This window comes from Myotis myotis, unplaced genomic scaffold (genome assembly GCF_014108235.1).
Source record: "Myotis myotis isolate mMyoMyo1 unplaced genomic scaffold, mMyoMyo1.p scaffold_m19_p_7, whole genome shotgun sequence".
In the NCBI taxonomy this organism is placed as follows: Eukaryota; Metazoa; Chordata; class Mammalia; order Chiroptera; family Vespertilionidae; genus Myotis; species Myotis myotis.
This window is the reverse complement of record NW_023416379.1, coordinates 31,453,397-31,712,617: the sequence shown is the minus strand read 5'-3', so window position 1 is coordinate 31,712,617 and position 259,221 is coordinate 31,453,397. Positions and strand designations below refer to the sequence as shown.

At 38.5% G+C, this 259,221-nt stretch overlaps 2 protein-coding genes across 3 annotated transcripts; both read right to left on the bottom strand.

Annotated features, from left to right (window-relative positions):
* Positions 1 to 84,525: 84,525 nt before the first annotated feature.
* On the bottom strand, positions 84,526 to 237,021 carry ADGB (androglobin). The gene is made up of 37 exons (XM_036317321.1): positions 236,997 to 237,021; positions 234,322 to 234,355; positions 205,739 to 205,898; positions 200,486 to 200,578; positions 198,375 to 198,446; positions 196,264 to 196,473; positions 189,591 to 189,730; positions 185,955 to 186,041; positions 183,748 to 184,013; positions 178,972 to 179,106; positions 175,802 to 175,896; positions 171,666 to 171,840; positions 168,269 to 168,359; positions 161,815 to 161,944; positions 159,646 to 159,679; positions 158,665 to 158,845; positions 157,836 to 157,899; positions 153,824 to 153,926; positions 151,442 to 151,583; positions 149,561 to 149,675; positions 147,548 to 147,715; positions 139,564 to 139,699; positions 138,709 to 138,834; positions 137,026 to 137,119; positions 133,185 to 133,319; positions 132,496 to 132,649; positions 128,936 to 129,123; positions 126,687 to 126,871; positions 125,115 to 125,314; positions 122,704 to 122,815; positions 112,562 to 112,734; positions 103,414 to 103,590; positions 102,466 to 102,577; positions 97,299 to 97,481; positions 90,544 to 90,631; positions 89,674 to 89,857; positions 84,526 to 85,030 (listed from the first exon to the last, which is right to left on the bottom strand). Exons 1-37 carry the CDS (start codon positions 237,019 to 237,021, stop codon positions 84,842 to 84,844), a joined length of 4,956 nt encoding a protein of 1,651 aa, XP_036173214.1. The 3' UTR covers positions 84,526 to 84,841.
* A 4,884-nt stretch (positions 237,022 to 241,905) lies between these two features.
* RAB32 (RAB32, member RAS oncogene family) lies at positions 241,906 to 257,648 on the bottom strand. 2 transcript variants are annotated; one of them, XM_036316459.1, is made up of 3 exons: positions 257,309 to 257,648; positions 246,615 to 246,892; positions 241,906 to 242,783 (listed from the first exon to the last, which is right to left on the bottom strand). In XM_036316459.1, the coding sequence occupies exons 1-3, from the start codon at positions 257,556 to 257,558 to the stop codon at positions 242,634 to 242,636; spliced, it is 678 nt and encodes a 225-aa protein (XP_036172352.1). In that variant the 5' UTR covers positions 257,559 to 257,648; the 3' UTR covers positions 241,906 to 242,633. The 2 variants fall into 2 exon arrangements, with proteins under 2 accessions (XP_036172352.1, XP_036172353.1); XM_036316460.1 differs by lacking the exon at positions 257,309 to 257,648 and adding an exon at positions 256,762 to 257,256.
* Between the last annotated feature and the right edge of the window lie 1,573 nt (positions 257,649 to 259,221).

Here is a 259,221-nt window from a genome sequence, read left to right as displayed (position 1 = left end):
CCCTAAAAGTCTCTGAAGTGAGCCTGATGATGTCATCTGATTGTACTCACTGTCCCATGCACATACGCTTCTTTGCGTCATATCATTTCATGTTAGTTCTCCAAATTAGAATGATCCTCCCCCCTCCTACTGAACTTCTTTAAAGATAAGTTTAACTCTCAGGTTCTCTGTAGCTCTGTTCCTAACCATAGAATCCGGAAGAGATCCCTAAGAACCTTGTTTGTCCATAAGAAACTTCCATAAGTCTTTGTTAAAATTAATCTTATTATCCTGTAATATCATTGTTGAGAAGTGTTCCCTATTCCACTATTTTCTTAAAGAATGTGTGTGTGATTTGGATTATTTCTTCTTTAAACATTTCATAAAATTTTGTGAAGCCATCTGGACCTGCAGTTTTTGTTTTGTTATTGTTTTAAGATTTTAAATTAAGGATTCAGTTTCTGTAATAGATTAGGGTTGTTTGGATTTTCTATTTTCTTGTGCTAGCTTTGGCAATTTGTGTTTTTCAAGGAATTTGCCCATTTCATCTAAAGTATCAAACTTATTGGTATAAATCTGTTTTCTAAGTGTGTTTCTCTTTGTAGTCTATTGTTCTGCTTTTAAATTCACTGATCTTTTTTTCTGTACCATCTAATTGGCTTTTAAGCTCATCCAGTAAATTTTTTATTTCAGATATTGCATTTTCAGCTCCAGAAATTCCATTTGGTTCATTTTTTTATAGGTTCAATTTCTCTTCTCATTTTATGAATGATTTTCTTTAAATCCTTGAATATATTTATAATAGCTGTTAAAAATCTTGTCTGTTGATTCCACTACCTCCGTAAATTCTGGGCCTATTTCTATTGATTTCTTATGGCTATGGGTCATATTTTCCTGCTTATTTGCACATATATAAATTTTTATTAGATACTGTACAATTTGAATATTTATGATTGATACTGTATGTTATTATCTTTTAAAAAAACATTGAATAAGTTTTGGACAGAAAGCTACTTAGGGAATCAGCTTGATCTTTCGAGTGTTGGTTTTTAAGCTTAGGTGAGTCTGGTCTAGAGCATATTCTACTCTTCAGCTAAGTTAGCCTTCTCTGAAGCCATGGCCTTTCTCTGCTCTCTACTGAATATTCAGAGTGTTCATTGAAGTCTCTTAACTCTGGTTGGTTGGAACTTGAACCTAGCCCAGGTCTGTGCAAGTGCTAATAGTTGTTAAATTTATCGCTCCCTGGTAGTTAGTTTTGTGAAGTGTCCCTAGGCATCAGCAACTTTGTATTACACCAAATTTTTAAGGATAGTTCTGTGCAGGTTTCTAGAACTCTGATTCATTTCATTCCCTTCTCTCCCTTACTCTGTTTTGTTATTCCAAATACGTCAACCTCTCCAAACTCTGATTAGTGAGATCTCTGTGCTTTGCAAGGGTTCCTCCTCCTGCCTCTGCCTCTGCCAGAAAGACTGGATCATCACAGGGATCATTTTATATATGTTCCATATATACATTCACTTCTAGTTGTGTACAGCAAGAGGACTAGCCCAGTATCAGTTGCTCCATAATAGACAAAAGTGAAGCTTCATATTCCCCAAATACCATTATTTTAATCAGATTTTAAGCAGTTTTCTTCTAGAAATGTAATTTCTAAGTCAATATTTATATTAGCATATGCAAATACTTCTTTGTTTTTAAATGAACTTAGTCTTTTGAATAAGTTATTTCTGTATAATTTTTAGAATTGATGAGTTGATCCGTTGATAAGATTGGTGCATATTAAATTTTACTGGTCATAGCCTCTGCAATTCACCATACTAATTTGCTCTGGCGAAGTTTACCAGTGACATAATTATGGGCAAAGACAATGTTATCATTTAGTCCTCATCTTATTTAATTTTGAAATTATTTCTTGCCTTCCCTTCTGAATCATAACTCTCTTGGTAGTCCTCCTTCCTATTTAAAAATGCTTCTTTGCTAATTTTTCTTCTTCTAATGATGGCTTAACTGTTTGTGTTCTCCAGGGCTCTGATACTGGGATTTGTTTTTTTCTTCAAATAGGCTCTTTCAGAGCAAGCTCATTACTTCTTGGGATTCAACAGTCACCCATCTTGATGATTCCCAAATCTGATGAATTCTTTTATCCATCTCAGGCCTCTCTCTCCTGAGCTTGAGACTTATGTGTCACAGCTGTCTGTCACTGAGATGTGTCTCATATACTTCACAACATGTTCACAGCTGGCCTCTTCATCTTTCACAAGCCCACCTTTGCATCTGCCTTCCTCACTTTATCAAGCTGTTCAAGCCAAAATGCTCAGAGTCACCCTAAACTTGTGTCTTTCTTTTGACACTGATGTCTAATCGTCACTACATTCTAAATTTCCACTTTTCTAGTCTTAATTAAGGCCCTTCTCATCTCTCATCTTGACTACAATAATGGCATCCTAATAAGTATTATCTGTAGTTTCATACCCGCTCATGACACCCCTCAACTGTTGCCATTGGGAATATCAAAGGAAAATGAGAATATCTAAGGAATATATGATACTTACCTGCTCAAAATGAATCAGTTTTCCCTCTACCTATGGTAAAGGGACAAAACCCAACTTCCAGGGTTGGACACAAAGCCATCAACATTCTATCTCCCATTTATGCCAGTTATGACCCTCCTTTCTAAGCTGCAGAGAAATCAAGATAATCACCATAAATGGCAGGTGGTTTCACCTCTCCATTCATGGGGCAACTCTCTGCCTGAAATATTCTTAACATTTCTTTACTTTTTACCTTACTCCCATCCCCTATTCATATTCATAGTGCTGGTACACAGTGGGTATGTCAGGTGAACAAATGAGAGAATAAATGGTACAGTAGAATTGCCATGAACATTCAGAATAGGCATTGAAAGCTAAAACATTTGCTTTTATTTATTTATTTATTTTTATTTTTATTTTTTTAAATATATTTTATTGATTTTTTACAGAGAGGAAGGGAGAGAGATAGAGAGCTAGAAACATCGATGAGAGAGAAACATCGATCAGCTGCCTCCTGCACATTTCCCACTGGGGATGTGCCCGCAACCCAGGTACATGCCCTTGACCAGAATCGAACCTAGGACCTTTCAGTCCGCAGGCCGACGCTCTATCCACTGAGCCAAACCGGTCTCGGCGCTTTTGTTTATTTTTAAAAATATATTTTTTATTGAGTGCAGAGAGGAAGGGAGAGGGACAGAGAGAAAGAAACATCAATAATTGATTGCCTGCCTCCTGCATGCCCCTACTGGGGATCAAGCCCTTGACTGGAATCGAACTCGGGACCGTTTAGTCCACAGGCCAATGCTTTATCCACTGAGCCAAACCAGCTAGGGCTAAAGCATTTGCTTTTATGTTTACTAATATATGAACACAAATATTCTAACATTCTTAAATATTGTTAGAATTTTAATAGTGTTCCACTTGCTTAAGTCTCAATTTGACCCAATTACAAACTTAGAAAGAATATTTATTTAGAAAGAATATTTTTCACTTACTATACAATATCATTCTATTATATTTAGTTGGTTTTAGAGCAAAATAGGCAATGGGATGAGAATCCTGTATCATATATTGCATCACCACTTCTAACAAATACTTTGACATCTCTGGCTTATTTACAGTTCCTAGGATCATTCTGGAACATTTGCTTTCCATTATTTTGGAATTAAAGAAATGCAAAATCTGCACTGATGGTAGGAGTGCTTGACTACACAGTAACCAAATTGGTATTATATAACTTTATTTAAAAATTTGGCAGAGAATTTGATCAGAGGAAATGGAAGAACATATCAAACATAAAACCTTTCTTTCCCCCATCCTTCTCCTCATTTATTTATAGCCATACTGTTCACTTTCTCAGAAATGCTTTTAGAATAAATACCTGGCACTCCTCGACATGAAGCTTAAGACCTTAATTTCAGAAGCTGTAACATATGCTAGAAAGAAAATCTGGTTTAAATAACCAAATAATTTTTTAATTAAAGGTTTCCCTCCTACTGAGCCACATATTAAGCATAAAATAAAATCTAAAAGGGGAAAATATATAGAGATGCATTAGGCATGAAAAATATAAAGGCATATTAGCATTCACTATCAGGGAGCAGGTAAATGGAAACCACCTGCAAATGGACAGGTCAATTGCTTGGTCAGTTCTTGCTAGGGATATATCAGCTATTCGGAAATCAAACGTGAAGAGAAATGGATTCTCAGGGTCAGTTTGAGCCATCTGGACAATTGCTGATGTGCCCTCAGCACACTGGTTAATTATATTTAAAGCTGGTTCTATAAATACAGAGTAAGACAGAGAGTAAAGGTGAGAGAGAAAGAGAAACGGGAGAACACTCACCTCCTGTTAGTTATGTAAGAAAGATATTTGACTGAGCATTTGGTTCCAGTTGTGTGAAGGAACGGAAAAGAAATTAAGAGATTCTGGCATGGAGTTCATTCCATCACATTAGCTGAGCTATAAATTAAATATAAAATGATGATTGTTGCTAAGCTATGACACTCAATATGAGTTTCAGGAAGGAATTAGTAAAACTTTCAGATGGCCTTTTAGGGCAAATTCGGTGAACTTGAAAAGGAAGAGGGGAGAGAGAACAGAATGCCTGTCCCCTTGCTTTTAAACTGTGTTGATTTTTCAGAAACAATAATACAACAAGGTGCTTTCTAAAATGAACAAAAAGACAACTTCTTATGGTGGACTGCTTACTCCTTGATGAGCCATAAAAATTCTTAGAAATGAATAAAAGTCATGATACTAAATCAGATTCTCTGCAGCAGTGTTTTGTTTCTCAGACAGACCTTTAAAAAATTTTAACCAATTACCAGATTCCTCCAAGTGGGACAATATTTAAAAAACGCACAACTCTAATATTTAAAAAAAAACTCACTTCAAGCAAAAGAAAATAAAAATATAATAATACAAAAGCAAGACTATAAACTTGACAGTAGTCACCTTGCAAGAACATGTCTCACACCCTGCGTGACCCTCTCCTTGCTTTATCTTTCAACCTAGACTCACTGTTAAATCTCAATGTGATATAACCTCTAGTATAAAGAATAACTCTCACACGAACTTTTAATTGCACACCCAATACATTTTCATAATGATTATGTTGGTTGCAAATTCTTTTCTTTTAGAAGGGAATGAGAGGGGGGAAAAAAACATAAGGAGGAGGCTACAAAACTAGCAGAATATGATACAGTCCTTGAGCCATATGGACATTTGTAACTGGTTAATGGGGAGAGCAAAGACTATTATAACTCTGTAATAATAGAAGTAGTTCTCATTAGTCCATGTACTAAGCAACTGAACTGCATGCTTTGCATACATTATATCCTTTAACATAGGTAGGTATTGTTATGGATGCTTAACAGATAAAGTAACAGGTTCAAAGAAGCAACATGGCCAAGGGATCTTGTTCAATAAATTGTGTAACTAGGATTCAAGTTCAGCATATTCAAGCCTTGGGTTTTTGCCTTTATTCTACACTAGAGGCTCAGTGCACAAAATTCATGTGGGGGAGGAAGGTCCCTCAGCCCGGCCTGCTCTCTCTCGCAATCTAGGACCACTAGCTCCTAAACCACTCACCTGCCTGCCTGATCACCCCTAACCACTCTGCCTGCCTGCTTGATCGCCCCAAACTGCTCTCTTGCCTGCCTGATCTCCCCTAACTGCTCGCCTGCCTGTCTGATCACCCTTAACCACTCACATGCCTGTCTGATCGCCCCTAACCACTCGCCTGCCTGCCTGATTGTCCCTAACCACTCTGCCTGCCTGATCACCCCTAAGCACTAGCCTGCCTGCCTGCCTGATCACCCCTAACTGCTTGCCTGCCTGCCTGACTTCATCCGGAAGGTTGTCTGAAAACACATCTGGAATGATGTTCAGAAGGATGTCCGGAAGGTTGTTCGGCTGTCCAGGCTAATTAGCATATTATACTTTTATTATTATAGATTGCCTCATCTCTGAATCTTGTAGACTGTGTATAATGAACAAGTATCTTATTTTACATGAGCTTAAATATGGCTATAAAATAAAAGATAAAAATTTGAGGTCTAATAGGAAAACTAAAATTTTATATTAATATATCATTTTACAGTTTCTGAAGCACCTTTACAAAATTAATATTTTATGTTAATATATTCTTTTACAGTTTCTGAAACATTTTCACAATCCTTAGATCACTTGATCTTTATAACATTCCAGTAATATGGGCAAAGTCATTCTTTACAGTTGAAGTAAGTGGCACACAGAAAGATTAAATGATTTATCAGTGGTTCCAAAACTTGCAAATTGAAATTTGGATGCAGGCCTTGAGATTCTCAGTCCCAGGTATCTTATCAGAAGTCAGTACATTAGTGAAGCTGTGTATGTGTATGTGCAGAATATGCCAGTGAAGCAAATGAAAGATGCAAATCATTCATGTTATTGTGAGAATATTGGTTACTGTAAAATTGTGTGTACTATAAATAAACTACCAAAACATATGACAACCTAAATAATTTGAGAACAGATTATCTAGAAATTCTTTTACTTACAGTAAATAGGAGCATGGAAATTTACAAAGTGATGTCACAGCATTGTGTTTTTAAGGATTAATTCATATTCTGCCAAAAACCTTAGCCAACAGAAGTGAAGCAGACTGGGGAGGGGTAAGCATGGGGGAAGTGCTTGAACAGGCTGCACGGGTGATTTTGATGTGCACGTCTTTCCCGACTCCTCTCATTGAGAATTACCTTGCCTATATTTTACGGTATTCAAAATTATAGATGTACTAATGGAAAATTTTGCTTCATTACGTTCTGGCCTATGATACCTCTTACAATTGCATAACAAAGATATTAGTTAATGGTCATACATTTTGAAATATTTGCGTGCATGTACAAATTTCACCTGTATCTTTATTAGATGGAAACTAAAACCCACCTGGAACTGAATCTCAGCCCCTTCACTTACAACTGTAGGATCTTGAGGAAGTAGCAGAACATTTCTGTTTCTCAGTTTCTAGTAAAATTGGCAGAGTTTTACATCTCATATGGTTCTTAAAAACACTCAGTGCGAAACAGATAGAGTGCCTGGTATGATAACTGACATACAGTACTTGCTCAATAAAATGCTCAATGAAGTCCTTGCTCTGTCCTTCATCTCAGGCAGTCGCCGATATTTTTAGTAACCCATATTCAGTAGGCAGTTTTCTTGTTACATTTCTGTAGTTTCCTTACTTTTTAAGACCTGGACTGGGGCTGGGCGTTCCTGAATAGAGTCGAGCCACAGCTTCTGTACTCTAATGGGCAGAAGAGCCTTCCAGGGAATAGTACAGGCACTGGAGCTGGCACAGAGGGTCACTGGTGGCCACGGTGGAAGGTCAGATCAGAGGCCAGCTCTCTCAGGCCACTCTGCTCTGCACTCTCTCATTGCCATCTTTCCCATATTTTGCTAATCGTTGCCATTATTACCTTTTTTCTTCACACACGTTCTCTGTGAAAACAAGCAGGCTCTCAATCCAAGACCTTTTCCTTCCATTAGTTATTTTTTGCATTTGAGAGACATGCTATTTTGACCATTTCTGTTCATCCGACACTTGGGATATGGGCACATGCTTGTGAAGGACTAAATTAGCCTTTCCTTTAGCGGGCAAGAACAGAGAATTCCCTTGCTAACCTAGCCATCTATTAGAAGGAAATATATGCCAGGATCAGCTTTTCAAAATTCTGTTTAATATCCTTGCCCTGAGTCAAATACTTTTTTAAATGGAACTTGTTTCTTGGTTCTTCCCTGGAGCCTCTGTCTACTCCTCAATCTTCAAACAATGGGTCATTGGAAAATTGCTCTTCTTGTGTCAACTTGGATTTGTTTTTAACCTCAGAATTTGGCTTTTGTGCTTGTTGATCCAATTATCTATTTTTTCTTTTCCCTTCCCTGAAAGAAGTGGCAGGGTCTGATGGATGTCCAAGTTAAGTCACAAGGGAAGGAAATATTGATTCCAGTTCACTCCTTGGCTGTCAGGATGTGGGGAAGTTACTGACTTGTTGTAAGCCTCATTGTCCTTGTCTGTTTCATAAGGATAGTCATTTTAATATAAATTCCTCCTTTTGAACTTCTGGCTTGGACACTTCCACTGGAGTCTAAAAGCAAGGGCCATGCTGTCTGGGACTCTGGGAACTCCTCCTGGGAGTGGTATTTGAAACACTTCAGGTTCATGGTGATCAGCCTTCAGATACTGCCCACAGTACCATTTGATGACAGCCCTAGGGACTCGAAGGGATGCTGGTGGCTGCGTCTGTTGTCCTGACTCATCCTTTAGAGTAGGCCCCAGGGCTAACCTGACCACCAGGTTCATATGCACTGAAGGTGAATGGCTAGTTGTTGGCTCTGGATCACTTCAAAAGATAAAGTAGGAATCTAGTTGTTTGGATGATATTAAGACTTGGCATTCCAGGGTATAGAAGAGAAGATAAAATTCTGATTTCTAGTAGTTTTGTTGTAAAATGGTAATAGGCATCTCAAGATTGTAATAGGTGCCGGACTGATTAAGGAAACCACTAGTTATAAGCAATTTATAAATACTGTACTCTCACAGCCAATCTTTAATTCTCCGTATCTCAAAATGACCTCTTTCTCAGGACTTTGATATGAATCTTACTCCCCTGTGAGGCAAAAAGAAATCCTCATTGTTATTCTGCCTTGTAAGGAATTTCTTTTCCCTTTTCTGTGTTTATCACCATATCACATTTAAAATCAGCTTAGCAGAGTGACTGTGACCTTCCCAATGGAAACCAAACATCTTCCTTCTTACCAACGGGATGCTGTGGCTTTTGGCAGGAAAATACCCACGGTGATATATTTATTAATTTTACCATCTTAAAACAGCCTCGCCCAAACTCACTTAGCTGACAAGCTCCCAGATAAGAAAAGGCTTATTTCAGAATAGAAACAACTTCAAATCTAAGCTGAATTTGTTTAGGGAATTTTGATTGGTTCCTATAAGATCACTCACTTTATAGAAAATTCTAAGTCTGTGGTCAGAAAATATGTGAGACTCAGTCAGATAGAAGAGAACCTTAATAAAACAGGAGCTAGCAGCCTTGGCATTGCACTCAACAGTGCAGAGAACACAGCCACGAATAAATTGCTTTTGGAACTGTCTTTCTGGGAATATCTGTATGTTGCAGAAGGCTTGTTCTTTCTGCAGAATCTTCAGTGCTTTCCTGGGAGACAGCTACTGAAGCAGGACCTGCTGTGCTCTTGTGTTTTAATCACTTGTGCAGCGACACAGGGTAATATTATTGTATCACGCAGCCAGCTGACAAGAAGAGATTAAACATTATTTCAATACAATACATTAACACTCCCAATGAGTCCATGGAACTAGGGTGACCTCCAGTGAACCTTTGCTATATGACTCAGAAGTGAGATGTGGCCAGGTTGTGGCCAGGATGGATTTAGAGAAAAGGCAAATAGCAACTTTTCTGGCTCACCGGGTTCAGCATAGGCCACTGACCCAGAGCAATTCCACACAAAGAGAAAAACTACCTGAGTCTCTTAAAACAAGGTTACTAAAAGGGCTGAAAGGACATTTATTTTCAATGAAAAGCATTATTGCTCATAGTGATTTAAAATCCTAATGGTCCCCATGGGCCCCTCCTGTATACCCCCGCATCTCTTATTGATCACTTACTGTGTGCGTCCCAACAGAAGTGGAACGCCAAGACAAAAGGGCCACCTTGAAATCTTTTGTCCTTTGTTCCTTCCAAGTGGCAGACCGAATTTTTTGTCGTTCCAGTTCAAGTCTGCCAATTTGCATTAGCATATTATCCGCCTGGTTACCAAGAAAATGTGCCTGAAGAAAAAAAAAATCAGAGAGGTTCATGGTCATTAGGCTTGTATCAGGAGCATGAGTCGGCAGTTTTGAACTTCACAGCTGGGGAAGAAAGAAGGAGGCCTGCGGCCAGCAGAGCAGGCAGGAAAACATCACTGCCTGGGCGAGCTTTGCCACTTCCCTGGTGCATCGCATCCTCTCCTGACTATCTCCTGGAGCAGGTGGGACACCCATGGTGCAGAAGCTCCTCACTCCTGCAGATCTGCATTGTCCTGACTCCTTTACCAGAGAGTAATCGACTATAAGAATGAAAGATACTCTTGACAGTAGTTATGTGTGAATCTTTGCATTTGAAAGAAACAAATGAAGACAAAAACAGATGAAAATTCATTTACAGTACTCTGATTTGTTTTGGATATCTTATATCATTTGGTAGTTGAAAGCAACACAAGTAGCATGGCTGATTTATACCATGCACAATAAATGCACAAGGTATGTGAAATGATTTTAAACTCCTGTGATGCCTGCAGGAATATAGACTATTGACAATCTGTTTTAGTCCCTCACAAACCAGCCTTCAAATCTTCATTTATTAGATGGGAGAACCATCTAATAAGGCAGGTCAAGTGACTTATTCAAAATGAGAGGAGTTACCTGATGGAAAGCCAGGTCTTGAACCTTGCAACTCATGATTTTTCAGAGCTTTCTCATCCTACCACGGTTAACAAGGCCATTGGTCAAAAACTCTATCGACTACCTGTCAGCCCCTTGGGCTGAGGCTTTGAGCTGCTATAGCTTTGCATCTCTTGCAGAGTCTGTGATCGGGGACGCAATATCCTTTGGTCCCATCATCAGTCATGAATCTCTTAGACAGCTTTGTATTTCATCAGACTGTGTTCTCAGGAGTCAGAACGTTGAGAGCAATTAACCCTAGAGTGGCATCTAAAGGAGATGGGGAGGGCTGGGGCAGAAACAGTACGGTATTGAGGAGTCTGGCCATAGGAGGCATGTGGGTGCAGGATCCCTGAGTGTTCACAAGAGGGACAGGAGGGGAGGGAAATGGGCAATGCTTAAGACCTTTACTGCCCATCCTCACCCCCCACTTCTTCCCAGGCCATCCTTCTCTCTCTGTTCTGTGTGGGTGTCATCTTTTTGTGACTCTCTCTTCCAGAACATTCTCTAATGCTTACGACTTCATGCTAATGGGATTGTTTTGTTGGCTTTCTACAAAGTCAGAATGTTCCTATTAATGATTTTATGTTGGTTTTCTGAATGCATTGGGTCTAAACTTCTTTCTGTATTGGGGTCCCTTAGAGCAGTGGGAGCTTTTATTTATTTGTAAATCAGGGAGCATCTTTTCAGGATGAGCACAAACCACTAACATAAACCACTATCAATCTGCATATTGAAAACTGGTTTCCCTACATTTCTTTTTCATTTTAGAAAAAAAAATAATATTTTGCTATTTTTGTAGACTTCTATGGAATTATCAGAATATCCCCTCATAATAACACAGCCTCTTGGGAAACCCACCCTCTTAGGGGTGAAGAGAGAAATAAAATATTGTGAAGCTAAATCACACTGCCTTTATCTTGGCTCTAGCAGCAAAACAACTTTAGAAAATGAGATTGTAAATTATTAAAAATTCTGTTAAAGACAGAAAAATATAAATAGAAGTCATCCAGAGAAAAATAAGTATTGCCATGATTTGTGTGCATTTTTAAATGATTAATAAAGTAGCAATTAAAACAGAAATGTTTGTCTAGATGCTTATTTATCAAATGATAGTGTCAAAGTAATTTAATAGGAACTATAACTGCTTTTATTAAATTCCAATTTGTAATTTAAAAACTAGTGTACCACAATGTAGGATTTGTCATCCATGTTAGAGACTTGAGGATGAATCATATAGCACTATTTCATAAAAACTTACTTGTAAGCACACAAGTATATTTGGCCAGGTGCTAAGTGGGACAAAAAATGTGAAGTTAGATTATACAGTTGTTGCTTCTCATCCATTAAAGCTTTTCTCATTCAGGACACTCCAGCTAAGAAAGTGTGGGCACATCCATCAGTTTGGAATGGGCTCTAAATAGATCCCAGGCTGGAGGAAGATCTCCTTGAATGTGAAGTCATATGACTTGAGCAATAGAAAGGTTTCTACTTTGGAATGTTGGGTATCCTCATCTATAAAACACAACTATTAATAATATCAACCTCTAAGGGTCATCAGAGTGAGGGTAGAATGTCAGCATGTGTATGAAAGCTCTTTATAAATGTAGAATGGTATGAAAATGTATCTTTTCTAAATAGAGGATAAAGAGATCATCATGGTATTGGTGTTCTACTCTGCTCTGATGGAAGTACTATATTGGTCTAGATATAAAAAAATTCTCAGCATGAAGATTGATTTAAACATATTCAATGGGTGTGCATGATATTCATATATATATGTATATATGTATTATATATATATCTGTGGAAATATAGCAAAATTATTTCACTTATGTGGCAGTTAATGAAAAAATAAATCAGAAAATTTAAAGTACTGTCCACTTTACTCCACAAAGCAGCTGTGTAATCTTGAGTAAGTCATGTAGCTATTCCAGGCCTTGTTTTTCTTATTTATAAAACATAACATTGTATTGGAGCACATTACCAGTTGTAAAACCATGAAACTAAAAGAAATGTGCTGAGTTGACCTTCTAAAACTCAAAAGATAGCTTCTTTAATATAGTTTAAGGTCTGATAATAATCAGAAGAAAGTAATTCAATTCAAGGTTTAATTTATTATGGCTTTCAAATAAGAAATATGATCTTTCCAGAGGAAAGGAAAAAGCATAAAAGGGACAGCACCTTGCTATGCAATTCCTAGGGAGGACATACATTTTGCCTGAAGAGACAAACATTTTGGTCAAACTGCACTGCATTATCTTTGGGATATTTAGCTTGGTGAAGAGGATGAGAGCAAGGTGATGTAAAATTTATCTTTGAGAAGCAATTAGCACTTGAAAAGGAATGGAATCTCCAGTTAGGAAGCATGAGACAGAATCTAAATGTTAAAAAGGAAATTGTGATTACATAAGTTATTCATAAATTGTGTATTCATAATGATATGTGCCTTGTGTCTCACAGTTCTGTTGACTGAATTCAGTATCTGCCCTTGCAAGTTTAGCTTGTGTCCTGTCCCTCAGCTGTAGCTGAGCACATGGGAGCAGTCAAAGAGAAAGATGCATGTCAACCCGCCCTGACATGGAGTCATGGGGAGAGCAGTTATTAACAATCCAGTTGTAAGAAAGACTTGGAGACAAAGTCTTAGAGACAAAGGCTTAATGGTGAAACGAGTTCTGATAATGTTCATCTTGTGTCGACCGAGGTGGCTGTCTTTATTCTCTGGATCACTGGAAAAATACAATCAATATTCTATTCTGTCTTGTTTCAATTTTTGTTTTTCAGTGGAAGGAGGATAGGAAAGAAAAAAAAGTAAATAATTTAGGAAGAATGTAGAGGCTAGAAATAGTCTTTGTGGAAAGAATATCAGATGATATGTTTACAAGAAGGTAAATTTTGTTGCAAGGGAAATGAGGAACAAATCAATACGAGGTAAAGGAGGTGCCGAATCATAGGAAAGAAGAGAGACAGAATCATTTTTTTGGACTTGTCAAAAGAAACTCATTATTGTACTCTGTGCCAAGGTCTTAAGAGTCAGAACATTTATTTATGTTTGCTCTTCAGAGCACTGTAACTGTTTAGTTTTAGCATTCACTTTTCCCTACAGACAAGCATTGCTTTATTTCTAAATAATTATAGTACATACTGCACAATTATAATGGAACATACTTTCTTACAAGTAACTGACTCTTTATTTTCTCTAATCTTGTTTAAAACATTTATTTTACTAGCATTGACTTTGAGATTTTTCCAAATACTTGGAGACACCATGAGCAAAGCCACAGTGTACAGTGCACTTAATGTCAGTGCACTTGCTGCCAGAATGATTAAGAGTCAAAAGAAATCGCACACAAAGGCCGACATAGGAGCAAATCTCCAACTTGCTTTACTTTAGAAGTACACTGCAGATAAATGGATGGTGTTCTTCTATACAAGTGTAAATGGATAAGGTACTTCATCATCAGACTGCCTTGTACTTTAGCAGGTCTGCATCCAAAGATAGCTCCAAATGTACATAAATGACTCAGGCTCTGTAAACCAGAGAGAATGTACAGGACAGAGAGAGATCAGTCAATATCTCAGATAGTTGATAAAAAGAGGATGAAGGTAAAAATTGAGAGGAACTTTCTATAGCCAGGACTGGATTTAAAAAAGAACAATAGTAAGAAAATAGACACTGAAAATTCAGAGTATCACATGTTCAAGAAGAAGCCATCTTGGCAGAGATGATGCCATGAAGAACAAAGGAGCAAAGTCATTTCTCCACATTTGTTACTGGTGTCATTACTACATTTCTTATTGAAGATTGACCTGAAGGAGCTAAAATATGTATCTTAACATGAAACAATTAATAATAATCATGTCCTCTTATGCATAGAGAGACTAAAGCTACTTGTGCTTAATCAAAATACTCTGCAGGAAACAGTATCTTCCAAATAGCCTTAGCCTCATAAAAGAAATTGTAAAAAATAAAGAATTTACTGCCCAGGATCCAAAATTTGATGAGGTTTGCAGTTTTATCCTATTCCTTCAAGACATTTTACTTCCCCTGTATGTTGGAAGGATTTCTAGTACTTGGGACCTAAGGCCCTCCAAGAAAATACTACATTTTGGGAGGGGAGGGAGGGGGTCAACTATCTATTTTTTATAGACCTTAGACATATAGCTGGCTGGAATGATTTTCTAGTCAATGCTATGTTTGTATTTTAAGTGTGATTAGTTTGTAGCTACATTTTAAGGATGACCGTTGAGTAACATCTTCCTTAGGGACCCTCAGCAGCTTATGCTGTTGATGTTTTTCATCAGTCTGACCCAGATATCTGGTGACCCTCCCAAAGTTAGGCTGATTGTTCTCTGACTGACTGGTTACACCTAATACACTCAGGATACACCTCACTGGCTTCAGAAGCAAGGGAACCCAGTGTCCTAATTCCAAGACAGCCTTAGGCAGCAGGGCACACACTCAGTGCCTTCCTGCTTTCAGCACCACGAAGTTCCTGTCCATTCTCCAGCCAGATAAAAGTGAACTCTCATTTCTCAAGGACCCACGAGTGTCCAAAAAATTCCACTCTCCCTTCTCAAATGCAGACATCAGATTCTTCCTGGGAGAGGTGAGAAATTTGAACATTTTTCTCTTTGGCTAGGGAACCTTCTCTTTCAGGAGGCACCTGGGTGGCACTCATACTTACTTGTGTTTCATTCATTCCTTTTTCAGTCTGAGTCTCTCTGTGAAGGGCCAATTGTTTAGGGAAAATAAAACCTGTGCTAACTCTATTTATTGAACCAGATCAAAGTTTTAATTAAACCAATATACAAGGAAATATTACTGATTTCTACAGAGAAAATAGGTCTGCTGCTTGAACAGACACTTGAAGACTCCATCTACTTTGAATCACCAAAAAAATTCTATTTCACTTTTCACAATCCCCAAGCCCTCCTGCTTATAGTTCAAAGTATATGTTGACTGGATGAAAAATAAACTTTAAAATATCTTTGTTTTTCTATCACCTTTTTAGTCTGATTGAGGACAATTACCTCTTGTTTGATTCACTCCTTTATCTTTCGGTTGTTGTGAAATCTCCCAAGGTTATCAGCAGAGCCCAGCTTTAGAAGATGTTTCATTGGCTTAATAAAAAGGAGGAAAACAATCGGTGCTTAGGTATTTAATTCTCTTTCCACAGTGTGCTTCTTTCAAAGATTTTGAAAATGGAGATAGGAGACTTTACAAAATAATTATTAAATCTTTAAATATTTTTGGCCATGGGAGATAAAATTGCAGAAAAAGTACGTCATGGAACACTGAGGGGTAGAAGAGAGGATGTGTAATGTGAAGACACTAAAGGATGGCATCCTTGAGTCTCCATCAGTGCCTATATTCACCAAGCCACCTTAAGTAATCACATCACCTAAGGAAAATGAATAGTCTTACTATGCAAATGCTACTTCATGATAATGCCCAGCCCCTCTTCTAAGCATATGGCTGCCATAAAGCCCATACCAGGTAGAAATTCTTGTAACTTATAGCTTCCTCATCTCTTATTCTATGTTGTTATCAAGTTATGATAAATCTTGAATTCAAGCATTTACAAGTAGATAATATTAACAATGATCTAATTAAAAAATCACCCTAGTTAAGCACTTACTTACGCACTTACTATAGTAAGTACATTATTAAGCACTCACTATAGGCCAGACTTTGTTAAGGACTTCTTGTGCATTATCTCACTTGTTTCTCACAGCAGCACTTGGGTGAAGTAGATACAATTATTTTTCCCATCTTAATAGTTGAGAAAACTGAGGGGCAGAGCCAAGAGACTAGCACAGGCTGGCTGACAGGAAGGCCCCAGTTTGCACCCACCATGCAATATTACCAAAAAGGTAAGGAGCTATTTGAGTTTATGGAGTCTGTACACACATGCACTGGAATGACTGCTGGGAAACAAAATATGAAAATAGCTTGGCTTGTGCAGGGCAGAAAAATGTTTATTCCATTTCCTAGGATGCAGGCTGATGACAGAAAGGAGACCCTGGAGAACAGAAACACTTGGTTTCAGATAAAATATCTGCATGAAATATTCAGCTTTCCTGCAGCTTTATGTGAGCTGAGCACATTACCAGAGGAACGGGCAAGCTGGCAGTAGCTCAGGCTGGGCACGAACAAACCCCTACATCGGCCTATTGAAGACATAACACATTATCAACTGGCAGGATCCAGGAGGGGGGCCAGGAGCACAGTTTCTTGGGGGCTGTTGCTGGTTTGAGCAGGATGTCAGTCAGACCTGGGCTCTGGGGTGGTGTGAATTGATGTGGGTTCGTGTCATGTAGCTAATTCTCTAAAGCACCACTCAAATGCAAGGAAAATGTGAGCTTTCAAGATGAGCTAAATACTGGCCCTGGGAGCTCAGTACCTTTGCTGTTGTTTGGATAATAGGTGTGTTTATTTTTCCTGTGTAATCTGGGCAAGTGCCAAGGTCCAGGCCTCTGGCTAAAGAAACAGAGGGAGTCAAAGGGAATTACTGAAGGGCTGGCTGCAGCTAATGGGTTCTGCTAGCAGATCCTTGCTCATTCCAAACATAGAGGCGGGGGCAGAGCCAAATTCATTTTGCAACTGGAGTTCTTCGGGTGTTCAGTCTCTTTGTAATATACTGTTAATGCGATTAAAATGGAGGCATTTAGACTTAAATGGTTGTCGGAATAAATTAGAGATATCAAAATTGGCAGAGGTTAGGTTTTGAAGAACTCCATTCTGTCAGCTCTCCCTGAAATTTAATCACTCCAATATCAAGCTATTTTTTTTCCACCATATGAAGTTTGGCAGTGAGCGAAATCAACAGGGTCACAGCTCTGAAGACCAATCCGCTGCATTTTGGCAGAGGAATGATGGAGTTTCTAATGTGAGAGCATGCTTCTTTCAAAGGACTGAGAGAAATCACTGAAGAGGGGGTGAAAAAGATGTGTGTGTATGTGCGCGCATGTGCACATTAGTACATGAAAACAGAATCTAAAGCCAGTTTGGTGAAACAGATTTTTTATGCAGTCTGTTGAATTTTAGACCTTTTCCACTGGTCTTTCAAAATTAAGAAGCAGCAAAACTTAAAATGGAAAAATGACTTTAAACAAACATATGATGTGGACACACAGAGGGAGTGGGAGATGGAGAGAAAGCCCGTAAAGAATGAAAATGTGAGAGATGCAGCTATATTTCTTCTACGCACACATGCCCGTGTGCACAGTGACATTTGGTTGCCTGGGCAGCAAGCAGAAAGCAACTTGACAGAGTAGAGTTATCCATGCCTTTAGGGTCTGTCTCAGGCAGCTCTGCGTAGCTCAGAGCAAAATCTTTAAAGAAGGCAAATTTGAATGTTTTTTTAGATAATATTAATATCCCAGACTTTTGGGTTTTTCTTGGTTTGCCCGTGTAGTCTCAGACTCCTTCAATCCATTGGGAAAGGGCTGGAATATAGAGGATTGACTCATTGGCCTATGAATTAAGAAGAGTCTCTGGACTACTTATTTCTCAAAGAACACATCTCCTATTCCTACACACACACACACACACACACACACACACTCAGATTAGGCACTATTCTATTCATATGTGTCTACCAGATAGGAAATAGCATTCATTTTCATGGTGTCTTAAAGTTTTCCCTGCAGGTTACCCAAACATTGGCTTCTGGGTGAAAAACATAAATGGCTTCAATTCAAACTGTCTTGAATAATGCCTTGGCTAGCCATGAAAACAAGCTTTTCCCCACATGCCTGGGGCAGTACCAAAAAAGAATCAGGAAGTGGCCTCAATGAAAATGCAGTCTGGGGACGGGGAGAAATTTAATATGCTGTGTCTTTTCTCTGAGCTCATGACTCTATCCTCCAGCAGGTTATAGCAAATAATATTGAGGGGTGGAAAGCACCACACATAAAGTATCCACTGGGAAGGGAGTTTCACACACTGTTCTGCATCTGCCTGGGAAGAAAATGGAGCCTTAGTTCCTATGATGTGTCAATATTGGGCTTTTTACATGATCAGACAAAAGGCAGAGTGGGCTGGGGTCAGAGACCAGGTTCTCTCCATTTCAGGCCTCAATTCTGTCTAGTTTGTGACTTTCGACATGTCACTTCCCCTATTCAGGATTCTTTTCTGTAAAATTTGGATGGACATATCAACCTTCATACCACTGTGGTTGAAGAGAACAAAGAAGATTCTTAGATGTCAAAGTATTTTAGAATGAACAAAGTGCTTTATAAATATAAGACACGATGTTAGGGATTTACACAGAGGAAAACTGAAGCTTGCAAGTAGAACGTGCAGAGCTTTCTCCCAGAAAGGAAGAGGCCACACGAGGAAGAGGCTCCTGAAAAGGCAGGCAGGCTGGCTGCCGTTACTGAAGGCGTGTGGCAATGAGAGAGGGCTAAAGGGCCTTTCCCATCTCTGTCTCCCAAGTGCCCACTTGGTTTGAGTGCCTTCAAGGTCAATTTGAGTTGAATATCCAGTTTGCTGTCGTGTGTTGATGTCATCGTTGCTGAGAAACTTGTTTTTCCCCCATCGATTATTTGATACACTTTTCTAGAGAGTCTGAGCTCCTGATCTTTGCCCCTCTTTTAGTGCTAATGTAATGAAAACAAAATTATTTCCTCGTGATTTAAAGCCCGGGTTGATTCTCCAGCTGACTGTAATTATGAGTCTGACTTCAAAATCCAAACTAAGGTCAGTCATTGGTGGTGCATCCTAACTAGAACACAAGACTGCAGAGGACAAGTGGGAGAAGACCTTATTTCCCGTAGAGAAGACCTTATTTTAATTCCTATTAGACCTTGCTAACGAAGGCAAAGAAAGGTTCTTGCAGACCTCAGATACTACCAGAAACAAGATTCTTCCTGGGTGGAGTAAATCTGAATGTGTGTTTTTTCTAAAAAGTTGCCAGCTTTTCAAATTCCTACCTTGCTCAGTCACTTAACAATCTAGATAGGAGTCTTTCTATAAATAGCTTATCTCATGAGATTCCGGTTCATTGTCTTTCTCTATGGTTTTATACTTCCTCCTCACTTACTGTGATAGACTGCTAGGCTCCAAGCAACTTGATATTTTCATCCTTTGGCATAAGCAGAGCATAGGGTGAAAGTGAAGAGGATGACGGTAATGATTCTCTCTCCATCGCCGCCAACACAACACCCTACACACTCCCTGTCCCAAGGGGCCCAAATTAATGTTAATTTTGTCAAAATGTGATTAAATTATTAAAAAATATGGACAATCTAGGTAAATTATAAAACCTAAGATAAAGCCGAAACCGGTTTGGCTCAGTGGATAGAGCGTCGGCCTGCAGACTGAAAGGTCCCAGGTTCAATTCCGGTCAAGGGCATGTACTTTGGTTGCGGGCACATCCCCAGTAGGGAGTGTGCAGGAGGCAGCTGATCGATGTTTCTCTCTCATCGATGTTTCTAACTCTCTATCCCTCTCCCTTCCTCTCTGTAAAAAATCAATAAAATATATTTTAAAAAAACAACAAAAAAAACCCCTAAGATAAAGACACTAAATACAAACATGCCTATATGCACATGTATATATACATATGTGTATATATATTTGATGACTACATCATAAACTTTAAACAAAAGGTAAGAAAGACAATGAGTTCCATCTCATGGAGAGACCTACCACTACGTTTTCCAAATTGTCTCTACTTCAAATAGTTTTTAATGCCAAACCAATATTCCTTGGAGTGAAAATTTTCTTCCTACCTTTCCAAGTTGTTCATCCAAATTATAATGTGTTTACTGCGTAAACAATGTCATAGCTCAGTGTGCCAGCATACACCTTAGGGAATGAACTGTGTTCACAGAAATGGGTGTTGTGCTGAGTCAATAGAAAATGCATTCACTACTGGTCCCAGCTCAGGCAAAATTCTCAAAAGTTGGAATAATTAATGGTAATTACAATAAAGTCAAGGACCCTTAGTGTTTTATTGATGATGCTGCCAAGTGACTAGGTGATGTTGCTGTAGCCACCATTTCCCACAATGTAATCCTATCATGTTGAGACAGGCCAGTAGGCCAGGACAAGTGCAATAGGAAAACTGAGACCGATAGCTGAACAATTTGTAGCAGATACAGAAAGTCAACTCCCTAGAAATAAAATCTGGGTCTCAGTTGTATTTCAGTTCCAAATGCAGAAAAGCAGCAAAACCAGGTAGGCTACACCAGAACCAGTTGCAATGACTAATGACCCCCTGTCCTGATGCTGACCAATCAGTGAAGACCATGGTCTTGGAGAAGCATACCTAGAAAACTGGTTAATATTCTGCTGAAACCCTCCCCTGAAATCTCCCCTAAGATTCCTGCCTTTGAGAAAGAGAAAAAGCCTAAAGACAAAAGGCCCAATATGTGCTCTCCCACAAGGGAGCAGCCCTTGCCATTCCCTTCCCCCTCTTTTCCCCCCACTTTTCCCCACAAGCATGCATCTCCTAAACTCTAAGGGCCCCCATGAGATTTACAACTAGGGGAGCAATGTGCAGCAGCCCCTAAACCTGATCCCAAGGCCCCCTTTTCTCTGGCTTCCCAGAGAGCTAGGGCAGCCCGGCCTGGGCTCACCTCTTGTTTCTTCTATGCCAAGCCCTTCCTTGTTTTACATCCTCAGCTTTAATAAATGTTCCCTCATAGTCTTCTGGACTCATGTTGTTAAATTTTTCCTGCACAAAGTCAAGATCCCACACACTACTGGCTGGCCCTAGGCAGACCTACTAAGGGCCAGGTCCCCTTTCTGGTAACAACATTGTTTATACTCTATCCATGCACAAAAGCTCAGTCGATGATAAGACAAACATTTTTTACTTTCTCTCGATAAACTGGTACCACAATCTAGTAGCCTATCTCCATGGATAGTCCTAGAAGTAGTGCACTATTAGGTCAGTTGCCTGAGATACATGGTCATATGCCTATTCCTACTCTGTTGTATGTAGATATGCAAAAGAAAGTGAACTTCTTTCTAGTTCAAATATGACCAGGATTATAGGTTCTCCTTGAAGGATTGAAGGAGGTGAGAATTTATAGAGAAACGGGGTTTCAGTTATATGAACACAATGAACTAATAGGAACTCATCATTCAGCAAAGGGAAAGGAAGTATTTTGTAGGGAATGAAAAAAGGGTAACCACACCAGGGGGAAAGGGCACTAACAGTAAGAGTAGCTTTGTGAATCCCTTCATTCACTCATGCAGCAAATACTACGGAATGAGTACTGTGTCCATAGTACTGCAGGTAACATAAGAGATCAAAGAGACAAGAATTGATAAAACTCTCTGCTCTCAAGGGGCTTACATTCTCATAGAAAATACAGAAAATAAGTAAGTAAAATATACTGTTTGTTAGAGGATGGTAAGAAAGAAAGAGAAAAAAGAAGCAGGGAAGGTGAAGAGGGAACACTGAGGGGGACATCAGCATCGAATGATGTTCTCATTCCTCGATTGTGTCACCTGGCTGGTCATTAAGGGTACCTGTGAGCTTGCTTGCTGATAAAGTAGCAGGTGAGAATCAATTCTAGGCTGAAGTCTCTCAGAGAAGACTTAATAACTCCCTTGAGATCCCAGTTCAATATTTAAAGCAGCAATAGAAAGTCTTTTGGAACCTAGTTTATATCCCTTATTCTTTACATTTTTTTTTTCTATTTTCAAAAGTAAGAAATAATTATAATTTTTGAAGTTAATTTATTGGCTGCTTAGAAACCATTAAATTGTCCTAAAGAATTTGGTTTCACCTCAGTGTAAGGTTGAGAAATCACATCTTATGTTCTCTGTTTTAAAAAGTGATCTATGTTATATATATCCTGTTCCTTCCTGGCTTCTTTCTTTGCTCTCCTCCCCTCCTCCCCCTCTTTGGTTCTCATCTAATTGGCTCCTTTCTAACTCTTATAAAAGAATCCTTCATTATTTAAAGCAGTGGTTCTCAACCTTCTGGCCCTTTAAATACAGTTCCTCATGTTGTGCCCAACCATAAAATTATTTTCGTTACTACTTCATAACTGTAATGTTGCAACTGTTATGAATCATAATGTAAATATCTGATATGCAGGATGGTCTTAAGCAACCCCTGTGAAAGGGTCATTCGACCGCGAAAGGGGTCGCGACCCACAGGTTGAGAACCACTGAAAAGAATGCGTACCCATTAAACCCTGAAGGCAGTCCATCCTCCATGCTGTGTGGCCACTCAGTGCCTGGGTGATAGCCTGTCCTAGACCATTTGCATTTAATCATGGACATGTTCAGACAGTGAAAGAGAGATTCCACAGTCAAACTTCCAGACACTGGAGAAGACAGGTTGTGATAGGCCCCTGATGCAGTGTATTTGCTCTAATTCATGCCAATTCAGCTAGCATTGATGTTCATGTATGTTCAACCAGTACATACATTTGCCAAGTTCTGTGCGAGAAATCCTGTGAATGATAACAGGATTGTCATAAACCACATTTCCCTTTTCTCTTCCTTAATAATCTATCCCTCTTTTCTGGAAAGTTCAAGTTGTGGAACAACGTCCTTAGTATCTTATTCTCTATTTTATATTAAAAATAATTCTCATCCTGCCTTAGCAGAATCTATGATACTAGTTATGAGGGATATCTAAGGTTTTCATCCCACACCCAATATTGACTGCATTTTTAAAGTCTGCATTTGGTCTGGTTATCTTTTAGAAAACAGTAAGCATCTGATAGATAGTATTTAGTATGCCTGGTATTTAGCTTACACAGAAATAAAGGACATGAAAAAGTCTAAAATTTATCACCAAATTAACCAGTAGAAGCTTGCAAAGGGTCACAAAAAACACACAGTATCTTAAATTTGAAAAAAATAGTCCCTTTTCCACAGACCCTGGGGCAATTACTAAGGCAATTTTCTTGTCCTTTAACTTTTTAATTCTTTTCAACCCAAACGAGACATAGCCGATTTCTTCATCTGCTCCCTGTATGATTTTTAGCCTCTCCACCTTTTCTATGGTCCCCAGCATATAGTTTACTTTTATCTTATCCATCTTAAAATGTCATGTTTAGAGTTAAAGATGGTATCTCTCTAGGGACCCAAAGACAGAAGTTCATGATTCCGTTGATCTGAAAACCAATTTTTATGTTGGTTTAGAATGGTGTTTATCTGTTTAGCAGTTTTCTCACAAAATTGGTTTATATTTAGCTAACCCACTAAAGTCTTTTCCTCACAAAGTTCTTTAAAACCAGTCCTTCTCCTGTGGGGAGCCGATATAGGGTTAAGCCTCGGACTGACCTGTTGGCAAAGTCACAAACAGGTCTTCTGAGTCTTAAACTACCCAATCCGAGAGGTGGCCACTGGTTTACAGGCGCTATCATTCCCCAGGTGGGGATTTTTCCCTCGAGTTAGGGATTAATAGGACTAAGGAGAGAATAAAACCCCTTAACTAAGTGCCAGGCCAGTAATTAATCACTTTAACTACGAACAATCACTTAGGATAATCTCCTTCAGTTACTTCCTTGTAGCTTAACAGAACAATAGAGTGGAATGGAATAGTGGAAATAGATTTTGGAATGGAGATAACAAATGCCCTAACCTTTGGAATAGAATGGATAGGATTAAAATCAACTGGTATAAATACAGATGTCACAGGACAATAAAGACCGAACCTGGCTAGAGAACCTCGCTATGCTGATCAACTGAACACTGTCTCCATGTCAATCATTCTTCGCCGACTCTGTCCACACCTTTGGGAACCCCTGGGCCTGTTGGGGTTGGACCCCAACATTTTCCATCCTTAAAATTAATCAAATTCAATAAAAGGCATACATTTAAAAATCCTCAAAATTAGAAATTTCTACTTATGCAGATGAAACTTTATCTTGTTAGGATCAATATATCTACTGAGCCTTTTGAGATGTTTTTGAATCTTGGTGGTTGAGGGGAGGTAATGGTACTGATTAAATGAAATTAACCATAAAAAGAAGCAGAATTAGTCATGTGGTGAAAATGGTTAAAGTTAAATGACAGATACATAGAGGTTCATTCTACCATTCTATTTTTGAATGTACTTAAAATTTTCCAAAATAAAAGGTAAAAATAAAATTGCCCATGCATTATCTTCTTATTTATACTTATCCTTAGCAATCTTATCTGACAATACAGCAGGAAACTTACCCAGTGTTCTGCTAAAATCAAAATACATTTTGTCAAAAACATTCCTCTCAGTTAATTGTCTGGTAAATTTATTAGAATTCCCCAGACATTGGAATTAAGCATTAAAAATAAAACAAAACAAAACTTTAAAAATTACCAGAATCTCCATTAGTTTTTTTTTTTTCCAATCTTGACCATTACTTTGTTATAATATAAAGATACTGGCTTGCTATTCTGTTGCTACCATTGCACCAAAATCAGTGATTTGTATGTGTGTGTGTGTGTATATATATATATATATGTATGTTAGTTATCAACAGAGTTGAGTTAAAGGGTAGATGGCTCAGGGCATCCACCTATGAGAAGAGCTAAATGTCACTGGGTGCAAAGACATCCATGGGAATATAGGTAGAATAATATTTACCAGAATTCCTCTTGGGAAAAGAATGGGAGGAATTTGATGAGACAACAAGATGAGAGTAGTCTTCCAAGACTCATGCTCTCAGAACAGAATTTCCAACTTGATTCTGAGGATAGTGAGTTGGGTAAGGGAAAGACATATATTTTCAGATTGATTGTTACAAACATCTGGGATCTGAACTGAATCACTCAGAACAGTTCAGCTCAGCTAGGAGCAGCCTTCCTCCTTGGCGTTGTCCCATAGAACATATAACCTCTCTCCTAATACATGTTGAACACATATTTTTAAAGCATCATTTTGAAGGGACAATAAATTATTAGGTCATCCTGGGCCTCAGGACTTAATTTTCAAAAATTAAAATCATAAGCAGAATACTTTACTATCACTTTCCTAAAGATTTGCCCCTCAGAATGATTTTGCCTGATTTGCTTCTGAACGTAATGTTCAGTGTGATCAGGCTCAGACTGTCTTAACCATTCCAGGTTCAAACACTTAGGAGGGGAAAATGCACACCTAAGAGGTGAAATGCCAGGGGAAATGGGATGAGCACAGCTCAGGAACACTACTGACACCCCCAGGGCAAAGAGAGACTATGCCTAGGAGAACTCCCCAACCCCCTGAGGCCAAAGTAGCTTCAAGGACTGTTTTCACCATTTTCCATGACCACTGTAGACAAAATTGCTGCTCTACAGAGAACATCAAATTCAGCTAGCCAGCTGCAGGTTAAGAGAAGGGCAAGTATACTATTGACAGTGGTTCAAATTGTTTAATGAAAGTTTTTTTTTAAATCTTCCAGATGGCAGAAATGTGAAAGTCATGGTCTTGGTGGACCTTCACATCTTTCTCATCAGGCTGTGGAAAGTTCGAGTCGCCGCTTGTTAAACAGGGAATGTTAGATTTAATAGTTAGCAAAGGCAAGGGAATCTGAACAGATAAGGGCCCCAACTGTTCTGGCTGCATTTGGACACTCCCAGATCCTCTTATCTCTTCCCAGAAAGTCTGCTGTTTGTGAGTTATTGTTTTAAGCAGAGGAAGGACAAGCACTGCAGCATATACAAAGAACCACTATCTTTTCAAAAGAATACTGAGGCAGAATAAATGAAGAGCTGTTGCTTTGTAATTTTATCGGGTGCTACAACAATATACTGTATTTCCCCACCTGGATTCAATGCACTAATCCCCTGGTAACTAAACTTTAAAATACTTACACCAGTATGGACATATTGTAAGATTCCTACCTTTGCTGTTTGCACTGCAGCTCTGGGATCTATATTGTTTTATACCCACTGTTTCACAGTGCTCATATGAAGAACTGTTCTGACCTCAGTGAACCCCAGGAGGGAGTGGAAAGGGGTCAAGCTTTTTCTTATGGAGGAGACATTTATCCAGCATGCTTTTGGGTTCAAGGTTATTTCAGGCCAGACAGTAAAAAAAAAAAAAAATCTAGCCCCTATTTAACACATCCCCTCCCTTTTATGTCTCTTCTCTTGGGGCAACTCTAACTTAACCTCCCCAATTCCCTAGAAAGTACCATCAACACAGGTCATGATTATTTTCTACCATGGAAGTTTTATCCATGGATCCCTGACCATATCACCTCCTCATTTACTAGGGACAGATGTAACAAGTGATTTCTGTCCATTACTTTGGTGACTGTTCAACATATAAGCTCTTCTTCCACTGTCCAGTGCTTTTCTTCCCATTACCAGACTTTTCCTTTCTCCCCTGCCTCACAAACTTTCCTTTGGTGCATATTCTTATCTTATATCCACAACTTCCTATGCCCTCAGCCCTTTCATGAATATTACCACCACATTCTTGCTACAGCTGGTGCTTGACTCACCCTGAAGACAATGTTTCCCCCAAGTGGAGGCATCCCAATTCCCCACCTCCAGGAACTTGGGAGCATACTCCCCATCAGTAAAATTGCTTCCAAGTCATGAGTCCTCTTCTTTCTCATGTAAAAATCATTACCCTTTTGAGACTTGGGACATCTGACTAAATCACCTCTCCTCATCTCACTCTTTTGCTAAATTCCTAGGTTTGCCCCTCATTTTTACCTGGCTCATCTCCATTGTCCTTCACCTTTCCCCACTTCGGCTCCTAATTCTAATTATCCCATACTCACTGACCTTCTCAGATCATGCATCTCTATACTTTCAGCCTTTTCAACCATGAAGTCCACAGCTTCTGTTCTTCAGCCTCATCAAGAGCTTCAATCCCTCTCCTATTCTTCGTTCTGTCCATCAACCTCCTCCCACCTTTACTGCTTTCTCATCCAACTTACACCCCATTACACATCACTTCAGTTTGATATTCTTGCCTGCCTGTCTTCCTATTTCATGTGCCCAGCTGCATCCCAACCTTAGATTAACCTAGTTATAGATCTCAGTTCTTGTCTCTCACAACTGATGATTCTGGTGAATATTACACAGCCAAGTGTATTCAAGCCACTCAAATCTTATGGCCTCTAAACCCAATCTTGTCTTTTCAGTGTTTGTCCAAATTATTGACTCCCTTTTCTCTGATTTTATGATAAGCCACCCCTGCTTCTAATTTGCATTTTGGGGGGTCTGATATGAGTCCACCCAGCATGCTTGTCAGTTCCTTCCACCCTTCATGAGATGGGTCTCATTTAGAATTTCCCTCATGAAGGGTGGAAGGAACTGGCAATCATACCAGATGGACTGATAAACAGGGAAGGTTGGGTCATCCAATCAGAAAAGAGGAAGTTAGGATGACACATAAGCACAAGACCACTGACTTGAAAGCATAGTTTTGCTTAACAGGAAAGTCTGGGAAGAGAAACACCATTCTATTTAATAATTTTATTTCCTTGGTAACAGAGAAAACACATTTACATAAACATTTATTACTTTAATTAAATTATTTGGAGTTTGTAGCAATGCATGATACGCATCAGAATTCAATGAGACTGGCAACATTTCTCATTTAAACAAAACATGCAGTCCTTATTTTAATCCTGCAGTTTTTAAGCAACATTGGCTATCTTAAACTAGAACTGAGTCACTCATAAAAGAGCTATAAGACATCATTATCTGCCTCTAAATTCTTTTATGCCAAATCCCTCACTTTGCTTCCAGGGTTATTTTCCTAAAACACAAGTCAGTTTGAGGAACTTTCCTTCTCAAAACATAAGTGGCTTCCCACTGCCTTGAGAGTACATTTCTAGCACAGTGTTCCAAATCCCCAAGATGTAGCACCTTTCTGCTTCTCTTGGTTCATCACCCAGAGGGTCTCTGAATTAATCATTAATCTCCTTCCAAAGCTTTGCTCAGGCTGTTCCTGAAGCTTGCTTTGCCCTTCCCCATTGCTCTGCATTTTAAGATCCTTTAGTCCTCACTCTACTGTGCCCTCTCCCTGAATCCCCTATTAATATGCCAATCTGAAGTCCTCTGTGCCTCCACGGAACTCATCAAGCTCTGTCACACTCAACTGCTGCATATTGCCTAGTGTGGTAGCTATTTGAACTCTGATCTTCACTGCATTACAATCCACTTATTTAATACTTTCTTGAATTTCTTATGACAGTGATTCTCAAACTTTAGCAAGTATCAGAATTATGTGGTGGGCTAAGTAAACACAGATTTCTGGGACCCAGAGTTTTTGATTCAGTAGTTCTGTGGAGAGAACCAAGAATCTACATTTCTAATAAGTTTCCAGGTGATGCTGAGGCTGATGCTGCTGATCAGGGACCCCGCCCCTGCACTGTAGGGTCTAGCATAATACCTTAAACATAGTAAGCTCAACATATACTGGATAAGTAGGTAGGTGATAGAGCCATACTATAGATTGAAAATTCAGGTGCTTTATTAAGACTTTGAGCGGTGTTGACACCAAGCATGTGCTGTCTGTTTCTTGGTGGTCCCTAGACGATGCTCATTTCATGCTTCCTAAGCCGTGACATTGAATGTTGGCCTTTTCTCTTTGCCTGGTCAGATCTAAGGCTCAATGGTATAAACTTTTTTTTTTCGATGTACACATGACTTTTTTTCTCTCTCCCTCTGTCTTTGGGAAAATGGGAGAGATTTGAGTTGATGCCACCCAGAGGTCAGAATAAGTCAATGAAACTGATGAATTATCAGAGAATCAATCTATATCCAGATGTAGGAAGCAAGGTTTTGTAAGAGAATTATGTTTCTAAACATCATTTATCTGCTCTAAGAGATTTAAATAAAAAATAGATCTAAGCCTCTAGAAAGTCAACTGGGTTATTCCTGGGTCCAGACAACCTTCTAGTGTGGAGGTGGAGGCTGGCTGTGTAGGGTGGAGGGGACTGTTCACCCTGGACCAGCATCAGCATCATCTAGGACCATGTTAGATATACTAAAAATGTGCTGAATGAGAAATTCTGGGGCTGGTGCCCAGAAATCTTTATTTCGACCAGCCCTCTAGGTGATTATGATGTAGGCTAACATTTAGAATCACTGCTAGTGTTTAGTTATCAGCAAATTAGGCAAGCCTCCAAACGTTAATGCTCTTTTCAATGACTATCACCAAATCATAAGCAAGTAGTGCTTTGGGCCAAATTCTGTAGATTTTCCAAAGTTGTTTTTGATGATAAAAGGTCTTAATTTTTGGAGAGATTTTAGAAAATGCAAAAGCATGGAGTTTTTTGCTAGTGTATTTTTTTATTTGGGAATTTTGTTTTGAATGTACATTTGAGAGCAAACATTTAAATCATAATATAGAAAAGGCTTTGCTATAGAAGTTTAGAGTTGAAAGATCACTTGAAATATCAGATCTAATCCTTATTTTAGAGTTGATAAAAGAGGCTTGGATGGTTGAATCCCTGGGACCCCAGAGCACTGTTCATCATGCTGTCTCTGTCTTCCATGAGGCAACCCCCACTCCCACTGGGTTTGTGCATAAGAAAGGGAAGGTTAAGTGATAATTATAATAATAACAATAATAATAACAACAATAATAAATAGTGTTTTTCATTTACCTTGGTCATCATTTACCTTATCCTATAAAACAATACCCATGTATAAAGTCTCCATACAGTAATTCAGAATTTCTCTCTCTTTGGATCTCTGTAAGTTATAATTTTCATTTAATTATATATATGTTGAAGCCATGAGCTATCCTTTGACACTCTGATCATATTTTAGAATCATATTTATTCTGGAAATATTCTCCTCACCCAATACACACACCACATCCATACACATCACGTGATTCTGAATCCAATTGCAGAATTCCCTCCCTGCCCCCCTCCCCCCCCATGAATCCTCAGGGGTTCCAAAGAGCCCAAGTAAGAATTATTTCTGCCTTAAGAATTTTTCATTTAATACCGGGGATGAAGAAATATCCTTTCCAAATGATCCTTTTCAGCCAAAGACTTTCTTTAGGAACCTTTTTTGCTTCTCCATGAATCCCATAAAAATAACCACCACCTTGTTTCTCTCAGCTTCACCTCCGAAGCCCCAAACTCAGCCCTGCATCTGCGCATGGCCGGCAGCAGTGTTGAAGAGTCAGGGCCTCCAGTTTGTCCTCTGTAGACAGTCATACCCTGCTGCACAAGCGCTCCTGTCCTGCCACACTGCACTGTCAATATTACTGGAGCATGGAGCAAGTTCTGGGGGCGATTTTATTATGCCTCATTATACCAGAGATAAGTGGAACATACAACTCACTGCTGCCTGCTGGAGGGACATACAGATGCAGGAGAAATTTTATGCACATTTGGAAAGCATGCTTATTTTAGGATTTTGTTTAGAAATGAGTCACTTCTTCCTTGCTCGTTTTCTCCTTTGTGTCTCTGTCTCTCAGAATAATAAAATTTCCTACTAGCTTCCACAGAGAGCCGATTAGTTTAAAATGTGTTAAAAAGTAAAGAAGCTTGTCCAGTGAAAGTGCCAAAGGGACAAGTCACAACCAATTTACAGTTTGCACAATAAATAAAGAGCTGAAGAGGCCAAAGGGAGGGCTTGAGGTGAGTGCAGAGGATGCCCTGGAGCAGTGAAACTTGAGGGACCACAGAGTCCATAAACATCAAGAGGACATTTAGAGGGCAGACAACCTCTGTTGTGCAAACAGACATTGGAGTACAGACACCCTTATGAGGAGGTCCCAGGTAAAAATGTGAAAGTCTTACTTAGGTGCAGTTACTCTAGAATTCCTTGACACAGATTGATTGATTGAGCACATAACCCACAAATCAAAATTTAAAAGATTCATCATGGATTCAGGTATTTGAATTGGGATGGGTTAGGCAGCCAGATGGACAAGCGAGCTGACTGTGGCGCTAGGCTGAGAAAAGCACATACCATACTTGGGCTGCTCCACTGGATCGGGTCAGTAACATCAGTGGGAGGACTCAAGAGGCAGGACTCCATCAACCAGGTCTATTTTCATTTTTCTAATATGCCGGCAATTTTCTGAAACATTTTTACTAGCTAGGTTTAAAAAAAAAAAATCTGGCCCTAGTTGAATCGTTTTCTGGAATGCTCAGAATGACCTGGCAGATAATGAGTCATTATGTAAAATGGGACTCTAAATAAACAGCTAATAGTTTGAAACATGAAAATTATTTTAAAATCTAATTTAAAGCTACTAGGTCATTTTTTAAAGGGGCATCCTTTTAAATTGAACTATCATCAAGAAAAATGGCACGGGTTTCCTAGCAGATCAGCTTTAATACCTATGTTTGGAGTGACGAATCGCTCATGTGCTCATTATTCATGACCATTGTACATGCACTATTTTAATCTTCATTTTCCTCTGTAGACATTAGCTAATTTATCTGCAGTAGGACTCCAGAGCAATGCAGTGTTGTGCTGTTATTGGGCAGGCAGAGGAATAAATGCAAGGTGAAAGGCCTTGATTCTCCAAGGTCTCATTTCTGAACATCGATCTGGTTGAAATATCAGACAAATGGTTGACAGCGAGCAAACACAAGGGTAAAATGTTTGATTGGAAAGTGTTGCTGGTGTTTACTTACTCAGGAAGGCTTAAATGAAGTAGGGATCTCGAAACAGTAAGAGCCCCACCTGGATTTCCACTTTAATGCTTCAGTTATAGCGCCAGAATCTTTGCTATCTGAGGATAGCGTCAAGGAGTTCCCCATACCTTTCCCTCAAGGGAGACAGAGGCAGCTTAGTTTTCCTGAGAGCTTCCCATTCTCTTTCAACTTCAGTCCTAAAAGGACCTCCTTAAAGTGAGCATTCTTACCCTCAGGCAAGTTGGTGCTGCTTTCTGTTTCTCCTCTCTCCAACAACCTTTAGTCATTCTTTTCGCCCACCCTGCAGGCATGTGAATCTCTTTCCTCTGATGCATTCAGGATAATGGAACAGCTGACTAGCTTCCAAGGACCAGTAAAACTCCACTACCCTCTTTTGGTGATCTGTTTTTGTACAGTTTTACTTGGTTTACCTAAAAGTGGTACTGCTCACATTAACCAGAAGTTGATTTGGGGGGATCTGGTAGAGCCACAAGTAGGATGTTAAGACTGTATCACTCTTGATCCCCCATAGACCCACATCTTTCTTCAGGAGTTCTTCTGTATTGGCTAATTCAGCTTCAGAGTACAAGGTATTGAGTAGGTTATGGAGGTCTGCATAGTTTTATCACTTACTAATTATGTGATATTGGAAGTTTGGGAAATTGTTTTATTTCTTTAAGGTTTAGTTTCCTCATCTATAAAATGAGAGTAATCCTAGTGATATACAGGGTGTCCTCAAAAAATGTATACACACTAATAGCTGATAGCTCAATTTTGAAAATGAAATGTATTTTAATATACACTGCTTTTGTAATTATTCAAAGTATGTGAATACATTTTTGGGGGACACCCTATAATAGACAGACAGACATGAACAGAGCAGGAATGATTGGCCAGGTGCAAAGGTCACCAGAGTGGAAAGTTCCAGGTGCCTAGCAAGGGGCAACACTAGGAGGACAAGGGTTGTAGGATAAGACCTTGCCCTCAGGGTGACCTTTACTCCTGTGGCATGCCACTAGTCATGTGGTAGTCCCCCTTAGAGGTGGAACTAGGGGGCCAGAGAAAAGCCTAGGACTCCTATACAAGCCCTTGCATAACCACTCCCTTAAGCATTAAGACCTCAAGACAAGGAGGTTATGACCCATGTCAAATAATATTAGGAATAAATCCTCAGGTCTGTTGACCACAGAGACAAAGTTTTGGTCAAACTAGAGATAACATTTAGGCCTCAATTGTGTTTCAGTTTCAGGCCCAGAAAAGCAGGAAGGCCAGGCAGGGGGATGCCATGGCTGACCTCAGGACCAGCTGCCATGTCTAAGGACCCCTGTCATGGTGCCTACCCATCAGTGGAGAGAAAGAACACACCTGGAAAGCTGATGAATATTCTATTGAAACTTTCCTCTAAGACCTCCAGATAAAAACCCTTTAAGAGAAGGACTCAGTGCAGTCTCTCTCTCTTTTTCTCCCCTGCCCCCCTCACCCACACACACACACATGCCAGTGCCTTTGCATACCTTTGTTTTCTTTCTCCTAAGCTCCAAGGGTCCTTCTTTTGCCTCTGTAACTTGTTCCCTGAGCCCATGCAGCCAGCTGGCTCACTTCTTCTATCTCTATGACTTTCTAAATAAACTTTTGCTTGCATTTGAGTCTTGGCTTTGAATTCTTTCTTGGCTAAAACTCAAGGACTGAGATCTAACATCTGGTGCTATTTGCTATTAACACTTGCAAAAACACTTAAATAACATGTAGCCCTCCCAACTATTAAACAATTGTTAACTATTATTTATTATTTCATAGTAATCATAATTTGATAATTAAATATAGTAAAAGAAATGGAATCTTTTAATCAGGCTAATAGATTCCTTGACATTTATGGGAAAATGCCCACAGTTTGTTAAATTTTCTACTCTTAGGAAGCTATAACCTTCCTTAAGAACAAAAAATGACTTGCCTATTGGTACTGAAAGGAGTTTTTAGGGGTAAAATAGGTTTAGGGAGTTTTAGAAATAAAGAGGGTCCATGGGGGAGAACTGCAAAGTTGGGGGGCTGGGAGCTGCCAAAAGGCATATATTCACAGAGAGAAAAGAGATGCCACAGGATAAGGGGAGAGGAATACACCCACTCACAGAAGGTAAGGAGGTAAGGGGAAAGCCATCGAATAAGGGGAGAGAAATATATCCATTTACAGAGGATAGGGGAAAGCCACAGGGAGTACAGAAACAAAAGGGAGAATTCACACGAGATAGAGAATTCTACCACAGAAGGGGGAGAAAATAGCCGGGGCGGGGAGGGAGGTATGTGGGGTTTGAGCTTTGAAGCTCCTGTAGTGACCAATCAGAGGGGAATATCAGGACACAAAGAACTGCTCCCTATATAAACCTTAGAAAGAGGGGCTTAGTGGGCTACCCCTTTGGAACCTCCTCCCCATGTGGGAGTCTGTACTTGTTTCCAATAAATTTCCACTTTTTCATATTCCACCTTTTGTCCGTGGCTTCATTCTTTGAATTCACCTGGACAAGAACTCGGGAAAGAAATCACCTATGCATGCTGCCCAGAAAGGAACCATGTGTTTCAGTTTGGATTTCACGTTTCAGTACCTGAACTAGTTGAATTTTGTTACCACTAGCAAACAGCATCTCTCCAGATTTATGCCACCCCTCTGCCCATTCTTCCATTTCTTTCTGAAATTCTCCTTCAAACTACATTTTCCCCAAATCTTTCAAAGTCATCTCTCTGGCTTACCCTAGACTTTGTCACCACTGTCGTTCTGAAATTTTTTTTTATATTCCATATAACTTCTGGAAGCTAGAAGAAGACAAAAATGCAACAGGTCTGCCCAACAAGATATTATAACAATGGTTAGAAAAGGAAGAGTGCTGAAGGGAGTAATCATTCACCTTGATCCTGGCTAAAGAGAAAAGATCTTCAAAAGACTTAAAATTAGCTTAATTCTCCTTGGCTTTTCTTCTTTTCCTCTTAGGAGCAATTCTTGTCTGAGTTATTTCTCTTGAGATGGTGTCGGCAAAGAGGCACAGGAGTGGTGAGACTTTTATGAACTCTGTCACAGTCCTGGCCACAGGGCAGAAAACTCTTTCATAGCTACGTGGTTGGAAAAAATAGATATGCTGTTTGGGAGGAGAAGGGAGGCGGTCAGGGGTATCAACAGGCCTCAGGAAACAAAGTGGTGTCAACTCCAAGTGGCATCTTTCAGGGCAGTGTATACACAACCAGGGACTTTGTCCTTTACCACAAGTTGTGTTTGCTCTCCTGTGACAAGCTGTCAGAGTAGCCTACTGGGAAATCTTTTGTATTCTCTTCCATTCCTAAACAGAATATAGACATCAACATTGTTGTTCTCAACTTCAAAGCAGTCAAAGATCCTGTGTGAAATGAGCTGGATGCTCCACAGTCTGACGCCCTGAATTTGGACAGAATGAAAGAAAAGGCTGGTTGGGAAAGCTGGCTGTCTCAGGAATGAATCTTGTTTGGGGGAACATTTTGGCAATGTAATTTGAATAAAATTTATTTAATATTTACAATTGAATGTTCTTATGATTGAAAAATTATCAGAGATCTTGTAATTGAGACATAGGCAAGAGATAAGGCTTAATTTAATCATTAATGAGAGTGATAATGGTATGGAAATTTTGTGGGAAATCATCCCTGTTTTGGGAGATATATTCTAAACTATTTACAGCTCACATGTCATGATATCTATATGACACTTACTTTAAAATTACCACATATATGCTATATATATGTGTATATAAGCCATATATACATACACATATACACATATTTATATATGTGTCTGTCTCTCTCTCTATATATACACATAAATATGAGTATCTTTGCTGCTATATATATACACACATATACACATATATATGTCTCTATATATCTTTAACATATATGTATATCTAATCTATTGTATATATAGCATGCAAATTGGACAAATATTAAAAATCAGTGAATATAAGTGAAAAGTATTTGAGTATTTTTATGCCATTCTTCCAAATTTTTCAAAATGTTTACTGTGTAAATAACTTAAAGTAAAATACCTAGCATCACATCAAGTACCATGTCTATGTTCATCTTATGTTGATTACCTTTTCCCCTTTCTTCCTTTTTCCCCCTCCTAGTTTTGCTCACTTTCCTCCATCGCAACAAGCCCTCATTATGGTTATTTAAATATACATTGAGTCTAGTTACATTGCCCTAAAAAAGCAGTTTCTGAAAAAAGCATAAAGCACAAAAGGGCAGCGTGTTGTAGAAGTGCCAGGAGTGGCGATAATTGGCAGCTCTGCAAGGTTGATCTGTTCTCCAAAAGGGGCAGCGCATGGTGCTGCATGTTAAGTGCTTTTGCAGAATGAAGAGGACAGAATTAGCAGTCTGCACTACAGCAAACACCAATACCCAGCATATTAACATTTTTCAATAAATACAAAAATAGAGTGAACATGCTTATTTCAGAGTGCTGATTTAGTAATGCAAACGCCGAGATTATCTTTTCTTAGAGCTTCCCTCCCCAAGGTAGTAGGTTTTAATGCCTGTGGAAATGATGAACATTTATTTGGAAGTTGCCTCAGGGGCTGGAATTATGTGCACAGTTAATTATATACCATTTGAAAGATATTTCTGCCAAACTTGCTGGTCAACTTAATGAGTAGCCAGTGTGTTTCTTGATTTTTAGGATAAAGACCTCAGGGTTCTGGGATATTTTTTCTTTTGCTTTGCTTACTTATTAAACTTAAAGCTGGGATGGCTACAGGATGGAGACAGGAGGAATATGCTGGTCTGGGTGTCCCTTATAGCCATCATTCTCTTGAATTTCACTTCTTCCCTTGGTGACTGTAAAATGAGTCCTTTTCAGATTATATAATGAATCCTCAAAGCTCTCCTGTAGAAGCGAGGGTGTAGCAAACTATTTACCATCCCAACCTGTAAATTGAGAAAATAAGAGGTCTCAGAGGAAATTATTTTCTAAAATTATGCAATGAAAACTCAGTTTATCTATCTACCTTTTTTCACTCCATGTATATGAAACTCTAAATGAAATATAGGAAGATGTGAGGAAAGCAAGAGCTCAGGACATAGTTTCTGTTCATTAAAGGACAACAATACCGTGTGTGAGTGTGTGTGTGTGTGTGTGTGTGTGTGTGTGTGTGTGTGAAATTGCTATGCAAACTTTTGCCCACATGTAAACTGTCATTACTACTTTAGTCACCAAAGATGATATTATCTTCTACTTCCTCATCCTCTATGTATATAACGGTAGATTTCTCAGGAATTGAGAAGGAAGAAAAAGAATGATTTACTGTTTTGGAAAATGAATTTTAAGCAAGTTTTGAGTGAAAGCCATCATCCTGAAGGTTTTCAAGGCCTTGGCTGGGGCAAGTATTAGTATATTCAAATGGAAGATGTAGCATGAGCAATGAGGTATGAGAAAGAGGATGGCCTGTAAAAATCTCTGATAGCAGCAGAATGGTAAAATATTAGGAAATATGGTGGTCAGGGTCGAGATCAAATGTGGGAGGATGGCAGGTCCAATACCTGGAGGCAAGAAAGCCCATTGTCTCAGGTTTTAATGGGAGTCAGGAGGCAGTGAAGAACAATGTAGGATTCTGGAAGAGGAAATATTGTGACAAAGCAGTGCCTGGGCAGATGCAGTCTTTTCAAGTGTTCTGAATAGATTGTGATCCATTGAAACCAGAAGAGGAAGGAGGTTTTTTAAGATAAAGCAGATTCAGGGAATAAAGATCTTGCTTTGATTAGTAATGTCAAGACCAAGGTCGTGGAGGTTTAGAGAGCACAGCTGGAGTGGATTCTCACAAAGTAAGGCTTCACTAGATGTTAGGTTTGTGGGGACAAAAGAAGGCAAAATGGACCTGATGTGAGCAAAGACTCCCACTGGGGCCTGGGAAGTAAGACAGACCTCTCTGTGACTGAAGTGTGTTAGAGGAGAGGGGAAACCAGGGTAGCATAAGGACCAGATCTGTTAAAATCATGTCACCCCAGTCACCCCCGGAGAACTGATCACTGGCTTCTGCTCTCTAGTTCTCCATCTCTCCGGGGTTGCTGTGAAAGAAGCTTCTCTCCTTCTCAGATCTGCAGGTCTCCAACTGTCCTGCTTGTGACTGAGGGCACAGCCAGGGTCAGGGAAGTGACTGGCAGCTTGCTGGGGCATGCAGTTTAGGTATTGCTCTTGTTTGCTGTCATTTTGTTTTAGAGAATTTCTAACAGGGAATTTTAAAAGGCCTCCATGATGTAACCTGCGCATTACTGGCTCTTGCCCTCTCCTCTTGAAGAAAGAATTGAGCCCCCTGCATGTGTGGTGCAGTTGCCCATATCCATGGAAAGAGAAGGTGCAAGGACAGCTGGAACTACCTGGAATTGTTGTCCCTCCCTCTGTGGTACACACAACCTTGACATGAGGTCCCAATGTCTTCTCTCCCTGTTACTCCATGTTGTGGGAAGAAAGATATTTTAGAGTCCTTTAAATTTTGTTCTTTTTATTATATTCTGTTAGCAGGGTACCTAAGCAGGACTCCCTATACCATCATATCATACATTGATCATGAACATGACTGTTAGTGTTTTATATAAGTCCATAGGGGCCTGGGCTGAGGGACAAGTCTATGTGACATACAGTAACCCCTGCATTTTAAAAAATATATTTTATTTTATTGATTTTTTTACAGAGAGGAGGGGAGAAGGATAGAGAATTAGAAACATCGATCAGATGCCTCCTGCACACTCCCTACTGGGGATGTGCCCGCAACCAAGGTATATGCCGTTGACTGGAATCGAACCAGGGACCCTTCAGTCTGCAGGTGGACACTCTATCCACGGAGCCAAACTGGTTAGGGCTGTAACCCCTGCATTTATATGGGATCTTTGGAAGTAAAAAGATGCTATGCTTCTTTAACCACGCTTATATAATTCTTATTATGTGCCATGCTCTTTTCTAAGTGCTTTATTTAATTCTTGTAACAACCCTATGAGGTAGATATAGCTATTATCCTCTTCCTCGTTGTTTTTAGATGTGGAAACTGAGGCACAGAGCAAGTAGCTTGCTCTACATTAAATAGCGAACAGGTGGGGAAGCTGGGGCTCCTTTCCAAAGACTCAGTGCCAGATTTTCGGTGTTTGAACCCCTATACTATACTGTCTCTTGAAATGAAAATGGAGATATGTGTCTCTCAGGTGGCATTATCTATGTACAGATGGAAAGAAGCCTCACATACTGGAAGAAGTGTTAACATAAAAAAAAAAACCATTGAAACCTGTAAAGAATTTTTGGTGAGTTTATTTGAGCCAAACTGTCGACATATGCTGAGAAGCAGAACCACAACTAATTGAGATAATGCTCCGGAGAATGGCAGGTTTACATTTGTATTTATACATTTCAATAAAAGGAGGAACATAGGTGGGTTACATGAAATTCATTGGTGATAGATCAAGGAGGAGGGATAAGCAAAGCAGGGAAACCCCTGGGATTGGATAAAAAGTAAAATGATGGACACATACTTAGGTGGGTATAGGAACAGTTAACATGATGATGAAGGAATTTGTGGTATCTGTCCTGGGGCCCAGCATATTTGGTTGTGCCCCAGGGGCTCCAGATAAAGGGAAGTCACAAGTTACCCAGACATTTTAAGGATATGTTATCATAGATGCAAAAAGACAGATAGGTTCAGTTAAGGTAAAGGTTGACCTTGTCAGTGAAGATACCGGCCTAGGACGTAACTGCCCACCATAACTGCTTTTAGTTAAAGTTTAATTTCAGACCATCCTTTGTGGTTACTTTAGGTCTCTGAGTTTGCAAGACTACCATGCAGGCCCCCCCTGAGCTTGTCAGGTCAGCATGTGGCCCCTTTCGTCCACAACAGCAAGGCATCTGTGCTATCTCCCTCTCCCCCCATGTTATCCTACTCTCACATTTCTCTGGTCATGGGGCTGGAAGACCTGAGGCATTCTGGATATTTCTACAAATTCCCAAGCCATAACTAAGGGCTAATTCCAAAGGCCCCACCCCATGACCCCATTTTCCTATCTCATAGAGTAAGCCCTGGGATCCTTGGAATTTTGTGGACATGAGGAAGAGAGATAAGATATAAGGGTACTGTAAGAAGGGTCATCATCCTATACAGTCTCCCTATTGTATTGGCTTTGCTTTCCTTTGCTATCACATGACCAATCTTCAAATTCCAAAGGTAGCTGATATAAATAACTTAAGGTTAAAATATCTTGCCAGAGATTGTCATGCCAGGGACACCATGGTGGCAATTGATTGAGTGATTTTAGAGTCACTTGCCCCAATCCAGTTTAACAAGTAGCTATCCATCCATGTAATTAAAAAAAAAAAATGGTGGTGGGAAGTGGCACTGTGGCTTCTGCCCTGAGCAGAAGGCTGTGACCTGGGCAGTTTCCAAAAGGTGTCACCGGGTATGGCAAGCCCTCTGACCTACATTCCAAAACACCTCCAGTCAAGCCAGTAAGTGTGCTCACTGCAATCCAAACCTATTTTACACCTTGTTACTGATTTCATTCTTTGGTTTATGTGTGCTCTGCCATTGGATATGTCTATTTTTCCCCTTTAATGGCCTCAATCCTCCCTGTCCTTGCTATTGTCCAGGAAGTCTCCTATGCTAACTCCAGCTGGAGGTTATTGCTATCTGATTATGAGCTTCCAATTTATTTTAAGTATCATTTATTTGGTATTCATTTTTAATGCTTTCCATTGCCTACTCACGAATCCATGTCTCTTTTCCCAAACTATATTATATACTATCTGAGGCTACATAACATGTGATTTAATAAAGGCCTGTTAATTGAGAGTCTTTTCTATTATAATTTCTGAGAAGTCTCTGGGGTCTTGGTTATCTTTTGTAAATCAATATCCTGAAGAGCTGCCCCATTCCCCTGTGGTATACGTGTTATAGAAGTCTATGAAGGTTCAACCCAAAGAGTAGAACTCTATATATTAAGCAAGGGGGAGGGGATGGCATAAGCACTTAAAGGAAGAGATATCAGAGGAGGCTCTGGCATAGAGATACAATGACCTTGATTGCCTAGTTTTAGAGGGGCAGAGATATCAGACCCCCAGAATCCAATCCATTCCGAATAAAGTCACTAAAAGACAATGGACAAAGAGGGGTAGATTATCAGAACTCTTCTCCACTAAGATTATGCCATCCTGCAGACAAATATAAAAGAGAGTCATGAACTAGAACATCAATTTATAATCTAAGGGGAAGCCAACGGGCATCTTAGTTTGACCTTTAGCACATAGTCTATTTCAGACTAAATTTTATTATAGAAGCACATTCCACAGTATGTTTGAAGTGAGAAACAGAATCTAATCAGAGCTGACAGCAGCTCTTAGTTTCAGTAGAAGTAACAACAGTCTGAGCAAGAAGGTGGCTTGGTAGGAATGGGAAAGGGAAATCTGGTAGACCTATAAGAAGACAGAGTGCCCAGGGTAACTCAGGGAGTGGCGAGGCAGGCACAAGGTAGCTGCCTGGATTAGATTGGCAATGGTTAAAAGGTTGAATAACTCACTGTGCTGGCAACAGGAGGTAAATAAATGCTGTTTTTGAAGCCAATCAACAAAAACTCAGATGAGAACAGAAGTAGCTAAAATATATGAACTCAAGTCAGGGAAAACATTAGAGAGATAAATGGTTCAAGAAAAGTTTTCTTTGAATTAAAAGGATTAGCATTAAAATATTCTACTCTTTCCCTAAGGACCCTAAGAAACAATTTTTAGAACTATGGAGCCCATTTGCTAATATAAACATTTAATTTTGTGGTCTATTTTTCACTGGTACATTTGATATGAAAAGAGGATAGGAGTCTTATAATCATTATACAAAGAGTAAGATATAAAACTACAAAAAGATAAAACTACTTCCTCACAGTTAGGCAATGAGTCAGCATGGGTCCAAGTTTTGGAATATAGATCTCTTGGCACCAACTCTGGGAAAATGCTTTCAAACTCTAAAATCCTATAAAAGCTGAGAGAATAATTACCAATAAAGGCTGATTGCTTTCCACACAGTAAGCACTTTACTCATCATGTTGAATTGACTGTACATAAAAAATTATTTTTATGTTCTTTTCTCTCTTTAATTATCTTATTAGTTATCTTTTTTTCCTCTGGGTAACATCTGTGTGTGATATAAATTAAAAACTTTCTCCATTTTTATGTCCATACGTAACCACTTTTGTTGTTTTCTTATGCATCCTCCTATAGCTAATCTGTGTACTAGTAAGCTTATATGTGCAAATAGAGTTATATTTTGCACATTAGTTGCTTTTTGGTTTTGTAATTAAACTTACACCATATAAACTTCTATGTAGTTTTCTGTCTTATCCTTTTAAGATGCCATATAATATTTTATTGTACATATTTATAAGTTAAAAATACATATTTAATAGCCCTCAGCTGATGCCCATTTAAACCGTTTCCATTTAAAAAATATTTTTGATATTACCAGCAGTGTTTCAATTAATAGCTTTGTTCAAAGGCATTTTGCATGAGTGGAAGTATATCAGTAGAATCATTTCCTAAAATTGGAATTTATTGGATGAAACAGTGTAGTTCATCTATAATTTGGATGGATATGACCAAATTGCTTTCTACCAACTTATATTAACTACTACAAAGGATGAGAATGTTGGTTTTCCCATACTCTGGTCAATGAGCATGTTAGACATTTAAAAATTATTGCCAATTATCTCAATTATTTTATTTTTTATTTTTCTTACTTTGAGAATAAGCATCTCATCATATATTTAAAAGTTAATTTTTTCTTTTTCTTGAACAGCTAGCATCAGTTTTAAAATGTGTTTTTGTGTCTTTTGTTATTTAAATTAATGAAAATTTAAAAAAATTAACAACAGTTCAAATAGATTCATAATTCATATATTGGTGATATAAATTGTTAAATTTGCACTTGACCTCTCATAGCTTTCTCTGGGCCTCTCATTTTTCTCTTTTAAAAGTAGAGAGAAGTGTATTTACAAAGTAGATTATCATCAAGATTTTTTTTTAAATATATTTTTATTGACTTCAGAGAAGAAGGAAGAAGGAGAGATAGAAACATCCATGATGAGGGAGAATCATGGATCAGCTGCCTCCTGCAGGCCCCCCTACTGGGGATTGAGCCTCGGGCATGTGCCCTGACCGGGAATCGAACTGTGACCTCCTGGTTCATAGGTCGATGCTCAACCACTGAGCCATGCAGGCCGGGAATCAAGGTGGCTTTTATCAGCATATCCCTTATGTGACTCCTTTGGCAAGCATATACCTGTCCCTTTGTTATCTGTCTCTAAATGTTGACATATTCATGAGTACAGTCTATCTGGGTACCTTAAATAATAAATGATTGGATTGGCATCAATGAGGGAAAATGGCAGAATAAAGCTGAGAGTTATCCTTTTTATTTCTTTTGAAAAGGACTGTAAAGGGATTAATAGACTTTTTTTTCCCTGTGATGAACACATTTTACAAATCCTTTTTTTTTTTTTAAAAAAAAAATTTTTTTTTTTTAGAATTTTGAGGCAACTTTTTTTTTAAGAAATATATTTTATTGATTTTTTACAGAGAGGAAGGGAGAGGGATAGAAGAGTTAGAAACATTGATGAGAGAGAAACATAGATCAGCTGCCTCCTGCATACCCCCTACTGGGGATGTAACCGCAACCAAGGTACATACCCTTGACCGGAATCGAACCAGATCCCCTTCAGTCTGCAGGCCGATGATCTATCCACTGAGCCAAATTGGTCAGGGCCACATTTTACAAATTCTTTATGTGACTTCAATTCATGATTAAAACTAACTTCCTTATTTCATCTTAGGGATTCTTCTATAATTTCAGGAATGGGAGAGAGAGAAGCTGTTTGAATCTTTTAGGAGGTTCTTGAGGTCAGTATAGGAAATCCCATGTCAAAGGAGTTGACTTCTAGCAGAAAAGGGACTGACTTCACCCTTTAATAGAGGAAGTCTGCCCTATCAATGAAAATGTCCCATGTGAGACTTGGTGGTGAGTGATTGATGCCCTCCCTCCTGTCTGCTGAAAACCTCCCTGGGTTTGTGCAGGCTACATTACTTTAATCTTATTTCCACGAAAACGCCAGTCGGGAGTGATGGCCTATATCTGGCAACACTCGTCTGTGTCACATGACTTAACAAGGCAGATCAGAGGTGGGCAAAGGAACTGTGCTGGTCTGTGTTGTCAGTTTTATTGACAGAAAAATGAGTCATTAAAAAAGGGCATCTGAAATTATAGACCTAATTTAGTTCCTGTGCATTAACCAGCAATTCAATCAAGCCAGAGAGAGTCTTCATGCACCTGAAGCAGCTGAGTATAACTGGCTTAAAAATCTGCTTAGTTTAGTCCCAGAAAAGTCAGAGACCTGCTGATTTCTCTCTCTTGCTCTAAAATGTTGTCTGCAAACTTGGAAAGTATTCAGCCTTACACAACACGGTGGTAGCATTTCACTTCCTTGTCAACCTCTATCTTTAGACACAATTCTGGAAGGAGAAATAACTTGAGTCTTTTGTTTCCTGATTTGAAGATTTGGTTTCATCCTTTGAAATGTTTTATTAAAATCTTTGACTTTTTAACTTTTGATACCACTGAAGGAAAAGGGAATTTGCTTAAAAAGTCACCCATTTGGCTCTAATAATATTTCTCTATTGTTACCACAAGCACTGCTGGTGAAATTACTATTGAGTGTGGAAATCATTAGGGAAAATTTAACAAGCAGAGAGATTCATTTAAAAAATCTAAACGCCTGTAAATTTTAAAGTACCTATACTGAATATGTCAGCCTTCTTACACCTTTTGTGTGTGTGTGTGTTTTTTAACAATGTATCTTAGTAACATTTTTATATCTAAAGGCTAAAATCGAAATAAGAAAACAAGGAGAATAGTCTATGATTCTTTCACTGAAATTCCTTTTATACAAATATATTTTTAAAAATACGGAACCACAAAAAAAAAAGAGCCATGCAAATAATGTAGAATTATACTCTATATTCATGCTGCACATTCCCTAGACCAGCAGTTCTCAACCTGTGGGTCGCGACCCCTTTGGAGGTCGAACGACCCTTTCACAGGGGTCGCCTAAGACCATCGGAAAACACATATATAATTACATATTGTTTTGTGATTAACCACTATGCTTTAATTATGTTCAATTTGTAACAATGAAATTGGGGGTCACCACAACATGAGGAACTGTATTAAAGGGTTGTGGCATTAGGAAGGTTGAGAACCACTGCCCTAGACTGTTATCAGAAGGGATCTGTATAATGTGAACCAGCCCTCCCTTCCTAGGTCTGGAAGGCTTTTGTTGTACCAAAGTTACCAATACAATTTACCCCAGCCCTTTCTATGAGTTTCTCCTCAGGAAACTTGATGTCTCTTCTTATCAATAGATCTTTTGTTCATTTAGGATACAAGTTATTGAACTTCAAATATCAAAGTTCTTCATTTCCTTGCTTCCCAAAAGCCTCTGGGATTTGTATGCAAATGAATACACCTTCTTTAGGACTTAGGGAGAGCAGCCTTCAGTCCAGGTCTGTTTTAGTGTCTGGTTCTAGTGTTTCTTCCCCCAGGACTGCAATGGTCTCTGCAACCTACACAGACATAGCCAAAGGGGCTTCAGATCACCCTGGGAAGAGCCAGGAATATCCACCCCAAGATTCCTCAACACAGAAGAGGAAGGTATGTTTATAAAAGAATTCTATCCTACTCAACACCAATAACACCTGGCATTCCTTTGCTTCATGAAAATTCTAAAAGTCAATGGTAGAAATATCCCTGGGTCATGTTTTTGCTCTAGCTCCTGTCATTTGTGACCTTGGGCAAATTCCTGAGTTTCTCTGTAGGAATGGACACGAAATTTTCAAACTTTGCTGTGGAATACATCAGCATTTTGGAAAGTTTATTTTAAGCCTCACAATCTTTTTTTTTTTTCCCCCACCCAAATTTTTACAAATAAAATACAAACTGTACCATGATAGTCTCAGGTGATACTGAACTATAACTTTATTTTCTAAAACTAAATTTTAATGCATGACTCTGAACTCCCAGTTTGTCTTATGTAGAAGATTTAATTCAACCAATTCCATTTAAATCTAATAAGATTTAATGACTTCTCAGTCAATCAGGGTTGAAAATTCAGACATATTAAAGACCACTTACCTTTTCCTACTTCCTGGTCTGGAGAGGAACCTGGTAAAAATGAATGTGGTAAAACTGAAGGCAGTGTTTCAGAGGGGGAGCAGGACACTGTGTAGTTTCACATTTGCATCCCAGCTCTGGAAAATGTTCCAGGATTTGTTGATCCTGGGATAGGGCCACCTTCCCCTCTGGACACACAGCCAGGCTCGGTTTACTCTTTTCTGTTCCTGGACTCACCACTTTTTTCCACCTCACCTGTTGCCGTTTTTAATGGTTTTTCCAAAAGACTCAGATCTCAGGTCTTCATTCCCCATAAGAAGTGCTGTAATGGTTAATTTTAGGTATCAACTTGACTGGCCACTGGTGGGGTTGCTCAGCTCAAACAGCATTGAGTATGTTTTTTAGGTGTTTCTGGATGGGTTTAGCATTTGAATTGGTGGACTCAGTAGAGTAGATTGCCCTCCCCCATGTGAGTTGGCATCAACCAATCTGTTGCAAGTCTGAGTAGAACAAAAGGCAAAGGAAGGAAGTATTTGACACTTTTTTTCCTGCCTCATTGCTTGAGCTGAGACATCTCATCTCATCTTCTCTGGCCTTTGGATGGGCATTTGTACCACTGGCTTCCCTCGTTCTCAGGACTCTGGACTCAGACTCAGATTTCATCACACCACTGGCTTTCCTAGGTCTCCAGCTTACAGGTGGCAGATCATGGAACTCTCAGCCTCCATCATGTGTGAGCCAATTCCACCTAATAAATAAATCTCCATACACAACATAAATTTATTTTACCTATAAGTATATAAATCTTACATAAAATATGTAAATGTTTCTACATATTGATATATATGTATATTTATATCCTGTGGGTTCTGTTTCTCTGTAGAACCCTAATAAAGTGGATTAAGACTAAAGAGATCAAGCCCTTTCCCACCCCACTCTCCATATGACCTTAGCAATTTGCCTGATCTCTCTGAGCCTTAGTTTCTTCATTGGTAAAACAAAAAAGATAGATGATCTCAAAACTTCTCCCACTTCTGAAATTCTGTGACTTATGAATTTTGGATGCTCAGGTTCTTGGACTCTCCCAAGTCCTTCAGTGCCAACCCATAACTCCTCTCAAATAAATATTAGCACAATTGTAGCCATTAACATTTCTGCAATTTGCATGCAATTCAAGTAGCCCAAGCACACCGGGTTTGCTGCCACTTAACATAACCTATTATAGTGCTCTCAGGACATAATGGTTTTGCCTTCCATTATAAACTCAGTAATGTGAGGTGCTTCAGAGCCACAGGGTAACAAGTTGGCTTTGAGAATTGTAAGTAAGTCAAGTGAGATTCAGATTCTAATTCCAGTACTGCAGTCGACCCCTGCCGGGGTCCAGCCCCAGTGGTCCAGGGGTTCCCAAAGGTGTGGACGGAGTCAGCAAAGAATGATGGACACGGCGACAGCATTCAGATCATCAGCATAGTTGGGTTCTCTTTTTATTCTCCTGTTACATCTGTATTTATACCATTTGATCCTATAAGCATGCCTCTATAGTCACATCATGTTATGTTTTGGGTCCTCCCTTGACCTTCTACAGTTCGTTGTTTCATGTCCATAGTTTTTTATCTGACCTCTGCCAAAAATCTTATCTCTATCTAGCTCTGTGAGTTTTTATCCTATCCATTCTATTCCAAAGGTTAGGGCTAGTTTGTTATCTCCATTCCAAGTCACTACTCTACTGCTCTACTGTTAAGCTACAAGGAAGAAACTGAAGGAGATTATCCCAAATAAAGGTTATGTCCTTTTAGCCTTGCTGGTGGTCTTCCTTGGGACTGTCCTGCGTTGGCAGGTTTTCAGGGGCATAGACTTTGGTCCTTTCTCTGGTGGGTATACCCCTGGGGATGTGGGCCTAGCAAGTCCCAAATTTATTGCCAACAGTCTTAGTCTAAGTTCTTCATAAGTAGTACACAGTATTTCTGTATCACTAGGGGGTTTTACTGGTTTATATCCTTCCTTAGTCCCGTTAATCTCAAACTCCAGGGAAACATCCCCACCTGGGGAAACAACCTTTCTCGGGGAGGTGGCCCTGGTTAGAACACATAGCGCTAAGAAGGGGAGCAAACATATTAAGAACAGTATGCCATATACGCCAGGTCCCTTGGAACATATGCTGTGCAGATGTTTCTTCCCTGCAGCAACTGTGTCAAGCCACAAGGATGGACTGCCCTCCGGCAGACCCCACAAGTACTCTTGGTTTAGTCACTTAAGTCTCCTGTGCCTCATTCTTACCACTTGTAAACTGGATGTAACAATCTCTTCACTGCCTACATCATAGGATTGTTGTAAGGTGCTGAATCCGAAAAGCTGGTCAGACCAGACCTACATTCACTTAGTTACCTGCCACCGGACACTAGAACCATAAGCTCACCACAGGTCAGAAAACACCTTATTCCAGTTAGGGAAGTTTGACATCACTGAGTAGTTAGAAATTCCTTTTTTATCAGCTTATCTTTGCAACTTAATCCCTTGCCTGCCTTAAAACATGCTCTATAACATCCATTTGATCTGATACATCACCTAGCACATAGTATAAAATGTAAGTTAGTTATTTATTACTATTACAGGAATCATTTTTAGAATCGTTAACACCTTTGTTTATATCATTTGCTCCTTCTTGAAGGCCTTTTTCTTCAATGCATAATTATCCAGCAAAATTCTAACATTTTTGTGGAAACCAAGGGGACGTTTTGAGCTCTCATGACTCAGACAGTAGTTTTCACACCTACTTTTATTGTGTTATTTCTTCATGTAATATTTTTCTACTACTCATATGCTCCTGGGGGTCACAAGACTGTGTCTTATACATTTTTATGCAGTTCCAAAGCAGCTAGCCAAGAACACTTCACATCGAGAACTTAATAAATGCTCAATACATAATGGATAAAGAATTAATAAAACAGACCCAGGAACCCAGAAGTCATTTCTCGGCTGTGTAACTTGTGGGGTTTTGGCTTGTGTTGGGTTCAGGCAGGGCAGAGGGCATTTCAGACTGAAGTGGAGTTATGTACCTGATGTCATTACACCCATAGCCCCATTGCCCCAGAATCCATTCCATTTCTGAGCATGTCTATTGGGCTGAAAGGAAAAGTCTTTAGAATAGAACTAGACACTTTAATAGCCCCTTAGGAAATAAAAGCACTTCTGGAAGGTTATTTTTCTCCCCTGAATAAAAGCAGTCTATGCATAGAACAGCTAGAAAATGTGCAGTAATTAGAAAAAATATTATTCTGTTCCCCTGAAATTGTAACACTGATAAGTGACATTTATTGAATTTTTGTCATATGCCACATCACTGGGTGCATTCTCTTATTTAAGCCTCGAAACGACTGCATTGTAGGAATCATCACTATCTTAATTTTACAGATCAGGAATCTTTAAATAGCTCAGGATGGAACAGATATCTTGGCCATGACTAGAGTTCTCTATTTGGACTTAAACATTTGAGGAATTAAATAAAAAAAATGGTTTTCTTATTCTGAGACTCTTAACCTTTGGTCTCCAAGGTGTGTGAATATGAAAATGGATAGGAGTTTTCTCGGTCACTTTGCAACCTCTGTTCAATTAGCTTGAGAAGCTTATTTTTGTTTTCTCTCTTTGTGTGTTTCTCTCTCTCTCTCTCTCTCTCTCTCTCTCTCTCTCTCTCTCTCTCTCTCTCTCTCTCTCTCTCGTTTTCTTTGGGGTTAAAACGGACGATAAACCTGGTTTCCTACAGTTGTTCTCAGTGGTGACTAGAGGAGATTTCCCAATGCTCAAGAAACATAGGTCCCTATGACATTTTCCAGGGATTTTCTGAGCATGACTCAGCCATCAGCGCTGTCAAAGCACAAACAAGGATGCCAGCGATCAGGCTGCTCCTCCCGCAGAGGAGCAGGGGCTCCTGGCTTGCCTGTCCTGCTCTGCCAAATGGTTGAGGGCACAAGGTCCTTCATACCAGTTTTACTTGCCAGTCACATACCAAAAAGCCCATTGGTGAGGCCTCCTACCCAACTAGGGAAGCTGAGAGGCAGCGCTAGGCAAGCCAGGTGCTGGAGAGGAGAGAGGAAGAGAGGGGTGCAGTGGAGGGGGGGGGGTGCATGCGAGGCTGTACATTACAGCGAAAAAGACCCGTCTTCAATCATGGCAGCACACTCTCTATTAATAGGAACTACAGACTGTGAATTCCTATTGATGAAAATGACATACACGTGGCACAGAAAACATAAGTAGCTGTTGAATCTTCCACAAAAGGACCTCATTGTGGCTGAGTGACCTGTGATCCATCACACCACGAAAACCTGCTCCATCTTGTTCCATCACCTCACCCAGCCCTAACGAGCTGCAAGTGGAACGCAGCATGTCTATTCTCCAGACAGCTCTGGAGATTCACTTAAATTACAATTGATTTTTCTTTTTACCATTACCTGACAGCTCCATCTGTTATTTATCCATAAAAGATACAGATTTTTGTGCATTTCATGCGTTTCATAGACATTGGTGGCACCGGGCATTTTCCTGTTTGTGCCACTCTTCAGCATTTTTTCTCTCACTACAGTTCCTTGGCAGCTAGCTCCTTCTTCTGATAACACAGGTGAGGCACACAATATTGATCTGATTGCAGCATAGAATCCTCCTGAAATACCGAAAACTGATGACCTCATATTACACTGTACAGTAAAATTTAGGATAGCCATAGCAAAAAGAGTGAGTCAAGTATTTTATAAGAGAAGAAACTATAAAAGAGAGTGCTCTTCACATTTTTCTCTTGCTATTATCCAGTCAGGTCATATTTTATTGGTGTTCATTACCAAGGTGGAGAGTGATAAGTGTGGAAACCATGGAAACATATTATGGTCAAATTGATGTTGCTTCGAAACCCATGCTATGAAACACTGCCCATTATCCATTATGGTGTCTCCTGGATTTTTGTCAGGAGGGACTTTTACATGCTCATTCTAAGTTCAAGTTCATCCTCAAACTCACTGGGAGAGTGAGTGTGCTTTTTGGAGTAAACGGTAGTGCAAGTCTTTTTTTTTTCAGAACAAACGAAAAGATTCACAAATTGCACATCAACATCACCCCAGTTTTACTCTATTTAATGCCTTGAGTTACAAGAAATATTTAAATATCCCTAAATGTTTAAGACATTTACAGCATGCTCACACACTCTCTCTCTTAAGCCCAATTATGTGACTCCACTGTTTAAATCTTCAAATAAGAATCCACGTTGTCAATATCATTATAGTCATGAAAACGTTACATTTCAATATTCTACATCTAAAAATAAATGAAATTGTATAAGTTCCCCAAACCTATGAACACATAAAGCCACATCCTACCTCAGAGTGTCACCCAAACAGGCTAGATCAAATGTTTTGCCTTCTATGCATGGTCCTGAAAGTTAAATTTATTTCTTAACTTAATATACAAAGTTAAAATATAGCACTAAATAAACACAAAACTTTAGGTAATTTACATGTAAATGATAGTTTTGAAATTTTTGATTACCATTTTTTTCAGGATCAGAGATGCAAAATTTCTGCAATGTAAGTGAGTAACAGTAGGAACTTGCAAAGACATTATCAAATATTTATTGGCTGAGTACAAGGTACTTTTATCCAGGTGAAGCCTTCTCAGTGGGATGTATAGCAAAGCTAGAACTGAAGAATTGGTTAGTGCACAAGTCCCATTAAATATTTCCACTCCTATCTCATCATCCCATCTTGTGAGATGTTGCAATCTTCTGTGATTACAGCAAATCAATAATCAGGAGAATGATTCTTCTGGGGATAGGAACCCTACTATATAGCTGAAGCTTAAATTACTAATTTAAATCATGCTTGTATAAGCATAGTGGAAATGCAATAAACTTTTTTTTTTGTATTTTAATAATGTTTCTTTTAAAAATAGTTATAGAAGGATTACATGTTCATGCAGATAACTTAAAACATAGAAAAATCACAGAGAATAAATAATAGTTATCTATAATCTGGCACTAATATAAAATCAATTAAATTTGCTTATTGTGTACTATGTTTTTCATTTGCTTATATATTATTTTTTCGAAAATAACATCATACTCTTACATCCTGCATTTAATTACTTTGCTCTTTTTTGTAAATATTTTTCTTTTCAGTAAGTATTTTCCCTAACATTTTTAATGACTAACTAGAACTCTATAGTAAATATATAACAGAAATTAATAATTCCCTACTTAAACAACTTTTAGATTCCTGTAAATTACCCCTTTCATAAATTAGGCTGATTGGTTATATATAACTTTGACTTCATCTTTAATTATTTACTTAGTATAGATCCCCCAAACTACTAGGTCAAATGTATGAACATTTTAAGAACCTAGTAAATCTATTTTTATTTTTTTATTTTTTTAAAATTAAATCTTTATTGTTCAGATTATTACATTTGTTCCTCTTTTTCCCCCCATAACTCCCCTCCACCCAGTTCCCACCCCACCCTCCGCCCTCACTCCCCACCCACTGTCCTTATCCATAGGTATATGATTTTTGTCCAGTCTCTTCCCGAATCCCCCACACCCCTTTCCTCCCCAAGAATAGACAGTTCATTCCCTTTCTATGCCCCTGATTCTATGATAATTACCAGTTCATTCTGTTCATCAGATTATTCACTTGATTTTCAGATTCACTTGTTGATAGATGTGTATTTGGTGTTCATAATTTGTATCTTTACCTTTTTCTTCTTCTTCCTCTTCTTAAAGGATACCTTTCAGCATTTCATATAATACTGGTTTAGTGGTGATGAACTCCTTTAGCTTTTCCTTATCTGTGAAGCTCTTTATCTGACCTTCAATTCTGAATGATAGCTTTGCTGGGTAAAGTAATCTTGGTTGTAGGTTCTTGGTATTCATCACTTTGAATATTTCTTGCCACTCCCTTCTGACCTACAAAGTTTCTGTTGAGAAATCAGCTGACAGTCGTATGGGTACTCCCTTGTAGGTAACTGACTTTCTTTCTCTTGCTGCTTTTAAGATTCTCTCTTTGTCTTTTGCTCTTGGCATTTTAATTATGATGTGTCTTGGTGTGGTCCTCTTTGGATTCCTTTTGTTTGGGATTCTCTGTGCTTCCTGGACTTGTAAGTCTATTTCTTTCACCAGGTAGGGGAAGTTTTCTGTCATTATTTCTTCAAATAGGTTTTCAATATCTTGCTCTCTCTCTTCTTCTGGCACCCCTATAATTTGGATGTTGGTATGCTTGAAGCTGTCCCAAAGGCTCCTGACACTATCTTCGTATTTTTGGATTCTTTTTTCATTTTGCTTTTCCAGTTGGGTGTTTTTTGCTTCTTCGTATTTCAAATCTTTGACTTGATTCTTGCGATCCTCTAGTCTGCTGTTGGGAAACTGTATAATATCTTTTATTTCAGTCAGTGTATACTTAATTTCTAGTTGGTCCTTTTTCATAACCTCAAGGGTCTCACTAGATTTCCTGAGGGTCTCATCAAGTTTATCGGCGGTTTCTAGAAAATTCTTGGAAAACCTTAAAAGTGTGGTTTTGAATTCTATATCCAGTAGTTTGCTTTCCTCCATTTCTGTCATTTGTGACCTGTTTCTTTGTCTCGATAGAGTGGCTTTCTGTGCTAAGTGTCTTATAGGGCCCAGTGGCTCAGCCTCCCCAATTACCTGAAGTAGACACTCTTGGTGCACCGCCTTGTGGGCTTTGTGCACAGTCTTGTTGTAGTTAAGCCTTGCTTGTTGTGGGTAACACTGGGAGGATTTGACCTTCAGGCCAATTGGCTGTGAGAATCAGCTGTATCTACGGTAGGAGAACTTCTGTGCTGAAGACACCCTTATGGGGCAAGACTTGCTTCAGTGGGGTTTTGGTGCTCACTGAGTCTGCCCCTGAGTGTGTCCCTTATGGATCTGAGTTGTAATTGGATGGTCCCACTCTGACCACTGGGTACACTGGCTCTTGGATCTAAGGAGGTGCTAATCTAGCCTCTGCCTGAGGCTACCCTGCAGAAGCCAGCTGTAAAGCAATGCAAGTTGCCCTGGGGCCTTTGGGGCAGCTGCAGTTTGTTAAGTAATTTTCAGATTACAAAGGGCCGGACCTTTCATATGCAAAAGCCTCCATGCACTGCTTGCGCCAGGTGAGGCCCCAGGGGATTAACAGGGCGTGCAGAGCGAGCAGTATGGCTGCTCTCAGTCCTGCCCTCAGAGGCCCAGGCAATCGGCAATCGCTGCGAGTGCCTCTGAGAGAAAGCTGCCCTTGAGTTCCAACAGATGCCAGACAGTCCTGGTTCTCCCGTATGAGTCTGGGTCCCCAGAGACTCACCCAGAACTGGAGCTCAGAGCCTGAGACTCCCTCTCGATTGAAAAAGACAATCGTGTCCTCAGCCGCCAGCCCTCTCCGCATGCACCTCCGCACCTTTGTATTTTACTTCCGCACCACACCTCCTCTGAGTCTCAGTCTGCTTTTCTCTTTCCTTCTAGTTGTAGAATTTCCACTCAGCCAGCCTTCCTGTGGTTCTGGATGATGTCTGTTCCATCTTTTAGTTGTATTTTTGAAGTGGTTGTACGAGGCAGCAATCTCCGGTGTTTACCTATGCCGCCATCTTGTTTTCTCCCTGGAATTCTATATTTAAGTGCCCTTTAAATGTTAATTTCTATTCACTTACTCCTCAGCAACAAATTAAAGTGTTCAATGCCCAACAACCTAGCCACCCTAGGAGTCGTGAATCTTTTTGTTTCTGTTAATCTCACTATGTTTTCAGTTTGCATTTCTTTATTATTAATGATCTTTAACATGTTTGCATAAGTTTGATTTTTTTAAAAAATCACCTATATGAATGCCTGTTCATGCCTTTTACTTTTAAAAATATCTAGATATTTATCTTTCTTTTCCTTATAGATTTGCAGTAGGTTTCCATTTGTTCAACATTGTCTGACACATATGTCCAATTTAATGCTGTTAATATTCTACTCTTGAGGTATAGAAATCTTCATGTTAGCTCATCAAATCTCATTTGTTTTTCTTTGCAATTTATGTCTTCAGTTTTATTCTTCTAAGGGTCTCCTGAACCTAAGATATTTGTTCATATTTTCTGACAGTTCTTTTAGTTTTGTTTGCACTTAGTTTTAAATCCATTTTAAATTTATTTAGGTATATAATATAAGAGTGCTTTCTATCATATTTTTGCATAATAGTGCACATAGAAAATATTTATTTTCATGGCACTCTGGGGTAAACATGAAGTTGCTCTCCCAGAGTTTATCAACTGCCCTAGTCACTGAAGGGATCACATTCCAGCTTATCTGTAACCCACTGCCAACATGCCATTGGCACTTGTCTTCTCGCCTTTTAAAATAATTAAATCCTCCAAGTTAATGAATAATTCATCATTTCCCCCACTCATTTGAAATGTCATCTTAAATGCACACTAAAAAGTTTTATATATGGGCCTTTTTCTGGTGTTTGTATTGTTTTATATGTGCCTATCATGACACCGATACCATGCCATTTCACATTCTGAAGCTTTGGAATATGTTCAAATCTTTGGCAATGCAAATCATACTGATCACTTGGTCTGATTTTTTTTTTTTTACTCCATGCACACAGTGTTGGGTTTTCCCATTTTTGTGTGTGTAGACAGTGTAACTGAATCATGGTCAATGCTGAATTTTAAATTTTGATCATTTGAATATTGGTAGAAAGATTCTTTCTGACGAATGTAGGTTTCCTAAGCAATCCTTAATTTACTTTGTCACTAGGCTCACCTTTAAAAGGTGTGTGGGGAGAATACCATTGCAGACTTAAGTCTGAGAAACTGGGAAGAAATTCTAGGTGCAGTAAAATAGTAAAGAATGTTAAGAGAAAATAACCATGACATTTTTATGTTTATAATAAACTAGGAGGGAAATACAGAGAATAAATAACACAATCCACAGATTAAAGTTTTTACAAAGTAAAGTCAGCTCAAAAGGAACAGTCTAGTAATACAATCTTGGAAGATATCGATAATGAGGCAATTTAAGAAAATAGTGCAGGAGGAGAGGGCTCAGTGTCTACTTTTAGAAGGAATTTGATCTGAGAAAAGAAAGACTCAGTGCATAAAGAAAAAACAATGTTTATTAGACTCATAAGGGGCAGTGTTTCTAAAATGACAAAAGCGTGGCTCTATTTTATTAATCTTTGTAACTCCAGAACCTACTATAGTTCTGGAGTCACCATCTTTCTTTCATTGATCCTACAGTTTGGAGAAATTTTATTCCAGGTTCTTAAAATAACTTGGTGATGTAATCCAAGTATCACTGTTGATAATATGTGATGAGACATGAAGAATGAGTGAGGGGTCAAAAGATGCAAAAATATTATGGCAAAGATATTTAGTTGCCTATTCCAATGGCTAGTCTTTTTTCTTCTTTAGTAGCATGACTCCTATTTCATTTGGGGCCTACTGCATCCAATTCAAAACACACATTTCCAAGTCTCTCTTATGGTTCATTATGGCTATGTTATTATATTTTCTGATCATTGAAATAAAAGAGCGGGTGTTAATGTAACTTCTAGGTTGACTGAGATCAATGACCTGGAAAGAGTGACCCTTTGGTCTCTTTGCTGTTCTGACTACATATGAAACCATTTGAGACCATGCCATAGTCTGCAGGAGGAAAGTTATATGCTGATAAAAGCGAAAAATAAAGATTAAAACCTCGCTTCTTGATGGTTCATGGTGCCATCATGCCCAACTCTGAACTGTTTACCTCCAGACTTCTTTTATTTCAGAGAAAAAAAACCCCACACACCTTTTATTTGATTAAGATTATGTTATTTTGGAGTATGTTATAGAGCTGAACTTAATTCTAACTGATAAAATTTCCAGAGACCACAAATGGATTTTAGAGACTAGAAATAAGTGAGCATAAATCCTAGGAAAAACCCGTAAAAAAACATTTAAATCACCTAGAAAATAGTTAGGGAATGAAATGGTGATTTTTAGGAGACAAGATACATTCAATAAGAACAACTATTGCTAAATCACCTTAATATTTTAAGACCTTATTATCAGATAAGTAGTTTTCATTTAAGAACAACCATCTTTGGAAGACATACTATTTTCCAGGTGCTATTTTAAATACTTTATGTGTATTATCTCATAATCATCACAACAGGTACTATTAAAATCCCTACATAGTACAGAGGTTTAAATAACTGATCCAATAGAACAGTTATTATCTTAACTAGTTCTACCCACTGCCTTTTAGAGGAAAGGCATGGACAACGACTGTATATTAATTTTTACTGCCACTGGATACAAACTCATAATGGAGAAATTATAGATGGCTCTTAGATAAATTCAAGATATTCGCCCAGCCAGTGTAACTCAGTGGTTGAGCATTGACCTATGACCCAGGAGGTCATGATTCAATTCCAGGTCAGGGCACATGTCAGCGTCAGGCTCTATCCCCAGCAGGGGGCATGGAAGAGGCAGCCAATCAATAATTCTCTCTCATCATTGATGTTTCTATTTTTCTTTCTTCTCCCTTCCTCTCTGAAATCAATATACATATATTTTAAAAAGATACTCAACCAGTGGCAGCTTGGAAGGAAGTGTTCTGGTGCTAATCAAAGTATCTTAGTCCACTTGTCTTTAATAATTTTATTAATGGCTATAAACATAGAAGATATATTTATCAAATGTGCAAGAACCAAAATAAGTTGAGGCTGGAAAAGAGAAAAATCATGAAAACATGGGAGGTCTCATAAAATTCTTATTCTGTAATTTGAGAACTTTGGAGGCCTCCAGGGATGGTGGACGTGCAAAGGAGACCTATAGAGACAATCCTATATAATAAAGAGGCAATATGCAAATTGACCATCACTCTAACACACAAGATGGCCGCCACAAGATGGCCAGCAGGGGAGGGCAATTGGGAGGGACAAGGCCTGCAGGGCAGGGCAGTTGGGGGCAATTGGGCTGGCAGGGGAGGGGAAGTTAGGGGCAACCAGACTGGCAAGGGAGGACAGTTAGGGGTGACCGGGCCAGCAGGGGAGGGCAGTTGGCGGCAACTAGGTCTGCAGGGGAGGGCAGTTGGGGCTGACCAAGCCGGCAGGGGAGGGCAGTTAGCACTGACCAGGCAAGCAGGGGAGCAGTTAGGTGTTGATCAGGCTGGCAGGGGAGTGGTTAGGGAGGTGATCAGGCTGGCAGGAAGAAGCAGTTAGGGACAATCAGGCAGGCAGGCAGATGAGTGGTTGGGAGACAGCAGTCCTGGATTGTAAGAGGGAAGTCAGACGTTCCTCAAGGGGTCCCAGATTGGAGAGGGTGCAGTCTGGGATGAGGGACACCCCCCCCTCCCCGTGCACAAATTTCATGCACTGGGCCTCTAGTATTGTAATATTTTACAGTATTGTAAGAAATTACATATTCATTTACCCTTTGACCCAGAAATTCCACTTCTCTGACATTAATGTGAACATAAATAAAAACAAAACAAAATACAGAACACGAATTTACTGTGTTACCCATTGTGCAGTGGTTTCATGTAATTTAGTTTTTAACAAATAAAATTGTAAGGAAAAAGTAGATTAAAAGAGACTTAACTAATTGTAATTGTAGGTCCTTATTTGCATCCTGATGTTAAACAAGCAGGGAGAAAGAGAAGGATAAAGAAAGAGAGAGAGAGAGGTATGTTGGAAAAATGTGAGCACTGCCTGTATAGTTTAAGATATTTAGGAATTATTTTTAATGTGAAAGAGAATAAAATTGGTATTGTGGTAGTTAAAAAGTCAGAGTCCTTATATGTTATGAGTGATTTTGTAAGGCATCTGGGATTTGCTTCAAAACATATCCAGGGAGGAGGGACACTGGGTGAGGATAAAGATGAAATAAGATTGATCACAAGTTGATAATTGCAGCTGGCTATTGACTACAGGGGCATTCATTATTCTATTACATCGACTCTTGCCTTGAAATTTCTCATAAGGAAAAGTAAGAGTTGAACCCTACCTCCCAATTTAAACTAAAATGATTTGCTAAAAAAAAAAAAAAAAAAAAAAAAAAAAAAAAAAAAGTATTTCCCCTTGAAATGTACAGATGCAAATCTTTAAAAAAAGAAACTTGCCAAGAAAAAAACCCAAGAGAAATTCTTAGGAAAAGGCTAATTGAGTTTAAGCACAGGTCACGCATTTGATTTGCAGCAGAATGGAGCAAATTCGGGACTCTGGAAACTTACTCCAGCGCTCGTTCTATTCTATGCCTGACTTTTAGACAAAGGCTCTGATGTCAAAGGAGGCACCTTGTTTTCTGGGTTGCTAGAGGGGAACCAATTAACCAAAGTTAAACAAAGGAATATATTTTGACTAAAAATAACAAAAACTTTTCCTACAATCGAGGCTATCCTCAGCACCATGGGATTTGTCTAGGTTTTAGACAGTCCAGGTCCAGAGGGCCCCCCGAGAGGCATGTTGGGAAGGGAGTTCCTGTATGAGCATGGAGGCTGCCGGAAGTGACTGGAAGCTCCCCTCCTGCTGGATGATGACATACGTCTACACTGTGGTGGTCCTACTATGTGTTCACACCTAACTCAGAACACTTGCAGGAGGGCTGGCAGGCACCATGGGCACCATTTGATTTTCAGATATAAACTGATACTGTTCTTCACAAACTGGAAACATAAAGACTGAAGTTATTAGCGCTAAGTAATTGCAGTTTTAGTAGTTTGGGCTTTAATTCATAGATTGAATTCCTAGAAAGTGTAAGGTGCTTAGACATAGATTCTAGAAGGTAAAGGGTGCCCAGGTCCTGGTCCACGTGCCCAGTGCCCAGGTGTGCTTGGCACCTGCAAGCCATGCCTCCCCCTCTTCCTGAGCCCTTGGCACACCGTCTTTGAACTCCGTTCCTGCACAGAAACCTGCTCCTGACAAAGTTCTGATACCCACCTTGTACAGCCACGTATGAGCTTAAACACATCGCCATTCCCACCCTTTTTTCTTTAAACTTTATTTCTAATCAGGATAAAAAGATTTCTTCCTGCCCTGACTGGTTTGGCTCAGTGGATAGAGTGTCAGCCTGCAGACTGAAAGGTCCCAGGTTTGATTCCAGTCAAGGGCATGTACCTTAGTTGCGGGCACATCCCCAGTAGGAGGGTGTGCAGGTGGTAGCTGATCGATGTTTCTCTCATTGATGTTTCTAACTCTCTATTCCTCTCCCTTCCTCTCTGTAAAAAATCAATAAAATATATTTTTAAAAAAAGATTTCTTCCTCTTAAAAAAAGAATTCCTAGTGTCAATAAATAAATGAGGTAAGGGTTGAGGAGGGTGTTCTGAAATGACACAGTATAACCAATCCAGGGGCTCTGCTGCCTCAGGCTGATGCTGACCCACCATCCAGAACCTCAGAATATAGTCTGTCTGTCTCCCTGTCTCTTTCCTCTCTGTCTTCTCTCTCTCTCTCTCTCTCTCTCTCTCTCTCTCAATCTTAACTCCATTCTACATGGAATATTTCTATCTAATTCTAATAGCTCCCACATTTCAAGAGATGGATATAAACAGCAGTTGGATGTTACAAGAAAATTGAATTTCTCTGCAGTGAGAGATATAGGAAGGCCTTTTCCCAAACAAGCAGCAGACAAAATTTTAACAGTAAGTTGTGTTCGAAATAAAATGGTTCATAGATCAGAGGTGACGCCGCCTTTTTGAAAGCGTGAAATTGTTTCTTCTGTTGGGCAGAATGAGAATTTTTAAAAAGAACACAAATGATTTTTCTATTTATTATGTTATGATCTGCCTCAATTCACAATTCAGAAATATCTACCTCTATCTATATCTGTAACTATAGCAATGAGATTCTCTGAAAGTCTACGTATTTTATATGTTTTCATGCTTGGTCCAGAGCAAGTCTGGTTCACCCCTGCAGATAAATCATCCCTGGGTGTAGAATTCTATACGGTTGGCTGTAAAGAGGCACCTGCTAGATTTCCAACATGATGGATGAAAGTGCTCTGCATCCATTACTCAATTATTATGTCTCCTCTTTTATGCTTCAGGCCATATATCAACGTGCCCTTGACACTGTCTTCCCGCTCACTCTTCCATCTTTCTTAGTCATTTCAGCACTTGGCTCACAGTTTTGCTTCTGAGGTCACCTCTGCCAACATCCCTGATGCCCCAGTCAAGTTTGTGACCATTCTGGTGCCTTACCAGTTAGTACATAACGGCTTTTCTTGAAGTTTTTGTAACGATGTTTTATCTCTCTGTACACTGTGACTATAGGCAAGCTTATATTTCCCACACAGAGATGCTCATGGTGGCTGCAAGTAACGGAGCTTTGCCAATATTTGCTATGACCCAACGTGTGGCGGGGACAGCTTGTATGTCGGATTCATCTTTTCCACTGTCTCCATCACCTTAATCCTCCCTAGAGTCTGGTATCTATCAAGGCTACCATAGTAGAAGAAGACTTTTCAATTGTAAGCAGGCTGAGAAGGAGATGTACTTTTATTTTAGGGAAATTCTTGAGAAAACTGGCAGGCAGCTAATCTCAGTGCAAAACGTCTTCTTGCCCCTTGTTGTTGTCTCTGCTCCACAGGGAAGATCACTCCGAGAGACTGGCTGTCCTTGCTCATCTCCAAGCTTTCAAGGCCTCTGTCCAGGGTGGATCAAACATCTAGGAACGCACCCCGGGGGCAGAGGCAAGTGGAGGAGGCACAGGCTGCTGTGTATTGATTTATTTATTTTGATCTGCAGGTGGTGACCAGAAGGGCTGTAAATGGACTGCAGGAAAGGGTTTGCAGGGTGAGGAACAGGGGTGCTCTCTGTCCAACAATGGGGCTCACGACCATAGAAGGAGCTGGACATGAGGTTAGAAGAGGTAAGAGAAGCTGTTTCCAAATTGTCATCATATTATGGACTTTGAATGTATTATCAAACGTTATTAAAGGTTCTCTAAGATTCCACAGAAGCATTGTTTTGTTTTAGCCAGTTAACAGTTAAATCTTTATGTCCTAAAGCAAGTGGTGAGTATTAGGATTACACTGATGAATAGCACATCTCAAGGTCTCGGTGAAGTACAACTTTGGGTGGAGAAGGACTGGGAAAGGAAAGGGAGATATTTCCAGAAGAAGGTGCCAAAGCAGGGCCCTGGGCCAATCTATTAAAAGCCACTGGACTAAAATTAATGTCATGAGTGACCAATTTCTTAATTCATTGAGGAGTTTGTTTATAAGTTTTAGTCTCACCCTTCCTTCTGCTTCTCCTTGCCTCTGCCTCTGAACTTGCCCCTGCCTCTAATAACACAGCCTAGGCAAACTGTTGAGATGGGACAGTGGAAAGCACAGGGTGAGGATGAAACTGAAACTTTTAAAACAACCCTCCAATTTTGAAAATTGGGCAGTTGGCAAATTATTTGTCAGTAAATTCGTGTTTCAGTAAATTGACCTGTTTCCCTAAAGCAGAGCTATCTCCTAACTGTCTCTCTCTTTTTCAGCACAGGCTCCTGTCTCATTCACACTCGATGAAAATAGGAGGATGGCATCTGTGAAGACAGGCATAGCCAACGATGCGCATGTGCACCCCACACGATGACATGTGCACAGCTGTAAGCACACACGGTCATGGAGTTCCAGTCACAGGTGAAGAAGTCTTCTCAAAGGTCACCTCTTGCCCCATGCTACAACGTTGCCTTATATTAGGACACGTTGGGACAAAAATTCACCAGAACTCTCCTGTTTATTCTTTCTGACCATGGTGGGTCTTTTAGTTATTAAAGTGGAATAATCAAATTTAAGAATTATTTCCACCTGGATCCCCACGCACAGTTCCTCTCTAATTTTCTTGGCTGTGAATCTCTCCCAATAAATAGCTCCCAAGTCTCTATAAAAGCCTCAGTCTATTCAAAGGTCAAATGCCTTAAATGTCAGTGCATCTCACTGCATATACCTTGTTTATTTGGCTGCTAAACAATCTTATCTTTTGTTGCTTACATCAGAATATAAACCTGTTAGAAAGGTCCTTAAAGGAAATTTGAAAGAAAATGACAGTGGAATACAAGTTACAACAACAAATATTACTTGTTACCTGTAAAACTGGCAAAGCATACAAAAAGGAATTATGCTGGCCTTGGCTCATAATTGATGGTCAAAATACAAATTGACACAATGCTTCTGGAAGGGCATTTGTAAACACACATTGAGTATCTTAAAACAAGTGTTGATCTTGGCCCTGACTGGGTAGCTCATTTGGTTAGAGCGTCATCCCAATATGCCAAAGTTGCAGGTTCCATCCCCGGTCAGGGCACATACAAGAATCAACCAATGAATGCATAAGTAAGTGGAACAACAAATCGATGTTTCATTTTCTCTCTTTCCCTCTCTCTCACCTTTCTTCTCTCTCTCTCTAAAATCAATCAATAAATTTAACAAAAATCTGTTGATCTTCAATTTCTCTTCTAGGATTTCTCCAAAGGAAATGCAAATGTATAGAAAGATTATTATCCCAGTGATGTTTATCATTGCGAAAAATAGGAATAACTTTAATGTCTATCATGATGTGATTAACTGAATATGTTTGATACATTTACATGACGTATGATCAGAGATACTATGTAGGCTTTAAAAATTATCACAGTATATTAAGTGAGGAAAACGATAGATTTTTAAAACAGTATGTATAATATTATAACACGTTGTAGCCTAGCATATATAACATTAGAAAAAAATGGCCATCAGTTAATTCATTAAATTAAATAACAATTATATATAGATTAAAGGATTATGGGTGAATTTTATCCTCTTTTATTCCAGATCCATATTTTCCAAATTTTCTACAATTAACATGTCTTCACTGAAGTAAACTTGGTTTTGACCATTTTATTTATAAAGAAAAACTCATGATTTTCCTTATGACATAAGAAAGAAAAGGGATAAAAAAAAAAAAAAGCAGCACTTTAGCCTACCAGAAAAAACTCCAAACTGCCTTTTGTCTTCCTCTTAACCAGTATCCTTCTTTAAAATATGGTATCAGAAAAGATCCACACATTTGAGGGAAATTGATAAATAAAACAACACGCACACACACACATACACACACACACGCACACACACACATACACACACACATCATGAGATTCAACTGGTTTCAAAAGAAGGAAATCCGAGGATAGTTTCCAGTTCATTTTCTAAACTCAAGTCCTTTGTTTTATAAACCTAGTTCACTAGGGAGGGATTGATTTCCTCCCTGCCTCCCTTTTAAAAACAACCTGCGTTTAAGGCTGCGGCCAGGTGTGATGTGAGGCGCTGGTGGGACCCCTTGCTGCAGGATGGGGATAGGAAATGCAGAGCAGGAAAAGGTACACTATTAGGCACGTCAAGAGCCTCCTTCAGTGAAGGCATACAGAGGGCCGCTCGGGAAAGAGCGCTAAAATAACCATTACTATTTAGTCTAAAAAAAATCAGGACAAGCCCTTTCGGAAAACAATCAGGAGCATGGCTAGTGTCACCGGGTTCACAGGCAGCTGACAGCTGTGCGCAGCAGCAAGTCAACCAGAAGAATGACTGAACCGTTTCCAAGGTTTCGCGGGAGGATGCAGGTCTAATGGCCTGCCCTCCGCTGGGGAGACGGGCCGCTGGCGCCCCAGAGGTGGCTCTTCCCGACCCAGGGCTGCGTCAGTGCCCGGACTGGGCGGCCACCCGAGCATGCGCCCTGGGCGTTGCATAATCATCCCGGCCGCCTCTCCCCGCGCTGGTCATAGGCTCCCCCTGCTGGACAAACAGAAGAATGCCGCTGTCGCTAACATCTGCTCCTTGCCCAAGGCCTTCTGCACTTAGGATTGTCTCACCGTGCCACCACCAGAAGGGAATTTTCTGCAGAGTAAGCGAAGCAAGGAACTTTCACCCCTCAGCACAGAACATCCTCCGGAGCATCAATCAGTAGACTTTCCGTGGGAGGAGGGGCCCATTCCTAGCAGCTTCCCCACCCGGCTCCAGTTCTCCCTTTAAGCCTGCAGTGAAGGATACAGAACCCAGGCAGGGAGGAGGCCAACGTGAAGGGGCCTGCCTGATCGGCAGCCTTCTCTTACCTTTAAGTCCTCAGCATAGCATCCTAGCAGTAGAAAGACCCCCAGACCGCGGGGATGGCCCCAGCTTCTTTCGTTGCCAATACTCCAGTCTTGACAAATTGCCAGTCACTTGTATAGAACTGCAGTGATCTCCCTTGAAGGGCAAGCTGTTGCCCTCACCCAGTCATAAGAATATCACAAGTGTTCAGGCTTGTCTCCAAATCATGTCTTTCGAAGTCGTATGACCTCTGGCTTTAGGTGGGCTCTCGCATCACAACTCTCATACCACTATGTATTTCCACTAGGGAAGGTGGCCTCGTGATTGCTCAGCTGAGAAAAAGTCACTGTTACCTTCTCTTTGCTCAGCTCGTAACAGATGTGACACATCTCTCACCTGATCTGTGGCTCAAGTGTGGCCTGGCTGAGCGGAGACTCAGGGGTGGGCAGTGTTGGGCAGGCAAAGAAGGTGGGCCTCAGAGTAATTTCTCTGAGTCTTTTAGGGAACCCTTGCCATTTAGTTTTGGTCCAAGCTATTTTGTGTACTTGTCTTCCCATGTTTTCCATCCTATCTGCACTTCAGAATCACCCAGGGAGCTTTTAAAATGCAGTGATGCTCAGGCTCTGCCCCAGAACACTTAAATCAGAACTTCTGGGGAGTGCAGCCAGGACATCTGTATTTTTTTTTTTAAGGTTCTCAGATGACTATAAGGATAAACCAAGAATTAGAACCACTATCCTAGTCTTTATCTCCCCTGCGTGTAGCACATGACCTTATACAAAATAGGAATTAAGCAATGTTTGATGAATGAATGAATGAATGAATGAAGTCTGGAAAGGCAAAAAAAATGGATGTATACTCCTTTATGAAAAATATGCTAAAATATTGTAATGAATGAAGTAATGGATAAGTAATACAATAAAGGCAATCCCAAACCTAGGGGTGGAAAGCTGCAAGGATAGACTTAAGGAGATGGTCAGATGGCTGACGCTAATGAGAAAAGGACCCCAAGCAGCCTGTGTCTATTGTTGGTACTGGTCTGGTAATATTCTCCCATCCCTTGAGGGTAGAAGTGGATGATAAGAAGGAGAAGACATCAAGCAGAACAGGCAGGGTGGGAACAGGGAAGAATTTAAAGCCACCTGATGAGGAAGAAAGCATGGCGTGCTGCCTGTGTTTGAGGGAGGCAGTCTGGCAGGAGGCCTCGCCAGCGCACAGAGGGTGCTCTGGGGGGTTGAAGCAGAAGGCCGAGGTGCCAGGTGTTTAGAGGAGCAGGACACAAATCCATTAATGAGTCTCAGGAACAAAAATACACTTTCTGGGAGTCTAGGCAAGTCCAACCTCTTCGCCAATCGATAAGGTGAACTCCTTGAGTCCAGGAGTAGTAGCTTTCTCAGAGTCTTTCTAGAAAGTTCCTATTTCCCCACGTGTGTGGGGCTGGATTGGCTACTCAAGTGAATGCAAACAGTAGGAGAACAGAAAGAAAAATGAAGGATAGAACTAAAATTAAATGGGATTGTAAATGGTAAAAATTCCTGTAGTGAAGGGTGGTACCAGATGGAGTAAAGGAAGTAAAACACCCGTAACGTCTCAGCGGGTTAACACCAGGCGTTTATTTCTTGCTCATACAAAATCCACTGCAGGTCAGAAGACGCTCTATGGCTATTGTCTTCCACATGTGACTCAGAGACTCAGGCTGCTTGGGTCTTATGGCTCTGACCGTTTAATACATGGCCTCCACTTGCTGCAAACAGGGAAGCAAAGGAGGTGAAATCACAAAGGGGCTGTTTTCTGCTCCAGCATGGGAGTGGCACCTGCATTACATCGATTCAAGTCCTGAAGGCAGTTGTGACAAATGGCCTACCATCGGGATGGATGCCTAGGCAGAAGAGGAGACCTAGGTAATGGTGGGCACGAACGAAATCTATCACACATACCGTAATAAAAGTAATTTTTAGATATAGCTAATACCAATTATATGTTGTAAGAATGGTGGAAAGGTATTGGCCACTGTTTATAATAAACTCATAGTGGATAAAACCTATTTAAGCAAGATAAAGAATTCAGCTACCATTAAGAAAAAAAATGACAAATTTAATTGCAAAATATGTTAAAATGTATATTAATAAACACATTACAAAGTAAAATCTAAACAAATTGAAATGTTAAGCAACACAATATTAATATCTCTAATGTACAAATAAGCTCCCGTAAATGGGTAATGAGCAAACAAAAACAGAAAAATGGAGAAGAGATATTTGTAGAATATTTAGAGAAGAGATACTTGAAGACTATGAATGAAATGGTAATCAAATTGATAATGATGCTTATACTGACTAGTAATAAGTTAAAAGTTTTACTTATCACAACCACATAATTTGTTTAAATTGATAATTTTCAGTTCCAGCGAAGTGATAAAAAAATAGATATTTGTTTCGCATAGTATTAGAGGGAATATAAGTTACACTAATACTTTGTAGAATAATCTGATGTGATATATTAAAATTCTACATATATCTGTTCTGTAACTCAGCAATTTCGTATCAGGGGATCTACATAAAGTTAGTTTAAGAAGGCTCACTTAAACACTATGGTTAATAGCTCTTAATAGGGAACTGGTTAAACAATTCAGAGTTTATCCATTCTATGCGATTCTATATGCCACCAAAATTGTAGACTTACTTCACAAAATGACCATTTAATTACTAACTTTTGACCATAATGTCTTTTGAAAATTTATACCACTTTTTGGGTAACTATTTTTTTTTAGTAACAATGCTTTCACCTAAAAACATACAAAATAAGTATAATCAAAAAATAATATTTGACTTTATAATCTTAGGCAAGAACATGTTCTACATTTACTCAACACAATTTTTATGTGCAGAGATGAGATGTGGGACAAGTTTGAGTTGTTAGATTTTTCTGAACCCGAGACATCTTCCTTTATGTGGACGCACAGACCAAGAGGGATAAATAGCAACTTCTAAGGCTCTTGGTCTTTCATGCACATGCACTCTTATTTCCAAATGTTTCCACCCACTCTTGTGCTTAGTCTTCATTTGCAAGTATCCTTTGATTTAAGTTAACCATGAGCCCCCATATGGCTCACAAATCGACAAAGTAAATGTTGTAGAAACAAGAGTGAAATCAACTTTAATCAAGAAGCAAAAGATGGGTGGGAGAAAAAAGGATCGAAGCAGGAGAGAAAAAAATTGTGAAACCTTTTAAGTTCACTCTACTAATATATGGTATTGAATGCGTGGCTGAAAATCCATTGCCTAATCCAGTAGTTCTCAACTTTCCTAATGCCGCGACCCTTTAATACAGTTCTTCATGTTGTGGTGACCCCCAACCATAAAATTATTTTCGTTGCTACTTCATAACTGTAATTTTGCTACTGTTATGAATCATAATGTAAATATCTGATATGCAGGATGTATTTTCATTATTACAAATTGAACATAATTAATGTTCAATTAATTATGTGATTAATCACAAAAACAGTATGTGATTATATATGTGTTTTCCGATCGTCTTAGGTGACCCCTGTGAAAGGGTCATTAGACCCCCAAAGGGGTCGCGACCCACAGGTTGAGAACCGTTGGCCTAATCTTTCTCAGCATTCACTATCTCTCCCTCCTTAGTGAGTCCACGGACCTTGATGACATTATTACATTTACTGCTCTTATAGAACAACTCATTTTGCCTTTCCTCACATTATTTCTCATTGCTTATACACACTTGGTTTTGTTGTCATTTAATATATATATATATTTTTTTCTCTGTGAAAATTGTTTTGGGTATCTTAGGTTGGGGTGAAGGGAGTCAATCTTTCCCATTAAAATTGATATAAGTATTTCCTTTCAACTTAATGACTTTACACTTAGTCTCACAGTGTCAGTTATGAATTAAAGTTGTTAAGCAGGCCATGACCATATTGACAACATTTATGCATAGTGATGTGCAATGTTATCTGTGATTGGTGAGTGAAAAAAAGCAAGTTTCTGAATATGATTGATATGTTATAACGTCATTTTTGTAAAAATGATGTGGAATGACACTATTAATAGTGATGATGTCTGGGCTTATATAACATGCTAGTTATTAGTTTTAAAATCCTGAGACACAGAGCAAAGGATCACTTCCCAGTCCCTTAACTTGTTAACTATAAAACTTTGGGCAACATAATGCCTCTACTCCTTTGCCTCACCTTCTTTTTTTAACCTGAATATCAAAGATAATAATGATTTTACTTCATAGCATGGTTGTGATGATTAAGTGAAATAATTAGCTACCAGACACAGAATATAACCTATACATTGCAGCTATTGTTATAATTTTGTATACATCTTATTGTTAAATTAAAAAAAATAATCCTCATCTGAGAATATGTTTTTACTGACTTTTGAGAGAGGGTAAGGAAGGGGAGAAAGAGAAAGAGAGGAGAGAGAAACATGGATCGGCTGCCTCCTGTACACACCCAGATCAGGGATTGAACCTGTAAACTAGTTATATGACCTGACCAGGAATTGAACTAGCAATCTGTTGGTGCACAGGGCAACACTCCAATCAACTAAGCCACAGAGGCTAGAGTGCAATTTTATTTTTAAATGAGTACAAAGTGTACAAAATACATTTTGCAAATGTATTCACTTTGCAAAAAAAAAAATTAAAATAAATGTATAATGTGTGCTGAACTTTTGAAATAGGTTTTCCTATACCACACAGCTGCTCTTTTCCTTAAAAATTGGAATAAATGTGTAGATTTGAATAAATTTGAGTAAATGTTCATATGAACTGACCATGGATCCCTGGCCTGGTGCTGGCTTTATTTCACACTCCTGATGGCGACAATTCTCTAGTTTTGGACTCCTAGGGAAAGTGGGTCTTTTCATTTTGAGTACTGTACTTTTAAAAGATAATGGACTATATATATTTTTTTCACATAAGGTGTAAAATACCAACCATTTATTAATTCTTGCTTCTGTCTCTGCTTTTGTTTTTATTTTTTGAGTATAGAAAAAGTCTTGATAATGAGAACATTTATTATGGAAACCCTGAGTTCATGGTTTCAACTTATCTGCTGTTTGGGGAGACTGATAACTGGGGTTGGGTAAGGAAATTGGGGAGCTTCCAGAATGTGATGGTCCAACCTCATCCACTGCCACACCAGAGACAGAGAGACCTTATAAATAAATTAATGTGGATTCGGGGAAAACAATGTAACACTAAACTAGACTTAGATTATCGATCCAGTGATGACATTCTTTGGTAGAGTGTGGTCTATATATGAGATACTCAAAGAGCATGTTGCAAACAGGCTTTTTCCTTGAAACACAAACAAATGCACATCTCCTCATGATTATGAGGAGGAGGAAGGATGGGAGATGAAAGTTAAAAGGGAAGAATATGGGGGAAATGTAAGAACACTGAATCACTGAAGATGTATAAAGTCATAGCTTTTATTCCATGCTTTGTTCATGAAAACACTTACATAATGGACTTTAATTTTGTTGGGAATTGAAGTCTATCAATTTGCCACATCAAATTTCTTCCCCATGGCCTTCCTTGATTTTTGGTTCCCACAGATTAGAAGTTATTCTGGGTGCTCCATTACTCAGTCTTGTATCTGAGGCTTGGGAATCATTTCACACTTCAACAGATCTTTAAATGTAGCATCAAGTTATCTCATAATTGACTTGTCTCCACTCTGTTGTAACACACACAATTCCAGCCAAAATAAAGTAGGACAGATGGGAAAAGCCACTTGGAAAGTAACGCAAATGAAGTAGCTCTACTTTCTCTTTGAAAGCTAGGATTCATGTACTGATTTCAATAACAGGGTAAGTTTCAAGTCCTTGAGGCTTCAGGGATATAGGTATGTGGGTTGAAAGTCCAAAAAGAATTCATTCTTCTTTTGAGACTTTCAGGAAATCTCCCCATTTCAAATGGTTCTTTATCATGGTCATCATGTATCGTCACTATCATCCCAGGAACTGAGCTCTTGCCAGGACACAGAACTACTCACTGCTTGTGACAGCAGAAGACACTACCAGTGCCCACCTGGTCCTTGTCAGTCCCGTTCATACATAGGAAGAAAGCAAGAAAAACATTGCTTTCTAAAAACCCCAAACCCCAACCTCTTCAAGCACATAGTTGGCCTTCTGCTATACTATGTCATCTCCAAGACGTTGACATTACCATTCTCATTTTGTTCAAATATTAGTTGGGCATATTTGTGCAGACTTCTTTCTAGGTTCACTACTCTGTTCTCTTGATCTACTGTCTATCATGCTGCCAATACCACATTATTTTGAGTAGGATATAGAAAGTTAACCTTAGTATTGGATAAAGTCATTCTTCCTTTGTCAATAGCTATTCGAGGGCTTATGTTCTAAAGCAGCGGTTCTCAACCTGTGGGTCGTGACCCCTTTGGCGGTGGAACGGCCCTTTCACAGGGGTCGCCTAAGACCATCCTGCATATCAGATATTTACATTGCGATTCATAACAGTAGCAACATTACAGTTATGAAGTAGCAACGAAAATAATTTTATGGTTGGGTCACAACATGAGGAATTGTATTTAAAGGGCCAGAAGTTTGAGAACCACTGTTCTAGAGCATTTGGGCCCAAGGAGACAAAGATGATTCTTCGACCAAGTCCCTCCTTTTAGCTCCACTGACCTGTCTCTGAAACTCATTAAGGGAAGCAGACCCAGCAGGGAAGGATAATGCTTCCTCCAGCTGCTCATTTGTGGTGAGACCCCCAACTGACCATCCTTACAAGAACTACAGGTGTCAGCTCACCTGATGTTCTCAGGACTCCGTTCTGACTGGGAGAATAATAACCATCCTTGACTGCCTTCTTTTGCTAGTTTGGTGATCAGAAGACAATGGGTCTGGGTGGACCACCTCTGCTGTGTGTGGGGAAGAACATTGCCCCACTGCTGCTGTGCTTTTTCTCCAGTTCTGGGGCCCAAAACTAGTTCACCTTCTTACCGTTTTTAAGAGTTCTCTGATTATCTGAGGCATCCAGAGTTTATGGTTGCACTTAATGGGGAGGAACAAGGACAAGACTAGAAATAAGGCTCTATCAAAGAGATATTAAACAAAACAAAACAAATAGGTAAACAACTGCTTATTTATACAAAAAGATATTGATATAGCAAGAGCAGCCCATGACCCCTTATGCAGAATGGAACAGAAATTTCAGAGCCTAGAAAATATTTGCCACAACCCCAGTGAACCAACGCTCTTGTGCTTTATTAAAATGCTTAAACTTTTTTTTCTTTTACAAAAATAGAGTCTAAGCTAAATTCCAATTTGAATAAGTATAGTGACCTTCCAAATTCCCTTGTAAATCACATGCCGTTCTTTTCATGTTCTGTCTTTGACTAGTTAGTGGTGATGCACACTGAGATGGATGTTGAGTTCTACTGAGAACTGCCTGGAGATGAAACTCCTTTCCCTTAATTATCCCACCAGACTTACGTAACACCGACGTCCGCAACATTGTGTACTTGAGTCAGCCCTCAGTGTTTCTCCCTACTTGAACCCTCCTTGTTTTCTCTGCCATTGTGTTTGTATCTATCTAATACTTCTATGAAAACAGAGATCTGCTTGCTAAATAAAAAAATCATGCTGACATTTCCAAGTGCAACATTTGGGTGAGTGTACTAACTCCTGCCAACGTATCTGTACACACGTCAGTACTTGACCCTCCCGCGTGATAGTTCTACTGCAGAAGCAGGCTCCACTTTTACTTCTCAATTGAACACCTTTGAGCTGAATCTCTTTGCTCTTATTTCCTTAATAACTTCAGTCCCAGAGCTCTGACCCCACACAGTATTTTCTATTTAAATGCCATTCTACACCCCCTCCCCCCCCCAAAAGACAGCATCTTAAAAACATGGGATTGGAAAGGGTTCAAAATTCATAAGATGTCCAACTCAATCTTTTTAAGGAGGACAGATTTAAACCAAACAAGCTACAATACATTTTAAAACCTTCTTCGGAATACTTTTCATGTTATATTTGCAGATTTATCCTAATTTTAGCAGCTTTATTTGCAAATAAATTTCTCTAAGTTTATTAGCTATTAGCCTTTCTCCAAAGAAAAAATAATTGATACTAAGACAAAGTATTTTACCATTTTACTTTCCCTTGTGCAAATTGAAAACTGAAAATAAATTTCTAGAGTAGTATTTGTTAAAATTTTATGAGTTACAGACTCCTTTAATCATTTGATTAAAGTTATAGATTTCATATATATATATATATATATATATATATATATATATATATTTGCAGAAGTCTCAGGTGTCACCTAAAGGCGCCCCCCCCCCCCACCCCCCCGCCCCAAGCCCCCAGGTTAAGATCATTTGCCTGGAGTATAGGCAATTTTCTTAGAGAAGTTCTAAGGTGTCTCCTAAATTTCAAAGTTCCTCAAATAGGAACTAATTCAAGAAGTAGAATCCAAAATGAGGTTTGAGTGTATCAATTATGATTCTTTGGTTCCATTTAACAGAAACAAACTACCTAACTGAGGGAAGAGGGGAGTCACTGGTGATGTATTTGAGTAACTCATAGATTTGAAGAAAAGTCTTACTAGACAGAACAACAAGTGAGGACGATGCTAAGGGAATGAAGAGTCTCTTTTGAGATGCTCATATTGGCTCAGCTTCAGCTATTTTGGTGCCGCTACCAAGACAATAGAGGGTATTCAGGGCAGGCAGAACCAGCAATGTCCATTACAGTATCCACGGACTTCTGGGGAGGTAAGAATGGAAATTATTGCTATCCCCTATTTTAACTGCCTTTGATATTTACATTATGGTGACAATCATTCTCTTACTTATTAATTCTACACACAACATACCTATATGAATTTTGAGGAATCAGGATACAAGCACTGGTCAGCTTCCCAAAAAGATATACTTTCAAACAACCACTTCAGATGTGGCCAAAACATATAACAGACGAAAAGAAATCCTCAGAAAACAGAACCAGGGGTCATGGAGATCAACTGAACAGAGAGGTCCCATAGTACAAGAGCAGACCTGAGTAAGGATCTTCCCTACTCCTGGTGGGGCCTTCATAATGTCTCCCCTGAGGAATTTCAGAATTGCTATGAAGCAGTGTCTCCTTTCTGAATGAGAGTGTCTACTGATTATTCTCTGATCTACAACTGTTTATTGGATTTGTGTGGGGAAAAAACAAAGCGATCTTCTGGCCAAAGACGTCAGTAAAAGATATATACTGCCATAAGTTTGCAACATTCTCACTTTAATTGCATGAATATGAACTCCTTGTTTGCTTTAAGAGAGTGTATAAATTAAGATCCTATTTGAAAAATGAAGCTGTCTCGACTAGACTATGACACATGTCTTCTGTGAACATTGCAAAATACCTGCCATCTGGTATTATCACAGTCTCTTAAGGGTGTGAATCTTTTTATTTTTTTAAGCTCTGTAAACTTTATTTTTCAATATTTTCACTTGAGACCAATCTGATGTATTTTTCCAAATCAGCATAAGCTTCACCCTGGCCAGTTTGGCTCAGTGGATAGAGAATTGGTCTGCAGACCAAAGGGTCCTGGGTTTGATTCTGACCAGAGACATGTACTTTTGTTGCAGGCCTCCATGGCTGGGGCCCTGGTCAGGGCTCATGCAGGAGGCAACCAATCAATGTGTTTCTCTTACATCGATGTTTCTTTCTGTCTTTCCCTCTCTCTTCCACTCTTCCTAAAAATCAATGAACAATATCCTTTGGTGAGGATTAACAGAAAAAAAAAGAAAGAAAGAAAGAGAGAGAGAGAAAGAGAGAGAGAAAGAAAATTAGCATAAGCTTTTATGTAGACCCATTTTAGCATCAGCCTAATAGCCCAACTAATACAAATAGTATATTTTATTCAACTATAATCTACTGAGAGCCTGTTCTTTGAGGTTTCGTGTTATAATCAGTGGGAAATTAAAATGCACAATATATGACAATTATGATATAGTTCTTGCACTTAAGGAGACTATAACCAATTATATAGCAGGTAAATAAAATCTTTATACAAAGTATTATAAATGGTCTTAATGTGATAAACTAGTTACACAGTCATGGCACAACTGAAGAAATAAAGCTTAGCCAAATTTGAAGCATCCAGGGTATTGAGGCCAAGGGTTATTGAAATCTGTAAAAGGCATATGAGCAGCCTCATGATGAATTTTAACTTCCTTTCAATAACTTTTTTATCGTATCTGAAAACCACAAATAAAACTTTGGATTTCCCCTGCTTTCTTTCTGTCTTTATCAAGCCAAAGATGACTTAAATGTTGATAAATTGAAAACAACAACAACAACTATAAGGAGTCTGTGCGAATTATAATTGGAAAGCAGCTTTTGAATTCAGGTTAACTATTCTAAACACTGTTTTCATGGAATCTTATTTTAATAGTTTAATGACTTCAGATGGTTTGCTAAGGAAATGATGGTTCTTAGAAAAATGTTAGTATTATTTGCCAAAGGTTGTTTTCTAGATATCGTATTGTAAAATATGTAGACTTTGGGCATATGCTACTCCAGAAGCAACTGAGTTAAAACTGGGCTACGTTCCAGGTGAAATACATGAAAACATTAAAGTTCCTTGAGGAAAAATACATAGGAACAATTTTATATCACACCATTATTTAAAAAATTTTTTTAATTGATTTCAGAAAGAGGGAGGGAGAGGGAGAGAGCAAAAGAAACATCAATGAGAAACATTGATTGGACTCCTGCATGCCCCCTACTAGGGATTGATCCTGGGCACGTACCCTAACCAGGAATCAAACTGGCGACCTCCTGCATCAACTCTCAACCAACTGGGCTGTACCGGCAGGACTGAATCCTACTATTTTTAAACAATGGAATGGTTTACGGACAGATTATTATATCTAATATGATTTTGACCATTTGCACAAGTTTAAACTAATCTTCCAGTGAAAAAGTTATGTAAAAATGTTCTTTTCAAACCTGTAAAATATTATAGAGATGTTAACCAATTTTGCCCAATTTCACTAACAAGTTATAATCATGATTTATATTATTTAGTAATTTAAATATTAACTAATCAGTCTTTGTTATGTAACATATTAATTTTGGAATCTTTTCCACAAAGGCAAATATCACTTTTACTAGGTTTCTTTGTATCTATCTAAATATATCAACCACTAACAGTAGAATGAGAGAGACATCCATATGCTATCTGAACTATTAATTCTGAAATAAAAAAAATTTGATAAAGTTTGAAAATAAGGAGTGCCATTATATTATATACCAGATGGAAAAAGGTTTTACTGATTAGATAAGTGAAATTTTAAAATTAACAAAATGTATTAAAGGTGGCTTCCTGTGTGGTGATATTTCCATCTGTGCCCACACCAAAAACAAGGATGTTTAACCTAAAGTTCTAAGTACATGTATATGCAAAGCCTTCAATACATAATAAAACTATTCCATGAAGTCACACCTGTGGTTGGAAACTGCCTAAATTGAGATGAATAAAATCTGTTTTATAATTTACTAGGCAAAAGATGTTATAACAACAGCTAGAAACAAAGTTCCTTCATAATATTAATTTCAGAAATGTTCTGTAAAGGTCATTGGAAACTTTCATTAATCTGCTATCAATAATCCCACCTGGGATATGACCCAAACTGAAGGGTGAGAGAGGGGGGTGCTAGTGGGACACACAGTTTCTTTTCAGAGGCAAATTCCTGAACTACAGGGCTCTTTTTATCACTTCTCCCTCTATTCCCTAGAGACAATGGACGCAAAGGTTTCCTTTGAATGAAAGAGACACTAGAAAAATTTCAGTTAACATATAACACTATGCAACGTTTTAATGTGTTTAAATAGTCTATATATAACAAGTGGGCTTGAGACTAGAAGTCATTGTTTCTTTTTGTTTATTTGCTTATTATTATTATTTTTTTGAAAACTTGATTTCTAGAAGTCAGTTAAACGTTATTGAAGTTGTCAGAAAATTTCTGATTCATTTAACTGAAGACTTTTCTTTGTTACATTTCAAAAAGCATAGTGCACCCTCTGATTTTGCAAGAGGGACAGCCACAATCCTTTCTCCAGGGGAGGAGTTGGAGGCGCCTAGGAGTTTAATTTCCCTTATAAAGATGTTTCATTACCACCACATTTGCACTCGGGGGATTATTACTATTGACTCAGAAGCAGGCTTGAGACTGCAGAGGAGGAAAACCATTTCCTTTGCCCTTACAAGAGCCCTGAGAAAGAAGGGAGTGGAGAGTAGATGCAAAGTAGATGATAGGAGACTAAGGAGAAAGAAACCAAATGGTAGACCATTTACTATCCATCACAGATACACCCTGTCAATTCAGTCAACACAATGGAGGGTACTTTAGGCCTGTGTATTCTAAGCAGTTATTTATTAACTGAGATCAACAGACATTACAATGTTTAGCTTCTCAGCAATCTTTGCTGCTCTTTTACGTGGGGATGATCTCGGTGGGGACAGTGAAACCTCTGAAGTATATTTAGGAAATATGAGTGGGCATTCTGGGTTGTCTCAACAATGGGAGAACTACTGCTATTTAGAGGTTGAAGGTCAAGAAAGTTAGACATTCTCTAAATTTTTGAAAGAGTCACATGCTACAAAGAATTATCTTATTTGTTATATGATTTGAATGGACCATTATTCATGTGGTTTCAAAGTAATTTAATGATCCAAGAAATAAACTCTTTAAGATATATAAAACCAAGGTATTTTTGCAGTTTTAAAGTTCACTGAATATTTCAGAAATGCAACCGTTATATACAATAAAGGCAGACTAAACATTGTTATCTTTGAAAATTTACCAGGGGTTGTATACCATTTTGGAAAATGTATCACCCCATTCTAAATATGTGAGTCACAACTACAAACCACCTATAAATTAGTCTCTTTTTGACTGTTTTAGATTCTCCATGTAAGTAAGATCAGGTAGTATTTGTCTTACTGTGCCTGGCATAAAGTCTTCCAGATTCATGTTTTTACAAATAGCAAGATTTGCCCTAACTGGTTTTACTCAGTGGATAGAGCGTTGGCCTGCGGACTGAAAGGTCCCATGTTCGATTCTAGTCAAGGGCATGTACCTTGGTTGCAGTCACATCCCCAGTAGGGGGTGTGCAGGAGGCAGCTTATCAATGTTTCTCTCTCATTGATGTTTCTAACTCTCTATCCCTCTCCCTTCCTCTCTGTAAAAAATCAATAAAATATATTTACAAAAAACAAAAACAAAATAGCAAGATTTCCTTTATTTTCATGGCTGAACAATATTCAATTCTCTCTCTCTCTCTCTCTCTCTCTCTCTCTCTCTCTCTCTCTGTCATAAAGTGAAAATAACCTGAACTTTCAGAAACTAGGGGTACCTGTATATCATTTCATTATAAGAATAAGATATTTTTGCAGCTGAATTTTATCTAACTTGAGAGATATTCAATACCAGTGTCAATACTTTAATATGCTGATACACACACATACACAAAGACACACATTTTTAAGTAGATAGCTTGTATGGCAAATATCTACAAACAAAGCAAACATTCAACAATAGAGAATTAGCTGAATAAATTGCGAAGTATTTGTACCATCGAATATTACACAGCATTTAAAAAGAGTAAGTTATGTTTGACTCAGGTTTTATATTATTTGGTGAGAAAAAAAATCAAGAACCAGTACAGCATTCATAATAAAATGACATTTTATAAAACAAATGATAATATTTTGTAAAATATTGATATATGATTATATGAAATAAGAGAAAAATATAGAAACATTCATACTAGGTTATCATGTATTATATTAGAGGGCTGGAGGATCATAGGGTTGTGAAGGAAAGTACAGACAAAGTAATAGAGGAAAACATGCATGTGTGTGCATCTTTAGACTGTTATGCCCAGAATTCAAGATCCCCAAGAAACCATGCCAGGGAGTCAGTCCAATGCAAAAGCAGAAGGTCCTTTATTGAGTTAGCTAACCCGACCCGGGCCTCCAGTCGAAGCAGCGACCGGAAACCGAGTGCCACCCGTGAGAATAGTGAGGGGAGGGGAGCCGGCTGTGGGCCCTGCCGATTGGCCAGGCGCAAGTCGGGTCTTGTTAAATCCTGGGTGTGGCCAGCAGGGGCCTGGGCTCGGGAAAAAGGCACTTTTCTGAGCACATGGCCTCTGCCCCATCATTCCCCCCTTGTCTTGGAACTTCCGGCTCAATCATGAGACGGACTGCACTTTTATTTCACCGTCGCTAGGGGCCCGTAGTGAGCACACAGAACTATCAACTGAACTATTTTATACACGTAACAAATGGTCCGGTGGAAGGGAAAGAAACCATTTTAGCTTTAACAACTTCTATTGAAATAGGATTTTTCTTCTTAAAATTCCTCCATGGCTATTAAAAAGCCAAATCAAGATTAATTTATTTACTGTCCTGATGTTTGCATAAACACAACAAGAATGGTAACTGACTACCTTTGCTGGAATTTCATGGTTGAACCTTAATGTGCCCCGTAGGGCCAGGAAGCCAAGCCATCCAGCTGCCATCAGGCCTGCCTGCAGTATCTGCTGAGTTAGGTGAATCCCTCACCTGTAGCAACTCCACCTGAGCCCATGCTCCAGGCTTTAAGGCCCATCTCAGTAGCCCTCCTACTCGTCGCTGCCCAGAGTGTGTGGGGGTTCTGCAGGGATGCAGAGGCATCTTTACTGCTCCCCTTCTACTCTTACCAACCGCCAGTGATGGTAGGGCATGGGCCTGACGCTCCAGCGCCAGCCGTCTTCAGGGCTCCCAGGCAGGATACCAGACTTTCTTCATGGCATTCTTAGTGGCTTCAAGTCTTTAGAGCTCAGATAGGGCTCTTTAAAACATGATACTCCAGTCAAAGTTTTCCGTTAATAAAACCACTACTAGGCACCAGTCTTACTGAATCTATGCAAAGAAACGTACTTACTTAGCATTGCCAGATTTCGGAGGAATTACATAAGGAGAAAAACATACTGATTTATTCTAAGATTTTCTGACTTTCCTTGCTAATTTCTTTTTATGGATTTAAAACAAAACAGTAATTGTTGGTCCATGCCTCAGACTTTCTAGTCTAAACAGGCTTTTTCCAGCTTTACTACCCCTGACATGGGCATGGTGACTCAGGCCTGCAAGACAGTATTACAGGCTGTCAACTGTTAGCTGTCTCTCAACAGAGACCAAAACTTGATGGGCACCCTTCCCTGCCCAGTTGGGCACTTGTCCTCTTGACAGCTAGACACCCTTTACTTTTGGGGGTCACCCCACACAGCTCCCTTCCAGGATAGCCAACATACATTCAAACCTGCAAAAGAATCAAAGGTTAATATAACATATCAATACAATGAAACATAATATTGGCATCATGGCCGCTTCAGGTAGCCAAATCTACCACTAAACATGTGATCCTATAAATGGTCTTTGTCTCTTTGGAGCCATGTCCATGAAGATGCAGGCATTATCTAAGTGTATTACACAGTATCGTGGGGGCTCCTGGTGACAGGAGCGATCGCGAGTCATGTTACCAGCATCAGGCAGGTCAAGCACTCCGTAGCTTGAGCTTGAGCGGGTTGCGTTGATCTTGATCGATCGATGCTCCATTTGGTGATGAAGTCTTTCCGGATGGACCCAGGTCGTGACGCCGTCTACCTTGAGAGCGGTGGGGGTCTTAATTCAGCACAGGCAGGGGGAAGGGCCCATGGAATCTCTGCCCTGAGGAACTGTGAGCCCTACCCTTAAATGTCCCAATCAGACTAGAAAAGTCACAAATATCTTTTAAATCTACCCCAGAATTCCAAAATCCCAACCTAGCACAGAATATATTTCCACACTTATATAAACAAATACAGTCTTGGGATCTTGAGCAGGTAACAGGAACACCGCCCAAGTCCCCTGATGGGGGCCTGACAGGAACAGATGTGGGGGCCTTCCTTTCCCACGTCCCAGGACAGGATTCTTGACCTATGTTTCATCCAGATAGAAACGGTACTCATATTGAACAAGGAAATCAAGACTAAATAGACATGATAACTAGATACATTCCCCATTAAGAACTTTGAGGTGCATGCCACATTTATACTACAAAATACCAACAAATCAGTTTCAGTTGTGTCAAGATACAGAACAAGTCCCTGAACAGAGGCGGTAGAAAACTGTCTAGGAATGCTTCTTTTCTATCTTTCTAAAACCCCTAGAGATTCTTGATAATCTACATCAGTAATCCATTTATACAATCCCTTAAAAGTTAAAGAGGAAGGAAAGAACCATTCAATGTCCTTCAAGAGGATTAAACACATGGGATACTCTGACGTTTCAGGGGTACCAAGGAAGGAGAAATTAGGCCATGTTCAGCCCTTCTCACAATCCATCATTAGTGACCAGTCCCAGCTCACTGGTATATTATTCACTTAACATTTCTTTTTTTTTTTCTCCTATCACACCAAGGCCATGCTTTCCAGGTAGCTAGAACTCTTAGCCTTAATTCTTAGGTGATTAGCAATACATTTTAAGGGACACAGAAAAAAGAAAAATCTTTCTTGGGTAACCTAGGTAAAACTTAGGAAAACATTTTCAACACTTAAAAACAGTTCTCAACATAATAGGATTTAATCAATTACTCTTAATTTGTGTATGATATATGTATAACTGTGGTTCTACTGCTATCATACCACTGAAATTATATTAAGACCGTGATTGCTAATTTATTAAGTATTAAATAAATCCGTGAGGCTAGCACACTTTTTGCCCCATCCACATTTCCGCAGTAAAACTCCTCCTTAAAACTCCACCTCTGAAATTCTATCCTCCCTTAGTGAGCAGACACTCCTTTTGTGATTGGCTAAGTCAGAGGGAGGGGCTGTTCCAAGATAGCGGGCCCCCAGGGGCGCGGCAGGCCATGCGGCCAACATGGCGGCTGCCAACTCAGGCAGCTCAAAGTGGCGGCTGTCTACACTGTTCTCTGACAGAGCAAACCAAAACCCCTAGAAGGTAGATGGCCAACATTATATTGTAGACAAACAGAAATCTCATTAGCTGTTTATACCCTTTATAATTATTTTAAAGAATATCAATTAAGTTTAAACTGGTTTTTGTATTAAAAATCTTCAGTTGAGGTCACAAAATAAATCCTCTCTTCTCAATCAGATTAATAAGCAAAGGCATTTTCAATTAACAGATTAACTTCTATCATTTAGACCTCATATTAGGCATATTTAGATCAACATTTCAGTATTATAAATTTCAATGCTTTTAGATGATTTGCACTTAAAAGTTTTAAGTTTCCAGCCAATAAGCCTGGCATAGCTGCTAAAATGGTCACAATTTTCCTGTTGGGGAAGTCAAGAAACAAAACCATAGCTATTCACATGTAAACTTGACTATCAACTTCCTGGTGGTACTTGCCTCAGGGCGGGAAATTTCAAAAGCTACTTTAAATCGCCTTGGGAAACCTGCCTGTATTTTTTTTGTCAGGTTCATCTCTGCCTTTTTAAAGACCAAAACAGTCTTGGGTTTTTATTCTGTACACAGCAAAAAGTCAAGTCCAGCTCAAAACTATGCGCACTCGTTTTTAAACTGGCCTTTTCCCTTTACATGTGCACAGAAATCCCGGATGCATTTATAAATTTGTAAACGCTTTTCAATTACAAGAAGGATTTTAATTTTAGAATACTTGGGGAGGGGGTGACCTGTTTCCACAGACCCTCACTCAGGCGGCTGCCCGACCACCACACAAAGGAGGGGTGAGAGCAGTCCCCCTCCCTCCACATTCATACACTTTCACCAGACATCCATTCAGAGTTTAAACAATCCATTCAATTCCTAACAACTTCCCCATTCCTGAGGGAGCTCTAAAGCCTCCCCCAATCTCCTTGAAATTATTAATCCAGCAAGTCCACAAAATAAAACGGAAACACAAACAACTAAAGGGTCCAAAAAAGTACAGCCTTCCAACTCCATGGAAGCAAAAACCGAAAGCTAGACGATGGCTGCGCGCCAACCAGCAGGAGCGACCCGCCTTTTCTCAGATTGAGGGGTTCCTACAGACCTTCCGACTCTGAGGAAGCAAAATTTCCCCTCTTCAGTGGAGGATCGGGGCGCCCCTGACTCTCCTCCTGCCTGTCTCAGATTAAGGGGGTTCCTACAGACCTTCCGACTCCGCGGAAGCAAAGCTATACCCCTTCAGATGGAGGATTGGGACGTCCCCCGGCTCCTCCCGCCTGTTGATCCCGTGCATCCACTCAGATCATTATTACAGGCATTTACAAGCATTTCAGAAGTGAGCTCACACCGGATAGATACAAAACAAAACACGCGACACAAACAAAACAAGACCTACCGCGGTCAGTCAGGCCCTCCGGACTGGGAGTCCCCTCAATGGTGTTGGGGATCCCGGCAAGCCCCCAAAATGTTATGCCCAGAATTCAAGATCCCCAGGAACCATGCCAGGGAGTCAGTCCGATGCAAAAGCAGAAGGTCCTTTATTGAGTTAGCTAACCCGACCCGGGCCTCCAGTCGAAGCAGCGACCGGAAACCGAGTGCCACCCGTGAGAATAGTGAGGGGAGGGGAGCCGGCTGTGGGCCCTGCCGATTGGCCAGGCACAAGTCGGGTCTTGTTAAATCCTGGGTGTGGCCAGCAGGGGCCTGGGCTCGGGAAGAAGGCACTTTTCTGAGCACATGGCCTCTGCCCCATCATAGACAAAATTACATGTATGTATAAAAGATTAATTTTTAAAAATAAAAATGTAAATAAATGCAAAAAGTGAAAATCACCTATCACAGTGAAGTAGCTTTGACTGGTTAAAATTCTCGTCTGAGAAAGTCATGATTTGGAAGTGTGCTTTTGGGAAAGTCAGTTTCCTTCTATGTGCCTTAGTTACCCACTCATATTTTTCTAAAACAACCATACGAGAACATGTTCTCTGTCTTACATAAAATACGATGTGGGTACACATGACAAGAGACATGTTTGTGATCACATTCTCTATGCCTGGGTTACCGTGACTCACTGCTACGATTCGGATTCGTAGTTCTAACACTGGATGAGTTTAACTCACCATAGCTCTTGCCCAGTGAGGGAGGTTCACTGACATTCAGCTTAAAAAATAAAAGCACGAATCTGAAACTTATTTTTTTTAATATTGTAAAGTCTTTAAAGTTAGAGACGAAATTTTCTCTGAGAACAATAGCCATTTCTCTCATTGTTGAATTTTTCAAAGGCAATTCTGCTGACTCATTTATGATCTTGTTTTAGTATTAGCTAAAACTAGAGCAATTCAGAGTGAGACATACATTTTATCACATTCTATCTGAGGCATTTTTATTGAAATTAGAAAAATTAAACTCCCAATGACTTCAAATAAACCTTCCTGAGAAAAACAAATTAACATTAAAATACAGAAACTATTTCTAAGGTAGGAAAACTTTTAATTTTTAACTTCCTATATTTTTTGTCAACAGGAAAAGTTATAGATAATGAAAAGTAGGTTTTCCTTTTTCAGAAGAAAGGTGGTATTGGGTATCTCCTGGTTACTTTTTCTTTCCTTTCTTTTTCTTGTCTTTGTCATGCATTGAGGTGGTCTTCTTTGCTGTCTCTGCCCGCAGTGCTGCTTCCTCTGCAGCCAGAGCCTCCAACCTCAGGCGCTCAGCCTCCAGCATCTTGTTTCTATACTCTTCCCGAATATTGAAGATCTTTTGACGGGCATCATCTAAGGAGTCCTATTTCAAAAGAAAAACTCAGTCAAATAAGACCCACTGCTAAAAGGCTTATGGTCCCAGAAAACAAACAAACAAACAAGCACAACAATGCAAGACCTTGATCCTTTCTTTATGCCAGTAGATTCATGGGGGAAATGACTGAAGAAAGATGAAAATTAAGTAATGGTCTCAAATGCTTATCAATACATACAACATGAGATAGTAAAAAGGGTACATGAGATTTTAACAGAATAGTAAATAAAAACATCAATAGGAGGAAAATAAAAAGTTAAGAATTAAATAGGCAGAAATTTTGGCAAAGCAGCTATCTGCTTTAAATGAGTTCAAATATAATCTATATCAAATGTACCGTTCTTGTGTGTCTCTCATAGTAACTGTGCTCAATAAAGTACTCGTTCCTCACACATAATCTAGTCCTGACAAAGTATATCTGAGTTATGCTTACAAATAATATCACCTAATCCATTGGTTACCTTTGTTAGTGTCAGTTTGGCTTTCATTCTTACCACTTCGAAAAAACTGTACAGTATTCATCAAAGACACCAATGACCTGTACGTAGCTAAATGCAAGATAATTTCTTGATTCTATTCTTACTTAACCATACTCTCTCCTCCTGAATCAACGGGCCTCACTTAGTTTCTTTGACATCGCACCCTCTTAACATGCCTTTCACTTCACTAGCAGTTCCTTACCAGTCACCTCTGCTTATTTCTCTTTTTCTCCTTCATCTTTTAATGTGGAAGTGGTCACATCTCAGATCTTAGGCCTCATCCCCTGGCAATTTCATTCATCTAACCCTATGGCATTAAATTTCATGTATACACTGATGGGTCCTTTTTTTTTTTTTTTTTTTTTTTTGTAATCTCTAGCCCATATCTCCCTCCCAAATTCCAGAATCACACATCTAACTTCAAAACAATTTTCACATGACTGTCTAATAGACAAACTAAAATATCTGCTTTGATATAATAGATATATATAAAAATGCCCCAAATTGAAGTCCTTATCTTTTCTCCAAACCATCAGATCTTATAGCAATTCAATCCTTTCAGTTGTTTAGGCAAAATATCAAGAGCATTTCTTGACTCCTCTCTTTCTCTTGTAATGCACCAACATTCCAACAGAAAATCCTATTGATTCTATCTTGAAAATACATCTATAATTCAACTGCTTCTCACCACCATCTCTACCCTACCACCCTGGTGTGAACCATGGTTACCTCTCACGTGCTCAATGAAATTGTCTCCTTACAGATCTGTCTTTTTTTTGCATGTGCCCCCTTCTCTACTTGTTTTCCACACAATATTCAGAGCAATCCCTTTAAAACTGAAGTCAGATTATGTTACTCCTCTGCTCTTTAGAATCTTGTCATGGCTCCAAATTTCCCTCAGAATAAAAGCTAAAGTTTTATTTTTATTTTATTTTATTTTTTAAATAAATCTTTATTGTTCAGATTATTACAGTTGTTCCCCCTTTTACCCCCCATAGCTACCCTCCAGCCAGTTCCCACCCCACCCTCTGCCCTTACTCTCCACTGTCCTCATCCATAGGTATACGCTTTTTGTCGCCAGGTCAAAGGTCATACACATGGAAAATGTAGTTATTTCCATCTGCAACGTGTCCCTGTGTTCAGAAAGGTCTCTCATGACTTGTTCACGCTCTACTCAGAAAGGGTATGGAGACCTGTAACGGCTTTTTAAAATAATGTGTCCTCTTATGTTTAAAATGAGGATTTTGTTACCAAAAGTGAGGAGAAAGCAACACTACAGCTGCTCTCGCCCTTCTCGCCCTTCGGGTGATAGTTGTGCTTGGGGCTGCACGCTGGTTTGAGGGCTGTCGACAAAGCCATCTGGGCGGCTCCCGCGGTTCCGCCGGCTTCCCAGGGGCCATCGCAGCCTCACAGGGACCGTCGCAGCCTTGCAGGGACCGTCTCAGCTTCACAGGGGCTGTCTCAGCCCCACTGGGACCGTTTCAGCCTCACTGGGACCATTTCAGCCTCACAGGGGCTGTCTCAGCCCCACTGGGACCGTCTCAGCCTCACTGGGACCATTTCAGCCTCACTGGGGCCGTCTCAGCCTCACTGGGACCGACTCAGCCTCACAGGGGCCATCTCAGCCTCACTGGGACCGACTCAGCCTCACAGGGGCCGTCTCAGCCTCACTGGGACCGACTCAGCCTCACAGGGGCCATTTCAGCCTCACTGGGACCGACTCAGCCTCACTGGGGCCGTCTCAGCCTCACTGGGACCGACTCAGCCTCACAGGGGCCATTTCAGCCTCACAGGGACCGACTCAGCCTCACAGGGGCCGTCTCAGCCTCACTGGGACCGACTCAGCCTCACAGGGGCCATTTCAGCCTCACTGGGACCGTCTCAGCCTCACAGGGACCGTCTCAGCCCCACAGGGACTGTCATAGCCTTGCAGGGGGCACCACAGCCTCACAGGGGGCTCCATATCCCACGTTGGGGGTGAAAGTGCGAGTCAGAAGCTCCTCTTGCTGTCTCTCCTGGAAGCTGGAAGTTTCTGAGAGTCGTCTGCAAGTGCTGGACATCATACTTTAACTGGTCAACATGAAGTTTGGCATTCTGTCTTTTGTTGGGAGGCTCCTTGCTGGACAAAATCTCCAGGCTTTCTAGCTGGCTAAATATCTGGTATGCTTGCTTGGGTTTCGTTTTCTATGAAGTGCACAGACTGCTTGTCTGCCGTCTCCCGGTGTCCCATGTGAGACTGGATCTGGTGGACCTGCTTGTGCGTTTGCTGGTACAGCGGTTCCATGTCGCCAGCCCAGCCGGGTCTGGCTCCAGCTTCCTTTGAACCTGAGTCTGCTTCTTGAGTGTGTCCCTTATGGGTGCGAGGAGTTGAAATCTGCAGTTTGTTGGGTTACGCTGCAAAAGCACAGGTGTTTCCTTTTGTGCCACTGGCACAGCTTGGGTGGGGATGGAAATTGAGTAGGGCGGGGTCTCAAGGAATCACCAGGGTGGAGCAAGCAGCAGTGGCGTCTCCGAGGCTCCTCGCCTCTCCACGACTCCGTGACTCCGCGTCCCCGAGTGCCAGCGAGCATCTCCGTGAGAGAGCCACCCTCACTTTCTGACCCACTGCAAGGCCGTCCCGCCTCTCCCTGTAGGGGTCTAGGACCTCAAAATCCCACCCCAAACAAGCACAGTGGATTCGAGAGTTTGTAACCCTTTCCGTACCTCTGTTCTTGGCGGCTCTAAATATCCTACTCAGTCTCAATGCGCTTCTTTCTTTCCTTCCAGTTGTAGAACTTCCACTGAGCCAGCTTTCCCATGGTTCTGAATGATAGCTGTTTGTCCTATAGTTGGTAGTTTCAATGTTGTTGTGGGAAGCAGCACGCACAGGTCTATACCTTACGCCGCCATCTTGGTTCTCAAAGCTAAAGTTTTTATGGTGGCCTTTGCAGTCCTATACGATGACCTTTCCCAGCCCTGTGTTCCCATTTTGTCTCTGACCTCTTCTCCAGTCACTTCCCTCTGTTCACTGTTACTGTGGCACAGGCTCTCACTGTGCTTCTTCAGACACACCTAGTACAACCATTGTGCTCTGTTCCTAGTCTACTTTTTTTTTCTCAACACTTATTCCTTTCCATCAGAGCATACAATGTACTTAGGTATTGTGTTTATATTTAAGCATCTATTTCCTCACTAGAATTTGAACTCCACAGGGCAGGAAGGGGTTTATCTCTTCTGTTTATGCTTAGGAGAGTCCCTGGTACAAAACTGCCCAGAAATATTTGTTGAGTGAATAAACTGTGGAAATGGAAAGTATCAGGAAACTAGAAACATTAAAATAAATATTTTAGAAAAGAAGAATAATTTTCAAAACTGTAGACATGAACACTTAATGTCAGTTCCAGGTAACATTCTAGAAATGGATTATGAAATGGCTGTAAAATAAGGCAGTGATTCCTAACTTCATTTGCATTTCTGACAGTATGGCCACAGTTACGGTGCAATGTGTTGTTTACTCTTTCAAAATGATATAATGAAAGAATGATTAACGAACCAATACTGGCTATGAGAAAAGCTTCTAGAAAGGTTTTGTTTTCATTGCTAACTTCTTCAAGAAATGTTCCATAGTTTTACAAGGTGAGAGAAAAATACTGTATCTACCATAATAAAATTGGTTTGGCTAAACTATTTGCACAAGTACAGGATAACAGCAGTGACATTTAAAAAAAAAAAAAATATGGAAAGAGCCATCTTAAGGGTTTAGTGTAAATTACATTTAATATGTGTCAGTAACCCCTTGAGGATTGGTACGTTTTCCTCCTATCTGAAGAAAAATACATTACTGATCATGTTTCTTTTCTGCTGCCAGCTTAAGTTTTGGCTGCCTCAAGTCTGTTAAAGCAATCTTCACCAGCTGTTTGCCAACTTCACAAACATTTTGTTGTCTTCTCTCCCATTCTTCCCACTTCGTGGACTGATTCCCAATGTGGCATTGTAGAGGGAATTTAGGGAGTAATTGAAATTAGTGTGGATAATCAATTTGCCATCTTTTCTGAGAAGTTGGGAACGAAATGTTTTCAAGATTTCTTTGTTCCCAGGTACTGTATGACTCTGGCACCTTTTACACAACGCAAAAGAATGTGTCGACTGTGACCCATGCATTTTTAGACTCACCCACATTTCTGAGTACATCTCCACGCCTTTATCCTGCAGTTTAGCCCGTTCTTCTTGTTCAATTTCTCGAATGCTAAGTATCCTGGCCCTGTACTGTCGGAACTGGTGAACCTCCTCTGCCTTTTGCATTGCTTGCTGCTGATTCAGGTCATCTGTTTGCAGCAAAGGCTCAATATTTGTTTTCCTTGATATAAGAAACATTGAAAGAGAGGTAATAAATGGAGATGGGAAAAAAATTAAAATTAAAAAAAAGAGAGAATTAAATCATTTGGGAACTCTAAAATGAATTTTATCTTAGAGCTCAAATAATTTAATATCGTAACAGTATGGTAGTCTGAATAAAATCAAATATGGAATAGAAATAATAAACCATTATTTTTAGATGGACTATGTTCCATCCATTGAATCACTGATATTTTAGAAAATTATTTTAGGAAAATATCAGTATAATTAGATGCACCACTTGATAAGATGTTTGTGAAACTGGTGTTTGAAAATATGAGCCTATTTTTCAGATCTTCCTTTTTAATTTAAGCAGCTAAATAATTTTGAAAATGTTTCCAAACATACAAATATGCTTGAGTAACTAGCTCCGTATTAATCCTATTATGTAGTTCTTAAGGAAGCTGAATCTAACTAAATAATGGCATTAGGTATGGTGAGAATCTTCTGCAGCTCAACTCACCTTAATCAAGTTGCACATTAAATCTTTCAGAAAACACTGAAATTCATGTACTTCTAAAAATTTAAATACCCTGAAAATATATTAAGCATTTAATTTCAAATTTCACTTAACAACTGCCTATTAGCAGTATAACCAAAATTCTACAAACACAGATGTCTACATTAATCATGTTTACTAAAACTTACCGTATATATTGATTTATATCTAGGTCTAGCGCCTTTTGAATAAGTCGTGGAGACATTTCCAAAAATGATTGAGATCGTGTAGTCATCCCTGTTAAAAAAACAATTTTAAACTTCCAAAAAAATCAACAATGACTAACTAAATGAGTGTTAGATCTTATTTTAATGAAAGATAGCATTTTCTGTTAACAAAATAACCATTGATTGGACTTGCCTTATGTAATGATTTTAATGTGATTTAATATGCCTTAAAATATAATTATGTTTCATATTTATCTTTCACTGATGTTACTATGCTCACAGTTAAATAAAAAAGATGACAAAATGAATATAACCTATAAAAACATAACAAAATGTTATTCTAATTATGGGTAAATGAAGGTGGGAACAAAAAGAAGACATTTAAGTTATGAAACTACATTATAAACAAATTAAATGACCCAACATTTAAAGAACTTGGTTTATATATGAAAGGTATACTAAGCATGCATGGGTAGAACATAAAAATGTTTAAGGCACAGTATTCTATCTTCAAAAAATTTTTAGCCCAGTGTAGTAGGCAACATACAATAGATAAACAGTGAGTGTCAAATTAGTAGGATCTTTTTACTGTATAGACCAATATGAACCCATAAAAACAGAGTTAAGGAAAATTTCAGAATCTAGGATACTATCAGCCTTTCCAGACCATTTTATAAAAATATATTTATTTTTAAATTATAGTTGACATACAATATTATATTATTAGTTTCAGGTATACAACATAGTATACCTGAAACTAATAATATAATATATATATTATTTGGCCTGGTGCATGAAATTCATGCATGGGGGGGGGGGTGGTCCCTCAGCCTGGCCTGCACCCTCTTGCATTCCAGGACCTTTTGGGGGATGTCCAACTGCTGGTTTAGGCCCGATCCCGCTGGTCAGCAGTTGGACATCCCTCTCGCAATCTGGGACTGCTGGCTTCTAACTGCTCGCCTGACTGCCTGATTGCCCCTAACCACTCGCCTGCCTGTCTGAGCGCCCTGGTTTCTGGTCGTTTTGGTCTTACCACTGCTTTGGTTGCTGGGCTTTTATTATATAGGATATATCTAATGAAGTTACCACTACAATAAGTCCAGTACCCATCTGACACCATACATAGTTATTACAATATTATTGACTCTATGCTTTATAATATATTCCTGAGACTTATTTTATAACTGGAAGTTTGTACTTTCTAATCCTCATCACTTTTTTGCCCATTCCCCCACCCCACTCCCCTCTGCTAATCATCAGTTTATTCTCTGGTATCTATAAGTCTATTTCTGCTTTTTTTTGCTTATTCATTTGTTTTTTTTATATTCCACATATTAGTGAAATCATATGGTATTTATCTTTCTCTGTCTGGCTTATTTCACTTAGGATAATACCCTCTAGGTCCATTTTTGTTGTTACAAATGGCAAGATTTTATTTTTTTTTATGGCTGAATAATATTCCATCTTTCTAGTCCATTTGGTTTCTTTTTTAAAAAATTATAAAGTATAATTTATACACCACAAATTTTTCCCATTTAAAAAGTATAATTCGGTACTTTTTAGTAAATTTACAGAGGTGGGCAACCAGCACCAAAATCCACTTTTAAGCCATCTCTATTACCCAAATAAAATCTCATGCCCTTTTACAGTCATTCTACATTTTCTCCACAAGTCACAGCCAACCATTAATCTACTCGGTGTCTCTATAGATTTGCCTTTATTGGACATTTTATGTAAGTAGAAACGGTAAAATTATTTCTAACTTTTCAATAAACTGCCAGTCATATTGCTTTGATCATTGTTGGCTTCATTATAAACTGTGAAATCACAAAGTCATAATCCTCCTCCTTGGTTCTTTATCAGAATTAGTTTTGTCATTCTGAGCCTTTTATATTTCCACCAGAGACCTGATGCATGAAATTCATGCAAAGCCTTCAGCCTTTGCCACCGCGGCAGCTGCCTCTGCCTTGGCCCCCGCCCACTATGGCTTTGTCCAGAAGGATGTCGGAAGGACATCGAGTCTAATTAGCATATTATGCTGTTATTATTATAGATATAAATTTAGAGGTCAGCTTATCAAATTTTGTAAAACATGTACTAGGATTTTAATAGGGAAAGCACTAAATTTATAGATCAATTTGGAGAGAATTAAATATAAATATACCATATTACTATATTGAATCTTCTAATCCAAAGCATGGACTACCTCTCTCTTTATTTAGATCTTTGAAATTTTTTTTCAGTGATGTTTTATAACTTTCAGTATGTAAATGTTTGATTTTTATTAAATTTATTTCCATATATTCATTAGTGATGCTATTGTGATTAAAACTGTCTAAATTTAATTTTGATTGCTCATTGATAATATGCGGAAATAAAAGCATATTTTGTATATTAATCTATATCATGTGACCTCACTAAACTCACTTATTAGTTGTAAATGATATTCTTGGTTCTTTTTCTCTGATCCCTTAGAATTTTCAATATACAGGATCAATTTGTCTGAGAATACAGTTTTACTTCTTTCTTTCCAATATGGATGTGTTTTATTTATTTTTTTCTTATTGAAATGGCTAGAACTTCCTTCAAAGTATTGAGTATAGGTGGTTAGAATGGCCATATTGCCTTGTTCTTCACCGTAGGCTGAAATCTCTATGGTCGTTTTATTACCCTGATTTCCCTGTTCAGTTTTTGACTGATTAGTTGCTTGCCTTGACCAGCATCATAGTACCCAAAGGGACCCAGATCCTCTCCCCTGGAGTCTCCAGGAAAAAGGCAGCCCTGACAACACCTACATTTTAGAATTTCTTCCCCATAGAACTATAAGAAGTTAGTTTGTGTTGTTTTGAGCCAGCAAGTATGTGGTTGTTACAGCAGAGAAAGAAAACTAATTCAATTAAGAAAATTTATTTGTTGTTCTTATTTTTAATAAACATTTTTTACTTTGTTCTATGCCTTCAGAGTTTTGAAATGTTTTTTGGCCATTTCCTTATTGCTGCTTTATGGGACGAGGGCATGTCAAGTATTTACCATTTAAGAAGTCTTACCCCCGCCCCCCTCCCCCGCCCCCCCCCCCCCCCCCCGCCCCACACACACACATACACACACACTGACTATTTAACCTTGCTTTTTAACATGTGGTTATAATAGTCTCCAGAAATATTGTCAAGCATTTAATTTTTAAGAACTTGTTAAAAGTGATCTTTCATCCAAAATATAATCTAATGTAAACTTTTAAAAATATAAAAAATAACATCCAAATAAATTTTTTAGTTTTTTTCCAAAAAATATAGTTATATACACATGAGAAAATAAAACATAATAATACAAATCCCAACTCTGCTCCATTATTAAAACATAAATTCAATCATTGTTTTTATTAAATAACATTAAATAAAAAATTCCTAAAGTATCAAAATTTTATTATATGTCTCTTTTAAAAACCAGTAGCACTAACTTTTCTTTTTTCATCATAGTTACTTTGGGATCTTAGGTTTCTAAAGTACATTTGCTTTTCTTATTACATATCTACCATATTAATGTTGGGTGTATTTTTTTGGCATTTCTAGCTTGAATTATTTCCATAAGATACCAACTGCTGACTTTGGCTGGAAAGAAACTATTTTCTGATTAATTAGATGTTTGTGATTTTTTTACATCCAGCCAAATAATATATATTTAAACTCAGAGAGTAGAAAAGGGGCAGAGAAATCTTCATGTTAATCTACAAAACTCTGTTGTATCAGAACAACGTGTGAATGTAGTATGACAGTCTTGAACCTCTGAACAATGCAGCTCAAAGTTTGTGTGTGTGTGTGTGTGTGTGTGTGTGTGTGTGTGTGTTTGTGTACCATCCTCCATCTGAAAGTGACAGTATGCATAAGAATAATTTCACAGCAATTGGTTATCACTGGGTCATTTTATTGTATTTTATAAAGTTTCAGTTTGCAAAAGACTCAGAGACAACTTTCATGACAGGTAGTATGAGAATTACTATTTAAAAGTCATGGCAAAGAATGGTTTGACTGATTGTGCGGTCTGAAGAAAAGATTTTAGAATAAAGACAGTGATCATGTCCAACCTCTGGAAGAGGCACTTTTCAGAGGCCCCAAGAAATAAAAGGGACATTGAAAGCAATGTTTAGGCTCTTGGCCTTGATGATGGCTTGGTGTAGAAGAAGACTGCTTAGGAGTGAATTCCATAATGATATTGTTTTCATGACCTCTCTCATATGAAGCAAGTTGTTCTAAGCTACCTACTATATGAAAATAGAAAGTAGCAAGAATAAGGTCGCTTTAGGGAGTCACAAATATTGATGGGAAGGTGGAGGCCATACCACATGAAGCTCTCACAGGGCATAGCCCTCCCAGCACAATTATAGCCAAAAGGCTATGGTTGTAAGCTTGACCTTAAAGTCCAACCCTGCAGTCCTAGGTAGCTAAGGAATGTATGGGCTGTGGGGGGTGCAGCAAGTGTTGCCTAAACAAAGCTTGATAGAGCTGAGAGAATGGCAACAACGGGAAAGAAGCAGATTTGAAACTGGAAAGAACATTGTAAACATCTTGCCTTTGTTTTGCTTTGTGTGATCTGACTATAAAATAAAGCGTCGGCTTACAGGCGTGTCACTGTTTCCTCATCCAGGCACAGTGATCCTACCTGGCCCCAACTGTATTCTCTTGTCTGTCTTTAATCCTTCACCACCCCTCCTCAGGCTCACCCCTGGCCATCCTGGATGCAGTTTATATAATATCTTATGGGCAATGCTTTTCCAGGGATGAGGGCCAATTTGTGGTGCACCAACAGCAGAGGTGGAGTAACAGCAAGTTCCAGATAACCGCTGACAATCAGACCCATGAACTCCAGTAGGATTCCTTCTACAACCACAGTATGTGGGCACATGGCAGTGTTTCAGAGGGTTAGAATGTATTGCAACCACACAACAACATAGTTTTTCTTGATGGTGTGTAAATAAACTTACCATTTTATGTTAAATTAAAATTATAATACCAATTTTTTAAGAATGTTTTAAAGAAATTTTTGCTTTAGGACAGGCTACTTTGATCCTCCCTTCCTGCTTACTCTTCTTACCTTTCTTCCCTATTTGCTGACCCCTCCTCCTCATCCCAAAGTACACTCTTTTACAATTATGCAAACTTGAAGGCAAATGTCTGAAGACTAATGGCCAAAAGTGTGAAGAAATGAGCAGCAGGAGAACTGACACTGAAGCCTGGCCTGGGGCTGGGATTAAAAATAAAATCTACACTCTGACTGCAGAGGACACTGTTATCCAGGCTGCTCTGGTTACATTCCATTTTTTTTCAATTGGAAGGGTTTCTCATTAGCATATAAATAAACCATTTGAGATGGGAATTTAATTCTATTTTCATTTTATAGATATTTAAATTAACTAAGTGTGTGTGGGGGGGAAGTTTATGGAATCAAAAGAATTAGGGTTTGAGTGTTGATTCTATCCAAACTCTACCAGCTTCCTCTCTTTAGGTGAGTCATCATTTTATCTCCTTCGTTTCCAAGGCAGAGATACCATATATGCTTTATCTAGTTCACAGAGGCTCAACTGTGATAAATATGCCAAAGCACTCTATCAATTGAATATTAATGTGAAATGATAGATATGTCCTAGTGCCACTACCATGCGCATTACCTATTAAATGAGTGCTTGCTTTCAAAATACGAGTTCAAAACTATCAGTATCTCTTTTTAGTGTGATAAAGGAGTCTTTGAATTTTCTTCTTTACAGTGAAAAATCATTTAAGGGCATGTTTTAGCCATAAAGTGTTTAATTTTAAAATTCTCAGACTGGTTCAGCAATTTTGAAAAGAGAACCATTGCTGGCATTTCTGAGGATGCTTCCTTCCAGAACATTTTCCTCTCTTGCCTGGGTTCTTAACAAGTAGAGAACAAAAGAGTGAGATTTTACTACTGACAGAGGGGTAACTGGAGGGTGTAGCCTCAGTGAGGCAAATGGGCCAAGATCACAGAACCCTGGAGGTGGCCAGCAGGCAGCCCCCTCACTCATAAGTAGTGCTTCCAATTCAGGAAGGAGCAGGGAACTTGGGCCCCATGAGCAGCCCAAGACACAACCCTCTTAACAATAGAAAGTCTGAGAGCTGCTTAGGGAAAAATCCTCTCTGGTCCTCCAAGCCCACTACCCTGGAAGCGAGGAATGTGCAGACATCTCTCTGTAACACCATCCATGAAGGGCTTAGGTTCATTTTAGTAAATGAATGCAAATCAATGCCACACAAAAATGAACCAAGTCAGTGTGGGTGTGTGCCACTGAAAACTGCTCTCTTTTCTTCTTCTTCTTCTTTTTTTTTAACTGCTTTCTTCCAACCTTTTAGAAACCAAATATTTAAAATTTGTTATAAAAGGAAAAGAAGAAAATCTATCCTGTAGCTTACTGTAGAGGTGTTTGGTGACAATGTGTTTGTGATTAGTACAATTTTACTTTCAGGTATAACTACACACTTTAGAACTGCTACTTTTTAAAAATATTTGCTTTTATTTTTAGGATAAGTGTTTAAACAATCAGATTCTTAAGCAGATTATCAACTCTCATAAGCCAAATGAAGACCTGTGCATCTAAAATACAAATTTTTCTATGGCATACCCCTCGACATCACATTTTTTAAAGTTAGTATATGTTCCAGGATTTTTCTTTCAAAACATGTACTTATCTTACCCACGAGGGTGATACCCACAAGTGTGATACTCACTCCAGTTATCCTTCCGCAGCTCATGGTCCTCTTTCCCTCCGATCTCACCCATTACCGATTTGGTCAGCTCCTTTAAGCTCTTGGACATTTGCCACTTCTTCCACAGCACACTCCCTTGTTGTATTGACTCTTTGGCCTCCGTCATCTTTGTTTCTGGCTCTTTCGCAAAACTTATAGCTGTTTCTATTAACAACATGGCATGTGCGTTACTGACAAAAAACTTGCATGCTACGAAATCATATGCAAAAAGTAACAGGACTATGAGAGCACAGGTTTGGAGCAAAAGACTTGAAAGCTTTGCAACTTCTAAACCAGAGCACTAGCAAAAATAACCATTGGCACGCCAGAAGATGACATGGATGACCTGAGCAGCCATTGGGCCTGGAAGCTGCCTCAGGATATCAAAAGGTAACAGGAAAACAGAAGCTTTATGGAGGTGAGACGTTACAAATAGGAAGGGGATTTCTGAACCACTGGGGCTGCTGTTCTCTTGGGTGCTGGAGGAAGTGCCGCCTGTCCCATGTGAGAATTATGAGTAGATGGGACCCTTCTTTCTGGAGAGCAAGCCCTGTGTGCAGGCACTTGTCTAAAATTGTCTTACTAGGAAAACAGAGCTGGAAAGGGATCTTTCTTGTGAAGCTGCAAAATTTGAAAATTTTTTTCTTAAAGCTATAATTCTACTGCCCTTGTTCCATATCTCTGTGCCAGGAAAAACTGGAAGACCTACCACAACTTCCACATTATGCAGACATTTTTCCCTCTATTTATCAATTGCACATGTTTTAATTGGTGTTATATTCTGCTTTGAATGAAATAGGTTAGTGCTCAAGAGTGTGGAGAAATGTTGAAATAAAAGGGAGACAATCAGGAGTCAATGTTGGTTGCATCAATATTGTCAAAATTGATGCAACCCTAGAGCAAGTTTTTCCAGGAAGTTTAACTTAGATAGATAAAATGGATAAATTTCTTGTAAAACACAACTTACTAACCTTGACACAAGAAGATATGGAAGAGATAAAAATCAAGACATATAGGATGCATATACGGTATGAATTTACCTGGACTGTGGCAGTACTTTCCTGAATGGTTTCCCCATCTCTATTCTTTCCCCCTTTAAATGCATATCTTTAAAAGTCACCAGGGGTCTGCAATGTAAATCTGACCATGGAAATACACTTTTTAAATCCCTGACCTCCCAGTCCTGCTTAGCTTAAGCAATGATCACAAATGATGGGAAGAAATCTTCCTCATAGGTATTTTGTTTTAAGGTCAGTGTTTAAATAACATTGAATTTGAGTATCTTTAGGTCTATGCTCACACTCCTCAAATTGGCCACCCATATCTTCTTCTTTACCTCTATTATATACTGTGTGAGTTCAAATATATGAATTCAAGAACAGGGAAAATTAATTCCTAGTGATAGAGGTCAAACTAGTAGTTACTTTGAAGAGGGAAATGGCAGGGAAGAGGAATGAGGAGGACTTTGTGGATGTATTAAGTATTTTATACCTTGATCTGAATTTTTATACATATGTGAAAATTTGTTAAGCTGTAGAATTGAGATTTGTGCCTTTATTGCATGAATGTTAGATGACAAGATCAAGCTCCTCAGAGCCCTGTTCTCCACTAGATCTTGTCCTTGGCTTAGGATCCCAAGAAACCAGAAACACCAATCAGAAAGGATATATGCATCCCTATGTTCATAGCAGCACAATTTACCATAGCTAAGATTTGGAAACAGCCTAAGTGCCCATCAGTAGATGAATGGATTAGAAAACTGTGGTACATCTACACAATGGAATACTATGCTGCTGTAAAAAAGAAGGAATTCTTACCATTTGCAACAGCATGGATGGAACTGGAGAGCATTATGTTAAGTGAAATAAGCCAGTCAATGAAAGAAAAATGCCACATGATCTCACTCATTTGTGGATAATAAAGACCATGATAAACTGATGAATAAAAATAGATACAGAGGCCGAACAGCATCGAACAGACTGTCAAACTACAGTGGGAAGGCCGGGGAGGGTTAGGGAGGGAGTAAGAGATCAACCGAAGGACTTGTATGCATGCATATAAGCATAACCAACGGACACAAGATATTGGTGGGTAGGGGAGGCTGGGGGAAGGTCAAGGGGGGGGGGAAGGAGACATATGTAATACTCTTTGTAATACTTTAAGCAATAAGACAAAATTTAAAAAAAAAAGAGAGAGAGAAAAAGAATTCCAGTTTTAGCAAAGAATCCTGCTAAACCCATTTATTGAGATCTAGAGGCCCAATGCATGAAATTAGTGCAAGAGAAGGCCTTCCTTCCCCCGGCTGCCGGCATCGGCTTCCCTCTGGTACCCGGGACCTGGGCTTCCCTTGCAGCCCCAGCTTTGTCCACAAGGACTTCTGGTTTAATTAACATATTATGCTTTTATTATTATAGATTGCCCTTACCCTTGATATCCAATTAAGCTTCCCTTTCTCCCATCTTTGATACTTAATCAAGTTCCTCTTCCTTAACCCCTGAGACCTATCCAAGTTCCTCTGAGTATTTTCTCTCTACTTTCTGCCTATTGGCTATAAATCCCCACTTGTCCTTGTAATATTCAGAGTTGAATTCAATCTCTCTCCCAATTGCAACATCCCTGACTCCTATTGCAATAGTCTTGAATAAAGTCTTCCTTGACATTTTTAACAAACATCTAGCACAACAATTTTTCTTTTACATATAATGTAATGTAATATTATTAATACATTGTAATAATACAAATGTATTATTATTAATACATTTAAATAATAAACATAATCTAGAGCTTATTCACCTTTGTATTCCTAATATTATTTAATTTCATCAATTAGAGGAGTAAGTACTTTAGGAGTTAGAATATTTTAAATCCCAGTGTTGTCACTTTTTATATGTATGTGACTTAGGAAAAATAAGATGACTCTCTGAACTTTGGTCTCTTTATCTGTAAAATGGAAATAGTAATGTTTGTGTCATAGTTAAAGGTTTGTGCTATAGGTTAAAGTGAGATACTAAACATGAAGCATTTTGAACAGGCTCCATCCCAGGATAACAGAATTAGGGTGATATTTACTGTTTAGATTATTTATAGAAAAGTTACGAAACATTATTTATGTAACAATTATTAAATTACTAGAGGCCCAGTGCACAAAAATTTGTGCACTGGCTGGGGGAGGGGTCCCTCAGCCCGGCCTGCGCCCATTCACAGTCCAGGACTCCTTAGAGGGGTGTCCACCTGTTGACTTAGGCCCACTCCCTGGGGGATCAGGCCTAAGTTTGCAGTCAGACATCCTTCTGGCAGCCAGGGAGCCCTCGGGGGATGTCTGACTAAAGGCTTAGGCCCCCAAGGGATCACGTCTAAACTGTTAGTTGGACATTCTTAGTGCTGCCACGGAGGTGGGAGAGGCTTCTGCCACCACCACTGCTCTGGCCAGCCATGAGCCAGCTTCTGGCTGAGTGGCACTTCCCATATGGAAGTGCACTGACCACCAGGGGGCAACCCCTGCATTGAACATCTGTCCCCTGGTGGCCAGTGCGCATCATAGCAACTGGTCATTCTGCCATTCAGTCAATGTGCATATTAGCCTTTTATTATTATTATAGAGGATGTCCCTATTTTCCCCCTTTTGCCCCCTCTACCCAGCTCTTGCCCCCCACTTCTCTCTGGCCATCACCATACTATTGTCTGTGTCCATGGGTTGTGCATATATTTTCTTTGGCTAATCCCTTCTTTAAATTCACTTCTTTAAATTTTTATTTTCAGATAAGTGCTTATAACTGCACTATTATATATTTTCTATTATATCATTTAGAATTAAGGTATTTTTTAATTGAACCCTTGTTAATTTTAGCACAATTTAATAAATTATGCTAGAAGCAATTAGGAGATTTTTCATGTAATGCAGATACATTTCAATTAATATTTTATTACTTTTTAATTTTTTAATATTTTTAAGATTCGTGCAATAGGCCTTCTTTCCCCTGGCTGCCAGCACCAGTTTTCCTCTGGCACCTGGGACTCAGACCTTCACTCTGGCCACCGCCTTCCATCTTCGCTCTGGACATAGTCTTCGCTGCGTCTGGAGCCTTCAGTCTTTGCTCTTTGCTCTGGCGGGAGTCTTCAGTCTCCAGCCAGAGCTGCTCCTGTAGCTCCTTCCACCCCCCACCATCCCCCTCATAGCTTGATCACTGCTTCACCTGCAGACCTCCCTGACGGGCTCCTGGGTTCCAGGGGGCCACCTTGCCTGCGGCCCGGCTTTCCAATCATAATCACCAACACGGGCCGCAGGCAGGGCCGCTCCTGGGTCCCGAGGGGCCGCCTTGCCTGCGGCCCGGTTTTCCAGGGGCTCCTGGGGTCACACACGGGGGTCTGGATGGCAGCTCCCAGTGTCCTGCCCTGCCTGCAATATGCAAATTAGCCGCCATCTTTGTTGGCAGTTAATTTGCATATCGCACTGATTAGCCAATAGGAGGTGTGGTGAAGGTATGGTCAATTACCATGTTTGTCTATTATTAGATAGGATTCTCCTGAAGATGTGCGAGTAGGAAAGCATGTTTTGGGATGTAAATGAAGCAATCACATATTGGTAAGAAAATACCAGACACATGGGCTGATGGAGGGCTCTGTCTGCATGCTGGGTTTGTTCCTGGCTATCTTGTGAATTTAGTAAATTACTGAGGAAATAATTATAGGTCTTTGTCCTTATTGGTAAGTTGAGAATAATATTATATATCAATGGGTTGATATATTAAAATAATTAGCATTTCACAGTTCCATGTCCAAGGCAATCACTGACTTTATAGCTATGATTCTTAACTGCCATTATTCATGTTTATGGTGATTAGAAAAGGTGCCAGATTTATAGCAGGATGTCTATCTTCAAGTTTGCATACTGCTACTTCTAGCCAGGCCATACCCTTATATCTTGTTTCATCTCTCAGTCAGTGGAGAAAATCATATCCACTTGATGGGAAATGTAAACATATGCTTGGTGAAAAAGAAATAAATATCTACTTTTTATAGGATTGTATGTGACTTTTCATAATCCATAAGAAAACAGATCCTGACATGGTTTCTTTTTACCAAGCATGACTTGCTGCCTGTCATTTCGAAGGGGTTACGGCCCTGAGGCCTTGGGGGCAGGCTCACTGACCTTCTTCTCCTCGCAAAAGGTTTTCTGACAGAGACACAGTCCCAGGCACGCTCTCACCTTCGGGTGTTTTCTTAATGAACCGGCTGAGGTAATGCAGACGAGCCTGATAAGCCTAAGGAACAAACATGATCAACACACAGTACAGACATCTTAAAGGTACTCAAGAACCAAACAAAAACAGAAAACACAGGGAAATGTGAATGACTGAGGCAGCTGGGACCAGGCTGGCTCTTGTTAATTATCGAATAAACTCAATTTCTAAACCATCCATGTTTTTGACAGCCATTTCTGAGAACTAATGAAGTGGTCCTAAAATTAATGCACTGAAATCCCACGTCTCCTGATTCTGAATCGCTTTCATCTTTCCCAGTTACCCTGAGTTGGGACATGAAACACACACAAATAATACTGTTTCACTATGGCAATGATTCTTATATAAAACGTAGGGAGAGGGAGACATGAGGTCTAGGGGGCAAAAGTGGGCTTACAGTTGTGAATATGTGGAACAGTTTATTCTTGTATTGTTAGTTATTAATTATTGTATTATTTATTTGTACTACAACTGTAAACCTACTTTTGCACACCCCTGTATATACTATACCACAGGCAGCAGCACATGGTTTTTATCTGCCTAAGGCTGTTCAAAGTCGATGAAAGCAGTTTTAGGCTGTCTTAGTTGGGAGGAGAGATAGCATTAAGCCTAGGCTATGTAAAAGAATGAGGTCACCCACAGGTTAACACATGGCACCATTATATGCTTTGCTTTTGCAAGTCATCAGGGTATTAGGACAGTGTGTCCAAATGTGGTCTTAACATCGAATCAATGTCTGAGAAAGTTCCAGATGCCATTCCTGAAGGAAAGACTATGTGGTTTCACCAACATGGCTCTTTCTTCCAACCATGCCGAGTAACAGAAAGGAAAAGTACAACTCCACAAATTCAAGAGACCTTGATGGCTCTTCCTGGCTCTGCCATCTCCCAGGCTTGCTTCATAGCTCGGATCTCATCTGCTCGTTCTGTATCTTTTTTCACTTCAAGATATTCTGCTTCGTTATGTTCAGTGACAACCCTCAAAATCCAGTAGGGTTTATTTGGGTCTTCTTGCTGGGAGTGTGCAGTGGGTATCTGATAAAAGAAGAGAAAAACCTTTGGGTCAGATGCTTTCCTTCTTTCAAAAGGGTTCAGATTTAACCCCATGATCCATAATTTCTCTATTAGGTAGTTACCCAAGAGAAATGAATACATTTATTCACAAAAAGACCTGGACAAGAACATTCATTATGGCCTTTTTCATAATAATAAGAAAAAGGAAAAAAAAGAAAAGAAACACTATAAATAACTGTTGATTGATGAATAAACAAATTGATATACATCACAGTATAACTGAATCTTACAGATTGACATTATACTGAGATAAAATTGAACACAAAAGAAAACTTCTTGTATGACTCATTTGTATGATGTTATAGGACAGGTCAATCTGTTGCCTGGGATGAAGTATGAGGATGACAGAATCCACTGCAAAGAGGTTTGAGGGAATTTCTAAGAATATGGAAATTGTCTATATCTTGATTGAGATGTGGGTTACATGGTGAATGCAATTTTCAAAACTCACTGAATTATATATTTAAGGTTGTTGCATTTCACTGTATGTAAAATTTACCTAAACACTAAACAAAAATCTCTAAATTACTGTTAGGCTTACAGCATCTCTGCAGAAAAAATGAGAGCAGGAATAACTGATCATTTCCAAGTCTGGATATTTTACTGGATATATATTCATTTTGAAAGTTAACATTTTGATGTTTTGTAAGGTCACTTTCATGGGCCTTAGGCTGGGAGAACACTGACATAGGACTTAAAAGTGTCCAGATAAGTGAGGCTCATTGGTGTCTGCCTGATCCAGTGAGAGGCTTGAATCTGATGTGGTTCATAGGCACTTTAGATAAGACAGATGCAGTGTTACGTATCCATAATTATCCATAATGCAGGTGGGGAAGTGGGTATGGGGAGGCCACTAAATAAAATTTTCAGTTTGGTTTTAATGTTCCCCAAAAAGACCTCCTTGCTCCTTACAATATTCTCCTAACAATCTGATGAGAACATAAATCTCAAAATTAGATTTTTAAAAATTTCTTCCTTTTAAAACACAATACATGAACTGTACTATATTTTATATTTCTGGATATATGAGTTTATCGGAAGCTTTTCTGGGATCAAGTTTTGATCAGGGAAGAGAACACTATGAAGAAGTAAGGGAAGGCCACATGTCTTATACGAATTTATGGATTGAGTTAAGTTTGTCTATTTTAAATTGCAGTAGTTTTTTTTTTTTTTTTTTTTTTTTGTATAAACACAAACTTAAATTTAATTGAAAACATCCATTAACAATGAAATTAACAATGCTTACCATCCTTTAAACACCATACACATTATTAATATACACTGTGTATTTCCAATCAACTCCATTCTTAGGCTCAATTTAAGAAACACACTTTTAACAGGTTTTATACAAAAAATACTTCACTAAGAAAGTAGACAAAATGCACAAAAACAGTACATGTATAATGTGCATAGCAAGATTAGCTTAAAGCATCTATATGGCTTTCTTTAAAATAAAATTATTTGGGGAATGGGCCCATTTGGGACCTACTGTTACAGTTGAAATATGTAAACTGTTTCACATCTTTTAGGCACTTGCTAATAATAGTGTTCAATCCCTGAAAAAAATGAATTTACACGAAAAAAGAAAATTCTACTTCTGAAATAAAAACCAAGAAAATAACATGGGTAAAGTCTTATATATTCCTTTTAAATTAAACAACCAGTTTTATTAGTGCATGCACAGAACTAAATTGGAAAAAAAATAAACTTTTATATCTAAAACTTCCTGTGCAAAATTTACACAACTGAAAATTACAAAAATATGTACAAGGTTTAAATTCTTTGTTATGTACAGAAAAGAAGCCCTGAAGTTTTCATTCAACCAATGAAAATGTCATAATACTTGTAGTAACAATGTAACAAAAAATTATATAGTATATAATTTTGCAATAAAAGGACTCCATTATCCAATTAACCAACAAAACTTGATCCAAACATACAAAGTGATAAGTTTAAACTGATGATTCTGTCCTCGCCATGAATATATCCATTTTAAAACTTTTACCTCTGTTGGATATGTCCTTTAGGAATCCATCCTGAAGTTTTATGCACCGCCACTGAATACATTATTAATGCTTATTTTCAACCGCCAACAGAAAGTAAATAATCTGCTTTGGGTTATGTCATACTGCAAAGATGCTAACAAAAATGGTTTGTCTCAATGTAGAGATGTTCAGACACTAATTAAATACAAAAATATTTCTCACTTTACTAATTTTGCTTCAAAATATTATTTCTGTAGAATTTTTAGGTTTTGAGAAAAACCATTCCCTTGAAAGTGTTTCTATGTTCCACTCTTTTTAAAGGGATGGCAACAACAACAAAAAAATCGGCAATTTGGTTTATGGGGGATAAACAATTTAAGTCAAATAATCATAATTCTAGGTAAGGGGACCACTGGAGAATTTAATCAACAGAAGTGTTCAAGTTCTTTAACTGAACTTCATCCTAGACCTAGAGAGTTTAATTCTTTCAGGGCTACCTATCTACTGCAATGTATCAGATTGCCATTTAGAAAATCACCTTGTAAGGAAGAGTGTTACAATCTCTGACACAGGCCACAGCTTATGAGAAAAAAAAAATTTTACTTATCAAAAACTACCTTCAAATGTTATGAATTGTCCTGTACTGAATTAGATACTCTCTCAAAAAAACCTATACCCTTCAAAAGAACTATACGTTTAGTAGATGTAGAGTAAGTTCTTTACCCAAGCTCTCTTAATATATCCTCACAAATGATGTGAAACTACTTCAGTTCCAAGGTGAAAGAGCTCTACAGAGAAACCATACTTATCAGATTCCTAAGGCTGGTGGAAGAGAAGGAATGGATGGGGCTGTCAGCCATTACCAAGTCACTGAAGAACTAAATTGGGAAAACATTTTTATCAAAATTTCCTTTAGCCTTAACTTCCCAAGAACACTTTTTTTTTTTTTAAATCAAATCAAGATACATCAGTGCTGTGATGAATTTCTTTCAAAACTTATGTGCGCACTAATAGCATTTTCAAACATCACACATAAAACCTTTTCTCCTCTATGGAATAGTCACTTTTGAAATGTTTAGCTTCAGGAACAATATTGAAGTAGAAAATGTCCAAATTAAGGTAATTAAATCCATCGTTTTCTCCTAAGATAATTTTTTCTTTTCCTTGGTAATTTAAACTACTCTAACATATTCCAGTCACGAGTAGCTTCCATTAAATGTCTCTGCCCATGACCAGCCCAAGCAATCCTGATTGTCAAATACTCTTCCACAATACCAGCAGTTAAATTTAGCCTTCAGAACATTTTCAGAGGTAGTTTTCACAATCCGGTAATTGTTTTTGCTTGTCTTTTTGAGTGTTAGTTTTAGTACAAATCTTTCTTGCACAGAACTAATAGGTTTAAATGTTTTGTGCCTCTTGGAAAAATCACAAGTTGTTTTAGAAGGCTTACAACAAACTGGTTTCAGTAAAGCACTGATAGTTCTTTCTGACAATGAAACCTTAAGTACATGTCCATTAAATTTGGAAATCGTTTTCATTACATTTACTACTTCTGGTGCATCTGCATCCGGATGATTCAACACTACAACTGGTTGATTTCTCCTAGGACATTTCACAAGCTGTTTGGAACTAAAGGGGAAAAGTCGCAATGTTCTGACTGAATCTTTTGAAAGCCTAGGTCTGCTGAATCCAAATGATTCGTGGACATCTTCAGGTTTAATCTTTTCTTTACACTTTCTATGTAATGATGTTTTTCTTGGAGGTTCTTGGTAACTATCCTTACACTTTCGTTTACAGTTTCTGTTTCTAGATACACTGACAGTTTCAGAGTCTTTACTTCTTACATGAGTTTTTATTCTTGAAAAATTTTGGGGTGAAGTCTTTTGTTTATTAAAGCTTCTCCCAATTGTACAATTTGTTTTACACCTCAATACCCTGGCCTCTGAATGGTCACTGGCATGTACTGGTTCCTCAGAAGATTCAGATGTTGCAGTAGAAGTTACCACAATTTCATTTGCTGGCATCATATCATCTATTAAGAAGGGTAAGGCATCTCTAGAAGAGTCTGGCTCTTTTTGCTCTCCTCCTGCAGTCTGATTAGATGATACATTGTCTTTCTCAGTTTTTACTCTTGTTATAAATCCAGTGGTGTCCAAACTCTGCAGCTGCAAATTAGCAGTACTGTCCTTTGCAGTATCTGACTGTGAGCTGGTTTATGTTACTTTAGACAAGTGTCAATCTCTGTGTCTCAGTTTCTTCATCTTGGGAGAGAAAGCAAGGGCTTGAGAGGAAGATTATATGGAGTCCCCTGGGGTAACAGAAGTCTCTGCTGAGGTATGGGGAGGAAAGGATGAATCCAAAGCTTCGATCTGGGTCCAGAGGCCACGCAGAAATTAGGGATTGCTAGCACCAGCTCTTTCTTCAAGGAACAAAAGGCACACAATTTAATGCCTGGACAAAGCCATAATCAGGAACAGTGATCACAAGAGATGATATCTGTCGTGGTCCCCATTGCCTGCGAGTCCCTGATGGCGGCCATTACACTTCCATCCGGGTATTCTGCAGTAGTTTTTTTACTTTTGTTAATGAAAGGGATATTTTTTCAATGAATTAAAAGGATTGCTTTTATAACAGTGAACAAAAAACTGGAGCTTCATCAAGAAAAGTTAACATACAGCATTATCTTGAAGTTTCAAGGAAGGGAAGTAGTTGATTGGAACTCCACCAATGTTTTTGAGCCAAACTGTTGAAACAAGCAAGCTTTGAAGTGAACACTGATTCTAATTCTTTCATATTTCAAATGTAATCATCCTTTGATAGATAAAAAATTATTATCCCACATCTGTTTAGATGATATTAGAGGAAAAGACAGCATTTGGATTGTAAAATAATCTAAATGCTAGTAAAAACATAAGCAATGTAAATTTAAGAAGAAATTAGCTTTTCCATCTGAAACAAAATCAATGATGGCATAAATTTCACATGATTATGATGACTAAAGCAAAAATACAAAGTATAATATGATAGTTTTCAGTTTGCTGTCTGGCACATACATTAATACTTTTTAAAACAACAAACAACATAATACCAATATCAATTAAAACCAACTAGCAAAATATTAAGGTTCCTAAAGCTTAGTTAATTATTAATGTCATAAAAACCTAATTTCCATATGAATTTTGGAACCCAGCATATAAATTGTCCAAGCACTGGCTTTTTTAGGATTCCCCAGAATTCACGAGCATTTCAATGGTAACTTTTTTGCTGAATCCCATAATTCCTTATTAAGTTCGGTGGAGCCACTGAACAGCCTTTCATTTTTGAGACTGCACATATATATTCATCAGAATTTTGCAAAGAATGTAAGGGTTCATATATGCCAGTTTTTAGGTTTATCCAATCATTAATGTTTGCAGAATTGGTTTTTCTTGGCTCAATATTTTTGCAAGGTTTTTTTCTTTTTTTTTCTTTATTTCTTTCTACATACTTCAACCTTTCAACTGCAGCTGATCCAGCTTTTCATTTTGACTTTCATCTACAGGTATGTTTTCAGCATTACAGGACTGAAGCTAAAATAGTTGTCAGAAGACCTTTTTCTGTATCTGTAGCACTGTTGATATCATTAGATAGGCTGGTTTCCAGGCTTGTGTATGCCATGGTATTTCTTATATTACTCTTATGATGTCCAATACCCAGGCTTGCTATGCATTCTAATGGGACATCTGGCCAAGGACATCTAAGTCATTCATTCCTAATGCTGAGGGGTTGTACAGAATCAATCCTCCAACTTCAGGAAGATTATTTCCCAGATGAACACTCTGCAAAGCAGCAGATGAGACTCTAATGGCCTGCTACGTTTTATAACAGCAGCCTCCCACATGGTAAGAGTTGATTGCAAGAAAATGATCATAGTGCCTGAACACAAAAGCTGTTGGCATTATCCCTCTGTTTACCATGGTACTTAGTAGTAGCTACCGTAGGACGTGGGGGATTTCTTGCTGCTTTAATAATCAGTACGTATCCCATTCTGTTCTTAAGAGTATGTCCCCACATTTGACTATCATAAAGCACATGGCTCCAAGTCATTTTGACTGTTCCAACAATGACATTTTGTGAAACCTCACCTGACCCCAATTTCATGTGAAGTTCTTCACAATTATGCAAGGACATGTGAAACAATCCAAACAGGAAAGCTCAGATGGCCCCTGTGCTTACACCACAAATGCAATTAATGAGCTGGTGAATTGGCTCCTGAGTCAGTTCAGCTTCTTTTTGCTGTGGCTGAAGAGCAACCACACCCCTTGTTCCTACAGCATCGATTGCTCAAATTAGGATTCCTCTTCCTTTTAATGGATTCATGCAGCCAATTAAGGCCAACATTTCTCTAACTGCTGTCTGAAGAGTGTCATCCTTAATTTGTCTCAAGTAAAAAGTATGGCATAATTCTCTCCTTGGCAGCCACTCCTTTTCCCTCAGGAAACTCTAGAAGATGAAAAGTCAAATTTTTAACCCTGCTGATGTAGAGCTTTGGGTCAGAGGTCCCTAAGGCTTAAACTAACACCCAAATTCTGTCATCAGTACTCATGCTCACCATCTTTCCTGGTTGAAGAGATAAACACTTTTTCTCCTGTGTGTTTCTGTCTTTGCTTACAGCCTACTCAGCTTTCATTGCCACTTCCTGTTCTGACTGACTTCTCACTGAATCATGTGGAGAAAAGTCCACCAACATAACCACCTGCTCAAGGTTGGACCCCGTCGGTGTGATGAGAAAGTTAGCAGTACTTCGTTTAAGGGAAACTGGACGAGCCTCAGATGTCTCACTGGGACCTGCCCACTTGTGGTCAGTCTACCAAGAAGGTTCTGAGAGAGCCAAGCTCCTTATCAGTCCAGATACCCACATGGCCCATATCAGCAGAAGGGCATTTCCCTTCTTCAGTGCTTTTATCTTCAATTTCTCATTTGTCCTGAGAATGTCTATTTTCTTTGGGGCATTTTAGCCTCACATTTGAAGTATGAATTAATATGATTTGGTAAAAAGTAGAATGACTCTCCAAAATTTGTGGTTCAATTATTTGTGTAATGAAAGAGGCTTTGTTCCCTGTATCTTCATCTTCATCTACAGTGTGGCTTCCCTTTCCTGGAAAACTCTGCTCTTCTAATTGAGCACTGCCTTTTCCAGAGTTACAATGGTTTGTTTAATAATTCTCTGTTTGAACAAGTCACTATCAGATACCTTTTTTTTAAAAAAAGATATTCAAGAACTAGACTTACGTTGAGCTAAACGTAAAATCATTTCATTCTGATTGCCAAGAACAGCCTTTGAAACAAAGTTCACAGTACTTTCAAAATAGGGCAGGAATATTCACTTTTGTAAGTCCTGGCAAAGCAGAAGTGCTAAGTTTCAAAGCCCCTATATTTAAACCATAGTTGCTCAGAGAGTTACAGTGCTGCTTCAAATGCGTGCTGCATTTTTGGTCTATTTACACGTTATTTTGCTTGTTTGAGATCCTCTTTGTAGACTAATGTGTCTTACCATCCAATAATGTGGAGGTGAGCACATGAAAAGCAGTTGCTTGCTTCTCTGCTTTCCCACAAGACGTTTGCACTGTGGGAGGCAGGCTGCAACCACTTCAGCAGCGGTGACTCGCCTCTTCCTGCATTGACATGGACTGGGGATGGGCTGCATCGCTGGGTTTCTGACACAAACAGAAGAGCAGAAGCCTCAGGGCCACCCTCCTGCCCCCAGTGGAAATCAGATATGGCTTATTTACTTCTCAATGTTGCGGAGTGTAGACTCCAACAGCTAAGAAATGAAATCTTGGAGATACAAGTGCAGTCTGGGACAACTGAGTCATCGTCTCCTAATTTGTTCATTTTTCTTTAGTGTCCATTTTACTAGTGGTACTAACAGCCTATTTAGTTAATCCACCTGGAAACCTGGGAGACAGCCTCCATGTTTTCTGGCTCCTTATCTTCTACTTTGGATGAATAACTACATAGCCTGTGTGTTTCCTAGATATTTCTTGATTTGCCCTACTCTTCCTTTCTTTGGCCTGTACCTAATACATCTGACACTCTTTTACCTGGAGCACTGCGGTACCTTCCTGAATGGTTTCCCCATCTCTATTCTTTCACCCTTAAAATGCATACCTTTAAAAGTCATCAGGGATCTGCAATGTAAATCTGACCATGGCAATACACATTTTAAACCCCTGGCCCCCCAGCCCTGCTTAGCTTAAACAATGATCACAAATGATGAGAAGAGATCTTCCTCATAGGTATTTTGTTTTGAGGTTCGTGTTCAAATAACTTGAATTTGAATGTTTTTAAGCCTGTGCTTGCACTCCTCAATTTTTTCAACCACATCTTTCTTATCCCCATCATTATAATTATCTAACTGGCCTGGAAGGAATATGGGTTAAGGATGCCTGGGCTGTAAAAGATTCCCAGCTTCTAATGAGGCTTAAAGGCTCTCCTCCATCTGATACTTACTTACCCCTCCTGCTTCATATCTCATACTTTAATAATTTAAAAAAATTGTTAGATTTTGCCCCAGCATGCCCTTGCTCATTGACTCAGTTCAGGGCTCTGCTCCTCTAGGAAGAAGCTAGATAAGGGACCTATGCTTTCTACCACTGCACGTCTCCTCCATCAGACTGTAATTTTTTTCAGAGTGGGATGTGTGTAATGGTAATATTAGAAACCCAAGTGCCCCAAATAGTGTCTTACATATTAAAAGTTAAATTAATGCTTTTTGATACTAAATCAGGGAAGGCTGCTTGCAGGAGGTGTTCAAGGAATGTCTTTAAGCTATCTAGATGGCTGATGAAAACAGGGAGGTGGAATTTCTCACAGTTTTGTCTTCAGCAGAGACCCGATGGGCCAGGAGGGACCCGATGGACCTAAATGCATTAAGTAACTCCAATAAGAAAAAGTGCCACACCCACCTGAGACTCAAAGCGAGGTGCTTGTTTTTCTTTGGCTGTCTTTTCTCTCTCAGAAGACTTTTCTTTGCCTTTCCTTGTTGATTTGGATGTTCCTGAAGATTTTTGCCCCTCACTAATAAAATGGGAATCTGGGATTCCCAAGGAAATTAATTCCTCATGTCTCTCTCCATGACCTAGGAAGACATAAAATGGAAACCAGTGAGTCACGATAGAACAATAAAATCATGTCATGTAGAAACAAAAGGAGCAATTATTCAAGAAAAAGTGGTTAGTCTAAGGCATTTGGGTTCTCTTTTCTTTTAAACAAGCAAACAAATTGATCTTTTGTAAAAATCTGTGACTCTTTTATAAAACTGAGAAATAATTCACATACTAAAAACTCACCATTAAAAGATATAAATCAGTGGGTTCTGAAATATCCATAAGGCTATACACCATCACTGTTATGTAATTAGTTTCTAATGTGCATGTTTTCAGTTCATTTTCTTGCATAATTGCCTTGACTAGTATCTCCAGAACAACATTGAATTGATTCATGTCTGCTTTAATATTTATTATGACCTTTCTTTCGCTTAATTGGTCTTAGTGTTTCCTTTTTTTCCTAGTTTTCTAATCTTTTAAGATGGAAGTTTAAGTTGCTGATTTGAGATCATTTTACTTTTTATTTATTTTTATTTAAATATATCTCTTTTTAAAATTGATTTCAGAGAGGAAGAGAGAGGGAGAAAGAGAGATAGAGACATCAATGATGAGAGAAAATCACTGTTCGGCTGCCTCCTACACACCACCTATAGGGGATTAAGCCACAACCTGGGCATTGACCGGAATCGAGCCCGGGACCCTTCAGTCCGTAGACTGATGCTCTATCCACTGAGCCAAACCAGCTAGGGACATTTTTCTTTTTAAATATAGGCATTTATAGCAACAAATTTCCTCAGCATTGGTATCATTGCATTTCATTAGTTTTGGTATATTTTTTATTCATCTCTAAGTATTTTTAAATTTTTTCTTATGGTGTATTTTATTACCTCATGTGGATACAATTTACTGCCCAGTATTCTTCTATTTCAGCTTGAAGGACTTTCTTTAGTATTTCTCAAAAGGCAGAATTGTTGGTGACAATTTTTCTCAGTTTTGTTTTGTTTTACTTTTTGGAATGAGACTTTAAAAGAGATCCACTTCCATTCTACTCTTTCTGGTGGCTACTAACCTACCAGGCAGACAGGCTGTTAGTTTTCTTTTTTTTTTTTTTTTAAATTAAATCTTTATTGTTCAGATTATTACATTTGTTCCTCTTTTTCCCCCCCATAACTCCCCTCCTCCCAGTTCCCGCCCCACCCTCCGCCCTCACTCCCCACCCACTGTCCTCATCCATAGGTGCACGATTTTTGTCCAGTCTCTTCCCACATCTCCCATACCCCTTCCCCCCCAAGAATAGTCAGTCCATTCCCTTTCTATATCCCTGATTCTATTATAATCACCAGTTCATTCTGTTCATCAGATTATTTATTCACTTGATTCTTAGATTCACTTGTTGATAGATGCATATTTGTTGTTCATAATTTGTATCTTTACCTTTTTCTTCCTCTTCCTCTTCTTAACGGATACCTTTCAGCATTTCATATAATCCTGGTTTGGTGGTGATGAACTCCTTTAGCTTTTCCTTATCTGTGAAGCTCTTTATCTGACCTTCAATTCTGAATGATAGCTTTGCTGGATAAAGTAATCTTGGTTGTAGGTTCTTGGTATTCATCACTTTGAATATTTCTTGCCACTCCCTTCTGGCCTGCAAAGTTTCTGTTGAGAAATCAGCTGACAGTCATATGGGTATTCCCTTGTAGGTAACTGAGTTTCTTTCTCTTGCTGCTTTTAAGATTCTCTCTTTGTCTTTTGCTCTTGGCATTTTAATTATGATGTGTCTTGGTGTGGTCCTCTTTGGATTCCTTTTGTTTGGGGTTCTCCGCACTTCTTGGACCTGTAAGTCCATTTCTTTCACCAGGTAGGGGAAGTTTTCTGTCATTATTTCTTCAAATAGGTTTTCAATATCTTGCTCTCTCTCATCTTCTGGCACCCCTATAATTCTGATGTTGGTACGCTTGAAGCTGTCCCAGAGGCTCCTTACACTATCCTCGAATTTTTGGATTCTTTTTTCATTCCGCCCCTCCGGTTGGGTGTTTTTTGTTTCCTCGCATTTCAAATCTTTGCCTTGATTCTTGCGCTCATCTAGTCTGCTGTCGGGAGTCTGTATAATATTCGTTATTTCAGTCCGTGTATGCTTAATTTCTAGTTGGTTCCCCATCATAACATCGAGGGTCTCATTAGTTTTCTTGTAGATCTCATTAAGTTTATCGGAGGCTTCTAAACAGTTCTTGAGAGACCTTAAAAGTGTGGTTCTGAACTCTATATCTTCCATTGACAATTTTGTCCTGTTTCTTTGTCTCCGCATTTTGTTATGCTTTCTTGGTGCACCCCCTCGTGGTCTTTGTGCACAGTCTTGTAGTTAAGCCTTGATTGTTGTAGCTAATACCAGGGAGGGTTTGACCTCCAGGCCAAGTGGCTGTGAGAATCAGCTGTGTCTGCAGTGAGAGAACTTCTGTCCTCTAGGGAGGTGCTAATCTAGCCTTTGCCTGAGGCTATCCGGCAAATGCCTCTGTGCAGGGCTTGGGCAGGGCGGGTCGCACAGGATCAACAGGGTGGGCCGGAGAGAGCAGTTATGGCGGCTCTCAGTCCTGTCCCCAGGGGCTCTGCCTCTCTGAGTCCCAGCAACCGCTGCAAACCTCGGAGAGAAAGCTGCACTCGCTCTGACCGAAGCCAGACAGTCCCGCTTCTCCCGTTTGAGTCTGGGTCCCTAAATACTCACCCGTATCTGGAGCTCAGAGTCTGCAACTCCCTCCCGATTGAAAACGCCAACCGCGCCCTCCGCCGCCAGCCCGCTCCATGCACTCCACACCTCAGAATTTGACTTCAGCACTGCGCCTCCTCTGAGTGTCCATATGCGTTTCTCTTTCCTCCTAGTTGTAGGACTTCCACTCAGCCAGCGTTCCTGTGGTTCTGGGTGATGTCCGTTCTGTCTTTTAGTTTCACTTTTGAAGTAGTTGTTCAAGGCAGCAAACTCCGGCGTTAACCTATGCCGCCATCTTGGTTCTCCAGGCTGTTAGTTTTCAAGGCTACTCATGAACTGGAGACCAGGGGATGAGATGGGGGCAAATGAAAATACCATAAAGCTCACTGCTCTTAAAGAGATTTGGCTGTTTTTCTTGAATAAAGTATTTGTTGATTTCCAAAGTTCTGAAAATGTTGATTCTGATTATTTCTGCCACATTTTTTTATTGATTTTTTAAGGAAGAGCTAATTTTTGGAGTCCTTGCATTGTCATTTCCATTATTCTCCTGGATTTGAACCTCCTGGGTTAACTCTGCTTGTTGTTTGGGGCAGAATCCTGAGAGAATGACGAATCCACACAGGCTTGGTCTCTCAGAGTTCTCTATAGAGACCCTGTCACAAAAGCATGGAATTGCAAAAAACTCAGTGGAGGTAAGTGAGATTCTATTCTAAGTAGCTCAGCACTTAAGTGTGATAAGTAGAACCACAACTACAACAACAACAGAAAGGACTGATTTAACTTGTGAGCAGAAAAGCAAAAAAAATCAATAAAAATAAGAGACCACAGAAAGAAAAAAGATAAGGTTAGAGGAGGATGAAGCATACGGGTAGAGATGATAAGCCATTGAAAATGTATCGACTGAAGAAGGACAAAGATATTTAACGGAAGCCACGCAGCAAAATCATGTTTTATTAGAAACCCAGGATGAAAGGTAAGCGGCTGCAGAGGATACATTTTCCCCTTCGCTCTTTGGTGTCCTTTGTCAACCAAAAACTTTGCGATTGAAGAAACACTGCTTGTACAGAAATGGGAGCCCATGGATTCCGGTCTCCTCGTGCTGCCTCTGCTACAGAAAGGTGGCCTAGCACCAGCTCATCATCATCCCAAGCCCATATGAAACAACTGGGCTGCCTCCAGCTTCGGTGGCCACCGCCACCACCTCAGCTTCGTGCTCCTGCAAAATCCAGCTTCCAGAGATTTCAAGGCTGCATTTTAAATTCCCAGCTTCAACTGTGACAGCGATGCAGTGATTCACAATTTCAGTGAACAAAAGAATCACCCAGAAAGCTATAAAATGTAGATACTGGACCCCTAACCTAGAGATTCCAATGGCTTTGTCTGATATGGGCCCAGGAATGTACAACTTTAAAAACTACCTCAAGTGCTTCTGATTCAAATGGCCTGGAGAAACACACTTTAAGCAATGGACACAATACTCCCTTTTGCTAAAAACAAGTGTTGCGAAGGATGAGCTAAAAGGAAGACCAATGATTGAGAATTCAAGGAGGCTGGATTTTTCTTCGCAAGCCTGGTTCTGAAATGTTGGCCTGCATCAAAATCACAGAAAGGCTTGTTTAAAAACCGATTCTTGGTAGAACTCTTAACATTTCTGATTTGGTAGGTCTGAGGTAGAGGCCCCACATTAGCATTCCAAGTTCCCAGGGGTGCTGAGGCTGCTGGTCCAAGGACCACCTTTAGAAAAACCACTGGCTTACATTTAAGAGGCATCATTACCTTTTCTCAACACGAGGGGTTTGGTGGTTGTTGTTGTTTGCCTTTTATGTTCTACTGCTTCTAAGAACTAAATAGCCAAGTAGCAGGGGAGCAAATAATTTTAGTTGAATCCCTACTATGTTTCTTTCTCTTTCATTTCGGGAAGCATCCAGGAGGGTAAGTTCAGAGAGGTTATGTAACTCTCCCAAATGCTAAGAATTGAATCGGAATTCAAATACAAGTTTAAAGGACATGTTTGACCCTTTCAAAAAGTCTTGTAAGTCACCCCAGGTAGCAAAGTAAAATAGTAAGCGTAAAGCATCCAGATCTTATCAGATACTTGGTGCCAGTTACTAGGTACTTTCAAAATGGGGGCAGACCCTCCTGTGTGAGGGCAAAGGGACTGAATGTAAGCACCATGCATTTACAGGGGCGACTTGCTTTTCTCCAGCAATTCTAGCTGCTGAGAAGTGTTGTACTAGAGAAAATCTTTCAGCCAAATAGTCGAATGACTTGGAGGTGAATCCTTGATTAGCCAGCGGATAGGTTAACTATGGCAGGTTTATTACATTCTTTGAGTTTAAGTTTCCTCTATTTAAGGAGAAACTGACATCAAGCCTACAGGATTAAAATAATCTTTTAAAAATAGGATCATACTTAGTATGCCTTGGGATTTTAAGATGTTAACAAATGTCAGATGACATGGATTATCAAGCTGCCCATTAGGTATTTCTGGAACTCTTTTTTCTTATCCATAGGTCTCAGTGTCTGGATTCTATTCAAATTACCATATTCTAATATTCAAGTTCACATAAGTGAGCATCTACTAGAGTGTCCGCCACCTAGCAGATGTGTGCCATCTTCTTTCCTTACGTTGTTAATATATAGACTAAAACAATTTTCACATTTTAATGGCATATAGCATGGTAACCTTTTCTCCCATGATTTACAAGTTCTCCAAAGGCCAGAGTATCATTATATACTGCATTTTAAATTCCTAGTTTCTCCTACTATAATGCTGAACTTATAGTATGTACTCATTATGAGGTAGCTTAACTTTCATAGGTAAAGCTTTATAGGGACTCTGCCTGTGTTGGGAGTGTATATATCAGTAAGAGGTAGGAATAAGTATCCTATGGTTCAAAAACTATGAGAAATGTGACCCCACCCTCACATTGTGTATTCATGTAATTAGAAGAGGAAATGACCACTGAAATAAACTAATATACCCCTTGCAGAGAGGACCTGCCCAAGGAGGATCTGTTGATAAAATGAGCTTGAAAGGATCTTTAGCATTATGCCCTCAGATATCCCCTTACATTATCTTACCCATATCCAGGATACAACAGACAGAAGTCTTCAGTGAATTATAACACTTATTACAGGAATGTAATTTTGATTTTATTATTAAAATTCAATGCTTATATTTATACTAGAGGCCCAGTTGCACGAAACTCATGCACGGATAGGTTCCCTAGGCCTGGCCAGTGACCAGGGCCTATAACAGGGGTGGGCAAACTTTTTGACTCGAGGGCCACAATGGGTTCTTAAACTGGACCGGAGGGCCGGAACAAAAGCATGAATGGAGTGTTTGTGTGAACTAATATAAATTCAAAGTAAACATCATTACATAAAAGGGTACGGTCTTTTTTTTTTAGTTTTATTCATTTCAAACGGGCCGGATCCGGCCCGCAGGCCGTCGTTTGCCCACGGCTGGCCTATAAGGTTCCCCGCCTCCCCACCTCACTGCCTCCCCACCTGCGCAACCCCACCACATGGTTCCCCCCCCCCACCTCCCTGCCTCCTCCTTCCCTTGCCACCTGTGTGCAGTGCAGCCACCGTGTGGTTTCTCCCACCTCCCTGCCTCCCCGCCTCCTCTCTCCATCACTCCCTCAGTGCCCCACTGCCACTGCTGGTCACCTGCCATGTTCCACACCACCCCCTAGTGGTCAGCGCACGTCATAGTGAGCGATCGAACTCTCGATCTCCCGGTCAAACTCCTGAGGGGACACTTTGCATATTAGCCTTTTATATAGATATAGATATAGATATAGATATAGATATAGATATAGATATAGATATAGATATAGAGATAGATATAGATATAGATATAGATATATAGATATATAGATATATAGATAGATATAGATATATAGATATATAGATATAGATATAGATATAGATATATAGATATATAGATATCCAGGAGCTAAAACTACTTGGGACTTGAACATTAATGTAATTTCCAAACTAGCATACTTGTTTAAGACAAAGTATACATTTACCAATCACAATCATTTTGGTAAATAGAAACAAGAATATACATATAAAAATGGATTTGTTTCTTCATAGTCCTGAACTGAGAATAACAAAGTTTATATGTGTTTTTTGCAAAACCACTAATGACATATCACAGCAGATAATATTACTAAGTACAGTACTACCAGCTCAAGACTCTCCAATTCCGATTTTCTTAAGTGAGAGCTGTCTCAGTAAGCAATTTTTACCAAAACGTAGGTATAGAATTGTAACTAAAGGTGGCACTGTTGCCTCATGTTAACCAGAGGCCACGCTTTCTAAAATTCATATTTATGATACAAATATCCTAGGTTGCATGTATATCACTCTATTTCAAGCCTTACTTTTTATCATGCATAATGAAAGTGTAAATTTTTGAAAAGCATTCAATTATGTACCACACTTTTCATAGAAAGTAACTGTTGAGTTTAAATAAGTTAATGGGCCAAGATTTCCATTGACTTTAGGATGTACCTAAATTTTATTTATTTAAAACTTCTTTATTGATTGCCATATTACATATGTGTCCTTATAGGATGTACCTAAAATTTTAAATTGGGTCACCAATATATTAACAAACATAATGCCTGACCAATTTCTTCTTGATATGAATTATTCATAATTAAAAAGTAAGCTAAGTTATAGTCAGAAAAAATTAGCAACTTAATTTTTCTAAAATATATCAAACCTTAAAATTAAAGTTTGTAGGTTCTGAGTTGTAAATATAATTGTTCATAGAAATTGACATATTGATGACATGTTTTAAACAAATTACTGATCTAAAAGTTCACATTTATCAACATATCAGAGATATTATTCTAAATCCAAAAGCTGCATGCTTAACTTTCAAAAAGATTAACCCACATATTCTTTCAAATAGAAAATTTTCCTAGTTTCATTTTAAACACAATTCAATTCTGAATTTCTTTGCTTGCTGCTTTCAGCAACAAATGTATTATGCAATGCAAGGTGTAATTTAATTTTAGCAGCTGCTCATTTACTCATAAAACTGTCAAATGTGATGTCAGAAAAGAAGACAATTAATTCTGAAGACTTATTTTTTACTTGGAAAATATACTACTAATAATACCCTTTTTTAGTGCTACTAGGTTCTAGGAAATATATGCATATTATCTTGAAACTTCACAACAACCTTAAAAGATAGGAATTATCACTCTAATTGTACGGCTGACCAATAACCCAGGTTCAGGTAGCCAAAATAGGGCAGTTTAGTTGCTATGCTGCATTTCTTTATTTAATATTGCCTCCTTTTAAAAACTTAATTCATATTATAATTTTGTACCATTATCTAATTCTACGTTTTTGCACCATTCTATTTTATGAATTAAACCACTGTGTCCATTTCAGTTGTCAATATTTTTCTTTGGTTTTCCTCTAGAATTTTTAACATTTATTCATCAATATACCTAAATGTATTAAATATGGCAGTTTGTTAGAGTGGTTTGTTTACTGGAAATCCATCTTGCTGAATAACTTGTAGTTGAGAAGCTTAAAAGATCCTAAGGAAAAATATAATAAAATAATTTATACAACCTTTTATGTTCACTACAAAAATATAGGCAGTTCCCCCAATAAAGGCATTTGTTGAGGACACAATGAAGATCTGAAACTGGTACTACTGTACATTATTTTTTCCCTGTTCAAAAGCTTTCACTGAACAGTTAATTCTCATTCAAAATCATAGCTATGGCAGTAACTAGCTGTTACTAAACAGTTACTAAACAGTCTGTGCCTCAGTTTTCTCATCTGTAAAATATAACTTATAGCATCTACCTCATGCGTTTATTGTGAGGATTAATTGTGTCAGTGTACGTGAAGCCCCTATGAATAAGGACGTTATAAACATCGATGTAAAGGTTTGTGTATGGACATAAGTTTTCAATGCTTTTTTGTCAAGTTTTACTGAGATGTAATAGATATATAACATTGTATTAGTTCAAGATGCATAACATGATGATATGTATATACAGTGAAACAATTTCCACATTAAGTTTGGTTTACATCTATCACCTCACATAGTTTACAAATTGTTTCTTGTGATACGGACTTTTAAGATCTACTCTCATAGAAACTTTAAAATATATACTGCAGTGCTGTTAACTATAATCATCATGCTATACATTACATCCCCTGGACTAATATACCTTCTGACCACTTTCACCCATTTTCTCCACCCTTTTGCTCCTTCTCTGGCAACCACTAATCAGTTCTGTTTCTATCATCTCTGTTTTCTACAGATTCCACATATAAAATAGACCATACAGCTTTCGTCTTACTCCGTCTGACTTATTTCACTTAGCATAATGCCCTTAAGGTACACTCTTATTGCTGCAAACAGCAGGTTTTCCTTCTTTTTATGACTGAATAATGTTCCATTGTGTATATATGCCACAATTTCTTTATTCATTCATCCATTGATGGACACCTATCTTGTTTCCATATCTTGGCTATTGTAAATAATGCTGCAATGAACATGGGGGTGCAGTGATCTCTTTGAGATCATGATTTCATTTCCTTCTAATTTATACCTAGAAGTGGAATTGCTGGATTATATGGTCGGTCTCTTTTTAATTTTTTGAGGTGACTCCATATTGTTTCCCATAGTGGCTACATCAATATACATTCTCATTTTCTCCACATCCTTGCCAACGCTTGTAATTTTTTGTCTTTTTGATGACAGACACTCTAACAGGTGGGAGGTGTGTTTCATTGTGGTTTTGATATGAATTTCCCTGGTGACTAGTGATGTCGAGCACCTTTTCATGTACCTGTTGGCCATTTGTATGTCTTCTTTGGAAATATGTCTATTCAATTTATCTACCCATTTTCAATCAGATTTTTTCCCATTGAGTTTTATAAGTTCTTTATATATTCGGATCACTAACTCTTTCTCAGGTATATAATTCACAAATATTTTCTCCCATTCCATGAGTTGCTTTTTTAATTCTTTTTGGTGGTTTCCTTTGCTGTGGAAAAACTTTTTAGTTTGATGTGGTCTCACCTGTTTGCTTTTGCTTTTGGTATCAAGTCCAAAAAATGATTGCCAAGACCAGTGAAAAGGGGCTTACTCCCTATGTTTTCTTCCAGGGGTTTTATGGTTTCTGGTCTAATGATCAAGTGTTCAATTCATTTTGAGTTGCTAATGTTTTAATAATTACATGATAAAATTACTATTAAATATTTATATGAAATACTAAGTGCATAAATAATAATTAGGCTGACATACCTTTGATATCACTTTTCTCCAACTCTTTTAGTGCTTGAACAAACATCTGTTGATTTTCAGTGAGAGGCCAACTGTTATATAATACCAAACACTGTATAATATACTTGTAAGTCTGAAATAAAATGTAATGTTTAAGCAAAATCAATGAGAATAAACACATGTGCCTAAGAACGTATTATTTTAGGCATATAATAAGTGCCTATTTTTTCTGAGTCATACAATCATAATTTAATTAAATACTATCAGATGTTCCCCCAAATCTGTAAGACCACAGTCTATAAAAGTTTATCCTCACATCCCCACCAATACCTGCCATGATATATTCTAGTATTTATAATTTTTTATCCATGTTATAAATAAATTGTATTCATTTTACTTTTGTTATATTTATCAGTTTTTAATTAAGATTACATTAATCTCAGAAGAAAGATTGGAAAGTTTGTATTGTTTTCAGTTTTCCAGAACAATTTACTTAAAAATCTGTTAGCGCTAACCTATAAAGCCATCTGGGCCTAGGCTTTTTGGAAAGATAAGACTTTGATGATCAATTCAGTTTTATTAATTCTTCTTCTTCTATTATTTTCTATTTCCTAGTGAAGCAGCTTCCCCATCCTCCATTTCCCCCTGAAATTTATCATGTTTTTTTTACATATTAAATTTGTTAAAGTTGTATATAATACTTTTTGTTAAAAGTTGTTTGGAGTTGTACCTCCAGCTTATTTTTTTCCTATATTTGATTTATTTATATTTTCTTTCTTAATTGGTTTTATAAGTAGCATGAATACTATATTATTCTTTTAAAAATTAGGGTTTGTTAATCTTTTAAAACTTTGTTCTCAATGTTATTAAAGTTTTTTTCTTTGAGTTAATCTTTGGCTCTTTTTCTAACTTTTTGTTTCTATAGCTTAGCTCATTTTTCAACCTTTCATGCTTTCTAGTGAATTAGTTTAAAAGTCAACATTTCACTAAATGCAACTCTAGATGTGACCTACAAATTTTGATATGAAGCTTTTTATTGTTTTGAGTTCCTTGTATTTCATAACTTCTTTTTGCTGTTTTCACTAAAAATTATTTAGTATATTTTATTTTGTTTCTACATTTATGGAATTTTAGGCTGTTTATTAATTTCTATATTACTGCATTTTGTTCTGATCTATGTAATAGAGTTTGATTTTTTTATTGAGTCTTTCTGTGCTATGAAAAAAGTATTTTTCTTGATTATGAGGGGAGATGTTCATATAGATGTCGAAAGGGTTAAGCTTACACATATCTACATTTTTCAAATCCTAGTGATAATAAGTGTTTTGCTTTTCAGATTAATCTATCATTTGCTGAGAGATTTGTGTTAAAATCTTAACTAATAATTGTTAACATTAATTTTTCTCTGTAGTTCTAACCATTTTTGCTTTTTATCCTATATAATAAAAGCCTAAAATGCTAAGTATCCGGTCATCCAGTCGGCTGTTCAACCAATCAAAGCATAATATGCTAATGATATGCTAAGGCCGCTCCACTGTTCACTATGACATGCACTGACCACCAGGGGGCAGATGCTCCGACTGGTAGGTTAGCTTGCTGCTGGGGTCCAGCTGATCGGGAATGAACAAGACTGGCCGGACACACCCTGGAGCCTTCCTACAGTCCTTCCCTGGCTGGCCAATCTCCATGTCCCTCTCCAGCCCCAATCTTGCACAGGTAGGGTCCCTCGGCCTGGCCTGCACCCTCTTGCAATCTGGGACCCCTTGGGGGATGTTGGAGAGCTGATTTTGGCCTGATTCCACAGGCCAGGCTGAGGGACCCCACTGGTGCATGAATTCATGCACCAGGCCTCTAGTTTATTATAATATGTCATTAATTGTGTATTGAGATATTAAAATATCATCACAGCTCTCTCTTGTTTCAGCTTTAAACTTTCTGTGGATCCTGATTTTATCTAACTTTAAACATTTATCTTTTCAACTTATTAATAATCCATTTGTATTTATTGTATTACTGTCATATTAGAATCCATTTCTTTTTTTAGTTTTCAATGGATAGGCCATGTTTTTTTTTTTCCCATTGCTTTAAATTATATGCATTGTTTTCCATTTCTTTAACAAGATATACAACTCAGTTTTTATTAATATGTGACCCTTTTAAAAGTTATGAGGCCTTTTATAACTTAAGATAACCACATATGTAACATAAGATAATTATATTTACACTATAGGGTCAGTGTACAGATTGAATTTGCCACATATTTAAAATTTTTGGCATAGAGAAACCCTTCAATAATGTCCAGTTCAATTCTGATTATGCACCCATGACAGTGCATAAACAGGGCATTATATATTGACAATTTTTAGGAAGAGAATTTATGTGAGATTTTTAGGACCAGTGCAATTGAATACTTCATTTAAATGTAAATATACCTGCTGTGATATGACAACATTTTCATCTAGGGTGGGCGTATTGCCAGTTTCCTCTTCCAAAATAACCTGACCACTGTCCGCTAGTGCACTTCCAGGTCTACCTTTATAGGATCTCTGGCTTCCCTGGGAAATTTTCTTCTTAGCATACAGTTCTTGATCTTTCTTGGATGGAGTATGAAGTAAAAGAATTTGCTTGCTAGCTGGATAGAAAAAATATTATGCTTAAGTTAAAATATGTGAAATGCACAGTTATTACTGACTGTATTATTTAGTTATTTCCCTTTATAAGACATTCAAAAGGAAAGTCAATTTGTTTTGTTTTAATGAGATAAAAACCAACTGGCTTCTTGGAAATATTCTGGTCTTACAGAAACTTACTATAACAGTATCTGACTTGCATAGAGCAATGCATCTTCTGAGCAACCGCTGACTGCTGAAAGAATACACAGCAGTTCAACGACTACTTGTTCATTCTGTGCCACTCCAGTGACACCAATACCACACAATATGACAGCTTCAGTGTTTTATAGTAAGTGTGTATATCTTATCACACCTTTTAAAAGCTTTAATTTTAATTTCTACATTCATTATTTTGTAATTAACAATGAGTACACTGGGAGGGATAAAAATAAAAATGTGCGGAATATCATTTATTAATTCATTAAATGTGTATTGAGGGAACATAAGTGAAGAACATAGAGGTATTCCAATTTCAGCCAGGACATAATAATGGGCATTGGATTATCCTCATACCATAAAAATGATAAAATTGGACAAAATATATAAATCAACTGCTTGCAGTCACTGGGCAATAGACAGTCCAGGATTGGTCCTTCAGAGAAGGGAAACATACAAGATGATGGCTCCACTTCCCCAGATTTCCGCCTGTAAGAACCTTCTGAATTGCACAGGGAAGGAGGGTCCGGACAGGGAGCATCAGTGTTGTTATGTTCAGGAAGCAAAGATCGGAGTTTGTGAGACAGAGTACCAAAGGAGGTACCTGAGAAGCAAAGGAGCTCAGAATTATGCCTAGGGCTCCACCGGAGTTTTTAGCTGAATTCTAAACTTCATTTATACAAACACCTAACTGTGTTTGGCAAGCAAATTACTTTATGAGTCTCATGGAGATGCTTAACGTTGTACAGGTGGATTTGAATGAAAAATTACAGATGTGAATTGAGTACTGAAAATGACTCAAGAGGTATTCAGGGATGAAGGACCAATGATGGGAGAGAAGGAGACATATTAAAAAAATGCACAAGAATCTGCTTAACTTGCAATTTTACCCAAGCTCGGCCTCACTAATATGGTATAATGCTTGTTTTATAGTATGTAGAGCTTTAGACACTTCCCTGTATCTAAAGCACTACATTTGTGTGCTAATAGTGTCATCACAGTGTGGAGTCTTTTCAGTTCTCTGCTCCTCCAAATTTTTATTCCTATTGGGAAGGCATATCCATCGGCTACAATGACAAAAAGGGGTACAACTGCAATAATATCAACCTTACAATTTTTTTTAATAAAATAAAAATATACATAAATAAGTAAATACTTTTTAAAAACCAAGCTTACACTGGGAGCTCAGAACTTTTTCATTCCCCAAGAAGCTAAATACTGGGATTATAGCTTGGCCTTTCCCGGTGGCGCTAATGACAACCTCTTCACTCTCTAGAATCTGTAGCTTGATGAAGGCATCTGGCTTGGACACACGTACATGGATTGTAGCAAGGTGTGGTAATGCAGCTTTCACTGAATACCTATAAAGAAAGACACTCAATTTTTAAGCAACTGTATTGGTCTTTTCCTCAAATCAGTAAGGAAACTATAATTTGCTGATGTGATCATCTAAAAGAAAAACCACTTTGCAAAGTCAACTAAAATCCTGGAAATATTATAGCTATTGTACACTTGGGCAAAATTCCCAATAAGGTCTGGTACAATTAAATAAATATAGGACCTTTATTGTTATTATTAAATCTTAAACAGAAAATGTAACTTTTCGTTTAGATGTGGTAAGCATTCACTTATAAAACTTGACAGATCTGCAAACTAGTACCAAAATTGTCCAATACATCTTCCTTCTCTCCAGCTAGGCAAGGACCACAGCTGGCCAGAGCAGTAGGCCTCAGAGCTTTACTGTTAACAATGCTTTCTGTGATTCTCAAAATACAGAGAAATCAAAAGTGGTATCCACCGCCTGCACTCTCAACCTTTACTGTCCAGGTTGGGAACCTCATGCCGAAAACTGGACCATTCAGTCAAACTCCATCCCAACTCCTCCCTTAAAGCAATTTAAGAGGTTTTTTGTTTGTTTGTTTGTTTTGTTTTATTTTGTTTTGTTTTGTTTTGTTTTGGGTCCCCCCCCCCCCGCCCTCCCGCCTATTATTGAAGAATCCTTGCAAATGCTCAGAATCTTATCAACTTTCAATTTCTCTTAAAATTAGCTTTTCTGAATGTCCTCTCCTTTATCTTAACACCCCTCCTTAGTCCTCCTTGTTGTTGGTTTTTGTACACGTGCAGTCTCATCCATCTTAGAAACAGGTCAAAACAAAACAAAAAATCTTCAGCCAACCCTGCCATCCAAGGACTCTCACTCCTCCCCAGCTCACCATCTATGAGACTTGGCTACTCCACCGCCCTCGTCTCATCACCTCCCAGTCGCTCACAGCACTCCACTCCGCCCCCAACCCAGGTGTGAAACTTGCTCTTGACAGTTTCAAGCAGCTTGTCACCACCCTTTAGAAACTTCTGGTTCTCATGTTTGTTGACCTTTCAGGAGGATTTGGTAAGTTTGAATCAACCTTCTCTAAAACTCTTCCCCTATGAGCATGACAACTTTTGTTATCATATTTTCAGAAAGAAGAGGGGGCTGTAGGAAATGACCAGTACCAACAAATTGTATTTGGAAATTTCAGCACAGAGAAGTTGCTGTTGAAAATCATCATTAAAAGTGATTGATCTTTAAAAATAACAAAAATGAATCTAGGCTATTTCAAGACAACAGGAAAGGCACGGGCAAAGCAAACTCCTATGTCATAAATATCCGGAGATGGTGCTTACTTCTTTCAAGAGAGCGCACCATGTGCTTGGAGGCTGCGCAGGAGTGCTAAATATCATACCAGGCGGTTTGGATTGTATTCTTTAGTCAATGTCAAAGGTTTTAAAAAAGGAAATCACATTTCTAAATGTGTTAGAAAGGAAACCACTCTACTTTCTGATAGAGACGAGGAAGAGAAAGAGAGTAAAACGGGGAATACAATGGAGTTATAAATTCCAGAAAACAGCATTTCTAAGGCAAAATGTAATGAGACTCTGAAGTAGTGGAGGGACATTGAGAATAGAGAGAAGGGCTTGGAGATTAAAGGCAAGTCTGATTAGGAATCAAAAGGACTGATTAGAGAAAGAGAGTGGAGTCCATAATGAGGCTTTTCATGGAAAATATATAGATACACGTGAAAAGAAGGTTAGTTGGCAGATCAGGAGAAACCCACTAGTCAAAGAAGCAGTAGCACAAAAAGGAAGTACTAAGAGGAAAGGGTGTTATGAAGAATGCTTAATAAAAGTCAAATGATACTAAACTGGTATCATTACCAATATATGCAACCACATAGGTTTGATATCCTGTATACCATTTATATAATCAAATTACTCTCTAATTTAATTGTTTCTGAGAGAGTATATAAATTGAAGTTCCAAATGACTCAGAATTTTGCTACCAAATTTATTATTTTTAATAATACTAATATGTAAAAATGTAATAAAAGTAATATTTTAAGAAGACTGTATTTCCCCTTCTATCATGTACTGAATTATATTCATACCTGAATACAATTTTCTTATCATTGGGTATATAGTAGTCTCTGATTTCTTTTATGGCAAAGGTGCTGCATGGAAAATCTCGAGAGAGGCTTGGGAGTGGGTTGTAAGAACCAATGAGACGCAGTTTCCATCGTGAGGCTGATACATATGAGTCACCAGTGTATGCTTCAGCCACGAATGTGTATCCTTTCTATAAGAAAAAAGAATTACACAGAATGAAGTCACATTGTCGCTAGTTTCTTCAATGTATAATATGTGGCTTTTCAGTACTGAAATACTTTATCATCTTGATATTCATAAAGATCCCAAGATCTTTGACAAATATCAAATTAGTAGTGTTATTTCTTGAAATCCCTCCTAGAAAGAGCCATCTGACATGTTTTCAGAGAAAATGAATAACTTAACACTGATTTGTGTGATTCCCTACCTATAAGATAAAGTGATCAATGGTAGTAATAAATTGTTTTATTGGTTCTTAAGGCAGCTTTTCAACATTGCATCATCCTGGAGTACCCCAGCAGCTTCCTACTTGATATCCCTGTCTTCTCAGAATCATCTAAGTACAAGATGAGAAAAGCAGAAGAGATTATAGAAATGTAGTTCCTTTGGGAGGTAAAGCTAGCAAATTAACAGCAGATCTGGTTCCATGAAACCAAAATGTGAGTCTGGAGATGAGCTCTTTAGGCTGGAGAAAAGCAGCAGCTAAGGAGCCCGAGAAAGGGATGACATACTAGTGGATAATAGTTGGGTTCAACATAACTGGATATCTGGCCAAGGAGTCAATGAAGTAAGAGATGAAAATGAGGCACAAAGAAGCACAATAGCATAATGAGACACAAGAGCTCCAAGTAATTTTGAGTTTATAACTCCAGATACTTCTAATAAGAAAGAAAAAGATAGGTTTGTATTTCAGTTGCTATCAGATGAGAGGAAGCTCTCTGATGTGTTTAGATTTCCAGAAACAAAAATCAGGAATGCACAAGATAGAATAAATGCATAACATTGCAATAAATGTCCAGGAATATTAACTAGAATTCAAATACTCATAATGAGATGAGAATTGCAACACCAATAAAGACCTTTTGATATGTTTAGAGCAAGGAGAAAAGGAAAATAAATCCGCTATATGAAAGTATTTTTATCTGCAAATTGCAATGCAAAGATTTACTGCTATTTTCATTATTATTTGAACTTGTGTACTAATGTGTTAAAGAAGCAAAACAAAGTAAAATGACTCTTATTTTTTGTTGGTCCCAGCGGTTCTCAACCTGTGGGTCGCGACCCCTGAAAATACATCCTGCATATCAGATATTAACATTATGATTTATAACAGTAGCAAAATTACAGTTATGAAGTAGCAATGAAGATAATTTTATGGTTAGGGGTTACCACAACCTGAGGAACTGCATTAAAGGGTCGCGGCATTAGGAAAGTTGAGAACCACTGGTAGACTCAGAGAATAACTTTGATAGGTAAAAGAAGAGTTATGAAATAATAGGATAGATATTGGTTAGTGAAAATCTAAAGCTAAACCAGTGATAGGATTATAAAAGAAGACCTGGCTTATTCTAAATGATTTTAAGACTCTTGAGTAAAATGAGAAACATAATAGACTACTGCACAATGAAAAACTTCATAAATGAGTATTTTGAATCACAGTTTTTGAAATATTATGAAAAAATAAAACAAACAATCCCAAATGTTTATCCCTGTTTTATTTTTTTAAATCTAGAATACTGTTTTGTTTTGTTTTACATAAAACAAATGAATATCTTGAGGGACACTAGTTATGTGGACATACATTGAAAAATGTTGACCAAATGTTGAAATATCGTGCAAGTGCCAAATGCTAATGCAATCATGAGCTACAAAACAATGGAATAATGATCCTCCTTACATTTAGGTGGGTCAAGATTTTCCTTAGAGGCTACATTCAGGTCTGAAAACCACAATATGGAAGGAATAGAGATAATTTGGAGAAATATTCAAAGATCAGGAATCATTAAGAAAGGAAAACCATGCCACAAAAGGGACCAGTGAAGCTGCTATTAGACATCCTCCTCCTCGTTCTCTCATCCCCCTCCCCCCAAATTAGCTAAAATGAGAGGATAGAGAGGGGGTAGCTACCTTTGTTGCAATCCTGAATTTGCAATTAAAAATTATAGTTAAACTAGAGGCCTGGTGCATGAAATTTGTGCAAGGGGCTCAGCCCTCGCAGCCCCGGCTTCATCAGGAAAGTCTAATTAGCACATTATGCTTTTATTATTATAGATGGAAAATAAAATGGTCTTCTGCATATTGACTGAAAATGCATCATTTAGAGCTCCCCCATCAGGTCCCCAAATTCATGTTTAGTCACAGAAGAGAGATCTTCACTGGAGTTAATAAACACAAAACAAACCAAATCCAAAAAACAAAGTATGCTACCTGTAAATAAGTATCAGATTCATTTTTGGTTCAACTCAAATGGTCCCTACCAAAATTAGCAACTGTAAGTAAGTGTCAGTGACTAATATAAGTTTACTTTCCTAGTAAAACAAAGAGCTCATTTCTAGAGTTTGATGACATTATGACCTTGATAGAGTTGCCCCTTGAATGAAATCATCTTTTCCATATGAGTCTTTGTGATTATTTATTTCCAATAATCACAAATTAGATAAATGTTTCTATTCAAAAGGAAATCTAGGTCTTATTTTTAAAAATCCATAAAACAACTCAGAAGAGCTATTCGGTTTTTTTATGGAATCATTAAACTTCTTTATTTTTTCTATAAATCAGTACTCATTAGATAGGTATGTCTTAATTTCTACAAAATAATGCATAGAATCATAGACTGATGTAAATCTCAGAAGTCAGTTACAACCACAGCTCAGAGAGAAAAGTGAAGTTCATAGTCATACAGCTAAACAATGAAAGATCACAGCTAAAGTAGATTTCCTAGTTACCAGTGCATGTATACACTATTTTTTGTCATGATTTCCCCCCTGAGGAAATGAACAAAAACACAAATATGAGATTCAAATAAATAGAGAGGCCATGTGATTTCAGGGAGTGACAGGTCGTTCACACAGCAGGAGGAATGTGCCAAGTGCTCCTCTCCTGGGAAGGAACTGTAGCCCTAGAAAACACAGGGTGGCAGGCGCTGGGTGGCTGTGTAATCACAGTCATCTGAAATATTTAGAAATAGAATAAAGACCTAGTGGGGAACTGAGACAACCAGCTGATTTGATTTAGGGATAGGACTAAAGGAGCTCTTTAGCTCCATTTTCATTTTAAGGGTTTGTATGATTTTATGATTTCAATAATGAGAATGTCTATTGCTTTTCTTTCCTTATTTAATTTGGAGAGAAGAAAGAAGAGGGTTTAGAGGTGAATGTCCTAGCACTCACATTAAGGACATCCTGTTGTCAAATAATAGGACTTCTATCGAACAAGACCATCATCTTATTCCTCTGTTACGTAGATTGAAGGCATCTCCACTCTACCTCCTCGGGAAACCTCTACAAAGTGCAAGCTTCTCAATGCCATTCTATCGGACAGGGAGAATAAATTTTATACCTACCTTATTCTTGGTATAAAGATAAGGCACCACTTTTTGGAATAGCTTTGGCACTTGTTCCATTGTGTCATTATTAACAACATGGAGCATACAGACTGGAATTGTAGTATATACTTTGGGAACCAAAATCATATCTTGATGAAACAAAAATATTTCTCTGTAATTACAAAAGCATGAATTTTCCCTTGATACGAATTGTAAAGAAAGTTTGAAATTAGGTTTGATACTAAGAAATAAACACATAAGTTTAAAGTTCTGAATAACTATAAGGTGCACGTATTTCTTTCCTTTAAAATGATGATTAACATATTATTTTATCATGCCAATGCAAACCTTTTCAGAAATCCAATTTTGTAAGTAATTTATGACTTTTACCTAATATGCCATTGCTTAGAAATTAAATTATTTCTTTCTATACTAAAAGCACATCAATTTATTATATTATGGTTACCATACTCATAAAATGCTCTAATAAGTAACTTCACATTTTTTCATATTTTGTTTAAGGAAACATGAATAAACACTTCTGTACTATCTCATTTATCCATAGCAGATGTAGGAGACATTTTAACTAAGCTGTGAAAGCAACTTACAAGTTAATACATTTACTACGGTCATGAATAAAACTCTATTCATGTGACTATAGATGCCATTTAAGGGAGACATCACTTACCAATATATGAGAACCTCACCTGAATACTATAAACCAACTATTTGGTGGCTGGTCTGTATAAGTTACAGTATAGTCAGCAAAAGCAATCTTAGTTTCTTCATCTTGATAGCATGGATAAGATTCAATAGACTTGCACTTGTTTTTAAACATTAGTCTAGAAATATAAAAACAATTTAAGTACCAATGGCAAAAGCAGCCTTAAAAATAAATTCTATTTACAAAATAAGAAATTGGTGAAAATTAGCATAAAGTATGACAGTTATTGATCAAAGGGAGTTGTGGTGCTCATCAGTCATGGCATCAAGGTAGGGCAGACCACTCCAGGTCAACCACGAAAGATGTCACTCAAAGGTGCCCAAAGTAATCTGAAGTTCTTTGTCAAGGAAGAACCTAATTCATGATCTAGGGAGTAATTGTGTTTACAGGTGGAAAATCAGTACCAAAGTTTAAGCTGTATGGGTAGGAAAACTAGAATTAGGCATAGTAGCAACAAAACTTGGTGGCAGCCATGAAAATTCTGGAGTTGACATAGAGAAATCGATACTAGAATAGAGTTTAAAGTGTGGAATGGATTTGGAAAAATAAAGATAAAAAAACTAAGACCTTGAACAAGGGAAGAATGCAGAGCTTTTCCTTTAACATGATTTCTATTGCATGAGTGAGTGGTGAGTGCAACTGGTAAATTACGGGCTGAAGTGTCTGTGACATATTCCAGAACATAATGAAAGTGAAGTGTGGGATTCTATGGGTCCTATTCTTCTCACTCTGTCAGCAACTGGATCTAGCACCAGGAATCTAGGATTTTGCATATGATCTCTTTGGTACTGGCTGGGATAGAAGCCGATACCAGAAAATGGTTCCCTACTGGAGGTCTGGACAGAGCTCTCAGTGTTCTTGGCTTCTAGGTTGTTTAATTATAAAGCCATGGAGATTCTCATGGGGGATTGTATTTATATGTCCATGTGATCACATCTTTGATGGTGAGAGAAAATTGATAGGTTTATACTTGGAAGGCTTTTAAGCCTTTTAAAGTAGTCACAAGAACAAGGGCTGGCCGTATATCCTGGTTTACTTGAGGCAGCCTGGGTTATGCTCATAGTCCTAGGATAATTATAAACAGTATCTCCTCTGTCTATAAAAGTGTCCCAGTTTGGATGATAAATAACCTAATCATCCTAATGACAAACTATAATGTGGGAGTCTGACAATGTAGAACACCATCGCCTATCACCTGGGGCTGGCCTAATAATCACTGTTCCTGTCACAGATTCTTCCCTTTTTCATATACCTCGGGGAATTCTAATAAAGATGGGGCCAGCCATGTTCATTAGAATATCTTGATGAACCATGTGGAATATCTTGAATGACCTAGAAAGATATCCCTGACAGGCTTGAAAGATTTTGTTTTAACTTTGCATTCCAAGAAAGAGAGAAAGTCATATTAGTAAACTGAGCCTTGCCCAAATTAGACTTGGGAAGTTCTGCCCATTATGATCCTATATAATAAAGAGCTAATATGCAAATGGTCATTAGACCCTCACACAGTCACACCTTAAAGGCTCAGACACTCAACACTGGGGAGAGAGGAATGGGGACCAGCCAGACACAAATGAGCTCGTGAGAGAGGAATGGGAACCAGTGAGGCACAAAGAGCTTGCGAAATGTAGAGAGGGGCTATAGTGTTAAGCCATGGACTGATCTATGGCAGAGCCACAAACAAGTCCCAATTTAGAAGGCACAGCCCTCTTAACATAATTAAGCTTGACCTTATGATGCTCCCTAGATCTTCTCTGGGTAGCTAATGGGCTGTGGGAGGTGCAGCAAGTGCTGTTAAAACAAGTGAAACTCACAAGAACATTGTAACTATAGTGACCACTACCTTGTTTACCTTTGGCTATAAAATAAAGGCTCAGCTTGCCATCTGGGTCTCTCTCTGGCCTCAGCCAGGCACAGGAGATCCACCTCCAGGGGTGGGCAAACTTTTTGACTCGAGGGCCACAATGGGTTCTTAAACTGGACCGGAGGGCCGGAACAAAAGCATGGATGGAGTGTTTGTGTGAACTAATATAAATTCAAAGTAAACATCACTACATAAAAGGGTATGGTCTTTTTTTTTTTTAGTTTTATTCATTTCAAACGGGCCGGATCCGGCCCGCGGGCCGTAGTTTGCCCACGGCTGACTAGACCCAGCTTATTCTCTTTGTCCTTTTTTTCTTTAATTCTTCGCCGCCCCCACCTCAGGCTCAACAAACCCCTGGTTGTGCTGGCCCGGCACAGCGAGAGAGGAATGGGGACCAGCCAGGCACAAATGAGCTCACAAGAGAGGAATGGGGACCAGCCAGGCTGCAGCCCGGGAGAGGGACAAGCCGCCCGCCCCACAGTCCTGGGCACCAGCAGCTGTGGCCCAGATGAATTGACCCGCCCATGGTCCCCTGCGGCTGTGCCAGCCCAGGTGAAGTGGGATCCTGGGTGCCTGCGGCTGGCCAGAGGGAGGAAAACCCAGGTCCCCGGTGCCTGCGACCGACCAGAAAAAGGAATCCTGGGTCCGGGTGTAGGGCGAGGCAGAGTCAGTTAGGGGTAATCAGGCCAGCAGGGGAGCAGTTAGGGGCAATCAGGCAGGCGGGCAGAGTTGTTAAGGGCAATCAGGCAGGCAGGCAGAGGGGTTAGGGGCGATCAGGCAGGCAGGCCGGCAAGCAGTTAGGAGCCAGTGGTCCTGGATTGCGAGAGGCAGTTGGACATCCCCCAAGGGTTCCTGGATTGGAGAGGGTGCAGGCTGGGCTGAGGGACCCCTCCCCCCCGCATGAATTTCATGTACCAGGCCTCTAGTCTAAGAATAAAAGGCTCAGCTCCTGAACCTCAAAGTCCCCCATATAGTAGTAATAATAACAGCAATATTTATAATAGTGTACATATACAATTTATAGTAGTATTAGCTCAATGTGCAGCATTGTGCTAAATATGTTTCCTATGTTACTTTATCTTTACAACTATATAATGAAATGGTAAAATAAGCTAGATATTATCCCTAATATTACGGATGAAAAATAATTATAAGTTCAGAGGGAATAAGGAATTTACCCCAGGTCATACATCTGATAACTAACAGAGCTGAAGTTGGCATTAGGTCTTATACCAAAAGATGTGCTCTTGACTGTGCAATTAATGCCTGCTAAAATGAGGAGGTAGCTTTGGATGCTCCTGGCATTTAAATGTCAGGCTTGTCAGTTTCTTTGGTCCAATAGACATGGGTGTGGAATTCAAACTTTTGAAAGAAGATGTCCTCTATGTTGGATATTTGCTGAGTTTCTGGGAAATAAATGCTCTTGGCTATGGTGGGGAGGTCATTTGGAGAGAAATGCCAAACCCCTGAAGAAGTTATGCCTGTGTTTCAAATACACCTCCACAGTGAACTGATCTTATACCCACATAGGGGAGGTCATGTTTTTAGCACTTCATTTGTATGAAAGTAAAGCATTGGGTGTAATTTCTGGTCCATGTGAAATAAAAAAAAAAAAAAAAAAAAAAACAGAAACAAATCTATAAATACAGAGAACAAATTGATGGTTGCCAGAATGGGGTTGGATGGATGGGTGAAAAAGAGGAAAACATGAAGAAGTACAAATTGGTTGTTATAAAATTGCCATGGGGATGTAAAGTACAGCATAGGAAATACAGTCAATAATGGTGTAATAACTATGTACGGTGTTAAATGGGTACTAGACTTATCTGGATGATGATTTCATAAATTATGTAAATGTCTAATCACTATGCTGAATATCTGAAATTAGTATAATATTGTATGTCAACTATAATTTAAAAATTTTTAAAGTAAAAAAAGAAATATCATTATATTGTTTTACCTTAAGAGAGAAACTGCATACTGATCTATATTAACTTCCAATGGAACCCAAACTTTTTGAAGAATATCTGCAGCACTGGCATTTTCCTTTGTGTCTAAAAATAGCAATAAAAATAACAATATAAATGCTGTAAGTTTCCTGGAAGATTATTTTGTTCAAAGCCTTCTTTCTACAAAGGAAGTTGAAACTCATGAGTCAGGTGGTATCAAAGTTATAGGCTTTATTAGTAGCAAAATCATGGATAAAATATAAAGATATATCCCTCTAGCAGACAGCATTGCTCACCATTTTATGCTTTCACTTTATTTTTAGCTTAAAAAATCATAAAATATTCTCTTATCTAATAAAATACTCATTAATGAGTTCACATCAGATCTTCTTATTGCACCAAAAATTTGTTTTGAAAAGTATCATGTCAGAAAAATAATCCATCCAAGTTTTCTAAAAAGCAAACCAAACAAACAAACAAAAAAAACCAGTGGATAATAAGATTCCACTAAGTTCAACCTAAAGAATAATCCACAAGTGGCTTAAGAGTAAATGATTTAGAAAGAAAAATGCAAATCTGTAGTAAACACTTCAAATTTGATGTAAAGACTAACATATTTCTAATGACCTCATCTTGATTTTTTCAAAGTACTTACCAGTATCTGAAATTAGTATCTTAATATATTTACTTGTCTACTATTTGCCCACCACCAGTAGAACACGAGATTCATCAGAGCAGAAACCTTGCCAATTTTACTCACTCCTATAAGGCCAGAATTTGGAACAGTGCTACTCGTTATTCAATAAGTATGTGCTGAATGAAAGGCGTGCAAATACTATGAAAACACTTTTAAATTGCTCAAATTTTGTCTTCATCAAGAGAAAAAATGATCATATAAATGTAAATTTTGCAGCAATTGGACAATAAAGAGTATATATTACCGTATAGTTTATTTGACAAATTTATAATTATTTTCTAATAGAAGAAATATAAAAACCAGGTAACAGTAATATTTTTCTATCACGAAACTAAGCAATCTAATTAGGTTGTTCTACATTTGTGCAAGTATAGTTTTTACTGCTTAGGCAAACATTTGGATGATTCTCATTAATGTTGTAAGAGACATTTCTTACAACAAAATGTTTCAATAAAGTCAAAGAATTATACTAGAGGTAAGGCTTTTCCTATGTAAATGTAAACAAAATTGCAGTATGAAAATAATTGTATTAATATTTTGCCTCTTCAGTGTTTTACTGCAACGGGTTGTTAAACCTTTTCACACAATTGTTTATTTTGTATGCAAAAATATATTTGATTTAATAAATATACTAATACACTTAAAATGTATGTCTTCTAAATGTATGTCACCATGGACATACATAGAAGTGTCTTCATTCAGTTCATTCATTCTTTCATTTACCTATTCATTGAGTCATTCATTCATTCTCTCATTCATTCATTCATTATTTTAGCAAGTATTTGTTGTGTGCTTACTCTGTGCTAAATTCTGGAAGCAAGAGAGTGAGTGTACTGACAATGTACCTTGATCTCAAAGAATTTCAATATTTATAGAAATAAAAATATTTACCCTATTCATAAAGTAACATGACTCTAAAATATTTTTTATTAATACACGCACAAATATTCATTGATATATAGGCAAGTTCATTTTATAAGTGATTGAAAAATTATACCTGGTGTCCTAGCTTTCATAAGCAATCTCACGTAAGTCCCTCTCCATACGGCCTGAATTTTAGTTGCTGCTGCTATTGCCTCTTTACTATTTACTGGCATGAAATATTTCACTTCAGTGAATTCTGCTGGATAGAGAAAAATAAACTGTGTACTGAAAGTTATATTTAATCTCTTCCCCAATTTTCAATGTCTTTAACTACTAAAGCCCTCTGACATATAAGGCGCCACAACCATAGATTTATTATTTTATTTAACATTGTCCTCTGTACATGATCCTTGTTTAGAAAATAACTGTTCTGGAGAAGGTAACACTAAATACTGACACCTTAGTGAACTACTAATAAGTCTTCTGTGAAAGTAGCAAGAGGCTTCTCTCAAAATTAAAAGAAAATGTTAAAAGGGTGGAAATACAGTGGAGTATTGGGAGAGGCTGGAAAGGAGTATTACTTGGATCAGAAAAACTTCCAGAATCCCTCAAATCATATTGTATATAGGGTGTGCCAAAAATGTATACACACACTTTGAATAATAATAAAGGCAGTGTACACTACAATACATTTCATTTTCAAAACTGAGCTATCAGCTTTTAAAGTATGTATACATTTTTTTGGGGGGGCACCCTGTATATTAGGGAATTTCATACCTTTTAAGGTCAGGAACAAATGAAACAAGGAGATTTTGGATGTATGTGTGGTAGGGGACACACAAGAACCTTGGAGCCCTCTGAGAATCCCAGAGGACACCTTGAACTCTACAACTCCGCAAACACTTTGAGTGCACTTCTCTCAAATTATCTCTCCTATGTGAACCTGGGAATTTTTTTTGTCTAATAATTATCTAAAATTAATCAGTACCTACAGAAGGCTCTTCCAAGAAGGAATCGAGTGCATCCAAGTCCAAAACCATAGCACGAAATGCAAATTTAAAGTATGAAGGAGGTTTCGTTACTTGAGCTTTTTTCATTAAACGCCATAAGGAAGTGTGAAAACACTAAAACAGAAATAGGTTAGTGTATTTTTTTAAACCAAGAAAATACTATTACCTGGTCAGAGAGGTCTAAAAAACTTCAGATACTCTAAATGTTTTAAAAATATATTTCTCAGATATATGCACAATCTATAAAAAGACTCTTCAAAGTCTCACTCACCCAAGGAAGAAACCAAAATAATCATATGACTTTCTAATCTAATAAAATGTTATCACTATAATAATTTTTATAATATATACTCAATCAAAATATAACTTTAAACTGGTTGAAATGATTCAGCATAAGATAAAAAATATTATGGTCCTTGAGCTTAAGCAAGTTAAATACAGTATTTTATAGATTCTAAGATGCCATCTATTGTAAGAAACTATTATTTCATGTGCTACAGGAAAGAAAATAGACTACTTAGAGTTTTTTTTGTTTTTTTTTAAATATATTTTATTGATTTTTTACAGAGAGGAAGGGAAAAGGATAGAGAGTTAGAAACATCAATGAGAGAGAAACATCCATCAGCTGCCTCCTGCACATCTCCTACTGGGGATGTGCCCGCAACCCAAGTACATGCCCTTGACCAGAATCGAACCTGGGACCTTTCAGTCCACAGGCCGACGCTCTATCCACTGAGCCAAACCGGTTTTGGCAACTACTTAGAGTTTTTATCGCTTCCTTATTATCTATGAGTATTTACTTTTTATTGAAAAAGCTCTTTTAGATTTAGTCACAGTTTTTCATCATTTATCACACTTAAACACACATGAAAAATAAAAGAAGCTACATAAATTGGTTACATATTCCAAAAACTTATTCAAACTCATACTTTTACAAATTATTTTTTGATAATACTTAACATCGTTCTTTAATTTCCATAACTGATATTTTAACCTTCCTCTAGTTTTGTTAAAAACATGTTTTTTGCCCTAGCCATTTTGGCTCAGTGGAAAGAGCATTGGCCTGTGGACTGAAGGGTCCAGGTTCGATTCCGGCCAAGGGCAAGTACCTCAGTTGCAGGCTCCTGGCCCTGGTAGGGGGCATGTGGGAGGCAACCAATAGATGTATCTCTCTCACATCCGAGTTTCTCTCTGTCTCTCCCTCTCCCTTCCACTCTCTCTAAAAATCAATGGGAAAATGTCCTGGGATGAGGATTAAACAAACAAACAAACCCCAGCATGTTTTTCTTTCTACTACTTATAAAATTATTTACATGTTAAAAAAGAAAATACTTAACATCTGTTTTTCCTATATAATGTGTCCTTCATGTTATCAAAGGCTTTGAAGATGCATCATTGCCTAAAGAATATTCTAGTTTTGTCCCTGGGGTTTTCTGAAGCCACTGACCCTCAATCAGAAAGTGTTGGTGCTGGCTCATTTTTTATCTTGCTAAAGACGACTGATGGAATGATTTTAGACAACAATAAAAACGCATATTCCATCTTGCAATGTTGTTTCATGGTTTTCAACCTAAAATGCTGAGGGATTCCATTTATGCAGTCAAGCCACTGAGAATAACAATGAAACCACAACACATTTCTGCTGGTTTACTTTCAGTTATTTCCCTGTCCACAGGAAGCGCTGTGCTGGGTGCATTATGCAGAGCTCCTTGGGGTACCATTTGAGGTGACTTTTTGTCAATCACACCTTTCTCTCTTTCTGTTGTTGTTGTTTAAGCCTTTAAGGGAGTCATTTTGGTATGAGGAAAATGTCTCTCCCTTCACATTTTTTTGAGAATCTCTATTATGCCATTTAATATTCTTCCCAGAATGATTAGGCTTTTGTCAAATGATACACATAATGACACATCTTTTGAAGCAATGATGACATGAAACCTTATAAACAGGTCCACAAGCACAGAGAATTTAGAGGTCACCTGACAAGCAACAATTATGAGGAACCACCAATTATAGCACACACTCTGATTTCATTCTGACCTTAAAGCGTGAAATATGGTTCCTTCAAAGGCAAATGACTGTTGCAGTTCCTGCTTAGTGCACGTTTTCTGACAACCCTTCACTCCTCCCCGTATGTATAGAAACCGGCACCTAATCGCATAACCTGTATTTGTATCTGCCTCATCACCCAGCAATCGTAGACAATCCTGAGTGCAGGCGGTTAACCCAAGAGCAAATCATTGTCACTTTGGCCAATAATATAAATTCAGGACCAAGACATTCTAGACTTGCCTCATATGGGAAAAGGATGTAAAGTGGAGGAGCCATATTTTCCATGATATGAACTTAGGAGTAGAGAAAAGACATTTATAAATAGAAAAAGAAAGGAAAGTTCTAAGGGTCTTCTGTTCCCTCTTTGCAGTTCCTCACTGAGTCATTCCTATCCTTAGGTGTCAAATAATGTCCCCGTATCAACATATGCACATCCAGCTTCTTGAAGCTTTCTATGACATGCTAAAAATGTCCTAAATATTTCAACATTCAAGATAAAAATCGAAAAAATCAATATATAAGTATGTTAATCCTTTTACTCTGTTACACTTGAGAGCTCATAGTCCTTGATCATCTTCATTCTATAGTCCATCACTCTGGTCTATAAGTGAATGCTGCTGATTCAGTGAACTCTCTCTGTGGGCAGAAAGTGGCCAGTACTCTGAATTCATGATTAAGACACATGCATGCTAGAGAGTGGGGAATAATCCCTATAGAGATTCATGAATTTACCACATCAATGGAGATTTTAGGTGTCCAGAGGGCTGGATATGCTGAGACATCCCCTCTAAAGTAAAGCACAAGATATTGCAATGAAGAAAAAGGACAATGCTTGGTGGTCCTCTCTGGATTGTGGTGGTAGAATATTGTGCTTTGGGGAATATTATTCTAAAGAGCTTCTTGCACCATTCAAAGAACCATCAGCTTTGAGGGAGATCCAAAGCAAGAGAGCGGTCTGCTGGAGGTTCAGGCAGGCCAGGGAAGACAGAAAGATCACCTGGTTCAATTTTTGTCATAAACATGCTAATGAGAGACCTCCCAGCACACACACAAATGTGATTTCCTAGTGGGAGAGCGCTTATCCCTGGGATACTTATAACACAATGCACCTGATTTGTTGAGAATACCTTGGAATCTATTGATTTATGGAACTTGGCTCTCTGGAAAATGTCACATAGATGTGTAATTTTCAAAATATAAGATGAAGATATTTCATTACCACAATAGCTCCCTACTGTGTAAATGATGCATACACAAAGGCCCCTTTGGTAGCAGGGATAGTGAGTATGAATGGGCCCAACAGCGTGGGCCCTCTTCCACCCAGGCTGAGCTGTCTCACCTGTCAGCAGCAGAAACTGACTGATCCTTTGATATGGTGCTGTCCTCTGAGGAGCCCAGTCAGCCCCTTGGTGACAAGTTGTTCCAGTGGACTTCTATCAAGGGGAGGCAGCAAGCCCTTCTAGAATTGATACCTAACTCAGATATGAGTTTGTTTTTCCTGTGCTCAGTACCTCTGCCATCACTATCTAAACTGTCACAGAAAATCTGATTTACAAACACGGGATTCAGCCTAACATCTCTTGAACCAAGGGTCACATTATACAGATTTAACCACCGGGAAATGTTTGGAACCCATTGGTCCTAACATATGTTATAGATAGAATTGATAAAAATTTTAGGTAGATTGGAATGGCATATAAAAGGCTCAGCTAAAAAATAAATGCCTGGAGATGATACCCTGCATAACTGAAGCAGTACCTTCCAGGATGCAGGATGCATGTACAGAACCATAGGCCAATATGTAGTGCTCTATATATAGCAGCTAAAACAGACCTAGGATTTAAAAATGAGAAGTAGGACTGTCTCTCTCACCATCATGTCACTCATTTGCCATAATTAGTGTTTTCTGTCCCCACAACAGGGAGTTTGCTAGAATGGAGGATTTGATTCCTGGAGTTGGATAGCAGGGAAAGACCCCACCAGGCAACACAACATAACTTACAATAAATCTTAACTATGACATATGACTCATGCTGAGGACAAGACTGAGTTCTTCATCCTGGTGGACAAGCAGGAAAAACAGAACTAACATAACAGAGTTGGGGAAGAATAGGGTTTCTGCCACAAAATGGGGACAGGAAGAATTACGTCTGCATTTGCTCAGATACTTCTTGGTGCTTCTACAAAAAATGATTAATTGTAGCATTCACGGCCTGATAAGAGTAGGGCAGTCAAGATCTTGTATCTATCAGATGGGTGGTCTCAGTCACCCATCAGGCAACCAACTAGATCAGATGAAACACTGGCTGGAAGAAAGGGGAGATCTAGAATGGGATGGGAAGGAGAGGAGAGAGGTGTGGAAGACCAAACATGGCCTGGGGCCAGCAGTGGGCTCTATTGTTGCCTTGCCAGATAATGATTTAATAATTTTAGAGCTTGTGACTACCACCTTGAGCTACCATTTTAAGAGTGGATGACAGAGTTCACCTAAAGAAGGCACAATCATACTGGTTCAAGAGGTAGATCATGGCAGATATTTCTTGTATATTATTCATGCCCCAGGTGAATGTTTTTTGATTGGGAGTGATTTGTATCCCAGGTAAGATTGCCAAATAAAAACAATAGGATGCTGCAAAGGAAAATACAACTAAAAGAATGAGACACTGCCCTAGCTAGTTTGGCTCAGTGGATAGAGCATTGGCTGCAGACTGAAGGGTCCTAGGTTAGATTCCAGCCAAGGGCACATGCCTAGGATATGGGCTCGATCCCCAGTAGGGGGCGTACAGGGGGCAACTGATCAATGATTCTCTCTCATCATTGATGTCTCTCTCTCTCTCTCTCCCTCTCCCTTCCTCTCTGAAATCAATAAAGAAATATAAAAATAAATAAATAAATAAATAAATAAATAAATAAATAAATAAAATGAGACACTTAATTCTCTTATGAAAAATAAGGGAAGAGGATTCTGTCTTCCCTTTTCTTAGAGCATTTCCTTTAGAAAACTTATCATTGTAAGTTCTTTCTCTCTCTTTAAAATGTATGCAATTCTTTTTAAAAGCTAAATAAGCCCTTGCTGGCTTTAAGATACAGAAATAAATTTTTCAAGGACCTTGGAATCATCTTTTTGAAAAGTAATCTTTTGGGAGATGACAACACTATTTCTAGTATCTGTGGAAGGTCATCACTTAACTTTGTTGGTCATTTACCTCCAAGTTGCAAAAAACTACTTTTGTTATAAATACTAGAGAACTTTATTTTTCTTTTGAATAGAGTCAATTAGTAAACTCAGTCAAGCAGCCCCAATACCGAGTGCATTTAGTATTCACTCTGTGTGATGGATGGTGCTATCAAGTTCTTTTACTAGTGACCATCTATCTTTAGAACATGTCTGTAATGGGCTATATGTGCTTGGCCATGCAAGAGGGTGAGATTTCTTTCTGTCTTGGTAATCTGTTTCACAGATTGATGTGATGTGCATTTTATCCTGGTTTAATACTCATTCAATGACAAAATTATTTTCTTTCCCTTCTATTTTCATAGAGAGGTTTTATGACTTAGGAGACTTTGTTTTTAATTACCTTTCCCCAACAAAACCCAATACCCAGTTAAATTGGAATAATACATAAAATAATTTTTGTATAAATAATTTTAGTATATGTCCCATTTATTGCACATGTTGTTTGTTAATATAAAAATTAAAATTTAACTTGCTGAAATACCTTGAGAACATAGGCCTGACATACTTCTCAAAAATTAACTCAAAATCTACTAATGACAGAAATATAAAATGCAAAGCTATACAACCCCTAAAAGATAACCTAGGAGAAAATAGTGAGTATGGATATGGCAATGACCTTTTAGATGAACATTAAAGGCATGATTCATGAAAAAAAGAATTGATAAGCTAGAATGCATAAAATGAAAAACTCCTGCTTTGTGAAAGAAAATGTTAAGAGAATAAGAAGACAAACCATAGAAAGGGAGGAAATATTTGCAAAAGACACATATAATAAAGAACTATTATCCAGATTATACAAAGAACTCTTACAACTCAACAATAAGAAAACAAACAACCTGATTAAAAATGGGCCAATGAGCTGAACATACAACTCACCCAAGAAGACATGCAGGTGATATTAAGCATATGAAGATGGTCCACATCGTATGTCATCAGGGAAATGAAAATTAGAACAACAACCAGATAGCACTACACACTGGAAAAGCCAGGACGTGGGACAGAAACAACTCCTAAGGCTGCTGAGGATATGGAGTCACAGAAGCTTACTTTCATTGCTGGTGGGAATGAAAAAGCTGCTAAACATTCTTTTATTATATGAGCCAGCAGTCATGTAGGCTAGTATTTACCCAAAGTAGTTAAAAACTTATGTTCACACACACACACACCAGATGGGTCTGAGGAATAGATGTGTATAGCCACTCTATTCATAATTGTCAAAACTTGAAAGCAGCCAAGATGTCCTTCAGCAGGTGAATGGATAAACTGTGGCACATCTAGACAATGGAATATTATTCGGCACTAAAAAGAAGAGCTATCAAGCAATGAAAAGACATGGAGGAATCTTAAAAGTCTATTACTAAGTGGAAGGAGCTGATTTGAAATCATAATGTATGATTCCAGCTATAGTGTAAGACATTATGGAAAAGGAAAAACGATGGAGAGAATGAAAAGCGCAGTGGTTGCCAGGAGCTGGGGTGAGGAAAGAATGAGTAGGTAAAACACAGAGGAATTTCAGGTCAGTGAAAATACTCTGTTTGCTATCATAATGATGGATACATGTCATTATACATGTGTCTAAATCCATAGGATGTACACCACCAAGAATGACCCCTAATGTCAGCTAAGGACTTTGAGAGATAATGATGTGTGAATGTAGGTTGATCGATGTAACAAATGTCCCACTGTGGTGGGGATGTTGCTAATGGGGGAGGTTGTACCTGTGTGTTGTTTTGGGGGACGGCGGGGGGGGGGGTCAGGGAGAGTATGAGAAATCTCTGTAACTTGGCAATTGTGCTGTAAACCTAAATTATCTAAACATGTCTTTAGTAAAAAAAGGAAATAATATTAACCAAGTGCCATGTATTTTTATTTGCTAGATCTGGCAATGCTGCTGCCCAGGGGACATCTCACAATGTCTGAAGCCATTTTTAGTTGTCAAAACAGGATGCTACTGGCATCTCGAGGGTGTAGGCCAGCCATGCCTCACAACAGAAATCATCTGGCCCAACATTTCAATCGTGTCTGGATTGAAAAACCCAAACCTAGCGGGTACCACGGAGTCTTTCTGTTTCACTCCCTCAATGCTTTCTGTGAAGCCAGAATACTACTCAGCTCCCCCAGCCCCACCCCCGGGGAAGTTTGAACTGTGGGGAAGTTACATCGCCCCTACGAGTAACCATCTGTCAGTGGAAAAAGAGTTGAAAGAGTTGGTGGGTGTGTCACCATCTCCCATCCTTTAGTGGGACCCTTCTGAAAATATCCTAACTCATCTGCATCCCCTGGACAATTCAGCCACAGCAGCCCACAGCAGCCAATATCACATTCTTTTTTTTTTTCTGATTTATTAAATTTATTGCGGTGACATTTGTCAACATGAACACATAGGTTTCAGGTGTGAGTTTCTATGTTACAACATCTGTATATTGTACCATGTGCCCACCACCCAAAGTCAAATCTTCTGTTACCATATAGTAGGACCTTCTTCTCCAGCCCACTTCCCTCTGGCAATAAGTCAGTCAGAATACCACATTCTTTATCATCTCATTCTGCCTATTCCATCATTTCTGCTTCCCCCCAAATTGCCTTCATCCACAATATTTCTCAGGCTCTGATTTGGGAGTCACTTTCTATGAGAAAGTCTCCTCCTAAGAAGATCATGTGGTGAACGTGCTTACCCTGAAGTGCTGTGCAGTTTGCTCTTTGTTGTGGAGGGGCACAGGGTAGTGGGCTGTCTGTAGATCCTTCAGAGCTGCAGAAAGTTTGCCCTTGTCTTTGAAATTAGCAATAACATTTCCAACAGCCTTCAAAATCGTGAGAGCCTGCTCTGTAAATCGGAAGCTCTCCTGTGAAGACAAGGCATCGCAGCCAGCCTCACTTTCATTTAGTCAAGTGGAGTTAGGTTAACAACAATTTAATTTCTGTGAATATATTAAATCTCTATTACATGGCTGATTCAATAGTTACTTATGGAGAAGTTATTTCACCACGGCCGTTCGCTGGGTGGTGTTGTCTCAGAGATTTCAAACAAGGAAGTGGTTCCTGCTGCAGTGGGAACATATAGGAAGACTACGTACCTGATATTGGAGTTAGGGGGAGCTTCTCCACAGTATTAATATCCAGACTTAGTTCTGAAGAATATCTAGGGATTAGTCTGACAAAAAACAGCATGGGGTCTGAGGACAGATGGGCAGGGAAAGGTCCAGGAGAGAGCAATAAAGATCAAGAAAACAAGATGGTTACCCAGCCAGTGTGGCTCCGTTGTTGAGCATTGGCCCATGAACCAGGAGATATGCAGGAAGCAGCTGATCAATGATTCTCTCTCATGCATGTTTCTACCTGTCTCTGCCTCTCTCTCTCTCTCTCTAAAATCAATAAAAAATATATATTTTTTTTAAAAAGAAGAGGGCGAACTAGCATGGGATGCTGGTTCCTTCCTGCTATCAACTAGGAAGAGACAATAAAAGTCTGTCCCCTTTTGCTTTTTCATTAGAATCAAAGAACACTGGGCCTGGCCTTGAGTCCCAGTAATTTTATAAGAGGGAGGAGTTGGTAACCCAGGGAAATAGAGGTTCGCAGACCAGATTAACTAAGCACCTAGGAAGTTAAGCCACCAACGAAAGAAACGAAGCAGAAAATCCATGCGATCTAAAGCAGTTATTGTTTTAGAGAGAGAAAAGACCAAATAAGAATTTAAAATAAGCAGGGTAAACATAATGAAGGTAATGAGGGACCTCTATTAATAAAGTGGGCTTGCTGTTCTTCTCTTGTGTCCATTGAGCAGGAGGGAGAGGCTGGTGAGATGGCACAGCAAAGATTGGAGGCAACCATGGGGCAGCCTGCACAACCACTGTCCAGAGAGGCAAGAATGCATAACCTCAGCTTGACTGGGCCACGGAAATACAGAAGAAGGGAGTTGATTTTAAGCCATCTTGATGCTACCCTGACCAAGAGCTTACTCTCTGGCTGAGAAAATCCCATCTCGTTACTATGAAACTGTGCTATGTAGGAGATGGATTGGGGGAAGGGATAAAGCTGACTTTTGTAGTGGGAAGGCCCTATGCAAATCTGCCCCCCAAATGTACATACCTACATATCTAAAGAAGGTACCACTGTCTAAAACCAAGACAGGCCCTCGGGGGAGGTGCTGAATCCATTTACTGCCTCTCTTCTTTCAGAAACCAAGGAGAGGCCATGAGGAGGAGGAAGAGGAGATGAAGGAGAGGGACAGAACCTTCCATGATCCTCTCCTCCTGAATCCCAGGGACACACACTGCAGGTTCCTCAAGCCAAGGGAGAGGTATAATATCAAATTTTACACTGTCTTAAAAAGGACTGTACTGATCCTTTTACCTCCTGAAAGACCACTAATACTATGGAATCTATGTGAAATGTTTACAGATGTGAAAGAGGATTCAACAGAGCAGAGGTGAAGGTAGTTTTTAGAGAAAAGCTAAAATTATTTTATTTGCATCCCTAGAGAGTTTAGAGTGTTTATTGTACATGTCATATTCAGGAATTTCTTGCAGAATATACTCATATTAGTTTTAAAGGGTTAAATATGGGTAAGTCAAATATAAAATAAGGACATGGTTTACTGCAAATTCTTTGAAAATAAGACACACACACACACACACACACACACACACACACACACACACACACACGTCACAGTTGCTAAAATTATTTACCAGCTCAAAGTTGGGCAGCACCACATCCTCATCCCCGATGACAAAATTCACCATGCTGCAGATGTGTAAGGAGTGCCCGATGGGCGAGTACGCAGTGAGGAGCAGCAAATGCCTCCTAGAGAGAATGGAGAATGCTGAGGACCAAGGGCTTCCTTTGTTGGAATTCTTGCTTCTGTGTGTTTCTTGATGACAGTTTGTGCTCAAAGTTAATCATTAGTAAGCAATGAATTTTTTAACACAGATGGAATAAAGCCCTTTGAATTTTCACTGTAAAGAGCCATCAGATATCATAGAATCTACATTTCACTGTCAGACGAAAATAGTTACACTAAGTGACAGATGTACACACTGTGGTGATACCTCTCACACACTGCAGTCACATTGGGAAAGACACCTCTCCATGTTTCCTGAACAACAATAATTCACGGTGTAGGACTCTGTAGATTTCATAGTCACTTTCTCACAAATACATACTTTCATGAACGTGGTTTATGTCTCTCCTACCAGGTTGCAGGGTCATTGAGAGCAGGTGATTCGTTTCTCTCAGTTATTGAGCAATTAGAGCATGTTCAAAATACACATGCTGATAGTTGAAGCCCAGTGGAGGAAAACGTGAATATAAGAAAATTCTTTATTAGTTGCCTGACCTTAGTTGTCTCGATGAATGAGCACTCAGATAGAGTAAGATTTCTAAGAGACTCTCTCCATGCCAGAGTTTTTAAGGCAGATATAAGAATTATTGAAGTTTTAAAATTCATTATATTTTAAGAAATATTGTATGCTTGCCATAGATTACTTTAGCAGATGATTTTCTTGCTTCTGCTTTTTTTTTTTTTTGTACCAGAGCCATAGCTTGTCATTGATCACATAGAATTAACATTGTTGATTGATCTTGGGGAATCCAGGAAAAATATTTAATTCATCTAAAATATGAGGTAATATTTTGAATTTTATTTACCAAAATCAAAAACACTCTTTGATTATTCCTGTTTTCTTTAAAATGAAAAATGTGATGCAATTAGTCAACTTTATCTTAATGAAAAATAAAACTACAAGTAAAATGAAAAATAAACTGCAGATAAAACTATGGTTTGGCAGGGGAAATGCTCTCTTTCTTAATCTTTTTAATAAAATCATGGTTATTGCTAAGAAATATAATGAGATTTACAAGAAAACTAAAAGGATTTTTCAATAAATGAATTTTAGGAAATTCTGGATTAAATAAATTTAATCCATATGTTTTACTAAAGAAATTACTAGTCTGACAATTATGAATCTTCCAGAAGAGGTTTTTTGTACAGCATTTTTTCAATTTATTTGTTCTCAAGAACCATAATGATAGACTTGTTTGCCGGGGTTCTTGTTCCAGCATCTAGAAGGGTTCAGAAATCTGGAGAAGGGCTGTGTGTAACTTAGTAATGAGTCCAAAGACGAAGAATAATTTTGAAAGGCATTTTGGGGGTCAGAGGAGCCTAGCTAAAGAAACTAAGATCTCCTTGTTTCAGGATCCGATGCTTTTTATTAACACAAATTGTCCTGAGGCGAGCCAGGTTTCATTTACAGAGTCCATTGTCAGATTGGAAGAATTTGCCTACGGCTGTTCAGGTGCTTGGCCAGTAGGAGGCAATAACATGTAGATTAAGATGCCCTGAGCTGTCTGGCAGCAAGCAATCATACCTTTTCAGGTTTGGGGACATGCCCTTGCCACTCCAGATGATTCAGCCCTTGCTGACATGCTGGAATTGGCTCCCAGCACTTGTTCTTTATCAAATCACATTAGGGAACAATATCTGAGATTCCTTATTGTTTAATTACTTAATAATTAACAGCTTACAAGACTTTAAAAATTCCTACTCTGAGGAAATTAAAGTCATTCCATACCCAATAGGCAGGCGAACCATAGATGCCTTTGTGTTATAAGTATAAATCTTCAGAATGACGTCACGTGGCTTCACAGATTTCCAAAAAAATGTTTCAACTATAAGTAGTCCAGGCTCTACGTGGGGGCTGTCTTTTGTAAGAGCTAGAAAAAGTGAAAAATATTAAAATTTTATTGTTAGAGTGTAGCTGGCCTTCATTTCACAGCATTAATCATAATAACATCAGGAAATAGAGATGTTCTAATATTTTTGTAAAACATTAGAAATTACTCTGGGTAAATATTTATTGTAAATAATATTCAAGTGGAATCCAGATCTTCCTTCCTCATAGGCATCTCCTCAGGTGAAGAAACCAGGGATGGGAACGTGAGCAAACAGAGCAGGCAAGGACATTTATTGGAGTGAACCATCACTTTTATTATCTATGGCAGTAATTAGAATATACCTCTAGATGTACTTAAAAAAAAAAAAAAGACGTCAAGATTTTCCTAAGAAGGTGGCAAAGCGAGGTCAAAATAGTCCATTGTTTATCAAAGGTTTAACTTTTGATTCTTAGCTTTGACTGGGTGTAGAAATAGCAAATAATTAACATATATTTAATGTTAATATTATGTGTTTGCTCTTAAAATACATAAAAATACTATTGTTCATCTGTAGCTGAGGGCAAAATACATTTTAAATTTTTTAAAAAACGATTGAGATAAAACTGATATGTAACATTGCACTATTTTAAGGTGAACAGCATAATGATTTGATATATGCTATATCATGAAATGACTATCACAGTAAGTTCAGTTACCATCCATCACCACACATCATTTTTTTTTGTGATGGGGACTTTTAAGATTTACTGTCTTATTACTTTAAAATACACCATACAGTATTTTTAACTATAGTTAGCTCTGGGACTTATCGTTTTACCTTATTTTCAGATAATACTCAAGCTGAGTATATAAGGGTCCCAACATGACCCAAAGCACCTCTATACACATAGATTTTAAATGTTTGAGGACATGGTATGGCTTAGGAGCTCTTGTTTAGGTAGAACTACTAAGCCTACACCACTAAAGTTTGAAAAATTTATTAAACAAGTATTTATTGCTCACCTGCTATATTCTTGATACCATTGAAAACATTGGTTATATCTCAGTGCAAAGGCATAGTCTCTGCCCTCGATGTTGGTAGGACTTTCAATATGAAGCACTCAAAAATAGGTATTGTACTGTTAATTTTAGTTAGAGATAAATGTTTTAAGAAAACAAGCCAAATAATTAATATTTTGTGCAAATGTGCGATGTGTGTGCAAAGGGCTGGTCTTAGTGAGAAGCAGGAACAGTGCATCCCTTAGAAGAGGAGGGAGGCCGACTAAAGCTGAGGAGAGTCCATTATGGGAGGATGAGGCAGACCATTTCTGAATTTTTTTCTATCTCTTCAGTAAAAACATCATCAGTTGAAAATAAGTAAGGATGAGAGTAGGTAGAGAACATCTGAAGGGAGAGATCTGAAGGTCTAAGATAGACATCCAGAAAAACGAGAGTGGGAGAATAAACACACTTGAGAAATGTCATCGGTGCCCCAAGGCCTTTTTGAGATCTGTGGTCCTCGATTTAAAGTGAAGCTAGCTGATATGGTTATTTTTTTTCTTCAGTCACATTCAGCTGCTCTGATGTAACCACAGGATTGGTGCCGAGTTCCACTGTTGAGTTCACCCAATATTGTGATTTCTCCAGGAACATCAGGTGAGAGGGTTGAGGTACATGTGAGAATACTATTATAATGGTGGAGCATGGAAAATACACTGGTAATGAGAGAAATAAAGGCATGAGGAGATTAATGGAAAGAAAAGAAGTGGTAGAGTCAATGGATGGTAGTCCCAGTGAAGTCAAACAATTGTAGGAGTGAGAGTTCCCAAGAGAGTGAGCTGGAGAATCAGGGGGTGGGAGGTTGGGGGGAAGGGGGTTTGTAATAGAGCTTGAAATTGAGATGATGGAGATGATGCAGTTATTGGTACAATGAGTTTTAAAGTACAATCATGAAAGTAGGTGGATGAGAAAAAAAGATCTTTAGAATTGTCAAATTAAAGAAAAAACAGTTCATGTTCTTCAATATAGATTTTGAAAGAATTGAAGAACAGGGTGACTAGGCGTGCCAAGGAGGTGAACAGATGACTGTAGGAAGAGGTGTGGGTGGTAAAAGTGAGCACAACCCTTGATGTTTGGGGAGCAAGACTATTGCAGGAGATATACACACCATCTCCTATAATCGTCTGAAGAGGAAATAAGTTCCTTCATACAGAGCCTTAAAATCTTATTATTGTATTTCCCCTGGACTGAATGAAAGTGTGCTAGGCTTTAAGTCTATAATTTCCTCAGAGCTCTCTTACCTCCAGATTCTCCCCAGCGTACCAACACAGAAAAGCAAATGAGTAGTTCAATAGGTTTTAGACTATCCACAAAGAGATAATAGGACACACGTTCGTCTGAGAACTGCAAGAAATCAGACCAAACATTGAACTTAATATTCACCTATAAGTGCTGTATTCCCCACTTCTCATAATAATACAACATGTAACATTTACAGAGAACTTATTGTGTTCCAGACACCACAATAAGTTCTTTACAGGTTTCGTGAGAAGAAGAAAGTCATACGGAGTGAATGTTGGCAGGTTCTATAGTGCCTGTGTGGGATTGGTCCCACATCAGTGTCAAAGGTCACCTCCATGAGTGATGAAAGGGGTGTGCTTGTCCCAGAAATAGAGAGGAGACTGGACCCAGGCTGAGCAATGCTCAGAGAACGGGTCCCTGATAGTCAGAGAGGCCATGGAGTAACTTTGGCAGAGAATGGAAGTGTGTAATAGGGACGTATTAAGGTAGTTTACAGAGTGTAATGTCATATAAACCCTCTCTTCCTTCTTTCTACAAGATCTTCAGAAATATATACACTGCATGCTAAGGCACCAGCCTGCATTTTTGTTTTGGAGATGAAAGAAAGTACTGAGCAAAACCGAAAATTCCCTTAAAGGACAGCCACATAAGACTTACATATACATGATCTCAAGCCATCCTATATGGTACTAATAGCCATAACTATGGATGAAAAAAACGAAACACAGAAAGGGTAAGTAATTTTCCAAAGGTCACAGAGCTTGCAAGTAGCAAAACTGAGATTCAAAAGTCAGTCTTTCTGTCTACCTGACCCCAAGACTAGTAATCTTGACTATTGTGCTATTATTGCATCTCAGACTCTCAGTGCTTCAGCATAACTTTGACACATGGTATATGGTAAATATATTAAATTAATTTAACTGTAGCTATACTTTAAACACTTTTCATATTATTTTACCACAATATTTAAATAACCAGTTAAAATATGGAAGAAAAATCTCTAGTATTACTGTGAAAATGAAACCTTGCTATTTAATCAAATATGACAAGATTGCTAGGAATGCTTCATAGGAGTGTAACAAGGGTTCAATGATTGCTTCCCCAGTATTTTGCAATACTTAGCATTTGACACTTTATTTCCCTTGTTTCTGTTTAGCTATAGCATATTGGGATAGAGGCAGTTGTTTCAAATATTTGCTATCTAAACGTATGAAGGACCTTGGGTTGGCCAGCCCTGTGTGCATGCCTGAGTGAATTTTCTGAGTTCATTTGCTGTCATTTTTAAGGGTCTGAGAATTTTGGAGTGGGATGGCTTTGGAGACCATGTGAAAAGACTGCCCTGGTGCCACACAAGGCACCTTTGAGAGCCCCTGCCTCACCCCAACACTGAGCACCAAGGGAACATCTAAGGAAGGTGCCCAGGAGAGGCCTCAGGCTCCATGCCCTCAGCTCACTTGGTCATGGTGCTGGGACCACTAGAATCAGGAATCCTGGCCTCAGGTTACAACCAGTCCTGCCTTAAAGGCCATACTAAATGTCTTTAAGTTTGTGTTCCAATAATGCTAAGAAAAAGTTATCATTTTCTCACACCATTGATGTTAAAAAAAAAATCAGGGTAATGAAAAGAATCATATAGAGATATAATCATTTTATTTTACCAAGCTGGGACTTTAAAATTGAAACAATATATATTTACTATCACTTCTTAAAAATAGGATCAGCATAATGAACAGTTGGCCATTTTTCAAACACATATACCTATAAATATATTAGAATGGTTAGCCTATATAATAAAAGGGTAATATGCAAATCGACCGAACAGCGGAACGACAGGTTGCTATGATGTGCACTGACCACCAAGTGTTAGATGCTCAACACAGGAGCTAATCCCCGTGTGGCCAGTGCATTCCCACAGGTGGAGTTCCATTCAGCCAGAAGCTGGGCTGATGGCTGGCGAGTGCAGTGGTGGTGGCAGAAGCTTCTCCCACCTCCCCAGCAGTGCTGAGGATGTCCAACTGAAAGCTGCCTAAGCTTTTAGTTGGACATCCCCTGAGGGCTCCTGACTGCTAAAGGGTGCAGGCTGGGCTGAGGGAACAACCCCCTGCCCTCCGCCCAAGTGCATGAATGTTGTGCACCAGGACTCTAGTGTATACAATAAACACTCATATACAAACTGCCGTTAGTAATTAATAATGGCAGCCAACATTTATTTTCACTTACTGGCAGGCATTCTTCTAAGTATTTTACATACATTATCGCTTACCCTCCAACTTTATGGTGCAGGTCTGCTATTACTGCCATTTTACAGAGAAAAAAAACTAAGGCAAAGAGAAGTTAAGCAACTTGCTCAGAGTCTCTCCCCAAGTGGGACGCAGATTCAAAACCAGACAGTGACGCCCCAGAGCCACTCATCTGCTCCTCCTAAAGGCCCACCTGCGAGAACTGCACAGGCATCAACATAGTTCTCAGTTTTGCCACTTACTAGTTTGGTGATCTTGGACAATTAACTCAACCTTGATCTGCTTTAGTTTCCCTACCTGAGAAATGATCACAATAGTCCTTTCACAGGCTTTGCTATAGGAGCTAATGCAATGAAGAGCCCAGTTCAGTGATGGCAACCTAGTAAGCGCCTATAAATGACCATCATTTTATTTTTACCAATAGTTTGAACATGGATATATTGCTAAGTTAACTGTAAACTGTATAGTACTCTCACGGCACACTCTGGGTTCAGTTATTTGCAATTATAAGTTTTGCCTACCCCATCCCCAGTCATTACTACAGATTTGAGTCTTACTTTCAGATCGGGCAGCCGGCTACAGAGCCCCTCCTGAGGAATGCTCAAAAGCTTTTCTCTGCCTGTGTTGTCATCCAATCCAAGTCAGGAAAAGTCATTGCCGAGACTCCTGACTTCCCCCTGTGCTGCCTACTTCTCCCGGAGGTGTGGGGCAAGCAACATGCCAATTTCAGAACAATTTGGTTTCCCAGAATGTGTTTCAGAGTTTTCCAAAGAATTCCCCTCAAGGTGAGATTCATTCATTCATTCACTCAACAATATTTTATGGAGTGTAAGCCTCATGCCAGGATGGGTATTGCAATAGAACACAAAGGGGCAGCGCTCTTCTCCTAAAGATGCTGATATTAGTTGGGTGAGAAGGTGAAGGGACACCGAGAAGTAGTCAGGCAGTTAGAATGGAGAGAGGTCTGTCTTGGTGAGAATAGGTTCTACAGTGTCTGTGGAGTCAGGGAACTTGATCCAGATTTTATAGCCAGGGAAAGAGGTCAGACAGGGTCAAGGACATCCATGCTATCTATTATGAAGGATTTATAGGCATGAGTTAGATGAACGCAATATGAATAAAAGAGGATGAACTCCCAGCCGAGGGAAGAACATGGGCAAAAATAACATAAATGTTAGTGAAAAGTGTGTTATATTTTAGGAACTGCATGTGTTTCAGTAAACAATTGAAATCAAATATAGTGAATTTATTTGTGCTTCTCTTTCATATACTCACAGATCAAAATTTTCTTCATGTGAATTGATATAATAATGAACCACTACAACATAATCAGACAGATTACACTTGGGGATAAGACAGAGGTTCTCAACCTGTGGGTCGCGACCCCTTTGGGGGTTGAACGACCCTTTCATAGGGGTCACCTAAGACCATAGGAAAACACATATATAATTACATAGTGTTTTGTGATTAATCACTATGCTTTAATTATGTTCAATTTGTAACAATGAAATTGGGGGTCACCACAACATGAGGAACTGTATTAAAGGGTCGCGGCATTAGGAAGGTTGAGAACCACTGGGATAAGAGGTAGCAGAATTTTGCTTGTTATCTAGATAAGAAATAGCAGAAAACCCTAAGAATTGATTTTAAAATATACTTATGTCACAAATTTAGAAATGCTTGCTAAATTTAAAGGTATTTTTTACCAGCATGATTCTATCAAAGATTTAAGTATAAGAAGGGAAAGAGAAGAAGAGATCAGACTATTTACCTTGAATTCTGACTTTTGAAAGTTAAAGCAATATGAACTTGGTTTGTGGAAAATATATAGATTTCTGAAAAACATTATTTATAACAGGTTATTGTCATTATATTCAAAGAATTACTATTACAAGTTAAATTTCTTAGATTTAATTATAGGCAGAACAAAGTAAAGACAGATGAAAGTTAAAAAATAATGACACAGAGATAAGAAAAGTGGTTGTCAGGAATAGAGAGGTGGGGAAAATAGGGAGAGGTTGAGAAAATGGTACAAACTTTCAGCTCTAAGATAAAAAGGTTTGAAGATCTCATATATAACATGGTGACTATATGGATAATACTGGCTTGTATAACTGAAATTTACTAAGAGAGTAGAATTTAAGTGTTCTCATTTTAAAAAGGTAAATATGTGAGGTGATGAATATATTAATTAACTCGATGGGGGCGATTTTTCATGATGTATTTGTATATCAATTCAAAACCATGTACACTCTAAATACCTTAAAACTTTATTTATCAATTATACCTTAATAAATCTAGGAAAAAATAACAACTGTATTAAATTGCCTGAAAGAGACAAAAATGACCTCAGTGAATAAACTGCTTTTATTTTAATTAAATAAGTCTTTGAGGATAAACTAAAACTGGCCTAAAAATCGGCTTGCCTCTTACTGTCCTATGTGGACAATCAGCTCAGCCATTTATCCTCCTAACAGTTTTTTTTTTTTTTAATATTATACCAACACCAGACTAATATTGACTTAACTCTTTTAAACAATAGCTAAAAATTAATACCTTGCATATCCACTATGTTAAATGCACATGAAAAATATACTTACTGAAAGCATGCATAGAAGTCTTCAAAATCTAACCATATTTCTTTATTAACACTAGTATTCATATCTGTAATTTCCTCCTGTGATTTATCCAGTGTTACTGTCAGGCTGATCAGATCTTTTTCCAAACTCAATCCGTCAACTGGATGGGATGAGTCATTCAATGCAAGGTCTATCAGTTCATCTGTGCATGGCAGAAGACAACCACAGGTCAAACCCACCTATGTTGTTAAGTATTAAGTTATCAAGACATGGAGAATTATAGAGGGCAGTTCAAAGTCTACTTTTGAGAAAACATTTACTGAGATAATCATTTACATGCAGGCCTCAGATTTGTGGAGGTCTATACAGATACATACTTTCATAACTCAACATAATTTATTAATAACACATGCATAGTATAGTCTTTAGAAATTTCTAATTCACTTTGTAAATTTGTACACACATTCTTTAGAGATTATAAAGTTATAACAGAAATTAGCTAGCTTATGTACTTACATATTCATATAAGAGGGGATAGCTTGGATAACAGAAGGAGAAATGAAAACTTGAAAGATTTATTAGAATCAATGTATTTCAGTAAGTGACTTAATTGCTCCTACAGTCGGTGATTCCATGATCTTATTTCATGCTCATTTGGTAAATCCACAAAATTCCTATAGACTTCTTGAACCTAAATTTGCTACCTAACACTTTTGGGGATTTGGGTTTTGGCCAAGTCTTCTTTGTTCAAGAACTAATATATTTTAGTGCTTTGATCACATCATGTGTGCATTAAAACACATGATCTTTACTTATGGGACTAATCAGATTGTCTTTTATTTTGACTTTAAGCTTGAATTAAACAAGTGAGATTATCTGATTTTTCTAGCCCAGAGCAGATTAGCCTCATTACATAAGAAGAGACCCTGGAGAGAGGCTTCTGAGAGTCAGGAGGAGAGCTCAAAGCTGTCAAGAGGCAAAGTCGTGAGAAGATTCACTTACCTTTTCCGTGTATAACTTGTGAGTAAACATTACCCTGTGAATTTTTTAAAAAGCACATTAAGAAACCATTTATAAACAAAACATTATAGTTCTAAAGCATCACAGTTTTTAAAAGTTAATATAGTCTTTTAAACATTAGAGTAGATTTCTGAACATACTAAAGCATACAGTAAAACAGAGAATTTTTTTAACCTTAAAATTCAAGAGGTTGATTTAATTAAATAATTTCTTGAGTATTTAAATTTGACATTAAAATACAGAATATCTGAGGGCATTCCATGATTTAATTTTATAATAAAAGTTAAATTAAAACAATAATATCCCTAAGTAGATATATATATCTCAGTATGAGGCACCTGTTATTAACACAGATCGAATATAATGATGTTAGAATAGGCAATTAGTGGACAGATTATAAAAAAAACTGGTTTCAAATTATAAAAATGATTCCTCAAAATTTTAACAGGGAAATTAAGTTGAATTCACATTTACAACTTATTTTCTCTCAAACACAATTAAAATAAGTATGGAAGTTAAAATGGTGTAAATTTGTACATAGAAATGATGGGTAATGTCAACAATATTTTGGATAATGTAAAGTAGATGGAGGTGATAATATAATAGAGGTAACTGAATAACTAAGTGCTAGTGAGAAAGAAGTCCAGCCAAGCCTCAGGACACCAGAAACAATTAGCAGGTATCTGAGAAATAGAGAAAAGAGATATGGGCTGAAAACTCAGAAAGGGGTTGATATCTATATAAAGAATAGATAAATCTTCACTTCTCTCTAATCCATTTAACATCTATCCTGCTTCTGCCTGAACAAGACCCCGGAAATTGCTACATGTGAAGAAATTACATGAGAAACCTTCAGATCTGGGTTCACAGATACTGTGGGAAGCAGCAGAGTCTACAATGTAGAGAGGAAGTTCACATACTCAACCTTAATAGTCAGTAATCCTGTGCTGCTTGGCTTCAATAACAATGGATAAGTGCATGCCAATCCCTGTGACCCCATTGCCCCCCAGGAGAGCAATTAGAGGACCCTCAACTGGATAAACTGACCAGAGTCCAGGGAAATCTGACATTTGGAACTAATCCCACCTTCAAATGAAGCTCATTCATCCCCAATTATCCTGAACTGAAGCTTCCAGTTGACAAGGTCTATCAATGTCATTAAGTTGCTTCCAATGGGTAGCTCTTTAATGTCATAAATTCCGTAAGTGCATTTGTACAATAAAGTGTGTCACAAAACAATTGAGGAAAGAAGGCTATAGTGCCTTCCCCTGTTTCCTATCAAAAATACTCAACTAATACACAGAAAGAGATGATTTGCTTTCATTGTATGTTAAAATTTTAGAAAATTGACAAAGGAAGCCATGACATAAAAGTTTACCACCTCTGGAACTAAAAAAACTCTTGCGCATGTGTACAGGGACATTCAAGAATAGCCCTGGCCCTAACCAGTTTGGCTCAGTGGATAGAGCATCAGCCTGTGGACTGAAAGGTCCCAGGTTCGATTCCAGTCAAGAGCATGTACCTTGGTTGCGGGCACATCCCCAGTAGGAGGTGTGCAGGAGGCGGCTGATCGATGTTTCTCTCTCATTGATGTTTCTAATTCTCTATCCCTCTCCCTTCCTCTCTGTTAAATATCAATAAAATATATATATTTTAAAGAAGCAATGGATATGGTCGGTACCACTGTGAAAGTTATACATTAAATGTCTTTGACCACTGAAATGAGTGAACAGTGACCATGTGGCAAAATAAATGCATCTCATTAACTAGATTCAGTGAATGAAGGCCCAGGAGAATGAATGCAAGAGTCCATTTAAGCAGAATTATCTAACAGTTAAACCAAGATACACATGGCTTATAAATGTTCAGATAATTGGAAAATTAGAAGTATATGGAGTTAATTAATGCCAAACTCTGAATGGCAAATACAACTCAGAAGGGAGACACATAGGGGACTTTTTGTAAGCGATGAATATTCATTTTGCTAATATAGGTGATGGATGCATAAGTTATAAGAAGCTTCTTGTAACAGTACTCTTTATTCTGTTCAGATGCATGTTACACATCTTTTTTATGTAGAATATATTTCACAATGGAAGAAACATCTATTATAATTAAGAACTGGGTCAATAGTAAGAGTAGCATAGTTACCGGAGATGTAGTTCCTGTCACTTGACTTACTTCTGACTGGGTACAGGTTGTGCTCTCATCATTTTCAGGAAGGGAAGATAAACCAGATGCTGGAGGCATCCCTTTCTTAATAAAAGATTGTACGAAATGACTAATGGAAAGCAAAAACAAACTTGTTATCTTATCTCTTCTTTAACGTTACTGATCAACAACTGCAGTTTTTATTGCAATATAATTGGCATATAAGATAATATTACTTTCAGTTATAATTAGAAATTTGTATATATTGTAAAATGATTGCCACAAATCTAGTTAACTTTCATAGCCACACATACTTACAATTTTTTCTTGTGATCTACTCTCTTAGTAACTTTCAAATATATACACAGTGTTATTAACTACATTCACCATGTTACACATTTTGCCTCCATGACATTTATTTTATAACTGCAATTTCGTACCTTTTGACCTCCTTTACCCATTTTGCCCACCCACCAATCTAACCAACCTCTGCACTAAGTTCTCTGTACTTAAGAATTTATTTTTGGAGGGTTTCTTTTCTTTTTTCTTTTTTTTTTGTTGTTTGTTTCTTTGTTTTAAGACTTCATATATAAGTGAGCTCATATGGTATTTGTCTTTCTCTGTGACTTATTTCACTTAGCACAATACCCTCAAGACCCACCCATGTTGTTGCAAATGGCAAGATTTCCTTATTTATGATTGTTGAATAATGTTTCATTATATATTAACTAACTGAAGTTTGTCAACAACAGAATGTTGTGATTTTTTTCATTTCATCATTGTCATTATTTTACAAACAATAATATTTCTTTCCTGTCAACAACATTAAACTTCTTTCTATAAGACCAAAGAAATATCCTCTATCAGTTAATGCACTATTTATTTTAAAACAACAGCTATCAAGTTTGAATGTCGATGAACAGAACATAGGAATTTGACCACATTTAGAATTGATTTACCTAAGCATCAGAGTTATGTATGAGGGAAATAGAGCTCAGAGTCAGATTTAATTATGAGTGATGAGCACTCAAGCTAATAACTGAAACATCCATAGTAACTACCCAAGTTTATAGTATTTCCTTTCAAGTACCTAATTGCAGATATGACTCCAAATCATCATTGCATAGTGAGAAATTTATAAGCTCAATAAAAAGACATTTGTTTAGTATATATGTATACATATATGTTTTTAGGTGTGTTCAAAGATAAAATTAAATTCATGTATACAGACTTCCTAAACGTTTTGATTTTTTTTCCTTGCCAGTGTTCAAGAAAACTTCTTAATCCCCCTGATGCCACACGTCTCTGATTTCCCTGAAGCTTCCACTAGAGGGCAGCACACGCATATTTATGAGGCTTCCATTCTGACAAACAAGGCCAGTGGGTGAGTCTGGCTTGTTGCTGCACAGGGTCTGTTCCAATGAATAGCAATAGTGGTAGCAGTCACTTTCAGGGGCTTGGGGAAAAAAGACTTGCTTTTATGTTGACCTGAGAACTGAGATTCTACAGCAAAGCGGGAGAAGGGACATTACATTCAGATGGGATGAAATGCCATTCACGTTATCTTCGTGTTTGCATCTGACAGCTAAAGCAAATACGCTAGCAAATTCGTAACAGTTTCAAGTGGTGAACAGGCTAGTTGAATTAAATCAAGTGTTAGTCACCTGGACTTGGGTTATAGAAGTTAATATACCTTAATCAAGTCATAAAGCTGAAAGGAGGCATAGGAAAATCAAGTAAGAAAGTAGATTGTGGAATTCTGGTTATAAAAGAAACCTGTTTGTGGTCCCTGTTGACACAGGGATTTTAGATTCTCTCATAGAGATTTTAGGTGATGGCAAAACCTATGACACACGTGTCAGAGGTGACATGCGAACTCATTTTTTGGGTTGATTTTTCTTTGTTAAATGGCATTTAAATATATAAAATAAATATCAAAAATATAAGTCTTTGTTTTACTATGGTTGTAAATATCAGAAATTCTCTATATGTGACATGGCACCAGAGTTAAGTTAGGGTTTTTCAAAATGCTGACATGGTGAGCTCAAAAGGTTCGCCATCACTGTTTTAGAAGTCTGGGTGGCATTCTGAACCGTGAGAAAATTTTTCTCAGTGGTTTTCAGCCTCGGTTCTTATAATCTACAAAATATCTGACTAATATGCATTCTTAAGGTCCCCATTCTAATTATATTTAAGCCATTAATCAATTTAAAAAATTTGGTGATGTTTCTCATTGCACCCAAAAATTTAGGGCCAAATTTGGAGGAAGCAAAGTTCCTAGAAGCAGACAATATTGAGCATTGATAAAACAATAATCGGAACTGTGAAAGCAAAACTAAAACTACAACTAAACCAACCAAACAAACACATTCCAGAAAAGGCTGGTCGTCTGGGGCCATTGAGTGTTGGGTTAAGTAGTTTCTTGAAGTCCCTCCGACATAAGAAAAACAGCAGAGCAACAATACTCAGTATGATTCATTTAGATAAGGAAACCTTAGAGTTTGCTCTACTTAGGAAGAAAAGACATTGTATAATATATTCATAACATAAACAAATAGGTGACATAACACGAGTTTTTTATCAAATTAATGACAACAATGATGATAGCATTTGTGCCGTTTATATTATACTATTAGTTAGGACTATTTCTGTCCCAAAATGGCAGGAAGTCTAATTCATTGGTAGAATTAGTAGAAAAAGCAGCCACATTGGCTTTTGTAACTGAAAAGTCTAACAGGAATGGAAAATAATTTATGCAATATTCTCTTTACCTGTCTAGAAATCTAATAGGTATATAATTGTTAAATATATAAAGATCTGATACATAGAAAGACAGTGAAAAACTGAGGCATATTGCTTTAATAGCTTCACAGGTTAATCCTTTTGGGGGAAGAACTGTATTCATTTAGGAAACATCTTGGCAGAACACACTACTTGCTAGATCAAGGAGTAAGGGAAGGGTGAGGTAAGAAGTGGTTTGAGAACACCATCTGTGAGGAGGCAGCACAAAACCAAAACGGAGGGCTAGCCTGCTCTCTGAATGAGAGCTGAAGAGATGGAGAGAGACCAGCCTGAGGAGAAGATGGACAAGACTATGCAACATGGCGAGAAGCTTGGAGACTATGGAGAATGGTGGCCGATGGGATTTCCCAATAGTAGAGTGGCTGAACTATTTAAAAGCTGGAGTATCCAATCCTCTCTTTTAATTAACTGGGTTACTCAAATGGGACCAAAATATAATATTTCCCTCAACCTATCCTTACTTTCCATGTACCATTAAAAAAGTCTGCTGGATGCACAAATTTGGGAGTATTTTTCTTGTTCGTTTTGCTTTTGTTTGGTTGATTCTAAAGAATAAGAACTAGAGGATAATTAAGGTAAAGTGAATTCTGGATCCGATGGGTAAGGAGCAGAGAGGAGAGAACAGCCATGGCAGGTGAAATGCCAATGAGGGTGCGGGAGAAGCAGGGAATCACAGCCAGAGTTACACATCCAGCTCAAGACACCAAACTGAACACGAATGTATTGCACTCCTCCCACCTACAACCCCACTGGGGTCTCAGAAGAAATAAAAGCAAAATCATACAGAACTGGCAAAGTAGAGGTGCCATAATTAGAACAGTAACACATCCCTTAGAGCAGTGGCTCCCAACCTTGGCTGCACATTGGAATCACCTGGGAATCTTTTTAAAATCCTGATTTCTGGGCCTCATCCTCCGGAAATTCTGTTTCTTTGTTATGGGGTGAGGCCTGTGGGAAACTGATATAGGGTTGAGCCTCGCACTGACCTGCTGGCAAAGTCACAAACAAGTCCCAGCTTAGAGGGCTCAGTCCTCTTAGCATAATTAGGCTTGACCTTATAACACTCCCCAGATCTTACCTGGGAAGCTAATGGGCTGAGGCAAGTGCAGGGAGTGTAAACATGATCAAAACAGGTGAAACTCACAAGAACTGTAACTATGGTAACCACTGCATTGTTTACCTCAGACTATAAAAGGTCGATGTGGACTGAACAGGGGTGGAAGTCCTTCCTCTTGAGTTGGACTTACCCGCCTGGTCCCCCAATGTTTCCAAATTATCTCTTGTCTTTTCTATTTCATTTGTGTGCGGCTCCTCTTCCAGATATTGAACCCTGAACCACGTGGGACGTGGAGGGAAACATTTATGACAAGACCACAACATTAGTAACAAAGAAACAGAATTTCTGGAGGATGAGGCCCAGAAATCAGGATTTTAAAAAGATTCCCAGGTGATTCTAATGTGCAGCCAAGGTTGAGAACCACTGCCTTAGAGACAGATAAGAACAGGTTGATGGCAAAACCCAGCAAAGCAGAGAACCCCCAATCCCATTAGGACAAAGGGGAGGGCATCCGAAGTCTGTGAGCTTACCCTGGAGCCTCTCTGGTTGAATTTTAAACTGGAGGCAGCAGAGGCCAGGGGAAGACATGGGCAATGGGGCAGGAAATGATGGAGAGGGCAGGTGAGCTAACTCTCCAATCACCTCCTCAGCAATTGACTGGAACTTTTGGCCTCAGGTAAAGCCTCCATTGCAGCTTTGAAGTGCAGCTCTGAATTAGGTTATCTGTGGGTGATCCAGGGAAAGAAGCCAGGCAGGCCCTCACATACTATACTTCCGACAGGGAGATGAGGAGCCATGACATTTACAAAGAGAGCCACCTGTATCACAGGCTGGTGGCAAGTTCTTCCACCGCCTGCACAGTCATTGCCATCAGGGCTTCATTCGGGGTTCTAATTCTTTCTGCAAAATAGGTTCGTGGAGGGGCAACCATAGCACTTGGGACATACCTTTCTTATGACAATTATACTTCATTACAATTATTTCCTTATCCATACAGCTTCCCCAGGAGTTGACATCTCTGTGGGGCAAGACAGTGTGCTATCTTTCTATTTTCAAGTGAAATATAGTGCCTTGTTGTAGTTTTCTATGTTTGCTGGGTTGCTTAGATAATAATTTATTTTCTCACTGTTCTGGAGGTTGTCAGTCTGAGGTCAGAGTGACGACATGGTCAGTTTCTAGTGAGAACACCCTTCCTGGATGGCAGACAGCTACCTTCTAGCTGTGCCCTCCCATAACCTTTCCTCAGTGGATGGAGAGAGAGAGAGAGAGAAAGAGAGAGAGAGAGAGAGAGAGAGAGAGAGAGAGAGAGAGAGAGAGAGAACTCTGTCTCCTATGAGGGCACTAATCTTATGATCTCATTTAACCACACTTACTTCCTTAGAGGCCCTATCTCCAAAAACGGCCACACTGGGGTTAGTGCTTCAGCATCTGAATGTTAGCAGGGCTTAAACATTCAGCCCATAACACTCACACATAAAAAGTGAAAAAGACATGTTTGTTAATTAAGTAGATTAGTGAAATCACAAGCTGTACAAGATCCAAGAACTATCCTCTACTATATTTTATACATATATTTCACCTTTTCATTAAATTAATATTTTTCAAAATGCTCCCATTTAGTGTTATTTTTAACCACACAAACGATAAAATACTTTTTCGAGAGCAAGATGCATTTGTGGGAAAGAATGTAACATCCTTCATTTCTCCCAAGAAGACATACAAACAGCCAAGAGGTACATGAAAAGATGTTCAACCTCACTGGCAATCAGGTAAATGCTAATTAAAATACAATGAGATACCACCTTACACCAGCCAGAGTAGCCATTATCAGCAAGACAAGCAACAACAAGTGCTGGAGAGGTTGTAGAAAAAAGGGAACCCTCATTCACTGCTGGTGGGAATGTAGACTGGTACAACCACTATGGAAAGCAGTCTGGTGATTCCTCAAAAAATTAAAAATACAGCTACCATATGACCCAACAATCCCACTCCTGGGTATACACCCCCAAAACTCAAAATCATTTATATGCACCCCTATGTTCATTGCAGCATTATTCTCGGTGGCCAAGAGTTGGAAACAGCCAAAGTGCCCTATGATAGAGGACTGGATAAAGAAGATGTGGTATATATACACAATGTAGTACTACATGGCCATAAGAAAGGGTGAAATAGCATCATGTACAACATGGATGGACCTTGAGAACATTATGCAAAGTGAAATAAGTCAAACAGAAAAAGCTAAGAACTATATGATTTAACTCATATGTGGAATATAAAACTGAAACTTATGAACACAAACAGCAGTGTGGTGGTTGCAAGAGGGAGGGGGTGGGGGAAGAAAGGGATCTTAATATGAGGTGACAGGAGATTTGACTTTGGGTGGTGGGCACATGGTCCTACGGACAGATTTTGTAAATTAGTAATCCACACATGCAACCTATATGTTCATGTTGAGTAATGTCACCCCAATAAAAGTAAAAAATAAAATGTAAAATAAATAAATAAATAAATAAATAATAAATAAATAAATGGCTTTGAAAAAAAATAAGTAAAATCCATTCTTAAATTTTAAAAAAAGGAATGTAACATACTTACGTTTCTGTTGGAATTGTAAAGGGTGTCATTCTAAAATTCAAGAATGGACTTGATATTTCAAGAAACTGTTCAGGCTTCTTTTGTATTATTTCTGAAGAGAAAAAGGCAGTGTGATGTTCTTTTTCTCCATCTTCTAAGATTACATGTAATACTAATTACATTACTATTTACCCATCAAATTTCAATAGAGTGAAATAGGAATGTCCTAGGATACATAAGGTCGTTTTTCTTAAAAAAAAAAAAAAAAAAAAAGGAAAGAAAAGGTAAAAAGCTTATCAGTCATGCCAATATGAGATTCTTTAGCTTACTCCTCAGTTGCTTTTCAGGTTTGCAGCATGAAACAATGGAGTGTCAATGGAGAACATTAGCAATGGCTTTTGGAGTTATTACTTGGCATTTGCTATTTCAAGTACAGGAGTGGCTTTCTATAAAAGTCTTTTACTAAAAATAAGAAAAGGTGTTCTCTTGGCTAACCCCTGCGCAATCGCTTAGGACATGAAAAGGAAACGTGGACTAAGTCAGGGAAGTAGTAGTGGAAGAACAGAAACGTAACAAAGTGAAGGTCATGAGCAGCAAAGAAAGCAGGAGGTCGCGAAAGGACATGTGGATATTCCTAGGAATGTAAAGCTAACCTCGAAGGAATTCTCAGTGGACACGGGACACAGACTATGCACTGGCCTGGTGAACACTGAAATTAAACATTAAGGAAGGTTGTTTTAACAGAAGCTACTAGAACGGCGAAGGGATGCCCACTGGAGAGAAACTGAAGCTTTGACACATACACATGACTTTTCTGTGCTTGCTCTGGGGTAGCCTCTGAAATGATCTTTCTCTATTTCCTGTTAGTTTTCACCCTAAACATTAAACCCAATTGAGAGGAGAAAGACAATTATGTGTAAGCCTCGAGGTGGGACACTGTGACTATGGAATCCCACGATTCCTTAATTTTCTTGACCAGCTTACAAAAGCAGTCACTCACATAGAATTACACAACAATCAGTAGTGAAATAGAAAATATCTATATGTTTAATATTTTCCTTTCATTTAGCAATTACTTGATGATCTGGATGAACAGTGATTTTAAATGTGTCTCTGTGCATTTAACGAAAATATTGTGTTTAAAGATAAAAGAGTTTCTTTCCTTTCCAGTGTCTGATGGCACTTTTCGGCACCAATAGCCCATTGCAGAAACAAAAGAAATGTAAAGAGATTACTAACACAATCAAGCAGGAGGTAGAGAGGCAGATAGGCCTAAATAAAGAACAAATTGACCATTTCTCCTCTCCACCCAAACCAGACATTTCTTTATTCTTTGTTCTTTCTTTCTTGGCAAGAATAAAACATTTGTGCTAGAGAAGTCTTTGCTACCAGCTGTACTGGCTGTATGAACGTAGGCAGAAAGCAAATGTGAAGAAAATGACATGGCTAACAGTTGCTATTTATATTTTTAAAATGTGGAAACTATGGTTGGAAGTAGGAGGTGAGGAATAGGTATATATTCCAATACATGTGGCTATTGCAGATTTAGGACCCTGAGTACCACTGAGATGTTTGTATTACACTGTGACCGAGGTGTGCAATGAAGGATCCTGTCACCTGCAATGAAGGATCGGTGATGCTTGAGTTGGCACCGGGAGCGACACCAAGCATCACCGCCAGTAGAGGTACAAACCCTGGTACATGGGCTCAAAGGCTTGAAGCATATCGGCAAGCTTCACAGGGATGCCTTCTGTAAACTGGCACTTGGTATGTTCATTGTGGCTTTGGCTGTCTTGTTCCTTCAGGTGATAGGCCTGTGAACACAGCCCCTAATGTACTAACCTCTGGGATGTGAAGTACTATGGAGTGGTGAATGCACTTAGATATGATGAGGTCTTAGAAAAGACAAAGGGATCAAACGCAAAAGCAAGAAAATGAACACCAAAAAAATGACAAAAGCTGTTGTTATTATTAAACATAATTTAAGTTTGTTTAATAATAACACATAACACATATAACATAGCACTCCAGTTTTTTATCATCCTTCATAAAAAACCACAATTGCTAAAGTCACTATGGAAAGGCTCTGTTCGCTAAAACATTAATTATGAGTTATTCTGGTAGGTCATAATTTTTAAATTATTAGTGCTTTTTTTGTTTTAGTTCCATCTCCTTATGTGTGTGCTTCTACTTTAAAACTGACTTTTCAATTACTATTTCATTTCTTCTCTTGCCATCTTCATCTCTCTCTCATTCAGTTAATGTGCATGGAAAAAGACTTGTAAAGAAAAATATTGAAGAAGTGAAAAATTTGGCATGGGTTGTGAGGAATTTAGCAATGAGCTGAGAGAATAACAACAGGGTGGGAACGGTTCCCCTGCCCCACTCTCAGCCAGTGTGCATCTATTTCTGAGGATGAATGCCACTCCTTAGGTGGCTATATGATAAGGTTAACACAGGAGGGTATCCAGGACAAAAGTCCGATTCCTATAGAAGTTATAAATAGAAACCAGTTATTTCAAAGGTTATGTCCTACAGGGTAACCTAGAGTGATTTCCATATTAGAAATTCACTGTAGTAGTTTAACCTATGCTACCCAAGTTTCTGTATTATTTACTACAAACCACTTTTCTATCACAATAATAATCATAATGGCCTTGATATAGCGGGTCAGTTTACGCATAGACCAAATTGCCGTATCTTTTATGAAGAATTAATCATTTAAAGATATAAAATTTGCCGAAACCGGTTTGGCTCAGTGGATAGAGCGTCGGCCTGCGGACTGAAAGGTCCCAGGTTCGATTCCGGTCAAGGGCATGTACCTGGGTTGCGGGCACATCCCCGGTGGGGGATGTGCAGGAGGCGGCTGGTCGATGTTTCTCTCTCATCGATGTTTCTGACTCTCTATCTCTCTCCCTTCCTCTCTGTAAAAAATCAATAAAATATATTTAAAAAAAGATATAAAATTTAATGAAAAGCATATATATATATATATATATATATATATATATATATTACATTCAATATTATTTTGTATGTTTCAGGTATACCACATATTGGTGGTTAGATAATCATATACTTTACAAAGGAGACATAAAATTCAATGAAGGCTTTAGGCATAATGTTGGGTTGTTTGCGTTAATATACATCTTTCTTTTTTTTTAAAATTGATTTCAGGGAAGAAGGGAGAGGGAGAGAGAGATAGAAACATCAGTGATGAGAGAAAATCATTGATCAGCTGCCTCCTGCATGTGCCCTTGACAGGAATCAAACCTGGGACCCTTCAGTCCACAGGCCAATGCTCTATCCACTGAGCCAAACCAGCTAGGGCAACACAACTTTCATTACAAATGAAACTATGAGACTTGCATACAGAGTGACGTTGATTGGAAAGACTTTCAGACAATGGACACCATACCTTGAGGTTCAGCTGTTATCACAGTTTCCCTTTTTAGACGAATGAGTTTCCAGGCAGGCACTGGTGGTGGTTTCGGTGGTGCTATAAGTGGGCAGGACCTGGTTCTGGTGACCAGCACAGGATGGCTGCAGATGTGGGACAGGCCATATTCTCTGAGCTTCTCAGCAGAAGTGGTCTAACAGGTAGAAGGCAGATTTAAAAGGATGCTTGCCATTGCCTCATGCATTTAAAACAATACTACTTTTGCCATTATAGAAATACTGCCACCATTATAGAGATGTAGTGGTAATAATGGAAAAAAAATAAGCACCCATATTACTACGTCTCTTAACATAAGCACTATTACCTTTTGTGTTTTTAACATATCTTCATTTTTCTGTGGCCCCATTTCCTTATTTACAAAATTAGACTCAAGAACTATAAGCTACTTTTGAGTTCTAAAAGTTTGATTCTATGAGATTGTGAAAATCTTAGTATATTGGTTTTAGTCCAAAGTAATCAGTCGTGGTATTTATAGGTTTAAACTTTAATACAGGTACTTAATATGTAGTGTGTGTGTGTGTGTGTGTGTGTGTGTGTGTGTGTCCAGCAATAGCTACACAATGTTCATAAAATCTACCGCACTGAGTGTCTGGGGATAATCAGTTGCCTTGTCCACAGTTTATGCCCTCGCCCGCAAACAGCAGTTCCCCACAGGAAATCCCCGTGGTCCCTCTGACAATGGAGCCATTCATAGGACAGAGGAGAGAGTCTGCCCTGTATCCTGCCAGAGCAAGTAGATTCCCACACAGATGATGCTTCCCATATTCCACCGTTCAGATCTCCTGAAGCCACTCGGCTTTGGAGCAATTCCGAATAATACTGAAGCAGAACTTCAGTTAGTGACTGATGGCTGAGATAGGCCATAAGAACTCAAGAAGAATGTGAAGATGAAAGGAATTTACATTGTAGCCAAATTCTGATGCTCACAGTCTAAATGTTGAAACCGTTAAAGTAAAATAAAATATTAACTACATTAAAGTCAGTTTTACCAGTAACTGTTATTCTCCTGGCAATTTTGCATCATTGATCTCTATGGGAATTGAAATGCCTGAAAATGTAAATTTATAAAGCTGTCGTTAGGACCAGAAGCCCACCTTTCAGGCTACTCCAAATCATTGCCTCGGCTAGAACATGCCTTGCTCTAGTGACTCTCTCTATAGCTCAATCTAAATTTCAGGGAGACACCAAATAGGGAGGGGGTGGGCATCTGTAAGATAGGACAGTTCTTCCTGAATCCAGAGATTAGTTAATCATTGTAACAATAATTGTAAGGAGTCCATCCAGGTGCTATTGAGTATTAAAAGTGTTATAAATATTCAAAATAAAAAGACAGTGATTTTTTTTTTTTTACAAAAAGGACTAAATAAAAAATAAAACTGTCACATCCATTTAATCTTTTGTGAAATGTTAGTAATTTATTGAAAAAAATCAGAAACTCTGGAATTATGCCTAATAGTAGCTTAAAAATTACTTTTATGCATGTTCTAAAGTTTAACTTTTTTTCCTACAGTTTTAACCTGTCAAATTTTAGAAATTTCCCAATACTTTAAGTAATTCTTTTCATGGGAACTTATTATAAAATTTATGACTGCTATTAAAAAAGATAATGCCTCAGTTATTGTAACAAAAATTATATTGCTACAAAATCTACATTGAAGTAATATCAAAAATAGAAAACATACTCCAAGTGGTCTTTATAAACTGCATATTTCTAAGATAGTTTACTATTCATAAAATTTAGTGCAAATCTCAATCCCTTCTAACAATTTCAACCAAAATTGTAGTCTATTTACTTTCTGGTTTTGAGCTGTCAAACATTACAAAACAAAACAATTTAAAATATTTTGAAAGTGTAAGTTATTGTGTGAAATAATTAAGTTTGATATTAGTACATATTGCATTGTTTGAATAATCTGCAAAAGTACTCACTAGCCGGATTTAAGGTATGTAAGCCAATTTCTCATGTTTCATTTTATTTCTAACACACAATATTGCTGAATGATGTAAGGTAATGCTATTAGTAGTTATAGTTTGATGTTGAGAAGCTTTGTTAAAGGATCTCAAGTTTCCTTTGATTAGAATTAGGGACAGAGAGGAATTTAGAATAGTGAAACAGTCTAATGCAGCGGTTCTCAACCTGTGGGTTGCGACCCCTTTTGGGGGTCAAACGACCCTTTCACAGGGGTCACCTAAGACCATCGGAAAACACATATATAATTACGTATTGTTTTTGTGATTAATCACTATGTTTTAATTATGTTCAATTTGTAACAATAAAATTGGGGATTACCACAACACAAGGAACTGTATTAAAGGGTCGCAGCATTAGAAAGGTTGAGAACCACTGGTCTAATGAAATGCTAACTAGGCACTTAAAAATATTTAAAAATAATTAATGAATTGAAGTTTCCTTGCCCATAAGACCCTTTCACTCCCTTTTCCCAGCCCACCTCAAATATTCCAAAAGTAGGGTTTGAGCAGATGGGAGAGGCCTTTTTAGGACCCATTTAAATAAAACTAAATGCATTTAGAATACCCAAGAGCAGGAAGATGAGGGAAATGTGGAATGCTCATAGCACATTTTTCCTTCCCAAGTTTTGCTGTCTTTTCTGTATTCTGGACCAAAAAAATATAAGGCATTGTCTTTATTTTATATGTCGGGCTCATTATCTTTGGGGCTATAATTTTTATCAGTGTACTCCATTGAACAAAATTCCATTAGAACAGATATTTTTTTCCAGTAGATTTATCTTTAAGACATTACACCTCCATTGAATTTTGATTTTTACCAGGAGAACTAGACCATCCTAGTGGGTAATATAAAATAATTAGCAGTCAGGTTAGGAAAACTGTGACAGTACAGACAGTTCATTACAGCCGTGAAGTTCATTTAATTACTGCTACAGACACTGGGCTAATTCCTGAGCCTCGAGTCCCTGAAGCTGTTGTCAGGAGGAATAATAATTCTCTTTCTGTCCTGACTCCCTTTCACTTCTCAAGTTGCCTCTAAGACGTTTCCCTTGCCATCGATTCAACCTGTAGTCAGTTCTCTGAACCCAGTGGGTTCTCCTTCACCCTCAGGCTTTCCTCTGCTTTGAGCGTTTTTTCTATTTATTAGGCTAACTTCTTAAGGCCACAGCTTAAGCATTTCTTCTTTGGGAAGACTTCTGTAGCCAACCATTAGACAGGAAGATGTGTTTCTGCTCTGTGTGCCATATTCAGTTTCCTATCCATTCGGTCACTCATCCAACTCATTATTTGAACACCATCACTACCATAGGCCAGGCACCTCATGGGCTCTCAGACCAGTTTTCTAACTTCATTGCTGTAGTTTGCTTGTCTGCCTTCCTCATTAGACTAAACTTTCTGGGGGCAGAGAGGTGGGAGGCACTTTGTTAATCTTGTTCATCTTGCTCAGAGCCTAGCTCATTAGAGTAACAATAAATATCTGTTGAATTAATGAATAAATGTCATTTTTTTCATGTTTTAAGTTCAAAACTTAACTTTGTGCTTAAATGTTAGTTTTTAAGGAGGATGGCCAGAAAGAAGTTCACAGGGATTCTTTTGAGCCCTTTTCTTTTGGTAATGCCTTCACCCATCCTTACATTTTTCAGCTTTAAAAGTGTTTAAGTGGTTCCTCTACTTGAGAGCATGGACTCCAAAAGCATGGCTCATACTGTTTTGTAGCCCTTGGTGTTGGAGCATTTAATCTCTCAGAAATATCTAAGATAGCACCTTAGTCAGTGCCATAAAAAAAGAAATTAAAAACAACCAACTGAACAAACAACAAACTAGGGCTGAGATGGCCTATTAAGATCTTCACAAGAGGCTCAAGTTGGGGGAGGGCTGGGAAGCACACTTAGATGTACCCATGCTAAAGTGAATTAACTTTGAATTAAAACAGAGAAACTGGTACTATATATTCATAAAGGCACATTATGTCCTATTAGCCTGACGACATTGCCCTTGTTGTATGGCAGACTTTTACAGGAAGGAGTGGTTTCTATTTAAACCCAGATATGCCTTCTATCACAAGAAGTAATCACACACACAAACCATAAATGATACTGTGCCTCCCAGACGTGAGTACTCACCATCGTCTCTAGTGAAAAGATCCTCTTTTCAAACAAATAGAGAGGAATAAAGGTAGCATATACAACCATGTGAGGGGACTGTATTCCTGAAGAACCTGCAAAAGCAAGCATATATGGTGTCCTAATGGGTCTGTCAGTAGTTCATTCCAAAATTCCTTAATGAACATTAAGATAGAATTAAAGGTTAAAAAATTAGAATTAAAGATAATTCCTTATCTTTGCTGGTGAAAAATAGATAAGTGATTCTAAATTTTTAAAATAAATATGTGCATTCATTTTATAGAATATCTCATTAATTTTACCTTCATCATAGTACCATTTAGTTGCTTAAAAATCATTTTATCTCACTGTAAAAATGTTATCACATAGACCAGTGATGGCGAACCTATGACACGCGTGTCAGAGGTGACATGGGAACTCATTTTTTTGGTTGATTTTTCTTTGTTAAATGTCATTTAAATATATAAAATAAATATCAAAAATATAAATCTTTGTTTTACTATGGTTGCAAATATAAAAAATTTTCTATATGTGACATGGCACCAGAGTTAAGTTAGGGTTTTTCAAAATGCTGACACGCCGAGCTCAAAAGGTTCGCCATCACTGACATAGACTTACTAGTCATCAGTCAATCTAACTTAGGATGGTCTACAAATAATTATGTTCAAATGAATGATTTTAACATTGTGACATTTCTTAGCCTTCATAGCTAAAAAATCTTTATTTTGAATTTAAAGAAGTACAGGAGTTTTCATGTCATTTCATGACCCAGTGGTTGAGCATCGACACATGAACCAGCAGGTCATGATTCAATTGCTGGTCAGGGCTCATGCCCAGCTTGTGGGATCAATCCCCAGTAGTGGGCATGCAGGAGGCAGCTGATCAACGACTTTCTTTGTCATTCATGTTTCTCTCTCACTCTCTCTCTCTCTCTCTCTCTCTCTCTCTCTCTCTCTCTCTCTCTCTCTCTCTCCCTCTCCCTTCCTCTCTGAAATCAATAAAAACTAAAGAAAAGGAATAAAAAATTATAAATAAATGAATCCATCCAGGAAGAAGGAAAACATAAGTAACTTAGTTTGAAATGTTTAATGCTTTTAGACTCTGCTTCTGAACATCACTTATTTATTAACATGTTCCTTAACATCCCTGATATTTCTATATTTGATTGGGTGTCCTTTTGTTCTTTAAAGATTCTGACCAAAATAATAGAATTTATTTTCCTTTATTATTTTTATTTTTAATTAAAAGTTTTGTGTTATTTCTTTACTAATTTGAGGATTTACATTTAACTGTGCTAGATGTGTTAATTGAGAATAGTATCTTTAGAGACACAAAATATAAATTAGACATGAACCAGAATCTTCCTTAAATGGATTAATTGTAAAATATAATAAAGTTATAAAAACATATTTTTACATGAAAAAATTAAACTTTGTATGATTTTCATGGAGCAGGGATCTGAACCTAGGCAGTTTTATCCACAGCCCAAATTCTAAACCATATTCTGTATCTTTTTTTTTTTTTTTTTACAGAGACGAAAGGAGAGGGATAGAGAGTTAGAAACACTGATGAGAGAGAAACATCGATCAGCTGCCTCCTGCACATCTACTGGGGATGTGCCCGCAACCCAGGTACATGACCTTGACCGGAATCGAACCTGGGACCTTTCAGTCCCCAGGCCGACGCTCTATCCACTGAGCCAAACCGGTTTCGGCATATATTCTGTATCTTGAGATTAACCTTATCTCTTAATTTGGTAGGGAGAAAAAGACATTGTTAACTTTATTTTCCCAAAGAAAGAAACTCAGAGAAAGGTTTAGTCATTTTCACAGTGATGATGAATTATCGGTAACTTTGGGAATGTCATGCCATCTACTATCAAAAAGATTGCTTAAGGCATCAAAAGAAGAAAACAATTTTTAATACAGAATTTAAAATATGACTAGTGACTCTTTTCTCTAACAAACCACCAGACATGTTTCTGTAAGTATAAAAAGTCATAATTATTAAAATGTCCTCACAAAACTATAATAATGTGTTAAAGAAGAAGACAAAATGAAAAGAAAAACTAGATAAAGCATAGTGCTGGAAGAAAAGGGATGTGTTTCCAACCATGGAATGAATGGAAAGCTGAAAATTAGAACCCGCATTCTGGAAGCACCAAGATAGATGACCCAATAGTAGAAATATAAAGTCTTAAAAAAAGACAATGTGTATAATATGCCCTGGCTAGTGTGTCTCAGTTGAGCATCTTCCCATATATGGAGAGGTCACTGGGTCAATTCCTCTCAGGGCACATGCCTGGGTTGGGAGCTCGGTCCCCAACAGGTATTGTGCAGGAGGCAGCTGCTTGCTATTTCTCACTCTCTCCCTCTCCCTCCTTCTCTAAAGTAAATAAAAACATTTTTTAAAACAACAACAAAGATAATGGGTATATGTTATATAATCTTAAAATGTTATATATGCTACATATAATTTATACAGAAGACATATACTAATATATAATACATATGCTAATATTTATATACTTTGTATAATTGTATATTAATATATGTACCTTATATAGAATATATAACATATTTTACTTATGTAGAGTAATATAAATTTTATAATCTGCTAATATATAATATATATGGTAGTATATGTCTTCCTTCTCCTGTGACTGTTGTGCCATGAGAACTTGGACAGCCTTCACTATTGTCTCATATGTGGAACCTTACAGGCAACTTTACACATGCTTATTTAGATACTAGAGGCCAGGTGCACGAAATTCGTGCACTTGGAGGGTCCCTCAGCCCAGCCTGTGCCTCTCGCAGTCCGGGAGTCTTTGGGGGATGTCTGACTGGGCCTTAGTCAATAGTTGGAAATCCTTAGCGCTGCTGTGGACGCAGGAGAGGCTCCCGCCGCCGCTGCACTCACCAGCCATAAGCCTGGCTTCTGGCCTGTGGGAGCACACTGACCAACAGGAGGCAGCTCCTGTGTTGAGCGTCTGCCCCCTGGTGGTCAGTGTGTGTCATAGCAACTAGTCATTCTGCTGTTTGGTCAATTTGCCTATTAGCCTTTTAGTATATAGAATGTCTATACAGGAGATATGTTTCTATGCTCCACAGAGGTTCAACATTTCAGGAAACAGCTAAAGTAGTCCATAGTCTAGGAGACTGAGCGCTTACAGTCCGACAGAGACAGCAGAGAGTTCTGGACTTCTGATGAGGGTCTGGAACCATGAAACGACCATTTAAATTTTTCCTTTTCCCTTTCTCCATCTTTACTCCTCTTCTTCCCAATGTCTCTTATATCTGCTTTCTCTAACATATTAAAAAACATAATAAATCTTTTAATTATAAAACCTCAAACACAATAGCCACAAATTCCCTCAAACACTATTCACCTCTAATTAGAAACATTAAAATAAAGCAAGACAAAATTTTGAAAATCAATGTGTATTGTGAAGGACCTGCAGCACTATTTATTATTGACTACACATCATTTTATGTTCAATGTAGGTGATAATTTGATATATGATTTTGTATATAAAATTACAGACTATTTTTCTCATTTTAAAAGAAAAAATCAAAGTACAACAAATCATATTCTTAAAGTTGAGTTCTAAATGTGGAGAGACCTTTCAGATCTTTTTTATTTGGGGCTCTACATCTCAAGAAAATATAGACTGCTGTTTCCAGAATATCTTCTGGTGAAAACTGAATGCCAAACCCAATACATTATGGCCAAAATGACTTTTTTAATCACACCCTACACACAGAACTATATGCACCCTTTGAATTTTCATTCATAATTACATTTCTATAAAACGTGTTCGCCTTCAACTAAAAAAATAAATAAATAAAAGCTATGGTACATATACACAATGGAATACTACGGAATACTACTCAGCCATAAACAGGAAAGAAATCTTACCTTTTTGACAGCTTAGATGGACCTAGAGGGTATTGTGCTATGTGAGATGAGTCAGAGAAAGACAAATACCATATGATTTCACTTGTATATGGAATATAAAGAAGAAAATAAACAAACAAAATAGAGACAGATTCAAAGATACAGAGAACAGATTGGCGTTGTCAGAGGGTAGAGGGGCTGACAGCTAGGTGGAAAAGGTGAAGGATTAAGCAGTACCAATCGGTAGTTACAGAATGGTCATGGAGATGTAGGTTACAGCATGGGAATATAGTCAATAATATCGTGATGGCTGTGTATGGGGTCACGTGAGTGCCTGAAATATTGGGGGACCACTCTGTAAAGTACCTGATTTTTAACCACTATGCTGTACATCTGCAACTAATACAGAATAATATTGAATGCAAACTGTAATTATTTTTTCTAATTTAAAAAGAAAAAATTTAGTATAAAGATTGAAAATTAAAAATCCCAGATTTTTTATTCCCTAATGAAGTCAATTCAATTCTGAAACAAAAAATCATATTTCTGCCTTTTTATTCTTTCATCACCTGCTAAATTTGTAATCAGGTTATTTTTTTCAATTTGCATAAATAAAAACTGTGACATTAACAACCTGCACTATTCCTCACCCTAAAATGTACACCTGTCTTATATCTTAGCTTTTATAGTAGATTTAGCACCTATGCGAGATACAAAAGTGAAGATAATTGATAACTTTAAGTGCAGGAGGAGACATATAACTAGGAAACTAAAGTATAAATACAAGTTATCAAATTTTACACCTTGGGTTTCTATAAATATTTGATTTCACTCAATAAAATTAATTTTAGGTAGAAATATATAATTTCATGTATGATTTTAAAATAGAACTTTAAAGCCTTCAAACTCCTATTCAGAATTCAGAAAATATAATTTATAATAAAACTTACAAATAGAAAAATCACTCTTTCACATAGCAATTTGGATAATATACAACAGTGTTTACCCAAATGTGTTGCTCCTCTGCCATTTCATGCCACCCATCTAGCAAATATCACCTTAGGTAAAGTTACCAGCTGAGTCCTACTGGAGATAACCTTTCCCTAGCTCTGCAAACCTCTGCTACATCTGATTTAAATCACCATGAGAACCTTCATCTTCCACCTCCACCTCACTCCCGGCTCATGGATAAGCTACTTATATAGAGAGAAAAATAGAAGCCTTTAGTCAGAAACACTCAGCTTCTCCCTATGTCACCCATTCACCCACCAACATTTGCGCCTGTCCTCTCCCATGGCATGCACCCACCTGGTAGAATGGAGGAGCGCCTGCTCCCCTGGATGGGTCCAACCTCTCCCACCTGGACTCCTGTCCTCCTTTTCCTGCCTTCTCAGGAAATATACACTATTGCTGTAATCTCAGCTGGATTCCTTCATGTCTTTACTTAAAAATACTCAGTTCTCCTTCAATAGTTTAAAACATAAGTATCCCATGTAGGTCCACATACTCCCTGTCCGGTTCCTCTTTGTAGCTTTCCTATTCACAAACTTCTAATAGGTTTGTTTGGACATTATTTTACTTTGCACTTACTTCTTAACGCTCTCAATATGCCTTCCACTCCCATCCTCCACCAGTGCCCAATGACCTTCACATCACAACATTCAACAGGGGAATCTAAGTTCCCACCGTATTTCAACTCTCACTATTGGACACAGACTATCTTTCTGATTCTTGAAACTCCCTTCTTTGACTTCAGTAGCATCATGCTCTGCTGGTTTCCCTCCTGCTTCTCTGGCCATCCTCTAGCCTCCTTTGCCAGATCATCATTGTGTTCCTGGCTGTCAGATGCTTCGTTTCTTTAAAGCTCAGTCTCAGGCAGCCACGTCTTCTTATTCTATGCCGTCTTCTTGAGACTACCATTCGTAGTTTAACTTAGCATGCATTTGTCAATGATTCCAAAACGTGTATTACCACCCCGGAACTCATAGCCTATCTCAAATTTAATATGTTCAAAATCGTTTTATGATCTCTCCTCATAAAGCCATTCGTTTTTCAGTATCCACCATCATCTCCATTTCAGCTACCATGTTTTTTACTTTTTAAATATCTCTCAAATTATTCACATTATTCACTGTTACTACCCTACTACCCACTCCCAGTTACCATTGTCTCTAACATGAGCTGGTACAAGAGTCTCCAAACCGTTTTTTTATATACACTCATGTCTCCAAACCTCAAGGTCCCGACCTCACCCTGAGGTCTTTTCTTTTCAAAAAACCATCATGTTGTTTTTAAAATGTGATTTAGATCATGCAGATTCTAGTCTGTTCTTCATTAGCTGTCAGTTTTTCTTATGATAAAGATCAATAATCTTAACATGACCTAGAAGATTTTATTTTCTTTTTTATATATATTTTATTGATTTTTTACAGAGAGGAAGGGAGAGAGATAGTTAGAAACATTGATGAGAGAGAAACATCAATCAGCTACCTCCTGCACACCTCCTACTGGAGATGTGCCCACAACCAAGGTATATGCTCTTGACCAGAATCGAACCTGGGACCTTTCAGTCCTCAGGCCGAGGCTCTATCCACTGAACCAAACTGGTTACAGCAACCTAGAAGATTTTATGTGATCATTCTCCTACCTCCTTCTCCAGGTTTTCTCAAACCATCCTTTAATCCTCACATCCTTTCCTCTTCTAGCTAAATATAGCTTCTGCCAGGTCTTCCAAACTGTCATTCCTCCTACTGCCTCATAGCCTTTACTAGTATAGCTGCTAATTCCTCTACTTAGAATGCTCTTTCTTCCACAGCCCCCCATCTTCTTCTTGATATTCCTCTCATCTTTGCAAAATCAGCTCAAAATTCCTTAGGAAATTCTTTCCCTACACCATAGACTAGGTCCCCTATATTAACTCCCGTAGTTTCCTTCATTTCCATTTAAGGCTTATTTGTTAATAAGTGGTTATGATTTTTAAGTGAATATTAGTCTCTATCCCTAGACAATAAGATTCAGGAAGTACCTTTCTTATCTGATTTTGTTCAACAAGTTATCACTAATCCCTGGAACATTTATTGGAATTATACTCAGTAAACTGTATCTTGGATAAATGGGTGGCTGGGTGAATGGGTGGATAGATAAATGCTAATTTGTGATATGTGAGAAAGGGCTTGTCAGTTGAAATTAATTGGGGATATACTAGATAAAACAAATTTTATCAGGCTTTTTTTTTTTTGCTTTCTTTCATACTAGTGCATATTAGGTCATTTCAAAAAGGGCCTATGATAGGCAGATATCACTCACACACTTGGTCTTGGTATATTTTTGAGGAACATTTACAGTAATAATTTCTATGCACTGTACTGTAGATAAGACCCTGATAAGAAATAATTGGATAAAATGTCAATATTTTCTAAAACATAAATATTTGAAAGATCAAAATATAAAGACAGCTGAGTATTTTCTAGAATATTTAACCATCATTATTGTTTATTTACATAGCTATATAAAATATTTTGGAAATAAAAAATTACTCAGTACCTTTCCTGCCTTAAGAGAATAAATAATCCTACACTTGTAAAAAAAAAACAACTAGAATTTTTTCTTCTTAAATTTGAACTTCCACTTTACAATAATAATCAATGAATCATCATCTAATCCCTGGTCATTTCACATTTCCTGAAAAAATAAACAGGACCACTTTGTCCCTTGCTATTTTGGTTCATTGTACTCTACATATATAAGAAAGATGTATTTGATGAAACTTGAAAACTTAATGTCTCTTCCTATATTAATACTATGTTAATTTAGTATCATCAAATGGTATAATTTCCTTTGATTTCTAAAGAGAGTAAAATATGAAACAATAGTTAACATGTAGCAAATACCCTTAGAAGTTCTGAAATCCTATCTAGGAAGGATCTTAATTATTTCCACAACATTTAATACATGATAATAACAATGAAGAACCATTAAATTCAGCAGTGTTTGTAAAGCATTTATATACAATATCCATATTAAATAATGTATGATATATAATGTCTTACCCTTTGGAACTTTGTCACTTTTTTCAAGTGTTTTTAGTGTTGTAACTGAAGGTTCAGGTTTGAATTCTTTGCCATCTTTCATTTCTTTGCCTTCTTTCACTTCTTTGCCATCTTTCACTTCTTTGCCATCTTTCACTTCTTTTCCTGCATCTTTTAATTTGCTATCTACCTCTGTTATTTTGCTCTCAGAGTTGGATTCATCTGTCAGCTTAAATTCAGGCAATATTTCTTTCAAGAGCTCCCAGACTTTGTCCATATATCGTGGGCTTTGATAAAACACATCAACACTAATTTTCAAATTAAGATTTAAACTCCACATCAAGAAATTACTGACAGAAAAAAAATAAACTTACTATTTTAAAAGACTAATTTCAAATATTAGTTTAAAACACCATTATATATTCATTGATTAAACAAATTTTAATTGAGTGCCTATGATGTGCTGGGTTTTGCTGATGGAAAGAGACCAAACAAGGAATTCTGGTTCAGAATGGAGACATAGGAGGACCCGGAATTCATCCATTCCCATGACTATCCTGAATCTACAGGTAGATATAAAACAGTTACCTCTAGGGGGTAGGGGGCGGAGGAGGAAAGTAACTGAGTGGCTCCTACACAGCTAGTGAATGAGAATGAACCCACATTGATGCAAGTAGGAGAGACTGAGACACAATATCGCCATAAACCCAGCATGGTGACCCACAACTGGAGGGAACTCACAACCCTGAGTTTACCCCTGAGGTGCAAAGGGTTTGAAACTCACATCTGACACCCAAACTTTTAAGGCCTTCACCTAATAAATGATCCCACAAAACATCTAGCTTTGAAAGCCCATGGGGATTGCATCCAAAGACCCATCCATGAGGCCATTGTAACCTCAGAAATGGTTCTTAAAAAGCTCCCGCAGACTTGCCCACCCCAAGCCCAGTGCAGAGGCAGCAAACTTTCTATGAAAGAGGCTTACTTGCTTATTTTAATGCATTGACCTGAGGGGCAGGCTTATAATTAAACACACATCGAAGGGCCAACTGTAATTCTCTCCACAGACCAGAGGGCAGGCGTTATCTTTATGTGCCCTTTGTCATGCATCATCCATTTATGATAAATATTCTCAACTACTTGAGTATAGAAAGAGCATATCTCAACGTAAAGACCATATATGACAAGCCCACAGCTAACATTCTATTTAGTGCTGACACATAGATCAATGAAACAGACAATGACAAAAATAAAAGCCAAGAATATACAATGTGGAAAGTATAGTCTCTCCAATAAATGGTGCTGGAAAAACTGAACCACCACATACAAAAGAATGAAATTAGGCCATTATCTTACACCATACATAGAAATCAACTCAAATTGGATTAAAGACTTGAATATAAGACCTAAAACCCATAAAATTTCCATAGAAAATATAGGTGGTGAGACCTTTGACATTGGTCTTGACAATGAGGTTTTGGATTTGACACCAAGGCAACAAAAGCAAAAATAAAGGAAAGTTACATGAAACTAAATGGCTTCTGCACAGCAAAGGAAACCAGCAACAAATGGAAAGGCAACCTATAGAATGGGAGAAAATATTTGCAAATCATATATCTAATATTCAAGTTATGAGGGCTGTCTTCAATCCCCTCTAAGCTGGACCCTGAGGAGTGGTAACATCAGTCAAAGATCAATCAATGATGATGCAAATTGATAACTGTATGTGGCTTTGATCTTCTTGTAAAAATCAACATCTGAATTGATGATATGCTCAAAAATACTTAGATTCCAATTTTATCACCTCCAGGAACAATATGAACAGCTTTGGTCAAACAATCTGAGTTTTAGTTTCCTCACTTATAATGATATATACCTGGTGATGGGGTTATATGGATGATTAAATAAGATAATCTTCTCAGGACTATGGTTTTTAATTAGAAATAATATATCAAAGTGCATAATGTCTAATAACATTATTTTAATATTTGTAATTCAGATATTATAGGACTAAATTTACAATATATATATATAAGGAAACAGAATTTATCTTGAAATTCTCAAAGAATTTTATATAAAACTATAAAATGTTGTTCTCCCCAACATTTTTATAAAATGTAACTTTTCTTGAAATTTCCCTAAAAAGTACAAATGTTTTGGTTAAAGAAACTTTACAAGGGGAGAAAGAAAGAAAAAAAATGCACAAGAAAGTTAATAGTCAAACCTACTGGAGAGGAATGACTTCCGGTAACCATCCTGTAAGTGCATGGATAATGGTGGACTCTCCCAGCTCTCTCTTCTCTGCTATATGGATGCTAAAGAAGCAAATGCACGGTAGTATAGTTAATAAAATTTGAAAACACAGAGAGGTATATAAGAAGTAGGAATCTCTATTAAATAGTGATATAATAATGAATGTAAGGGTCATACTGGTTAAACATTATAGCACAAGAAAATATTATTCCAACAGTCAGATTACTTGTTTTGGTAAAGCACTTAAGTAGATCCAATGATAAAACGTCACATCTGTTTACAAAACATGATTACAAGCTTTATTTTTAAAAGACATAAGACTATTGTCATATACATAAAACATATTCATACATGTGATATATGCTAAAATATATACAGATAATATATTATATATTTTATATATTCAATATATTATCATGTTCTTTTAAAAATAGAACAGTGACTTTATGTTTCTGGTTTTAGTACTTATTCTAAGATGTCTATGAAGCTGTGTATTGTCAGTCTCATATATGGCAGGTCAAGATGGGCATCAGACATCCTTAGTTAAATTATTAGATAATTTCAGAGAAACCACAAACAGCTCTTCTATCCTATACAAACCAGTGGATTTGCCACCATAGGATAAAATCAAATGACATTGTGATTGACCAAATGTCACTCTTCTCATTTTAGTTTTTGTTTTTTGGGGGTTTTTGTTGTTGTTGTTTTCTGACTAGATTAGTCCATTTAGAGCAACAGGCAAATCCCTCTTCTGCCCAGGAATCATAGCTTTAGTTGACCATATGGTGATGATAGATGGATTGATGTGTCTACATATCTCAAAGATAACAAGTATCTATTGAGATAATTCATAGTTTAGTCTAAATTCTTCTTTGGATAATCATATTTAAGAATTGACTGTAAAAGCCTCATAGAAATAATGTTTTTTTCCTTTACATATCTCACAGTGATATTGAAACTACTACTAAATATTAATTTTTAATGTACTAAGCTAAAACTTATATGACAATAAATATAATCTGAGAAAAATGTGTAGACAAATATAAGTTGTACCATTATATTTGAAAGCTTAAGAAATGTCTTACGTTTAGTCTGATCCTTTATTTCCAAGCTAGATTTATTTATTATTTAAAAATGACAATAATTATATTACTCAAGTTGCTAGAAAATTCTATTGAACTACAGCTTTAAGAAAGACAAAATGCTACTCCATTTACTCAGGTCATGCCTTTAATGCTTCACTGGCCTTGCAGCTTTAATTCTCAGAACTTCAAGTGAGGTTTGACAATTAGGAACATTAGGAACATTATTTTCTTTCAAAATAAACAAACATAGCCCTAGCCTGTTTGGCTCAGTGGATAGAGCATTGGCTTGTAGACCAAAGGGTCCCGGGTTTGATTCCAATCACGAGCACCTACCTCGGTTGCAGGGTCCTGCCGGCCCAGGCCCTGGTCTGGGCTCGTGAAGGAGGCAACTAATTGATGTGTTTCTCTCACATGGATGTTTCTCTCTGTCTTTCCCTCTCTCTTCTACTCTCCTTGTCTTTCCCTCTCTCTTCTACTCTCCCTAAAAATCAATGGAAAAATATCCTGTGGTGAGGATTAATAAATAAACAAATACGTAAATAAGTAAATAAATAAAATAAACACAGTTGTCACCAGTGTGAATACTTAGTAGTGTTCAGCTACCTAGAAAGATATAGGATGAGTATTTATTTATTTTACAGGAAGAAAATTTTTTGAACTTAGAGTTACTTTTAAATTATTTTTCTGTTTGTTAATCCTCACCTGAGGAGGATATTTTTCCATTGATGATTGATTTTTAGAGAGAGTGGAAGGGAGAGAGACTAAGAGAGAGAAACATCGATGTGAGAGAGAAACATCAATGTGAGAGAGACACATCGACTGATTGCCTCCCACATGCACCCAGAACTGGGGCTGGGGATTGAGCCTGAAACCTAGGTACATGCTCTTGACCAGAATCAAACCTGGGACCCTAGGGTCCATGAGCTGAGCTGACACTCTATCCACTGAGCCAAACTGGCTAGGGCCTTAGAGTTATTTTTATAGAAAATAAAATATAAATTAAGATTTACACCCTAGCCGGTTTGGCTCAGTGGATAGAGCGTTGGCCTGGGGACTGAAGGGTCCCAGGTACGATTCTGGTCAAGGGCGTGTGCCTTGGTTGTGGGCACATCCCCAGGTGTGCAGGAGGCAGCTGATCAATGCTTCTCTCTCATTGATGTTTCTAACTCTCTATCCCTCTCCCTTTCTCTCTGTAAATAAATCAATAAAATATTTTTTTAAAAAGATTTACTACTAATTAATAAATAGATTGACACTGGTCTCTCTCTTGCTCTGAATGACAGACGAGAAAACTTGAGGGAATCTCATACTTTAGAGAGATTAGTAGCATCACCATATTTTTTTAATTTTAGGATTAGTTTTATGAAAACTAGATTATAAAAACCTGTAAATCCATGCAAACTGTCACACATGAATTGCAGTGTGTCCTAGTACACCAAAAAAATTATGGGATAAGTCTGTTCTTTTAAATTATTGAAATGAAGCGCTGCAAGCTGGGTGAAACAAATTCCCAATAGGAAATGGAGGGTTGTTAAGAGAAAGGGGGGATGAAGAGGCTGGCAGAAGGAGTGGTTTTGTTGTTTAGCCTTAGGGGAGAAAAAGGAAGCTGAGCTCAAGAAAATCCAGGAAGAGCAGACCTGCCTTCTGACTGATCTTGCTGTGTTTACAGAAAGGGAGAGGGCTGGGCTTTGAGCAAATGGCAGATGCTATCTGTTAAAGCCTGTAGTGTGTTCTGTTGAAGTCTGAGATATTAGGACACATTGTGAGGGGAGGGGGGTGTCAAATTCAAGCTGGTGCAGTAGAAGTGAGCATTCTCCCACCAGGCAAAGGCACAAAGTAACCATGCATTGGCAACTCAAGCATCTAAGCCTGTTTGCGTCACTAGGGCCGAGATGGAATGACCACAGGTCTCTGCACGCAGAATCTGAGAGAATAAACAGAAATGCCTCATCTATGCTAGTGCACAAGCATGCAGGATGCAAGCAGATTTCATAAGGATATCGAAGAAATATGAATAGTTAACACCATGAATGTATTAAAAGGGACCAGTGTTATCAACAGCATGAGGAGCATCTTGGCATCCTTCAAAACAGTTCAGGGTTTTCAAAATTAGCACATTATTGTTGCATAGACAGAATTAACCCTTTAACTGGATCCCAGCATATTATTCAGTATTTGGATGAGCCAGTATTGTCCTCTACAAAACAACTTCTTTCTCTCCTTAAGCTGAAGCATTTATTTCTGTGATTGACTTTCCATTCATAGAGAGCATTGAGTATAGAATAGTTTTCTTGAATACTTTTACTGGGGGGAATTTTATTTGATTGCTGGCTAACCCAATAATTCAAATTAATGACTTTGGCCTATACATTTTTATATAAGAAAATTTACACTGTTTGAAAAGAAAGTTTTTAAAAATTAATCAAAAAAATAAAGCTGTGGAATACAGATGTGGTACTGTTGTTTTTACTGTGGTTTGCCTTTTTGTTTTTATACAAGTGAGTGATAATTCCACTTTCTACATACTCAACATTTGCCAGCTTAATGATAGCTTTAGACAAAAGCATGGGCCAGAGTTCAAGTTCATAAGTTGTAGCTGGAAGCAATAGATTGTTATCTTCATCAAAAGGCATAAAGTCATCAACGGTTATCTTTCTCCAGCAACCCTAAAAATGAGAAGAAAGAAATATACCATCCATGATTTATGTTCTTTTCACTCATACATCATTATAAAGGGGGCGGGGGGGGGGGCAAAAATAGGTTTGTAATTGTATGTGATACAGAGTTTATTCTTGGATTATTATTCATTAATTATTGTATTATTTTTCAAACAAACAACTGTAAACCTACTTTGCCCCACCTTGTATACTACTGACATTATTATTTACTGTTTTATATTTTTTGTTTTATAATTTTATTTTAACTTCTTACATATAAATAGAGACATACTAGTCTTTAATACTACTCTGGCTGAGGGTTTGGGCTTATTATTTTCCTTAATGTAATTACAGTGCATTCAAATAAGGAAAAAGATAAGCATCTGTCTTTATTTATGAGGTCTGGTAAGCATATCCTTGGATGTCCCATCCTACATAATGCAGTAAATTAAAGTGTTTCAAATAACAGAATCAAAACATATATAACCATGAATGAATTTGAGCATAATTAAATAATTTAATATAGTCATAATAAAAATTATCTAAATGTAACTTTAGTAATTATTATTTATTAAGCTCAGTGATCTTATGCTTCCAATGATCATATTACTCCCACTTGTAATTAAAGACCTAATTTTTAACATGAAGTTAATTAATACCTTATTTAATATAATCATTATACATTCACCTATATGCATATTCCTTCATAATTAAAAGTTTGAAGCAATGATAGCATTAATGATTATGAACTCCAAGTTTTTTGTTAATGTTGGTTTTACATATAGAATTTATTATAGAATTCTTCCTTTACCCAATGACTATTTTCAGCAGTGATATAAGCATTGTGAATCCAAAGACTGACATAACACATGGCCAATACCACTGAATTCTTATAGTTTAGCAAGGAAAGAAGTATATGCAAACAATATGAAATTCCATATGTTCAAAGTGCTCTAGGACCAGAAAAGAAAGTATAACTAATTTTGCTAATGTCTTCACAGAAAGGAGGCATTTGAAATTAAAAGTCAAGGAACAGTATATTTTACCCAGGTAGATAGGAGTAATAGAGTAAAAAAAATGCTTTCTTTGTATGACACTTGTAACTCTAAACTTATATTGGCTAGTTTAATGGTTATATATCTTTTTCTTTCTTTCCTAATAGATGATAAATCAAAATGGAATCCTACAAAATGTTCAAGAAACTCACAGAAGGACAGAAAAAGGGAGACAAATCCCTCCCCCTCAAAAATTAACAGACTTAGAACTAAAAGATGGAACGGACATCACCCAGAACCATAGGAAGGCTGGCTGAGGGGAAATTATACAACTAGAAGGAAAGAGAAAAGCATACCGAGACTCAGAGGAGGCGCAGGGCAGAAAATACAATGGTGCAGAGGTGCGGAGGTGCGTGCGGAGCGGGCTGGCGGCTGAGGGCGCGGTTGTCTGTTTCAATTGGGAGGGAGTCTCAGGCTCTGAGCTCCAGTTCCGGGCAAGTCTCTGGGGACCCAGACTCAAACGGGAGAAGTGGGACTGTCTGGCATCAGTTGGAACTCGAGGGCAGCTTTCTCTCCAAGGTTTGCAGTGGTTGCTGGGACTCTGAGAGGCAGGGACTCTGAGAGGCAGAGCCTCTGGGGATGGGACTGAGAGCAGCCATAACTGCTCGCTCCACCCGCCCTGTTGATCCAGTGGGACCCGCCCTGCCCAAGCCTTACACAGAGTCATTTGCGGGATAGCCTCAGGCAAAGGCTAGATTAGCATCTCCCTAGAGGACAGAAGTTCTCCCATTGCAGACACAGCTGATTCTCACAGCCAGTTGGCCTGGAGGTCAATTCCCCCCCAGTATTACCTACAACGATCAAGGCTTAACTACAACAAGACGGCGCACAAAGACCACAGGGGGTGTACCAAGAAAGCATAAAAAATGCGGAGACAAAGAAAGAGGACACAAATGACAGAAATGGAGGATATAGAGTTCAAAACCACACTTTTAAGGTCTCTCAAGAACTGTCTAGAAGCCACCGATAAACTTAGTAAGACCCTCGAAAAGACTGGTGAGACCGCCAATAAATATAGTGAGATCCTCAAGAAATCTAATGAGACCCTCGATGTTGTGATAAAGAACCAACTAGAAATTAAGCATACACTGACTGAAATAAAGAATTTTATACAGACTCCCAACAGCAGACCAGAGGAGTGCAAGAATCAAGTCAAAGATCTGAAATACGAAGAAGCAAAAAACACTCAACTGGAAAAGCAAAATGAAAAAAGAATCCGAAAATACGAAGATAATGTAAGGAGCCTCTGGGACAGCTTCAAGCGTACCAACATCAGAATTATAGGGGTGCCAGAAGATGAGAGAGAGCAAGATATTGAAAACCTATTTGAAGAAATAATGACAGAAAACTTCCCCTACCTGGTGAAAGAAATAGATTTACAAGTCCAGGAAGCGCAGAGAACCCCAAACAAAAGGAATCCAAAGAGGACCACACCAAGACACATCATAATTAAAATGCCAAGAGCAAAAGACAAAGAGAGAATCTTAAAAACAGCAAGAGAAAGAAACTCAGTTACCTACAAGGGAATACCCATACGACTGTCAGCTGATTTCTCAACAGAAACTTTGCAGGCCAGAAGGGAGTGGCAAGAAATATTCAAAGTGATGAATACCAAGAACCTACAACCAAGATTACTTTATCCAGCAAAGCTATCATTCAGAATTGAAGGTCAGATAAAGAGCTTCACAGATAAGGAAAAGCTAAAGGAGTTCATCACCACCAAACCAGTATTATATGAAATGCTGAAAGGTATCCTTTAAGAAAAGGAAGAAGAAGAAATAGGTAAAGATACAAATTATGAATAACAAATATGCATCTATCAACAAGTGAATCTAAGAATGAAGTGAATAAATAGTCTGATGAACAGAATGAACTGGTGATTATAATAGAATCAGGGACATAGAAAGGGAATGGACTGACTATTCTTGGGGGGGGAAGGGGTGTGGGAGATGCGGGAAGAGACTGGACAAAAATCGTGCACCTATGGATGAGGACAGTGGGTGGGGAGTGAGGGCGGAGGGTGGGGTGGGAACTGGGAGGAGGGGACTTATGGGGGGGAAAAAAGAGGAACAAATGTAATAATCTGAACAATAAAGATTTAATTAAAAAAAATAAAAATAAATAAAAATTAACAGACTTAAATTCCAATTTTATGAAATATAAAGTACACACAAATTAAAAGAGTAACTAAGTATACTTATCAACATTAAGAATTTGCGTGTATTTTGACAGAAAAATTAATTACACATGTAGAAATCCAAGAAAAAAATAGTCATGAAAATGGGCAAAGTTATATACGCAAAGATGCTATTTATTTTTGTATTGGTGAAACACTGGTCCATAAATGTCTGTCAATGTGAAATTAGCAAAATATGTGTAGTCATTGTTGTATTCAAACAATGGAGTACAAGGTAGATAAACTGGCATAAAAAAATGTCCATGGTTAGGAAAAAAGTACTTTACAGAACAATAACTACTACATGATATTATTGGTGCTACAAATTCAATATAGTAGGTTTGCTTATGTTTATAAGGAAAAAAGTTTAGGAGGATATACATAAATCATTTTCTGTGATTGTCTATATAGGTAGAGTCAGGGAACTTTCATTTTCTACTCTGAACATTTTAACAGTGTTTGAATTTGTTTTACTAAAAACATGTAGAATGTTAATAATAATGAAATAAGAATTTAAAAAATTTACATTTTGTAAAAAAAGTAATTGCATGTTAGAAAAATAGTTTATCATGGTATATATCTTGTTTATATGGTTTAAAGAACAACAAAATTGTCCCCAGTGGGAGAGATTTTGTTTCAAATGCAGACTGCAGGTTCTGCCCAGAGATTGACTCAGGGGGTCTGGGCTGGGCCATGGGAAGCACTTAAGGTTTTCTACACCTCCACAGTTTAAGAAACTTTGGATTCAGGTTCTAGCTGGGTAGCTTAGTTGGTTAGAGCATCTTCCCAACACGCCAAGGTTGCAGGTTTGATCCCTGGTCAGGGCACATATAAGAATCAACCAACAAATGCATCAATAAGTGTAATGACAGATTGATCTCTCTCTCTCTCTCTCTCTCTCTCTCTCTCTCTCTCTCTCTCTCTTTCTCCATAAAAATCTATAAAAAAATAAACTGAATTCTACAATAATATTGTCCTTAAAAAGTACAAGGTTTAATCTGAAACAAAAACTAATACATTTTTTTATACCAATAGATTGATGGCAACTGGGGAAAATTATTGGTCCCAATGTGTGTGTTTTCTGTTTCTTCAGAGACAAATGGAAGCATTGGGACAATCATGGAAAGACTGCCAAGAGCAATGAATATTTCAAGTGGAAAGCAATAATGAATTTGTTTCTTTCAAGGAGCCAAAAGAATGAGAATGCTGACATTGGAAAGTACATGACCAGACTGTATAGATCCCAGTAGTGGTGTCATCACTGCAGTGAAAGAAGAGAAAACTGCTCTGTTTCGTAACGCTGTTCTTTATGCTACTCAGTACATTCTTGTCTGGCTGGTGTCAAAGAACCTTGATGCTGTTTACTTAGAATCCAAACTGGAAATAATGGGAATACCTTTATGGGAAAAACTGGAATGAAAATCTGAACTTTAAATTTCATATAGAGAGGCTCTGAGACCTCAAGGACTGACTATGTTATCTATACATTTTTTTAAAAAATGTCTGAATCTAAGTAGGTTTGGGATAGTTAGGAATCAGTATAGTTAAAGAGAAATAAATCACATTTTTCTATGCAAAATGGAATGTAGTATTAATAAATGTTGATCCCTGTCTGGAAGGAAATTTGAAAAGAAGGAAGGATGTCAGAAAGCAGAGAGAGAGAGACAGCGGGGGGGGGGGGGGGGGGAGGGGAGAGAGAGAGAGAGAGAGAGAGAGGGAGAGAGAGAGAGATTGAGGTTGAAACTAATACCGTTGGTTTAATGTTTTGCTGATGCTGTTTTGAAATTCTTAATACCTTCAAACTCCATCTCAAGTCAGGTTTAGGTGAATGTGCAGAACTGGGGGCCAAATGCCCAGACATCTGACCTCCTCACTCTTCCCCTGTTTACCTTCTTTCCATCATCCCTCAACACTATCTACTGGGAATCCACTTTCTCAATGCCATAGCCTCCCTTTCACACCTCTGCACAGTCTACCTCCTGATGATAAATAGATAATAGAATTTAAGAAGTTAATTTCTCTTTTAATAACTTTTCAAAAAATATGACTTCATTAATTTCAGAGATAGGAAGGGAGAGGAGAGAGAGTGAAACATCAATGATGAGAGAGAATCACTTATTGGCTGCCTTGAGCCTGAAACCCAGGCATGTGCCCTGACTAGGAATTGAACTGTGACCTTCTGGTCATGGGTTGATGCTCAACCACTGAGTCACACAGGCTGGGCTTTTCTAACAATATTTTGACTTTCAAGGTCTATTGTCTTGCTGTGAATATCAAAAACAAACCCCCAAATCCTATTTTGGAAAATAGTAGCTAAACTTGTCTTCTTTACTTTCACCTTCCCACTGTAATGGTCCTTTTAATTCCTAAGCATTGGTCTTTCCACGTCCCGTATCCTGGCCAGATGGATGGCTTGGCCTCATTAAGAAAAAGTCATGTTCCTAGATATGTAGAATGGAATGTATAACTCTTCATGCTTTGCCCCCTCTTCCAATGTACAAGAACATTCTCAGTGACTAGGACCAGTTTCATAGGTATATGACCTTTCACACAAGACCCCACGCTCAGAAGGGCCTCATATTTGGTTTAAATTGCTATTACTGCCTTGAAATTTCTAACAATTTTTGAACAAGCAAATCCTGTAGCTGGTCTTACCTGGGACTCTGAGTCTTTAGAAAGAGAAATTTCCCCATGAACAACCCAAAGGTGTCTAATATAATCTAGCATTGCTACCTGTGGTGTGCGTCTACTTTGTCCTAATAACGGAGGGATTTTTGATTCTCTATTTGTACTTCTTACTATCCCACTGGCTTCCTTTTAGGCAGAGGTAAAACTTTCTGTGTCACTGTAAGGTTTGTTAACATGAAAACAAATCTCAAGTTTAGGACAAAAAACACACACCAAAAAACACAAAACAATGGGATCAGGTTCCTCAACAGCAGCAAGTGCCAGGAGAGGAGTGGACCATGCTCCAGTACTTCTTCCTGCTCATGACCCTGACAGCACATCACAGAGAAAAGAGGAAGGGAGACAGCCCCATGCATCCACCTGCCTGCGCAGCCTGCCTGCCTGAACCACAAACTGGTTCATGAAGCACCGGTTTAAAAAGCACAGGGAACTGGTATCACAGGAGAAACAACTGTTTCTTATTAATCCCAAATTACGAATGCAGGACATTTCCCCCCACTAGCTACCGGATTGATATCCTGCACAAACTACATAGTTTTATATTCTCCTAGGTATCAGCCCATAGGCAGACATATTTCAATATTAAAGAAAATGAACGTCAATGCACACGAACATGAACTTACCATCCAGTACAGTTTCACAATATACTTTCCGTAGCTATTGTACAAAGGCATGTGACCCTTCACAGCTTTGCACAGAGAGTAGATGTGTTCCCAGGGCTTCCAGATGGGAACAGGAGGTTCCCCTGTAGTCCCTTTAAAGCTATTGTTCAAAATAGCCCCATTGAATATCTTCCACACTGCATAGATTTCGCTGATAATCCATCTCATCAACTATAGACAAAAACCATTAGTGTTAATTAGTTAATTTTCAGTTGGCACTGTAATTTAGGTGAGAAATTAGTTTAAAACCTACTTCCAATAATAATATTAAATTCATATATAATGTGTTCACATTTTCATTTCTGACTTACAGAATAAAGTCATACATCTTGCTTTTGTTTGGGGGAAGTATTGTCATATTACAGACTAACAAATGTAATATTAAACATACTCTTAGCTAAGGTCTGTCTTCCAGCGTAAACTTTCAATGACCTCCATTTGACATTGACCTTCATTTGAATTCTGTGTGTGTGTGTTTGAGAGAGAGAGAGAGAATGCTCCTGAAAATAGTGATTTACTTTGGAATTAACTTTTTATAAATGAGGGAGCTACTTCTCTGTAAATGTTGAGAAGTTTGAGGAAAAAAAAATCTCTTATCAATAGGACTAATTAGACAAGGAATGAGACATGAAAAAAATTAAAATTGCACACATACTTAAATATACTCTAAACTCATATTTCATGTGTTGATCTATAGATGCAGAAATGCTCCAAGTGAAACTCCCACTTGCAGTGTTAAAACGGGCAGGAAGGCCCAGTGGGGAGCTGAGCTTTGGAGTAGAAATAGAGACCAGGATTTGAATCCTCCTACAAATCCTTCTGTTCTTGAGTAAGTCACTTCAGCCTCTATCAATTTCAGTTTTTCATCTATTAAATGTAGATTAAACTATTTATTTTTCAGCCTTCTTTGTAATAGAAACAATACATAAGAAATCTATGTGTCACAGTGGGTGTTGAGGAAAGCCATTACTACCCTCAGTACTACTAGCTTTTCTGAAATATTCATCTCATGTTTTACTGACTGGTATTTACAGATTAAATACTTGAAACTGATCTCATAAGGTTTATGTTTTTCTTAATTTGCTTTATCTAGGAACTTTCTTAAATTTTGGTTAAGTTGAAATAGGCCAATCAGATATCTTCTTATATCTATGAAAATACTATATATTATTTTATAATTTCCTCTCTTGAAAAATAAAAAAGCTAAAGTCTATATATGTTTAGGATTCATAAATTTGGAGATAATTTTGTTGAGACACTAAACATAAGAAAGAACAAAGGGTTTGAATCAATAATGACTATGCTCCACTCTTCTAACTGATCTTAAAACATTCAAAAATCCCCTGTCTCTGAAATAACTACCTTGGGGAAGTGGAACAAGTCTGCTTCTGATGGATAAAAGGCAGGGTGAGGAGGTGGGGAAGTGCATCCACACAGGAAGTAGGACTGCTGTGCTGAATATCTGGCTTGTTTAGAGGAGGTGTTGCAATCAAACCGCACCCCATGATTTCACCCACATTAGCAAATCAAACTATGTAACGCCCCCCTCTCTCTCAGAGAACAACTTAAGTCAATTGCCAGGCAAGTGGAGCTGGAGGAGAAGAGCCTATCAGGGGTGGGCAAACTTTTTGACTCGAGGGCCACAATGGGTTCTTAAACTGGACCGGAGGGCCGGAACAAAAGCATGGATGGAGTGTTTGTGTGAACTAATATAAATTCAAAGTAAACATCATTACATAAAAGGGTACGGTCTTTTTTTTCAATAGTTTTATTCATTTCAAACGGGCCGGATACGGCCCGCGGGCCGTAGTTTTCCCACGGCTGGGGCCCTAGATTGTGAGAAGCCAGTACCTGGGCAGAAGAGGGGAACAAGCAGTCCTGATACTAACAACTCCCACAATTTGCATGCTGAACTCAAAGGGGCTTCCCTTTCCCTTTGAATGTCCAGTGTATTAACAGCTCAGTTATACCAAAACTTAAAGGTGAGCAAAGGAGAAGTGAGACTGGGGATTGCTTAAGCTGGTCCGGAAGGCATTTTGCAATGAGGCTTTAGTTCGTGCTTCTGTACATACCTCACTGCAGAGTAAATGTTCATTTACTGAAAACAAGTCAAACGTGGTTTCATTCTTTACAACTACTGGAACCTGAAATAAAATATTTTAAAGAAGATATTATTCCTTAGAAAATAGAAAGGATATGTAGCTCATGCACTGTCCACAGGCCAAACCCAATTTCATTTCTCACAACCAGAGAATGATCTATCTATCTATCTATCTATCTATCTATCTATCTATCTATCTATCTATCTATCTATCTATCTGAGTAGACTGAAATAGAGTAAATTTTATATAGAAAGGCCATTACTGCCCTAACTGGTTTGGCTCAGTGGATAGAGCGTCGGCCTGCGGACTGAAAGATCCCGGGTTTGATTCCGGTCAAGGGCATGTACCTTGGTTGCGGGCACATCCCCAGTGGGAGGTGTGCAGGAGGCAGCTGATCGATGTTTCTCTCTCATTGATGTTTCTAACTCTCTCTCTCTCTCTCTCTCTCTCTCTCTCTCTCTCTCTCTCTCTGTCTCTCTCTGTCTCTGTCTCTCTCTCTCTCCCTTTCTCTCTGTAAAAAATCAATAAAATATATGTTTTTTAAAAAAAGAAAGGCCATTACTATTTTGCAGAATTTTTGTCTAAACTTTATATATGTCTATATTTAATTAGTCTCAGTATCAAATGTATTTATCACAGTGGACCTAGACACTAAAACTTGAAGAACACTATCTGAAGATTTCCCCACAGAGCAAGGCTTCCAGTTCTGTCTGTCCACACACCAACATGATGGATCAAAAGAAGTCAGTGCCCAGGGGGAGTAGAGGTAGAGGGATGGCAATATTATGATAAATGTTGGTGGAAGTATCATCAATAATAATCAATTAATTTATTTTTAGTATAAGTGTATCTCTCAGAAATAAGGTATTCTAAAAAGAACAAAATATGGTTTATAAAACTGTTCTACTTATTCAAATTTATGATACTCCCATTTCATGGCATTCATATCCTTTATTTGCATGGAATGCTAATTCTGCAGTTAAATTGAGCAGAGCTTGAATATTATTAATAATATCTTTATATTAAGTGCATTATATTAACATCATAAATTTGTAGTCTTTATGTCAACATTATTTAACATTGTAAGGAATTTATAGGCATGCTTCATGTATATTTGATTCCTTACATTTAAAATGTCTTACAAGTAGACATTCCATAGTTACTCTGATGAAGAGAGATGTATCTTTCCATTTCCTCATTTTAGTATTTTTAAATTTAGGATTATCTGACTTTATCATCTAGTAACAGTAATTAAAAAATATGGTGGATAAATTATATTTTCTTGCATTGGTAGTGCTTATAAAGGATAAAACTTTTGGGTTAAAATCATTTTGTGTAGAAACAGAGATTCAATGGATTCCATAATGTATACAAGAATCAGCTCCATTACAACCATTTGACTAGCTAACTAGTAACTAATTAAGCCTACTGATTTTCTATGCATTAAATAAAAATAATAGAAGATCCAAGAAGGGAAAAAAGGCATTAATGATAATTAAGCACTTGGAAACAACAAATATATTTAAATGAACATAGCTACTAGGAAGATAGACCAGTGGGTCTGACATTTAGTGTACATAAGTGCTATTTTACAGAAAGGTTTCTCAGATGATGTCTTAGACACTATGACGAAAGGGCTGGGTGTGGGGTCCAGAAGTGAAGGTGGCCCTTGGAAAGTGCTTCAACAATCCCTGGGAGAGAGAGATCCAAATGCAAGTCTTTTGCGCTTGAAAATTAAGGCTAATAAACACTAAAGTAAACAGACCTTCGTGCCATATAAGTTCTTGCTTAGTCTGTCAGAAATTAAGGGCTATAATGTGACATCATGGGGAGGAGAAAAAGAAAACTGGGGGCTCTAAACAAAATTTTAATATTCTTTTGGAAATCAGTACAAGCAGTATTCAACCATACTGATAGACATTTATTTCTAATTTAAATTCAAAACACAATTACTTATTATTATTATTGAATACCACAAGAAAAAATTATCCTAAATTGTTTAAAAATGTAGATTTTCATAATTAACACATTACATACCATCATTAATATGTATTTTGTTTAATAATAAAAATTCTTCTTACCCGATTAAATAAAAAATCCTGTGGACGTTTCCAGGAATAAACTTTCAGTGATGGTGGTAATTCAATCTTGCCTTCAGGGTCTTCAAAACAATGCTACATAAAAATATATTGAGTTTTATCTCCATATGGTCTTATTAAAATAAAAACAGCTCAATCTTAGGAATTAATAATGCATAGATCAACAAAAAGGCATTTATAGAGTATTGTGTATGTTTGTTCTCAGAGCTAGTTTATGGAGTATTTGGGAAATACTAGAAGTTAATGATTCTGTATTTAATTCATGAAACCTTGATTGCCGAGTAGCATTTTGATTGCAGATGAAACAGTACAAGCAAGCATGAGCTTCTTTGGAATGTGAATTAGGAATGGAAGGAAAACAATTTTGGATAGGCCAGATATGGAGTTACTTCCCACTGAAAACACTGTTTCGTTTTGTTGTTGTTTTTAACTTAATAGAGAAAATTGAACAAGTTTACTTGTCAACTGTTAGAATCCATAAACAAGACAATATATATATGAAATGTGTACCTTTGATTTGACTTTCATTTATTGTTTTAATTAAAGTTGTTATTTTGAGATAATTATACATTCACATGCCATTGTGTGAAATAATATGAGAGTTCCTGCTTTCTCTTTTCCCAATGGTAACATCTTGCAAAACTATACTACAATATCACAACCAGGAAACAGGCATTGACACAGTCAAGATACAGAACAATTTCATCAGCACCGGGATCCTTCCTATGCCCTTTTATAGCCACATCTACCCTAAACTCCACATTCAGTGCTTAATCCCTACCACCTAGCAATCACTAATCTGGGTCCTATTTCCGTAATTGTGCCATTTCCATCATGTTATATGAATTGAATCATAAAGTATGTAGCTTTTTGGACCTGCTTTTATCCCCTCTCAGCCTAATTCTCTGGAGATTCATTTCATCCAAGTTGTTGTATGTATCAATAGTTTGTTCTTGTTTATTTTTGAGCAATAGCTCCTGATATGGATATTTGTTTGCTTACCATCTGTCCATTGAAGAACATCTGGACAGCTTCCAGTTCGAGGCTGTTACTAATAAAGTTGCTATGAACATTTGTATATAGGTTCTAGATTCTATGTGAACATATTTACATGTTCCTGGGATAAATGCCCCAGATTAAATTAATTCAATTTTAAGGTCAGTTAATGAGCTCTGAAGAAAAAATGATATCTAAGAGTCTACTCACAAGTATTAGTGGCCTAGTAAATTAGAGAGGCAGCGACTGTGTAAAAGTTTTCACAGCTCATAAGGGTGTGTGTGTGTGTGTGTGTGTGTGTGTGTGTAACTCCTTACAAGAAATAATATGAAAAGTGGTAGGAGTACAAACAAGATACTTAAGAAATATGAACTATCTGCACAGGGAAAAGGTAACTAAATTTCATATGAATGAATGGGGATGAGGGAGAATAAATACTGTTTTGTGATGTTCATGGTAACCATATTTTTATCCCAATGCTGGAGTGTCCTGAGAATGGGTTATATTTGAGGGCATCATCTAAACTTTAAAGCTAAGTGTCTACCAGTATATATATCTGGAGCATGTGGTTTATTGACACATTTAAGATACTGGAATAATTTGGATGGAGACAAAGGCAACCCCAACATCTAGTTAAATGATTCACGAATGAGTTTTTTTAAATTAGGCTGAGGTTTCCAGAAGCTGTATTAGACTTCTGGGGTTCCCTCCCATTGTTTTTTCCCTTGCAAATATTAATTTGGTTAAAGTCCTCTATCTGGCAATTCAAGAATCAGAGTCTCCTGTGGTTCTGTTTATATTACCTGATTTTTCTTCTTGGTTTTCAGTTGCTTGTTCTATTTATCTTCATGTCTAGTAAAATTGATTGTATGTTATACACTGAACATAATTTTTATAGGCTCTAAATAATAATGTCTTCCTCCAGAGAGGAGGATTTTATTCTCTTCTGGCAGGCAGAGTCAAGACGAACTTGACCCAGTCAAGAATGGGCCTCAGGATTTGGTAAGGCTGGTATAAATTTGGTTTGCCCTTCCTCAATACAGAACACTATAGGCACAGTGGAGTCCTATCTGAAAGGATGGAGGGTTTATTGGGGTCCTTTCCCTTGGTGAACCCTAAATTCCAATTTCTGGCAATAGCACCAGGAATTCTCTAATTCTTTTCTCAGTTATTTAGCCTTCAAACTGCTAACTTTTTACTCATTTTCTCAGCAGCAAAAGCTTCAAATACATAGCTTAGAAGTTAGGCAAATGTAAAATAAAATTATATGCAAAATTTTCAGATCACTTCTCTGTAGTTACCTCTGGGATTTGGGACAAGTTCTGTCTACTTTGGCAGCCCTTAATGATTCTGTCCCTTCTGATATGAGCACCAAGGCATTAGTATGTACTTGGACTCTAATTACCATGACTTAAATTAATAAATGTCTTTGAGAGAAACAAATAAACTAAACCAAGGCAAATGTGGGCTCATCCTGGTTTGATTCCCCTTTCTATAGGATTTGAGCCCCTCACATTAAGTTAATGGTAACTTTTCCATTTCACTTTACTTTAGGTATCCTATCTAATAAAAGAGAAACATGGTAATTAGCATACATCTGCTACCCTTCCCATTGGCTAATCAGCGATATATGCAAATTAACTGCCATCCAAGATGGCGGCCGGCAGCCAGGCAGCTTGAAACTAACATGAGGCTTGCTAGCTTCGGTGATGGAGGAAACCAACGTTCCCCGCCTGCCTTGCCAGCCTCTGAGCTTGCAGTTTGAAACATTGATACAAATATAGAAGCTAAACAAAACCCCAGAAACCTGTTTTCAGCCCGCCGGGATCTCAGAGCTGGAGTTGATACAGTGTTTCAATTATAGAACCCAAACAAACCAGATACCTGCTTTCAGCAGCAGAGGCCTCAGAGCTGGAGCCAGAGCTAAAGCTGGCCCAGAATAAAAAAAAAAAGGAGCAGTTGGGAGCTTCAGTCACCCACCAGCCTGAAAACAGCCCTCAGCCCCTCACCAGACTGGCCAGGCACCCCAGTGGGGACTCCCACCCTTAAGGGTGTGTGACCAGCTGCAAACAGCCAGCATCCCTTCACCCAGGCTGGCCAGCCACCCTAGTGGGGACCCCCACCCTGATCTAGGACACCCTTCAGGGCAAACCAGCCGGCCCTTACCCGTGCACTAGGCCTCTATCCTATATAGTAAAAGGGTAATATGCCTCCCAGCACCAGGATCAGCGAAACTGAGAGGCCTCCCGGCACTGGGATCAGTGTGACAGGGGCAGCGCCCAACCCCCCTGATCGCCCTGCGGTTCTGTGTGTGACAGGGGGCGGGGCCACAACCTCCCTATCCACCCTGCTCTGTTCGTGACAGGGAAAGGCGTCCCAACCCCCTGATGGGCCCTGCTTTGTGTGTGACGGGGTAGAGCCATAACCTCCCCATTGGCCCTGCCCTGAGTGTGAGAGTGGTGGCGCCCCAACCCCCTGATCGGCCCTGCTCTGTGGGTGATAGAGGGCGGCACCCCAACCCCCCCTCCACGGGCCCTGCTCTGTGTGTGATGGGGTAGAGCCATAACCTCCCCATAGGCCCTGCCCTGAGTATGACAGTGGTGGCGCCCCAACCCCCTGATCAGCCCTGCTCTGTGGGTGATAGAGGGAGGCGCCCTAACCCCCTGATGGGCCCTGCTCTGTGTGTGACAGGGTACGGAGCCCCAACCCCCGATGGGCCCTGCTCTGTGAGTGATAGGGGGCAGCGACCCAACCCCCTGATTGGCCCTGCTCTGTGCATGACAGGGGGTGGCGCTGCAACCTCCCCATTGACCCTGCCTTGAGTGTGACAGGGGGAGGTGCCCCAACCCCCCAATCGGCCCTATCCTGAGCATGACTGAGGGTGGCATCGCAACCTCCCGATCCGCCCTGCTCTGTGCATGACAGGGGGCGGCGCCCCAACTCCGCAATCGGCCCTGCTCTGAGCAGGTCGTTATCTCCCGAGGGGTCCCAGACTGTGAGAGAGCACAGGCCGGGCTGAGGACCCCCCCCTCCCCCCCCGAGTGCACAAATTTTTGTGCACCAGGCCTCTAGTATTTCTTATATCCACCTTGCAATACTTCATCGTATACTTCTCAGTTTGGTACACCCATCATATCCTTTCATTGCCATCACTTAGCTGAAGAAGGGGACTAGACTCTGGGCTTGCAAAGAAGGTTTAGTCCATCTGAGGCTGATACCCTGATCACTAGCTTCACATCCAAAGTAGTGGCCTTCTGGAAAGTTTCAGGGATATCTGCTATGGTTTGATGCCTAAAGCAATTAATCCTGATTAAAAAAATCAATGTTGCAAATCACGGCTAAGAGCTCTTGTGCCAATATATCACAGAAATGTAAGCACAGCCTTGGAGTGTGCACCACTCATTCCAGTGGAGGGACTGCTGCTTCCCAAGCCATGAATGCTGACGTTGAGGAACAGAACTGGGGTAGGGGAGCAAGGTTCTTCCCCAGATGGTACCACTTGGCACTGTTGTAATAACCAGGATTTGGGCTGGTGTTCAACTGCTTCACTAAGGATTTGCACATCTTCCTGATGTAAACTCACCCACAGTCTCCATAAGTTTGGAACTGCTGTTTAAATATGTAAAATAGCCCTGGGTGGTATGTGTCACTTGGTTGGGCATCATCCCTTGCACCAAAAGGTTGCCGCTTTGATTTCTGTTCGATTCCCAATCAGGGCACATTGCCCAGGTTTTAGGCTAGATCCCCAGCAGGAGACAGGCAACCAATCAATGTTTTGCTCTCACATTTCTCTCTCTCTCTTTCTCTCTCTCTCTCTCTCTCTCTCTCTCTCTCTCTCTCTCTCTCTCTCTCTCTCTCTCTCTCTCTCCAGTCTTTCCTTTAATCTCCAAATAACAGCTCACAAATCTGCAGAGGTCTCTCATTTTCTAAATCACAGCTGGCTAAGGAAATGCCTGGCTCCCACCTCTGTCCAAAACCCACTAGCTCACCTGTCCTATCCATTTCCCTTTTGTCTCATTATACCTCTGTGGTCATCTCCCTCATCCCATTTATTCAAGGGTGATTCACCAAAGCTCAAGACCAAGGTTGGATAACAAGGTAGGATGAGGGAGGACAAAACAGAAGTTCTCTTTTGAATGGAGGCTGTGGAGAGAAAAGTACACTTACAGGTTAGCAAATCTTTTTCTATGGTAGAGTTAAAGACCAAAATGAAATCTAGTCACCTTCAAATTTACTTACAAATATAGGGCTTTTTCCCGCTTTGTCCTTTTCTTTTCCACCTTTGCCTGCATCCCACTTTTCTGCATTTATGTCAATTTCATTCCATTCTGGCCAGATTGGGAATTTCCACTTCTTCTGTTCAACAGTACTTTGTGTATTACTACCAAAAGGGTACTGACTAGAAACAGAGGGGGAGGGAGGTGGGTTAGTTTTAATTCAAATCTCTGAGATGAAATGTTAGATTAATTGCATGACATAAATGTAATTCTCTCGTCAGCAGTCATGGTAAATGCATTTTTCAATACAGTCATACCTATGGCCACACAGCTTCCACATGTTAGGGTTCTAAAGACTGAAATATCCTCAACAGACTATTCCATAAATAAATGTTGTACATTAGTCCCTACTTATTAATGCAGGACATTCATCATAAACCTATAAGATGCTATATATTTATATACAATTCCCACTTAAAAATCCTTTACATGTATAATACTAATAGCTTTTTGAAGATTAGTACAAAAGTAATTTTTATTTTTCTCAGGATAAAAGTACTATGTGATCATTATTTTAAAAGAAAATTTATGCCCTAACTGGTTTGTCTCAGTGGATAGTATAGGCCTGTGGACTGAAAGGTCCCAGGTTCGATTCCAGTCAAGGACATGTACCTTGGTTGTGGGCACATCCCCAGTGGGGGGTGTGCAGAAGGCAGCTGATCAATGTTTCTCTCTCATCGATGTTTCTAACTCTCTATCCCTCTCCCTTCCTCTCTATAAAAAATCAATAAAATATATTTTTTTAAAAACTAAATAAAAAGAAAATTTAACAAATCAGATAAATAAGAAGGGCATACCCAATCCATTCTAGAAACCACATTAACAACTGCCCATTTCCTTAAGCTAATATATAAGAATATACATCTTTTTTTTTCAAAGATGACATCATTCAGCATACTCTTTTTATAGACTGCTCTTATCCACTTATCAGCATATTGTTAATAGTTTCCAGATCAATAAGTATTTATCTAAATATGAATTCAATGATTGCATAATATTTCATTATATGAATATACTGCCTTTCCTTTAAAAGCTTCTATTTTGGAAATTTGAGGGTATTGACTTAAAATTTTTTCACTATTAAAAACAAGCTTAATGGCTATTTTTTTAATATTGACATGTATTATTGCTAAATATATGTATGCATTATTAATTATTTCCTTAGGATGGCTTTTAATAAAGAGACTTACTCTACCATAATATATGCATATTTATAGCTTGTGATATATTTTTGACTAATTTTCTATAGAAAAGTTGAACTTGCTTTATACTCTCATTATTAGTGTATTACAGTTTCACATCTCTAAACTTTGAGTTTTTATTTATATGAATTTTAAAGTTTTAACTACACATGAGGCTACAACCCTGCACTAGTCCTTGGAATAAGAAATAAACAAACCAAACTAAAATCTACCCTTATGGAGTTCATATCCTAGTGGGTGGAGACACAAAATAAAAAGCATAATTTAAGTAAAATATACAGTATATTAGAAAGTGGGATTGTTAAGGGGAAATAAAAACAGGACGAGGGAACTGAAAAGGTAAGATGCCCAAGTTTTAATACAGTGGTCAAGGAAAGTGTTCTATGACAGGGTAATATTGAAGTAAATAGTGAAAGAAATTAAAAAATCAAGCTGCGTGGATATCTGTGGAAAGAATGTTCTGGACACAAGGAACAGCAAGTCCAAAGAGCAAGGAAGGATATTCCAGATGCAGAGAGCATCCTGGCTTATTTGAAGAATGATATGGAGGTCAGTGTGGCTGAAGGGAAAGTGGGGGCAGATTATGAGAGAAAACAGGAGATGCTAAAATTGTAAAGATGATCTAAGCCAAAATAAGGGCATTGATTGTTAGTCTGAGGAAGATGGGAAGCAAAGGAGGGTTGTGAGCAGAAGTATAAGTGACATGGATAAAATTTTGTAATTTTTAAAAAATATATTTTAAAAATATTTTTGTAAATGTATTTTTTTTTTTATTGCTTAAAGTATTACAAAGGGTATTACATATGTGTCCATTTTATCCCCCCGCCCTAGACAGTCCCCTAGCCTCCCCTATCCCCCAATGTCTTATGTCCACTGGTTATGCTTATATGCATGCATACAAGTCCTTTAGTTGATCTCTTACCCCCCTACCTCCTGCTCCGCAACCCTCCCCGGCCTTCCTGCTGCAGTTTGACAATCTGTTTGAGGCAGCTCTGCCTCTGTATCTATTATTGTTCAAAAGTTTATAATGGTCTCTATTATCCATGAATGAGTGAGATCATGTGGTATTTTTCCTTCATTGACTGGCTTATTTCACTTAGCATAATGCTCTCCAGTTCCATCCATGACGTTGCAAATGGTAAGAGTTCCTTCCTTTTTAGAGCAGCATAGTATTCCATCGTGTAGATGTACCACAGTTTTCTGATCCATTCATCTACTGATGGGCACTTAGGCTGTTTCCAGATCTTAGCTATGGTGAATTGTGCTGCTATGAACATAGGGGTGCATATATCCTTTCTGATTGGGTAATTCTCTTAATTCAGGTGGTCACCTTTATTTGGGGTTATTAATATCGTGAATATATTTGTGTATAGTGCCTGGTACGTGGTGCCTTGTTGTGTTGTATTTTGTGCCTTTAAAACAACGCAGCAGACCCAAGCAACAGCAACCTCCTGAGCACCACACCCTCTGCAGAGGAACAGCAGCTGTACGTGAAACCTTGCCCCACCAGCCAGAAGAGCCACCACAGCTGTGAACAGCACCCACCAGAGGAGCTGCTGCCAACTGAAGAGCAGCTGCTACCGCAACCGCCCGAAGAGCAACCACAGACCAAGGAGTCACTGCCACCAAGGGAGCAGCCACTGAACGACTCAACGTCTAGATATGTCAGCGAGATCAAACATGGGTAGACAAAGAAACCCCCAAAGGAAAGAGAAGGAGGACTCTCCAGAAAAGCAGCTAAGTAATACAGAGGCATGCAACATGACAGAAAAAGAATTCAGAATAAGGGTCCTAGAGTAAATGTATTTTTAAAAAATACATTTTCATTGATTTCAGAGAGGAAGGGAAATTGAGAGAGAGATAGAAACATCAATGATGAGAGAGAATCATTGATTTGCTGCCTCCCACATACCCCTAATGGGAATTAAGCCAACACCACAAACATCATGACTTAAAACAATTATGAATTTATTATAGGCACTCCCAGAGACACTGTTCAAAACAGGTAACAACTGGTATGGAAAGAAAAATCTAAATGGACCCTGGTCACAGTGCTGGGTCATGTCCTCAAAGCTACCAGCTAGGCCAGACATTTATTCTTTACTTTAAGTGGTGGGTTGGGTATGTAAGGTCCTCAGGGTAGGTCAGGACCCAGGGCAGGAGGCAGAAATATCTGGGGCTCAGGGTCATTGGTAAGGTTATTGTTAAGGCTATTCACCAATCACTCTTTTCAGGATTAGAACTGTCACTATAGCTGCACATCTGCCCTGGCATTCTATGTTAAAAGCCAGAGAGAGTAGGAAGAAAACTGAGAAAAGCAGTCAGTATGATAGACAAAATAATGCCCCAAATTACATATATATAATCTCCACATCCTAATTCCTGGAGCCAATAGATATATGGATCTCTTTTTTGTGGCAAAGAGAGTTTGTAGATCTCTTTAAGCATCTTGAAATGGGGTGCTGATCCTTGGGCTATCTGGTAGGCCCAATGTAATCCCAAAGGCCCTTAAAAGTGGAAGGAAGAGACAGTAGTAGTCAGAGGTAGGTGTGACTCCTGAAGAACGCACAGAGAAAAGCGAAATTGCTGGTTTTGACGACAGAGGAAAGAGGCCGCGGCCAAGTCAGGTGGAACCCCTTCAGAAACTGGGAAAGATTCTTCGCTCCAGCCTCCAGAGAGGAACACAGCCTTGCTGACACCTGGATGCTAGCTTAGTGAGACTGCTTTTGGACTTCTGACACCTACAAGTGCAAAATAAATTCATATTGTTTTAAGTCATGATGTTTGTGGTGTTATGTTACAGCAGTGATAAGAAATAGTGAGGTAGAAAAACATAATAGAGGGCGATGCCTTGGACGTCAAGAAAAGCAATTCTTTTCAAAACTGAGATAATGAGCCACAGGTCTAAATGCTATTAATAGATCAAACAAGATGAAGTATAAACACATAAGTGTACTTAGCAACACGAAGGTTAAGGCCTCTCTCAAAAGTCACCTTGTGGGGTTGGGGGCAGGAGGAACTTCCCTGAACACCCTATCTTAAATAGCAACTCTCACCTCTCTGCGTGCTTTTATTGCTTTATTTCTAGAGTGCTTGACAATCCTTATTTATGTGCTTGTTGTATGTTTCCACAGGTAGGGTTTGTATTCTCTACATGGGTAGGAACATTGGGTTTTTTGTTCATTCCCTTCATCTCCAACATTGGGAAGAGTGTCTGAACAACATAGGCAATCTATCTGTCTCTCAGTCATCTATTTACATAAAATAAAAGAACCAATACCTTTATAGTTATATCATTTCTAATTAATACTGTTTCAAATTTTTTCATGTAGGTAAAGTTTGACCAGATGCTCACCAATTTTTTTTCCATTTCCTACATTTCCCATCGGTTCTTTAAAGCCAGATCTCAAACTTTTGCAGTCTCATCCAAGAGTTTCTATTTCTCGAGGAAATTTTTATTTTTTTCAGCCAGACCCCAAGCAGAGGAAAGCTACCTTTCTCTGCTTGTTTTAAAGAGAATTTAACTCTTGGAAAGACATGCCTTTATCTAAGGTTGGAGCACTCCTTTTCTTTTTCTGGGCTCAAGACCTTGATCAAATATGTTTTTAAAAAAGCTTCCACTTTCATAAGACTGGTAAGCCTTCCCTAGTGAAGCAGCAGCTTCAGCTCAGCCATGACATTCTGACCTCCAATTCCCTCCTCATTTCTGAATTCTAGAGATTTTTTTTATGTAAGCATTTCTAGATATTGTTACCTTCAAAATAAAATCTTAATCCACCATCTTCTTGGAGGAGAAATTCTGAGAATATATACATTGTAAAGGGCTGTCTCTAAGTAGCATGTAGGGAAATATTAGAAAATGATGAGAAGAATTGTTGTAGGAAAAGAAGGAAATTTTTCATATTAATGGAAAAATCAAGAGCGTTGGTACAACAGATAAAAGAAATTGGTGATTTTGTATCCATTCAAACCATGATAAAGTTACCTCATTTGGGCAGCTCAAATGAAAGCTATTTTTATAAAAGGAAGATCTACTTTCTTAAAAAACAAGGACCCTGCTAAGATCAGGTTTTGCTTTCCTCTTCATTCTGTCAAGTGTAAGGAACTGTTCTGGCTCCCTCCCTTCAGCTGTTCATCTTTGTCACTAATTGGCCTACTTTTCCTGTAACATGTCAAATGTGTTTCCATCTGTGTTGAAGATCATTTAAAAAGACTCTCGTTATGAGGCAAGATAGTAAAAAGCCAGAAAAATTGGCAAGTGGAATGGGGAAACTGAGACAGATATCTGATTTAAACTAGCCTCATCCAGCACCCCCACTCATCCGCCACCTTCTCCCTTGCAGGACCACTCCCTAAAGCATTAAGCCCTCAGACAATGAGGTTCTTATCAGCATCAAATAATGTTAGGAACAAAGCCTCGGATCTGTAGACCACAGAGACAGAGTTTTGGTCAAACTAGAGATAATATCCAGGTCTCAACTGTGTTTCAGCTGCAGGCCCAGAAAAGCAGCAAAACCCAATGAAATTATACGATGGCTGACATAGGACCAGCAGCACTGATGAATGGCCCCCTGCCCTAGCACTAAACAATCAGTAGAGACCACAACCTTGACCTTTTATGTTCATTTTGATGAATCAGCATATTAAAGGAAAAACCTGGAGAGCTGGTGAAATATTCTATTGAGACCCTTCCCTGAGACCTTCCCTAAAATGTCTGCCTTTAGAAACAAATAAAAACCCTAAAGACAAAGGATGCCATATATGTTCTCTCTTTAGAGAAAGCCCACACTTTCTCTCTTCAGCCATGTATTTCTTTTTTAAAAAATATATTTTTATTGATTTCAGAGAGGAAGGTAGAGGGAGAGAGAGAGAGAAACATCAATGATGAGAGAGAATCATTGATCAGCTGTCTCCTGCATGCACCCTACTGGGGATGAAGCCCTCAACCGAGGCATGTGCCCTTGACTGGAATTGAACCAGGACCCTTTAGTACACAGACCAATGCTATACCCACTGAGCCAAACCAGCTAGGGCTATCTTTGGTTTCTTTCTCCTAAGCTCTAAGGGTCCCCAGGAGACTTGCAACCAGGGGAGCAGTGGGCAGTGGCAGCTCATCCTGGGCTAATCCCCTGGACATCTCTCCAAGGGCCCTTCTTTTGTCTCTGTATCATATTCCCTGAGTCCACACAGCCCAGCTAGCTCACTTCTGCTTTTGTAACTTTCTTTCTAAAGGGCCAAAGCAGCTCTCTGAGCAGCCTGCTCAATCTCTTCCCATGTACTTTCACTTTGATGCTAAATAAACTTCCTCTTTCACTAGAGTTATTGGTTGTGATTTCTTTTTTTGCTGAACTCAAGAACCAAGGGGCGACATTGCTGGTAACAATTAGAGGTATCTTATATCAGTTCAGTAGCTCACCTATAGTGCTATACACACAATATAACCACTGTTCAAGTAGACCCAATGTCAAATATACTGCAGACTTCAAATGATGATGTACAAGTGTTGAAACTCTCTGCACAGTGTGCCTTTGAAGTTCACTGCCAGAGTACAACTACTGCTCTAACATAGTCTGGATCCTTTAAATATTTAAATCACCTAGTTCCTGGTCTCATCAATTCTGAGAACAAGATACTTTTTAAACACAAAAGTGGCTTAGGACTTTTGAAGATTTAAGAACTGATAATACTGGGAAATAAATGTTGCCAAATGTTAGAAAACATAAACATGTAAAGAAATCAAACCTGACACACCGGAAAAAAAATCAGGGATATACACAGTTATCTTACTCACAAAGCAATATACCCAAGTATTAGTAAATGATTCAATCCATTACAATTACAGTTTTATAAAAGATTTCAAAGATAAATCTATTCTCTTTATATATTGATAAATGCTCCCTTCCACACAGTCTAATTATGCTATTGAGATAGGAGGATTGTCAATGTCCTTTTTAGCAGAGACTATAAGTCTGTATATACAAAACATAGTTGTGAAAATTTATTTTATTTTATTTTTTCTTTATTGATTAAGGTATTACATATGTGTCCTTATCTCCCCATTACCCCCCCCCCATCCCCTTACCCCCCTGGTGTCTGTGTCCATTGGTTAGGCTTATATGCATGCATACAAGTCCTTTGGTTGATCTCTTCCCCTTACCCCCACCGTCCCCTACCTTCCCTCTGAGGTTTGACTGTCTGATCGCCAGAAATGTTTATAATATAAAATCTGTATATTCCAAATGTCAAATGATATTCCAAAGGAACCCAATGTTTGGAGGGAGGAAAAATTTCAGGAAGCCAGTCAAGAGGCTAATTTCCAGAGTAGAAATATAAAATATAAAGGTGCTCTAGGGAGGTTGGGGGTTGGGGGGAAAGAAACACAAAAAAGTACATTTACAACAGCAGGCCAAGTTGGACAGAATAGTCTGACATAAAAATGAATATGACATAAGCAGCAAATACAAAGATGATTTCATACATATATATGATTTATAATTGAAATTATTTGATTATGATTGAAAACCATTGAAAAATGTGAATGGCTGGTTGCTAGAGGCAGAGGGTGAGAGGTGGGGAAAATGGGTGAAGGTGGTCAAAAGGTACAAACTTCCAATTATAAAATACATAAGTCATGAGGATATAATATATAGCAAGTTGACTATATTTAATAATACCATATTGTATATTTGAAAGTTGCTGAGATTAGATCTTAAAAGTTCTCATCACAAGAAAAAAAGTCTTAATTTGCATGAGAAAATGAATATGCAAACTATACATGATGACATATATTAACTAATTATGATAGTGATCATTTAACCATATATACAAATATCAAATTATTATGTTGTACACCTGAAACTAATATAATGTAATATGTCAATTATATCTCAATTTAAAAAGTCAATGGACTAATGACAGAAAGAACCTGTAAATTGTGGATTGGGGGCTGAAATAGTGCATGAAATACACAAGTAGGTACAAGGAAATGGATTTGAGCAGAGGCAGTCCAAGCTTAAAAGTCTGTAAGTGTATTTTGGAAAAGTTGAATTTAACCAGTAACTGTCAGGTTACCAGAAGTAGGCCAGTGCAGGAGAGTTAGCCCATGCATATCCCAGCTGACTCCCTGAGTAGAGGAGAAGGAGATGAGAGTCTGGGGAGACCAAGGCAGGTAGAGTTTGCAGGACAGAGCACTAGAGGAGAGACCTTCACAGAGACTTCTAAGGGGGGAAAAAGCATCAGAATCTTATGCACACACACAAACTCCTATATATTCTTAGACCATTTCACTGTAAGGATATTAAAATTTCAATAGAATGAGGTTCTGAAATTTTGCCATTGTTTTCCTCAAGCATGCTGTTCAGGGTAAGGACATAATTTTATTCATAGTGGGAGGCAGTTTATTTCTGCAAAGTGCAATCAGCATGCCATCATAAGTAGTGTCAGCTAATATCCTGAAGTAGTGAAAATATGAATAGAATTACACAATTGACTTAATTTGGGTTAAGGGCATTCTGAGCCACACTCTTCAGAAATATTAAATATGTAAGGAAATAAATTGCAATCTCAGAAAAATTTTAAATTGTTAAAGCCAGATTACAATGTCGACCTTTTATTCTCTTGGTTTTAGTAGAAGTATTTAATTGCACATTTAATTTTAGAAGTGTGGTGATGGGGGATGGAGGGGAGTGGGTGGAGGTAGAAGAGAGCATAGAGGGGATAAATGGTGATGAAAAAATAAAGTAAAATTTTAAAAATAGAATAAAAAAATAAAAGTTCAACATTATCTGTTTTTTTAAATACATTGTGCTTATGTGAATACAAAGATCAATAAGACTCAGTTCCTAGTCTCAAATAACAAAATTAATGGGAATAAGTACACACAATAAGAAATGCAAAGGCAATATGAAGGGTTTAAATGAACTTAAAAACAAAGTGCTTTGTCAACACAGAAGAGGTGGAAAAATTGCTTTCAAGTTCAAAAATCAAATGATGGCTTCATGGACGAGTGGCTCTGAAACTAAGTCTGTGATTGGAGGTTGAGGGAGAGCAACTAAAAGGAGGATAGGAAGAGGCACGAAGGGAGAAAGTGGAGACTGTAAATGGTATGTTAGTATTTGGTTGATACAGAGAACAGGAGGGAGTTGAAACTGGTTGGGGCCCTGACACTTAGCTCACTCTCTCTCTTTTCTTTCTGTTATTCTTCAAAGCAGGAACATCCTATCATTGGAATTGTGTTAAGAAGATTACTTACAGTATCTATAATAATAAAATGGTAATATGCTAATTAGACCAGCTGTTCTTCCATATGTCCTTCCAGACAAAGTCGCGGGGGGGAGGGGAGGAGGCAGCAGAGGCAGCAGAGCTCCCCCCTGTCTCCCCCCCCCCCCCCCCCCGCCCCTCACAGCAGCGTGTGTGGGGGCCGGGGCCAAGGCTCTTGCACGAATTTCATGCATCGGGCCTCTAGTTACATATATAGTATACTGGGTAAGAAAAACCCTTGACTGAAGGCAAGGGAACTAGAATGTTTTCTCAATGGTTCTACCTGGAATTAATAAAGACCCAAACTAGAGGATGTCAAGGAAAACAATGAATGCTGGGCCAGGGAAGAGAAGCAATTCGGAGGGGAAATTCAAAGGGAAACCAACTGGATGGGATGAGCAGAGGAGAGGGAAAGGTCAAAGATGACTGCTCTTTAGACTTGAGGTGTCAGGGAAGTCCTGATAAGATTCTCTAACATGAACACGGAAAATACAGGGGTGGGCAAAAGTAGGTTTACAGTTCTAATACAATAATTAAACAAAGAGCAATACAAGAATAAGCTCTGTATTTTGGATACTCACAACTTTAGACCTACTTTTGCCCACCCCAGTATATGCATTCAGGAGAGAAATGATGACCTCCACTTTGGACATATTTAGCTTGGAGCAGATGAGCACATCCAAGTGCTCAATCACATGACAAGGACTACAGATGCTAACTTAGTCATCTTAATCAGGAATGCTTGTTTAGATGACCAGATGAGAGAGGAAAGGAGAGCGAAGTAAGATCTCTGGAGAATGACTTAATTCTGGGGAAGAGAAGAAAGAAACAAAGCAGGGGCAGAAAGACAGAACGGAGAACTCCAGGCACAAGACGGGGTGTAGCTGGAATGACACGTGTTCCCCTGCAGGCAGCTGAACCCTCTTGAGAGCCAGGAAAGGAAAACAAGCTGGAGCTGCTCCTGCTGCTCTGGTCCCAGTGCAGGAGGGCTGCTGGGATTGTAAATTAAGCTTCCAGCGGCAAAGCTGATGTTTATAAAGAGCAAGCACCGCACATGGCAGGCAAGAGCGTGAGTATCATGATGACGTCAACCAAACTCCAGAGGCTGGTGCATGCACAGGTTCCAATGAACTTTATTTGACACAACTCCAAATGATTTTCCTCATAAGCTCATTCTTTGCCCATGGTGAAACCAGTCCTAAATTCCCCCAAGCTCCAGCTTGTTTGTCCTCCTTGAATGTTTTGCCTCTAATTTCCAGTTCGGTATAATGGTATGCGGAAAGGGCTCTGTTGGCAGTGTGATCAGTCCAGCCTTCACTTTTGACCTTGGCCTGACCTGGTTAAAGTCTCATTGTTTGTGACTCAGATCTGGGGCAAAAGCCAGCAGAACATTTACAGTTCTCCCTGCTTTCTCTCCCTTTGCCAGTGTATCCACAAGGTTTGGTGACCTGTGTTCGTTTTCATTAATTGGTAACTAACCCAGATATATGTCCTCCTCTCAGCTTCAATATGTTTCCTCTGAACACCCTCCTAAGCGGTGTTTCTCAGACACAAGTGCTGCGGAAAGTGACGATGAGGAGAATTGGCCCTGAGTTTACCCTGACCTCTGAGAGTGTGGAAGGGTGGATGGAAGTCCCAACCCTGGACTGAAGATTAGAGTGAGGGAATGGGGGCAGAAGGGCACATTGATCTCCTGTGAACTTTAACTGAGGGAATATATGAACTTTTGGTAGTCATCAGGATGGACTAAGAATAATTACAAAATATTCAGACTATTGCATTCATTTTGACACCAGCAAAAAAGAACATACAAAATATAAATATTTGTTCATTTTAAAAATGTACCTTATGTTAATTCAGCCATACAAAATTAACACAGTTATAGCCCCAGAACCTGGAATTAATTAGCCTGGACTGACCTTGGGAAGGAATGTTAATAAAATTTTAATGCACCTGATTGGCTACTTTTCACAACGTATGTGTACCTTCTTTGTCAAGGGTAAAAATGAAAGAGAAATCTTTCCTATTATACAAAGTACACAAGTCATTTTAGAGGTATATTTTTAATCTATCTTGGATACAGTTTTTAATAATTTTATCTCACATTAAGTGGCATGACCAGTTTACAGATTATTTAATCCTTTGATTTAAATAATCTGTGACCTGGAAATGTCAAAGAAATATTAAAGTCAGTCAAAATATTTTTAAATAGTCATTTCTGATTGAGGCAATATTAATTTGCTAAATCTAGAAACATTAACAACAATACTGTTTCAAAGTATGAGTTTGATTATATTTTTAGGTAATAATAAAGTACAAATTCCACAAGTTTATAAATTTAAGTCTTTTTAATCTAATGTCTACTACACTAAAAATGCTACAGAGTAATTTGGAACCATTTTAACTAAACAGACTAAAAACTGAGTGATTAAAAAAAAAGTATTTTACTGCCAGAGACGATTCTTAAACTGTGTCAAATTTTAATAAATTGTTGAATAAATGTTCATTTGAAGACTATTCCAAAGGAAGACCTGAAGGCAGACCCCACTAAGACCAAGGGGCTACAGCTAACCTTATTAAACAGGGCTGTGGGGCTCAGTTTTTACATTTAAATATTGTGACATTTCTACAGTGCCCTCATCCATGCCAAGTGCTGCCCTGCATCCCTGAAGTGACTGACGGCCACTTCCCTCCGGCTTCCAGTCCCTGTCTGGTTCTGAGTCAGAGGGTTTTATGGCCGAGCTGCCATACCAGGTTTCCAGTTCAGCTCAATTAAATTACACACCATTATTAAACTCACATTGTGCCGGGCCCTGGAGAAAATGCAAAAACAAATAAGGTGAGGCATTTAGAAAATTGTAATTAAATTTTATCTACACTATTCAATGTTTTGTCTTTTTAGATGTGGTGGCATCATCACCTGGACATTAGAGCACATTTTGCCACTTCAGTTGAAGATCAGAAATTTGGCTCCTGTAGGCTTTGACCACAATCACCTTACAGGTCTGCTCTGCACCCATTTACCTCCCCCCATTTAAAAATATTCCTATCATTGAAAGTTCCCAGAATCAGCCATCCCTGCTCTCAGACCACCACCAATTTCTTGCTACCCTGATTCTTATCCAGTATGAATTCCATGCAGTTTTCAATTTATAGCTCATAATTCATCATTTTGATATTTAAAACCATCTGTGCTTGTCCATGACATATAGTTCAAAGTTTTAAATATTTAACTATAGCAAAATTCCCTCACTTATCATGGACACAGTGGTGTTAAAACTATATATATAATGAAACTCAAAGTTTAGAGGGAAAAAATAAATCAGAGAAGAGAGGACAGAATATGTTGGATTGGTAGTGATTTTAATTAGGTAGCCCTTCGTTTAAAGAATAGAAAATTGAATGTTGAAATAGAAAAATGACATGTCCAATATCACAAAATTGGTGTCAAAGCAAACCCTATAATATAGATTTTATTCTTCCCAAATACAGAGAAATAGAGAATAACTAAAGCAGAAATATGACAATTTGGTGTAAAACTGACAGCTCAGTTTTCTGGCATAATTTTTCTTGGGGATTTAAAGTCATAATTATTTACAAATTTGGTCACAACTGGACATAGATAATTCTGCTTTCTCAGTTGTAACATCTTAGTTTTTTTACTCTGCCAACAGTGAATCAGACAGAAAGGGAGAACTGGGCCTCAATCAAAACAGGAAAGAATGAAAACCAAGCTGGGTATAACTAAACTGTGAACTCATTTAACAAGCAAATGGTAACTGCTTATTATGTGCTAGCCACATGCTAGGCAAAAGCCAGACATGGTCCTTGTTCCCAATCAGACACATAATTTTAGAGAAGAAAGATATATGCTATAGATGGCAGCTCTAGGAGAATGAGACTCCCTGGGATGGCCATTTTCAAGACTCTGAAGAAATTTTCTTTTTTCTCTGTATCCAGTTAGGTAGAGTTAGTTGCATTTATTGGATCTATAACCACAAGGTGTTGTAAAATGGCATATAAAAACTCACTCTACATGTATATTCAAATGACAATGACAGCAGAGCCTTGCTGGACTTTGCTCTCTGGGCCCCATGCTGTGTAACATTTTATCTTTATTGATGACTTAGCTGGTATCTATGATTAGCCCTCCAGTGGAACTTAGAGGAAAAACTTGATTTATCATGAACTTGACAATCTATCATACAATGCTACAACAAAACCTAATGATTTGATGTTTAATGCTCAGTAGATAGTTTCTAGCAAAGCGTAGGTTTTGTATAACTATTAGCCTTTACTCTTCCATTTCCATAAATACACACATACGTTTTTATTGACATAATTCAACTCAGATATTTTCTGGAAAAGAAAACATTTTAAAAATAATATTATCATCTCAAAAAGATATAAGAAGTACAGGCAAGGAAAGAGCATCTTACCATAGGGGCATTATCAACCATCACAGGACCAAGCCACTACTGTGTTTATGGTATCTGGTTTGATCAGTTTCTTATAGAAATTAGAAATCTCATGTCTTCCAGGATATAAACTCTTTAAAGTCAAACATTTTTCCCCAAGTTCCTTAAGAGTTAAGAGCCTTCAATGTGCATTAATGCTAACCATCATTGACTTAGTTATTTTTAGTCTATCAAAATTATTTTGCAATAATTTTATAACTTCTTATTTAATCACTGTCATTCATTCATTCTATAAATATTTCTTAGTATCTACTAGGTATGACCCAGGAATCAGTCGAGGTACTAAGGATTCAATGGTTTATAAAATAGAAATGGAAAATGCCCTGCCTTTATGAAACTTACATTCTATTATGAAGACACATAAATCAAAATTTTTAAAAAATGAAATGTATAGCATGTTAAATGAGCAAAAAATTAATGAAGAAAAAAGCAGACGGGAAATAGGGAGTTTTTTGGTTTGAGCAGAAAAGTGAAGGTTGTGATTTTAAACCAATTGGCCGAAGAAGCTGGCATGAGGAAATAGCATTTAGGTAAACACCTAATGGAAGTGAGGGAGGAGAGCATAGAAATCTGGGAGGAAGAGCTTCCCAGCAGAGGAAACAGCCAGTGCAAAGGCCTGGGGTAGGCACAAGCCCTGGGTGTTCTAGGGCAGAGGAAGCTAGTATGTGAACAAGGGAAGGTAAAGCCAGAAAAGTAATAGGAGCTTGATCTTATAGGGACTTGTAGGTCTTGGACCTATACGAATGGAAGCCATTAGCAGGGGAGCGATCTTGTTAAAATTGTACTTATGTATGTAATACATTATCTAAAAATTAAGTTAAAAATGAATGTATTACCTGCCAGGTAGCAGGAGGCCTGCTTATGACAGAACTAGAAACTAGAGAATCTGGAATCACAAATATGGAAATGAGGATGAGAGAGGAGATTAGGGAGGAAAAATACTAGGGACCAGCACAGAAGTCCAATGTGGGAATTTTTAAGCAAGGAAGGAGGCGAAGAAATAGGCATCCAAATGTGAGAATCCAGTTAAAAAGAATGCCTCCCCCGCCCCCACAGGCACAGCCAGAAGAACATGAGTGATCCCACTGAGGGACACTTGGCAGCTGGCACTCTCTCATTACTGGAATGTAAGTTAGCAATTTTGTAACTTCAAATGACAGCCCGAAGTCTGTGCCATCAGTGACTGGGTATTTCTAGAGAAAAAATAAGACCAAAGGGAAAAAAATAATAAGGAGGTACATACACAGACACCTCAGATAGCGAGACATATATATTCCATAAGCTAGGCTCTGTATAATTTCTTGGAGTAAACATTAGTAACTACAGATGGGGGCAGACCTAAACTAGGGAATTAACATTTAAAGTTAAAGATTTTTCCTCTCTTCTCTCTCTCTCTCTCTCTCTCTCTCTCTCTCTCTCTCTCTCTCTCTCTCTCTCACACACACACACACACACACACACACACACACACACACACACCAGCAGCGAAAGCAGAGAAACTAGGGTCTTGGGGGAGGAGGTGGGTAGAAGCTGGCATGGGGGAAGAATAGGAGCAAGAATCTCCATCTCCTGATCTGAGTTCCCACAGAAGATAAAGAAGCTGGGAGGACGCCCGCTAAAATCCAGCTCTGGGAGTTTGTTAAGGAAAGCAGCTCGTGGACTAGGGTTAGGCTAGGGGTGGATGGGCCTGGAGAGGTCCCTTACTCTTTAGATTTATCCGAGCTATGCACCGAAGTGATACCATGCACCTCTTTCTTCTTGGCTTGTTTGGTGGTCATGGCAAAGGCTGGGCTCCGCTGGGACTGGGAGCAGGCTCTGCGATCCTGGGCTCCGCGTCTGCCGTTGCCAGGAGACCACAGCACGCGTCCTGTAGACACAGGCAGGGCTGGGTGGCAGGGGAGGGGGGCGAGCGCGTGAGTGCTACGCAAACGCAGAGGCCCAGATCTCTGCATCCAGGTGCAATCTCAGGGGTTGGGTGCCTGCGGAGGAATCTGGGCTTGACAGTAGGATTAATGGGCAGCTCTGATCAATTGGAGCTCTACCAGGCCCTATTTTTGGAACCATAGACTATATATATGTATATACACTAGTATATACTCTCTCTTGGATTTCCTGCTATTTGAAGAGGGATACTATGAGGCTCCCTCTCCCAGGTCTTCTCTGAACAAGTTCCTTCCAGAATAACTAAAGAAAAAGTATGAGATCACTGAATTTGCCTATGATTTAAATATAGTGGATGCAAGGGAATCCCTGCAGAGAAGGCAATATAAAGACACCCTTGGTTGCTTAAGGTTTTATGTTCATGATCAAATAAAGTCCAGTGTCTTGTTCGTCCATCTGAAAGAATAAGTCCAAGTCATGGAACCCAGTAGCCCTTGAAACGCTCACTTGAAAAGACACGGAGCCAAATGACATGATCCAAGCAAACCAAGACCTATCAGGCTCCAGTTTAATGCTCAGCCAACTGAGGCACACTTATTAGTATCTTGCCATGGGCGAGTTCTTCCTTTGAATCTCAGTTTACTCATTTATAAACAGGAGATACTATCCCTAACTCACCATTCTATTTTGAGGATAAATGAAATGTGTGTAAAATGTTTAGCACACAATGAAAGCCCTGCAAATGGGAGCCCGTTTGAGAGATGCGGGTTACCATTCATTGTCTAAGGAAAGAAAGAAAAACTTAGACTGGGAAGTTTTTTAAATTCATTAAAGCCAAAGAAAACATTGTGCTGGCCCAATTCAATCTCACTTCAGAGAGATTTGACTGAGGTTTAGAACTCCGGTCACTAGTTAGACTCTCCCATGAGCCTAGACATAAACATCTTTAAAAAAAGAAACACTCTGCTCTTGGGACTGGGCAATGCTCAGAGGCCCAACTAAGGGGGAGAAACAGCTTCCTAAAAAGCAAATCTTTCAACTGCTCTGACAAATGAATGTCCAGCCCTCTCCACTCAGTATAGCCTCTGCTTGGTTAGACTATCCCAATCTAATTGTTGTTGGGGGTTACAGATAACAGTCAAACAGCAACTTTGTTGTACTTCTCTCTTTCTTTTCAACTTTGTTGTATTTCTATAAGCAAAATAAATAATTTCAAAGTTAGTAGTGTTAATGTTATGGTGGAAGAAGGGCCCTACAAAACAACTATGTGAAGACAATGGAGATATCTTGAGGGCGCTCCTTCATTTATCCCATGAGTGAAATTTCCAGGGAACCCTCCTAGATAAGAGTAGAGGATCAAAATTTGAGAAAATATTATTTAATAGAAAAATCTCATCAGAGTAGTCAAATGCATAGCCATAATCATAGATAAAGACTATTGGGTAAAAAAAAAAATAGCAAAATTTAAGCAACCAACCCATGGACAGATGAGTTTCATCTTGAAACAGACCATCCCTGAAGCCATCCATGGTTAAGGGTTGTAAGATGCCAAGATATTAGAGAAGAAAAGTCTTAGAAATGATCAACAGCCTGCCCATATTTTAGAGGTTATAGGTGACCCAGACCAAGAGAAGAGAGGTGTCTTGCCAAAGGTTGTATAGCTACTTAGTGGTAGTGTTTGGAACAGAGCATGAAAGGGAGAGACACCAGTGTAAGCCCAACATAGCATTATTATACTCAGAGACTGCTTTTTCATGTAAAATTTGGATAAAAATAAGGGTTTCACATAAGATGGAATAAAGTTATAAAATATTTTTGAAAAGTTATAAAATACTTATTAATTTCTTTTTTATATAGTTTCTTCCCCCCCCCCCCCATCTTCCCACTCCCCACTCCTTTTGGCAACTACCAGCTGTTCTCTATATCTATGGGTCTGCTTATATTCTATTTTGTTTTTTTGTGGCTGAATAATATTCCATTGTTTATATATACTGCATCTTCTTTATCCATTCATCCATCAATGGACACCTAGGCTGCTTCCATACCCTCACAACTGTAAATAATGCTGCAACGAACATAGAGGTGCATATATGTTTTTGAATTTGTGTTTTTGTTTCTTCAAATAAACACCCAGAAGTAGAATTGCTGAGACATATGGAAGTTCTGTTTTTAATTGTTTGAGGAACCTCCATACTGTCTTCTATTCTGGCTATACCAATTTACAGTCCCACCAACAGTGTACAAGGGTTCCTTTTTCTCTTATTAGCTCCTAGTTCCATAACCCTTCACTTTTATTATATTATATATGCAGCATGCATATATGGCATTTCTTTTCTTTATGGAGTTAAACTCTGGTCAAGCCATTATACTAAGAGGCAAATATTTTCCTCAACAAACCTTAAGATGGTGTTTGTAGGTGTCAGTGTGAAAAAGGCAATTAGTCCTACATTGACCTTTTTTTTCTTTTATCCCATATTCTTAAGTGCAGATGATAATCATGGTCAATGTTATTTTTAAATGTTAATAATAGTTGTGATTTATTGCATTCCTGCTACATTCCAGGCTTAGGGAGTGGTTCTAGTTCCTTAGCATAGGTTGTAGAGACAGACCTGAATATAAATACTGATTCTTACCCTGTGTAAGTCATTTAAAGTCTCTGAGTTCCATTTTCTTCATTTGTGCAAAGGGAAGAATAGTATTTACCTCAAATTGTGCTTGGAGCATCATAAGCACTCAAATAGCGATAGCCAATATTATTACTATTTCACAGGTAAAAAGCCTGAAGTGCAGACAGGTAAGGACTTGCCTGGTATGGGGCAGGTGGTAGAGCAAGATCAACCTTACTGCACACCCTTTGCTTTCTGCAATTCTGCAGGCTGATGGTCCTTGCTGTGACCTTCAGAGTCACTTCTGAGCATAGCTAATGCAGGTGACTGCCCTGCAACCCAGCTTGGCGACTTCCAAGCTCTCTGCTGTTAAATAACTTTCAAAGGCCAAGAAAAAAAAACTTATACTTTATCACAGCTACTTAGAGTGGAGCCTCTCTCCAATCTATACTTAATTTTTTGAGGAAGAATTCTTTGGCTTCAATAACTCCTGCTCTGTAGAGAAGTGGTTAGAAATGTTCACTTCCCCATGCCAGCAGAAACAGAACAGGCAGGGGATCCGTCTTTAGACTGCTCAGGGATTGCTGACATGGGGAAGTGAGCTTCAGTAACCACTTCTCCACCCTTCCTTTGGAGTCCCAGATGACTGAAACCAAACAGGGATAAGGGTACGGTTAGGGCAGGGAGAGGGGAAGCATTTCTGTTTCTTAAAGTCATAGTTCTAAGTCACTTCAAACACTTGGAACCACAGTCACAGGACATTTTATTGGTAGTGCTGCTCAGCCACCTCTTTGCAATTAGGTCAATTATAAAATTGCCTAGAACTTAACCAACCAAATGAGCAAACATAAAATCGACATGTATCATTACTTTTTCCCTGGCCCCTTCTCATTTATTAAGCTATAAGGGCCCTTAGAGCAGGACCTGGTTTTACTTTTCAGCAAATTCAATTCAAACTTTGCAAGCCCCCTTCACATCTAATAGAGCTCACATTTATTGAGCACTTGCTATATGCTTGGTACTCTACTAAGCTCTTTTTCTGTGTTAACTCAATCCTTACAAACACCCTAGGAATTTGTTATTATAACAATCTCTCTTTTGTAAATAAGAATACAGGCAGAGAGGTTAAATTAAATTGGTGAGGATTCAAGCCTATGAAGTCAGCCCAAACCAGTCCTCTCTATAACCATGTTATTCTGCCTCCGACTCCTTCAATGATCACAATCCTATGAGGTGTTACAATCAGCCTATTCTATAGAGAAGGAAAGTGAGCTTTAGAAAAGCATATCAACTTGTCCAAAGTCCAAAGCATGGAGGAAGTGGAGCCAGGATGTAAAAGCGAGCAGTCTCAGAGTGCCAAGTATTGCATTGTATTGTAGTGCATTATGTTTTCCATTATGGTAAGAACACTTAACACACTTTTGAGTGTACAATATAATATTGTTAATTATAGGTATGATGTTATGCAACAGATCTCTAGAACATATTCACCTTGCATAACTAAAATTTTATAGCTGTGAACAGTCTTAAGCTCTCTGCTACACTGCCTCCTTCAAACAGTGGGAATACAGAAAAATGTTTACTCTATGTCATTGAAAATATTATAAATTGCCACTTAGTTCTGTCTCCTAATGTTCAGGTTCCTCAGAACCCACTAGTTAGGGAGGACATGGATCCTGCAGATATGAAGTCAATTGTCCCTACCAGAGAAAGCCTCATTATCCTAGCAAACCCTAACTTACAGTTTAGTTATCTTTTAAAGGAAATTCTGAAGAGAGAGTTTTACAAATGGGATAAGTAAATAATTATTAGCAAAAAATAATTTCTACTTTCATAAGCTATTTAAATAAGAAGCCATAGTTTTCCTGACTGTAATAAAACACTTCATCAGGGTGCAAACTACCCACATTTGTATAATGTTGAAATCAGCCATGTAGCAGATCCAGTGGTACTAATCCAGATCCCCTTCCAGACAAAGGCACTCCCCACCAGAGGAAACCGCTTCACTCAACCCAAGGTTATGCCTTCTCCCTGATGGCCTCCTGCGTCTCACTAGGGATATAACTGGGACAGCTCCGAAAGGTCATTTTCTCTCCAGAGCTCCCTTATTATTAGTTACAGCAACTTTGTGGTTTAACTTCTTGTTCTATCCAATCCTGCGTGCCTTACATCCTTAGAGATGTTACAGAGAACACTGTCCATGCAAATCTCAGCATTAGGATCTATTTGCTGGGAACTGGCCTTGACCAGTTGATATCTGGGAAGCCGACTGTAAAATGAGATTTGGGAAGACTTTTGCTTCCAAACAAGATGAGGTAACAGGGAGTGAATTTAGCCTCTCACATGCAATAACCAATAAATAAAATGAAATATAGGAGGACATTGGTGAACAGGCAATAAAAGGCAGTGATCCCAGATAGGTGGAAAACAAAAAAGGTGGGCTTTATCATTGTCCCAGCTTACTGTGAGGCTCTGGCATAGGGCCTGGGAACTCAGGCATGCCTGATGGTGGACCTGATTTGGGGAGATGGAGCTGGAGTCCAGTGAGAGTAGGCAGCTAAAGAGCAGAGGATGTGGAGGGGAGAGTAGCAGGGAGCACACCCTCAGAGGATAGGCCCTCGGTGCCACCTGAATACTGATCTGCACATGCGCCTGAGGAAATGCTCTGAGGCCACAGAAAGAACCACATGAAAGGATTAAAAGGAATAACTTCTCTGAGCTCTCATGGGCCTGTTCTCACCAGCATGATGAGAAAAACCTCATAGTTGACAGGAAATGGGGTATGGAGCTTTGCTGCCTGGGTAGTGGTGAAAATCTCATCCTAGACTAAATGCTTCACTGGTCCCATCTAACAAACCTTAAAAACAGGATTGAACTGACCAAACTATTTCCAAGTAAGTCAATAGCTTCCCGGAACAAACCTTAAGAATATTTATAGGCATACCACAATAACCAGCACCCAGCAGGTAAAACTCAAAATAAATGGTGTTCAATACAAATTATTAGGGATAAAAAGAAGTAGAAAAATATATCCCATTAAAAGGGGAAAAAAATCAACCAATTGAAAATGACTCAGAAAAAAACACAGACATTAACATAGTTACAACTGTATGCCATATGTTTAAGAAGCTAGGAGAAAGATTGAATGGTAGGTTCATCTTAAGAACTGTGAATATAGTGTTGATGTTGAAAAAATAGATTGGATGGCAATAATGGCAAATTAGTCATTGCAGAAGAACAGATTAGCAAATTTGAAGACAACAATAAAAACTATTTAAAATGAAACAGAGAAAAAAAAGACTTAGAAAAGAACAATAGAGCATCAGGCAGCTATGAAACAACTTCAAATGGACTAATATACATATGGTTGGAGTCCCTGCATAGGCAGGGAAGGTGGGTGGATAGAAGACACTGAAAACTAATGATGGAAATTTTTTCAAATTTTGTATAAGCTATAAACCCTGAAACTCAATAAACCCGGAGCCCAATAAACATGAAAAACAATAACAACAACAACCCTACAGGCAAGGAAATTCATAATCAAATTGATTAATATCACCGTAAAAGGAAAAATCTCAAAATAGAATTTCAGGGCTAACCTATAGGTGATGAGTCATCACTGGTGGTAGATGGAGCTCTGACAGCCTTGACATGAAATGGCAGTGCTATTGTTCAACTTTGACCTGTGGTAAACTAGGACCCAGTATTAGTGGAAGAGGATGCACTGACAGATGCACGTCAGGCCTGACAGTTTGGGGGAAACAGTAATTATAAAGAAACTGGAGGTCTGTTGCCATCTTAAAAATATGAACTATAGTTATAACTTTTAATGACCTATTAAATTTATCATCTATACCATTTCTGGGTCAGTTCAGTTGATTTAAATTTCCCCCTCTTAATGGAAAGTATTTTCCTGCTTATCTGATACATTTTTTATTAGCTGTAAGGTATTGTGAATTTTACCTTGTATGATGCTAGCATAATATCTATGAATAATAATATTTGTTTCTTTTACAATTTTAATGTAATTGTATTTATATGGAGGTTTAATTTATCTGGAGATTTAATTTTATGCATTGGGTATTACTAAACGGATTAATAAGAGTTGGTTCATGCCCCTGAAGAACTCATAATCTTGTGGAGAAAACAGAAACTAGAACCGATACAAAACAATGCAATGAGCCCAGCCAGTATGGTGCCATGGTTATGATTAGGCATTGGCCCATGAACCAGGAGGTCACGTTTTGATTTCAATCAGGGCACATGTTCCAGTTTCAGGCTCAATCCCTAATAGGGGTGTGTAGGAGGCAGTTGATCGATATTTCTCTCTCACTGATGTTTCTATCTTTATCTCTATGGTGCAGGGGGGAAGTTTAAAATATTCCTTTAAAATATTATTTTATTATAAAATTATTAATTTTGGAATTATAAAAGTATAAATACAAGTTTTAAAAAAACACATCTCTACTCCCATCTTCCAGAAATAGCATCCAATAGCATTTTGATGTATTGAGTCTTTTCATCACATACACAACTATTTTATAAAATTGAAGTTATACTACTTGATTTTTTTAGTTAGCTATACTGCCAATATTTACCCATGTAATTCAGTGATTTTTAATAGCTGCATAGTAGGTCATCATTTGAACCAATGTCTTGTTATTGGACATGTAGCTTATTTCTTATATTACATTAATATGAAAACAGGGTAATGAAATACAGCGCAGTAGAGATTAACAGGAATGGGGAACTGGAGGCCTGGACTCCAGTGTCAACTCTGAGAGGTTTGGTATAAGTCATTTCCCCTCTCTGAGTTCCAGTTTCCTCACTTAGAAAATTGTCAGGCTGAACTAGATGAAGTTTCACATCCTATTTAGTGCTAACACAGACAACCAAACGCACTCCCAGGATTAAAATCACTTCAGTGGGGAAGGTCTTAGTAGAACTCTGAACTTAATAGATCGTGAAGACAGCATAAGGACCTACACTTGGTGGGTTGTTCGAAGAAGTAAAACAGCAAGAAGTGAGCATTTGCACTGGGAAAAGTGAGAAAGCATCAAACTACCTCTGACTCCACCAGCCCTTTCCTCTCTTCTGAGAGCTTACAGTGGTTCTCAACCTTCTGGCCCTTTAAATACAGTTCCTCATGTTGTGACCCAACCATAAAATTATTTTCGTTGCTACTTCATAACTGTAATGTTGATACTGTTATGAATCGTAATGTAAATATCTGTTATGCAGGATGGTCTTAGGCGACCCCTGTGAAAGGGTCGTTCGACCGCCAAAGGGGTCACGACCCACAGGTTGAGAATCGCTGGAGAAGGATTGACATCCTACTTTTTCATCCAACCTCTAGATTTCAAGCATGTGCTTGCAATTGAAGGATGATATTTACAAGTGTGATTGGGCACTTTACATTGTTTGTATTTGTGCATATTTTCAGCTTTATAAAATGAACATTAATGTAAAGGTGACATTTAAAATAAATTTGTTTCGTTGAGTCTTTTTTAATGGAGCTAAAGTTAAAAATTAGAAGAGGAAGAAGAGCATTAGAGAATATAAATATTCTGCTTAATAAATAGATTCACTCATTCTTTCATTCAAGAAATATTTATTGAACATATACTATGTTCCAGTCCCAGTTTTAGGGGATGGAGAGATATAAAACAGACAAAGCCCTAGACATCATGAACTTACATTCTAGGTGAGGGAGCCAGACAGTAAACATACAAAATATATTGTGTTGTTACCGTATGTCAGATGGGTCTAATCACTAAGCAAAGGAGAGGAATGAGGGTAAAATAGGAAATACGGGAACTAGGGAGGAAGTTGATATTGTACATGGAGAGCACAGGAATGGCTCCTCTGGTAATGTGATGTTTGAAGAGAGACCTGGTGTGTAAGATCAAGCCATGCAGATCTCTGAGGCAAAGAGTATTTTAGGCAAGGTCAATAGCAAGAACTTTTTTGAGGTAAGAGGGTATGTGGTGTGCTCTATGCCACCACGAGCAGAGCAAAAAAGCAAGGAGAAAAGTCATGAAACATAAAGTAAGAGAGGCAGTGGTATGCCAGATCCTACGGGCCCCTAAGAGAAACATTGCATTTGTTCAGAGTTCGATGGAAGCAATTAGATTTGGGACAGGGAAGTGACATGATCTGATTTAGGCTTTAAAGCAATCTTTATGTATGCTTTGTTAATAATAGGCAAGGGTAGGTATTGAGAAGTGAAGAGAGAGAAAGCTAGGAAAAATTAATTAAAATGTTATTGTGGTAATTCAGAGAAATGCAACTGTCTACACTGCAGAAGTGTGGAGGGTGAGAATGGGCTGACCTCAGCAAATATGAAGGTATAGATAGAAAGATAGGCTGATAGAATGATGTGGGCTATGAGATAAAAGGGATAAAGGATGATAGTAGGGTTTTGACCTGAGCAACTAAAAAAAAAAAAAAAAAAAAAAAGGAACTGTCATCCACTGAAATGAGAAAAACTGGAGCAGTAGATTTTAAAAGAAAAATGAAGAGTTTAGCTTTTAACGCGCTTAATTTGAATTGCCTATTAGAAACACAAGCAGAGAGGCAGTTAGATATGCGAATCTGGACTTCAGGGGACTGGTCTGAACTAGAGATAGAAATTTGGGAGTCATCCTCATAAGACAAAATCCCTGAATTACTTTACCCATCTCATAAAATATTTTTAATATTACTAGAATGTATGGAAATAAGCTCAATTAGGTCAGAAAATAATTAAGAAGAATTTGTGCTTGAGTCTTCTGGCAAGAAAAGTTACCCTGGTTATTATTTTTAAGTCAATCTGTGCTGCTTAGATGAGATTTCACTTTAGAACAATTTCTTTTATTGCTTTAGATGATTACTCTAGCTTATGAAAAACACTGCTCTACTGTTCTCCCTCTGCACAGAGCAACTGTTAACTTAAATGAAATTTGTATCAGCAAGGAGTGAGGTTTCACATGCAAGCCTTATATTTTAGAGCTGGAAAGGTCTTAGTGACCTTGTTTAATCTATGAGTTCATTTTACAGAGAGAGGAAAAAACAGAAGTTCAAAAGGCAAAGTGAGTTTCCAAAGTCATTCAGCTAGGATAGTATACTTATTATTTACTTAGTACAGCAAATATTTACTGAGGACTAGGTGCTAGGTGAGATGTTTGAAGGGTTGAAGATAAAACAGTCAACAATAAAAATAGTCTCTGCTGTGTGGAATTTACAGTCCCTTTGGAAAAGCAAGTCTACAATATGACACATAAGTAATAAGTGCCATGAAGAAAAATGAATCAGGATAAGGTTGGGTGATAAATAATTTATTGTTCAAATTGGGACCATTTTTAGAATAAAAGGAATTGAAAACTGGATCAGATGCCAGGTCAGCAGGCATAAGCTGTGGTGTCTATCCGGGTGAATGAAGATGTAAAGTCACACAGATAAATTGGATTGGTAGTACTGAGGTGGTGAGTCAGGTTTATCTCATATCAAGTGGTCGGTCACTAGTGAGATGATATGGTGACATCTGAGGAGAGACCTGAAGTCAGTGAAGGAAGGAGACATGCATATATTTAAAGTAGACTGTTGCAGGCAAAGGAAACAACAATAAAAAATCTCTGAGGAGGGAGGTATTTGGAGGAACAGCAAGGAGGTCAGTGTGGTTAATAAAGAGAAAACAAGGGGAAGAATTTGTTGTAGGCAATGAGGCAGGATGATGTAGGAATTTTTAGGCTATTAAAATTATTTAGGTTTACTATGCCTGATTAAAATAAAAAAGCCATTTGTTAGCTATGAAACAAGGAGTGACATTATCTAACTTATTTTAGTCTAATAATCTGGCTGCCCTATTGAAAATATGTCAGCAAGAAGAACTGCTTAGTAATAAAACAACAAAAGCTGTACAGGGTTTCTACCTGAAAATTTTATTGCTAAAGTTAAAGAAGACTCCAATGAATGAAGAGATACATCATATTCATAGACTACAAGACTGAATATTATTAAAATGTTAATTTTCCCCCCAGAATTCTATAGAATCAGTGAAGTTTTCAATGAAAACTCAAGCAGGTTATTTTTTTGTTATAAATTGACAATCTGATATTTATGTTTATATAGGTAGGCCAATGATCTAGAACAATATAGTCTTTTAAAATTGTAAATCAAAAAAAATTTGGAAGATTTGTTTTATTTCAAGAATTACTATAAAGCCATAATAATCATTGCTATGGAACAGAAAAATAGATTAACCAAAATAGAAAGGCAGAAATAGATACATATACAAGAAAATGTAGTAAATTTATTTTTAAAAATGTACCAATTAAATTTAATATGGATAGAAAAGATTATATGTGTTTTTCAACATATAATACCAGAACAACTGGACTTCTAGATGGAAAAAACTGTAACTTGATCCATACATTACTCCATATACAAAAATGAACTTGAAACAGAATGTAGATCTAAACAAAAAATTCAAACTAAATGGTTTCTTAAAGAAAATATCAGACAATATCTCGGCAGCCTTAAGGTATTCAAAAACATTTTAGAGCACAGAAATTACTAACCATAATAAAATTATTTGATAACCAAACTTCATTGAAATTAAAAACTTCTGTTTAAAAGTCATTATTAAGAAAAATTAAAAGGCAAGCCTTAATGAGATAAATGTATTGCAATATATTTATGCAACAAAAGATTTGTACTTAAAATATTTAAGTATTTTTAAAATTCAATAATAAAAAGACAACAAAATTTGGTACAAAATTCTGGCATTTACAAAATAAGGTATATAAATAGCCAATAAGCACAGTCACTAGGGTAGTGTAAATTAAAACCCAAAGAGGAAAAACAATGAGATATAATGAGTAGATATAGATCTTCTACAATGCTAAAATTTTTTTAAAAAAAAACCCCTATAAATAATATAGTGGATTATTCTATGCCAACCTGGTCAACTTGAGGACTACATTTCCCAGAATTTCCTTTTCTGTTTTTGATTTGGCCAAAAGAGGTACTTATGTATGATTTAAAGCATACAAATGAAACAGTGGCCATTACTCTTGTTGGTGTCAGATTTAGTGCTAGAGTGAAACAGCTGTGTCCATTCGGTCACAGTATGATCTTATTTTGCCAAGTTGTCCAACCTATTGTCCAGGCTGATCAACAGTAGTCCCAGTTCTACCATCAGGTACTTGATTGTGGATCCCCAAAATGGTAACTACACCAAGGCAACAACTTCCCATAGAGCTTGCCATGAACTTCCTCTTCTTGGTCCTACTGCAGTGGCTGGATATTCTTGTTTCACAGAATTTCCTGCAAGTTCTAACTTGTCTGCCTGCACGAGTACAATAGGTAGACTCATTGGTGACTCTTTTTCTGATCCTTCCACACCCTGTCCATCTAGTCTCACTTTTGTGTAAGGCCTAATTTCTATAATTAACTCTTTATCCAATAACACTCATGTTAGCTTGATTACTTGGCACCTCATCTGCATTTGGATCTGATTTAAATAAATATCCTCAACTCTGAGTCTGATGTCAACAGTGAAATGAAACTTGGGAATTCTGAAATGAGAATGATTATATTTTTTCATGTGAAGAGAATAAAGATGATTTGTGGCTAAAGACTGGTAGATTGCAGAAAGGCCTCAAATATTTTCTATCCCAAAGTGACCTTTCAGTTCTTCCCATTAAAGGTGGAGTCTATTTCTTCACCCATTAAATATGTTCTTGACCACGAGACTTTCTCTGGCTATTGGGACATTAGCAAACATGAACCCAGAGGAGGGTTGGAAAGTAAAAGTATATTGGAGCTTGCTTTCGCTTGCTAATTTTGTAACCCAGCTGCCCTGTGGATGACTAGGCCAAGCCATGCCTGTCATCCCAGTTGACAATGGGGTACCACCAAGTACACAAGTGAAGCCATCCAGTTCCAATAAGCTGGCTAGAGCAGTATTATTTTTTGGCTCAAATTTATGTAGATGTTTATTTTGAAGCAAAAAACAAACCAATACAAATATTGAATGTTGAGAGGAGGCCAAGCAACTGCAACTCTAAGTCACTGATGATGGGAAATGACTCTGCAAAACTATTTGTCAGTTTCTTATAAAGTTAATCACACACTTACCTTAATATCCAGCAATTGCAGATTAGGCATTTACCTAAGAGAAATGAAAACACATGTTCACATAAATGTACATGTAAGGAAGTGCACAGTAGCTTATTCATAATAGCAAAAATTGGGAATAACCTAAATTTCCATCAATAGGAGAATAAACAAAATATAACTTCAATAATACCATTCAGAAATAAAAAGAAATTGACTATGTATAAATAAATATACGGATAAATCATAAAAACATTAGGTTTAATGAGTAAAGCAAAGCATAAGAGTATTTGCTATGTAATTCCATGTATACGAAGTTTCAGGAGAAATAGAGAAGGGAATAGAAGCAAGGGAGTAATGATACAGTTAGTCCCCCTTTATCCACAAGGGATGCCCAATTGGATGCCTAGTGGGAAGGTTCTGAGGAGACCATTAGATTGCAGGCACAATTGTTGATATAGGTTACATTTACTAATTTTCTATTTACTCTGCCATCTGTAACACTTAACTTTGAACACAAGTTAATATACATCTTTATGCAAGATAATTATTTTGAATGGGGGGATAAGGACACATATGTAATACCTTAATCAACAAAGAAAAAATATTATTAAAAAGAAAAGATGATTATTTTGATCATCTATTGCTGTATAACAAACCAGCCAAAATGCAACAGCTTAAAACCATCTTTTTATTACTCCTCGTGGTTCTGTGTGTTGATTGGGGTCACCTGGGTAGTTCTAGTCTGGAGATGTCACCTGGGGTCACAGTGAGTGGGTGGTTATCTTTGGCTAAGATATCCCAGATGGCTCACTCACACAGCTGCCACTGATGCTGGCAGAAGGCTGGGACTCAGCTGGGCATGTTGACCACAGCACCTGGCATGGCCCCACATGTCGCCTGGGCTTTCCACAGGGTGGCAGCTAGGTTCAGAGAGGCAGAGTTCTGGGAGTGAGCGGTCCCAGAGAGAAGAAGCAAATGCTGCCTGTCAGACCTCTGTAGGGCTAAGCCTAGAACTGGCATGGTGTCAGTTCTAGGGCTTATGCAGTCATAGGGCCAGACTAGATACAGGATGAGGAGAAAATAAACTCCAGTTCTCCAAGGAGAGAGTCACAAAGAAATTGGGGCCATCTTTAATCAACTACATCTTTTGTCAATAAATAAAGCTATGGATTACACAAAAATATTTTTTGGGGAAAATTATATGTCTACCATTTTTTTTCAATGTTTATCTCAATGGTATGCTAGCTATATCGCGAATAATGCCACATTTATAATCAGATTATAGTCCCCATTCTATGTTCTTTTTTTATAGGGATTGCTTACTTCTTTCGTAGGGTACAACTTTAGCAAACATATTTGTTCCTTCATTATAGGCTTTCTCCCCATTTACCTGTGTGGAATCCAAGTCAGAGCTACCAGAATGTCTTTCACATCATAAAGCAAGATCTCTCTACCAGTAGAGATTAAATGTGAACCTGGATGACCTTTTATTATTTATTCTGAATTTCTAGCCTCTGCATGGTAAAATTATAACTGCATGGGAAGCAATCTCTGTTCAGTTCAGAATTCTGTTGCAGTCATTCAAGTAACTTGCCCATAGCAACAGAAAGAAGCTTCCATGTCACACTTGCAGCTTAACACTGAATTCTGCAAATTACAGAAAAAACTTTCTTTTTCATAGAGATGAGCAGTTCAAGTGTCAGAGCAGAAATAATCCTATATGAGCTGATTTAATATACAAAGTTATACATTCAAACTTGGGATTTAGTGTTTTCCCTTTCATTAGCATTTACTTCTTATTGGAAATTATTTTTTTAAATGCCCCATCAAACATGTTACTGTGTTTTGCATGGAAGAATTTACTTATTATAATCAATTAGAGGTAAGCTTTTGATTCTGATGTTATCGGCAGCTCAGAGGTTTCTATATATGGTTTTTTGTGATATTTATTTTTCAATATTCTATAACTTTAGGTTCAATTTTCCTCTTGGTCTGAGATGTATGTCCACGTTAATTTTAATTTACTTGGTTTGACTGTGTGCCTCCTACTGTTTTCTGATCATACTTGGTTTGTGATGAATGTTATCGATTTCTTTCAAAATTTGAGGTTTCTCTATGGCTAGTCCATGGTGACCTTTGTGATTGATTTTTCCATGGTTATTGAAAAATTATATATTTTGGGAAGAATGTGTGTGTGTGTTTGCAGAGGATCTATCTTATTTTGTATATGATTGAGAAAAGTTCAACTGGAGTTTTATACTACATTTTATCCTAATACTTCCTAGAATTTGTTTTATGAATATTGATGATTTGTGTAACAACATTTATAACTTAAATTATCATCGTGGATTCCTTTCTTTGTAGTAACATGTTCTTGTTTCACACTTGGCGTTTTTTGCCATGCATTTACTTTGATATTTGTGCCTTTTGGGGTTTGTTTGCATTGCCCTAATTACAGCCGTGGGCAAACTATGGCCGAAAAAGACCGTACCCTTTTATGTAATGATGTTTACTTTGAATTTATGTTAGTTCACACAAACACTCCATCCATGCTTTTGTTCCGGCCCTCCGGTCCAGTTTAAGAACCCATTGTGGCCCTCGAGTCAAAAAGTTTGCCCACCCCTGCCTAATATGTTTCTGCCCTATTATTTTCAAACTATGAATCACTTTAGTTTAACATATTCTGAGCATACCAATTGTTAGAGTTCCATTGTCCATTCTCCCTTTTGCTCTCTTATTTTTTAAAAAATATTTCCATTTCTTTTTGTAATTTTTATTCTATTTCTCTTACCATTTTTTTTGATCCTCACCCGAGGATATTTTTCCATTGATTTTTAGACAGAGTGGAAGAGAAAGGGAAAGAAATATCCATGTGAGAGAAACACACCGATTGGTTGCCTCCTGCACTAGCCCAGGGCCCGGACTGGGGAGGAGCCTGCAACCAATGTATGTGCCCTTGACTAGAACTGAACACCCGGAACCCTTCAGTCAGCAGGCTCACAGTCTATCTACTGAGCCAAACTGGCTAGGGCTCTCTTACCATTTTTGATGGAAACAGACTACAGTAATAATTGTTTTAGTGAAGAATTGTTATGAAAAGTGAAGATAGCGTCCAGCATTTGTTCTGCAGCAGCCATTGCAGAGGCAATGTGCACTCAGGCGGTGTAAGAGAGGCCCCACCAAGCTCCCTCCTGGGAACCACACAGTATCTCAGCATCAAGGCCTGTCATCGCTCTGTGAGCATCTATGCTTCATCTCCATTTATTTTGCGCATTCCTGCTTTCACTACAGGTCAGTGTTATTTTAGGTTGTATATGTTGTTTAGCATGATTTGGTAAGTTAATTTTTGTGTCTGGGACAGCTCAAAAGTTTTTCCATATAAATTGATGGTAATTGCTTCTTCGCTTTCCACCATTTGGCTTAGGAAAGGTTTCATAGGAATGCTCTACCTCGAGCTAATGGGAGCAACCTGTATATAAACACTTAAACCTCTAGGGCAGGTTTGGCAGTGAAAAGAAAATTCAAAGATATTGGTTTGATATGGGAAATGCTAATAGACTTGTAGGGCAATACTAGATGGTATTTAGGTAATAGTTTGGAGGCAGTAGATTGAATTACTAACATTCTAGCAGTTTTTTAAAAATATGTAACTCTAACCTATATCATCCACATTTCTACCTCTTCCATACAAGCGTAAACACACAGCTTGGAGAATAAAATAAAAAGAATGGTGGCTTTATATATTCATCTTTCAATACAAAATCCTGTACAAAGAAATGGGTAGTTCATATAATTTCACATGCATATGAAGCCTGTTCCTTAAATTGCACAGTTGTCATATATATATATATATATATATATATATATATATATATATATATATATATATATATAATTTCAGTGAGGGAGAGGGAGAGAGAGATAGAAACATCAATGATGAGAGATTATCACTGATTGGCTGTCTCCTGGCATGCCCCATACTGTGGATTGAGCCCAAAACCCAGGCATGTGCCCTGACCAGGAATCCTACTGTGACCTCCTGGTTCATAGGTTGATGCTTGACCACTGAGCCATGTTGGCTGGGCAAATTGTCCATTCTTGAACACTGGCTAAAGTGAGCAATAATAAAACATTCACCCTATGTGAATGTAAATGTACATTTTTAACTCTGAGCTGAATAATTCCAGCTATTAATATTAGGAAAGTTAATTGATTTAGCAAGTGAATTAATATATGTACCAAGAAGGTCAAAATCATAGGCAGTGTTATTAAATGTAGTAAAAAATAAAGATAATTCAAAGTGGTTTTTCTCATAGATGGATAACAGTATGGCTATTACCAAAGGGGAAGGGGGGATTTGGGAGAGATAGTAGAGGGTAAAGGGGGAATAAATGGTGATGGAAGGAGACTTGACTTGAGGTGGTGAACACCCAATGCAATATACAGATGATGTATTATAGAATTATACCCCTGAAATTTCCATCGGAAATTTCATTAACCAATGTCACCCCAATAAATTTAATAAATAAATCATGAGGCAATTCAATAAATAAATCATGGGGGGACTGGGTAATGGCTATATGCATTATCTTAAGTGGTTTCATGGGTGTACACAGATATAGAAAACTTACCATACTGTAAATAAGTGTAAGTTCTTGTATGTCAATATACCTCAATACAGCAGTTTAAGAAATAAAAAGGCCAAATGTTACCTGTGAAGAACTTCAAAGTGTTCATAGGCTGCAAAATATCAGACATATGTCATAGCAATATCTTTAATGATACAACCCCCTAGGGCAATGGAGACTAAGGAGAAAATACACAAATGGGACTACATCAAAATAAAAAGCTTCTGAACAGAAAAAGAAACCAACAAAACAAGAAAGCCCATTGCATGGGAGAACATATTTGCCAATGTTATCTCCGATAAGGGTCTAATCTCCAAAATTTATAGAGAACTCATACATCTTAACAAAAGGAAGATAAACAACCCATTCAAAAAAAAATGGGCAAAGGACTTAGACACTTTTCGAAAGTGAACATACAGAAGGCCAAGAGACATGTGAAAACATGCTCAAAGTCACTAATCATCCGAGAAATGCAAATCAAAACAATGAGATACCATTTCACACCTGTCAGAATGGCTATCATCAACAAATCAACAAACGAAAGTGCTGGTGAGGATGTGGAGAAAAAGGAACCCTCGTGCACTGCTGGTGGGAATGCAGACTGGTGCAGCCACTGTGGAAAACAGTATGGAGTTTCCTCAAAAAGTTAAAAATGGAACTCCCATTTGACCCAGTGATCCCACTTCTAGGAATATATCCCAAGAAATCAGAAACCCCAGTGAGGAGGAATATATACACCCCTATGTTCATAGCAGCACAATTTACAATGGCTAAGATTGGAAACAGCCCAAGTGCCCTTCAGCAGATGAATGGATTGAAAATCTGTGGTACATCTACACAGTGGAATACTATGCTGCTGTAAAAAAGAAAGAACTCTTACCATTCATAACAGCATGGATAGACATGGAGAGTATTATGCTAAGCGAAATAAGCCAGGCAGAGAAAGATAAGTATCACATGATCTCACTCATTTGTGGAATATAATGAACATAAACTGATGAACAAAAATAGATCCAGAGAGGGAAGGCAGCAGATGGGAGGGACAGTAAGAGATCAACCAAAGGACTTGTGTGCATGCATATAAACATAACCAATGGACACAGACAGCAGGGGGGTGAGGGCATGTGCTAGGGGTTGGGGGTGGCCAGGGAGAGGTCAATGGGGGAAAAAGGAGAAGTATGTGATACTATATGTAATACTTTAAACAATAAAAAATTTTTAAAAAACCTTCAAAGTGTTGATTGTAAAGGAAGACCAATAAATAAATGAGGAAAAAAAGTGTTTTTTAAATTTTAAAAGTATTATGTTCCCAATTGGAAGGCTCCTTTTGATTTCAGTGACAGTGCAGGGAATATACTGATAGGTTTAAAATGAAACTGTACCATAAAAATGTAAACCTTATCTAAAAAACCCAAGTCAGCTTTGACCAACACCCACAATTCTAGCCTTTACTTGAGGTAATTGCAATAAGGAATTTGGTATTTATCTTTCTGAATGGCTCACACAGCCTTTAATTTTTAACACACATTTTTATTTAAATGCTACTATACTGCTGCACAGTATCTCCTTGTATGGGTATTGTTAAAGAGCAAACCACAGGCCCCAAATACCATCACTTATGCTAAAGCCTATGACACCAAACTTAGATTTAATACCTGACCTATTGCTGTTTCAGTCCCTCTCAGAAAGGTAATCTTTGTTAACCACTCCAAAATTCTCTGGTCCATGAGGTAATGTGTGACCTGTGCCTTCTCATCCCCAGCCCCCATCTCCCATTGAAAAACGAGGCAATTTACATATAAAAAACTCCGGCTGTCCACCACTCCCCCAAAATGTCTTGGTCTAAAAATGATCCTTTCTCTTCTTTTGTTAATAGCTCCCTTTCTTATTAAAACTGTCCCTTTTTTATAGCCCTTTGGAGAACTCTTCTACTTGCTCAATGGGATGCTGCTGGACTCATGATTGTTTAATACAGACAATTAGACCTTCTAATTTACTTGGCTAAACTTTGTTTTTTAATAACAAACACTTGTGCATTTTATTTTTCCCCTACAGCTAAGCATTTAGTGATTGTTATTTACTATTGCTACTGTTAACTTTTGTTTTTTTGCATGTATATGCAAGTGATGGGCTTCTCTATATTCTCCCTTGTACACATAAGCAAGTGTTTATCCTGGGTTGATAGTAACGGAAAATACAAATTAAAAATAAGGCTTAATTTTCCCTGTTGAAAATAAGGGAAGAGACTTTATCCACCCCTGCCTCCTCCCCACCCTTTCTGAGAGTATTTCATTTGAAACTTGTAGGTTCTTTCTCTCTTTATGTATGTAAATTGGTTTGAATGCTAAATAAGCCTCTGCCAGATTTCTCAAGGACCTTGAATACATGTCAGAAAAGGCCAAAGAGTTACTTAAAAATGTAACATCCTATATAATAAAAGGGTAATATGCAAATTGTCCCCTTAACCAGGAGTTCGACTGGAGTTCGGCCAGGGCACAGGGCAGGCCTGTCAACCACCCAAGGCCCCTCCCCCCGGCCATGCACGAATTGTGCACTGGGCCTCTAGTGTAAACGTATTTGTGATTCCCAGGCAAAGCTCAGTTGGTGAGAAGAATGAGCTCCATTTTACGGACCATGACTACTATTTATTCCCAGATCAAGTATAATTCTGTGTCTCTCAGATCAAGTGTAATTCTGTGCTAGCTTTTTTTTCCTGCTATTAATAAATGCATGGATCATTCATATCCAAGTTCATAATAATGTATAAGACATTTTTTTTCATACCTCATTTCACATTAGCTTTGGATTATGTCACAAACACCTTTAAATATCCCTCTGAAAAAGAGAAGTTGCACCTTTCACATGATTATCATTAATTCCTTAACAATAAAAGTAAAAGTAAACAGACAGAGTTTTCTAAGGCATAAAAATATACCCCATATTACCTGGTAGAGCTACATTAATTCAAAACAAAGACATCAGTCAAAATATTTATTCTGTTCTTAATTGGACTGAATGGTAATACAAATATTGTGAGCCAGATGTATCTTCCTTGTGTATTATATTTTAAGTGCCCAGAACTTTATATAAAACCACACGACCTTGTTTCTCTCACAATTCATACTATGGAAACTTGGATCTAATCTTTGAATAACTTCTTTCCTTGACCATGACTTTTATAGATCTGATAAAACTAGCTCCAGTTAGAAGTTTTGAGGGAGAAAACCTTGCTAAACAGAAACTTCAAGCCTTATGTGGCTAACAGTCTAAAAGCCTCCCTCAAAAGTGAAGATAAAATACAAAAATATAGGCTCGTACAATTACTCTAAGACTGCTGGGAAAGTTTATTACCACCCCAGCGCTTACACTAAGAGCCACAACTTGAAACTCGTACCAAATCCTGAGCATTGTCATTTTCAAAGATGTTAAGAAGGATGTAAACATTATCCTGCACCTGACGGCAGCAGCAACAACAAGAGAGGTCCAAGTGCTCACTCTAAGGTGTAGAGCCATGCTCAGGATAGACACCGACACCCACTTCAGCTAAGGCTCCCAGAGTGCCTTCATGGTCACGTTAAGCACAGCTCTGGGAAGATCACAGAGCAGGCCATCCACCACCTCAATCCTTTCTCAGGAATTTGCTCCAAATGGAGAAATCAAGTCAGGCTGCATCTGGTGAGCAGGAGAGGAGCTGAAGCCACGTCAGCAACACTGGGATTTGCTCTCTGCTGGCAAGGCCTTCTCGTGCAGTTTAATTCTGTCCCCATCGTTGTCTTCATTGGGAAAGCTTTGCTGGTTCATGAGAATGTTCTCCACCAGGAAGCGGGCTGCTTCCTCTATGTTGATGTTGTCCTGTAGAGCAGAAATAAGGAACAGGATCAATTCTGAGGATTAATCCACAGAATAACACTTGAAGAATATTCACAGGAACTAGGAAAGTTCCTCATTGGGGACACTGTAAGTACCCAGCTATCAGCTTCTCCAACACTACAGTGTTAGCCAAGAGCTCAGTGCTACTGAGTAATGTGGCTATGGAACCCTCTTCTTTTTACAAAAGATCACCCTTTAGGATGTTCCTATTTTAAACTTTTTGCCACTGAGGTTCAAAAAACTATTTTGATGGTTGCAAATAAATATTCACCCCCCTCTGGGTTGCCACGCACATAAATGGAAGCAATGAAATGAAAAACATCCCTGCCCTTGAACATCTAATTCAAGTATTCTGGATATATTATGAAGAAAAAGGTCAAGGGGCCACACCATATTAAAATAGGATAAATCCATCATGTTGCTCCCCCATCTCTGAGTGATGCCAGAGGGGTTCTTGGCTCCGCACAGGTAAGAATTCAAGACATGAGCCAGACAGAGAAGAGGTTAACGTGGAAAAGCAGGTTTATGAGCAGAGAGGACAAGCAGGAAAAGCCACTCCACAGAGTATTCTTGTTTCCTTCTCTTGTGGAGTCTCACGAGAGAAGAAGAGACTCCAACCATCTCTAGAGGTTAAGCTTATATCTGTTATATCTGGTTATAGTTTCTATGGAAAATTGCTGCTATGGGGAAACAGAGAGTGGGGAAAAGTTGGGATTAACTTTAACCATTACTAGGTATATTTTGTGACCTTGTGCTTTCCCTTTAAGGCAGCGGTTCTCAACCTGTGGGTCGCGACCCCTTTGGCAGTCCAATGACCCTTTCACAGGGGTCGCCTAAGACCATCCTGCATATCAGATATTTACATTACGATTCATAACAGTAGCAACGTTACAGTTATGAAGTAGCAACGAAAGTAATTTTATGGTTGGGTCACAACATGAGGAACTGTATTTAAAGGGCCAGAAGGTTGAGAACCACTGCTTTAAGGTATGGGTAAACGGTAATGTACGAGTGAGGAGCTATTCATCAATCCTTGCAGGAGTTTTCCCTGTCCAGAGGCTCTTCCTGGTCTGCTTAAACCTCTGGTCAGCCCAGTTCCGTGTCAGGCAGCACGAGACAGGCCCTGGACTTAGTTGATTTATATAGTCCTCATGCCCCCTCTCCTGTATTATTAGTGAATAATTAATTTTAGATGTCATATGTAAATTGACCTGAAACAATGTTTTAGGTGTGATGTCCATTAACACTATCCTAAGGAATCACTACCTATCACATTTGTGTAATAGATTTATAAGTTGTCATCAAGTAGACAATCAGTAACACATAGCAAAATCTGTGATTTTTAAAATATTTAACTTAATATTTTAAAATAATTGTATTTACAAAAACATTGCAATAATAGTAAAAATTCCTAAACACCCTTCACCCATATTCCTCAAATGTCAACATCTTAGATAAATGGAGTACAACTATCAAAATCAGGAAATTAGATAATAGTATTATCAGCATTATTCTATCAACCTTATTCAAATTATACCAATTGTCCAGGTGAGCAGCTGAATTTTGTGGTCATGTCTCCTGTCTCCTTTAATCTGGAACAGTTCCTTAGTCTCCTTACTTTCATGAACTTGACATTCTCAGAGAGTACTGGCCAGAGAATATCCCTTAATTTGGGTCTGCTTGATGCTTCCTTGGTATTAAGTTCGTTATGCATTTTGGACAGGAATAAGGCATGAGTGATGTCTTTGTCAGTGTATGAGGCCCACTCGCTTAAAGTTCTATCTCTCAGGTTTCTCCCTGAAAGATTCCTCTTCTTTTCTATGTATTTAGTAAATAAAATATGTAAATATCCTATGTTTCACCATACTTTTTCCCATTAATTTTAGCTTCAATCAATTCTTCCCTAAAACAATTATTGCTGTGGTGTTTAATGGTGATTTCCTATTTCCATAATTCCTTCTATATTTATCAGCTGTAAATTCTCTTCTCTACCACTTATTTATTCATATCACAGATTATTATTTTATTCTGTGTACATAATATTACAATGTTATTTACTTTGTTGCTCAAATTGTCTTAGATAAGGGGGCTCCTATAGGTAGGCTCCTGTGCCTTTGTGACATGTCTCCATCACACTTTGTGTTTCTTACTTTCTGGCACCACAAAATATCTCAGGCATGTCTTTACTTGCTTGTCCCATGGTCCTGAAACCAGTCATTTCTCCAGGAAACCCTGGTTCTTTTTATTGGAGAACAGCAGCATTTAAAATTACTGAGAACTCTGTAAGCTATTGGTTCTGTGGTGTCATTGCTTCTAAGCCCTCTCAACAGACATACAGTAGATACTTGTGTGTATCCATATGCACATCCAGATCTATTTCTATGTTTACCTCTCTGTTTAACCTCCAGTGGACACTATTTTTCCCCATGACTCCATCATCACTCAATGTTATTCTGATCATAAGAGGCACCAAACAATCTTCCACTTTTAGAGTGAGTTTTGGGTGAAGCTAAAAACAACCTGGTAGTACGTAGGTGATTAGTAAGTACAATGCTTTTTTAAAATATATAAATAGGAAATTCACAGAAGGCATACTAAAACCAGGAATTGTGCTAGGATTACACCAAACTTATGGTTTTGAGTTTGTCATCACAGAGTTTCTCAAACATAAGTCTGATTGCTATTTGACCTCTAAAGTGAAACTTCCAACACACATAAACAAGCACCCTCCACCCTCCAATACTTTGTGCTTGTGATTTTCACCTTTGCTTTCTTGTATATCTAGGCTGTTAAGGCTTTCAAAAGTGGCTTGTGTGTGTGTTTATTTTATTTATTGGTTTGAGAAAGAGAGGAAGGGAGAGAGGGATAGAGCAGTGATGGCGAACCTTTTGAGCTCGGCGTGTCAGCATTTTGAAAAACCCTAACTTAACTCTGGTGCCGTGTCACATATAGAAATTTTTTGATATTTGCAACCACAGTAAAACAAAGATTTATATTTTTGATATTTATTTTATATATTTAAATGCCATTTAACAAAGAAAAATCAACCAAAAAAATGAGTTCGCGTGTCACCTCTGACACGCGTGTGTCATAGGTTCGCCATCACTGGGATAGAGGGAGGGAGGGAAAGAGAGAGAGAGAAACATCAACTTACTCAGCTTATTTATGCATTCGTTGGTTGATGCTTGTATGTGCCCTGACTAGGGAGCGAACCTGCAACCTTAGCACATTGGGACAACACTCTAACCAACTGAGCTACCACACCATTAAGATCAAAAAAACATTTTATCCAGCTTCCCATATGGGTCAAAGAAAAATTCTCACTCTACTATTCATGAAGAAACTTGTCACAAATATTGATACTTTCTTCTCGTTCAAATTATTTCATACAGTTAATATAAAACTCGTCAAATATCATCCAAATTCATTCTCTGACTTTTTCAATGCCTTTGCTAGCCTTGCACATGAACTACATCTTTACCAGCGACATGGTCCTAGGTTTGTTAGCCTTCTGGAAAAATTAAAAAAATGCTTGTGCTTCATCCCATAAACTCTAGGTGCATGAGACTTCCTTTAAAGACTCAGCTCACAGAAAATGGTATTTGTTATTTACTCTGAATAATAGCTCATTTTCATTTTAATGTGAAATCTTTCCTGTTCACCTCCCACAAACCAATTTTGAAAGCATTAAGCATTGCTGCTGTTGACTGAACTTTTTTCCAGGCTTCCAACCAGCACTCACCGAAGTCCACCTAAATACTTTATATTTACAAGCTCACAGCAGAGCGGATACTCAGGCAAAACAGATCTCACCTTTGCGGAGGTTTCAAACCATCCAGTGAAGCCATGTTCTTTGCAGAACTGGTCCATCTGGGCAGGAATCTGGCTACCTTCCTTTTTCTGGTCACATTTATTAGCTAAGAGAACAGCAGGAATAGGGTCACCACTTGGAAGATGGACTTTACTATCCAGGTCACTTTTCCATTTTAAGACGGCCTCAAATGTGGAACCTCTCGATATATCAAAGACTACAAAAGCACCAACAGCTTCTTTATAGTAGACTCGGGTCATGTTGCCAAACCGCTCCTGCCCTAGAAAAAAATATAATAGAGGTTAAACATTCCTAATTTAAACAGGGTCCCAATTTAGATAAAACCCCTCTGACCCTAAGAATAATGCTATAAACACATATCTCCCATTCCACAGCAACATAAACTGTGAGATTAAGGACATACACACAGAGCTGACTCACAAAGCAGAGTGGCTGATCATGTGGCCTGAGTACACAAGTAACTCATTTTTGTTCTGCCCCTGTACAACACAGTCTCCATAACCATCAAGGTCAGTATTTAAAGTACAGAGTCCATCACTTTCCTCTCCCCTGGGTCTAAGAGAAGAGAGGTACTAAAGGGAAAAAAAGAAAGCTGGGAATAGAGGAAGAAGAGACAAGAATAGGAGAAAATGAAGCTTGCAGGAAGAAGATAAGTATAGTGGGTTAAATGCTAACGAAAAAGATTAGGACTGGACATGAGATAAAAGATTTCATGCTCAAAATTTATCTTTCCTTCACATCTCCACCGGATTTTGACTCGATATACAAGATTGCTCTTTTTTAAGACACATGCAAACCTACTACTTTAGAACAAAAAGTGGCACCATGGTTGTGCTATTAAGAGAAGGATCAAATTACAGAGTTCTTCAAATATTGTACTTTTAAAATAATTTAAAGGTTAAAAATTTTGGGGAAAAAAAATCTACTGCCTACCATATCATATAGGACTTTGCAGAGCATGCTCTTACTATCTGATATCACACTATTCTTGGAGTAGAAAGGTCCTTATCTTCATCTGACAGATGAAAAAACACACAAAGAGCTGCTTGACCAGGATTCAGTAGCAATGACTAAAGAAGATGGGACTCGAACCTGGGTCTCCTGACTCCCACACACCTATGGAAATATGATGCCAGCCATTCTGAACTTGCAGTTGCCTTGACTTTTAAAGCTTATATCTTCAATCGGCCAAGTTACAGAGGAGAGGACTAAGAAAACATGAGTGGCAATCAACACTAATCTGAGATTTATAACTCTGACCAATGTTAAAAACACTGTGATAGGACATTTTCCAGTAAAACACATGATGAAAAACATGCTTTATCTACATTTTATTGATAGTAACAAATGCAAAGCTACCCTGAATTAATATATTTCTACTTGAAATTCTACTATGCCATTATGTAATTTTAGATATTGCTTGATGGAATAATGGAAGGATAGAATAAGTTTAGTCCCCAAAAATCTTTATTATCCTGAGATTCTACTTTCCACAAATACATAAGTGAAATTCCTGCAACACTGAAAGCTCCTGGGTTGTGTCCTGTGACAGGAGAGGACTGGGCAGAGAAGAAAGCCACAGTTATTCACTACAAAGACAGCTGCATAAGTACTGTTTTGTGTGGTGTGGGTCTGTTAAAAATCAAAGTTTACAGCAATATGGAAACTCAGCAGGACCTGGGAGATCTTCCTCTTTTTTATTTCATTTTATTTTATTGATTTCAGAGAGAGGAATGGAGGAGAGAGGGTTAGAAACATCAATGATGAGAGAGAATCATTGATCGGTTATCTCCTACACACTCCTTATTGGGGATCCTGCCCAAAACCCTGGCATGTTTCCCTGACCAGGAATCAGACCATGACCTGCTGGTTCATGGGTGGACACTCAACCATTGAGCCACACTGACTGGGCGAGAGATCTTCCTCTTAATAGGTCTGAGGAAGTAGTTCAGATGGTAGGAGAACTCTTAAGCAGCACCAACTTCTTTGACCAGTCCTGTGGCTATTTCTTACTGGAGGGAGGAGAACACTTTCATGCTTTTCTGACAAAACACTTAAGTGGACAATATTATAACTGGAAGACAACAACCTGTATTATCTAGCCAAACCTCTCTTATTTTGTAGCCGAGAAAATAAAACCCCAGGGAAATAAAGTTCTTCAAATATCCTAGGCTGGTTGGTTATCTAGTGTGCTATCTGATCTGTTAGCCAAATATTTTCTGGATATACACTGCTCCATATGTCCCCATGTTTCCCAACAGACCCAAGGCAGTAAGTACCATAGCACAGCCCTAATACAGGCCAGAGATGCTTTCTCTTATGATTTTAATCACTGGTTTCCTTTAGTTTGTTAAGGTTTGTCTCAATAGTTTATGTTCACACCCTACTTACTAAATAATCTAAATGTTTCTTAATGCTGTTTGAAACTAAAAATATAAATTTCACAATGACAAATCAAATCAAGAACTAGAACAATTGGTGCCTACTTTTCCAAGTATAAGTGCTTAGTTTTTCCCACGCACTGAGTATCACTGAGCTACATATTCTTGCTCAAGGTGATTGTATGAAAATGCATAATTTCTAATTAGTGCATGTAAAACCGTTTACAAAAATCCTTAAATCTCATTGTGCACTTCAGAGATGAAGCTCTTCTAACAAGCTGATATGGTTGGCGGCTGATAGATCAAGACCCAAACTTTAAGTCCAATCATTGGTTCTAAAAGGAGGATTATATGTCCATTTAACACTTTATACAGCTTGATTTAGGTAATAATGTGATGTTGTAATGTGTCTTGGGTTTTACATGTAGGAGGGCTATAATTCGTAACCACATGAGTATTTTTTCTATTTTTAGGCATCAAGTTTATGACTCATTGTGCTACTAATTTATCAAGCTATTATAAACTTGCCCCAGCATTACACTCTAGTATTTAACATGTTAGAATTATAGGTACTGTTAAAAGTAAAAAAATTTCTTAAACAACTACCATAATAGTAACCAATAAAGCGATGTGAGATAGACTGTACTGCTACTTGCACATTCCCCCTGTCCCCTGCACTGACTTGCATAATTTTCCATAAAATAAGTGTATTATTCTCAGTAAAAGAAGTTTAAAAGATAATGCATCAAATTAGCACCATCTGAGTGTAAATTTGATATGCACTGAATTTCAGTTTAATACTGTACTACCAAGAAGGTAAAAGGAGTTACATGTTATAACACAATTCCATTCATTTCTCTGATTTTATTTTTTAATGTGTTTTTATTTATTTTTTTAGAGAGAGAGGAAGAGTGAGGGATATATATAGAGAAACATGAGATGAGAAGGAAACATCATTGATAGGCTGCCTTCTGCATGGTCCTTACTGGGGACTGAGTCCACAACCCAGGCATGTGTCCTGACTAGGAATGGAACCGGTGACCTCTTGATTCATGGGTCAACACTCAACCACTGAGCCCTATGTAAAATGATAGGGGGATAACATACCCTTTGATGCAGAAATATCTGGGTCCATCCCCTATCCCTGCAATTTGGTGACATAACAGCTGTCCTCAACTTTAGTATAAATCAGATCACCCATGGGGCTTGGTAAACTGCAAATTTCCAGGCCTCACCTCTGGGAATTCTAATTTGCTAAGTATGGAGGATTGCTAATTACCTACCCCAATATTCCATTACAGAATTTTATTTGGAGAAGCAATATCAATTTTTTTTAAAAGCCCTGGATTCCCTAGCTGGCCTCGCAGCAAGGCATGTACATTTGATTGAACCGCAAAAACATGGAATATGGCCAAGGAATAGCTGAGTGGTGAAACATCAGCTTTAGTCCATTAAACTTCATAGCTCTGCTCACCAACCTTGGATGGCCCAGCCACATACTTACTAGGTGAGATAACTGACTTCATGGTGATGTTTGGCACTTGAAGCTAAGTCTGTTGATACAGTTTGATGCTAAATAATCTGCATTTTAAGCACCTCCCATGAGTCTGATGGAGGAGGCACCATATAGCCACACACACACACACACACACACACACACACACACACACACACCCTAATAGATTTAGCTTAATTTCAAGAAGCAATTAAAAAAAATCACTGCATAAGATGCTTAAAGCAAATATCTGGATAGAAGTTAATGTAAAGAATGGGAAGAAGAGAATGTAAGGTGATCTATCAGTTAGAAAGACCAACAGAGATCCTTAAATTAACCCCCTGTTAGGCATTTATTTTTATGTGGTTCATCTCATTCAAAAGAAGAGTGAGGAAATTACAGATTCCTAGTCTCCTAGATTGCAAAAAGTCAAAAAGCTTTTTTGACAATATAGTTGAATAAAATTCTAAAGCACTTTTTTTTTTTCTTGAACTTGTATGTCCTCCAGAAATTTCCCTACATTTATGCTTTCACTATTTTTATCATTCAAGAGAAGATCTCTACAACCATAATACAACTTAAACTTGTCAACTTACCCACTCTCTATTAGGTAAGTGTTGTTTAAGTGTGAAATCCTTACTATTTTAAGAATATGCTATTTTGGGGTTACAAATCTAAGACCTTCAAAGTCTTCCTCTTTTCAAGTATACTTTCAATCTATTTTAATAAATGCCTAGAAATATATATTAGTCATGCTTTTTATTTTCTACATTTTATGAAGCTTTGACATCTTAGGGCCTTGTGGACTTAAGGTAAGGACTGACCCTCCCAGGGTTAGCTAGTTCTTAGAGACAACTTGCTGAGAGTATGTCTTTGATATGTAAGCCAACCAATGCAGAGTCCATACCCTCCATCAGCCTCCTGTTTGCAGGCTCCTGCAGTCTAGGACTCTATCCTCAGGCCCTAAATCACCCCATAGCCAGCTATTAGACAACTAGGGACCACCCTATAGCCCCACCCAATGAAATCTTTCCAACTACCCAAACTTAAGTTTGCTCAGCTTGTCTATGCTGCCTTGCGCATCCCCTCCTACAAAAACCACAATCAAGGCTCTTGCCCATGCTTTCCCCTCACTCATCTTGCCACCTGACCAAGGAGGTCCTGCAGGCTGAGGCCTGCTCCCTCATCTTGGGAACCCTAAGTAACAAACTTTTTTACAATGGCTATAGTCTCCTGATGTGTAGACCCCATCATACCTGAATAAAAATGAAGTCCTGGGAACACTTAAAAATAGAATAAGAATCATTAAAATTCCATATCAAAAGCTTAAGAAAATTCAAAGATCAGGATAACACATAGGTGATGGATAAAAGTTCTCCTAAAATATATTTGAAAATAACACTGCATCTCTAGACTAATGCATGGCTTTACTGGTTTAATCAGTGATGTCACAGAGACGACCAGATAAGCATCTATTACCTTGCTTTTCCTGGGTGTGTTCTGCAACCATATACCATCAAACAGTTTTGTTATCGTCAAAAGCCCATAGTTTGGAAATGCACACACACAAAAATTATAGAGCCAAACAAAAAAGTATCTACCTTGGAAGTAATAATTAAGAGAAGTATAAAAACTGAACATTCTGGATAATAACATAAAGAGATGATCATTATAATGGGTATAAAATATGAGTCATACACTTTAATATAAGAATGATCAGAACATTTGCAAATTTAGACAAGGGTTTATACCGCTGTTATATCACCAGTGAACCCCAAATCGGACATATTATTAATAGCTGATTGTTTTCATATCTCAGTCATGAGACCTGTCTCTGTACAGTGCTACTGATACCTATGTTTTCTTGGTCAAGTTACTACACCTCACTGTATTTAGACTATGGGATCTCCAAAAGTTTATAATTTAATTCAAACAATAGAATGATTAGGCAAATGGTTGGGAGCAAAGTCAAGTTTAGTACTTTTTACCAGCTGTCTGTCTATACACCTAACCTGAGCATCTTTTTGCTTGGGTTAATTGAGGCAACTAAGAATGGTAACAGAAGAAAGAAAGAAAGAAAGAAAAGAAAAGAAAGAAAGAAAGAAAGAAAGAAAGAAAGAAAGAAAGAAAGAAAGAAAGAAAGAAAGCCAATAGACATATCATTGTCAAGGAATTTCAATATGGGTAACACATATGTTATCATGCTGACCATCCTATCCTGCCTGTACAAGTGTGAATGCACAGTGCAGACTGGGGTGCCCAAAAGTGTCTCAGGACTCAAATACTGAGGAAGATTGAAAGATGTAAAATGAGACAATAAGCTTTGCTTGTAATTCAGTAAAGCAGTCGAACCTGAGTAAGACTGAGGATGGCAAAGTTGTACGGGAGTCAGATGTAGTAAATCTTTTTAAAATCCCTATAAATGAGTTATAAGTAATTGACCACCAATAAGCCCTTGGAAAGTTACTGTAGTTTTCACTGTTTAAAACAGAGACTATAAAAACTACATAGACTAAGTCCTCAGAGCCCTGCTTCTTCTTATTCAGAAGAAACTTGAACATTAATAATCCCTGGTTTTATTATATTTTGAATATCAAGAATATGTCAGAGGGAATATTCCATATTTTGTTCATAAAGGGTTAAAAGTTATAAAATACGACAAGAAGAGGCCAATAGATATAATAATTGACATAAACAGCGGTTCTCAACCTGTGGGTCATGACCCCTTTGGCGGTCGAACGACCCTTTCACAGGGGTCGCCTAAGACCATCCTGCATATCAGATATTTACATTACGATTCATAACAGTAGCAACATTACAGTTATGAAGTAGCAACAAAAATAATTTTATGGTTGGGTCACAACATGAGGAACTGTATTTAAAGGGCCAGAAGGTTGAGAACCGCTGATATACAAGCTGGAACAAGAAAATCAAGGTCAACATTCAAATTTAGGATGGGAATAAAAAAATACACACTAAATCTAAGTATGGTTTATATAATTTAAAATGTCTTCCAAGCATGCATTTTATGTTTTGGTTAATAATATTTACATGAACTTCAGAGTAGGCTATTGCTGATTTGTTCTATGGCCCAAAGGAGTGTTACTCAGATTTTTATAAAGGAATTTGATTAAAATTCCTTTATAAAAATCTGAGTAACACTCCTTTGGGCCATAGAACAAATTGCCACTTGGCATAAGGATTACCCAAAATGCCACTTGGCATAAGGATTATTTTGAAATAAAGGCATCTTTTTGTTCAATTTATATTAAAATATTTATGTTTTGTCCAGTTGGTGTGGCTCAGTGGTTGAATGTTGACCCATGCACCAAGAAGCACATGCCCAGGTTTTGAGGTCAATCACCAATAGGGGCTGTGCAGGAGGCAACCAATTGATTTTTCTCTCTCATCAATGTTTCTATCTCTCTCCCTACTCCCTTCCTCTCTAAAAAAATGAATTAATTTTTTTTTTTTTTTTAAAAAACTATGTTTTGCTACATGGGTTTCATTTCCTTATGAGGGCTCTTGGGTCATGTAAAACTTATATTAAGTAAATTTCTACTGTTATCTTACATTAAGTTGATTCTCAGGCCCAACTGAAAACTCTAGGAGGATAGAGATAAAAAGCTGCCTCTCCTAAAAATTCAAATCACTTCAATGAATACATGAAGGCTGAATTATATTAGATATAAATGGACAAAATTTGTTTGTTTGTTTATTTGTAAAGATTTAGCCTAGACCAGCCATTCAACCTACATGGAAAATTCTATAGTTGCTAATAAGCTTATAATAAGTAGTAAGTCAAATACTACTTCACCTATAATATATAATAAATGAAGATTAGAGACATCTCTTGCTACATCTTAATTTAGTATGCGTTTATTAAACTCTCTTTAACACCTTGCCAGAGACTGCAATATCCTATATAATAAAACCCTAATATGCAAATTGACCAAATGGCGGAACAACCAGTCACTGTGATGCGCACTGACCACCAGGGGGCAGACGCTCAATGTAGGAGCTGCTCCCTGGTGGTCAGTGCACTCCCACAGGGGGAGTGCTGCTCAGCCAGAAGCTGGGCTCACTGGCAAGTGCAGCAGAGGCGGTGGGAGCCTCTCCCACTTCCTTTGCTGCAGGCGGGCGGTAAGGAACGAGGGGTCCCAGACTGCGAGAGGGCGCAGGCTGGGCTGAGGGACCTCCCCTGCCAGTGCACAAAATTTTGTGCATCGGGCCTCTAGTTTTAATATATTTCAGTATGTGTTGAGCAGCAGTCTCAAAACAGGTATGAGTTAAGAGACAGCAATTGCCTAACACAAAAATTATATTAAACTGCATCTGTATTTTAAAGCCACATTCATTTGATGGGTTAAGAAAGGATTTCCTAAGGCCTGTACCCAAGAGTCACTATTTTTCTTATTTTGAAGAGTTTAGCTGAAACTGCTTGGCCGCATTTACAAAAAGCATTTGGACAACTCCTGCCTGTCACACTTGCCAAAGCTCTCAAGTACAGAGAGTGGACATAATCTCTTTATCACATTTCCTCACTCTAAATTAACAGAAAAATTAGCTCGTAATAACACCACACCTTAGGTAAGTCATATCAAGTGGCCAGCTCTACTTACTCTTTTCCAATTAAGGACTATTTCTATCCTTTGAGATTTAAAGACTCAACTTAGTTACTACATAAGGCAAGTATGTTTGGCCACAAGGGAACTTTTTGGAGTGGCCCCCTGTTTGCCTTCATTACATCATTACTACTTAATTCCAATGGTATGAGTTAGGATTCAAATACCCAAACCAAACACAGTTAACGATGTAGCTCTTTAAACCTTAAGTTAAAGCCAAGTTATATTTGTCTCTCGTCTCTGAAAATCTTATTTATAAGGTGACCCTAATAATTTCCCATCACCTCATAAGTTTATGTCTAATCTTGTTAATTGCTGGTGTGTGTGGTGGGCTGAATGGTCTCTAACATCCAGGAATCCTGTGTGTGTGTGTGTGTGTGTTTTAAGGCAAAAGTGCAAGGATATTCTATCTGGGCTGATATGTATCAGAATCCAATAAAGACTATGTGCCCTTCCTAGATGTATAGATCTTTAAAGGAAGAATGAAAAAGGAAGAGGTGATACCCAGGAAGAAAACTCATGTTTTGCTTTCCCAAGTCTCTAAACATCAGCATTTTTCCTTGAAGATTAAAAACTCAACTATGCTGTATAAACCTCTTATTTGCCTGCACTGGGACCTAATCATAATTTAATAGCTAAATACCACGTTATTTAAATGAAGACTAATGCAAAGTCAACAAGCCTCCTACACAGGGGTTTAAAATCACCTTCATGGCAATCTACAGCTACCCTGAAGATTCAGGGAGAATGAATATCACATGGCACGACCACCGTTAGGACCCAGGACAGTCATAAAGCAATGCTACTGTTCAGAAGTGTTCTATGAAATAGCAGGAAGTGTTTCGAAAGAAGCCTCTGGCTTCAAAAGATGACTTTTCAAACGAACTTTTGGTTTTCTGGAACCGAAACACCCAGCTGATGATCCCCCTTTCTCTGAGGGACTAATGAACATAAATTTATTCTCATATCTGAAGTTGGGAAGTCTGTTCTTAAGTAAATGAGTACCTGGGTTATAACTTTTCAATACTTTCCCATATGCAATAAGCTTTGGATGAAAGTGCACTACCTAGTGCACAGACCTGCATCCCCACAGTCCCTGTCCTCTACCGGCTGGGTGACCATAGAAGGTATGGGCTTCGGTTTATGCATTTATAGGATCAAGGATGGCCTCTCCAACCCTGAACATGCTCCCAGGCAAATGCTGAGCTTCTTAGCACCGGTAATAATTGAACAGGATACCACTTCCATATTTAAACTTTCCAAAAGTTGACATCTTTTTTAATACCCACATCCCAGCCACCCCACCACCCAGAGTTCACAAATTAGAGCAAGAAGAGGTACCCCTCAGAGAGGGGTGTTATGCTCCAAAATGACAGCTGAAAGCAAATGCCAGGAAAACAGATGGGGGAAGCGGGTGCAGGGGTGGGGCGCTGGTTTAGAGAGAGGAGGAGGAGCAACAAGTTTCCAGAGATGCCTTCCAAAACCTTCCCCTGGGTGGCCTCTCCTAGAACTGAGAGCAGTACTCGCAGAGGGTAGTTTCACTCATGAAGCTGAGTCTGGGATCCCAGGCAGAGGGTGAAAAACCTTCGGGAAAGGAACCTGGTCTCGAGGTTGCTTGTGCCCCTACCTAGAAGCGTAACTTTGGGTAAGTCAGGGACTTCAGTTCTCATCTGGGAAGGTGGAAGCTGAATGGAGCAGCCGGCCCCCTCCCGGGACTCCTCCTGGTGCTTATGAGAGGGTCCACGTTCTGAGTTCAAACTTCTGGAAAGGCCTCTAGGCTTCCTCGCCTGGGGCCAGGCCGGCCCGGAGCGGAGTGGAGGGCTCTTTTCCATCCCAGGGATATGGAAGGCCCTCCGCAGACTGGGCAGAGCATCTCCGCAGGCGCCTGCTCCCTGCACTGACTTCCCTGGTCCCGCCGCTGACTTCCCCAGCTCCCGCGCGGCGCACTGTCCTGCCCCCCTGGGTCCACCCGACCGCGTCCCTCCCCCGTGGATTTAGTCTCTGTTCTAACCGTGCCCGGCGCGCCCAGGCCGCGGCCGGAGGACGAGCGGAGACCGAGCAGGGTCCCCTGGCCCCTGGGTCCCGGCGGTTGGCGAGCCTGGCGGACGCCCCTGCCCCGAGGCCGCCCGCCCGCCGCGGGCTCCCCGCGTGTCCGCGCCTCGGGCGCCGCTCACCCGCGATGTCCCACAGCTGCAGGCGCACCAGCGTCCGGCTGTCCCAGCTGAGGACCTTGAGCGCGAAGTCCACCCCGATGGTGGCCCGGTAGTGCTGGGAGAAGAGCTGGTGGACGTAGCGCTTGATGATGCTGGTCTTGCCCACGCCCAGCTCGCCGATGACCAGCACCTTGAAGAGGTGCTCGCGGGTCTCGGGCACCGCGGCGGCGACCGCCCCCCGGCCCAGGTCCCCGGCTCCGCCGCCCGCCATCAGCGCCCGGGCCCCGCTCCTCCCGCCGGCCGCTCGCCGCCGCTCCTGCCCGGCGCCCGGCCCCCGCCCGCCGTCGTAACTTCGCCGAGGCCGCGCCCGCGACGCCGCCTGATGGGTCACAGGACCCGGAACCGGCGGCCGCTCGCAGCCCGTGCGGGGCGGGGAGAGGGCCGGGCTGGCCTGGGGGGCGGTCCGGGCTGGGTGGCCGCGCCCGGGCCCGCGCTCCGCCCGGCTCGCGGCAGGTCCTCCCCTCGGGGCGTCGCCAACCCGCCGGGGCGGCCCGGAGCCCGCACGCCCCCTAGTGGCCAATCCACCGGCCACTCGCTGATGGCAAGGCGAGTCCCGGCGGTTCAAGGTCAGCCTGACAAAGTGCAGAGGCCACTGAGCCAGCTCCTAAAGTCTGGGTCAGAGCGAGGAGGGTGGGACGTAGGGACATATGGAAAAGCCTTTCAGAGGGAGGGAAGAAGTCCATTAGAGTGGTAGGGTAATGGAAGCAGTGGAATAAATCTCCATCCCGGGTTCTGCCTGCCCTGAGAGGGACTGACACCTGGAGATCATCGACTTCGCTCTACCTCTAGGGTCCCCTGTTGTCTGTGTCTGTGAGTATGCTTTTAGGGTGTGTGTGTTTTGTTTTTGCTTAATCCCTTCAACCTATTTCACCCAGCCCCCGGCCCCCTCCCCTCTGACAGCTGTCTGTCTGTTCTCTGTATCTGTGAGTCTGTTTCCATTCTGTTTGTTCATTTATTTTGTTCATTCAATTCCATGTAAAGTGAAATCATATGGTATTTGTCTTTCTCTGACTGGCTTATTTCACTTAGCATAATGCCTTTCATGTCTATCCATGATCTCTCAAAAGGTGAGATTTCCTTCTTCTTTTTTTTTTTTTAACAGCTGAATAATATTCCATTATCTTGATGTACCACAGCTTTTTTATCCTCTCGACTACTGAGGGGCTCCTGGGCTGATTTCAAGTCTTGGCTGTTGCAAATGGTGCTGCTGTGAACTCGAGGGTCCACCTTAGGTGAGGTGAAAGGGAAGGGCAGGATGGCTCTGAACTTGGTAAAGGATGAAGAACGCTTTAGTGTTTAAATGAAGGCATGAGTTTGAGGAAGACGACGAAGGGTCTCATGGGTATTTTACTATTAAGCCTTCGGCTGGTAGAGACTCTGAGATAAATCCTAGGAATTGATTGAAAAGCAGTAGGTAGTATTGAGGGTTTTTATTTGAAAGAAGAAAGTCTTACCTTTCTTGAATGGGGGATGCCCTCCTCCCTACTATTTAGAAACACTGGAAGCTAATACCCTCCAATGTCTTCTTAAATGAACCCAGCTAGTCTCACTCCACCTGGCAACCACTGAAAAGTGTTTTTTCAGAGCTGGAGGCGTTTTAAAATTTAAAAGTCAAGGTGGGAGTAAAACCTTTATTAGAATAGCTATTGGAAAAAAAAACACATGGATTTATCTCTCAGGTTTTATGGCCAACCAGCCTATGATTTTTATGTTCGCCCAACTAGAGAGCCTTTCCAGTATTCTCCCACTTGGGGGAAGGAACCCTCCAGTTATTGCCCCAAGTGCAGCATATTGTCCCATACATACATATTACCATAGGTTCCTCCTTCTCTAACCCTCCTGGGGCACCACTGACATTAGAAGTAGAATTGTGC

Coding starts and splice junctions, on each gene's coding strand:
- ADGB (XM_036317321.1), bottom strand. CDS start 237,021: ATGGACAATGGAACTCTAACAATTG. Junction 205,899..234,321: donor TGCAATTGCTGGATATTAAG/GTAAGTGTGTGA, acceptor CTCTGTTTCTAG/TCAGTACCCTTTTGGTAGTA. Junction 149,676..151,441: donor ATGGTTCGCCTGCCTATTGG/GTATGGAATGAC, acceptor CATTCTCTCTAG/GAGGCATTTGCTGCTCCTCA.
- RAB32 (XM_036316459.1), bottom strand. CDS start 257,558: ATGGCGGGCGGCGGAGCCGGGGACCTGGGCCGGGGGGCGGTCGCCGCC. Junction 246,893..257,308: donor GCAGCTGTGGGACATCGCGG/GTGAGCGGCGCC, acceptor ATTTTTTTCTAG/GGCAGGAGCGGTTTGGCAAC. Junction 242,784..246,614: donor GGTTTGAAACCTCCGCAAAG/GTGAGATCTGTT, acceptor TCTGCTCTACAG/GACAACATCAACATAGAGGA.